General features: G+C 56.5%; 3 protein-coding genes and 1 long non-coding RNA gene across 8 annotated transcripts in view; all 4 read left to right on the forward strand.

The window, feature by feature from the left end:
* Window positions 1–6,174: 6,174 nt before the first annotated feature.
* On the forward strand, window positions 6,175–128,445 carry HMCN2 (hemicentin 2). The gene is made up of 98 exons (XM_079111791.1): window positions 6,175–6,536; window positions 18,591–18,661; window positions 19,753–19,911; window positions 20,531–20,653; window positions 28,867–29,038; window positions 29,330–29,436; window positions 30,256–30,376; window positions 32,219–32,482; window positions 35,286–35,430; window positions 35,879–36,000; window positions 37,576–37,848; window positions 38,795–38,936; window positions 39,323–39,450; window positions 39,861–39,974; window positions 40,648–40,797; window positions 44,000–44,188; window positions 44,723–44,818; window positions 45,111–45,238; window positions 46,651–46,795; window positions 49,641–49,753; window positions 49,853–50,012; window positions 52,062–52,227; window positions 59,803–59,930; window positions 61,599–61,853; window positions 62,266–62,352; window positions 65,020–65,214; window positions 66,078–66,208; window positions 66,406–66,553; window positions 66,851–66,977; window positions 67,616–67,770; window positions 68,627–68,905; window positions 70,141–70,422; window positions 71,005–71,113; window positions 71,224–71,393; window positions 72,539–72,693; window positions 73,103–73,199; window positions 73,641–73,736; window positions 74,353–74,529; window positions 76,572–76,729; window positions 77,048–77,171; window positions 78,272–78,447; window positions 78,908–79,004; window positions 79,161–79,280; window positions 80,459–80,620; window positions 81,025–81,306; window positions 82,182–82,349; window positions 83,260–83,373; window positions 84,116–84,202; window positions 85,419–85,592; window positions 86,237–86,410; window positions 86,526–86,639; window positions 87,100–87,242; window positions 87,539–87,689; window positions 88,696–88,914; window positions 90,020–90,133; window positions 90,405–90,592; window positions 90,941–91,037; window positions 91,743–91,904; window positions 92,047–92,160; window positions 93,013–93,212; window positions 93,743–93,824; window positions 95,140–95,271; window positions 95,991–96,134; window positions 96,216–96,375; window positions 96,456–96,580; window positions 96,978–97,161; window positions 98,949–99,046; window positions 99,522–99,788; window positions 100,294–100,484; window positions 100,900–100,981; window positions 101,054–101,190; window positions 101,668–101,809; window positions 101,883–102,027; window positions 102,514–102,641; window positions 103,163–103,319; window positions 104,080–104,201; window positions 104,493–104,657; window positions 105,680–105,787; window positions 106,028–106,162; window positions 106,522–106,656; window positions 107,510–107,700; window positions 108,480–108,693; window positions 109,680–109,814; window positions 110,663–110,853; window positions 112,160–112,241; window positions 117,062–117,331; window positions 119,229–119,378; window positions 120,661–120,798; window positions 120,895–121,016; window positions 121,372–121,609; window positions 122,521–122,583; window positions 122,704–122,826; window positions 123,488–123,622; window positions 124,542–124,670; window positions 125,027–125,344; window positions 126,003–126,122; window positions 126,722–126,848; window positions 127,718–128,445. The coding sequence occupies exons 1-98, from the start codon at window positions 6,284–6,286 to the stop codon at window positions 128,061–128,063; spliced, it is 15,201 nt and encodes a 5,066-aa protein (XP_078967917.1). The 5' UTR covers window positions 6,175–6,283; the 3' UTR covers window positions 128,064–128,445.
* A 9,942-nt stretch (window positions 128,446–138,387) lies between these two features.
* Window positions 138,388–184,473, forward strand: ASS1 (argininosuccinate synthase 1). Of its 2 annotated transcripts, XM_079111771.1 has the most exons (16): window positions 138,388–138,470; window positions 142,780–142,838; window positions 144,480–144,589; window positions 146,178–146,246; window positions 147,932–148,120; window positions 152,868–152,924; window positions 154,454–154,528; window positions 157,664–157,734; window positions 158,265–158,295; window positions 162,895–162,985; window positions 165,716–165,800; window positions 166,378–166,442; window positions 174,102–174,233; window positions 178,819–178,975; window positions 182,959–183,024; window positions 184,379–184,473. In XM_079111771.1, the coding sequence occupies exons 3-16, from the start codon at window positions 144,485–144,487 to the stop codon at window positions 184,422–184,424; spliced, it is 1,239 nt and encodes a 412-aa protein (XP_078967897.1). In that variant the 5' UTR covers window positions 138,388–138,470; window positions 142,780–142,838; window positions 144,480–144,484; the 3' UTR covers window positions 184,425–184,473. The 2 variants fall into 2 exon arrangements, with proteins under 2 accessions (XP_078967897.1, XP_078967896.1); XM_079111770.1 differs by lacking the exons at window positions 138,388–138,470; window positions 142,780–142,838 and adding an exon at window positions 143,342–143,502.
* A 17,307-nt stretch (window positions 184,474–201,780) lies between these two features.
* LOC306644802 lies at window positions 201,781–203,495 on the forward strand. Its single transcript, XR_013759478.1, has 2 exons — window positions 201,781–202,796; window positions 202,946–203,495. It is a non-coding gene; the product is annotated as an uncharacterized lncRNA (long non-coding RNA).
* A 35,855-nt stretch (window positions 203,496–239,350) lies between these two features.
* The window catches only part of FUBP3 (far upstream element binding protein 3), a 48,711-nt gene continuing 9,494 nt past the window's right edge, over window positions 239,351–278,567 (forward strand). Inside the window, exons 1-12 of one of the 4 annotated variants that reach the window (XM_079112485.1) lie at window positions 239,351–239,512; window positions 251,768–251,873; window positions 263,079–263,112; window positions 265,414–265,463; window positions 265,851–265,922; window positions 267,131–267,188; window positions 269,151–269,313; window positions 270,339–270,437; window positions 273,038–273,142; window positions 274,301–274,403; window positions 275,374–275,474; window positions 277,475–277,616. In XM_079112485.1, the coding sequence (XP_078968611.1) occupies window positions 239,429–239,512; window positions 251,768–251,873; window positions 263,079–263,112; window positions 265,414–265,463; window positions 265,851–265,922; window positions 267,131–267,188; window positions 269,151–269,313; window positions 270,339–270,437; window positions 273,038–273,142; window positions 274,301–274,403; window positions 275,374–275,474; window positions 277,475–277,616 (1,117 nt within the window). In that variant the 5' untranslated portion in view covers window positions 239,351–239,428. The remainder of the gene's footprint in view (window positions 239,513–251,767; window positions 251,874–263,078; window positions 263,113–265,413; window positions 265,464–265,850; window positions 265,923–267,130; window positions 267,189–269,150; window positions 269,314–270,338; window positions 270,438–273,037; window positions 273,143–274,300; window positions 274,404–275,373; window positions 275,475–277,474; window positions 277,617–278,567) is intronic. The other 3 variants (XM_079112486.1, XM_079112488.1, XM_079112487.1) reach the window with 3 other exon arrangements.

Below are 278,567 nucleotides of genomic sequence, written 5' to 3' on the forward strand. Positions count from 1 at the left end.
CCACAGCTCAGTGGTTAGGAGGGCTCTGTTTCCTTGATTGACATCATCTTGATGACACTGTGGATTCTTTGGTGGAGACTTCCTGAGGATGAATTGAATTGGCAGGTAATTAGAGGCGACCAGCAGGGAGGGGTCTGGAGCAGCTAGAGTTGCAGCCACGGCAGGGGCTGGGCTGGGTGGACTGAGCATCACTTGGAGGCAGGGGAGCCCCAGCCAGCCTCTCCAGGTCTCTTGGAGTGTCAGGACCTCTCACTCTGTGTTCTATCTGCTTTCCCCTGGCAGCCACACCTGGCCCTTTTACAAAAACATCGTGACGAGATACACAAAACCCACAGAATTCACTTTTTAAATTATTTTAAGTGTACGATCCGCAGCACTTAGTGCATTCACAAGGCTGGGCGACCGTCACCACCATCATCCAGTCCAGACATTTTCATCACTCGGAAAGGAAGCCCTGGACCCATCCCTCCCAGCCCAGCTCAGGCAGCCGCTGATCTGTTTTCTGTCCCCATGGATTTGCCTACTTGGAGATGTCCAGATTCTATTTATACGATTCTGAACAAACAGAATCAGACAACATGTGGCCTTTGTGTCTGGCCTGCTTTCACTGAGCGCAAGTGTCTCTCCTTCAGTCCTGGGGGTGGAACCCAGGGGCGCTCTATCCCTGAGCTACATCCCCAGCCCTTTTTATTTTGTATTTTGAGACAGGCTGTTGCTAAGTCGCTGAGACTGGCCTTGAACTGGCCATCCTCCTGCCTCAGCCTCCTGAGTATCTGGCGTCACGGGTGTGCTCCACCACCTCTGGCAGCAGGATGTTTTAGGATCAGTGCTTTGTTCCCGTTATTGCTGATTAAAATTCATATGGAAAATACCATCTTTCGTTTCTCCATTTGTTCCTTGACGGACATTTGGGTGGTTCCCACTTTTGGCTGTTGTGCGCAGCACACTCTGACATTGCAAACAAGTTTTTGTTGGAACACCTGTTTTTAATCCTTGGGGTGTCTGTCTAGGAGTGGAATCGCGGGGTATTCAGTAATTCCACGTTTAACTTTCTGAATTTTCCCATGGCTGCCCGCAGCCCTGCCCTTCTCGACCTAGGATCTCGGAGTGATTGATTTTTCTTGGCTGTGTGTGTCCCTTCCATTCCTTGGAGACAGGCTCTCACAGCCTTCTGTGACCGGAGCTCATCTGCTGAATGGTCCACGCTAATTTGCTAGGGACGTTTGGGTGAAGCCAAGTGAGCGGCACAGGGCCTTCTGGAGTGGACCCCGTCTTTGCCGTTTAACACAGAGGAATGGTGCTCATGGTGAGCTTTTAGGGCACGTAGGGACCATGGCTGTGACTGGAGGAATCCTGATTTGGGGGCGGGCCAGGCCCTCAAGATTTGCTGGCTTTAATGACCCTGTCTCCAACACAGGGGCCGTCCAGTTTGATCACATTCTTTATACACCTGGGAAACTTATTAAAATATTGGGAGAATAGAAATGAAGGGGAATTATTGAAGGAACTGGGATACTACTTACTGTATTTCAATTGTACTGATTGGGCTCGTGAGTGCATAAAATAATGAATGAAAAGGACAGGGTTTGGGCTTTTCTGGTCGTATTCACCCATTCATAAAACACCTTTTTATTGAACTTCTACTGAGTGCCAGGGGCTGGGCTTGGTGAGGCCTTGCCTTTGGGACACTCTTGTGGGTCACTTTCTTGCAGTGGACAATCCCAGGATGTCTCAGCATCTGCCCCAGAGAGTTAAATTCCTAAGAGGTCTGCTATTGGAAATCCATTAAATTCCAGAAGGTCAGTGTCCGTGGTTTGTGTTTATTTCCTGAATAGAAATTGTGTAAAACTGGACACCCTAAGAGGAAAAATGAAGAACAGGCATGTTTCAGTGAGAATGCTTTTGGCTGCAAGTAGCAGAGAACACAATGCAATCAGCTTAACTCTGAAGCCACGTGTAGGGCAGCTCTGAAGCTCTTCTCTCTTTACAGTGTCTCTGGGCCAGCATCCTCAGGATTTCAAGATGGTGGCCCAGTTCCTTGTGTCCTTTGCAGATATCATCACATCATTGAGTGGAAGAGCGTGGGCTTCAGTTTCTTTCTTCCTTGTGTCTTTCTTCTAGAAGCATCCTAATTTGGCTTTTATGTTTAAGCCTGTGAATCATCTGATATTAACATTTCGTGTGCTGTGAGGTAGGAATTCAGGTTCATTGTTTTTCCCTGTAGTTGCAGTTGTTGACAAAGATGGTCCTTTCCTGCTGATCAGTTGATCACACATATGTGGATCCCTTTCTAGACTCTTCATTCTGTCTTATTGACTTCTTGCCTGTACCACACTCTTTCAACCACTGTTGCTTAGGTGAAGACTTCAAATCAGGTAGAGGAAGCCTTCTGACTTTGTTCTGGAGACAAGCTGGTCCTTGTTTTTTAGTTCCTGTTGGCCAGAACTGTACCAAAAAAAAAAAAAAAAAAAAGGTTCATTTCCCACCCAGTCATGGGCAAGGGGGCCAGGACCATAGGGGGACTTTGGAGAGAGGAAAGAGTCTTCAAGTCACATGAAGAAGTGTACACACCTGAACCAGGAGGCTGAAGGCGTTGAGGTGAAAACAATCCTTCCATGAAGAAGCAAGAAAAGGGCAGGAAGCCACCAGTGTGGACAAAGCCAGGTAACATCATGGCCACAGATGACGGGCAGGCTGTCAGCACACAGCCTATCCCCGCCAGGACCCCTGCCGAGGAGGCAGGCTCCTTCTCCCCTGATGACAGCATCGTGGGCTTAGCCGCACCGGAGCTCTGCCCAGGGACACAGGCCAGGCTGGGTGGCGGGGAGCGAGTCTTGGGGTTGGCTGTGGTTTAGCTTTTTCTTGTTTGTTCTTGAGAACATGGGGATGGGTCACAGTTCCTGTGTCTCTTGAGCTGCTCAAATATTTCTTGGGATGGCTTCAAACCATTCCTTATGGTGCATGTGACTTGGAGGCTGGTCCCACTGAGGGACTGGATTCCGCAGTAACTCGTTCAAGCGCCTGGCTGCTGGGAGTCCTCGCGGCCCCCCGATTCCCACTCCGGGGCAGCCCCGCCCGTCCTCAGTTGCCGGGTTGTCTGTCAGATGCTCCGACTTCCTGCTGGTCCTGTCTCCACTTACTTCTTCAGTTCTTCCTGGAGAAGGGAGCAAGGCTGCCCATCTGTTGAACTTCGCGGTAAAGGAGAGGGTCGGTCCCCCTGCCTCGTTCTCCTGGCTGCTTCCGCTCTTCCTTCTGCCCAGGTGTGTTGGTAACACACAGCCGTGTTGTGTCTCCACAGCATTTTAAAGGTGCAAAATGTCGGAAACTTGAGTCAGGAGGGCAGAGTTGCTGGAGAGGCAGCCCTGTCTGAGGAAGACCCCCACTCCATGTACCCTCTGCTTTGGGGGTTCCTTGTAAATCATGGCCCCGTGTTTCTGTGGCTGTGTGGAGTGGTGGGGTGCTCACAGGCTTTGCAGGAAGGCAGGCGTGGCTCCGGGTCCAGCCCAGATGCAGAACTCCCCCTCTGAGCTCAGTTTCCCTGTCCATCACATGAAGAAGAAATGCTATCATTCGAGTGTGTTGAGGGGCAGGGGCCATGTAGCACAGGTCTGGGGGGACTTGGCGCAGGCTGTCCACTGTTGGTGGTTTTACTCGTTCAGCAGAACTAGAGCAGGCACCCTCAGGAGGAGGGCTGGGCGGGACAAGGGCAGTGGAGGACGTCAGACGCACAGGGCATCTGATGTGGCCGAGACCGGGAGGGCTCTGGGAGCAGGACTGGGCAAGGGCCACTGGTGGGGAGCAGCCATTCTTGGGCCAGCCCTGATTGCCCCTGGGGTCTGATCCAGCCCCTTGCCTGGCTTGGATCTCCGTGCAGACACAGGGGACAGGGCCAGGCTCCCCAGCTGGGAACAACAGTGGACAAGCTGATGGTGCTCTTCAGAGCAAATGTGTGGCCCGTCAGAGGCAAACAACTCCTCGGAGGCTGCTCCTTCTGGAAACAGGATAAATGTGCATTATCTTGAGTTCAAAAACGCAGGCTCCCAGGGGCCCGGAGAGGTCACGGTGGGGGCTGGAAATTGATGAGGGTGGGAGTTTCCCCGCTCACTCCAGTTTCATGACTGCAGATACCTTCTCCAGAAGCCCTGAGCACCCCAAACCCCATGCCTGGGGCAGCGCCCCGCCGCCCTGGGCAGGCAGCACATCCCACAGATGTCACACCCTGGTGGAGCCTGTGGACGGTGGGTGCCTGCCCAAGGCTCCTCTCCAGGCCACTGGGGGAGGAGGCATGAAGAGGGGTTCAGACCTTCTCTAGCATCCTTCCTGTGTCCCCAAGGGACCCTGGGGCCAGGGTGGTGGGGCAGCGGGAACGCTGGAGGCTCCACAGGCCTACCCCTGAGCTTGTGCTGCTCTGCCATCTGAATGTGACTGAGACCAGGACACTGGTATCCTTCAAGAGCTCCCCCAATCCTCCCTGGAAACGCTGGGAGGGTTTGTGAGGGAGTTAGGGTCCCTCACGACCTGGCCTTGGTCCTCTCCTCTGCTGTCCCCCTCCAGTTACGCTGGACTGCATGCCAGGGGTCCCTCCTGGCTCCTTTGCAGATGCTGTTCCCATCCTCGGATGCCCTTCCCCTCTTGCTCTTGAGGCCTTCTCAGGCTCACTCTGTGGCCTTCTGTGACCCCTAGGCTCTAGCTCCGTCCTCTGGGCTCCCAGCCTCTGGGTAACTCCTCCATTAGCACTTATCTCATTGACTTAGAATTATTTGTTTACACGCTCTTCTCCCCAGGGTGAGAATCTGTCCTCGCATCTTTACAGTCTGTCCCCCTTCTCCCCGCGGTCCCAACAGTGCCTTGCAGAGCGTGAGACATGCACTGCAGGTGCAGCAAATGTGTGTGGTGTGAGTGACCAAAGGGCCCATTTGTCCCCACAGGTCCTCTGCACAGGGTCTGAAATGTTACCATGTTACCACTTGGTTCCTGGCTCCTATTTTTTTCCCTTCCCACAGCTGGGGCCTCTCTTTTCTCTCCAACAGCTGGCTCAGCCCTGCCCAGACTCTGGGGGCAATTGCAGCCTTAGCCCAGGGAGATTTAAAGAGCCAGCATTCACAAGTGCAGGTGACTCAACTTCCCATCGGGTCTTGCTGTGAGTTTTACTCCCACGCTGGCTCTGGGGACCTGGCTTCTGCCATACTCCATGAGACAGATGGCTCCACAGGAGCCCCAACCTGAGAGATCCTCCCCAGGAACCTTGTGCTGGTCTAGAATCGAGTCCCTGAGGATGCGTGGTGCCAGACCCCTGACACTTTGGCCAACTCCCAGCTATCCAGATTCTGACACTAGCTGCCCATGCAGGTGTCAGAACTTCTTTGGGTACCCGGTCCCTGTTGCCACAGAGCTCACTGTGGGGGTGGAAGGTGCAGACCTCCAGACAGGACCCTGGCTACACAGCCGGAGGCAGCTAGGAGGACGGCTCAGAGAACAGGTGTGGGAGCTGCACAGCCTCAGGTGGGGCGAGGGAGGCGGAAGGGGAAGCGGGGTAAGGGGGAAGCATGAGGTGGGGGCTTCCTCCTGGCTAAGGGTGCTACACCCGCAGGGACCTGAAGAAACCACCGCCTAGGGGCGCAGTGAGCTTCAGGGAAACAACTAGGAACACGCATGCTGAGCACGTGGGTTCTGAGCCGAGGGCCGCTGGCTGTGACAGTAATAATTGTCATAAATGGGAAGCGCGGTGCGGTGCTGTGGAAGAGGCAGCGGGAGGGGAAGAGTGTGTTCTATGGGGGCGGGAGGTTGCTGGGTGGAGGAAGTCGCAAAGGCGAGGACCAGCTTTGGCCGCATCTGGGGGATGACAGCCGGTCGCCTTGCCCCCTCCCTTTCCCTCCCCCGCAGCGGCCCCGCGTGGGCGCGCAGACGGCGGGAGGAGCAGGTGTCCGCAGCTTCCCGCGCACCGGGTCCCTCGCCGCCTCGGCCGCGGCCCCACCTCCCTTCTGCTCAGCCCCGCGTCCTCCTCTAACCTCGGGTCTGGGCTGGCGAGCAGCGGGGCTGGGAAAGTTTGAGTCACGGTGGGGGGAGCGGAGGAGGCGGGCCGTGACCCTGAAGGGGGTGGGATCTAGGACCCGCCTCAGGCTCCCAGCAGGGGGACCCCGCCGCGCGCCCCTGTCCCGCGAGCATCGGAGCGAGGCGCAGCGCTGCAGCCGCGCGTTGGGCGGCCGCTGGTGCACCGGGGTGACCGAGCTCGCTGCGACCTGCCGCCTCCACGGCAGCGGCCAGCCAGTCGGCCACACTCAACATGATGCCCCGGGCACCGCTCCTGGGGCTACTGGTGGCAGTCTCCGCCGCAGCGGCGGTGACTGGCACGCCCGGGACGGCGCTGTCCCCCACTACGGGGGACGCCACTCTGGCCTTCGTCTTCGATGTCACTGGTTCCATGTGGGACGACCTGATGCAGGTGATCGACGGCGCCTCCCGCATTCTGGAGCGGACCCTGAGCAGCCGCAGCCAGGCCATCGCCAACTACGCGCTGGTGCCCTTCCACGACCCAGGTAGCGCCCCCGCGCCCCCAGACGGCTGCTGCGCTCACTTGCCAGCCTGCCAGCCTCTGCGCCCTGGGCGCAAGTGATGGGTGCGGGCTGCGCTGCGGCCGGGCGGGGGCGCCGTCTTGGCACATTCGCGCTGCCGGGACCCTGGGCACAGAGGGCAGGCGTCCAAGTGTCCCTTCTCTCCACCGGGAACCTTCTCTAGCCGCTTCTCCCGCGCCTCCTAGGTTAGCAGGACGGCAGAAGAGAGCTGGGGGCTCAGCGCACGTGACTTCACTCTCCCGAGCCTCACTTTCCCCAGCCATGAAAGAAACGTGGAGACTTGCTGAGGTGTTGGAATGAGGCGCCAGGCGCCTCTAGAGAATTTGTGTTTTCACTTTCGTTGTTTCTTAAAATTCGCTCCCTGTTCCCAAAGGCAGGGGCGAAAGGGGTGCACTGTGGAACCCACAGGGGAGCTCACCCAACCGGGAGTTTTCCTCTCCTGCGCTTTCCTTCGGAATATTCCTCAGGGATACCGCAGGGCAGCCGGGGCGCCCCACCTGCCGGTCCTCACTGAGGGGTCCCCCAACCATAGATCTTCCCCTGCAGGTGCACCCCTGCTGCCCACAAGCCCCCTTCCTTCCAGCTCAGTGTTAGGGGCACGCCCTTGAAAGGGTTCCAGGGAAGTCCTACGTGAAAAGTTCCTTCAACTGCTGGGTACCGCAGGCTCCCCACCTTGAGCATCAAGACACTTTGCCTCCCAACATTTTTTGCTTCTAGTGAAAAAATTTTAAACTTATGGCAGAGTAGGGGGAAAACAGTTTTTCTGTCTATCCACTCTTTACCCAGAAGGATCGCTTTAAAAAGGGGTGAGGGGGAAGAAATGCAGATTCCTTGCAAAAATGCGCTGAGCAGTTTTTGTGTTGAGGGACGCTCCACGACCTTGTTGGTAAGCCCTGAGAAGAGTCTGCATTTATGAATCACAACATCATACAGGCACTTGAAAGCTCTTCTGAGCGTGGTCAGGCTGAGATTGCTGGCCAGGGGCTGGGAGGCCCGGCTGCTCTCAGGAGTTCTGGGCTTCAGCGGGCTCTAGAAAGGAATTCTGGGAACATGGAAAGGAGAGCTCCCACCTTGGGCCGGGGGGCAGTTGGGGCTTATGAGGAGGTGGGGTGTGAATTGTGTCCTGGGCTTCAGCTGGCACCTGGGCCACCCTGTCTCTCTCTGGTTCTCTCACCTGCTTGAGAGATGGTTCTTGGGTTTGCAGAGACCTCGCTCTGCAGGACCTTAGAGATCATCTCATCCACCCCTTTATCTCACAGTGGGAGAAACTGAGACTTGGACACCAATGAGACTTCCCTGAGGTCACCTGCCAGGGTGACATCATTCATAACCCCCGTTTGTTATTCAGGGCAGGACAACAGTCATTTGGGGCTGGACAGAGGCTTGGGACGGGGCTCCTGAGGGCTGTCCTCACTGCCTCCTCCTTGGCCATCAGCTTCAGAGAGTTCCTTCCCACCCCGTTCCCTTCCTGTCCCCTGAGCTGAGTGGGTGTGCAGCTCTCCAGCCCCCTCCAGGCTCAGCCTGTCACTCTGTCCTCACTGAAGCTAAAAATCCGTCCTCCTTCCCAGTTCCCAGGTCAGCATGTCCCTCGAGACACCTCCAGGTTCCCCCGTGTGGAGGGGACCTCTGCCTCAGTGGACACTGGAACGTGGGTGGAGGCCTGCGAGGCTCCCCATGGAAGTGGGCAGCTGGGCGGGGACAGGCCAGGTAGAGAGCAGAAGGTGGCAGGTGCTGGTTCAGGTGCCAGCTCCTGGCCCGGGCGAGTCATCAGGGGAGGGGACCAAAGAGAGGCTTCCTCAGGAAGCCACACTGCAGGGGCTGGAGGAACAGGAACGAGGGTCGATGGGTTTGACGGCTTCCTGGCAGGTGCTGGGTGCTGGGCACACAGGGCAGAGGCCTCCTGGGGGGCCTGGAGCTGCTGGTCAAGGGCAGGACAGTCCACAGGGAGAGGCAGGTGTGCGTGGGAGGAGGGAAGGGGAGGCCCAGGCTGGAGCAGCCCGGCCCGCCTGCTCTGAGGTTTGGAGACCTCGAATTTCCTTCTATGGGCTTGGAGCCGGCAGCAGGGCTGGGCCGAGGATCAGGGCGGCTGTGTCCTTTGGTTCAGCAGACAGAACTCTCAGTGGAAGAGCGCTTGAGAATCAGGGCTTTTAGCCAACTGGCCCCCAGGTCTGCGCGCTGGCAGCCCTGGAGGGGTGTCAGGGTGGATAGCAGTGGTCTTAGACTGCACAGGCTTTATGGAAAGGGACTTGTGCTTTGGAAATGTTCTAAATAATTTTTTTAATGCAAAAAGTGGCATGTTCCCAGAGTAGAAATGGTGGAAATTTGTTGTTTCCTTTGACTAGAAATTTAGATTTAGATTTTTTTTTTTTTTTCTAGTCAAATGTTACAAAAAGCACTCCTGGGTCAAAATCTTTGCATCCTCCGTCTGTCTACAGGGTTGTTTCTCCCAGTGGCGTTCCTAGGCCATTTTCACATGCTGAGGGATGGGTGGCTCCTCAAGGTGTTTTCCAGAAGGTTTCAGGATTTAAACATTCACCAGAAGTGACTGAGGTGGCTTCTTTCCGTGCAGCTGCCAACACTGGGAATTAGAATAAAAGCACCTGTTTTCCTCACTGGGCGCTGGGTACGGGCCTGGAGTCCCAGGGCTTCGGGCTGAGGCAGGAGGATTCCAGGCTCCAGGCTCAGCAATTTAGCAAGACCCTGTCTCAAAATGAAAAGGACGGAGATGTGGCTCAGTGGTGAAGCTCCCTGAGTTCAATCCCCAGTATAAAAACAAAACAAACGAACGAACAAACAAAAAACATATTTTTTCCTAATTCCAAAGATGGAAAATGTTTCAGTTTTAATTACTCACAAGGCTCAGTATGGTTTGAACAATTCATGAGATCTTGTTTGCATGTGTGATTTTCTTCTTTTGTAAATCATCAGTTTCTCCGCTAATATTTCCACTGGGAGCTGCGTAGCTGTTTTCAGATGATAGACGGACTTGACCTTGAGGAGGTTAAGGGGTCCCATGGTTAGTGTTTTCCCTGGTCTTTTTTCTTCCAATATAGTTGAGGTTCCGAGGTTTTCAATGTTCATGAAATCTATTGATTTCCTTTCCTTTTGTGATTTATTCAGATGTGCTTATAAAGGTTTTTTTTTTTTAATTTTCAGTTACAAAATGAGTTAGACATTGCTAGATTTTTGTGTTTTTCTCTCTTGGCATTTAGTCCTTTCACCTGGAATAAAAAAAATAATTGTTGCAGGGTGTGCATAGGAAGCAAATGAAATTCTTCTACGTTGAGATAATCAATCGTTTGGGGCATTTGGTCAAATAACTCTTTTCTTCACCATTTGAACCTTGAATATACTAAGTCACTTCATCTATCCGGAATCTATCTGGGCTTTCCAGTCTGTTCTATTTTATGATCATTCTTATGCCTGGAGCCCATCATATTTATTATTAGTCTCTATAATATGTACAAAATAGAGTGAATTCTGCCTCATATCATCTTTTCTTTAAAAACATTTAGTGTCTTTTATTTTAGAGAAGTTTTGGATTTGTGAAATTACCGTGAGGGTAACACCCAGTCCCCCGTTCTGAACGTCTTACGTTACTGTGCGACATCTACACAAAGAACGAGCCGCTGTGGATTCGCTCTTTCTTTTTTTCTAATTTCATTTTTTCTTTTTTTTTTTGTTCTTTTTAGTCATTCACGACAGCAGAGTGTATTTTGACGTGTCATACATGTGCGCATGACTTCCCATGCTCGTGCTTGTCCATGTGGTTTCGCTGGTCATGTATTCGTATACAAACACAGGAAAGTGAGGTCCAGTTCACCCTCCTGTCGTTCCTATTCCCATCCCTCCTCCCTTCCTTTCATTCCTTTTGTCTAATCGGGTGAACTTCTATTCTTCCCTCCCCTGCTTATTGTGAGCTAGCACCTGTGTATCAGAGAGAACATTCGGCCTTTGGTGTTTTGGAATTGGCTTATTTTGCTTAGCATAATAGTCTCCATTCCATCCATTTATCAGCAAATGCCATAATTTCATTCTTCTTCATGGCTGAGTAATATTCCATTGTGTATATGTATCACATTTTCTTCATCCATTCATCTGTTGAAGGGCACCCGCGTTGGTTCCGTAGCTTAGCTACTGGGATTGAGCCGCTATGAACATTGGTGTGGCTGTGTTCTTCCAACTAAAGTCCACGCTTCACTCAGGTATCTTCGGTTTCTCTTTGGTACCCCTTTTCTGCCCCAGGACCCCACACTGTGGTCAATTGTCCTGCCTCCTTGGCTCCTCTGGAAGGCTGGCTTCTGCTGAACCTGACTGAGGAGGCTGGTCAGGTATCTTATCCCTGAACTGGGATTTGTCAGGTGCTTTTCTCAACTTAGACGTGTGTTTTGGGGATAAAGACCCAAGAGACACAGTGCCACTGTCACGGGGCACCCTCTGCTTGCACGTGGTCAGCTTTCTCCAGCGAGAGGCGGTTCTCCTCTCTCTGGAGTAGAGCCACCGCAGCCTACACTGGGAGCAGGAGGGCCGAGTCTGCGTCCTGATGGTGACAGTAGCTGCGTCAGTCACTCGGATTCTTCTCCAGCGAGAGCCCCCTTTTCTGTGTGCCCAGCGGTGCACGCCTGTGATCCTAGTGACTCGGGAGCCTGAGGCAGGAGGATCGCAAATTTAAGGCCGGCCTCAGCAATTGAGTGAGACCCTGTCTCAAAATAAAAAATAAAAAGGACTGAGGATGTGGCTCAGGGGTAAAGTGCCAAGGGGGTCCATCCCCTCTGCCACCTCCCACCGAAAGAGAGTTCTCCTTTCTTCCTTGTTCACTTATTTAACCACATGTTTACATCAACATGGAACCAGGGGTATTTATTTTACACTCCAGTTCATGATCCAAGACTCTTCTATTTTCTGGCTCAAATTTTCAAGCTTTGGCTATTGGGAGCACATTCAGTGGCCTCCTGTGCCCCCGGATGTGTTCCCATTGGTGTCTTGGTGGCATTTAGAAGTATATATATATATATATATATATATATATATATATATATATATATATAAATTTACATCTAAGTTTGGAGCCCCTCCTACATCCTGTCACTGCAGGGTGCACCCGCCCCCCTGTGTTTCCTGCAGCCATCTCCCCAGGGAGCCCTGCTTCCTGTTGCTGGAAGGGCATTAGCAGCCAGACTCTGAAGCTGAGGGTGCTTGCTGCCACTGAGGTGTCCCTGCCTCTCGGCCCTCCCTCGGCTGACGAGCGAGGTCCGTGTTGCACACGGAACCTGTGCATCTAGCTGTATCTTACCCATATTTGCAGATGTAGCCACATGTGCCTATATTAAGCCACACCTGCCTTCGTACCCATGTGTCCATCTCTGGATTATCACCTCGGGGGTCTTCTAGCCCCTTCCCACATGTGCAGGTGAGTCAAGCGTGGCGTCTCTGTGACCTCCCGCTCCAGGGGCGACAAGCCGGCTTGCCCAGCCCTCCCTGCACTGGGGTGGCGGCGGGTGGGGGGCAGCCTTCCTAAGGAGAGCCGGGACCTTCTGCCCTTGATCTCCCAGACCCCACTCATTTCCAAAGGCATGAAATCAGCCCCTCCTGGTCCTCTGCCTGCTGCTCTTCTCGTGGCGCGGTGGACACGGGCCTGTGTCTGCCACGCCAGCTCCACACCGAGCTGCCCCCGCCCCCTAGCTTTTTGTTCCTGTGGTTCCTTCTCAAAGTCTTCTTGAGCATTTGTTCTTCCAGATGAGACAGAAAAACGTCAATGTCCACAAAAAGTCCAGTTCTGATTCTGCTTGGAATTGTGTCCAATCTTGACTTTGGGAAGAATTATTATTAAAAAAAAAATTCACCTGTTCCTCAGAAGGCAGGCTTCTCCTCTGTTCCCCTATTTATTTCCTTTAGAAAAGATTGATAGTTTTTCCCTTGTAAGTTCTGCCCGTTTCTTTTAAAGATCACTTCTAAATATTTTGCTTTCTGTTACTATTCTGACCAGGATTTTTCTTCCATTGCTTTTTTTTTCTTTTCTCTTTTGGAAGTGAGCGTCGCTATTACGTTGGAAAGCAATTCCTCTTCACATATTTATTTTCTTTTCAACTTTCTAGCTGATCTTTTGGGTCATGTCTTGAGTCAGATCTAGGCTGACAGCCACAGCCCATCCAAATTATAGCCTTGTCTCCTCTGATCAAATGTTTCCTTGATCTTAAAGATCTGTGTTACTCATCAGCAGGAACTGGTAGAATAATGCCAAGTAGCCACGGTGGCTGCAATCGATCTTGTCTCGTTCTGATTTCACACCGTGGTCTGATGTTGGTTCTTGGTGTGAGGTTTTGGGCGTCAGTGAAGGATGATGCTTTTTCTATCACCAACACACAAAAAGCACCGAAGATGGAGAAAAAAAAAGAAAAGCAAAACTCCCACCCAGGGACGGTGCTGAGCTTCAGCGAGCGACTATCTGGGCTTAGCCGAGAAGTTCCTTCCTCCTTCCTCCTGTCCACCTGAGAGTGTGATTTCTTACTCTGGAGGTATTTCTGCATTGCTCACCCCAGCTCTGCCTCGGCACAGTGGATTTCTCCCTAACACTCAGCTGGAGTCCAGTTGCCAGCACTTTGCTTAGACTTCTGCATTTGACTCCATAGGCGGGACTGCTCTGTGGTGCTCTTTGTGTTCTTTGTGAAGTATTGGCACCAGGCTTAGCTCTTTTGGTAACAATCTGTTTCCCGATTCTGCAGAGTCAGGGCTAGGGCTGTGACTCAGTGGTAGAACATATGCTTAGTGTGCCTGAGACCCTGGGTTCCATCCCTAGCATCCCTAAACAAAATAATTGCAAAATTATACTTGTTTAAAAATAATACAACTTAGAAGACATACAAACATTAAAAAAAATTTTTTTGGTGTCTCTCTAGGCTGTGTGTGTGTGTGGACATTCACTTGTATGCACATGCTTAAACTTGAAAATTATAGTACATAGAGCCAGGCATAGTGGCACATGCCTGTAATTCCCAGTGGCTTGGGAGGCTGGGGCAGGAGGATTGCAAGTTCAAAGCCAGCCTCAGCAACTTAGCAAGGCCCTGAGCAACTCAGAGAGACCCTGTCTCAAAATCTCAAAATAAAAAATAGAGAGGGCCGGGATGTGTCTCCGTGGTTAAGTGCCCCTGGGTTCAATCCCTGGTACCGAAAAAAAAGAAAAAAAAAAAAAAAGCACAGAGGGTCCTGCAGCAGACCACTCCCATGGGCTGTCACTGCTGTCCTTCCATGTACTGCTGCCTATCATCGTTAATGATGACATAGGTGCTTCAGGAGGAATCATCTTAACGTACCCACCGGCCCTCTCCGGTGTAAAACAGGTCGCTCGCAGTCTCTACCATAAACACACACACATTTGCAGGTGGATCCACAGGACGGATTCCCTGAAACGAGACTGCTCGGTCGGAGAGCATGAGCAATTCAATTTTGATCACGACTGCCAAATTGGCCTCCAGAAGCGTGGTGCCGATTGCCCTCCTGTGGACAGCGCACGAGACCGCAGTTCACCTGAGTCCCTGCCAGCACTGGGATGTCACTCTCTTTAGAGTGCTAAAAAGATGTTATGTTAATTTCATAGGTGAGAAATGGTGCCCGGTTTTGATCTGCATATGTTTCATCATGAAATAGACATGATCAGCCCTGGCTCCGAGGTGGGCATCTGCTCCACAGCCGGGCCCTCTGCCCGAGGCTGGGAGCGTGAGCACCCGTGGGGTGTGGGCTCAACCAGGCTCCTCTGCCATTCTGATGCAGAATCACACGCTGGATAAATGAATGATGAGTGGATCAGGATCCATGGGCACCAGGCTGGCTCTTGCCATGACAGCCATCCAGGAGTGGCCTGGCTGGGCCAGGGAGCCCCTCATGGAAGGGTATTCTAGGCTGGGGCTTTGCAAGAGAGGGGCGCTGGGAGGGAAGGCCCAGGTTGCCTGCAGAGAACTAGAGGGTGAAACAAAGGATCAAGGGTGGGGGGCTCCCAGGAGCAGCTTCAGGCTTTAGGTCAGCTTCCGGGGCATGTGCTGGGCTGTTCCCCGAGGACCCCCAACACACTCATTATCTGCATACTTCGCATGTGATTCTGAAAGGATTGCTTTGTACCAGGCAAGATGGCAGCCTGTCATGGACCTGCAGTCCAGCCAGAGGGGCCCACAGCCAAGGTCCCGTTCATGGGTATTTAGTCCTAGTTGTAGCTGCTCCCACAATAGTGTCCCTGAGTTCAGGAGAGGAGCTGGGGGGGTGGAGAAGGGTTGGAGCAGGACTGGGATCAGCATCTGCTGGGAACAGAAGAAACGATGGCTCTGTGTCAGGATTCCAGCAGCCCGGAGTCGTTCTCTCCCTGTCCAACTGAGTCCTGCAGAGTGTGGGCAACTGGCCGGTGGTGATGGCAGTGGGGGGCCCTGATGGGGGTCACTGAGCAGGAGAAGGATCATGTGTATGTCTGGAGTTGGCTTCAGGATTCAGGCCCAGTGAAGGGAGGGGAGGGCGGCCCCAGGAAGAGTCCTGGACATGGGCTCTTCCTGAGATGGACTCTGAGTGCCTGACTGTCCCGTTGGTGGTCTGCACTGGGACACCCGAGGCTGGGCGAGGGGCTGGTGCACCCAGGGAGGGCTGGGCCTTCTGCTGGTTCATGCTCCTCGCATATCCGAGAGCCCTTGCTGCCGGCTGCACACCCTCCCTGGTGTGGGGACACGGCTCTGGGCTCTCCTGCTGGAGGCCAGCTCAAGTGGCCAAGGTCACAGAGTCAGTGTCCCTGCATTCAGTGAGCCTCACGCTGAGGGACTGCAGGCCACTTCTGCCCAGGTGTGTGGCAGTGCCCACCTTCAGTCACAGACCTCCCTCCCCTCCCGGAGCAGGGACGAGGGACAGGGAGTGCGTTCTGAGAATCTGCAGCCTCACGTGGTCAGCAGCTTGGACCTGGGGACGGTGGACCCAGACCTGGTGCCAGCTCCACTGCTCCCTCGCTGTCATTCCCGGCAGGTGGCTCATCTCCCAGCGTGTTCTCGTCAGTACGCTGGGCGAGACAGGCAGTGGGCTCCACAGGCCGCCACGTGGCGCTTATGAGCCCACGTGGCAAATGCTTGCAAGACACTGGTGCTGAGTCCCTCTTCCGACAGGAGTGGCCACTGTCATTGTCACCATGATTGTTGGGTGTGGGGGCAGCATACCCGATGGCAAACGGCATGGGCTTCGGAACTAAGAGGTTGAATAAATAGAGAAATAACTAATTTTGAGAAAAATTCCTCTTCTTAGTGGAGCTAGAATTTGAGGGTCACCTGTTGACGCAGGACTGTCTTTGGCTGCCTCCACCGTGAGGCCACCTGACAAAGTGGGGGGATCCACGCTGAGCTGGGTATTGTCCACCTGGCCCCTGAGGTCACAGCGCTGGCTCCTGATCTGGAGAGGGGCTGCTCTCAGGAGCCTCATTTTACAGGTGGGGAAACAGGCCTGAGACAGTGACCGAGCCCCAGAGGCCCTGTAGCTGGTGGAGGACCCAGGAGCCCAGCCTCTGCCGTCAGAGGCTGAGGGCCCAGCTGCTGGGTTTAAGCTGAATTCATAATTATTGAGTCCAGAGAAAAGGAGGGTATGGGGAGGGCCTGGTAAGTCCAGAGCAGGCGAGGGACGGAGGGGTGTGGGACATGACAGACAGACCTACAGACAGACCTACAGACAGGGGCCAGCGTCTCCAGGGGAACCGGCGTCCAGCCTTGTCCTTGATAATTGTGAGTGAACGTTGGGAAATTCCACAGGCTCCCTCTTCTAGGGCAGGGATGTTGGCAGGAGGGGGCAGCGGGCACACCCATCCATGCTTGGGAACGTGAGACGGTCCAGCCCCTTTGGAAGACAACGCTAGCTTCTAAAGAGTCAACCACACATCCACCACATGATCCCCATCCCACCCTTTTCTAAGGGACCTCCCTTTTCTGAGGTCTGCTGACTGACTAGTATGGAAGTTCTGTAGGGTGACTGGATTGGGAATTCCTAAACTAGAAAGAGTCCATTATTAGGGGTCAATCAAGGACTTAAATATTTTCCTAAGATCTCCACACAAGCTTGCCCCTGACTGGCCCTGGCCACTGCCGGACGCATCCTTGGGCTCCTAGGAACCCTGGCCTGTGTGCATGCACCCCGCCGTCCTGTGGGCGGTCACGACCTCCGTGACTGCTGGTTTAAAGGGAACATTTCAGACAGAAGCAAACAGGCAGAAGAGCGTGATGGAGGCCCCGCCCTGACCTGCGTGGCCCAGGTACCTGTGAAGAAGTCCTGCTGCCCTGGCTTCACCTGCCTGCCCCTCCCCCCCAGGGGTTAGCATTTCTTTTTCTAAATTTTGAGAACGGGGCTCTATAAGTTGCTGAGGCTGCTCTCTATCTTGAGATCCTCCTGCCTCAGCCGCCTGAGTAGCTGGGATGACAGGTGTGCGCCACCGTGCCCGGCTGACCCTTTCTGTATTTAACTGAAATGCACAAATCTTAGCTGTATACTTGTGACAAATGACACCCTGCAGAACCCACACTCTGTCACCATATGGAGCATTCCTGTCCCCTTAGGCTCCATTCTGTCCCCATTTCTGTGCCCTTGAGCTCCCCAGCCTGCAGGCCACCGCTGGCCTTCTGCTTCTATAGGTGGCACCGTGTCCCAGCAGGTGCCCTGTCGTTCCCTCGCACAGCACTGCATGGGAGATCCACCCCCTGGGTCCTGTGTGGGTCATCTCCTCCATCTCACTGCTGAGTGGACCTGATCACAGTAGTTCCCCCTCATCTGCAGCTCACTTCCAACCTTCCAGATACCAACAGCTGGCCAAGTTTCAAAAATGTTCAATGGAAAATTCCAGAAATAAACAATTCATGGGTTTTTAAATTTTTTTTTCCCTTGGTGGCACTAAGAGTCAAACCCAGGGCCTCACACGTACTACGCAAATACCCTACCATTGAGCTCTGCTCCCAGCCCAGAGTTCATAAATTTTAAATTGCATACAATCCCAAGTTGTGTGATGACATCTTACACTCTCCCACCCTGACCAGAGTGACTCACCTCTTTGTCCATTGTATCCAACCTGTATATGCTACCTCCCTGTCAGTCACTCAGTAGCCGTCTAGGTTTTTGATCCACCTGGTTGTTGCCCAAGGTCAACTGTCTTGGCATTATGGAGCTAACTCTTATTTTACTGGATAATGGTGGCAAAGCACAAGAGTAGGAGAGTAGCGATGTGAGCAATTGTATCATATTACATTGTTACAATTGTTTTATTTTATTACTAGCTATCATTAGCTCTTATTGTGTTTAATTTATATATTAAACTTTATCAGAGGTTTGTATGTATGGGAAAAAAGTCATATATGCAGGGTTTGCTGCTATCTGGTTTTGGGATCTGCTGGGGTCCTGGGGTGTATTTCCCATGGGTAAAGGGGAACACTACATGAATACACCAGTTTGTCCATCCCTGGTTGATGACATTTGGCTTGCTTCCAGTGTGGCCCTGTTATGAACAGGACCACTGTGAACACTGAGTACAATCCTTCATGTGGATGTGTTTTCATTTCTTCTGGGTAAAAAGGTGGGGGTGGAATGGGGATCACGTGGTGGATGTGTGGTTGACTCTTTAGAAGCTTCCATCTTCCAAAGGGGCTGGACCATCTTGTGTTCCCAAGCATGGATGGGTGTTCCCATTGCTCCTCCACCTGCCAAATTCGAGGGTGGCCAACCTGTGTCCTTTTTCCTCATTGCATCTTTGAACGAGCCCACTCACAGTTGGAGTTTCTGGAAGGCTTCACTCTTATTGATCAATCCAGTGTGGGATGCTTGCTTGTGTTCTGGAATGGTTGTTTCCCTTTCCATTTCCCAGAATCCCTTTCCCCATGGGAGTGGGCGTGGGTTGGATGGCAGAGTGGGCTTTCCCTGGGAGTCTTGGCACAAAGGTTGGGAACTGCTGCTGGAGTGGGAACTGGGCTTGCCCTTCGCCCCACTCTGTGCCCCGCTGAGCTCTGGGCCCCTCTCTCTTCCCCACAGATATTGGCCCAGTGACCCTGACGGGGGACCCAGTGTTGTTTCAGAAGGAGCTGAGAGAACTCTACGTGCAGGTGGGCTGCCCCTGGCCTGCCGCTGATCTTCCTTCATCTCAGTGCACATAGAGGCCCAGATCTTAGCCCACCAGGAGCCAAGATGGCGGCCTTCTCCCCGCCCCACTGCCATGAACTGCCTCACTCTGCCGGAGGCTGGCAGCCCACCTTGGGGGCCCTGGACAGCTGTACTTATTGGGTTCTTCCCTCATTCAGTGAACCAAGTACCTCCCAAAGCCCCCCTACCTGGCACACAGTAGGTGCTTATTCTTCAATGAATGAATGCACAGGGTAGAAAGAGGCTCACATGGTGCCCAGCTGAGGGAGAATGTGAGACAGGTCGGCTCCAAACCCCAAACTGGGCCCGAGCCTGCGTCGCATGCCCCACAGCCACCTGGGGTCCTTTGCCACACCAGATACCTTGGTTCAGCCTCTGTCTTTGGCCCCGCCCACTGAGACCTCCAGCTGACAGAGGGCGGAGACCCCACTCTCGTCCCCTGCCAGGTCCCCCACGGTCCAGAACAGGCCCCGCATTGGGATGGGCTCAGTAAGTCATCGTGGGGTGAATGAGCATTTGCTGAGAAGGCACCGGGCACATCCTGCTGCTGGGGCCGGGACTGGCTGGGGAGCGCCCCGCAGAGGGCCTGGCGGGAGGGCGGAGGCGGAGGGCGCACCTCTCTGACCCAACCGCGACCCGGCAGGTTGCGGGCGGATGGATCTGCGAGGCGGTGGCCTGCTCTCCTCCGCCCCTCCCGCCCTGCGTCTTCTAAGGCGGGGCTGTCTGCTGGATGTCCCATCCCTGTCCCCACTTGTAGCACTCATCACATGGTAATTAGATGCGCGTGTGGGCTTGGTGGCTAGTTTCTGCCGCCCACACGTGTGTGTGGGGGGGTGAGCTGCGTCGCCCTCGCAGGGCTGGTGACTGAGCTTCCCTAAGCTTGCCCTGGTCGGGTGCCATGCGGTTCCTCCGGGTGGGCGAAGCAGGGGCCGCAGCCCGACCGCCCTGGGGCGGGGGCACCGGGGCAGCTCCAGGTGGCTCTTCGCTCCCCCTGGCCCTGGAGGTGTCTCTGGGTGGGTCCCCTCTGGAGGCCACTGATGTGTCCCCACCGCAGGGAGGTGGCGACTGCCCAGAGATGAGCGTGGGGGCCATCAAAGCTGCCGTGGAGGTCGCCAACCCCGGCTCCTTCATCTACGTCTTCTCGGATGCCCGCGCCAAGGACCATCACAAGAAGGAGGAGCTGCTGCGGCTCCTGCAGCTGAAGCAGTCGCAGGTGAGCCGCCCCGGGGCTGGAGGGGGAGCCCCAAGGCTCCGCCTGGCGAGCAGAGGCCGGCCTCCACTAGCCTCCGCCAGCCACAGCCACAACCCTGCCAGCACAGCAGGTCTGCTGAATTGCGAGTGTGTTCCCGGGTCTGGGCCCGGCCCGGGCCCTGCCTCCCTGGCAAGCGAGGCTTGTTCTTGGTGACGTCCATGCGCCCTCCTCTGGCACCCCGTCTGTGCATCCATCTTCACACTGATGTGGCCTCTGCTCCTGGTCCTTGCAGCTCATGTCCTGTCGTCTCAGGATTCAGAGGCCACGCCGGGATTTGCTCCTTGCTTTGGCAGTGAGGGTGGGGAGCTGGCCTTCTTGGGGACCTCCTCAGGGCTGGGAGGCTGCTGCGCAGTCTTGTCTGAGTACACAGCCTCCTCCTGGTTGTAGCCTCCAGGGGCCACTCCAAGGTTGACCTCTGTGCCTTCTTTGTCACAGGACTTCACCTTGTTTGTGGAGCATCCACTCTGTTCCTGCCAGCTCCTGATCCCTGTTAGATGGGACAGGAAGGGGTTTAGCCCAGACCACTGCAGCAGGTGGCCAGGGGAGCCCTGAGCCAGGCCTGTGCACGTCCATCTTCCAGGTGGTCTTTGTGCTGACGGGGGACTGTGGTGACCGCACGCATCCTGGCTACCTGGCGTACGAGGAGATCGCCTCCACCAGCTCTGGGCAGGTGTTCCACCTGGACAAGCAGCAAGTGGCAGAGGTGAGGCCTGCTGTCAGGGCTTGGGGTGGACACTGCCCATCCCTGAACCCCCGGGTGGCTCTGCCTGGTGGTGAAATAGCAGTGGTAGCCCAGCAGAGGCAGGGCCGGAGGCTCTGCGTCAGGGCATGGTGGTGTCATCTCATTGAACCCTCCCGCCCTCCCCAAAGACAGGTCCTCTGGGTTCACCAGGCAAAAACTCTGCAGGTGAAGAGGCTGAGGCTTGGACAAGCACCCCAGGTGGGGCCTGGCCAGCAGGATAGACCTGGAAAAACTCGGCAGAAGCCATGGTGTGGGCTCATCCTGAGCATCCCCCCAGAGTCTGGGAAGCCCAAGTGGGTGGGAGAGAACTGGAGCCCCCAGATCTAGGCTGCGTCGTTGGGAAGGTGCTCAGCCCTGCGGCTTGAGTGCCACCCTCTGGATCCCCTTGGAGCCCAGCACTAGCCAACGGTCTGCCTCCTGTCCTGCTCCTGTGCCTGCCCCTCCTCCCCTCTGCTCCATCCTGGGGCTGTTTATGGGACCTGCCGTCTCTCCTGGCTGCTCCCATCCTTCGCAGCAGCACAGGGCTCCCTGCAGGACTGTGCTGTTAAACACTGGCCAACAGCCCTCCCTCTGGAAAGAACGGAATGCCCATTTCCATGGTGTAAATTCTCCAGCCTTGGCTGCATTGGAGCTACTGACACAAAGTCACTGAACAGAGTTGGGATTCACTGAGGCTGACAGTGGCTTTCTTGGGCTTGTGTGAGCTGGCTCTTGTAAGCCCTTGGACTCTCCTAAAGCAGTTTTGCCTGCAGGTCCCTGCTTGTTGTCTGCTGGCACGTCCACCTTATAAGACCCTCTGCCTTTCTCACCTCACTGCCTATATTTTCCCCTTGCCCACCAATCAGCTCCTTGCTGGCCTTGACTGGCTCTTCACTACCCCTGCTTTTCCCACCCCAGGGCCTTTGCTCATGCTGCATGTTCTTCCAGCTCTTCCCTGCTTACACCTTCTCATGGGGGCCTCCTGGACTTCGCGTTGAGATAGAGTCTCCTTTAACACACCGTCCCAGCTCCCTGCACTGCTTTACATGATTGCCATTTTCTGCTTGTGTGATAATTCAACATCACTAGGCTGTGCGCTCCCTGAGGGCTGGGCCCTGTGCATCCTGTTTGCTACTGACCCTCCAGCACTTTGTACAGGCCGCCAGCTGAAGCAGGTGCTGGTGAAGTGGCTGTGGGGTCCCTTGTGCCTGCGGCGCTGGAGAGGGAAGGGTGTGAGAGGCAGAGTCTGCGGGGCCGGCTGTGGACGGGCAGCCCTGCTGGCCTCCGGGAGAGCTCCGCAGGCCGTGTATTTATGAGCTGCAGAGAGCGGTCTCCAGGGCTGTGTTTAGATTAGCGTGCTGTGACTCCCTGTTGACAGATGGCGTTTATGGTTCTCTGCGACACGTCAGCCTTTGTGTTTTGGCGCAGCAGCCTCCCTGGCACTGAGCCCTAGGCAAGGGTGGGGCGTTTCAGAATGGAGGGACAGCTCCTTGCTTCTGAGGAGACCTTTCTAGCAACTTCCTGGGACTGGGTTCCTGCTGGGGCAGACCAGATGCAAGGAGCCTGGCAGGGGGCTGGAGGGCGGCGTGCCCAGGCGTCCCTCTTCTGCCAGGCAGGGTCCTGGTGACTCTGGCTCTGGGCTGTGGTCCCGGTCATCTGCTGTGGGAGTATAGTGGGCAGCAGGGGTCTGACTTGGGGGACCCCCGATGGCCAGGACGGGCTGCCTGTGGGAGGGGGACCTGGCCTTCCCGGATGGGGAGCTCTGTGGTTGTTGGCCTAATTCCTTGGCGTGGCCCCTCCCAGTTGTTCCCAGACATTGGGCAAGCCTGGGATGGCCGGGGCAGCCAGGGCTGTGGTCATCTCCCAGGAGGGGTGAACAGTGCCCTCCCCGGGGACAGAGGGGCTCCGGATGGGAGAAGCCTCCCCGGAAGTTGCAGCAGTCCCGACCGTGCGGGTGCTGTTAGCCCTTGGACCTTTCCAAAGTATGTCCCAGGTGGCAGGTGTGACGTGTTCTGCGCACACTGGCTCTTCTTTATTGAGCGCCTGCTGCATGCAGGGCAGCTTCAGTAGCTGCACAGGAGGCGGCCACAGAAGGAAGCGTGGAGGGCCCTCTGCCCTGGCACCCAGCGCCTCCTGGTTGCGGAGTGTCTAAAGGAAGCTGGAGACCTCCTCCCCGCGACAGGGAGTCTGGGGCTGTGACCCTCCTCCTGTGGACAGTGGGCTGCGTTGGAGGCAGGCAGTGTGGCCCCTCGGGCCTGTCTCAAAGGCGTGTGTTTCTGATCGAAGTTGGAGAGGACCAGGAGCTCCCTGGCCCCAGTGCGTAACCCCAGGCTCTGGCCAGAGCACACGCAGCTCAGTGTACAGTCACTGGCCTGGGTGACATGCGAGGGGCCAGGGTGGCGGAGGAGAGGCGGAAGGGCTGTTTGACCCCATCCACCTGCAGCCGCCCCTGGCCTCGGATTCCCTCCTGTCTCTCCCCAGGAGGGCGCTGGGCCTCTGTCTCCTTAGCACGCCTGGCCGGCTCCCCAGCACACGCGGCAGGTCGTGTGGCTGGGCCCTCCCCCTGCCCAGCAGCACATGCCCAGGTTCTAAGAATCAGCTAGGGAAGAGGTGACCTGCCTTCTAAGACAGGAAGGGCGAGGGTGGGTGGGGAGATTCTGACCAGGTGGTTCTGATTATTAGAGGGGAAGGGCCCGGAGAGCTGAGCTCATCCTGGGGGAGGCGGGTGGGAGGGCCTGGACGTCTGGCTTCCGGCTCTGTCACCTTCCTGCAGAGAGCTTGTGCAGGCTTCATGGCTGTGGCCTCCCCCGGCGCTCAGGAGAGCCGACAAGAGCTCCTGCTTCCCAAGGTGGGGGGAGGGTGGAAGGGAACTGCCTGGGATGCCCCAGCAGAAGCCAGGTGCCAGGAGGCCGTGGGGGGCCCTAGCAATGGCCGAAGCCCCTGGGCCTCTAAGGCACCCTAGTTTGATCACAGTCTCTCTGGAAAAGGTTCCCAGGAAGACAGAGCCCGGGCCAGTGCCCACAGTGCCCATCTGGCAAAGCCCTGCACCAGGGCTCTCTGCTCTGCTCCATGCCAGCCTCCTCACGCAAGGCCCTGGACCCAGCCGCTGCCCCGAGTTTTCTGGTCTGTGGCTCTCAGGCCCCTGGGCCTCCCGGTTCTCTTTGCGTTTCCTCAGCCGCCCTGGCTGTCAAGTGGCCTGGGAGGGCCTCTGGGGGTGATTTATCTGCCCAAAGTGCCGAGCGGCAGCCATCTGGCCGGGCAGCAGCGCCAGATCTTTTCGTTCCTTCCCCATTAGCAACGAGGAGATGAGCCCCAGCACATCGTGGGCCCTCGGCCCCCAGCCCCGCTAACATCTGGAAGCCATCGCCGCCGCCAAGTAAACATTGTGCTTGCTTAATGAAAGCTCTGCTCAGGAGGCACCCGACTCCTGCCCTGGAGCCCAGGGCCATTGCAGGATCCAGGAGGCCTTGCTCCCAGGCTGGACCTGGCAGAGGACCTGGCCTTGCTGTGGGCAAGAGGGGGTTCCGCTCACCTAACTCCTGAGTGGCCACGTGTGCAGGGCTGGCTGCCTCGTGGTGGGGTCACTGGGTCGCTACCCTATGTCTGGGCCTTCTCTGTGGCCTGGTAGCCTGAACTGCATCTTCCCTCTACCAGAATGTCCTAGAAGGAGCTTGTGCTCGGTGGCAACACAGTAGCGGGTGGGGCTGTCTGGGTAATTGCTGCCTGTGGCTGCCATCTCCTCCCGGTAGCTCTGCTCAGTCAGGATTTCCTCCCACACCCTGACCAGGCCTCCCCTGAGGAGGCACACTGGTCACAAGGCTGCCTCTTTGCTGTTGGGGAGTGGCTCGCTTTGCCAGCCTCTGCTCCCTTCAGCTGGGAATCCTGGGGGCTGCTCCTAACAGTCCACTCCCACACGCATGAAGAGCCTCCTCCTGCTCCTCGGCCCAGACAGGTGGGACGTTTTCAAGAGACACGTCACTTAGAAAGCTAGGCAGAAACAGATAACAGAGCAGCTCCACGTATAAAAACATTTGTGTTTCCAGAACACGGAATTCTTATGCTGTGATAACTGAAATCTTGCCACATATGTTTTAGCTCACTCTGAACAGAACATCCTCATTTTCTAAATCTCAGGCAATTCTTCTGATTCCTTTCTTTTCCCTTCCCTGCCAAGGAAGATCACATGGGAGGTGGAGCTGAAGGACTGATTTAGAGCCAGCATGGCTGACAGGTAGCATGCATGACACCAGTCTTTTATCCCACATCTGTGGCAGACATTGCTAATCACAGAACCTTTTATAACTGAGACTGAATGTGAATCGCCATCATTTTTCAAACAGCACCCAGGAAACCATTCCAGTTGATGGGAATTGGCAGCAACAGTGTACCTCCATGCCTGTTCAGGTGTCTGTTCAAGTTGTGTGTACTGTTAATTTAAAAAAAGATTTTTAGTTTGAAAATTACTATGAAAGAAATTCAGAGATGCAGAAAAGTAAAAAGGACATACCTATCACTAGACCCAGCAACCCTTAACATTCTTTCTCAATGTGCTTTATCTATGCTTTTTGTGGAGTCATGACACCATGTCCATAAATAATTTAGCATGTATTTTTTTTTTCAGCATTGGAGATCAAACTTAGGGCCTTGCACAAGCTGGGCAAATGCTCTCCCACTGAGCCACATCCCTGCCCCTAGCATAGATTTTTAAAGAAAAAATATTGACTCACTGTTGCCTACAGTATCATCAAATAAAATTAGCAGTACTTTCTGAGCATCAACAGGTTCCTGGACTGCATTTGAATTATCTAATTTCCTCAGAATTTTTTCCTAGCAGTTTTGGTTGGAGCAGGGTTTAATCAAAGGCTCTACATTTTATTTGGTTATTACTTCCATGAAGCCCCCTTAGATCTGGAGCATAATGCACTAAGTTGCTGGAGGGGCGTTGGCTTGCACTGCCCAGTGTTCTGGATGCTTCTGTTTCCTTATGGTGTCACTGGCTTTTCTTCTGCCCCTTGTTTCCTGCCTAAGCTGGGTTGGTCTGAAGGCCTGGTTGGATGAAGGCTGACGTTCTTGGCAGGAACGCTTTGTCGTTGGTGCCATGTGTACTTTTTGTGACATCACATCAAGAGGCAAATGGTGTCTCTCGTGCTCTGGCTGACGATGAGCTTGATATGGGTCAAGGTGGCGACAGCCATATTCTCTGCACCTGTGGAGTGAGGCCTGGCTCCCCACTTGCGCCTCCACTGCGATGCGTCCCGGCCTGGAATGGTGTTTTCCTGGGGCTTCCCGGTCGCACCTCCTTCCCGTCTATTAAGTGGGCGTCCTCCCAGGAGGAGCTTTGATTCACCAGGAGGGATGATTCGGCTTCTCCGAGCACACACCCCGTTGGAAAGGCAGGAAGCACCCTCAGTTCTTTCTCTGGATTTAGGAAGCCACTTTCAGTGGTGGCGAGTAGGGTTTCACTGTTCAGTTCTGCTTTTTCTTCTCTGTGGGGCACACGGATTGCACGATTCAGTGTTTCAGTTGTTATAGTTCATTCTCTTTGGGGCTCAGGTTGTCCCAGATTTACCCAGTGGGAGTGCCTGCAAGCTGGTTCCTGTGTCCTTTTCTGTGTCCCCACTTGTCTTGAGCACTGCTTTGCTTTCTGGAATAACCAGTTCTTCCAGGCTAGCCTTATCAGTTACCGGCCCCAGACCTGAAATTGGCCATCCTCCAAGGAACCCCAAGGGGGAATGGTACTTAGCAGCCCCAAACTGGGTACTACTAGTGATCATTGACCTTGGGATTTGGGGATCACATTGCCTCTCTGACTAGCATCTATCTGAGTTCAAATGATTGCTAATTCAAATTTCACACTGCAGATTTTGTGCTCAGTTTGTGTACTTGTGGCTGTCTTTTATTTGGCTATAGGAGAAATTCTTCGCTTTATTTGCTTTATCCTATGAGATATGGAGTTTCAAAATCACGATGCCTGATAATTTTGCCAACCTAAGCCACCAGATGCGTCTTTGCAGATCTTTTGTCCTCAGCCACCTCCCACTGAGGATGCTAGCTGAGACAGCTTCTGAAGGTACCTGGCCTCTTTCTCTCTGTGGTGCCTGTGCCAGGTAGAGAGCTGTCCTGTGCACTTGGTGACTTTTCTTTCAGCTTCACGGTGTGCACAGGACACTCCTGGAGGCAATTGGCTTGGAAAGAGGCAGCTCACTCTTGAGGGGTGCTTCTTCTTTCCTGATTTCCTTGCTGGACTTGGGGAGACCTGGCTGTTGCCAAGGAGGAGGCATGAGCTGGGGAGGGGAGGAGGACTGGCCGTCTGGAACCACCACACAGGCCACAGGTGCTCCCTGGGCACGCCTCTGTGCCAGCCGGTGAGCTGGAAGCTCGGGCCAGCTGGGTACGGCAGAAGGCCTCTGCCTGCCCCTGTGCAGCTCCCAGGTCAGTAGGGAAGAAGAGAGGCATTGTCTTCGTGTTTCCTGCTGCTACAAAATACCTGTAGCCAGCCAATTTATGAGGAGAAGAAGTTTATCTGGCTCCTGATTCTGGAGGCCGGCATGTCCAAGAGCCTGGCACCATTGGCATCTGCTCGGCATCTGGCGAGGGCTTCTCGCTGCTTTGTGAAACGGCAGAGGGCATCACATGGAGGGCCACACAGCCTGCCAGCCCGAGTCTGCCTTTCTCTTCCTATAAAGCCACTGAAGCTGTGATGAGGCCTGCCTTCATGACCTCGCCTGACCCAGATTACCCACCAAGCCCCTCCTCCAGACACCTGGAGCACACGAATTCAGGGATGCGGTTTCCAGCTCATGAGCTTCTGGGGGACACATGTGAACCGCAGCCAGCACCAGGCCGTATGTGCGAATGGTTGGGATGCAGATTGCTGCAGAGGAGGGTGTGCAGGGGACAGGACCCATTTGGAATTGGAGAGGACACCTCAAGCCAAGAAAGGAAGAGTACCCAGGAACTGGTCGGCAGGAAGGGCGTGGCGCTGCCTGGGGAGCCTGACACAGCAGGCTGGGGAGAGCCAGGGTGCAGCCACCTTGCAGCAGGTGGCTCCGAGACCATGTTAGGATTTGGAGAAACTGAATAATTTTGTGCTCAATGAAGTTCATCTTCAACTAGATGAAGGGCTGTTAACAGGAGGTCTGTGCACTTATGGGGGTATAGTGACTTGGTATGGTAGGTGGAGGGTCTTTACTGCTTCTGATTCTCAATGCGACCTGCCCAGAACATGCAAGAGTCCAGAATGAACAGGCAGTCACAGCAACCAGGTGGACTCCTATTTCCGTGGGTGTGGAAGAGACTCAGTCTTTGCAGCAGAGCCTCAGGCTCGCTGCCGAGAGCACAGTGTGAGCTCCATGGGGCCATCATGGGCGGCCTGTTCGGATAGATTCCAGGTCTCCAGTGTCCATCCAGGCACAGGAGGCACTGGGAGAGCTTTCTGGAGGAGGTGATGGTGCCAAAGAAGCTGCCAGGCGCAGAGGGGGGGAAAAGTCTTCCCAGCTGAGGGAAGCTGCCCCACGGTCCCCACCGAAATCTCTGGCTGGCTCCACTCAGGCGTCACAGTTCAGAGCCCACGGAAGCAGGGAGGGCATCCATGTGGGAACCTGGCCTCTTGGAGGACAGTGGCAAAGTGGGTGGCTGTTATGATTTGAATGTGAGGTGTCCCCCCAAAAACTCACGTGTGAGACAGGCAAGAATGTTCGGAGAAGAAATGACTGGGTTGTAGCCTTACCCTAATCAGTGGGTTAATCCCTCATGGGATTGACTGAGTTGCTGGAGGCAGGTGGGGTGTGGCGGAGGAAGTGGTGCATTGGGGGCATGGCTATGGGGTATGTATTTTGTATCTGGAGAGTGGAGTCTCTTTGCTCCCTGATCACATGTGAGCTGCTTCCCTCTGCCACACTCTCCCGCCGTGATGTTCTGCCTCACCTGGAGTCCATGGGCCGTGGAGTCTGCTGTCTGTGGACTGAGACCTTGGAAACCGTGAGATCCCAAATAAACTCTTCCTCCTCTAAAGTTGTTCTGACTGGGTCCTCTAGTCACAGCAGCAAAAGGCTGACTGCAACAGTGGACTTGGGCCCCCAGGTGGCTTGTATGGAACTAGATTCTGCACACAGCTGGCAGCTCATTAGGGACCTGCCTCAGGTGAGCCAGATTCAAGGCCCCTGTGGCCTCACCTTCGCACATGTACCTCCCAGGTGCTGAAGTGGGTGGAGTCGGCGATCCAGGCCTCCAAGGTGCACCTGCTGTCCACAGACCACGAGGAGGAGGGCGAGCATACCTGGAAGATCCCCTTTGACCCCAGCCTGAAGGAGGTCACCATCTCACTCAGTGGGCCTGGGCCTGAGATTGAAGTCCGGGACCCGCTGGGTATGTATTGCCCTTTGGACGTAAGACTGAGCTGGAAACCTAGGACGTGACAGAGTGGCAGGGGTTCAGGCCCACAGCTCCTGGAATAAGGAGGCGGGGTGGGTGCCAAGTAGAGCAGAGCAGGTGCCCCTGGTGAGCGGGAAGGAAGAAGGCTGACGGCAGCTAACAGTGGGAACTGGGGTGTGGCGACCGTCTTGTTCGTCCCTGGGAAGGCTGAGGCTGGTGCTTGGTGGGCTATGGGTTCCTGGAGACGGGTGGGTGAGGACTGAGCAGCACCTGGGGCTTCCACAGGGAGGATCCTGCAGAAGGACGAGGGCCTCAATGTTCTCCTCAACATTCCTGACTCAGCCAAGGTCGTGGCCTTTAAGCCTGAGCATCCTGGGCTCTGGTCCATCAAGGTAGGGGACACGGGGCTGCAGGGGAGGGTGGTGACTGAGCCAGAATCATCTCCTTCCTGCTTCCCTGGGGAGCCTAGGGCGTGGGCAGAGGTGCTGGTATATTGGGAGGAATAGGGTGCCAAGAACAGGAGGAGCCTCCTGCTTTGCACCGGTGACAGGAAGTAGAATATTTGGCATTAATTTGGGAACATTCAAAAAGGGCTTGGGGAAACAACTTCAGTGTTGGGAGGTGGATGGGCTAGCTGACTTTGGGCTCAGAACTTTGCCCTATGAAGAACGTGTGAAATAAGTGAGGGTAGCTTTTGGGGATGGCTTGGGAACAGGGCTGGAAGGGCACCTACTGTCACCTATCAGGAGTTGTAAGCCAGGGTCTAGGGCGGGCTCCACAGTACCTCCTGGGATGGAGCAGCCTACTGCCTTGGAAGGTGTGAGTGCTGCTGATTGGACAGACATTTACTGAGCACCTACTGTGCCAGGCATCGTGAAGGGGTGGCACTGGTGGCCTGCCTTTCCAGGGAGGTCTCTTTGAGCCCAGAGCTCTAATGCTGATGGGGAAGGCCAGACAGGGAGTTGACCTGGCAGGGGCAGACAGGGCCCGCAGGTGTTGGAGAGAGCCGAAGGGAGAGCCGCTTCTGGAGAGAGGGTGGGGTGTGCACTGGGCTGCTCCTCCTTCCCCTGGGAGCATCACGTTGTCACATGTGTGCAAAGGCCGGAGGCCATAGTTGGCACAGGACCTAGCCAGGTCAAGGTGGGTGGCCTGGCTGGCACTGGGGTGCTGGGGTCAGACAGCCTGGTGACATGGACTGGGACCTGTGCTAGGTCTACAGCAGTGGCCGCCATTCTGTGAGAATCACGGGCATCAGCAGCATCAACTTCCGGGCTGGTTTCTCCACGCAGCCCTCTCTGGACCTCAACCACACCATTGAGTGGCCCTTGCAAGGTACCGTGTCTCCCCTGCAGGTAGGGGGCTCAGCCTCGGGAAGTGGACTGTTCTCTGGACCACAGGGAAGCAAACTGAGCTCTGGGCCAGTGTCCTCTCCATCAGCCCCAGCCAGGTGACATAGTGACATTTTCCTTAAGATCATCCTCTCAGTCTCCAAGGTTCCAGGGACCTCATTTTGTCTCTTTTACTACTGAGTGCACCTCTCCTCCTTTCTTTTTGTCAAAACTTGTCTGTCTAGATTCCCACTTCCCCCATTCTCCAGTGACCATCATGCTAGCTTCATAGAAGAACTACTTCCAAGCCGAAGGGCTGAAGGTCCTGGGGGCACGTGTGGATGCCCCTAAGGCTGGTGGAGACTGGAATAGCAGGAGTGGGGGACACTGAAGTTGGAAGCATGTTTTCCTGATTAGAAGCCACCCACCAGGCTCTGGGCATGCTTGAGGCCCCTTAGAGACGCACCTGGAGAAGCCAGAGCCTCACGGCAGGCGGGGGCTTCTGGCTTGGGCTGCCCTGGCCTCCTGGTGGCCAGGTCAGGGGTCCCAACTTGCAGTCTTGGAAGTATGGTTCCTTGCCCTGGGCCCTTCAGAGAGTGTTGCTGGGATGAGCTCAGAAGGGAGACTGGGAGGGGCCGGGCCAGGTGAGACCAGCCTGGGCCAGTGGAAAGGAACCCAAGTGGTACAGGCCAGGCCTGTGGGGCTTTTTCCAAGTCTGCATCTCCGGGGCGTTATTCTCGTCAGCGTGTCATGCTTCCCACCAGGACCAGCAGTTCCATCTTCAGAGTGAAAGGGGAGCTGTGGGCCTGTTTTGTGTTTGTTTTGCCCAAGAAGCAGGGAAACTGAGGCCTTCTTCTAAAGCTGGAGGAGAAGAGGAATTCTAAATGTAGGGCTGAGTGGGGATTGAAAGCGACCTGTCCTTAGGGCCAGTTCCTAGTGGAAGAAACTGAAGGAAGCTGCACAGGACCCTCCTGGGTTCCAGCTTTCAATAAAGGTGTGGATGCCGGACATGTTTGGAAGGAAGAGAAACAGCAGGGAAGTTGCAAAACGGAATAGTGATTGGCACCTGGGCCTCGTGCTGGGGATGTTAGGGCACAGGGGAGTCTGGGGCCAGGACCACAGGAGCAGCTATGGCTGGGAGAGGGGGTGAGGGTCAGCATCGGCAAGCTTGGGTTTTCACAGCAGTCAGCTTCCAGGTTCTTACACACCCTTTCCAGGTTGTTCAGTGTGTTTTCAAAGAAGGTAAGGCGTTCCAGGACCACCCCAACCCTCCCCAGTGCTACCGGTGACGATCTCTGAAAACGTCAATAACAAGCAAGAGAGAGATCTGACAGAAGTTCCCAGATCCAGCTATGGAAATTCTGGAACTCAATCCAGTTCTGTCTTCTGGAATCGTGTGAAAAGCATGTTTCCATCCAGATAGAGAGGCAGAGCCGAGCTGAGGGAGGCGGCAGTGGGCAGAGTCCCCAGGCCAGCATGTGCACTGTATCTAGGCCATTCCCTGAAGCTTGTCTGATGAGGGTCAGCAGCGGAGTTCATGGGTCAGTCCCTTCCCAGTGCTGCCTCGCCAGGGCTGAGTCTGCAGAGGTGGGAGCGATGCAGGGGGCGGGGATGGGGCCTGGGTGGGACGGACGTGAAGTTTCAGGACCATGGACAGTACCAAGGTCCCTCCTCCCTGTCCCACCCGCTGCAGGAGTCAGCGCAGGGGTAGGTGGAAATGGGGAAGCAGGCGGAGAAGGGCCAAGCAGGCTGGGCTCCTGAGCTGCGTCCCGAGAGCCTCTGTGGTAGAAGCACTGCAGACCCCAAGCCTGACGCCAGCGCCTTTTCCTCGCCTTCCCCTCTGCAGGCGTGCCCGTCTCCCTGGTGATCAACTCCACTGGCCTGCAGGCGCCTGGCCACCTGGACTCGGTAGAACTCGCACACCACTCAGGGCGGCCCCTGCTGACCCTGCCTGCGCAGCCCCTCTCCAATGGCTCTGCCCACCAGCTGTGGGGTGGCCCGCCCTTTCACGTGCCCCAGGAGCGCTTCTATCTTAAAGTGAAGGGAAAGGACCAAGAAGGAAATCCCCTGCTCCGAGTCTCCAGTGTTTCCTACAGTGGGGTGGCCCCAGGTGAGTGGGTGGTTCTCGGGTCCCCTGCTCCCTGCCTACTCAGAACCCCATTTCTTCCTGGATGTCTACCTGATTAGACTAGATTAGGAAATGTGTATTCATTACTCTTCTGTGGACAGCTGTTCCCTACACACATTGTTTTAAATACTGAGTTGCTCCAAATGTGGCCCTTGGCAAAGCTTTAAAACAAGACATCCACCCGTGCATGCATGCATCCATCCACCCATCCATCCACCCATCCATCAACCCATCCATCCATCCATCCACCCATCCACCTATCCATCAACCCACCAACCCATCAACCCACCCACCCATTCATCCATCCATCCATCCATCTATCCATCCACCTACCCATCCATCCATCCATTCATCCACCCACCCATTCATCCATCCATCCATCTACCCATCCATCCACCCATCCATCCATCCATCCACCCATCCACCCATCCACCCATTCACCCATTTATCCATCCATTTGCCCACCCTTCCACCCACACATCTACCCATCCACCCATCCATCCATCTACCCATCCACCCATCCACCCATCTATCCATCCACCCATTCACCCACCCATCCATCCATCTACCTATCCACCCATCCACCCATCCACCCATCCATCCATCCATCCACCTACCCACCCATCCACCCATCCACCCATCCATCCATTTATCTACCCACACATCCACCCATCTGACCTTCATTTGGAGTGTCCACTCTGCATCAGCCATGGTGCTGGGCACCGAGGACACAACAGGGCAGGGCAGACATGGATGCCTGCTCTTCCATAATCACAGTCACTATCTGATCATCAGCATGGGGTCACTACTTCTCGTCACCATTTGCAGGGCTTGTCATTGGCTTGTCCTGGGCCATGCCCCTGCCATGCGCTGGCTCCTGCTGGCTCACAGCAGTTCTGATATGGGCCCCCTGTCCCTGAGATCCCCCTCAGAGGAAAGCTGGCATGCGCTGGCACCGCCTCTGTGAGTTCTGAGCAGTGTCCCCGATTTATAAATGAGCAGGCTGAGACCACCTGGGCAGGTCTGAGGCTCCACAGCCTAAGGCACTCTGGGGCCTCCCTTGGGGTGTGGGTGCTGGGCATGGGGCTCTCCTCATGGGGCCTGCTGCTCGGTCCTGTCTCCCTGGGCCAGGGCATGCTGTCCCCTCAGCCTGGGCCCTGCTGTGTTGGCTCCCATGTCTGGGGCTCTGCGCTAGCTTCTGTGTGTCTCTGAGGTCTCGTCAGAGGGCAGAGGGCAGGGAGTCTTCAGCTCTGCGGTCTGCCTCTGGTCCTGGGGGCGGGTGTCTGGGCTCACTGGACACTGGGCCCCCTCTCTGGCCTTCATTGTCTTCCTCCTGCCACTGTCCTTCCCCTGGAGGTCCTGGGAGGAGTTCACAGGGGTGGACAGCACAGACATCCCAAGCACCTTGTGGGGATCCCATCAAGGAACAGTTCCTCTGTCCTCTTCAAAAGCGGCTGTAGGCAGGAAGGGCCTTTCTCCTGAGGCTGCCCACGGGCCACGGTGGAGAGAGGACTTGGGGACCTGGAACCTCTTCTTCTAGCCTCCCAGCCTCCACCACCTGCTGTGCCTCCTAGGCCTCTTCCCTTGGTCTTTGGGGCCTTTAGGAGAATCTTCTGGAAGGAATTTCAGCAGGGGCTAAGGACCTGTTTGCCCTGCTCTTCCAGCTGGACCCAGGGCTCTGGAGCCAGGGCTCTGGGGCTGGTCTGCATCTCAGTCCTGGTGGGAAGTCAGTGGGATGTGGCCTGGTGCTTTCTTCTTCCCACTCTAGGTCTGGGGGCTGGGAGTGCCCTTTGCTCTGGGGGTGTGAGGGTGGACCTGGGGTCCCTGGGCCCTTTTGGCTCCTGGCATGGGGAGCAGGGCTGGCTGGCAGAGGCGCCGGCAGGCGTGGGTGAGCATGGCTGCTGCACGCAGCTGAGGCTGTGGTTGGATGGCCCAACACCCCATCCCCGGGGAGGTGGCAGGAAGCCCGGAGCATGCTGTCACCGCCGCCCTCCTCGCCGCTCTTGCTGAGGAGGCAGTGCAGTGTCTCACCCTCGGAGCATCTGTGGGCTCGGCCCCTCCTGGTGGGGTGGGAAGCGGGCGGGAGAGCTGGAGCCCGGATGGCCGGCACTGTGCTGCAGCTAACCCTGCAGGGAGCCGCCCAGACTGGCCAGCTGAAGGGATGCCGAGGGCTGAGGAACGCGCATGTGGACCACAGGACCAGGGTCAGGCGGGGGCAGTGTGTCTGGTGGGAGCCCCAAGGGGCTCATTGCAAGCTGTGAGGCTGCACTGAAGTTTGTTTTATCTCAAAAATGCGTGTGAATTCTGAATTCACAGCCATGTTCCAACTGAACTTATTTTTAAATGGAAAAAAATGTCCCTCCAACAAACTGACCCTCCAGGCAGAGGCGCCCCGTGCAGGACCCCACCCACGACCCTGGGGAGCCAGAGCAGAACGGGTCCTGCGAGGCGGTGCGGGGGTGGCGGTGCGGTGCGCGGGGAGGGCCTGGGCCCCCGCGGGTCTTGAGTTCTGTGGCCTCAGATACGAGGAAGGCCGAGGGGCCCGTGTGTACCGCCAAGTGCTCTCCCACGCCACCCCTCCCACTTTGAAATGCCCTCGTCGTTGGTGCCAGGTGACCCCCTTTTGCAGAGGTGGAAGCTGCGCGGGGCGGTGCTGCCTCTGGTGAGCACCGACTGGCGCCCGGCCTTTGGCTCCTGGGCCTCCCCGCGGTCTCCGAGGCTGGGTGTGTGGAGGCAGGCCTTTGGGGCTGGCGGGAGGAGCTCTGAACGCCCGTCCTGCCTGCAGGTGCGCCCCTGGTCAGCATGCCGTCCCGGATCCACGGCTACCTGCACCAGCCCCTGCTGGTCTCCTGCTCTGTGTACAGCTCCCTGCCCTTCCGGCTGCAGCTGTGGCGAGACGGAGCCAGGCTGGGCGAGGAGAGGCACTTCCAGTGAGTAACTGGCGGCTGGCAGATGGTCCCCTGCCCCAGGGCTCCTGAGCTGCTCTGGAGAGATCTCAGGGGAGTGGGTGACAGGGGAGGGACCTTGTTCTTGGTCTCATTGTCTTCCTGAGGACCTCTGGCACATCCAGGGGTGGGGGACAGGGGATCCCTGAGGCTCCCACCGCCTCCAAGCTGCTACCCCAACATCGGTGGCCTTCCTCAGCTCCTGTGGAGGTTAGACCCTCTCCTTATAAATGGGTGTCCAGAATTCAGAGACGGGGAGTGACTTTCTCCAAGTCACACAGCATTTTGAGGAGTTTGCATGCTCTTATTTGCCTGCCTCTTACTCTTCCTGAGGATTTGGGGTCTCTCCTCTGAGCAGGATTAGGGGTCTGTGGCTGGGTGCTGTTGGGGGGCCTGGCTGGGTCGGCATGATGGCATCTCCTGTTCTCCACAGGGAGTCAGGAAACAGCAGCTGGGAGATCCCCCGGGCCTCCAAGGCGGAGGAAGGCAGCTACGAGTGTATGGCAGTCAGCAGGGCTGGCACTGGACGGGCAAAGGCCCAGGTTCTCGTCACAGGTCTGTCCCTTGCCCCCCACCCAGGCGTCCCACTCCACTCTCTTACTGGCCCTTCCCTTGAGATCTCCTGCCAGCAAGCCTCCATTCATGGGGTGGTGACCGGCCAGTGGCTGGGGACGGTCCCTCACCCAGAGCGTGGCTGTCCGTGCTGCCACCTGCCTACTGATGACCCTCAGGGCATCTCGCCCAGCACTGGCCTGTGGGTCTCAGTTGGAGGAAGGCCAGGCACTCCAGCTAGATCACTGTCCTGCCCAGCCTTCATCCCACCCTGACTTCTTGGTCTGTCATTTGGGCTTGGCCAGCCCCAGGTCCTCTCAGGGGCCACTGTCCCTCTTGCGGTCCCCATCCTTGAGTGCCTCCAGGCCCTGCCAGCACAGTGCCCTGGAGGTCGGGGAGGAGACCCCACTTGGGGACTCACGTGCCATTATAAACCACTGCTGGTGCCCTGGTGGGAGACCGGGAGCACCGGGCGACAGGGTGGGCACACCTGGACCCCGCAGCAGGACTTGGATTGATTTGCTTTCCGTCCATGGCCTGTGTTTGCACTGTGACAAAAGTGCAGTGGCCCTGGCTGCTGCCAACACCCAGCTCTTCTTCCGTTTTTGGTCCTAGGATGGAACCCAGGGGCGCTCTGCCCCTGCTAGGTCCTCAGCCCTTATTTTGAGGCAGGGCCTCGCTAAGTTGCTTAGGGCCTCATTAAATTGCTGAGGCTGACCTTGAACTTGAGATCCTCCTGCCACAGCCTCCTGAGTCGCTGGGATGACGGGCGCGGCCACTGTTCCTGGCAGCAACCCGTTTACCACTTAATGATGCAGCGAGCATGCTTCTGTGGCTTGAGCATTTTGTAAATGACAAGTGGGGAAAAGAAGAACAGTAAAACCGTGAGCCCGGCGCTCAGACTCCAGCCCTGCTCACGGACATTCGGCTGGCTTTGCTTTTTCCGTTTTGTTGAAGTATTTTAAACCGTGAAACCGCCCGACACTTCTCTACCCCTAACAACAGCAGGTTGTCCCATGTAGTAAGTTGCCACCATGACCTGGCGGCAATCCCTTAACTTCATGCAGCTGTCGTCCACAGTCAGATGTCCCTCTTGGACCCAGAATGCCATCTCCCGCTGGTTACGGTGACATCGTTCCCCGTGGCCACGGAGCACGTGTGCTTGGTGTGCGGCCTGTTGGGGTGCAGCTCTCTCGGCTGGTCCTCAGGCCTGGGGACCCGTGCTCTGTCCGATCTTGTCTCTGGGCCCTTGGCTCCCGGGGTTTCCGGGGCGCCTATGGGGCCGGGGTCTTCCTCCCCAGGCGGGCTGCCGAGGGGTCCTGCCGTGGGCGGGGCTGGTTCCAGACACGCCTTCGCCCGCCTCAAGCCTTTATTCCGGGGAGTCAGCGCAGAGGTGTGCGGAGCCCGGCTTGTAGACACTCGCTGCTACTGGAGGCCTGTGCCTCTGCAGCCCCAGGGCCTGCGTGGGCTGAGGCGTCTGGGATGGGCCGGTGCCGGCCAAGTGGGTGTGAGCGTCCTGAGCGGCGGGACGGGTCCCCTGCCTCCGCCTCAGTGCCGCCTGCGCTCCTGTGGCTGCAGATCCCCCACCGCAGCTGGTCCCCGGCCCCAACGTGACGGCGTCCCCCGGAGAGACGGCCATCCTATCCTGCCAAGTCCTGGACAAAGCCCCCCATAATCTGACGTGGGTCCGGGACTGGCGGGTCCTGTCAGCCTCGAGGGACCGAGTCATCCAGCTGGCTGATCTGTCTCTGGAGGTCAGCGGCATTGTCCCTAGTGACGCTGGGCGGTACCAGTGTGTGGCCAGCAACGCCAATGGGGTGGCCAGGGCATCCACCTGGCTCCTGGTGCGAGGTGAGGCTCTCCTGCTGCTGTGGTCCCCAGGTCGACCCTCCACCTGGCATCCACCCTGACAGCCCATCTTTCCATCCCTCTGCCCATAGCATCTCTGGGGGCGGCAGCAACCCCTTCAATGTGTTCTGGACCTTTAGGGAAAGAAGATTCTGTAGCCTCCTAGCCTAGTGGTTCCTGCTGTTGGGAAGTTCATTCTGACATCTAACCTAAATGTCTACTGCTGTAAATCCAGCCAGTTTCACTGTCTTATCCTTTCCCCATGCCTTCCCTCTGCCCCAACACACCGGAACCCTGTGAAAGCTCAGAGGTCAGATCCGAATGCACGGATTGGACAGTGGGGACTACACGGGCAAGGAGGGCAGTGTAAAGAGCACCACCTGGGTTTTTAAGGCCTGTGTCCCCGGGGCTCAGCCGACCCTCCTCCTTGGGGTGCTGCTGTTTCTACAAGCATAGGAAAGGACTGTTTAACACGCGTGCCTTGTGCCAGGGACCCTGGATGGGCGGCCTGGAGTGCGTTGAGCAGGGTTCAGAGGCCCTTCTTCCCCTGCGGGGGGTCTGTTATGTTGCCACGGCAGTGGGGGCCGCCGGCCTTCCCAGGGGAGCTTCCGGAGCTCGGCCTGTGCCCCGCAGGTCTGCCTGCTGAGAGCTCCGGAGTGCCAGGAGGGACCTACGTGTGGGCCACTCTAGGGCAGGCCTCAAGGTCCTCCTCCAGGTCACTGGCGCCCAGCATCTCCCGAGCCTCCAGAGCCACACAGCAGGCAGGGTCCAGTCCTGGCGTCAGGGCCTCGCCTGGGGGCCGCCTGCCCCCCATATCCCCGGCACCACCAGGCACCCCGGCCCTCGGCCCTCGCTTCCCCTGTCCCACGGTGGCTGCGGCGGGCAGGGCCTGGGCTGGGTGCCGGGGATGGCTTTGACGGCATGCACCATCTGTCCTCTCTGGTCACAGAGGCCCCGCAGGTCAATATCCACACCAGGTCACAGCGCTTCTCCCAGGGAGTGGAGGTGAGGATCGGCTGCTCAGCCTCAGGGCACCCCACACCCCTCATCTCCTGGAGCCGAGAGGGCCTTGCCCTGCAGGAGGACAGCAGGTGAGGGGCCGGGACACAGCGCTCAGAGGCTGGCAGTCGGCGCGCCAGGACTCCCACCTCCCTGGGCATTGCCCTTGCTTCCGCTGGGATCATCCAAGACTTGGCAGCATCCCCAAGCTGGAGACGTAACAGGGCCACGGTGTGATTAGGAGCTCAGGCTCCTTAGGCCAGCCTCTGCCCTCCAGGCTGTGTGACCATGACCAACTTGCTTCCCTCTCTGTGCCTCATGAATTAAAAAAGAAAATGTATGTAGAGTGCTTGGCACAGAGCTTGGCCCAGAGTCGCCAGTGCAGAGTGGCAATCGCCAGCCCCGTTAATGGATTTGTTATTAAAGACTGCGGAGTTACCCTTTGTGTGATCAGCATGATTTTATGGCTCCACTCCAGAATCCACGTGGATACCCAGGGGACCCTGATCATTCGGGGGTTAGCCCCCGAGGATGCTGGGAATTACAGCTGCCAGGCCACCAACGAGGTTGGCAGAGATGAGGAGACGGTCACCCTCTACTACACAGGTACTCAGGCCGCTCTGTCTGCAGGAGGACCCTCCCTCCTCCCTCTGTCCATCTGAGCACCTAGGCCGTGGCAGCCCCTGGGCCCACTGCGGCCACCTGCTCCCTGTCCAGGGGACTTCTGTTCTGATGGGGAGGCGCAAGGAAAGGTGCAGCTAGGCTGGTGGGCTACTTCCCGAGGGCGAGGGTGGCCAGGTGGACAGAGCGGGGGTGAGGTGCAGGTGGGGCCCCAGGGAGAGGCTGCTAGGTGGCCGCAGAGGCCTCTCTGCAGAGGTGGCCCTCCCCCTGGGTCACCAGGCAGCCACAGGGAGGGCCAGGCTGGGGCCCGGGGAGGGGTGGGGGGGGAGGGTGGCTGGGGAGTCTGGCTCTGGGCCACTATGTGTTGGTCCCACCCTGCTCGTGTCCTCACGCAGACCCGCCGTCCATCTCTGCGGTCAATGCCGTGGTGCTCGTAGCTGTGGGGGACGAGGCTGTGCTGGTGTGTGAGGCGTCCGGGGTCCCCCCACCCCGAGTTGTCTGGTATCGAGGTATGTGGGGTGGGGAGGGGGCTCTGGGGTCAGCTTTCCAGAAAGGTCCCTGGTGGGCAGGGCTCAGGTGGGGGTCTGGGAGAGCCAGCTGGTTCCAGCAGCCCCACCCCACTGGGTCCACAGGACCCGGGTTTGGATTCTGGCTCTACTGGTGACCTGGACAGGTGACAGCCTCTCCCAGGCTCGGCTACCTTATCTGGGACGCAGGGGCGTCGCCATGGTTAGCTGTGGGAATGGGATGGGTCCCTCCGTGTGCAAGTTCAGAACAGGCCTGGCAGCAGACTGCACTCGTTGAACTGAAGAGGGACTGTCAGCCCCAGGGAGGCCATCAGGCCTCAGGCCCTTGGGAACACGGGTGGCTCAAGAGGCCTGCCTGGGGGGCCCTCAGAGAAGCAGGCGTGGGAGGGCGCGATCATCTCGGGGCTCCCTGGGCCCCTCAGAGAGCAGATCCCAACCTCAGTGGTGACCCAGGGCCGAGGGAAGGGAGGCCCCTGCGTGGAGCCCTTGGGTGATGAGCTGGCCATGTTGGGGACTGGCCGAGCCCAGCCCCGGCCAACAGAGTCCCCCCAGGGCTGGACCCAGGGATTCTGAAGATGCCCTGGGCAAGGGAGCAGCCCAAGACCCTGGCCCTGGCAGCCCAGGGGTCTGCTGATGCCTTTCCGTCCTCGGCCAGGGGGTCTGGAGATGATTCTAGCCCCGGAGGCCTCCAGCTCCGGGACACTGCGGATCCCTGCGGCTCAGGAAAGGGACGCCGGCGTCTACACCTGCAGAGCTGTCAGCGAGCTGGGTGGCGCCTCTGCGGAAATCCAGCTGGAGGTTGGACGTGAGTGCGCCTGGCCCCTGCCTGCCCCGTCCCTCTGCCAGGGCCTCCCCGAGAGCAAGTGAGTTGGGAGAGAAGAGAGAGGAAGAGCCAGCCTCAGTCCTCACAGCCAGCCAGTCCTGAAAGGGCAGATGTGGCGTCCCCCGTGTTCTGCTGGTCACACGGGCAACGCTGGGCAGCGTGGGGCGGGAGCCACGGGAGGCTGGGATCCATGGGGTCGTCCACGGGCCATGATCTCAACGTGTTGCGAGAGCCACATTCCAGCCTCGTTCCTGTCACCACCTGTGGGCTTCGGTCAAACCCCAGAGCCCTGGGCTTCCTATCTGTGCCTGGGGCTGGCCTGCTACCTCCTGCTGGGTGTGACGGGTCCCCGGACAGCACAGGGTCTGGCAGTCGTGACTGACGGGGAGTCTGAATTCCTCTGTGGCTGGTGTGTGGCCTTGGCTGGGGTTCCCCTGGTGTCTGAGTTCAAGGCCTGGCCCTGGGCACGGGAGCTTGCTGGGAAGCTGGGGACACAGCTCCTTGGCCCGCTGGGCCGTGGCAGGTGGGCCATGAGGACTTGCTGCAGCCCCGGCAGAAGGGACAGGTGTGGAGTTCTCGCGAGTGCAGATTGGAGGATGTGCCTGTCTGGGGGGCAGGCCCAGGAAGGCGAGGCCCTGGCTGGAGGGTCTGCAGGGCGGGGCAGTGCTGTCTCCCAGTGGGGTGCTCGGGGTTGGGCCTGCCTGTAGCTGGCATTCATTCCTCCAACATGAAGTTGGCAGGTGCCTGTGTGCTGGGGACACGGTGGCAGGTGTGACACGGCACCTGCCTTAATGCTGCTCATGGGCTCAAGCGGGCAGTCAGGGGCATGGTATACGGGGCGCCTGGAAGCAGCTTCCTCAGGGGCTGTGGGACCCCTGCAGTGGGGGCTGGAAGCTTCCTGGAGGAGGGGATTTCTGAGCTGAAACTGGAGCCACCAGTGGGGAGGAGCTGGAGGAGCATCCCAGGCAAAGGGCACTGCGGAGACAAACCACCCTCCCGTCCCCTCCCAGGCAGTGGCTGACCTTCTCTAGCAAGAGGTCCTCTTGGGGGTGCCCTGGGCTCCCCACAGCAGGCTGCAGTGCCTGCTGGCAAGAGGCCTCTCCAGGGAGTCCTGGTGGCTGCTGACAGCATCCTCCGTCTCTGGGCTTCCAGCCCCTGCCCCAGACCTGCCTGAGGCCCAGGCAGGAAGAGTCGCTCCCGGGGAAGGGACGGGTGGAGCCTCCTACAGTCCCACCTGTGTTCTGCAGAGGGTCCCTGGGAGTCTGCGTGGGGCAGGCCCAGCCTCCGTCTGCACCTGGAGGGGTTGGACCAAGGGCCTTCAGTGTGGCATACCCTGAGGGTTCTGGGGTCCTGCCCCTCTGGAGATTCCGGGGGAGCAGGGGAGTGGGCTCTGCAGACCCACCGAGGCACAGTTCTGGGCAGCCAAGTCTGGTTTGGCTTCTGTGGTGTTCTCTCCTATAAGTTGGAAGAAATGGATGTGGCTCTGGCTGGGATGCCTGCTGTGTTTTCCCCAGCACCTGGTGGGTCACAGGGGTGGGATGAGAACCAGGCTTTAGCATGGGTTAGACTTGAGCTCTGACCCCAGCTCTGCCATTGACCTGGAGCTGTGACCTCGGGCAGGTTCCTTCAGCTCTCTGACCCTCAGTTTTCTCATCTGTTAAATGGAGTTGTGATACTATCTACTGAGTTTACTGAGACAATTAGTTTGAAAGCACTTTCTCCAAGCCTGTCATTTAGGGAGGCTGCCAGATGCCACCCTTGGAGCTCATCACAGGCCTGAGAGCAGGGTGGGGACAGAGTAGGCTTCGAAATATCCCTGAGTCGGGAAAGGTGTCTTTTGGGGGGCTGAGAAGGGCAGGGGGTGGAAAAGCAATCTGGTAAAGCCTGCTGGGAGGCTCAGCTGGGCAGAAGGCTTGGTTCTGGCCCTGGGGCTGAGCCGGTGGCAAAGCCGGACCCTGGGGCCAGAGCCCTGCAGAAACAGTGTCCCTGTCTGGGGTGAGGCTGAGCACAGGCCCTGGTGTGTGGGTGGTCTGAACACAGAGACTCCTCTTCCTTTCCACAAATTTCCCCCATGGTGTTTGTACCTCCTTGGAACCTGCCTAGTCCCCAAGGCCAGGAGGCGAATTTGATGTCATGGTTTGGCTGGATGGGGGACTCAGAGACTTCCATGGCGCTGCAGGACCTTCCTGGTGGGTGGGCCTGGGGACCCGAGCAGGCGGCGCCCAGGGCCACTGGGGAGTGCTGACCTTGGGCTTGGACCAGCTCCCTGCCTGTGAAGGACAGAAAAGATTGCATTTCCTTTTCCCCTTCCTGAGTGTAGAGTAAGACAGTGGCAGATGTTTTCTCAGTGGGGCGAGAGGGCCAGGGGTTTGGGCAGCGAGGAGCATGAGTCAGCTGATTCCCGCCCTTTGTGTGTCGTTTGGATTTTCCTTGCTCGGAGGATCAGGGTGGTCCTGGTGAAGCCTGTTGTCCTGGTGCACAGGGCCCCTCTCTCTCTCCCGTGTCCACTTTGGACCGAAAGACGAAGCCAAGTATTTATAATAAGCAGGTTTTAATTTTGTAGTGTTTTCTAAGTTCAGCAAATAGGGACGAACACAGGGACCTCTGGTCCCCTGAAAGGCAGCTATTTGAGGTGCCATAAAGCAGATGGGCCATGGAAGTGCCAGAGATGGGTATGCTTGCTGGCTTTGTTGTCCTTCGCACAGGACAGCTTGGCTGGGCCAGCCGCTGTGCATGCCAGAGGTGAGCCCTGAGCCTCCTGCTGAGGCTTCCTGGCTGAGGTGGAGGCGGGTAGAGATGAGTCTGGGAGGCTGTGGGCTCCCGCAGCCCCTGCCTTGGCCACGTCTTGGTCAGACTCAGCCACACACGTGTCCCTGGTGCCTGTGGTGGCCTTCCAGGGAGACGCCATAGTCAGAGCAGGCATGATCCTCCCTAGCATGGCTGGGGTAAAGCAAGGTCCCTGTGGCCACGTGCAGGGAAGCAAGGCCACCAGCAGCCACCATCCCACCAGAGTCTGCTTTTGCCTTGTCCTGAGAACTCACTAGAAGTGACCCCAGTAGGCTCAGGCTGGCTGTGGAGCCCTGAACGGGAGTCAGATTAGGACACACCAGCAATGAGGGATGATGGGCGATGGCCTGGGGGTCCCGGCCCAAGGGACTCCCTGCAACGCCCCTCCTCCCTACAGATGCGCCACGGCTGGCAGATCTACCGCAGGACGTCACTGTGGAACTGGGCAAGAGCACCCTCCTGACGTGCCGGGCCTCGGGCCGCCCACCCCCAACAGTCACCTGGCGTCGCGGAGACGGCCAGCCCCTGGGACCCAGGCGGGGCAGCAGGAATGGACAGTGGGATTCAGGAGTGCTGTTCTTGGAAAGTAAGAGATTGGGGCCAGGGCAGGGTGGGCTGCATGGCTGGGAGCAGGACCCCGACCCCAGCACTGAGCCCAGGCACACTTGACCCAGGGACCCCAGCAAAGTCATTCCACTGCCCTGCACCTGGCATGACCCTGCACCTGGCATGACCCTGCAGCTGGCATGACCTGAAGAAGAGGCCCACCTAGGGCTGAGCTCCGTCCTGGCGCATGCTGGGCACCTGCAGGCCTGCACCCTGCCCAAGGCCATGTGGCGCTGCAGCTATGGCTGGGCGCTGCACCAGCCCCACTGCATTTGCTTTGTGACATCTTGCTGATGTCTCCCGGGCACACCAGGGACAGGTACTGGGCAGTGACCCATTCTACAGATGTGCAGGCCAAGGCCACTCACCCTCCCAAAGTCCAGCAGGGCCCTGTCCCTCTCCCTCTGACACTCTAGCCCTGCTGAACCTCTGTAGGCCAGGCTTGGTCAGGGGCTGTGTCCAGGGGCTGGAGCCCTCGGGAGTCCTGGCAGTCAGGCCTCTTCCCTGCCCTCAGGTGCGGCTCCCGAAGACCAGGGCCCATATGTGTGTGAAGCTCGGAACGTCTTTGGGAAGGTCCAGGCCGAGACCCGGCTCACCGTCACCGGGCAAGGTTTGCTGGTGGATCTGAGGGCTGTGGGAGGGGGAGGGGGCACTCTCTTGGGGAGCAGCCAGGCCAAGGCCACCATGCCCTTTGAGACAGATGTGTCCACAGCCAGGCTTCCAAGAGGAGCATCCGCATCCCCACTTCCTGGGCAGTGTCGGGGGACCTTTTCCCTCTAGGAGCCCCAGTCCCAATGCACTTACCCCTTCCCTGGGGAAGGGCCTGGGGTCAGGGCCTCTGTCCCCCAGATGACCACTCACAAGGGATCCGCTGTGGCCGACGCCGTCTCCTCTCTCCACAGCACCCCCTCAGATCGCCAGCAGTGCCTCCACCGTCCGGGTCCTGGAGGGGCAGCCCGTGTCCTTGCCCTGCATCATCCTGGCTGGGAGGCCCCTCCCGGAGCGGCGCTGGCTGAAGGCTGGCCTGCCTGTGAGTGCTGGGCTCCCCTGGGGCTCTGGGGCGTGGCACCCAGGGACACAGGGGGCTGTCACATCTGTGCATCTTGAAATGTCCCCTTCCCGCCTTCCTCTCTTTCCTGCCTCATCCAGAACCTCCCCCACTTCCAGGGGGTGTTTCCGTGCCTCCCGCGAGGTCCCCAGACTCGGATGTTCTTAGAACCCCCTTGGGGAGCTTTCAAATGTCCTGGTGCTGAGACTTCAATCTCAGTAATTAAATCAGTACCTCTGGGACAGAAACCAAATCATTGCCATTTTTGTTAACTCCGTATTTTGAAATCCATAGTTGGTTTAAAAAACAACTCCCGAGGAGTTTCCAGTGTGTGTGTGAGAGCCACGTGGAGAGGGGCATTTGAAATCTTCCTCTTTTAACTGAGCTTCTCGAGGCCAAGGATATGGCTTATTTGTCTCTCTGCCCCAAGTGGCCAAGGCACAGTGAGCCCTGGTGTGGCACTTAGATACCCATCCACCCATCCATCCCACAGACGCCTGCTGGACCCCAGCAGGTGCGGCTTCCGGGCCGTGGAGTGACGGGTATCGTGGGTGGCTGGGGTGTGCAGGCCCTGCACAGCTGCTTCTGCCCATGACTCACTGTGCCGTCAGGCCTGACCCGGGAGCGTGGTGTGGGGCAGGGGCTTCCGGAAGCTGATTCTGGGGCAGAATCCAGCAGGCACATAGGGGAGGCAGAGGATGGGGGTCTCCCCAGCGCCAGTCTGGGGAAGGGGCCAGGGAGCTGAGTGCTCAGGGGGACACAGAACGGAATCTGCCTGCTTGGCTGCCAGGCAAGGGGCAGAAGCCCCATGAGCTTGCCTGGTCTGAAAGGGCCTGGCACCTGGATGGTCCGAGGGTGTCCTGTGGAACAGGAGCATACAGTGGGCAGCTGGGCTCAGGACAGGAACAAAGGCAGCCAGAGTGGGGTCAGTCTCCTGGGGTTGTGGCTGGATGACTTCTGGAGGTGGCCAGGCCTGATGCTGGACCAGCACCTCCCCACCTGCCCTGGCCTGGCGGGTCAGCTAGGGGGAGCCACCAGGAACTGCTCTCTCTGCAAGTCTGTGTGGCTCTGTTCCCTGCCCGTGGTTGGCCCTCCTTTCTTTCTGTGGCCATGGAAAGGCTGTCCCTGCCTCCCAGGGACCCTGCTTAGATCTGGCCATTCTCTCTGGTCCAGGCGCCCAGTTGGCCAAATGAGAAGTGGGATCAGGCCCACCCAGGTCTGTGGGGTCCCTAGGAGGTGGATGAAGAGTGGGGCTGGCAGTCATTTTGCCCCTGCCAGGCCCTCAGCCTTCTCTGACCCTGGCCTCTCAGTCTAGCCTGTGTCCTTCGGGCCTGCGCTCTGTGCTGAGCTGCCTGTGTTGGACCCTGGCCAAGCTGTGCTCCCTCCCCTCCCAGCTCCCCCCGGGCAGCCGGCACTCTGTGCGAGCGGACGGCAGCCTCCACCTGGACCGGGTGCTGCAGGCGGATGCCGGCAGGTACAGCTGCGTGCTCACCAACCTGGCCGGCTCGCAGCATCGGGACGTGCAGCTGCTCGTCCAGGGTGAGTCCGGGCCTGGGGGTGGCCATGGGAGGGGAGGCACACGGGCACAGCCTGATGTGGGGCGCTTTTACTTAAGAAAATCGTGCCACTGATAGATACCCACATACAGACCCCAGGGTGACCAACAGGGACCCCGTCGCCCCTGCTGAGAATGACAATGACAGAGCTGACCTTTGGGCGTGTGTCCTTTTACACTGTGTCCACACCGCCGCCTGTGGCTGTTCCTGCATCCACAGGGCTAGGGCCAGGACACCCCACGGACCCCCAGACCTGTCATGCTCAAGTCCCTTGTGTGGCATGACACGACGCCCCCTCAAAGCCATCTCGCCCTCCCACACGCTTGAACCGTGTGTGGGGGACTTGACACCCCGTACAAGGTGAGCACTGTGCAAATCCTGGACTGGGTTAGGAACGAGGGAAGGAAGACGTGACGGATGTTACAGTAGGACTTTTTTCCTGAATATTTTCGATTGGAGGTTGCTTGAATGGGTGTAGAAATGGAGGCCAACTGTATACAGATAGCGGCACACACACATATGTATACATCCACACATGTGGTACAGTGGGATGCATATGTAGATGCGTTCTGTATATAGAATATGTGTTCTTCAGACATAATACGTGAAGATTCTTCATATGTTGTTTTTATAAATTTTATGTAACTATATCTATCTTTTTGTTTTTTTGGTACCAGGGATTGAACCCAGAGGTGCTTAACCACTGGGCCACATCCCCAGCCCTTTTTTTTATATTTTATTTTGAGACAGGGTCTCGCTCAGGGCCTCGCTAAGTTGTTGAGGCTGGCTTTGAACTTGAGATCCTCCTGCCTCAGCCTCTCGAGCTGCGGGGATTCCAGGTGTGGGCCACCGCGCCCAGCTAAATATATCTATCTCCCTACCGACTCCTGTCAAATACGGTATTTCAAACCCAAACTGCCATCACATTCCATCAGTGTCTGCCACCCAGGTGTTTCCTTAGCAGTGTGATGTCACTGTTTCAGTTGTCAATAAATATTCAGGGGTATTGGCTCAAAGACCGTGTGTCCCCTGTTTGCACTGGCCAGGGCAACCTCACTGGCCCCACCCTGTGTGAACACCTGGGACCTGGCCAGTTCTTTCCCGAGGACTGACTCACTGACGTGGCTTCGGCTTCTGGCCGAGGAGATGGCACTTTGAAAGCTCAGCGTGCTTCCCCCGCGTCTGCCACTCCCCCCATCAGGTGCCACTGTTCTTTTTGATATAAGATGGGACCTAATGGGGCTGTAGCTCGGTGGCAGAGCGCTTGCCTGGCACCTGTGAGGCATTGGGTTCCATCCTCGGCATCACGTAAATAAAATAAGGGCATGCTGTCCACCCACGACTACAAAAAATATTTAAAAAAGAAGATGGGAACTAAGTGTGGTCACATTTTGTCCTTTACCAAGTACGTTAACCTCTTCTCTTTTGATTTCATTTATTTCATTGGCCCCTGGCGGGAGGAGAGGAGGAAGGCGCTGTCCCCAACGTAGAGGGGAGGACCCCTACAGAAGGGGCCGGATTTCCTGGATTGTAATTCCAGGTCACGTCTCCCCAGAGGTTGGGCATGTGGCAGGAGCCAGGCCCGTTTCTGGCCTGCCACAGCCACATCTGTGGGCTTCAGGCTGGCGGGAGGAGCTCCATCTCACCCCACAAGTGTTCATGGCCGGGCTGGCTCTGGCCCCAGGGGAATCCGGAGGGCATGTCCCCCTCGGGGGAGTTTTGAGGAAGTCGTAGACCCAGCTCCTGGCTTTCCCTCCACGCTGCCACCCTGGTCACCTCCCTGTCCCGCCCCGTGAGAGGCCATGGTCTCTTAAGCTCCTGAGCCTTTATGGAGTCCAGAATGGATCTTGCACCTGTTTTCAAGTTCACTTTGTTCTGTGGATGCAGTTTTCTGCCATTTTCCAACTGTCCATCCCCCAAAGGGTGGACAGGGCACGGGGTCAATTGGGCTGTTGTGCCCAATTGGGGAACATTGGACCTGAAGATTCCGTGGTTCGTCCGGAGTCCCAGGGCGGAGGAGGGGCACGGCTGCTTCCCGTGACTGGGCCGCTTCTGCCGGGATGAATTTCCCAGTGGTCAGGCCGCCGGGGCTGCAGATGGCCAGCTGCTTTCATTCTGCTGTTGAATTTTTAAAAATTGTAGAATATGCATCACACGGAGCTTTGCATCTTAACGGACTTGGGTGTTTGATTTGGGGACATTAAGCTCAGTGACATTGTTCTGCAGCCAGCCGGCCGCAGCTGGGGCTCTTCTCCATGCGTCTGCGCACCTGCGGCTCCAGCTGCCTCGCAGGTGTGGCCCTGGCGTTTGTCCTCCGTGGTGGCCTTATCCTGCTAGCATAATGTCCCGGTGTCATTCTTGGATAGGACTGCTTGTTTAGAGCCACATGACAGAAAAATGGAGCAGAAGCTTCCAGGTGCCCCTGCCCCTCACACACAGCCAGCCCGTCTCGACACCCCTAGAGTGGCCCGTTGTCACCTCTGAGGAGGCCACAGGGACGTGCCTCCACACCGCGTCTGTCTTGGGGTCATGCAGCCCGTGTTTGCACAGAGCATGGGACACGGTGCTCTGTGGGGTCACACAGAGAAGTCTCGCGACCTTGAGTCCCTGTGCCTGGTGCCCCCAGCGACCACCATCCTCCCACGTCTGCAGAGCCCTGTGTCTTCCAGACCCTCTGGCTGGAGGCCGTTCCTTCCACCCTTGGAGGCGGGAGGACCTGCCCTTGCCGCGCTGGCCGCTCCTGGCTGACGGCAGGAAGTGCTTCTGCCCCTGGCTCCTGGGAAACCTGCTGCAAGCGCTGGTTCATGAAGCTGGTTCGTCTATTTCAGTGCCACCCAGGATCCATCCCTCTGCCACCCACCACGTCACCAACGAAGGGGTCCCGGCTTCCCTCCCGTGCCTCGCCTCTGGAGTGCCCACCCCCACCATCACCTGGACCAAGGTAGGGGGGCCTCTCCCCAGGAGGGGCGCTGGGGTCAGCCAGGGGCTTCCAGAGAGCAGGCTGTGGGCCCTGCTGATGTCACCTGTGGCTCCACCCAAGGAAACCCACGCTCTGATCTCCGGGGGTCCCCGCTACAACGTGAGCCAAGATGGCACCCTGGTGATCACCCAGCCGTCCCCTCGGGATGCAGGGGCCTACGTGTGCACTGCCACCAATGCCGTGGGCTTCTCCAGCCAGGAGATGCGGCTCTCTGTCAACAGTGAGTGATGGCAGGCCTAGCAGGAGGGGCTTCAGTGGGCAATAGGGGACGGGGGACGGTGGTCCACTTGCCCTGTTGTGACCGAACAGGGAGCCATCACAGTAACAAGCTCAGGAAAGACTCGGGTCCCTGCCCCGGCCCGCCTCTTTCCCCTCTCTGCCCATCCCTCCAGCCCCCTTTCCATGTCTCAAGGGTCCCCCTGCCCCTGGGCCTTTGCACGTGAGCTCCTGCTTGAATGCCGTTTCCCAGGCTCATGGCCCAGCCAGCGTCCCCCAGGCACCAGACCCCCGGGCTGAGACACGTCGCTGTGCTGGAAACTCTGGAATAGCCCCTTCACAGCACGCAGCTCCACGGAGGGGGGACGATTAGCTGCAGCTGGGCTGCGGTGCTGCATTCCCGGGGACCCTAAGTGCTGTGAGGGTGGGGCGGGGCCCCTCTAGCCTGCAGCACAGCCTCCCCCAGAGACGATACAGGCGCACGGGCTGCTCGGCGCTGTCGTGTTCTTTTAGAGCCAATATTTTATCTCGCAGAAAATGTTTTTAAACGGGGGGGGGGGGGGGCAATTTCCTCCCAAAAGTAACGAAGCAGAGGAGCTGACAGAAGAGGGCCAGGCAGGTTTCCATGCCCACCTGTCTGGCTTGCTCAGCACGTCCGCCTACCTTCGGTGTGAGCCCTGGACCAGGCACAGGCACAGGGATGGAGGGGCACCGAGTCATCTCTGCTGTCAGGGGGTCTTCAGCAGAACCCTGAGATGGAGTTCTTGGGAATCCCAGACGGGGCTGGAAAGCCGAGGGGGAGTTTGTGCCTCAGCTGGTCCTGGATCTCCCCAGGGTAGAAGGTGGAGATGGGAGAGGCCAGCAGGAACGCTGGGAAGGAATGGCGGGATGCAGAGGCCAGGGAGGCCGGGAAGTGGGCAGGGGCACCGGGTCAGGGCTGCGGAAGCAAGAAGAGCGTCCCCAGGGAGGCGTGGACGGCGGGAGGGCAGCAAAGCCCAAGGACAGAGCCCCGCCCTCTAAGGAGCCTCGCCACTCTCTGGAACTCTGCCTCCTGGGGACATCCCTGTCCTGGGGACATCCCTCTCCTGGGGACATCCTTCTCCCTGGGGGACATCTCTCTCCTGGGGACATCCCTATCCTGGGGACATCCCTCTACTGGAGACAACCTTCTCCTGGGGACAACCCTCTCCTGGGGACATCCTGTCCTGGGGACATCCCTCTCCTGGGGACATCCTGTCCTGGGGACATCCCTGTCCTGGGGACATCCCTGTCCTGGGGACATCCCTCTCCTAGGGACATCCCTGTCCTGGAGACATCCCTGTCCTGGGGACATCCCTCTACTGGAGACAACCTTCTCCTGGGGACAACCCTCTCCTGGGGAGATCCTGTCCTGGGGACATCCCTCTCCTGGGGACATCCCTGTCCTGGAGACATCCCTGTCCTGGGGACATCCCTCTACTGGAGACAACCCTCTCCTGGGGACATCCCTGTCCTGGGGACATCCTTCTCCTGGGAACATCCCTCTCTTGGGGACATCCTTCTCCCTGGGGAACATCTCTCTCCTGGGAACATCCCTGTCCTGGGGACATCCCTGTCCTAGGGACGTCCCTCTCCTGGGGACATCCCTCTACTGGAGACAACCCTCTCCTGGGGACATCCCTGTCCTGGGGATGTCCCTCTCCTGGGGACATCCCTCTACTGGGGACATCCTTCCCCCTGGGGGACATCTCTCTCCTGGGGACATCCCTCTACTGGAGACAACCCTCTCCTTGGGACATCCCTGTCCTGGGGACATCCTTCTCCATGGGGGACATCCCTCTCCCTGGGGGACATCCCTCTCCTGGGGACATCCCTCTCCCGGGGACATCCCTCTCCTGGGGACATCCCTGTCCTGGGGACATCCTTCTCTCTGGGGGACATCTCTCTCCTGGGGACATCTCTCTCGGGGACATCCCTCTCTCTGGGGACATCTCTTTCCTGGGGACGTCCCTCTCTGGGCAGCATCCCACTGTCCTCCTGGTCCTGCTCAAGGCTCTGCTTGTGTCCCCCACAGCCAGGCCCAGGATCAAGGTGAATGGGTCCCATGAGACAGACGTGCCTCTGAGAGTCACCGCAAAGGCTGGTGAAGAGGTGACCCTGGACTGTGAGGCCCAGGGCTACCCATCCCCTCTGGTCACCTGGACAAAGGACTCCCACCCTGTGCCGTCCATCACTGACAGGTACCCAATCCTATGGGTCTTGCGCCAGGAGGGTGGAACTTGGGGTGGGAGGCACACAGCACACAGGTGGCCAGTGGCCCAGCAGGCGGCGTGGGTACTGCCGGGTGCTGTGGTGGAAGCCCTTCAGACTTTGTCCATGGGCCCCGGAGCCTCCGAGGGGCCTGGGAACCAGGCTGAGCCACCCTAAAACGACACGCTCCGTGGTCACGGGGGTCACTGGTGGTGTGGGCAGTGCCCCCTACCCTGCCCAGCAGTTCCCATCAGCCGGACTGTCCTGAGACACAGAGGACACCGGGGTGGGGGAGCTGCTCAGGGTGGCCCCCTGAGTCAGAGCAAAGTCCGTTCCGACAGTGTGTCCTGACTGCGGCGCGTGCCATCTCCCCTGCTCTGCAGACCGGGCGTCTGGGGTGGGCTCAGACTCAGGTGTGCTTGGTGCTGGGGGCAGTCAGGGAAGAGCCGGGCCTGGGGGTCCAGCACGGCCCAGCTGGGCGCAGTGTGGAGCTTGCTGGCTCCTGCTAGTAAGTGGCCTGGAGCCTTTGACCCGGCAGCAGGGAGAGGGTGTGCATCTCAGGACAGTGACATCAACCCTGGCAAGGTCTGTGAGCCTTGCAGACTGTGGCCTCCACAGCGGTTTCTCGCCCCCACCCTCCCACGCGAGTCTGAGCCTCAGAACATCTGTTGGGTCAGCGCTTCCAGACCCTACGGCCATGAGTCCCAGGCCCAGCCGGGGTGCAGGGATCAGGGCTGGGCTGCGTCTGTGGTGTCCCCCATGCTCCTGGGCTGGCTGCAGAGGCTGCGGCTCCTGGCTGGGTGGTGGCCCCAGGGGCCAGAGCTTGTTTATTTACAACTTGTTACTGAAACGGAACCGCGTTCCATTTTTTGATGATGCCTTAATAGATCAGCCGGGAGCCGTGAATTTGCAAGAGGTTTTTGCAATCGCAGCCTCCTGGGGGCCTCCCCCGCCTCCTCCCCAGCTGGCTTGCATTGTTTCCCTGAGATTTATGGCTGGCCAGGAGTTTATCTAAGACAGCAAGACCCTGGGGCATGGGTGGGGAGCACTCAGGCCCTGCCTGGACCCCCAGGTCCTGTCCTGGCTGTGGACCGCCCCCCTGCTCCCAGAGAGGAGGGTGTAATGCTCGGTGTGTCAGGTGCCGGGCTGCCTGAGCCCCTGCACCTGCTCTTGCGGCTGCTGGTCCTGAACCAAGGCACCGTGGGCAGCTTGGGGGCCGTCACCTTACCATCTCCTGATTCTCGCCCGCAGTTTGGCAGGGTGGCTCTGTCAGGAAGTGAGTGACACGTGGTACAGTTCACTCGTGTGTGTTGACGGCCAACTGTGAGTGTCCACTTTCAGGACGTTTCCATCAGCCCCCCAGAACTGTCGTGGCCTCTCACAGCCAGCCCCATTCCGGCCCCATCCCCGCCCCCGCCCGGCAACTGCTGATCTCCTGTCTCCCTTGGATTGATCTCTTCTGGACGTTTTCTCTTCACTGGCTTCTTTTCCATCTTCCCATCCTCTGGGTTCCTCCTGGCCTGACTCACGGAAACAGACGTGGTCTTTTCTTTGGCCCAGCATAATGCCCTCGAAGTTCACGGGCATAGCAGGGACCAGAGCCCCACCCCCTTTTATGGCTGAATAGTATTCCACAGGCCACCTTTGGTTTATCCATTGACCAGTCGATGGACATGGGGGTTGTGTCCACCCTGGCAGTTGTGAACAGCCTCACTTCTGGTTGTGTCTGCAACTTCCTTGGCAAGCTGTACAGGTCCTTGAGAGTCTCTGGTCTCCCCACCCACCGCCATGCAGCTCCCCTTCAGCACCTGGAGCCTCAGCTGCAAAGTGGAGATCTTAAAACCTCATGGAACTCACCATGCGGGGGAGGGGGGCTCGCTATCTCTGCGCCCCATTCCTCCCTTCTTTCCCCTCCTGGGAGCCCCAAGGCTGGGCCTCCTCTGTCCTTGGGTTCTGAAGGCCTCAACCCCGTGGCTCTCTAGTGCCGACCGCAGGGGCAGATGAGAGTCAACAGGCGCCAGGCCTCGGAGGCTGCCTCCCTCCCACTGGGCCAGGGGTGGTCTTCTGCAGCTACCCGGGGGTGGGCGGGGTGAGAGGCAGGCCCAGGCCCTGGGGGAGGACGTGGGAAGGCAGGGGAACCAGCCTCAGGACCACGGGCAGGAGCACCTGGACAATGCTCTGAACGTCCAGGTGCCTTCCAGGCCAGAGGCAGAAAACCCTACTGGGAGGAGCCGGAGAAGCCACTGCCCCTCCGCCCCGCTGTGTCCCCAACCCTTCCGAGGGGAGGTGTGCATCGGATGCAGTTCCAGTCACACTGAGCGGGTCACCGCTGCTCCCCGTCCGCCTGGCGTCCTCCGGGCTCCTCCTGGCCCGACTCATGTGCTTCTTGTTCGGCGGGCTGGTTGCTAAGCCGCTCCTCTGTCTGGGGCCCGCGGCCGTGGCCAGGGTTCAGCCGGGACAGGAGGGGCCGTTGGAGCAGCTTCACCCAGACGCTGCTCCTCTCCGCGGGTCCACTGCCCTGGGGGCCGTGGCTGATCCAGGAGGGGGTGGCCCTTGGGTCTATTGTTTCCGAAAGGTCACCCACCTCGTGGGTTCAGACTCAAGGTGGACGGTGTCCGTGAGCAGAGTCCTGGGCCCAGGCCTGTCCGAGATAGAACCAGGACCAGCCAGGACCCTCCCAGCATCTCTCCGGCCAGCTCAGTGACCCCGACAGGACCTGGCCCCGGACGGGCCTCAGTCTCCCCATCTGAGACGGGACCAGCCTGGGCGGCCGCATGGCCAAGCACCCTGGCTCCGCTCTGGGAAGCAGGGAGGCACGTTGCTAGGCCGCCGTGTTTGTTTGTGATTCTGCTGTGGAGCCGGGACAGCTGTGAGCACTCCTGGCTGCTGGTGCCCAGGGCAGCGGGCCAGAGTCCCACCCAGGGCCAGATCCCGTCCTGGAAGGGAGGGCGCGTGGGGCTGCTGCTGTCCTGTGGTGGCACCCACTGCCTTGCTCCCCAGGGGCACGGGCAACAGGCCACCAGCCCTTCTGGATGGGGCCACTGGGACACCAGGCGAGCTGCAGCAGGGGTCCTGGTCACCGGGAGAAAACCCGCTTGTGCCCGCCAAGCAGGGCAAGGACTGCCCGGGGCGCGGTGGGGTCTGCAGTGCTGGTGGCTGGTGTTGGCTTGGAACTGTGGCCAGCAGCTCTTTCAGGGGACGTTTAGGTCAACTACATCAGGCCGCCCGTTCCATCACTGTGGTGGGCAGTGATGGGCGGGGCCAGGGTGGGCCGTGTCCTGGCCAGCAGAGTGGCACCCCCGGGCCTCGGGCCTCTGGCCTCTGCGGAGGGGCAGTGGCTCCGGATCCCGCCTCGCAGGTCTGGCTGTTGGAAGCGGCAAGCGAGAATGAGCCCGGCAGGTGCTCAGCTGAGCAGGGGTGTGGACGCGCCCAGTGCTGGCTGCTGACCTCAGCGCCTCCCCGGTCACTTACGGCCTTGGGGCTCAGGGTGACCGTGGTTCTCTCCTACGGGAGTGCGACCGTGTGGGTGGCTGGCATCTGTCCCTCAAGTTCTCCAGCTGGGCTTTGTCACTTGCGGCTTCTCACGAGGTCAGTGGTGGCCTCGAGGCCACAGGAAGGACATGAGGGTCAGGGGCACTTTGTGGCAGAGCATGCTCAGGCTGCCCCGGCCAGCAGACCCAGCATGGGCTGGCACACGGTGGGCAGCTGCTGGGTGCCGCCCTCCTGTGTGCGGCAGTGGCGGGAAGTGCCCCCTCCAGCCAGCCTCAGGCCTCCTCCCTGAAGGCCGCCTGCCGGTGGTGGGCCGGATGCTGCGGAAGGGCTGGAGCGACTGGGGATGAGCCGCGGGAGGCCCGGGGCAGAAAAGAGCCCCAACCTGCAGCTCCCTGGGGACGAGCGTGCTTCCTCCCCGGAGGTGGCCCTGGCTCCCTGGGACCCAAGGGCTCCTTGTGTTGAATGAAGACCCGAGGAATGGCCCTCGGTCGCCTGAGCTCCACGCAGCTCAGAGCAGCCGCCCGGAGTGTCAGGAAAGCTTCATGGAAGGGCCGGAGCCTGCGCTGCCTTGAGGGGGTCTGGAGGCAGGAGGGCGGCACTGGGGTGTGGCGGGGAACAACGTGGGCCAAAGCAGGGAAGGCTGTGTGGGGTGGGCAGCCATCACTTGCCATTAAATACGTATTGAGCGCCTACTGTGTGCTGAGGGCTGGGGACGAGCTTGGAGCGAGCCGGCTGGCTCCTCCCTGGCGGAGCACCCACAGCGCCACGTCGCGCTGACAGTGGAGCCAGGAGCAGCTGTGCCTCCAAGGACAGGTGGTGGCTGGGGAGCCGCCTGCGTGTGGTGCTGGGGACAAGGCGGGCAGGTTGGGCCGGGCTGGCACTGTCCACAGATGTGGTGGGCAGGGTGGGCGGGCCCCTCCTGGGCCCCTCCCGCCCCCACCGCTGACATCTGTGTGCGCCTGACCACCGGCCAGGACCCCGCCAGATGGATGTCGTAAACAGGAAGCCCCCTCGCACCTCGCGCCTCCCTGCGGCCACACAGGCCATCTGGCTGCACGCGCCTGGCGCAGCTGCTGCTGGTGCTCCCGCACCCAGTGCCCTGTCCCCCCTCCCTGCCCCGGCTTCCCTGCTGGGCCGCGGCCCCAAAACCACCCCCTGGGAGAGCGGCGGGCACCCCGACCCCAGCCCACCCGCCAGCCCCCGCCTTCTCGACAGGGGTCACGGCAGGTAAAAGGGCAGCAGGCAGATGTCCTCCTGGAGCCCCAGGGGACGGGAGCAGGTGGCCACACACCCATGCTGAGGGGGTGATGAGGGACAGCCAGCAGCCTTCCTGCAGGAGGCACGGCCGTGCAGGGCTGGGGCAGGGGCCGCAGGAGGCGCCGCTGGCTGGGCGCCCAGGCGCTCTTGCTCTGCTGGGCAGGCACTGGGCCCTTCGCCTCTCGGGCCTCAGTTTATCCATCTGTAAAGTGGACCGTCTTTGCGTTTTCCTTGTGGTATAGTGGGCGGCATTTCTAGAAAATGACCTGGGCAGTGGTCATGAGAAAGATGAGGTGCCTCCTTGTAGGAGGAATTCCGTCCTCTCCAGAAGCTTCCTTTCAAATTTTTTTCCCAGAAGGTCCTGGTTCCTGTCCTTTACGGACTTGGAAAGGGAGGGAGCTGGAAGTCCTGCGGACCCCAGAGTCGGCAGTACTTGAACGCAGTCTCTGAGGTCATGGAGCAGTCTTCTCCGATTTGAAGAGACTGGGGTTCAGAGATGCCGACTGTCCTGCCTGAGGCTGCACAGCATGTCCACAGCACAGTGGGACCCCAGGTGCAGTCTCCAGCCCCAGGTCCCTGCGGCCAGCCTCAGTGCAGTGGGGAAGTCCAGGAGCCTCGTCCAGCCCCCGGTGTTGCTGAGGGTCTATGTTTCCGCCTCACACTGATCGGCCCTCGTCGACACGTCCACATTATCTGACTTAGAGCAGAGCCAGAGATAAGAAAAGCTGAGTCGGGGTGGGTGGGCACAGCCACACGGGAGGTGGCCCCGCGGCGGGCGGGGTGGGACGGGTGCCGACGTGTCTGAAGCTCCCACTTGGAGACCTGCCCAGTGCTGCCCAGCTGCCTGGAGACTCGGGGCACAGATGCAAGCTGGGCACTCACGTCCCGGGCACCGTGGGCCGTGTGCCCGATGTCACTGTGTCTGTACCACCTGTGATTCTGGGTGAAGGGTGGAGTCCTTGGCCCGAGGTCGGCGTGCCGGAGGCAGCACCGGTGGTTCTCAAGGTGCCACTTGTACTTGAGCCCTGCCACATCTGCTGGGCCGTGTGGCGTCTCGGGGCCGGGACAGGGGCACATCTTCACTGTCCCCAGATGGGTCCCCAAGAGGAGCCCAGAGCCTTGCCAAACCCTCCTGGACCTGGGATCTCTGGGAGTCTGCATGTCTCACACAGCCAGGAGGGTCCAGTGAGGACCCCCATCCTTCAAGGTACGAATGACGGACTCTCCAGCTGGCGCCTATGACCTAGAGTCCTGCACCATGCATGTGGCACTTACACAGAGCATGCAGGCAGCCCTGTTGGTGAAGGAAGGACAAGTGAAATGGGGGAGGCCGGGAGGGTCCAAACATTTAAAGGTTCACTCCAAAAGTAGTGAATTAAAACATTCTGGTGTGATCAAACAAGGGAATATTATACAACAGTGAAAAGGAGTGGGCTAGATCTACGTGCATGTGGATGATGACATTTATGTGAATTCTAAACTTGCAGAGCAGTACTCTGTATGATTCCAGTGAGCTGTCATCACCAGGACAGCCTCTGGCCTCTGTTGGGGGCCTCTCTGTTCCAGTCGAATCAGGCCATTCAGTTCTTTCAACGGTCCTAGGGCTGCATTATTGTGGACTGTTTTCCAAAATGGGGCACCTAAGGCCCAGGAAGGGAAAGCGACAGCCCTGCCCTGCCTCCCGTGTGGGGCCCAGGTCCCTCACCCAGAGCGTCGCCTGCTGCCACTCAGGCTGCCTACTGTTTGCTTGGAAGAGCTGGAGAGGGCTGCCGGGAGGGGCAGTCACCTTCTTTAGAGCAGAGGGACAGGAGCAGAGCCGTGGCCTGGGCTGGGCAGGGGCATTCCTGACCCCGTGGGCCCGTGGGGTAACCCTGTGCCCTGGGCTTTGCTCGCAGCATCCCTCGTGATTCCTGGAAGGCAGATGGAATCCAGGGACCCCCCAGGGGTCCTGTGTGGGACCCTGGAATCCCATTTTGCAGAAGATGAAGCTCAGGCCCAGCAGAAAGGGCGGGAGCCCAGGCCTCGGGCTCCAGAGCCCAGCTGGAAAGCTCTGGTGAGCTCAAGGCTGCAGACTGGCCCTTGGGGTCCCCACCCCCATGCTGGCCACTTGCTTTGGGGTCCAGCTGGGGCCCCTGACTGCAGCCTGCCCTCTCGGTTTTACGGGGGCAGGTCTATGCAGAGCCAGCACATGTGGGCTGCTGACATCATGTCTGCAGGGCCCCTTGGGTCCAGCCCAGCTATAGGAGCCTGGCTGGGGGTCCTGCGTCCTGTGGGAAGGAGGCCAGGTGGCTGAGCAAGGTGGGCTAGTGGGGGTGGTCTTCACAGCGTCCTCCTGGGGCCCTGAGCACAGCTCTGGACACGAGGTGGCAAAAGGCACTGGTACCAGGACACGGGGGTCTCGGGGCTGTGGCTTCTCCCTCACCCAAGGGGGTGGCCTGCCCTGCTTGCAGGGCGGGTGACCCAGTGCAGTCGAGCTCGGCAGAGATGGGGCGTTGCTGTCCCTGGCCAGCAGGCATGCGCGGTGGACAGCGCCAGGCCCGGCTGGGTCGGGGTCCATCCCTCAGCCCCACCCTTAGGCTCCCACAGAGGTGAGCAGGCCTCCTCAGGACCCCAGGGTCAGACGGAGGACTTCCAGGCCCGGGCTCCCTCTTCCAGGCCCGCGGGGCCGGCCCGGGCCAGGTGGCTTAGAGCCGTGGAGGTGGGCAGCCTGTGCTCCGCCCGGGGGCCTCCTGGGGGAGGCGGCTCCTTCATCTGTGCTGGGTCTTGGAGGCCGCCCCGGGGGCCCGCTGGGGCTGACCGTGCCCGTTCTGCCGCAGGCACAGCCTCCTCCCGTCAGGCTCCCTGCGCCTGGCCCAGGCCCAGGCGGGTGACAGGGGCCTCTACGAGTGCGTGGCCAGTAACCCCGCGGGGTCCGCCTCCCGACGCTACGTCCTTGGGGTGCAAGGTAGGGTTCCTTCCTCCCACCCTGCCCTCTGACCCCACGCCCTGCCCTCTGACCCTGCCCTCCCCTTGGTGCCCCTGCCCAGGGTCTGAGGGGTCCTGTCCTCCTGCCTGTCTTCCTCACACCCTGTCCTCTCCTCCCACCCTCCCCACCTCCGCTGGGACCTCGGGGGGCTCTTCAGAGGTTCCCGAGAGCAGAGCCAGGCCCAGGGGGGCCTGGAGTGGGGTCGGGGGCCACAAGCTAGTCCAGCACCTCTGCCCGTCCAGGGGTGCAGCCCGAGCCCCTCCTGCTGGGAGCGTGCGAGCCCCGAGGCCCCCGATGCCCGCGCTCCTACAAGGTTCTCCCCACGCCTCTAACAAGCCCTGCCACCTAGCGAGTGCCCCCTTAGTGGGGCCGTCTCTCCTCCCTGGCTGACGGTGGTGCCTCTGGCTTCCAACCCGCCTGGGGGAGCTAGGAGTGGCCACTGGGGGTCCCAGTAGGTGCTGGTCACATAGCAGAGCGGCCAGGAGCTTGTCCTCTCCAAGAGCCTAAAGGAGCCTCCTGAGAGGGGACCGACGGTGGCCCCACACGCCCACCTTCCCAGGGCCGCTGGGCAGGATGGCGTGACATTTTTAAATGATTAGGAAAAAACAAACAAGCAGAGAAAGACAACTCATTCCTGTGACATTTGACAAGCGCGTGGAACCCACGCCTCGGTGTCCAGGAAGGCCGTGTTGGACCATGGCCGCTGAGTGGTTGAGGCTGACCTCTGGCCTGGTCCTCTCCAGGAACGTTTGCCTGTCCCTCTTTCGAACCAGGTTCCACAGAGAGATGGGCGGGTGTCCGGGGCCTCTGCTCCTCACACCGAGCCCTCCTGGGCGGCGAGGCCTGACAGTGAGGCCCACGGAGCGTCTCCTCTCTGAGGCCTGCTCGGGAGGCGGGCAGGGAGGGGTGTCCCTGGCTTCTCTGGCGGCCCAAGACATTTGCCCTGGACCTGGAGCAGGTGGCCCTGGGCTCTGAGTCCTCCTGGGCCTGCCCAGTCTGAGTCCACGAGAAGCCACCTGGACTGGCCACTCAGGCCCCGGTCAGTGCCACCTCCTCTCTTCAGCTGACTCTGACCTTCTGAGCCTCGATTCCCACACTTGCAAAGCGGGCATGCACTGCCCACTGGGTAGGAAGGACCAGGCAAGACCACGCGGGAGTCCTGAGAGGACAAACGGGACGCCAGCTCCCAGGGAGGGGTGGTGATGTCCAGTCGCAGCAGCCACTGCCGGGCCCCGGCTGCTGCCCCCGACCTCCCGCCATGGCCTGGGAGGCAGCGTGGGGAGGCCGAGGCTCCTGCAGGGCCCGGGCTGCGAGGGGCGTGGGAGCTGCGGTCCCCTCGCTGGGCTCCTCTGGGTCAGCCCCTCTGCCTGCTGGGCAGGGTGCACCAGATGGTGCTTCTCAAATGCCACGGGGTGTCCTGGCAGGGGCGGGGACAGGCCAGCTGAGAGTGCCCGCGTTCAGGCGAAGGCCAGTCTCCCCTCGGTGGTGGCCCACGTGGGGTCCTGGTGCCTCTCCCTGACGTGAGGGCCGTCCAGCGCTCGGTCAGCCCAGCCTGGTTTTGCTGGTGGTGACGCCGGAGCTGTGGCATGGGTGTGGGCCCTGGGGCCCCGGGCACCCCGCCGTGACTGGCCTCCCGGGGCCCCGCAGTCCCTCCTCAGGTGCAGCCCGGCCCTCGGGTCCTGAAGGTGCTGGCGGGAGAAGCCCTGGATCTGAACTGCGTGGCTGAGGGCAGCCCGGAGCCCCGGCTGAGCTGGTCCAAGGACGGGGTGGCCCTGCAGGGCGGGGGGCCTGCGGGCTCCGTCCACTTCGCGGCCGTCGAACCCCCCGACGCCGGGACGTACCGCTGTGAGGCCTCCAGCAGTGCTGGGGTGGACATCTGGGAGCTGCAGCTCAGGGTGCTGGGTGAGCCTGGGCCCCAGGATGCACCTCCGGGTCCCTGTGGCCCGGACTTCCGGGTGCCCGTCTCTGCCCTGTGCCCCCTTCCTGGACCCCTGTGCCCTGCAGCTGTGGGGCAGTCCATCCTGTGCGGGGCCTGGGCAGGTCCTCAGAGCCAGCGGGGGTCCCTGCGCTCCCGGCTCCGCGGAGCCGAGTGCCTGGGTGCGGAGGTGCAGGGGGCAGTGGTTGGCACGCTCGCCGGCTGGATAGCACAGGCCAGTTCTCTCACCCCGAAGTGGATCCCGGAGGGCGCGGGGTCAGCGAGAGAAGGAAGCTGAGGGCTGGCTGGCAGGGGATGCCTTCCCCTCGGCCCTGGGTCCCTGGGGTGGTGCCCAACCTTGGGCACAGGGTGTGAGTGCGTCACGTCACCTCCCACCAGAGCCTCCACACTGGGGTGCCGACGAGACCAGTGGCCTGCTGGAGCGAGTGGCCGGGGAGAACGCCAGCCTGCCATGCCCCGCCAGAGGTAAGGCCAGGCCCAGGTGGGGCCGGGAGGCGGGTGGGCTGGCTAGGCTCCCGGGCCCTGGGCTATACGAAGGACCTTAGCATTAGGGGCTGTCCTGGTCCAGAGGGGCTAAGCGATTTGCCTGAGGTCACACAGCCAGGATATGACTCACGGTGTGGTTGTTGGACCCCCGACTCTGCCTGCTCGTTAAGCCCCAGCCCCTCAGTACCTGGGGATATGACAGCCGGGGCTGAGCGTTGCCCTCGGGTCCTTGTGGATTAGGTCTCGGGGAATCGGATCCTCAAGCGAATCGGATCCTCAAGCCGCGTGCGCTCTCAGAGAATGAATTCACATGATCCTAGATAAACCAGCTTTTCTGGGGCCGCAGCACAATGCAGGTCCAGACAGCAGCCCCCTGGGCCAGCTCCCGGTGCCAAGCCTGCTGCAGCCCTGCAGGGCTGCTCCTAGGGCAGCCTGGCCTCCTTTCTGAGACTCGGTTTCCTCATCTGCATGCTGGGGTGCTCCAGTCCTTCAATGGGGGCCCTGGGAGGCCTCAGAGGGGCACATGAGTTTTAGGTCACTGCCTGGCTTTTAGTAGGGGGCATGTGCCGGGTGCTTGGCATCCCCCTAGGCAACCGCCTGCCCACATGGTGTCTTCGTCTTTGGGCCTCCCCAGGACCAGCTGTCCACTGTGGGGTCTGTGCCCTCTGGGTGTCGGGTAGCCAGGGGCAGCTCACGGAAGCCTTCAGGGCCTGAGAGCAGCCCCTGAGAGGCAGGCAGGAGGGGCACAGCTACCTGGTGGTGGCAGAACTGGGGCAGGCTCCTCTGCAGGGCCCTCCCAGAGGGCCGGCCAGCCTTGACCATGGCGCCACCTTGTGGTGGACTCTGGCAGTGTGAGCAGCCGTCAGGAGGTGGAGGGAGCTGGAACCCTCTTGGTGCCGGGCATGGCAGGCTGCTCCCGTCCCCACACTCATCCCTGTCTTGTCAGGGGCCAGTCCTCTGGGCCAGACTTCAGCATGGTCGGCACCTGTCCAGCCTCCTCCGACTGCTCCAGCGGGCACCTGTGGTGGACGGTGCTGGGCTCTGGCCCAGCAGCCCTGGGCCTCTGCTCTGGGCTCTGAGGCCACGGGGGAGAGCACTGTGCCCAGAGCCTCCGTACGGGAGCCCTGGGGCCTGTGGGGTCAGCACTGCCTGTCCGGCCCTGGGCCCCGCTGGCTGGCATCCTCCCTCTGCGGGGGGAGGGGTAGTCCAACAGCAGTGGTGCCCAGCTGTTGGGCTCCGCGGGGGCCAGGGCCGTCCTGTGCCATGAGGCTGAAGCCCGTGCCCCGCAGGCCATGCTGGGAGGTCAGGCCCTCAGGAGGACGACAGGAGGGTCTCTGGGAGAAGCCGCAGGCACCGAGAGGGATGCGCATGCTGTGGTGTGCACGCGCCTGTGTCCCCACGGTGGCCACGGGACGCCCAGCCTGCACCCTGGGTGGAGGACTCCAGGAGAAAGCTGGCCAGAGAGATCAGGCGGCTGGTCCTGGGGCACGTGGAGCTGGTGTGCCTGGCGGCAGGCCCTGGGCCCCCGTCCTGCACGTCCAGCACGTCCAGCAGGAATGCCCCAGCGGGTGGCAGTCAGTGGGGGCGGGAGTGGGGCAGGGGCCTCCTCAGAGAAGGTGCTTAGGTAGGGTGCCTTTCATGCCGCGTCCCCTGACCCCATGCTTGCCTCCATGGCCCCTTGGTCCCTGGAAAGGACGAGGGACCTCTACTCAGGGTGTCCAGCTGCCAGGGAAGTGACCCCCACAGGATGGGGTGTCCTTAACGGAGATTGGACCGGCAGTTCTTGTCCCCAGGACGTGTGGTGCTGTAGACAGCAGTGTCTGTGCGGTGCAGGCACAGTGGAGGGAGCCCTGAGGCGCAGCCTGGGTGTGGACCGCAGGCGGCGGCTCAGCTCAGGCCGGCAGCTGGGGCTCCGCTGTGCCGCTGGGCAGCGCTGCTGCCATGGACTGTGCTGCTGGAGGACAGGGCCATGCCTGCCCTGCCGGCCCCGTGCTGGGGCCAGGTGTCTGACCGCTCCACCCAGCCCAGTGGGACGCTGTCTTTGGCCCTCGCCATGGCAGAGCGGTTATGGCCCCATATGCAGCGTCTGGGACTGCGATAGGTGGTGCTGGGCTGTATGGCCGGCAAAGTGGCCGGCCCCGGGCTCAGCCTCAGAACAGGAGGGACAGAGCCGTCACCTCCCACTGCCTGCTGCTCATGCCCTGACCAAATGGCACAAGGCAGTACCAAGCATGGCAGGCTTGTCATTCCTTTGGCACCTACTGTGTGCCAGGCGTTGTGCTAATGGCCGGGGTGCACACAGAGGGCTGCCTGTGCAGGACAGGCCACGGATGGCAAGAACCACCACGGCACGTGCGTTCTGTGGAGTCAGCAAGCGGCTGAAGACAGGGCGGGCGGAGGGCTTGAGGTGGCCAGGCAGGGCCTCCCTGGGAAGGACCAGAGGGCAGGCTTGGATCCGGCACTTGTGGGCCCCTGGGGAGCCTGGAGACCGGGTGTGCAGCCCTGGGTGGGCAGGGCTGTGGGCACCTGCGGCTCTGAGCACCTGCTCCTCCCAGCCTGGGACCACCTGCCAGAGGGTCAGCGACACGCGCACAGGGGGCAGTGTGGGTGTGGACACTCCGTGCTGATGACGACCCACCCTGCCAGGGACGCCCCAGCCGCAGGTCACGTGGCGGAAGGGCCCGTCGGCTGAGCTCCTGCCTGGCCGGCCAGGCGTGGTGGTGCTGGAGGAGGGGTCTCTGTTCCTGTCCTCGGTCTCGCCCATGGACAGCGGGGACTACGAGTGTCAGGCCACAAACGAGGCAGGCTCGGCATCCAGGAGAGCCAAGCTGGTGGTCCTCGGTAAGTGGGCACCAGAGCCGGGCCAGCTGACAGAGGCAGTGGGGTCCCAGCGACAGGCTTGTGCCCACCTGGCGGGAGGCCCGTGGTGACGCCAGGCTCTGGTGGGAGCACCAGGTCCCGGGCCCGAGGGCGGCTGCAGGTCCTGCCCCAGTGCCGGGAGGGCCAGGACTAGAGGGCGATGCACCTGCTTCCCCGAGACGCCCACAGGAGCAGCATGGGGGAAGCAGCTGGTGGCCTAGCGGGCACGTCCCTGCCAAGGTGGACGTGAGCGTGGAGCCCACAGCCCAGCTCTGCAGCACGACTGCTACGGCCGGCCCCGGCCCTGGCCCCCGTCACCAGCAGGGAAAGCTCCCTGGGTGCTGTGTAGGGGGACACCATGGGCGGGGCTCCCAGCCAACCTGAGCCTCAGGTCAGTCTCACCAGCACCCGTGGCCACCTGTGCTTCCCCGCCACCAGCCCTGCACTCACCCCGTGATGACGTGCTCAGGGGATTTCCCGCAGAGACTGGCCCAGGCGCCGTCAGAGACTGACTCGGGCAGGGAGGGATGGGGACTAGGTAGGGTTGAACCCGATGCTGGGGGCTCCCACGTCCTGCAAAGACCGAGAGTCCCTGGGCCCAAAGAGGACTATGCTGATCCCTGGGCGAGGCTGCCGCAGCCACCCACAGTCCACAGGGCCCCTCCTGCCCTCCTGGAGCAGATGACGGCAGGCAGACCTCTGGAGCCCAGGGACAACCCTGAGGACCACGGGTGGACGGGAGGGCTGTCTGTCCAGGCCACGAGGGACGGCTGTGACGGTCACCGTGGCTGCAGCTCGAGGAGCTGGGAGGTGGGGCAGCTCTCTGCTTCTCCTTGCTTCCCAAGTGCCCCCCAGCATCCGAGAGGACGGGCACAAGGCGAACGTGTCGGGCATGGCTGGGCAGCCTCTGACACTGGAGTGTGACGCAAGTGGCTTTCCAGCCCCTGAGATCACGTGGCTCAAGGATGGGCAGCTGGTGGGTGTCCCCCTGGGATGGACGGGCTGTGGTTGGGATTTGTGTGGTGGCAGAGGTGACAAGGGCCTTTGGGGATGCACTGTGGTCCATGAAGAAGCCCGGGTGGGCCCTGTGGGAGAGCCCCGTTCCGTTCCGCCCCCCAGGCCTGGGTCTCCCGGGTATGGTGCCCACGCGCTGCCTCTGGTCTCCCCTCCCAGGTCTCTGAGACGGATAGCCACCGCCTCCTGGACAGGGCCAGGTCCCTCCACTTTTCCAGGATCCAGGAGGGCGATTCTGGGCTCTACAGCTGCCAGGCAGAGAACCAGGCGGGGGCCGCCCAGAGGGATTTCCATCTCCTTGTGCTCGGTGAGTGAGACCCGGGCCTGTGACCCTGGAGCATGTGCCTGTGGTGAGCAGGCAGCACCAGGGGCCCTGATAGACCCAGCCTCTGTCCTCCTGGAGCCAGCAGGGCAAGGGGACACACTAGACAGTCCCATGAGTGACCGAGTGAGGAGTGGCTGCGCCCAGAACTGGGCTGAGGCCTGTGCAGGGTGCCTCCTCCTGGCAGGCTGGGGAGGGCGTGCTGGACGCGGGCCTGCAGGGGCAGAGCCCAAGGTCTGCCAGCGATGGGGTCCCAGCGTCCCCCGTCCCTCTCACCCTCAGTGCCCCCTGCTGTGCTGGGAGCTGGTGCTGCCCAGGAGGTGCTGGGCCTGGCCGGTGCAGATGTGGAGCTGGAGTGTCGGGCCTCGGGGGTCCCCAGGCCCCAGGTGGAGTGGACCAAGGACGGGCAGTGAGTGGCCCCTGGATGGATACATGGGGTGGTGCCAGGCCGGGGCCAGCTGGAGGGGCTGGACCCTCGGAGGGAGCCTGATGGGCACGGCCGGTGCCACCAAGCTGAGGGTAGTGCAGGCACCGCCTGCCCAGTGGAGACGCCCAGGTAGACCCCGCTTCCACCCCAGCAGGGGCTTCTCATTCCGTCATCTTTAAAAAAAAAAAAACTCAATTTATTTGTTTCAAGATAAAATCCACATAATGTCCAATTCAGTGGCATTTGATGCGTCCCCAGCATTGGACCACGGTGGCCACCGCCTGTCCCGGGGCATTTCATCTCCCCAGAGGGAAACCCGGTGCCCACCAGGTGGCCACTTCCCCGTCCCCTCCCCCGCTGGCTGGCAGGCAACCTGTTCCCACATCCCCGTAAGTGGAACCGGCTTGTCCGTGGCCTCTCGTCGGCTTCCTTCTCTCGGCACGTGTCTGAGGTCTATCTGGCTGCGCGAGCATCACAATGCCTTTCCTTCTTGGGGCTGACGGGTGTTCCTGTGTGGACGGAGCCCCTGCTGAGTGTCCCTCGATGGACGTTCAGCTGGCTTCTCCTTTTGCTGGACCCTCTGAGCAGCCCTGACGACAGCCTTCCCTGCACCCCTGCAGGCCTGTCCTCCCGGGAGACCCTCGCACGCAGCTCCAGGAGGACCGCCAGGTCCTCAGGATTGCCAGCGCTCACCTGGGGGACGATGGGCGGTACCAGTGCGTGGCCTTCAGCCCAGCAGGCCAGCAGGCCAAGGACTTCCAGCTCCGAGTCCACTGTGAGCCCCAGCCCCTTCCAGCCCAGCTGTGCTGCCTGGGAGAGAGGATAGGGCAGGAGCGGGGGCCACGGAGGCCGCGTCCCCAGTGCAGACCAGCGCGTTTCCCAAGTCCCTCGGATTCGCTTCTGATGCCTGGAGTGACTCCAGTGATACTGGGAATGATTCCTTTAACTTTTTATTCAGATCAGTCACTCTACACTGAGACATGTTTACTTAGAAGGTTACTTAGTAGCTCAACTCTAAGGGGGAAGCATCGCCCCCTGCTGTTAATGGAAGGGAGCAGAGAGACAAGTCCAGCAGAGGGGCAGAGGGCACACAGCCTGCGCCTGCTCTCTGCTGAAAAGGGGAGTAGAGTAGAAAGTGCTGGAAGGTCAGGGAGAGCGCCTTTCCCTGCAGTGAGGAGGGCGGAGGGCGATCTGGGGAGGGCCTTGCCACTTTGTTCTGGAATATGGACATTTTAGGCCACACCCACCTGCCCTCCCCCTGGGCAGAGGGGGGACCTGCCCTGCGGAAGCCCTGATCTAGTCCAGCCCTTTGTTTCACAGATGGGGTGACTGAGGCCCAGAGAGGGGATGGGACCATATAGTGAGTTAGAGGCAGAGCGGGGTCCAGAGCCGAAACCTGTGGCCCCCCCTACCCACTTCTCCTGTGCTAACTGGGCTTGCGTCACAGCAGCATGACCCTGAGCTGTCCCCACACCCCACTCCCTTCCCCCACACCTTCTGCACCCCCCAGGTAGGAGCCTGTGACAGGTGCTTGTGGCCCAAGGGCATGTGCATGCCGCCTATGGACACCAGCCACTGGGTCAGGGGAGGTGGCTTGTGACCAGCCCTTTTCCTGTGCCTGTCCTTCCCAGCACCCCCCACCATCTGGGGCTCTAACGAGACAGGCGAGGTGGCAGTCATGGAGGGCCACCCAGTGCAGTTCCTGTGTGAGGCCCGAGGAGTGCCCACGCCTAATATCACCTGGTTCAAGGATGGGGCCCTGCTGCCCCCCAGCACTGAGGTGTTCTACACCAGGGGTGGCCGGCAGCTGCAGCTGGAGAGGGCCCAGGACGCGGATGCTGGTGTCTACACCTGCAAGGCCAGCAACCCCGTGGGGGCCACTGAGAAGTCCACCAGGCTGCAGGTTTATGGTGAGGGACGGCGTGGCCAGAGGGTGCAGGGTGGGAGGGGCTCTGACCAAGTGGGCCTTGCCGCCTCCAAAGGCCAGTGAGGAGGCAGCCTGAGTGGTCAGAGGGAAAACAGGGTAATGGGACCAGAGAGTTACCCCAAGCTACTTCAGCTCAGGGCCTCCTGCTTCCCTCATGAGGCCAGCGGGCAGGGCCTGCTGTGACCCAGGCTTCCCTTGAGGCCTAGGGTTTTTCTCTAAATTCCCCAGTGGCCATGGAGACCAGTGCTGGCCAGCTGCTGTGCTGTGGCTTACTGGTAGCTGAGCCCAGGGCCCTTCTCAGCCTGAACCCGATTACCCAACTGACAAAGGTCTTGGGGGCCAGTATCCCAATGTGGGGGTGAGCCCAGCGAGGCAGCGAGTGGGGAAGCCTGTCCTGGGTCACTCCTGGGGAGTCCTGTCGGCAGATCTTGCCCTGGTGACCTCAGCGTGGGCCATCCCCGAGGGCTGGGCTCTGGGGACATGCAAAGAGCTGGGAGGGCCTGACAGGGTCCCAGGCCCCCGGGAGGTGTGACGGGCCGCGGGCCGTCTCATGGGACACCTGGCCCCTTGTGACAGGTACTAGCCCCAGGGCCCTGAGCAGGGGGAGGGCTGTGTGGGCCAAGGCAGTCTCTGAGCGTAGCCAGCCATCAGCTCAGAGACGCTGGCTTTGGGCCCCGGGACCTCCTGGAAGCCGTGTGAGGGTGCACGTGTGAGCGCTCATTACAGCACCTTGGGGACCGGTCGCCGGCCAAGACCGCCCCGGCCCCCGTGTGGCACCGTCAGCTCAGCAACCTGGAGCCCTCCCCAGAGGGCGAGGCCAGTAGGCCTCACCTCCACCTTGCCACTTAACCCTCAGCACAGTTCAAACCCAGCCCCCTGAACCACTGCTGGCCAGTCAAGAGTCTGCCCAAGCCCTCTGCTGCTTGGTGCCCGGGAGGAAGGGGCTCAGGAGCAGTGGCCCTGGGGAGCTGTCGCCGGGTCAGGGACCTGCTGTGTGCGCCTTGGAGACCTGAGGGCCAGCCGTGTTCTACCCTGACGAGCTCACAGGGTGGCAGTGGGGACGGAGGGAGATGGAACCAGTGCCCTGGGAGGAGCCCCGCAGGCCACGGGGCGAGGGTCTTCTGACAAGGGTGTGGGAGGGGCTCCCAGGAGGAGCGGCGGCTGCTCGAGGGCTCCAGGGAACCGAGCAGGCCCTGAGCAGCCCCTGCTCTTCCCTAGTCCCACCGGCCATCGAGGGTGCTGGCGAAGGGCCCTATGCGGTGCAGGCCGTGGCTGGGAGGCCGGTGGCGCTGGAGTGTGTGGCCAGAGGCCACCCGCCCCCCACCCTGTCTTGGTACCGCGAGGGGCTGCCTGTGGTGGAGACCAATGGGACGTGGCTGGAGGCAGGTGGCGGTGTGCTGAGGCTGGACGACCTGGGGGAGGCGTCCGGAGGCCGGTTCAGCTGCGTGGCCAGCAGCCCCGCTGGGGAGGCCATGCTGCAGTACAACGTGGAGGTGCAGGGTGAGTCCCTGGCCCCTCCATCGGGCTGAGGACCTCCTCCCAGTACTGGAGCCAGAGCCGGGCACCCCCGAGGGCGGGGGGGGCGTGGCAGAGGCGGCTCAGCACCTGGCACGATGAGGAGGCTGAGGCCCAGGCTGGGGTCGGCAGGGCTAGGACGTGCAGGATTGAGCCCTGAGATCCACGGTCTCCACTCATGCCCAGGACCTGGAGCCAGGCGACTCAGGGCAGCTGGCACCATAAATTAAAAAGAAAACCAAAACTTCCTAAGACGGAAGCTGGGCGTGGGCCCTGGCCGCTGCTCGGTGGCTTCTCTGAGGGGCAGACTCCCTGCTTTGCCTCTGTGCTGGCTCGTGTGGCTTCAGAGGGACGGGGAAGCAGAAGACAGGACTCTTGGGCCTTGGTCAAGGGGGAGGGGACAGACATGAAATAAATGGCTGGCACCTGCAGGGAGGCCGGGCGGCACTCACCCAGCCTTGGGACCATTTTCAGGGACACTAAGGGTGAGGTGCAGCTGGGATCTTGGTAGGGTCTGTGCTGGGGTCTGCTCAGCTCTGACCATCCAATGGCCTGTCCTGCTCACAGTGCCTCCACAGCTCCTGGTGGCTGAAGGCCTGGGACAGGTGACCGCCCTCGTGGGACAGCCCCTGGACCTTCTCTGCCAAGCCTCAGGCTCCCCAATGCCCACCGTCCAGTGCGTATGAGGGCAAGGCCAGGGATGGGGGAGGCAGAGAGCATGCTCCAGGCCTAGCGGGTGGAGCTGGGTCCTGTTCCCAGCAGGATGTCCCCTCCCCACCCACCTAGGTGGCTGCAGAATGGCCGCCCAGCTGAGGAGCTGGCTGGGGTTCGGGTGGCCTCGCAGGGGTCCACGCTGCATGTCAGTCACGTGGAGCTGGCCCACGCGGGCCTCTTCGCCTGCCAGGCCAGCAATGAGGCAGGCACTGCGGGAGCAGAGGTGGAGGTGTCTGTGCATGGTGAGCTGGTGCCTGGGGCCCTGGGGCAGTGGGCAGCCTGAGGTGCCAGGGCAAGGGGAGCCCGAGGACCCTGGCCATCCTGGGAAGCACATGTGGCTGGTCTCCTCCGGAGGACACTTCTGGCTCACTTCCCAGTCCCCAGGGAAGTGGGCATGAGAGGCTGGCCACCTATCACACCTGTCACCCCTCCAGTCCAGCTCTTGGCCCCTGCTCCCCTTGCAGTGCCTCTTCCTGTCACTCCAGCCACCTGTCCACGTGTCCATAAGCCAACAGACACTCAGTTCTCTACATACAGTGGCACCCTCTCGCCTCTGCCTCAGCCTGGCTCCTCCCTGTCCTTCAGAGCTGTCCTGAAGACCCTTTCCTGCAGGAAGGCTCCGCTCTGTTCTAATAGCCCTGACCAGCCTCTCACGGCAGAGCCCACCACCCACTGGGATGGATGGCTCTTGTGCCTGTCCACTCTGCATCCAGAGTGCTGTGAGGCCTGAGGCCACCTCTGCTCTGTCCGGAGGTTCAGGACAGTTCTGGGCACAGAGTGGATGCTCAATGTGCATGTGGACACATGGATGGATGGATGGATGGATGAGTAGATAGAATGGATGGATGGGTAGAATGGATGGCTGGACCAATGGATAGGATGTAGGTAGGTGAGTAGGAAAATGGGTGGATGGAGGGATGGATGGATGGGTGGATGAATGGATGGATGGGTGGGTGGGTGGATGGGTGGATGCATGGATGGGTGGATGGGTGGATAGGCAGGTAGGTAGGTGAGGAGGAAAATGAATGGGCAGATGCATGGATGGATGGGTGGGTGGATGAGTGGATGGATGGGTGGATGGATGGGTGGGTGGGTGGATGGGTGGATGGGTGGGTGGATGGATGGGTGAGTGGGTGGGTGGATGGGTGGGTGGATGGGTGGTGAGTTGGCCCATGTATGGATGATGGGTAGATGGATGGGAGAACTTTTAAAGGGAAAGAGGAGTTCCTTCCCCTAAGCCAGGTGTTTGTGGGGGAGTAGGTGGGAAGCTAGAGACCCTGGCCCAGCCCTGCAAGGCTCCCCCTACCTCCAGGCTTCGAGGGGATTTCTGGGTGCCCCTGTGCACTTCCTGAGCCTGACCCAGGCCCACCTATCTGCCCCTCCCCAGAACTGCCATCCGTCAACATCACGGGGGGTGAGAACATCACGGCCCTTTTCCTGCAGTCCGTGGCCCTCCAGTGTGTAGGGGCTGGAGTGCCTCCCCCAAGCCTCCGCTGGTGGAAGGACGGGGTGGCCCTGGCCACTTCAGGGGGGAGCCTGCAGGTATGTGTAGGGCCCAAGGCTGGGAAGCTAGGCACAGGTGGACAGGCCACTCTCAGAGGCCTCAGAGACCCTGTGCAGGGCCTCGGTCCTTGAGGGTGGGATGGTGCTGAACTCTCAGCCTGGGGACACTCAGTGGATCCTGGATGCTGGGCCTGGGTGCTAACCAATTGCAGGTCCCAGGAGCTTCAGCCATCAGAGGGCATGGGAGGGAAAGTGTGCTCGGAGACCAAGACCCCCTGCAATCTGAGTGCTTGGCCGGTGACTCACTCCCAGAGCTTTCCTGCCCCAGGGGTCACCAGCAGCTGGCCTCTCACCATGTCCTGCCATTGCTGGGACGGTCCCCCCATCCTAGACTCTGCCTTCCCCAAGCACACAGCCGCACGGCTCCCTCTGGCCTCTCCTCCCCCAGATGGAGAAGGTGGATCTGAGGGATGAAGGCGTGTACACCTGCACGGCCACCAACCTGGCTGGGGAGAGCAAGAGGGATGTGGCGCTGAAGGTTCTGGGTGAGGAGCTGGCCTGGGGTGGTGGGTGACCCCTTGAGGGCCCTCGGGACCAGCACGTGGCTGGGGAAGGGGAGGAGGTAGCCTGTGGGCCTGCAGTTGTGCCGGACGGGGTTTTCAGTGGCCCATGTTCAGTCCACCTTTGCTCGTTGAGTCATCTGGGGGTTCGCTTGCAGCCCCACAAGTGTGGGCAGATCTCTGCTCTGGCGTGTGGATTCCCCCTGGCGTGCGGGCCACCCGCTCTGCTGGGGGCAGTGCTGCGGTGTCTTAGTGGCTGCAGTAAAGACCACAGCCCACAGCTCTGTTCTTGGGCGTGGTTCCGGGAGTGGGCCCTTCACAGTGCATGGACCTTTGTAGGGCCCTTGGCCAGGACCCTTGGGGAAGATGGGAGCGGGGTGGGGCTCCCAGGCCCCCCGACAGGCTGGATCTCTCCCGTCTCCCCAGTGCCCCCCAGCATCGAGCCAGGCCCAGTCAACAAGGCCGTGCTGGAGAACGCTTCGGTCACCTTGGAGTGCCTAGCTTCAGGAGTGCCCCCCCCAGGTAGGACCCTCCCTACCTGCAGCAGGCCCCAATTCCCCCCTAACAGGGCCAGCAAACACCCTAGCACTGCCGTGCCTGGACCCTTCTGGGGAGCAGCAGCTTCCCCCATTCCCTCTTCCACGGCTGTTTACCCAGCGGCATCCTGCCAAGTCCTCGCCAGGGCCTGGAGCTCTGCCCTGGGCCTGCGGCAACCTGCAAGCTTCTGCTCAGAGTCTGCAGCTTCCCAGGGCGGGCCCAGGTCTGGGGTGAGGACCAGGACCTCCTGTTCATTTCTGTCTGGGCGTCTAGACCAATGGTCGTGGAAAGGGCTGGGTGCTGGGGTGAGGTGCCAGTGTCAGGCACTCAGGCTGCAATGGGGTGGTTGGGGGCCCAGGAGGGAGGCCACTCTGCTGTCCCCATCTGAACTAGGTGTCCCTGCTTCGCCTGGGGTAGGTGACCTTGGGAGGATTTGCCCCCTCCCACGGGCAACTGGTGAGGTCTGGGGTGGACCCTGGCAGGAAGTACAGAAACCAGAGAAGCACGTGGGGCACCCCAACTGCTGAGGCCACTGTTTGGGGCCCATGTTTTCTCTGAAGCTCTCCCTGGTGATCCCTTGCATCCCTCTCCTCTGCCCCAGATGCCTCCTGGTTCAAGGGCCGCCAGCCTATCTCTTCCCAGGCTGGGGTGACAGTGTCAGCTGATGGGAGGACCCTCCTCATCGAGCGAGCCCGACTCTCTGATGCTGGGAGCTACCGCTGTGTGGCCTCCAACGTGGCAGGCAGCACAGAGCTACAGTATGGCCTGCGGGTCGACGGTAAGCTGCCACAGAACCACGGGGCCCTTTGCCCAGAATAATATTTTCCTTCCAGAGTAATAGTGCTGCCCATTCCTCCACTTGTTTTTCTACTTATCTACCCATTTATCCATCCATCCATCCATCCATCTACCCATCCACACATCTATCCATCTACCATCCACACATCCATCCATCCATCTACCCATCCACACATCCATCCACCCATCCATCCACCCATTCACCATCCATTCATCCACCATCCATCCACCCATCCACCCATCCATTCATTCACCATCCACACATCCATCCACCCATCCATCCACCCATCTATCTACCCATCCACACATCCATCCACCCATCCATCCATCCACCATCCATCAACCCATCCACCCATCCATTCATCCACCATCCACCCCCCCATCATCCATCCACCCATCTATCTACCCATCCACATATCCATCCACCCATCCACACATCCATCCACCCATCCACACATCCATCCACCCATCTACCCATCCACCCTTCCATCATCCATCCACCATCCATCCACCCACCCACCATCTACCCATCCACACATCCATCCACTATCCACTCATCCATCCATCCACCATCCATCCACCCACCCACCATCTACCCATCCACACATCCATCCACTATCCACTCATCCATTCACCATCCACTCATCCACCCACCCATCCCACATCCATCCACCATCCACCCATTCACCCATGCACACATCCATCCACCATGCACACATCCATCCACCCATCCATCCACTCATTCACACATCCATCCACCATCCACACATCCATCCACCCATCCATCCATCCACCATGCACCCATCCACACATCCATCCACCCATCCACACATCCATCCACCTATCCACCCATCCGCCCATCCACCATTCATCCACCTATCCACCCATCCATCCATCCACCATCCACCCATCCACATATCCATCCACCCATCCACCATCCATCCACCTATCCACCCATCCACCCATCCACCATTCATCCACCTATCCACCCATCCATCCATCCACCATCCACCCATCCACCATCCATCCACCATCCACCCATCCATCCTCCCATCCATCCACTCACCCACCATCCACCACCCATCCATCCTCCCATCCACTCATCCATCCACCATCCACCCACCCCATCTACCCTTCTATCTACCCATCTACCCTCTACCCATCCATCCTTCTGTCTCTCCCTCTATTCACTTATCCACTCATCCACCCCCCCAGCCGTCCACCCCCTGCCTATCAATCCAATCATTCACATAGTCATCGTTTTTCTGTCTCTTCATCTTCCATTCAGCGGCAGTTATTGAGTACCCGTTCTGAGAAAACCTGGCACTATAGCCCTGAGTAACAAAGAGCCAGCAGCCTCCCCTACCCAGGATGCAGTAACTGGGTCGTTACCCAGAGCACTACTTTGTGAGAATCGCTATGAGAGCTAAGAACTGTGAAGCGCTGCTCAGGGCCATCACTGGGCATCTGGGAGGCATCACTGACAGCTAGGAACCTGCCCTGGTAGCTCCTCCAAGGCTCAAGGCTGAGCCTGGGTATCTGAGAGCCTCAAAGGAGGCTGGGGGCCCGGAGCTCACAGACCCGGAGAGGAGGGCCAGGGCAGCCATAGGGAGCTGGTGCTGCTGGGCTTCACGGGCCAGGGAGAGCTGGGCTTCGTCCTGGAGCTTCATCCTGCAGGTGGCACGGTCATCCTCCAAGATACGGTGGAATCTTCTGGTCGTCCTCTGTCCCCACCCCATCCCCTGGTAAACGACTCCTGCTGACCCAAGGCCCAAGCTCAAACACAGCTCCGAAGCTGGTCCACCCTGGGCAAGTGACTTCCCCTCTCTGAGCCTCAGCGTCTCATGGTAGAAGCCTCTGGTGTGGAAAGGATGAGCTGGGCCTCCTCAAGAGCTGCAGAGTGGCTGCCTGGTCACCAGGGCTGTCCCTGTGCTTTTGCTTGTGGCCGTGCGCTCCTGAGGGGCAGCTCTGTCTGGGCCACCTGCGGGAGGCTCAGCCTCTCCCCCCGCCCTTGTCCTGCAGTGCCTCCCAGGATCACACTGGCGCCCAGTCTGCCAGGCCCGGTGCTGCTCGGCCTCCCCGTTCGCCTGGCCTGTGACGCCACTGGTGTCCCCAGCCCCACACTGATATGGCTGAAGGATGGAAACCCTGTGTCCACTGCGGGGGCCCCTGGCCTCCAGGTCAGTAGGGCTGGGTGGCCCCAGATCACCCTCCTGGTCCCTGGGAACGCGGGGTGAGGGAGAAGCAGAGATGGCCCAGGACCAGGGGACTGGCCTGCACCAAGGGCTCACTAGCTGTGCAAGGTCACCGTATGGACAGTGTGGCTCTGAGGGCCCTTCAGGACTGACGTCTGTCCATGGCCAGCATGGGCTGGAGGCCGGGTGCGACTGGTGGCTTCCCTCCCATGCGAGGCCTCGGGGTCTGGACTGGGCTGTCTGGGGTGCCGGGCGGTGGGTATGAGCAGCACCGCTTCCTGCCGCGGGCTGCCCACGGCACAGGTCTTCCCCGGGGGCCGCGTCCTCGCCGTGGCCAGCACCCGCACCTCGGATTCCGGCAGCTACTCCTGCGTGGCCGTGAGCGCCGTGGGAGAAGACCGCAGGGACGTCGTCCTGCAAGTCCTCGGTGAGCCCCAGGCCGGGGTCGCGTGGTCCCGACCAGCAGCTCTAAGAGGTGGGGCGGGGGCGTCCCAGACACGTCGGGGGGCAGGGCGGCAGGAGGAGGGGTCCGGCCGGCACCACGGCTGCCTTCAGGGGCAGTCAGACCTGGGACCTGTGCTGAAGCGCGCGTGTCCCCACGGCGGGCAGGCGGGCAGGCCAGTGGCCCTGCACAGCCAGGAGCTGCAGGAGAGTTGTGGGAGGAGCCGAAGCGGCAGGAGGGGCAGCAGCTAGCCAGGAGGCCCGGCCTTCTCGCTGTCCCTGGTCCAGGGGAAGTGCCCACCCCTTCCAGAGGCCAGTGCAGGGCGCCGGGTGGCACCTGGGGTCCACGTCTGTGACCTCGAGCTGGTCACTCTGCTTCTGGGAGCCTCCGTCTCCTCATCTTAAACAGGGGCTCCCCCACCCTGAAGGTCATCTGGGGGCCAGGAGCTCACTGACCCATGGCGACCGTTGCTACTGCTTTTCGGTTTCCACAGACGGATTTTACGGGGTTTGGGACACGCAGGGTGGGGGGCTCCGTTCCAGCGCCTTCTTTACTGACGTCAAGGTCGGGGTGTTGTGCTCACGCCTCCCCCGGTCACTGCACCGGACTCCTCTGCAGGCCTCCCCAGCGAGCGGCGGGCAGCGCAGGGTCCCATCCCGCTCGGGCTTCAGGCCCAGCCCTGTGTCCCTACCTGCTGAGCTCCATTTTGACCTGCGGAGGAAAGGGTAGTTCTGGGACTCGCTTTGTAAATTTCCTAAAATACAAATAACATTGGATTTTTATGAATTGGAGGTCAGCACAGACTCATGTAAGAAGGGCTGCAGAGGCCTGGGCTCCCCGCCCCGTCCCCTGGGTGGCGTCTCCGTGGTCCAGGGCAGCGTGCCACACAGGACGTGGCTCGTTCCAGTCCAGGGGGGCCTCCCCCAGAAGCAGGACCCTGAGGCAGCGGAGGCTTGGCAGCCCCATCCCACGGCCACTCCCGCCCCTGACATCCCTGCCGGCCTTTGTCCCTGGTGGGCCGCCCGGCTCAGGGTCTGTCTGGCCGGCCCCACCCAGGCCTGAGGACGCCCCTCTTCACCTCCCAGTGCCCCCGCGCATCCTCGGGGAAGAGCAGAACGTGTCGGTGGTGGCCAACCAGTCGGTGGCCCTGGAGTGCCAGAGCCACGCCGTGCCCGCTCCGGTGCTGAGCTGGCGGAAGGACGGGAGGCCCCTGCGCCCCCGGCCAGGCGTCCGCCTCTCCGCAGACAAGGCCGTGCTGCAGGTGGGCAACTGCCCGGGACTGACCGGGCCTCTCCCCAGAGTGGGCTGGCGGGTGACTGGCTGCCGAGAGCGCTCCTGCGGCTCAGTGGGACCAGACCCCCAGGGGCAGGAACGGAGCCTGGGAGGACCTCCTGCCCCAGGGCCCCGCTACACCTTGGGCCTGACCCCTCCCAGCCTGAGCACGGCCTCCCTGTACCTTTCACGGCCACCTCGTCCTCCACCTTCTCTCTGGTCTCTCCTGTTGGACTTTCCACGGAGCCTGGGGCAGGTCAAGGCCTGCTGGGGTCTGAGCCCACCCCGGGCCCCTGTCAGCCCCCCAGGCCTGGCTTCCGGGAGCTTCCTGTGTAATGGGTGGGGGAGGTGCCAGGTGGGAGGTTGGGGCTCAGGAGGTCTAGTGGACTGTCCGGTGGCGACCCATCTCTGTGCTCCCCCGCCAACCCTCTGTCTTCCCTCTGGTCCAGGTGGACAGAGCGGAGCTGAGGGACGCCGGTCGCTATGCCTGTGAGGCTCTGAACCAGGCCGGCCGCTCGGAGAAGCACTTCAACCTGAACGTCTGGGGTGAGGGTCTGCAGTCCTCCCCCACCCGCCAGGCCTGGCACCGGGTCCCAGGGAAGCGGGGCGCCCGGGCAGGTCCCCCCAGGACGCGCCCGCTCCACCCTCTGCGCCTCCTGGGCCTCCTTGCCAGCCCCAGCTCACCCCTCTGCTCTGACCCAGTGGCTCCGGCGTTCCCCTCCAGCGAGCCCGGCACCCTGACCGTGACGGAGGGCCACCCCGCCAGGCTGTCCTGCGAGTGCCAGGGGGTGCCCCCCCCCAAGGTCTCCTGGAGGAAGGACGGTAGGTTGCGGCCCCTGCCTTGCCCACCCAGAGCCTGGGGGTGTCCCAGGCTGGGGAGGGAGCTGGCCATGGAGGTGGCGCTTCCCTGGCCCCAGCGCCGTCCCCCAGAGTGAGAGCAGGCGTGTGGCTCTGGGGTGCCTCCCCGTGGGGTCACCCCTGCCATCTGCTTTAGGCCTGCTCTCCTCCAAGAGTCGGTGGGCCCTGCAGGACTCTGTCTTGACCTTTGCTAAATCCCAAGTCCAGTGCCTGGTGCAAAATAGGTGCTCAGTAAATATTTGGAATGATTATGTTTGTGCAGCCCCTGGGAGCCTGGGACGCACCGTGGAAAAGCAGACTGTCCCTCCTCAGAGTGAGGCAGCCAGATAGTGAACATAAAGTGAGCCAGTGACCCGCCACCAGTCCCCGCTCTGACTCACATGCTGGCAGGGCCGTCCTACCCGCCCTGCCGAACACCCCTGGGAGCAAGGGTGGGCACTGCCAGCGGGGAGGCGGGTGCCAGACTCCAGGCAGGAGGGGCCGGCCGCCAGGACTTAGGGGCCCATGAGGTGGCAGGAGGTGTCTGCGTCCGGGAGCAGAGGGTGGCGCTGCAGGCCTCCTGACCTGTTGGACGGGCAGTGTGGATGGGAGTCGGGATGACGCAGGTCTGGGCCTCGCGGGGCCTGGGAGGCTCCAGGGCAGCTTGTGGGGAGGACCAGGGTTTGGGGCAGTGGATTTGGAGACAGCTGCTGGGCGCCCAGCGCGACATTGAGTGTCTGGAGCTCAAAGGCCAGTCTGGCTGGAATCAGTCTGGGAGCCGCTGAGGTGACCAGGAGGGGCAGAGAAGGGAGGAGGGAGGGCCCAGCTGGGCCTGGACCCTGTGGCCCGGGCGGAGGTTAAGCAGCGCCCCAGGTCCCACCCTCCCCTGCGGCAGGCTCTGCTTGCTGCCCGGCCCGTGCCTGGTCCCCCTCCTCGGGTCCCTGTGGAAGCTAGGCAGGCCCTGGTCCAGTCGTTTCCCTGGGCCCTGCTGAGGGCCAGGTCCTGGGGTGCCTCCAGTGTCCCTGGGGGACGAGAGGCAGGGCCTGCCACCCTGGGGGGCCGGCCTGGTGCCCCCGGGAGGTGTCGGGAAGACACTTGAGGATGGGCAGCCGCCGGGTGGCCTCCTGGGCGTGTGTCCCAGGCCCCTCTCTCACTGCCCGCAGGTCGTCCCCTGCCCGGGGAGGGGCCTGGCCCGGAGCAGGCGTCGGCCGTGGGGAGGCTGCTGTACCTGGGGCAGGCCCGGCGGGCGCAGGAGGGCACCTACACCTGCGAGTGCAGCAACCTGGCGGGCACCCGCGCCCAGGAGCAGCGGCTGGAGGTGCACGGTGAGCCAGGCCAGGCCCCGCCCTCCCGGTCGGCCTCCCTCGCCCCCACCTCAGCAGCCACTCCTCCTGCCCAGGCCTGTCGAAGTCAGCTGCTCAGCAGCTGGGAGAAGCCCTCCCCTGGCCAGTCCACGGCTGTCCAGAGGAGGAAGCCCATAGACCCTAGAGGGCTGTGCTGTGGGCTGGTTCCCAAGGGGCTGGCCAACAGGGTCCCCGGGACGGGAGAAGGGGCAGCAGGCATTTTCTCGCCCTGTTGTAGAGAAGGAAAGGGCCCAGAGAGGTGAGGTTAGCTGGCCAAGGTCACACAGCAGGAAGCATAGTGGAGAACACGGCCCTTGTGTCCCAGGCCGGGGCAGGTGCCGGGGGCCCCGACCCACCACGTTCCCAATGTGCTTCCCTCACCCCAGCGCCCCCTCAGATCGCTGGCCCCCGGCAGCCCCACGTGCAGGTCTCCGTGGTCCAGGGTGGCCAGGCCAGCCTGGAGTGCAATGCCACAGGGAACCCCCCGCCAACGGTGACTTGGGAGAGGGACAGCCAGCCCCTGGGAGCTGAGCCCGGCCTGCAGCTGCTGGACCAGGGCCACCGCCTGCGCGTGGAGCAGGCACGGGCTGCCCAGGCGGGACACTACAGCTGTGTGGCGGAGAACGCGGCAGGGAGGGCCGAGAGGAGGTTCACGCTCTCCGTGCTGGGTGAGGACCGGCCGCCATGGAGGAGGGCGGGAGGGCCTGAGGGGGACAGCAGGGCCAGTCCCTTCTCCTATGGCCCTTGGGCCTGCCCCTGGGCACCCCTTATCCTTCCTGGAGTAGGTCTCTGAGGAGGGTTGCTGGTGTGGTCATCGCTAAGCTGGGGGCAAGTCAGGACTGGGCCTGGCGCCCTGGGTCCCCTCCCCCTCCTCCCCCCTCCCCCTCCACTGCCTCCTCTTTCCTTCCGCCCTTCCTCATTTGCTGTTCCCTACTCTGTTCCTGGTGGTCTGTATTCTGCATGACTGGCATGTGGTGAGGGAGCTCAGGGCCCGGGAGACCCGGGGACCTGCACACTATGGTGGGGTCAGGGCATCCCCCAGAGGAGCTGGCCTTGGAGCTCAGTGGATGGCTGCCTGGGAGCTGGGCAGCTGCCAGGGCCAAGGGGCTGGAGCACCCCACTCAGCCCAGTCACCTACTGAGCGCCTACTGTATGCCTGGTGCACACTCAGGGCGGAGGCGGGAGGGGTGCAGGGGTGGGATTAGGGAGGACCCCCGCAGCCCAGTTACCTGGGTCCCTCCTGCCGGTGGAGGGGGCTTCCTTTATCAACAGACCCCCAAAGCTGCAGCGCTGCCGCTTTGCCTAGGGCGCGGATTCAGGGAAGTGCCAGGCCCAGCTGCGCCCGCCCTCCAGTGCTGGTCAGGCTCTGCGCCAGCGCCTCCCTCCCAAGGGCTGGGGAGATGCCCCAGAGCCAGCCCGTGGCCACCGCACAGTCCCTCCCAGCTCCATGGCTCCCATCCTGTCCCCTGGCGGGCGGCAGCTCAGGGTGGGGAGGTGCACACCGCCCGTCCACCCCTGAGCTCCACCCCTCCTCTGGACGCAGTGCCCCCAGAGCTTGTGGGAGACTCTGACCTGCTGACCAACGTCACTGCTGCCTTGCATGGCCCCTTGACGCTGCTCTGCGAGGCCACTGGAGTCCCGCCTCCAGCCGTGCGCTGGTTCCGAGAGGAGGAGCCCATTGAACCTGGGGAGGACACCTACCTTTTGGCAGGTAAGGCATCAGCCAGAGTTGTGTCCTGGTGATGAGATCTGGCCCCTGCCTCTGCCTCTGCTCACTACACGCCATGTCCTCCGACCCTGAGGTGGTCGGAATAACCATTCCAACTGTTGGTCCCCAAGACGTTGGTCAAGTGTGGTGCACAGGAAGAAAGGTTCAGATAAGTCTGTCTGCTCCCCTCCCAGAGACTGAACATTTGCACAGTAAAGGCTCTGATAAGTCCCGCAGCAAGGGAACAGGGGTCAAGTTTCTTGGTGACAAAACATCCCTTGGGCAGTAGCAAAGCTTTGGCAAAACTGAGACAAGCACTTCCTATGAATACTCAGCCTCCTCACAAATAGGTTTGTGATGGTTCCCACTGGGGAACAGATGGAGATTCCGAGGCCCAAGAGGCCATGTCCATCCAGATCTCTCAGGGACACCAGGACTCGTCCATCGCTCCAGGCAGCCCATGTGGGATTGTGCATGGCTTCCGGCACTTGGTCGGGGATGCCAGATGCACTGTGCAGACGGGAACTCAGACTGCATCTGGGCCCAGCACAAAGGAGCATGGTGATCGATTGGTGATGTCTGCCCTGGGTGCAGGATCCTGGGGATGGCATGTGTGTGCGGAGGGTGGACGCCCAGGACACCAGGACACGTGCTGTCACTGTGGTTCCCTACATTTGTGTCCCTTTGGCCTCTGCCCAGAGCCAGTGTTGGCCAGGGTGACAGCCCTGTCCTCTAGTCTGCTCTGGAGCATGTCTGCTGTCCAGCGGGCTCCATCCCGGGCTTCCCTCCTGGGCCTCAGTTCCCTGCCTGGGCACAGGACGTGGAGGGAGTCAGAGGCGTGGCCTTGAATCACAGTGCCTGTGGGCGGGCAGAGTCCACTCAGCTGTGCTGAGCCCACGGCCTCCCTCCCCAGGTGGCTGGATGCTGAGGAGGACCCAGGCCCAGGAACAGGACAGAGGCCGCTACTCCTGCCTGGCGAGCAACGAGGCTGGGGAGGCACGGAGGACCTTCAGCGTGGAGGTGCTGGGTACGTGGCGGCCTGTCCTCCCCGGCAAGTGGACCCTGCCCTCCCGTGGGGACTCCCAGGGGCAGGCGGGGAGGAGGGAGAGGCGGAGCCCTGCTCTCCTGTCTGTCTAGAGCGGGGTGTGGCCCATGGCAGAGCCCTTGCCTTGCGGGCGGCCCGGGCTCTAGCCCAGCTGGAACAGAGAGCCCCCTTCTGAGGCGGCCGTGGGACTTCCAGAGCGGAAGCAACTCGCCCCAAGTGAAGGGGGCACGTGTTCCTCGCTGCCACTTCCACTCAGAGGCTCTGAACTCCCCTCAGCCAGCCGCAAATGTGTATTAGCCTCCCTGCCCAGACATGAGGGGATGGGGCACCAAGAGAAGAGCCCTGGCCTCCGGCACAGTAAAGTCTCTGAGAAGTCCCGCAGCAAATGGAGGTTCTCTTGGCACTCACAGAACATCTGCAGGCAGGGACGGTTTCGGCAAAGCCGATACCAGCCCTTCCTCTGAATCCTCAGCCTCCTTACAAATTGGCTTGTGTGGGTCTCACTGGTGGACAAATGGGGATACTGAGACCCAAGAGGCCAGATCGTTCGTGGACTTGAGGACGCACTGAGGCCCAGACTCAGTGACCGGTCCATCATTCCAAGCAGCCCATGTGGGACTGCAGATTCCCAGCCGTGGCCCTGGGGTCTCGGCCTCCACCTCCGAGCCCTGCGGCCTGAGTGGACCAGCCCTGGTCTGCAGCTGTCTGTCTCCTGCTCCTGCAGTTCCTCCCAGCATTGAGAATGAGGGCCTGGAGGAGGTGGTCAGGGTCCCCGAGGGGCAGACGGCCCAGCTGACGTGCAATGCCACGGGTAAGGGCTGTGCCATGGGGGAGGGTGGGCAGCAGCCTGGGAGGGGAGGGGCCCGCCACCGGCCCTGCTGTCCTCACTCGGTCCCTCTGAACCTGGGCCCACGTCCCTGCTCCCTGTTCTCTGCGCTCGCTGTCTTCCTGCCCTACATGCTGCCCCCTCCTCCGGGCTGGCCCCGCAGACCCAGTGGGCTGCCTCCTCGGGCCCCACAGAGCCAGGGCCTCCCTACCTCAGCAGCCACCATGGGGGACCAGAGTGGCCTTGTGACATTTGAGCTTCTTGGGGACCCTGCTCCTTGTCACCATGGTTTCCCCAGTGTCTGCAAGAGTAGGCTCCCATTAATGCTTGTGGAATCAGGGATGGGTGGGTGGATTGATGGTTGCTTGAATAGATGAATAGACAAGGTGGGTGGGTAGGGAGGTGAATGGTGGATGGTGGGTGGGTGGTCAATGGATGCGTAGATGAACGGATGGTGGGTATGTGGATGGGTGGTCAATGGATGGGTAGATGGATACATGGACGGAGGGGTGGGTGGGTGGTCAATGAATGGGTGGATGGATGTATGGATGGATGGGTGGGCGGGGGGGTGGTCAATGGATGGGTGGATGCATGGATGGAGGGGTGGGTGGGTGGATGCATGGATGGAGGGGTGGATGGGTAGATGGATGCATGGATGGAGGGGTGGGCGGGGGGGTGGTCAATGGGTGGGTGGATGCATGGATGGAGGGGTGGGTGGGTGGTCAATGGATGGGTGGATGGATGGATGGAGGGGTGGGTGGGTGGTCAATGGGTGGGTGGATGGATGGATGGAGGGGTGGATGGGTAGATGGATGTATGGATGGATGGGTGGGCGGGGGGGTGGATGCATGGATGGAGGGGTGGATGGGTAGATGGATGCATGGATGGAGGGGTGGGTGGGTGGTCAATGGATGCATGGCGGGTGGGTGGGCGGGTTGTAGGTGAGTGAATAGAGGGGTGAGAGAATGAAGGAAAGAAAGGAATAACTTGTCGTTCCAACTTGTCCATCTGCCAGGCCATCCCTGCCCACCCCCGGGTAAGGAGAGGGCAGCCCATTCCAGAGGGAGGGCTCCAGGCCAGGCTGGGGTCTGCTGCTTCCTTGCTGCTTTTCGGCCTTTAGACCTGGATGGGAATCCATGTCCCTTGCCCTGTCTGGGAGCAGCCCCCAACCCCTGAGGCCAACCTCTCTGCCCTGCTGTAGGCCACCCGCCGCCCAAGGTCACGTGGTTCAAAGACGGCCGGCCCCTGGCTGATGGAGATGACAGAGCCGTCCTGTGGGTCCCTCAGGCCAACCTGTCCAGTGCTGGCCACTACTCCTGCGTGGCAGCCAACAGCATTGGGGAGAAGACCAAGCACTTTCAGCTTAGTGTCCTGGGTGAGCTTGGGGGCCCTGGGCCAGGGCGTCCTGGAGGGAATAACATAATAGCAGCGGTTTGCTTAACCATTTGTCGTGAGCCAGGCACTTGGCTAAGTCCTCACAACCACCCTGGAGGTGGGACAGGTCCCCACATCCCCAGGGAAGCTCCAGGCTCAGGCCAGGCCCACGCTGGTGAGCTCACACCAGGCCACCGTCCCTGAGGGCAGTGACCACCTGCTGCCTTGTTAGGCTGGAGGGGAAGATGGAGCCAAAGGAGGGGCCTGGCCAGCTTCAAAAATCTGCTTCGGGGTGGAAGGCAGACAATGAAGGGGGCGCCCCGCTCCCCGCTCTGGGAGGGGCAGGAGCCAGAAGCCCAGAGCCGAGATGGTTCCCTCCGCAGGTATTCCAGGGACCCAGGCAGCGTGAGGCGCTGCCAGGGGACCGAGGCGGAAACGTGCCACCTTCCTGGTGGGACACTCAGCTGGCCATTCTGGGCGCTGGACTCCAGGCCTCAGTTCCAGCCAGGCGCTTGTCTGAGCCTGTTTCCCATCCATGTGATGCAAATGACAGTGTCACAAAGCTAAGAACCACGACTCCAGGCCGTCCCCGTCCTTGGGCCCACGGCTGGGCATCTGTGCTCACAGGTCCCCTCCCACCCCTAGTGGCCCCTGCCATCCTGGGAGTGGCCGAGGACAGTGCGGACGAAGAGGTGACTGTGACCATCAGCAACCCCATTTCTCTGATCTGCGAGGCGCTGGCCTTCCCTTACCCCAACATCACCTGGATGAAGGATGGGGTCCCTTTTGAGCCCTCCAAGAACATCCAGCTGCTTCCAGGTGCCGCCCCGGGAGCAGGGAGTGAGGGGACAGGTGACGGCCCATGAGGCTGGGGCAGGAAGGAGCCATTGCGAGGTGCGGCTGCAGGGTGACCCCGGCTGCTGCCCCCAAGCAGGTACCCACGGGCTGCAGATCTTGAACGCTCAGAAGGAAGACGCCGGCCAGTACACCTGCGTGGTCACCAACGAAGTCGGGGAGGCCATGAAGAACTACCACGTGGAGGTCCTCAGTGAGTCTGGGTCGCAGGGACGCTGGCTAGACAGGCAGAGGGCTGCCCAGGAGCCCTGGCCCACCTGACACCCAGGGCACTTTCCTCTGGTGGTCGCCAGGTTGCTGTGGGGCCGGTCATTCCTCCTGTAGCACTGAGGACCCAGGAGGAGTGGGTTAGGACGTGGACCCCGGGGACCCCAGACCTCTGCCGTCCAGGCCTCCTGCAGAGGCATAGCCAGAGGCCCCTCAGCTTGAGACCTTCCGGAAGGACATCAGAAGCCGCCCCTTGCCTCAGACCTGTCCTGTCCTGTAACCATGGCAGACACGGCTCTGTCCCCAGAATGGTTGACCTCCAGGACCCCTGTTCCTCCACGCTCGCAGCCAGCCACCCCGAGCCCTGCTTCTGGGCTGCCCAGGACCAGGCTGAGCCCAGGGTCTCAGCGCCCCCTCCCACGCCCCGCACACTTGTGGTTTTCCAGTTCCCCCTTCCATCTCCAAAGACGACCCCGTGGGGGCGGTCAGCGTGAAGGAGGTGAAGACCAAGGTGAACAGCACGCTGACCCTGGAGTGTGAGTGCTGGGCCGTGCCCCCGCCCGCCATCAGCTGGTACAAGGATGGGCAGGTGAGTGCGCTGGGTGGGTGGCTTGGAATCTTCCAGAAAAGAGCCCAGGCACACACGGCCCATGTGCTTTAGTAAGAAATCCAGCTCCTGGCGGGGATGAATCAGGAGCACTAAACGCCGCTTTCCTACCCATTTGCCTCTCTCCCAATTTTAGTTTATATGGATTTGGTTTTACAAAGTTGCCAGGGTGTCTCTGCCCTGTTGTTCTGTGTTAAGATGGAAGTGCTCTCTCTCGCCTGCTGCTCTTGGCCCCTCATCGGCCTCATCTCCGTCTCCGTAACCCTTTGTCCTCCCAGCCCGTGGCCCCCGGCCATCGCCTCCACCTCCTGGGGGAGGGGCGACTGCTCCAGATCCAGCCCACTCAGGTCTCTGACTCCGGCCGGTACCTGTGCGTGGCCACCAACGTGGCTGGGGAGGATGAGCAGGACTTCCACGTGATCATCCAGGGTGCGCTGGCCCACGGGGCAGGAGCGGGTGGCAGTGGAAGGGGAGTGTCCGCCAGCGCGACCCCGGGGGCAGCAAGTGAGCCCCACCAGCAGCCCCAGGCAGCAGCGAGGAGCGGCCCACCCACCACGCTGGGGACGAGCCGCCTGGAGCCCGGGGCTCCTGCCCACGCAGGGCTGAGAGCAGAGCTAGACTTGATCTGTGGAGCCCAAACACTGTCTCATCCCTGCAGCTGCCCCTCCCTTGATTAGGAGACAGGAGGCTCTGGTCCCACTGTCCAGGGCGAGAGCGAGTCCAGTGCAGGGAGCTGGTACCTGCTGGGCGAGCGGTCAGGGTGCTGTGCTTCTGTGAAGCACGTGTGCTCTGGGGACAAAAGTGAAGGGAAAGGGGAAGGGAAGTAGGGAAGGAGAGAAGAGGGCAGGGGGCAGGGAAACGGGAAGACAGAGGAGCTGGGAGGCAAGAAAGTAGGGAGGCTGGGAGGCTGGGAGGCTGGGAGGCAGGGAGGCTGCTTGGGCGGTGGCCTGGCAGGAGGAGCACCCTGTTCTGTCTCTAGCCCATCTGGCCCCAAACCCCACACCCTGGCTCCATCATCAATGGGCTGCATGACCTGAGCTGTCACTGTGCACTTGGGCCTTAGTTTCATCCTTTGAAAATGAAGGTGACCAAAGCAGCAGACCTTGGGGGCTCACTTCTGGTCCCGAAAGCAGATGACCCTGTGCCTTTGAACCATCAAATAAATGCTGGCCTGAGCTTGGCATCTGGCTCCCTCCCCGGGCAGTATTTCCATGGCACAAGGAGTCTTTGAGCCCATTAGACTGGGCTCCACCGGGCACGAGCACGTCCAGTGCCCAGCATGAAGCAGCTGCTCGATAGCACCAGCTGGGGGGGGCAGTGGATTTAAGAAAGACCTTGACCCAAGGCAGTTCTGTGTCTCTGCAACTGGCGGGGGATCTCTGGGCAAGGTGCGGTCCCCGCAGGCTGTGTCCTAACGGCTTTGTCTCCCACCCAGTGCCCCCCATGTTCCAGAAGGTGGGTGAAGCCGATGCAGCCTTGGAGATCCTGTCCCGCGAGGAGGAGGCCCGGGGTGGGGTGCTGGAGTACCGGGAGATCGTGGAGAGCCAGCCGGCCTACCTGTACTGTGACACCAATGCCATCCCGCCTCCGGAGCTCACCTGGTACAGGGAGGACCAGCCCCTCTCGGCCGAAGATGGTGTCTCTGTGCTGCAAGGTAGGCGGGGCCTCTTGGAGAAGAGGGTGCTTTGGGCTGTCCCGTGTGCGGCCTGCTGTGTGACCTGGAACGAGGCGTGGGAGCTTGCCGGACCCCGGTTGCAGTGCGTGACTGACTGCCGTCGACACCGGGTTTTAGCACAGAGCTTCCCGCCCTGGGCTGTGCCCGCCTCTGGCTTCTGGATGTGTAATGGCCCAAAATGATCAGTGGAAGTGCCCCCACCCCATGGTCCCCTTACCTAAGATCTCCCCTGAGCTCAAGCCCCCCCAGCCTTGAGGAGGTGCTTGCTGGGCTCACAGCTCATGAGAATTTTTTTCTTTTTACCACTTCAAATACTCGTTTAAGGTTATTTGATTTTTAAGTGGGCTTTTTATTTTGTAATCTCTGTTCTGGACGACTTTGAATTTAAAGTCCCAGGGGTGGAACTTTGAGACCCCGGCCCCCTGGGACAGTCACCCGGCTCCCCTGGGTGGGCCAGGAGCCCACTGGCACTCAAGGGACGTGTCCCTGTTGCTTGTGGCGAGGAGACTGGACAGCTCCCAGTTTAGCATGTGCGCCGTGTCCTACCGGGTCTGGGCCAGCGGTGGCTGGTGTGGCATGTGGTGAGTCACACAGCCACCCGTGAGCAAGTCACTCCAGCTGTGCACTTTGGCCCTTGCAAAGGAAGGAGGCCTCCGCAGGCTCTGGGAGAGGCGATGCTCACTCAGAGCCCCTGGTTCCTGATGGAAAGCCCAGGACCAACCCCTGAACCTGACCTCTGACCTCTGACCTGGACACCAGCTCCAAATCCTGGTGCTCCCTGGGCTCAGTCACGCTGGTCCTCCATGCACATCCTGGCCAGAGGTTAATCCCTCCACACTCGGGAGGGGTCAGCTCAGCATGGCCAAGGCCTGAGCCTGTGTCCACTGCCCTCCTGCTGGCCGCTGTTGGGCAGCCTGTCTTGCTGTCCCGGGTGGAATGACAGCAGCCCCACAGAGCCAGTGCCCCGGGGGCTGGCACCCAGCGAGCCGTTAGCTCCTTTGACTTGATTCTCTCTGTTTCACAGATGAGGCTCTTGGGTGCGGGCTCCTGCCCCAGCCCAGGCCTCTCTCCCGTGTCCCTGCAGGAGGCCGGATCCTGCAGATACCCCTGGTGCGGGCAGAGGATGCCGGGAGGTACTCCTGCAAGGCCTCCAACGAGGTGGGCGAGGACTGGCTGCACTACCAGCTGCTGGTGCTGAGTGAGTGCCCAGGCCTACGGGTCCCGTCTCGGGGTCGCAGGCTGCACGGGGTCTCCCTCTGCAGGGGCCAAGGTTGATCCCACGAGCCAGGCAGAAATGGGTTCAGACTGAGCTGGTCACTTCCCCTCCGCCTTCTCTGCTCCCCGGCTTCCTTAGCCACAGCCGGCCTGAGGGTGTGGGCAGGGCGCGGGAGCCCTGCAGCACCCACCTCGCCCCCAGGACCCCTGGGCCCAGAGCCTGGCTGCTCCTCACCCTCTTCTCCCCCACCCAGCCCCACCTGTGATCTTGGGCGACACAGAGGAGCTGGTGGAGGAGGTGACCGTCAACGCCAGCAGCAGCATCAGCCTGCAGTGCCCGGCCCTGGGCAACCCCCCACCCACCCTCTCGTGGCTCCAGAACGGACTGCCTTTCTCCCCCAGTCCACGGCTGCAGGTCCTGGAGGATGGACACGTCTTGAAGGTGGGGACAGGCCCACCAGGCTGAAGGTGTCCCATAGGAACTGAGGGAGCACTCTCTGCCCCTGGCCTCCAGACCGGGGCTGCCTGGGGTCCCTGGAGGCTGGTGCAACCCCCAGTAGCCTTCCAGGTCCAGTTTGCTACAGAGAAGGGCCAGCACCAACCTTGTGCCCCCAGAAATAGCGTCACATGGAGCCCTAGAGGCAGGGGCCTCCTAGGGGTCCTCCTGGTCTCCATGAGCCACCTGCTGCTGCCACAGGGCAGGAGGGAGGGGGTCTCGAAGGAGCTTGGGGTGGGGTGGAGGCTGAGGGGCCTCTGGCTCCCAGCAGAGCCGTCTGGCTGTGGCCCACAGGTCTCCACGGCAGAGGTGGCCGATGCTGCCAGCTACATGTGTGTGGCTCAGAATCAGGCGGGCTCCGCGGAGAAGCTCTTCACCCTCAGGGTCCAAGGTGAGTGGCTGCACAGGTAGCGGCTGCACAGGTGGCGCCTGCCAGTCCTTCATCCCCCCAGGGGCCTCTGGACCTGCTGTCAGCGTTCAGGACTCCCAGTCTGACACCAGCCACGTCTGGGACAGAGAGCGTTTGGGAGACCCTGATCCCTACTGGGTCACCCCCAGAGGGTTATAAGAAACTTTGCAGGCAGCCAGGGCATGGCTCTTCCCAGGCCTTGCAGCACCATTTTTGGGCACCTGCTGTGTACTTGGCATGGAGCTGAGTGCTTTCCCTGGCTCCACTCCTTCAGCAGAGCTGGGGTGAGCCTGACCTGGAAAGAGGGGCCGCGAGGGGCCAGGGCTCCCCCCAAGTGGCACCCTTCCCTTCTCTATTCTCCTCCTGAGATCGGATGTGGAGACAAGTGTGGCCTCAGGGATGGGGGGCAGTGCTGGGCACTCAAGGTCATGCGCTCAAGGCTAAACAGACATTTGACTCTGCCACTGGAAGCTGTGTGGCTTGGGGAGAGTGACTGTCCCTCGCTGACCGCCAGGCCTCGGTGTGCTCATGTTACAGTAGCTAGGACCCTCGTAGCAGCCGTTTCTGCACAGGCCGTTTGAAAACGCACTGAGCTGAAGCCCCAGGAACTTGGGAACTTGCTGGCCCTCTGCCCCCTGTCCCTGTGCATTCTCATGTCCGTCTTTATCCCGGTGGCCCTGGGGACAGTCCCACCACGAATCACAGGCCAGAACTCGGAGCAGGTCACCGCCATCCTCAACAGCAGCGTCTCCCTCCCCTGTGAAGTCCAAGCGCACCCGAGCCCTGAGGTCACATGGTACAAGGACGGCCAGGCCCTCTCCCTGGGGGAAGACGCTTTCCTCCTGCCTGGTGGGTAAACCGAGGCTGTGGGTCCAGCCTGAGACTGGCGGGGTGGGAGGGGGAGCTGATTTCCAAGCCTGGGCAGGCTGTGGGGCTGGGAGGGGTCCAGGACGGGGGAGAGTCTCTGGCATGAGCCCTGGCTGCCCTGCAGGCACCCACACGCTGCAGCTGGCGCGGGCACAGCCATCGGATGCAGGGACGTACCTGTGTGAAGCCCTCAATGCTGCCGGCCGCGATCAGAGGGCAGTGCAGCTCAGCGTGCTGGGTAGGCCCTGTCCCCACAGCCTCTCCTACTCCTTCATCAGCCCACGTCCCTGGGCAGCAGAGCCAGCAGAGGGGCAGCTGGCTCTGTCCGAGGCTGGGCCCCCGTCCTTCCAAAGGGATAGAGTCCAGGTGGCACCGGCTAGAGTGGGGGTTAGGCCATCGTCTAGAGAGCTGGATGCACTGGGGTTTGAAACTCAGCTGCACTTCACTTGCTCTGTGGCCTTGGGCAAGTTGCTCCGCCTCTCTGAGCCCCAGAGTTCTCATATGTAAAGTGCCCATTGTGTGAGGATGAGATGATGACTTAGCCCAGGGTGAGGCCCTTCCCAGCCTGCTCTCTGATCTCAAGAGGGATTTTGGGCGTGGGGCCTGTTAGGCTCCTTATCCTGAGAATCCTCTTGGGGGAAGCTGGCCCACGGGGTCATGAGCCAGGGCTCATTGGAAGGTTCCCCGCAGCCCTGGGGCTGGTTCCTCGGTTTGCCTGTGCTCACCGCTGTGTGCGGGGGTGGGGCTTCTGCATTCCTTAGCCAAGGTGGGGGGGCTGTTTGGGACCCCTGGAGGCCTTTGCCCCAGCTGGCTTCCCTTGGAGGAGAGAGCCTAGGAGGGCTGTCTGTTTCCTCCCACCCCCACCTCGGAGGCTGAGGCCCAGAGAGGGCCAGGGTTTTTCTCTGGCCACCCAGCAGGTCCTGGGTACTGCTCTGGGTTCTCTTCCTCCAGCTCCCCTGGGTCTGCACCAGCTACCAGGGTTGAGTCCACTGTGTGACCTCTGGGCCTCCATAGGCCACTCCTCTGTGGCGGGGCCCGGGAGGACTTAGGGAAGACCACAGTGCCTCACTGGGCCGCCTCCTGTCCTCAGTCCCACCGACCTTTAGGGCTCCCGGGGGCCCCCAGGAGACCGTCCTGGTGCAGGCTGGGGACAAGGCTGTCCTAGGCTGTGAGACAGACTCGCTTCCTGAACCGGCCGTGACCTGGTACAAGGACCAGCAGCCCCTGGCCCTGACACAGCGGACCCAGGTTCTGCAGAGTGGACAGAGGCTGGAGGTCCTGGCCTCGCAGGTGAGCGGCCGTGGAATGTCACCTCCAGCGCGAGAGGCCTGGGGGGACCTGGCTGGCAGGGACATGGCGGGGTGGGCTACTGCCTCCGAGACCCCCGCAGCCCAGACGGAGCAACAGAGTCTCCCTGCGACCTGGGGAGGCCGGGCTCCCGGGAGTCAGGCCCCAGCCGGCCCTCCCTGCCGCCCGCCTCTGCCTCCCCGGCTCGGCCTCTCCACACCCTCTGCTGGCCTCTGCAGCCCAGCAGTCCGCCCACTCCCTTCCTTTCGGGGAGGGTCAGGCACCCTCAGGTGTCTGCTGTGTGGCTCTCCCTCCCCTGGAAACAGCCCTAGGCTCCTCCTGCCCAGCTGCAGCCTCGCAGGGAGGGTGGGGCCCGTGCTGAGCTCTGGGGGAGACCAGAGGCCCGGGTCCTCCTGCTCCCCGGCAGGACTTGTGTTTTGGGGTGTCCCTGCCCTGGAGGATTCAGAGGCGTTTTCAGGGAGCCCGGGTCCTCCCCCGCTGCCCAGCATCACCGTGTGCCCGTCCTGTCTCAGGTGTCGGACAAGGGTGTGTACAGCTGTAAAGTCAGGAACGCAGCTGGGGAGGCCACGCGGACCTTCGTCCTCACTGTCCAGGGTAAGTAGGGCCCAGCCTGGCCAGCACGGCGGAGCCCCCGCAGCAGCAGGCTGCCAAGGATGGGGACAGTGGCTGGAAGGAGGCAGCGTGGCCAGGTGCCAGGTGCCAAAGACCAGGATCAGCAGGATCCGAATAGGACCCGCCAGTGACCCGCTCTGTGGGCTTAACGGAGTGACTGCCCCTCAGGCCTGCCTTCTGTCAAAGGGTCTGAGAACAACACCTGCTGCTGGTGCTGGACACATCTGATGGGCTGTGAGGTGCTGGCCACCTGGCACTGGGATGGGAGACCACACCCTTGGGAGGCCTGGGCCCTGTCCCCTCCTGTTCCCAAGCGGAACGTAGAGGGCAGGCATCTGATGGGACTTGTTGCTCAGGCTGAGGTGACAGGAGCTGTCCAAGCTGTCTGGGGAGCATGGCCAGGTTTTCTTGGGGTCAGCTACACCTCAGAGTGCGGATTTGGCTGTTAACCAGGGAGCCCCAGCTAGAGGGGACTAAACGAGCCGGGAGTTCGCCTCTCTCGCAGTCCTGGGGGGCGTGTCTGTGCCAGGGCCACTGGCTCCCCTCTCCTTTGGGGACCCAGGTTCCTTCCACCTGTCAGGCCCGCGCCTCTCAGGGTGCAGCTGATGCGGGGACACTGCATCCTGTCCCTGCCTGCAGGAAGCAGGGAAGAGGGCCAGTGTGTGCTGGGCTGCTGTCCACTGCAGGCCCAAGGTACTGGGAAGGTAGTTTCTCCTCGCTCACCAGGCACTTAGCAGGGGTCTACTCTGCACAGCGGCAAGAACAGGTCGGGGGTGGGCGCACCAGCTTCTGCCTTAGATGCCAAATCCAGCAGCCTAACAGCCGGGCGAGCAGAGGGTGCGTCCAGTCTGAGCCATACTGAATATGAATACCATCCTTGAAAATGGCTTATGCCAGGCGTGCTGCTCCACCTCCCTCTACGAGCCGTGGGCAGCAGGGCTTCTGTACTGAGGGCAAGGTGCCTGTGCTTCACCCGTGATGCCTTCTTGGGTGCCCGACTGTATCCTGGCCCAACAGGAGCATGCTGGGATGGATTAGTAATGTCTGTCCTGGCATAGGTGAAGGGCTGCTGGTATGTGAGCGAACCCTGCCTGTGCTCTGCTTTTTCAATGCTTTGAAATAACCAGCAGCTTCTTCTTGTTCCATTTGTGAATAAAGTGACCCCTCCCTACATTATGCAGAGTGAAAATGTGAGCTCCTAACTACAGGGATGCGGGTTCCAGGCCCTCCATTGGCCTGGGAGGAAGGAGCGGAGGAAGGGTCTCCGGATTCTGATGTTCTGGCTTCTTCCCTGCAGTGCCACCAAAGTTTGAGAACCCCAGGATGGAGACAGTAAGCCAGGTGGCTGGCAGCCCCCTGGTTCTGGTCTGCGACGTGTCGGGGGTCCCTGCGCCCACCGTTACTTGGCTGAGGGACAGGATGCCAGTGGGTGAGTGGAACTGGCCTCTTATCTTCTTGCAGCAGTGACCAGGAGGACACGAGGAAGCTGGTGGCTGCGGGCGTTCTTACTTGTCAGTTCAGACTGGCAGCGTGCGGAGGTCCCTCCCCAGTGTCCTTAACATCACTGGCCCTCGCACCCCAAACACCCAGAACTGCCCCTGTCAGGGTTTGGCAGGCCCCTGGCCCCCAGGCCCTTCGTTGGTCCCCGGCAGACAGAAGATGTGCCTTCCGCCAGGTGCAGGGCGAGGGCTGGAGAGGTTGCCAGGCGCTCTGGAGCTCCAGGTCGGACCCAGGGCGTTGCTCAGGGCATTTTGTGCTGAAAAGCCAGCTGAACAGATGAGGACGGGGTCCAGTGGGCCACTGGGCAGCAGCCAGAGAGGGCTCCGGGATGGAGGTGCAGAAGTGCATCTAGAGAGGAGGAAAGAGGATGAGTTCCTCACTAGCAAGAGCCCTGGGGGCCCAGGTGACCCATGTGGGTCAGTGAGAGGCTGCTGCGCATGCTCAGAAGCCTGGGAGGTGAGGGGCAGCATGGGTGGGAAGTGAGGGCTGGGTGGCGGCAGGTCCTGGACGCTGGAGTCCCTTGGAGAGAGATGTCCCTGTGCAAGGAGAGAACAGCAGTCAGGAGGGCAGGGAGCTGGGCGCATGCAAAGCAGCCCTGCCCCCACCGGCCTGCTTCCCTGTGGCACTCAGAGGCCCCTCGTCCCACAGAGAGTGACCTGGAGCACGGTGTGGTCTCTCGGGGTGGCCGCCTCCAGCTGAGTCGCCTGCAGCTGGCCCACGCCGGCACCTACACCTGTGTGGCGGAGAACGCCCAGGCCGAGGCCCGCAAGGACTTCGTGGTGGCCGTGCTGGGTAGGCTGCGCCCACCACCCACCCCTACACCCCCACGGCAGCCCCTGCTGCTGCCCGGGTCTCACCCCGCCCCTGTCGCAGTGGCCCCCCGGGTCAGGGGCTCGGGCACCGCGCAGGAGCACAGCGCGCTGGAGGAGCAGGAGGTGCGGCTGGACTGCGAGGTCGAGGGGCAGCCGCCGCCCGAGGTGACCTGGCTGAAGGATGGCCGCCCTCTGGGCCAGGGTGTGGGCCCCCACCTCCGGTAAGGCCCGCCGGCCCCCCACCCCGTGCAGCAGGGCCCCTGCCCCTGGCACCTGCCCTCGGCAATCGCTCCCCACGCAGGTTCTACCTGGACGGCGGCTCCCTGGTGCTGAAGGGCCTCAGGGCCTCGGACTCGGGCGCCTACACCTGCCTGGCCCACAACCCGGCCGGGGAGGATGCCAGGCTGCACACCGTGAACGTGCTGGGTAGGCGCTGGGCTGAGGAGGGGCGGCCCAGGTTCCGGGCACAGCAGCCCGGCCAACACAGGGCCTCTGGGGACAGCTGGAGGGGACACGAGGGCCAGGCGGGGAGACTGGGTTCGAGTCCCACTCTGACCTTCCTGGGCCTTCAGGCCTCATCCTCAAACCGTAGTGTAGGTCCTCCAGCCCTGGGGCAGCAGGGCCCGGGGAGAAGGGGCGAGGAGGGCCGGGCCGCTGCGCACCACAGTGGCCTCATTCCATGGGGTGCATGAGGCTCTGGGGACCCCCAAACACAGCTGTTGCTGGTGGCGGCAGCGCAGGTCTGGTGCTGGGCCCACTGGGGCTGCCCGGGAGCCTCCTGTCCCCGGCTGCCCTCACCTGCCTTTCCTCTACCCTCCCCCAGTTCCGCCCACCATTGATCAGGGAGCAGGCAGCCCAGGGACCCTGGTGAGCAGGCCTGGGGAGCTGGTGACCATGGCCTGCCCTGTCCGGGGCTCTCCGCCTGTCCACGTGAGCTGGCTCAAGGATGGCCTGCCCCTCCCGCTGTCCCAGCGCACCCACCTCCACAGCTCGGGCCGCACGCTCAGGTAGGGGACAGGCTCCAGCCACTGACCAGCCGGCCACTGGCCTCAGACGCACTCTCCAGGCAGCTTGGTTTGAAATCCTCCGCACAGGTCTTAGAATAAGAACAGTAGCAACATAGAGAAGTTTAACAGTGAGGAGAGAGCAGACCCCACCCCAAACGGAGCTCTGCAAAGGAAAGGGCCTCTGCCATCAGGCACCGTGACATGCTGGGGGCAGCACAGAGCGGCCACTAGCGCCTCATCCCATCTGACAGCCTGGCCACTGCAGGAAATTGGGGAGGGCTTCCTGGAAGAAGGTGCCTGAGCAAATTCATGCATCCAGCAACCCCAGGAACTGCTGACCATTCCAGGCCCCTGATAGAACAGTGGGCAAGACGAAGTCCGTGTCGCTGCATCCCTTGTCCCAGGCAGGTGTAGAAAATCGACATACATAAGTGACATACCACCAGCAGTGAGTGCTCTGGGGAGGCACGGCAGGGCAGGCGGGGCAGGGCTGAGGAGGGCGCTGTCTGTTTTAGGGTGGCCGGGTCGGTGCTTGGGACGGGAGAGGATGTGCAGGCAGAGGGGACCCCAGTGTGGGAGCTCCTGTGTGCTCCAGGAGCAGTGGGTGCAAGTGTCCGTCCACAGAGACTCTTGGGCCATGACGTGGGTCTCTAGGTCCTCCCAGCTTCGGTGTGGACAGCAGGCTGGGGGCCGAGGGCAGAGTCGGGAAGGCAGAGGGGTCACCGTGCGACCCTGGGTCAGAGCTGTGGCGGTGGAGGAGGGCCCTAGCAGGGACAGGTCACTGGGGGGATTCTGGAAGGTAACGCAGCTCGTGTGCCGCGTCTCAGGCCTGGGTCGGCTGGCAGCATCTCTGAAGAGGCTGAGGAAGGGAGGTGGGGAAGGAGAAGCAGGGTTGCCTAAGATGCTTTGAAGCCGGCTCCTAGGCCCCTGGGTACTCAGGGTGGTGCCCGCCCGGGCGGGCTGTTGGCCCGCTGGTCTTTCGGGCGTGTGTTCTGTGCAGACTGATGCTCCTGAGGAGCCTTTGGTGAAGTCACTGTCAGGTGGTGGCGAGTAGAGCCCTTCCTCATGACCCCCAGCTTCATTTGCTTGTTCTGTGGTTAGCACTTGACCAAAGTGACTCCATTTTGATCCTGACAACTTTATCAGCTGAGAGGTTCTCAGGTGTCCAGGGACGATGCTGGCAGCTCTGGCTCTCCCACCCTGGAGTTCAGGGAGGTAGACACTTGGGGACTGTCAGAACAGGGTCGTGTTGGACACTGACTGCAACTGGCCCAGAGCAAGTGTGGACTGCACCCACCACTTGGGTCAGGAGAGGCCCCAAGGACCCAGGGAAGGGAGAAGATCCAGGATCACGGGCCTGAAGACCCGTTTCGGGAGGGACACCAACCGGACAGCAGGAGCGAGGCCAGAATTGGAGGCTGGCTTTGGCCTCGTGGCCGTCTCTGAGCTGTGACAAGAGAAGCTTGGGGGAGAGGTGGCGGTGGAGGGAGGCTCATGGGAAAGTGGGGGACAGAAGGTGGAGCCAGGGAGTGGAGACGGCCCGGGCAGGTCCCGAGCGCTTCTGGGACTGGCCAAGGCACTCTGGCCACGGGCGAGATGAGTCGGAGGGGACGGGCTCGAGGAAGGGCAGTTTGGGGTTTATCCTGGGGGACAAGGGACCAGGAAGCGTCCACACAGAGGCCGGACTCTTTGGAGTCAACTCTGTGAGACGGGACGGAAAGGCCGGGCGTTGGTACTCACCCGCCTCCCCTCCCCCACCTCCCTCCCTACCCGGGGAGTCACGGCAGGATCTCTCAGGTGCAGCCAGCAGATTCCGGCACCTTCACTTGCGTGGCTGTGAGCCCAGCAGGAGTGGCCGACAGGAACTTCACCTTGCAGGTGCTCGGTATGCAGCAGGGCTGGGCACACGGGTCCTTTGACCTTGGTGAGTGGGAATCGAGGCCCTGGGACCCTGCCCGTCAGGGTGGAGCCCAAGGCTGGCCCTTGGGGTGTCCAGGCAGAGCAAGACTATTCCACAGTCTTGGATTCTGCTTACTTGTTTATCCCACAAGTAGTGGTCAGACGCTCCGGTGTGCCAGGGCCCTGCCAGGCACCAGTGTACTGAGGGGCATCAAGGGCCCCCCAGCTCCACCAGGGGAAGGGGAGGATGCTGTGGAGTACAAGGAGGGCACCCCACCTGGCCTCTGGGACTCCTGGGTGCTGCCTGGTGTGGGTGAGGTCAAAGCCAGGTACTGGAGGTGGGCAGACATTGCCCAGGAGGAGGGCATCTGGTCATTAGGAATGGTTTGTGCAAAGGTCCTGGGGTAAGGGTTGCCTAATGTAGAATAAAATGGTTCCTGTCCACTCTTTCTCCTGCACAGAGCCCCCCATCCTTGAGCCAGTGGAGTTCCAGAATAACATAGCGGTGGTCCGTGGCTCCACAGTGGTCCTCCCCTGTGTGGCCCGGGGCAGCCCCCCTCCCCTCGTATCTTGGATGAAGGATGGGGAGCCCTTGTTGCCCCAGAGCCTTGAGCAGGGGGCTGGCCTGCAGCTGGAGACGGTGGGAGCCGGTGACTCAGGGACCTACTCCTGTGTGGCCGTGAGCGAGGCCGGGCAGGCGAGGAGACGTTTCCAGCTGACCGTGATGGGTGGGTCATCTGTCCTGCACGGCTTCTCTGGGCTGGAGGGAGGTGGGACTCTGAGGATGACGAAGAGGAGTGGGGAGGCCGGGGCTCCCGCAGGCCCTGAAGGGCTGGGTTCTGTTGGGGTGCCTTGCCGGCCCGCCTGCCAGCCAGGTCAGCAGCCTGGTGACTGATTTTCCAGGGCATGTCCCACTGTTTTGTCCACCAAACTTTGGCAGCAGAAGCAAGAACAGAAGCCACCAAGATCTGGGGGCAGAGCCCTAAATCTTGATTTTGGGCTGTATCAGAAAAATGTGTGTCGATTTTGTGTCCCCGATATTGTGTCCTTGTTGGTTTTAAAGCACAAATAACTGCTCAGGAGGAGGGGCCCATGGCTGCCGGTGTTAGGACCCTCCGGCACCCCAGACTCATTGCTTCGGGCCCCTCTGCTCTCAGCAGAGAGCAGGGGAGGGTGCGGGAGTGGGGGAACCCGTCGCCAGTGCAGCGGGGCCAGCCGGGGCGTGTGTTGCAGACCCCCCCCACATTGAAGGCTCCGGCCAGCCTGCAGAGCTGTCGCTGACTTCTGGCGCACCCCTGGAACTCCGCTGTGACGCTCGAGGCATCCCCCCGCCCAACGTCACCTGGCATAAGGACGGACAGGCCCTGAGCCCGCTGGAGGACCGCGGCCCGGCCGGGCAGGTGCTCCGGGTGGACGCTGTGCAGGTCCTGGTCCCGCCCGCTGTGGGAGGGGAGCCGGGAGGGGGCTGGGCTGCGGCTTCCCCAGGCCAGTGGACAGCTGCCACGGTCAGGCTGCGCTGTCCTCTGTGTGGGGTGGGGTGTGTGGAGATGACCCTGGGCCCTCGGAGCTCCAGCCCTGCAGACCCGAGACTGAAGGGGAAACCAGATCACTCCCCACCCAGGCCAGAGGCAGGCTGGTGCAGTCAGGGTGGCTTTCTGGCAGAAGCTGGCCTTGCACCATCCCTGCAGTGAGAGCGAGACGGAGGTGGAGAAGGAAGCCAGAGGGACCTGGGGCTGGGGTGGCGCCTCAGCCTCTGCGCCCTGAGCAGGAACAGAGCCAGCGTGGCAGCACGCAGGCGGGTGGGCCTTGAGGTAGCTGCTCACCCTGCTGTGTCGGCAGGTCAGCGATGCTGGGCTCTACACCTGCCTGGCTGAGAGCCCTGCAGGAGAAGTGGAGAAGAGTTTCCGGGTCAGGGTTCAAGGTAGGGACTGGGGTGGAGGCAGGATGGGGTCTGTGCAGCAGGTCCATCTCTCACTTCCTCTTGCACCCCCAGCCCCTCCAAGTGTTGTCGGGCCCCGTGGCCCCCGCTCGGTGGTTGGCCTGGCCCCTGGACAGCTGGTCCTGGAGTGCTCTGTGGAGGCAGAGCCCATGCCCAAGATCGAGTGGCACCGAGATGGCGTCCTGCTGCAGGTGAGTGCCAGGCTGGGACCCAGACACTGCCTTCTGCCCCAGGCCCCAGCCCCCATGGATTGACCAGCTGCAGAGGCTGCTCTGTGCCTACCTCCACTGCTCTGGTACTGCCATCCCCGTTTTGCGGATGGGGCTCCTGAGGCACACCCCAGCGATCTTCCCATGGTCTCTCCAAGTTACGCTTAGTGGCTGTGTGACCTGAGGCTCTCTGTGCTCATCCCTCACACAGGGCCAGTTTGCAGTTGCAGACTAAGGATAGCAGGTGGTCTAGTGGGAGCTCTGGGGACAGGGTGCCTGCTCCCTCTGAGGAGCCCGCTCCTTCAGAGGATCTCAGCTGGGCATTGAGTCAGGGCCTGCAGCCAGGATGGGGCAGAGGCCACAGTCCAGCCTCGTGGGCCCTTGGCCCTCCCTGGCTGGCCAGGAGCTGGCCTAGTCCAGCCATGCTGACAAGGGTCCCTCCATGGCGGGGCTCTACAGGCAGATGCCCACACGCAGTTCCCCGAGGAGGGCAGGTTCCTCCAGCTGCAGGCCCTGAGCACAGCCGATGGTGGGGACTACAGCTGCACTGCTCACAACGACGCGGGCAGCACCAGCGTGGCCTTCCGTGTGGAGATCCACAGTGAGTGTGGCCCGCCCCACCCGCCCACCCCATGGAGCCGCAGACTCCCAGCCGCTCCCTCTTGTCCCCCCAGCCGTGCCCACCATCCAGCCTGGACCCTCTGTGGTGAACACCTCTGTGAATCAGACTGCCCTGCTGCCCTGCCAGGCTCACGGAGCACCCCCACCCGCTGTGAGCTGGCGGAAGGACGGGGCCCCACTGGATCCCAGGAACTCCAGGTGGGACATGGAAGGCCAGTACTCCCCACCCTCCCATGGCCCCTCAGCGCTGCAGAGCCAGCAGACTCTCTGCAAATATCAAGTTCATATTCCCAGGGCAGAGAAAGCCATTGGCCCAGCCTGAGTAACGTGTTCATTCCTGGCCCAATCAACTGTGGCAGGGGGCGGGATTATGCAGAACCACCATGCCCTTGGGGAAGGGCACTTCTCAGACCAGGTGCCACGCCCAGAAAGAGTGGGGGTGGCCAGCCTGACACTTCTCTGGGAAGCTGCTCCTCCTCTTGACCCTTCTGATGTGGGGTTGGGCTGTAGGGAACAGCGCATGGCCGCAGCCTCCTCCTTGGCCTCTGGTAGCAGGACAGGGTCAGCATCCTGCTGCTGGGAAGCTGGGGCGGAGAGAGGCTCCTGTTGGAGATAGTCGGGGTCCAGCCCCTCCCAGGCCTCACTGGCTTGCGGTTCTCCACGGCAAGCCCTCCCTGGTTCCAGGTTGGAGGTTCTGCCCGAGGGCTCGCTGAGGATCCAGCCAGTCCTCGCCCAGGATGCTGGCCACTACCTCTGCCTGGCATCCAACTCCGCTGGCTCCGACCGGCAGGGCCGTGACCTCCAGGTCTTGGGTAGGTGCACGAGGGAAGGTGCCTCCCGCCTTGCGCATCCGGTCCCTGTGGTGTCTGGTCCTCCATTACCCCAGCTGTCAGAGGCTAAAGCAGTAGTTGCCATGTTCTCATCCTTTAGTAAGAAGCTGCGTGCCCCTGCGTGGGCTGCGTGTTGATGTTCACACACGCGTCACACACACTACGCTAGATGAAGCACCACGAGAGTCCAAGTCACTGGGAGCGGGTGCTGTGATTAAATTTCTCTTCCAGTCCAGCATAGTGCCTCGGCAGCCACTCTGGACAACCCTGTCCTGGGCTGGGGCTGATGGGGAGTCGCTCAAGGAGAGGGGGTCAGGCATGAGGAGAGGTCCCAAAGCCCCAGCTGGTGGAGCCTCTGGGGGTCCCCCCATCTCTGCCCCTGCTCATGGGGGTGGGACCAAGGTGGTGACGAGCACCCCAAACCAGGCTCTGCCTCCGGCACAGCCTTAGGCAGCCCCAGACTCCACCCCACGCCTGTCTCCTAATGACTGCTCCCTCCCCAGAGCCTCCAGCCATCGCCCCTGGACCCTCCAACGTGACCCTGACTGCCCACAGCCCAGCCTCACTGCCCTGTGAGGTCAGCGGCTCCCCCAAGCCTCTGGTGGTCTGGTGGAAGGACAGACAGAAGCTGGACTTCCGCCTGCAGCAGGGTGCCTACCAGTAAGGGCCTGGGCCTTCCTGAGTGGCAGGGAGTGGGTAGGGTGTGCCTGTCTCAAACAGTAGGCAGGTCAGCAACCAGCACAGGTGTGCCGGGGGTCTTCCTGAAGCTGGGGCCAGACTCCAGAGGGCCAGGAGGATCCTTCCACTAAGGCAGACAGAGTTGCCTGGCACGGGGGAAGGGGTTGGGACCCCCAGCGAAATGGAAGAATGCATCAAAACCAAATGTCGGGGGGTGTGGCCCAGTGGTACAGCACTGCCCAGCGTGCGCGAGGCCCTGGGTTCAATCCCAGCTGCCCAAAGCAGGCAAACAAACTAAAGAACAGAGACCGTGGAGGCTGGAGTTGGAGCTGGCCGCTCAGGATCACCAGAGGGTGAGGGGGTCCATTCGCCAGCTGATTCGCCCACTTGGGTTGAGTTGGACACGGGGTCGCTGTGGAGTCTATGCCTGAAGTGGGCTCAGTAAACCTGCAGTCCGTGGACGGGGATGTGGTGTGGTCGTCACAGAAGTCCTGTGGATGCCCCTCTAGCACATGCAGGGTTGCAGAGAAGCCCGGGGTGGGAATGAAGATCTCCCCCAAGCGTGGCAGTGAAGTCCTTGGGGGTGGAAACTTCTAGAAGGCACTTCTGAGTCAGGGCTGGGGGCAGATGCAGGAAGCGAAATGTCATGAGAGTCCCACTTCCAGACTGCGGGGCAGGTGGGCCAGGCTGGCTCCCAGGTCCAGCCCCGGCCCCTTACCCGTCTGTCCACCTGTCCACCCAGGCTCCTGCCCTCCAGTGCTCTGCTCCTCTCTGCCCCTGGCCCCCAAGACTCAGCCCAGTTTGAGTGCGTGGCGAGCAATGAGATGGGCGAGGCCCGCAGGCTCTACCGGGTGACCGTGCACGGTGAGTGGGCAGCAGCAGGCGGGAGCCCTCCCCTCGGGTGCTGCCCGTGCATGGGACTCCCCCACTTCCGCCCAGCCCTTCCGCGGGCACAGGGCTCTGCGGGAAGCCCTCCTGCCCTGCTCACCACAGGGCGAGCAAATGTGCCTCTGCCCACATCCACTGGCCCTGCCTCCCTGCCCCGCCCTCCTCAGCAGGTCACCTGTGTCCCAGCCCCATGTGCGTTCTCACCCCGCGCTGGTGGCCCTGTCCCTGTGCGCCCAGCGGGGCCTCAGACCTCGTCCTGGGTTTCAGAGCCGCCTACCATCGCGGACGACCAGACAGACTTCACCGCGGCCCAGTGGGCACCTGTGGTCCTCACGTGCCACAGCACGGGTGTGCCGGACCCAGCCGTGTCCTGGAGCAAGGCGGGCACCCCGCTGGGGACGAGGGGGCGCGGCTACCGCGTCCTGCCTTCGGGTGAGTGAGGGGGAGCGGCAGGGAGGGGCGGCTGGGCCAGTGAGAGAAGGCGCCCAGGGGGTGGGGCGGGAGGAAGGTTCCCTCCCTGGTGGGCCCCACTGCCCCACCCTGCCTGGCATGGAGCCCCTCCGTGGTGCCCCGAGGCTCCTGGGCAGGTTAGTGCTGTTTCTCGATGGCTGCCCGAGTTCTCTGCAGCCAGTTTTATCCTGAGAGGTCATTGTCCTTTCTTGTGAAGTTCTGCTCTTGATCTTTTTGGATTGAAAGTTCCCTTCTTTGATGAGATAAGCTGATAGCAGGATAGTAGGGGTGATTTTTAAAACGTCTGTCGATGTTAACGAGTCAGCGACTTCGTGGGGACCCCGCCACACGAAGCTCTTTTGTCAGTTGGTTAGTGAGATCCTACAGCCTGGGGACCCCTGGCCGGAAGTGTGGTTTTCAAGCTCTTGGGACGCAACAGGACACTTCCTTTTCGCCAGTCCAGAGGCCAGCAGGCCTTGCTCCGTGGCCGGCCCAGCAGTCCCTCAGGGACCCCCAGAGGATACTTTAGAAACCTCTCTGCTCACTGGCCGGGTGCTGCCTACTGTGTGAGAAAGTTAAAACCGTGCTCACCGGGTACCCCAGGCTAAAGAGGGAGGCCAACGGCAGGACAGAGGAGGCGGAAATCTGGGGAGGCCTCCTGGAGGAGGTGGCTTTTTAGCAGAGCAAAGTGAGAACCGCAGGTGTGGAACCCTGGCCCAGAGATGCCAGGCAGGGCAGCGAGTCTCCAGAGACCACCTTGTCTGGTTCTTCACTGGCACATGGGGAAACAGGCCCGGAGGGTAGAGGGACTTGCTCACAGTTATGCTCCAGGCAGGGACAGAGGCAGGCCTCGAACCCAGGTCCCTGGCCTCTCATCTTCATGCTGTTAGCAAACGGGCAGGGGAGGCAGATGGGCCTGCACCAGAGATACCAGGTATGCAGGCGCCACCCTGGGGACCTCTGCCCCATCCCTTCATTCCCTCCGGGCACGTTTCCACCCCCAGGTGCCCTGGAGATTGGGCAGGCCCTCCCCATCCACGCCGGCCGCTATACCTGTACCGCCCGCAACTCTGCCGGTGTGGCACGCAAACATGTGGTCCTCGCTGTGCACGGTAAGGGCCCCGGCAGGGGCAGCTGGACAGTAGAGGCCTGTCCCAGACGCCGCTCCTGCCTCTGAGCTGGGTCCCGGGCTGGAATCCTCGGGAGAGTGCGTGGGTGCCGCGCTTGTTGCTGCAGAGGTTTTGTGAAGCCCACCCCCGCTCGCAGCCCCTCTCCCTGGTCCTGAGACTCCCTGTGGGAGGAGCTGGTGTCTGCAGTGTCCCCAGGGACCTCTGTCCCCTGTGCCTCTGCAGCTCCCCCTGTGGTGAAGCCGCTGCCCAGCACGGTGCAGGTCGTGGCCGGGGAGGACGCGTTGCTGCCCTGTGAGGCCTCGGGGGTCCCCCGGCCGAGCACCACCTGGCAGAAGGAGGGGCTCAGCATCCCCGTGGGTGAGTCTCTGCGACAGCCATGGCAGGGGGTCCTGGGTGTCCTCCCTTCTGCCCCAGCACATTCCACAGCCCTGCCAAGAGGTCCCATAAAGCCCCGCCTGGCCCAGAGGCACGTCCCCCCACCCTGGTGTCACCCCTGCCTTCCTTTCTGCTGTCACGGCAGCCTGAGAACCACCTGGGAGCTCGGTGCTGAGGGGACACCAGGGAGACTGGCTCAGCTGGGCTCTGGGCCGGGTTCCTGCTCATCCAACCCTCTGCAACCCCAGGTCAACGGCTACCTGTCAGACGACACCTCCAGCTGCCCTCTGCAGGGCTCCCCTATTCCAGCCACTGCCCCAACTTTCCCCCATCACATCCAGGTGTGAGGACCCAGGTCCTGCCCCAGGGACAGCTGCAGATTATCCGCGCCAGTCCCGAGGATGCTGGGAACTACTTCTGCATCGCCCAGAACAGCGCAGGCAGTGCCTTGGGGAAGACACGGCTGGTGGTGCAAGGTTGGCACCCGGCAGCCAGAGGCCTGGAGGCTGCCATCTGCTTCTGCCTCCGTGCCCGGCCCTGAGCCCAGGCAGGGTACCCCCTGCCCCAGCACTGCTGATGGTTCTAGAAGCAGCTCGGGGAAACCGAGTCACGCGTACCATAAGGCTTTTGATATAAACTCCTGTCCCCTTCCTGCTGGCCGCTGTGGGAACAGCTGACCATCCCTCCTTCATTTGGGCTTTTCGGTGCCACAGCCTCTTCTTCCCTTTTGCATAGACACACAACCCACCGCCCTTTCCCTGGGTTTGACCCGTTGTTTTCTGCAAAGATAAAGCGGCATCCCTGGCAGAGCCTGGCCCTGTGCCGAGAAGGCTGTGTGGCCCTCATGCTCTGGTCCCAGGCCTGCTTGCTGGGTGCCTCGGTGGCCTCCCTGGGCAGCTTGCAGGCCTGGGCCTGACTGCGTGAACTCAGAAGGTTGCTGCTCCAGGCCTCCTCCTGAGCCTCTGTCCAGCCTGCTTCTCTCCCTTGTGACCTGTGGCATGGCTGCTGGTCACTCCATGAGACTAAGGCCATGTGCCCTGGCCCTGGCACAGCCCCGCCAGGGGCCAGGCAGGGGCTGCATGATGACCGTCCGGCTTTTGGCCCGGAGGGCTGCCCTGCTCAGGGTCTGTGCCCAAGCTGAGTCGTTGCATGTGTGCAGCAGGGTCACCCTGGCTTGGCTGCACCACACTCAGTGTCCCCGCTCATCCAGACCACTGGCAATGGCCTCCAGCTAGGAAGCAGTGGTGCAGCTGATAGGGAGTGCCAAGGGCCCTGCCGGAGGCCACGGGCACCCGCTTCCGTCCCCACGTGGACTCTCTCTCCCCACAGTGCCACCCATGATCGAGAACAGCCTCCCAGACCTGTCTGCCACTGAGGGCTCCCACGCCCTCCTGCCCTGCGTGGCCAGCGGCAGCCCTGAGCCCGACATCAGCTGGGAGAAGGATGGCCAGCCTGTGTCTGCGGCCGGGGGCAGGGTCAGCGTGCAGCCTTCCGGGGAGCTGCTGGTGAAGAACTCGGAGGTAAGGGCTGGCCCGAGGAGCAAAGGGGGAGCAGCACAGAGCCCTGGGCAGCCGTTCAACCCAGGAAGTGGAGGAAATCTGTCTGTCATTTCGCCTGCTGATGACAAAACCTAATTGTCCCACGTACACTGTTGCCAAGAGGCACGATCCATGTTTGACCCTGGACCTCCGTCACCAGCTCCTGGGGCGGGGACTGGAGGGCCTTAGGGTTGAACCCCCTGGTCGGGGGTGCTGAGCCAGGCTGTGGGTGGCACCCCAACCACCTCCCCATCAGCTCTCAGTACATTCTTTAATTGCAAATGGTCTGCGCAGCTGCATGCAGTGCCCAGCTGCCAGGCCATGGGAGCCAGGCGAGCAATGGCAGGGCCCTGCCCTGCTCCATACACCCCAGGACTCCCTCAGAGCCCTTAGGGCCTTCCCTGTAAGGGCTCCGAAAGTAGGGCCTGCCCCCCAAGTCTTCCAAGAATGGACGTGATGGAGCAGGTCTGGCTCTGGACACAGAGCCCAGCACATAGTAGGTGCTTAGTAAATGGGAACGGTTGGTTCCTATCATTTGTATCTTATGGTCAGGATTGGATGGCAAGGGAGCAGAGCCCTGTGGAAGCTGCAGGGAGTTCAGGGATGTGGTGGTGGGGACCACCTGTTAGCTAGCTGTGTGACCTTGGACAGGTCACTTCACTTCTCTGGGCTGGATATTCCATGGGAACCTGCAAGGGATGGGTCTGCAGGGGCATGGTGCCAGGGGGCAGTTCTCAAGCTGGCAGCTCCCTTGCCCACAGGGCCAGGACGCAGGCACTTACACCTGTATAGCCGAGAATGCCGTGGGCCGGGCCCGCCGCCGAGTGCACCTCTCCATCCTGGCGCTGCCTGTCTTCACCACCCTGCCCGGGGACCGCAGCCTGCGCCTCGGGGACAGGCTGTGGCTTCGCTGTGCAGCCCGTGGCAGCCCCACCCCCCGCCTTGGCTGGACCCTTAATGACCGGCCCATCACAGGTCTGTCTGGGCCAAGGGGGCTGGCGAGACAGACCCGGGACCCTAGGCGGTGGCAGGGGTGGGGATGGGCTTGGAGACCAGCCTAATGGCGAGGAAGTTGTCTGCAGGCCCTGCGGGATCTGGGTCTGGTTTTGGGGAACGTGGGGCAGACCTACGTGTCGGCACGGGACAGGCCGCTTACCAGAGCTGGCGCCAAGTCCCCGAGGAGAGTCATCCCAGGGAGCCCAGGCCAGGAGGGGCCCTTCCAGCAGGGCCGCTGCTCCCAGTGGGACCCTCGGGAGCTGCTATCCTGGGTCTGTCTCCCCACCTGGGATCCAGCTGGCCTTCGGTGAGGCCCAGGGCCTGCAGATTCGTGGCAGGTGTTCAGTGAGTGTCCACCGTGTTGGCGAATGGCTCAGCCCCTCCAGCATGAGGCCCTCCCACTTTAGAACACGTCCCCTCCAAGGTCAGGGGCTGTGACGCACCTCGGCACAGCGATGGCCTTGCCAGGCACGGCCCCTTCGGGCGGGGGCAGCTCGGCAAGTATCCCAGCAGCGTCTCCGGGGACTCGACAGACCTGGGCCTGAGGACAGATGACGTAATGCATCAGATGACGTTGGCGCTGGACTTTCCCCGGACCAGTGCCCTGGGGTGGTGACGCTTGTCCTGTCCCTGGTGCTGAGCCAGTGTGGAGCCACAACCCAGAAGATGGCCTCCACTAGCGTCCCTCGCTAGAGAAATGAGGGGCCCTGGGTGACACCCCAGGCAGCTGGCCCTGGCTGCCCCTGGGCAACTGGCAACCTCTGTGTCGGGCGGGCTCTTTGACCACAGCCCCTGTGGCCTGTGTCTCCCATGTGCAGGTCTGACTTGGTCGGCCTTCCAGCCAGGGTGGAGGGACGCTCCCTTCCACTCCGGCGCCCTTACTGAGCACCTGCTGGGTACCCAAGCCTGCGTGGGCTTTCAGGGCAAAAGGCTCCAGCATGGGGACACCTCTTTCTCTACCGCAGATGGGGTGTCTGAGCAGGATGGGGGCAGCACGCTGCAGCGGGTGGCCGTCACCAAAGAGGACAGCGGGACCTACGTCTGCTGGGCTGAGAACAGAGTGGGCCGCGTGCGGGCGGTCAGCTTCGTCCACGTGAAGGGTAGGGGGAGCCGCGGCACTGTCTCAAGACCTCTGTGTCCTCCTAGTGGCTTTGTACCGGGCTGCCCTTTGGGGTCCCCTGGGGACTTGGTAAAATGCTGAGGCCCCCAACTCAGTAAACCAGCCTCTCTGGAGCGGGGCCCCGGCACGGGTAATTTTTACGCTCAGGTGATGACTACCTGCATCTGGACAGTGCCAGGGACAAAGGAGGACACGGGGGCTAGGGCACCCTGACAGAAATGCCCCAGGCTTGCCAGCCTACTGCTTGTCCCCTTCAGCCTGCTCCACCGGGACAGCCCAGGGACCCTCTGTGACACCGTGTCTTCCTTTGCTCAATGTCAGGAGGCACCAGGGCACAGCTGCAGCTTTTGGAGTAGATTCGGTGTCGGGACCAGGGTGGAAGGCAGCACTGAGTGACCAGCAGTGTTCTGAGATGTGCTGAGTCTCTTGGTGTCGCTGCGCACGACATTCTTGTTTTCCTGTAGCTCTTGTTTTTCTAAATGCCTGGCAGGTCCTCTGCAGCTGGCATGAGCACTGAGCGCTGCAGACACGCAGCACACTGTGTTCCCGCCCGTGCCTGTCCCAGGCATCACTAATCAATCACAGCACAATTCCCACTCAGCTTGAAATTCTCAGCACAGTTCCTGGTGGCCTCGGCAGTGGCTGTGTGATGTGACCCATGACATTGAAGCCTCCCAACCCATTAACTATACAGAGTCCTGCTGGGCTAGCAGGAGCCCCTGTAGGCCCTGGAGGCAGGGGCTGGGAGGTCTGTGGGGAGGGTTTATGGGAGGTTGGCCCTCAGGGGAACCTCCCTCATGACCACTAGTGTATTGTCACCCCCTGCAGAGGCTCCTGTCCTGCAAGGGGAGACCTTCTCCTACCTGGTGGAGCCTGTAGGGGGCAGTGTCCAGCTGGACTGTGTGGTCCATGGAGACCCAGCACCAGACATCCGCTGGACCAAAGATGGCCTTCCTCTGACAGGCAGCCGTCCCCGCCACTGGCTGCAGAACGGCTCGCTGACCATCCGCAGGACCAAGGCAAGGCGGGGCCGACACTTGGCAAGACCAGCCAGGACAACCCCGTGCTGCACTGCTGGGAAGGGTTGCTTGAGGCCGGCATGGCCTCTGCAGTCTGTGAGGCACTGCCCTGCCTGTGACTTCCACCTGGTGATGTGACGTTGCCGTGGCCTGGTCACCCCCGCCCTGCCGTGAGGCTGACTCCTGGGTGGATAGTGAGACCGCAGTGGGATGACCCTGCCAGGTGTTTAGGGGCGACCTGAGGGGACGCCCCAGACGCTACCATTAACTCCACCAGGGGCAGAGTGGGCAGGTAATAGTGCCTGCTTGTAAATAAAGGCACTGAAGCTCAGAGAGGCCCCAGCCAGGAAGTGCGGGGGTCAGGACTCTGCCCCAGGCCTCCTGAGTCCTCCTGCCCACCGTCTCCACAGGCTCAAGCATGGGCAGCCCCTGAGCACCCTCTCTCCTGTGCTCCCAGTCCCAGTGACTTGCCCAAATCCAGAGTGGCGAGTTCACCCTAGGCCAGGGTCTCGCCCCCTGAGAGCTGACTGTGTGCTGACCGTAGTGGGTCAGTAATCAGAGCAGCAGCAACGGCCTCCTGTGCCGAGCACTGGCTCTCCAGCATCCTTTCAACTCGGGGCTTGTAACAGCCCGAGTGGTTTCACCCGCTTTAGAGATGGGAAACCGAGGCTCCAGAGACAGGGAATGTCCCAGTGAACAGCAGGGCTGGGTTTCAGCCTCAGACCCGCCTGGCCTTCAAATCTCCACTTGGCTCTGTGCCGCCCCACCCCTGGGCATCCTGGATCCGTCCCCCGCATGGACAGGGCTGCAGGCTGCCCGGTTCCTCCTCCTGGGGCAAGGCCACCCTTCCTGCATCACTGGTGGGCAGGGTCTCCTGTGAGCAGGTCTCCTCGGCCACCCAGCTAGGTGGAAGCTGCCCTCTTCGGCAGGGCACACTGGCACAGGAAATGCTGGGGAAATCCTGGCCTAGCAGACGTCTAGCTCGGTGTTTCCCAAAGGTCTTCCACCATGGAACCCCTTTCTTCAAGGGGATACCGATACCGATCAGTGGAGCAGTAATGCTTCAGTGTAGACGGCTGGAAGAGGCGGGTCTGGGTGGCGCTTTCTCCTGCAGTGAATCCCCTCAGGGGAAGGAGCCCCTGCCCTTGGTCCACCCCTGGTGGTGGACTCTCTGAATAACCTGTGACAAGTACCTCAGGGGCCCTCCTCTTGCCCCTGGTGGCCCTGTCCGGTTTCTCTAAGCACCTTCCTGGTTAGAGGGGTCTCAGTCCAGTCGCCCTCCTGAGCACAGCTGCCCTTCCTGCAGATGGATGACGCGGGACAGTACCAGTGCCTGGCTGAGAACGAGATGGGCACCGTGAAGAAGGTGGTGACCCTTGTGCTCCAGAGTGAGTCTCCGGTCCCTGGCCCCGGCCCCGCTCTTCTCCCAGCAGATGGGGACATGGGACGTGGGATGTGGCTGGGGAACAAATACTTGCTAGCTGAAGTCCCATGAAGGGTGTCCCCAGGGCAGGGGGAGATGAGTGTCCTCCAGTGCATCTCCCGGGACCCGACCACCAGGCCTGGGGGAGCCCGTTATTCACAACCTAAAACTGCCGTGGAGATCGGAACGCCAGCTCAGGCGTTTGCCGAGCACGTGGGCCTCAAAATAACCTGAGAAGCGGTCTTAGTGGGGATTGCGTAGAGAATGTCTCGCTGAAGAAGCGTGCCCTCTGGGGTCCTCGGTGAGCTTCCGTGAGTGGACCCACCAGCAGCACCGGCTCCCGGGCTCCTGGCACAAGGCCTCAGTCACCACCTCCACCTGGTCATCGCTGACCTGTGGCTTCCCCCTTATTTTTTTAAACCCATGGCTTTATCAAGGTGTAATTCACATACCAAGGTCCACCCATTCCTACCATGGAATAAAATGCCTTACAAAGGGAAATTGGCCCCCTGCTACAGACATGGGTGAACCTTGAAGACACTGTTCAATGACAAGCCAGTCACAGAAAGAACTACCGTAGGGCTCTGCTCTCGTGTGGTCCCTAGAAGGTCCCATTCAGCTGGAAAGTAGAAGGCCGTTGGTGTTTAGTGGACACAGGATTGCCATCTTGAAAGAGGAAAACATTCTGGAAGTCATTTTGCAACAATGTAACACTTTATAGAACTCTCGGCTTTGGAAGGTTAAGATGGGATGTATGTTATGCGTGGGTTTTACTTTGTTTCTGTCACCAGGGATTGCATGCCTGGGTGCTCCACCACTGAGCCACATCCCCAGCCCAACCACATTTTTCAAGCAAAAAAATCCATCACTGGTCATTACTACACAGTCCAGTGGTCAGTAAACGTATGGAGCTGCACAAACGTCGCCACAATCCACTTTCAGATTTTCTCCAAGAAGCTCCCTCTGCCCTTTGCGTCAGTCCCCACTCCAGCCCCCTCTGTCCCTGTGTCTTCCTGTCCCAGAAATCCCCTTGGGTGGCACACATGACGTTTGGGTTCTGGCTTCTCCCAACTGTGCTCTTGAGTCACCCACGCCGTGGCGTCTGAGGTGGTTCCTGAGGCTGAGCGGCACTGCCCTGCACGGCTAGCCACGCTTGGTGGTCCACTCATCTGACGCCGGACCCCTCTAGCTCTGGCTGTGGTGAATGATGGCGCTGTGAACGTTTGAATAGAACATTGGTGTAGATCTCTGTCCTCCCTTCCTCAGGTGGGTGGCCGGGAGGGTACCTGCAGGTCATGGAAGTGGATGTCCAGCCTTTGCAGAAGCTGCCAGACAGCTTCTGCCATCTTGCTTTCCCTCCAGCAGCCCACGAGGTGCTGGGTGCTCTGCAGCCCCGAGATGCCTGGCAGCTGCATCTCTTTGTGGGTGTGACTTGCTACCCTGCCTCATCAAGGTCCCCTCTGACTAATGACATTGCTTATTAGCCATGTGGATATCTGCTCTGGCTCAGTGTCTGTTCTGATCTGGTGACCATTTTTTAATTGAGTTGCTTATCTTATTAACGAGCTGTGCACTCTTTGCGGGGGCGGGGGCCAGTCCCTTGAGAAATATGATCTGCACGTATTTTCTCCTAGCCTGTAGCTCATCTTTGTCTTTTGCCAATGGTGCCTTTAAAAAACAAAAATGTTAAAACTTGATGAGGTTCAGGTTAATCGATTTTATATATTGTGGAGATCATATATTTCATGTCACCCCTAAAAGGATTTTGCCAAACCTAAAGGTTCAATTTACTTCTACAATTTTCATAGTCTTTTTTTCTCACATTTAGATCTATGATCGATTTTGTGTTAGTTTTTATGTCAGGTAAGGGTCTAAATTCCTTTTTTTTTTTTTTTTTTTTTTTTAACTGTGTATGGATATTCAACTGATGCAGATCTTTAATTCCCCTCAGTGATATTTTATAGTTTTGGGGGGAAAGTCTTACATTTCTTTTGCTGAATTGATCACTAAGTATGTTATTAATTTAGGTGATTTTGGGGGGTGGGTACTGGGATTGAACCCAGAGATGCTCTACCACTGAATTACATCCCCAGCCCTCTTTTTTCTTTTTTCTTTCCTTCTTTCTTTCTTTCTTTTTTTTTTTTTTTTTTTTAATTTTGAGACAGGGTTTCACTAAGTGGCTGAGGCTGGCCTTGAATTTGTGATCCTCCTGCCTCAGACTCCAGGTTGCTGGGACTGTAGGCCTGGACCACCGTGCTCAGCTAGATGGAACTATTTTTTAGTTGGATGTCTTATTTTCCACTGCTAACAACTAGAAACACGGTTGACTTTCTATCTCCATTGTGCACCCTGCAGTCTCGCTTGTCCTTAGTTCAGTATAGTTTTGGTCTACTCCTTGGACTTTCTGCCTCTGGGTTTCCTGCAGTGTGGCCTCTCTTTCCAGGCTTTGATTCTCTGGGTTTTCTCCTCTCATTACTCAGCCCCTCGGTAGGATGCTGAGTGGAGGGAGGGCAGAGCAGACACGCCTGTTCCAGTTTGGGGTGGAGCACACAGCCTTGGGGCCTCTCCTGGGCTTCAGCGGGTTCGGGGAGCTCCCTTTCATGCCCCGCATGGGGAGAGTTGTGTGGTGGTGGAGCAGGCTCCTGGTTCCAGACAGGATGGACAGACCCACTTCCCTCCTGCTAAGGGCAGCCCAAAGTCCACACAGAAGGCCAAGAGGTGGGGAAAGGAAGCAGGAGGGGCGGCCAGCTGGGGACCTGGGGACCACATGGTGGCAGGTTCTCTCATATCCCCTGGGCTGGGTTGAGGAGCCAGCAACCTGGACACACCAACAGGCTCTGACCGAAAATAAATCAGCAAATAAAAAGGCCTCAACAAAAGCCTGTGATCTCTTGCCAAGGGACTAAGAAAGAATGGCACAGCGAGAAAGGAACTTCCAGACAACACCGTGCAAGAGGGCAGCCCCCACACATACTGAGGGGGACCCTCCAGCTCAGCCGAGGGGAAGCACGGACCCTGGGCGCCGGCGTCAGTGAGCCTGGGAGGAGGCTGCTCCCCACTTCCCTCACGACCAGGAAGCCAGGCATTGGCGGAGGCTGGGGAGCGCAGAGGGTGCCCTTCCCTCCCCTGGAAAGCCTCGTGCTGAGCCCCAGCTGCCCAGCCAGCCCGGCGCCCTCCCTGTTCCCCAGAGGGTGGGCAGCGACAGGGCAGAGGAGGCCTGCCAGGATGGAGGAGGCCAGAAGACCAGGCTCCCACCAGCTCCCAGCAGTCAGGGCACCAAGGACATCACCCGACAAACCAAGACAAGGAAAGCCTCAGCTCAATGAGAGAAGACAGCGGCGACACCAGGGAGACACACGCGTCCCAGGGCCAGGATTTTAAAGTCGGCCTCATGAGATCACGTCTGTGAGCACCTGCGAGAACGCCAGAAGCTTCTGGAACAGGAGGCCGGGCTGTGCGGGGCTCCTCGGCTGCTGGGGTGTCTGCACGGGCACACACCCTGCACACCCAGGGGCCTGCAGAGCCCCTGTCCGTGCATGCCTGCCCGCCAGCCCCTCGTGAGGGCTCCGTGGGTTCTCTGGCCCCACACCGGGGCTGGCGGAGGGGCATCTTCCTGTTCCTCTCCTGCCTCAGAGCTGCTTCCACCGCACTGAGCACCTCAGCCAGGGGAGGTGAGAGGCCCTGCGTTGGCCGTGAGGACGGCTGTGGTTGGGCTCAGTCCCAGGTGCTTATCCACAGTTCTGGAAGCTCTGTGTGGACAGGAGTCCCGATTTGCGGTGGGACTGGGTGATTTCTGGAGCCCCGATTGTCGTTTGGGGCAGTTTCGTCGTGTTTCACATTGACTGGGGGAGGCGGTTTGCTGATGTTCACCCCCAGCTGGAGGTCCTGTTCTGGCTTGTGCTTGACTTTTATCTGAATGACATCCGAGGCTGGGGCGTGGCTCAGTGGAAGACCGCTGGCGAGGACACAGCAGGTCCAGGTGAATCCCAGCACCACTGGGCGCGGTGGGAAGGAGATGAAGTGGAGCCACATCACGAGTGCTGTGGGTCAGACTTCTTTGCACGACACGCCTGATGGACACTCTCCTGTGGTTCCTGAGCCACGTGGTCCTCACTGTTGAATATGCCAGTTTATATACTCCACTCTCAGATGAGAAAATAGAGGGTCAGGGAGTGACTTCGGCAAGAGACAGAGCCCAGGTCCTCCACCTCAGGGGTCCTAAGCCCAGGCAGTTCTGGAGAGTCATTTAACACTGGAAGAAACCTAAGTGTCCTATATTAGAGGCCGGGTTTAGCAAATCACAACAGATCCCAACAGTGGACCACGTAGCCAGTAGAAAGGAGCGTTCAGTGGCACGGGAGGTGGTTAGGGTCCATCGTGGAGTAAACAACTTTAAAAACCGGGCGGGCCTGATGTGGTCAGTGGGGCCATGTAGTTGTGCGCCACATCGGCACGCCCTGAGAAGTGGGCGTCAGGCGGTCTGTGGGCATGGGCACGCCCCACAGGCTCCCACAAACTGAGGCAGCTCTGACATCATAGGCAATGTCGTCTTATGGGACCACATCACACATGCAGCCCGTCCTTGAGCAAGATGTCACTAGTGTCACCAGGTAGCCGTGAGGGTGTCCCTGTCCGGGCACCATGTCGGGAAAGGAATGCGTGGGCGTGGGAGCCAAGCTGGGAGGGATGTGGCTCCCTGTGCTCGCTCTGCCTTTCTGAGCGTTCCGGCGTGTCCGGGTGTGCACAAAACCACCAGGTCCTCAGGCTGTCCCCGGCCTCCCGCAGGTGCCCCAGTGTTCCAGGTGCAGCCGCAGGACGTGACGGCGAGGTCCGGGGAGGACGTGGTGCTGCGGTGCCAGGCCACTGGGGAGCCGGCGCCCACAATCGAGTGGCTCCGGGTGGGTCGACCCTTGTGGGCCGGCCGGCAGCTCCAGACCCTGCCGGATGGGAGTCTGTGGCTGGAACGCGCAGAGGCTGGGGACGCGGGAGCCTACGAGTGTGTCGCCCGCAACCTCCTGGGCTCCGCCACGGCCCGGGCGTTCCTGGCAGTGAGAGGTACGGCCCCACCCAGACCCCCCTGGACAGAGGCAGGGCCCCTGCACAGCGGGGTCTGTGCCAGCGCCTGACTGCTCCCTGCTCACTCGCAGGCTGGGGCGGACCCAGCGGGCACACCCAGGGCTCCCCTGCCTTGCGGATTGGCCCTGCCGTCCCCAGTCTAGGAACCTGGGTCTCACGGAGCTGGGTGTCTGCCACCTAGTTTATGCAGCCTTCTCACTGCTGTGGCTAAAAGACCCCAGCGGAGCAACTGTAGCGGGGAAGAGTTTGTGGGGGCCTCAGGCTCAGAGGGCTCTGTCCACAGGCAGCTGGCTCCACTCCTCAGGCTGAGCGAGGCAGGACCTCGCGGTGGGAGAGTGGCAGAGGGAAGCGGAGAGACCAAGCTCAGCTCCCCAGATACACACCCCACAGGCACAACCCCCTGCCCGCCTCCTGCAGCCACCCTGCCACCCTCAGCTACCCCCAGTCGGTCCCAGCAGGGGTCCATCCTCTGACGGGGTTAAGGTCCCATGATAGCCCCCTTATTTTTTCAACAGAAATAACTAATTTTCCTTCATTTATGCTAATTGCAGAAAGGCCAGGTAACATAGGAATCTGAGAAGAGGGAGGAGTAATCATCTCCCGTGATTCATTTGCCAGAAAATCAGGGGATTATTTGGGTTTATTCTTCCACTTTTTTTTCTCTGAATGTGAGGAGATGCTTTCTCTTCTCATGGATGAGGCTGGATTTACAGGTGGTCTTTACAACCTGCCCTTTTCCTTACTGTCTTGGATGCCACCCATGAGTCATTGTGCCTGGTCCCTAGCCCTGCATGGGAATGTCTTTGGGTTAGTTTCGGTTGGTTTTGTAGATAAGCAGGGTTCTTTCTCCAGTGTCGCTCCTCCCTCCAGAACCGTGCCCCGGGCACTCAGTTCCTGCAGGATACATTCCTTCGGGGGCTCTGCCTTCAGTCTGAACTTTTCAGGGCCCCTGGCTGTCAGCCTGAGGGTCCCCCATGAGGCCACAGAGACACCCCAGGTCTGAGAAAGTCAACGGTGGCTTGCCTCTCCTGGGCCCCGAGCTCCTGTCCCCTCCCAAGGCCGCGGGGTCACTCCGCCTTCTCCTGGATCTGGCTCCCTTATTAAAAGGTTGGCGGCCTTTCTGCTGCCCTCCCCCCACTGCAGAGCAGCGGGTGCTGGTGAGAAACATCCCAGATGCGCAGGAAGTCTCCTCCAGCCCCGTGCAGGCTGCAGGGAGCCCGCTGTTTCCTGGAATCCGGCTCAACCCGCCCGACTCATCCACCGAGGGTCCAGGCTGTAGAGTGTTTCATGTTACTTTTTGACAGATCAGGGACAATGTGTTGTTCGTGTCCCCCTGGGAGCTGGACGGGCACGTGCCCAGGAGACAGCTGGCCCTGGTCGGAGGAAGCTCCCCTGCACCGCAGCCCTCATCCAATTAGAGCCCAGGGCCTCCGCTCATTAGGAAACCAGCCGCCCAGGCAGACCAGGAGCAGGAGCAGGGCCGCAGATGGGAAGGGGGTTCTTCAGGTGGTGGCACTCTGCTCTGGCATGGTGCTCTGGCCCCCCAACCCCTGCAATCAGGGGCTCCCAGTGTTTTAGAGACCAGGGTTTCATGCATGCCCACATCCTCATTTCCAGATAATTGGTGTGACTTGGGGACCTGACTTAGCTGGGTTTCACCCCAACTCGGGGACCCTCCTCAAAGCTCCCTTCTCTTTTATACCCAGGATCACCTACGTGTTGAGTCCATCACCCCTTAGCTGTGTGTCCTGGGGCAAGCTACTTCACCTCTCTGAGTCTCAGTTTACTCCCTCATGAAATGGGCATGACAACAGTGCCTGTTTGTATCAGGCATGGGAGTGGATAGTGTCACTCCTTCTGTTTTCCTTCTTCACAGGGGCCCCCCGGGGAAGCCGGGGCAGCATGGTCGGGGTGATCAATGGTCAGGCATTTGGTGTGGCTTCTCTCAACACCAGTGTGCAGCAGGAGGTGCGTTCCAGGGTCACCACCATCCAGAGCAGCATCAGCCGCATCCCGGCACATGTGGGTAAGTGGAACCACAGTGGCACCTGCCTCTAGGCCCACCACCCCGCCTGCCAGGGACCCCGTGGCTCACCCTGGACCGGGAGGAAGCCCGTGCCCTGGGCTCGCTCACTCTGGCCCCAATTCCCAGAGATCTGACTGCCTCCGCAGGCCGAGCCCAAGCCCCCGAGCAAGCAGCTTCCTCTCCGGCTCTCAGCCCCCACCACACAGAGATCATATTGAAGATGACAGGGCTGTGGGGCTCAGGGAGGGTCCCAAGCCTCTGTCCCCCTGGGGCTTTCCACTCTCAAGTCCAAGGCTGATGGAAAATGACGGATGGCTGGAAACGATTCAGGGAGCAGGCCGGCAGGGACAAAAGCGGGGAACGCGAGAATCGCATTAGCTAGAAAACCAGAGAACCAAGAAATGTCCCCCTGCACGCAGATCCCTAAAACAGCACATCCTGCTGCAGACCTGGTCCTGAGGGAGCCTCCCAGTTGCCCTCCCTGGGGACGAAGCGGGGAAGGGTGGTGCTGTCACGTCTGTCCTCGCTGCAGCTCCTCTCCAGCTGCCCTGCCCCAGTCCTGTGTGAGCGTGTGGGGCGGGGACTTTGGCCAGAGTCACTCAGAGCTGGCCATTAGCAGAGTGAAGGAAGCAAGGGGCATCCAGGTGTGGCTGCTTCTTCCAGGGGCAGGAGCTTGGGAAAACCATGATCCCAGGCCAAGCGGGCCAGGCTCTGCCATGGAGACGGGCACAGAGGCTGAGAAGGGTCCACTCATGCGCAGCGACCCAGCTTCCTCCTGTTGACATCACAGAGTGCCACCTTCCCTAACCCTGAGCAATCTGGGAGTGGGTGATGTTTCCCTGGCCCAGTGTGTGGCTTCACCCAGCCGCAAGAGGGCTGGGCATCTGGTGAAGGCCTGAGAATCCATGTCCAGTGCAACTTTTTGGCTCTTTTTTCAAAGTCAGTGGTTTGGAATGATCCTTCCTCTCCTGGGCTCTTCCAGAGGTGCCAACTCAGCCCAGCAAACATGTAATGGCAGTTCTGTGGCATCCCAGGCTCTGTGGTGGCTCGAGGCCTTAATGTGCGTTTGCTGGACTGAGTTGAACATGAACAAGTTACATACATTTCTTTCTATAAACTTGCTTTGTTAATTTTTACAATGACCATGAAATGTTTGCTCTTGCTGTTGCCCAGGTTCTGGCTCAATAGCTGGAGCTTGGGCAGGGAGGGAAAGGACTGAGCTCTCCTGGGGGCGGGTGGAGTCGGAGGGATGTGGAGCAGCCCTAACCTGCACCCTGTCCAGGGCCTCTGATGCGGGTGCTGGTGGTCACCATTGCCCCCATATACTGGGCGTTGGCTGGAGAGAGCGGAGAGGCCCTGAACGGCCACTCCCTGACGGGTGGCAGCTTCCGACAAGAGTCTCACGTGGAGTTTGCTACAGGTGAGCAGGGCCTCCCCCCAGGTGGGTCAGGTGAGGGCAGAGGCCTAACCCAGGACCTCCGGAGCTGACTTTGGGCTGGGTGGGGATGCACTGCAGGGGAGCTGCTCACAATGACCCAGGTGGCTCAGGGCCTGGATCCCAATGGACTCCTACTCCTCGATGTGGTGGTCAATGGCATTGTCCCCGAAAGCCTGGCTGACGCAGATCTTCAGGTGCAGGTGAGGTCAAGTCCTGGACGTGCAGACTGGTGGGTGAGAGAGAATGGAGGGCCGCATTCCTGTCGTTCCCAAGCAGCCAGGCCCAGTTTCCCTCCTGACAACCCACCAGAAGGGGCTGGATCATGGTCTGGCCTTGGGCTTAGGTAGGGTGAGCAGCCTGTAACGAGGTTCTGCTGTGTTTCTCGGGGACAGAGCATGCTCCCCACTCCATAAGCAAGACCGCCAAAGGGCCAGGAGCTGCCCCAGGCTGCCCTGCTGGGAAGGAAGAGCAGAGAGGCTTGGCCGGGCTCTTCCCAGCATCCCCCAGCCCCAGGCTTCTGGGAGTGGGGTCCCAGGCCTCCTGCTCCTCCTCCAGGACTTCCAGGAGCACTACGTGCAGACAGGGCCCGGCCGGCTGTTTGTGGGCTCCACGCAGCGCTTCCTCCAAGACCATCTGCCTGCATCCCTGCGCTGCAACCACACCATCCAGTACGATGCGGCGCGGGGCCCCCAGCCCCAGCTGGTGCAGCATCTGCGGGCCTCGGCAGTCAGCTCAGCCTTTGACCCAGAGGCCGAGGCCCTGCGCTTCCAGCTGACCACAGCCCTGCAGACTGGTGAGCCCCCCTGCCCCCCACTCCAGCTGAGACCTGCCAGGTGCTCCTGGCTGGGTCACCTGACCATGGCCAGAGGTAGGGCCCAGCTGCTCACCACTGCTCTGCCTCTGCAGCCCCTCAGGCTGACGTTCAAGTTCAGCCACACACCCTTCCCTCTTTTCCCAAGGGTGCCTGTATCACAGGCCCTGCTCCCGGGAATGGGAGCCACTGTTGGAACCCCAGAGATGCACGAGAGCGTGCTCTAGAGTCTCACCAGGGATGCTGGAGATGCCTGAGCTATCATTATCAGAGGCCCAAAGGGACGGCGGGAAGAGTCAGCAGACCCCAGCTCAGGTCCCCCTGCACCCCTGGCTCTGGGCCTTGGGCGCCATGCCCTGTGGCCTCCCCAAGCCTCTGTGTTCGCATGGCGCAGGGGCGTGGCTTGGCCCGCCTCTGGGTGTGGCCAGAGGGCCTGACTGGGAACCTGCCCCAGCTTCATCTCAGGCAGCAGTCTGGTGGCCATTCCATCTACAGAACCCAGCCTGTCCCCCGCTTTGGTCCTGCCCCCTGGGAGCCATGACCCCTGCACACCCCTCCTGCAGAGCTGCTGGGCTCTCCAGTGGTTTTGCATGTGACCCCCTGCTTTCTACTTTTCTTTGATGATTTCTCCTGGGTCGCCTGACTCACTGCCCAACCCCATAGGAGGCTCCTGGGGCCCATTTACAGGACAGGGCATGTCCCACATGCCACAGCCTGGGACAGGCCTAGGCGAGGAGGCAGGGAAGGAGCTCACTGGCTCAGGATGGGGCCGATCCCCTGCTAGGGGGCATTGCCTGGACCATCCCCAGGAGGGACCTGTGAGGGGGGCGTGGCCAAGGCAGCTGGGGAATGGGCATCCTCATATCCTTAGGGTCTGCCCCTTTGTCTTGCAGAGGAGGATGAAGTCGGCTGCCCCGAGGGTTTTGAGCTGGACACCCAGGGAGAGTTCTGTGTGGGTGAGTGACCTCCCATCCCTGGCATGGACAGGGGAGGCCTTTCAGTCTGGGACGTGCCGTCTGTTCGGGCCAGCTGGTGGGAGGGCCTGGGTGTGCAGACCACTGGATCCCCCCTCCCAGACAGGGATGAGTGCCTGGACGGCCCCAGCCCCTGCTCCCACTCCTGCCTCAACGCACCTGGCCGCTTCTCCTGCGCCTGCCCGGCAGGCTTCACCCTGGCCTGGGATGACAGAAACTGCAGAGGTGGGTGGCCCCTGGAAGAGGCACAATCAGACCTGGCCCAGGTGTGCAAGAGGATCCCCTGGCCAGGGCCTTCCACCTCCAGGGATGGCCTGCTCCTGAATGGGTTGATGCTAACCTGAGGTTTCCAGCGTCCTGTCCCTACAAGGTCCCTCTGAGGACAGCACATGGGCTTGGGCATCAGGGGGCAATGGGGATCCCCAAAGGCACACATGCCGTCACCGGGACACAGGCTCAGATGCTTTCCCCGCCCATATCAGTTCTAATTAATTGGAGCTCCCGAGAGGCTGACACTGATAGGCCCTATGCAGGGCCCATCCGCTGAGCAAAGCTGCAGAGCGACAGGTCTGCCCTGAATGTCCCGATGCCCACCCACGATCTGCACCTTCTGCTCCCAGCAGTGGGATCTGGTGTTGCCAGGTCTCTGCTGGGCTTCCGACCAGGTGCCCGAGATGGCACTGTCTGCAACCTTGTGTCAGCAGCTGCAGGCCAGGGCTCTCAGGCCCCTTGGTAGGCTCTGTATTGTGGGGATGATGGAAAGAGGTGGCAGGCAGGCTGGGGACCTTCATGCCAGGGCCCCTGGGCCTGGGAGGAAACCCACGTGGGTAGGCAGGGTGCAGGGAGGGCGTGTGTTCATGCAGCTGTCTGCCTGGTCTGCCCCCAGATGTGGATGAGTGTGCGTGGGATGCCCACCTCTGCCCAGAGGGTCAGCGCTGCGTGAACCTGCTTGGGTCCTACCACTGCCTCCCTGACTGCGGGCGGGGCTTCCGGGTGGCTGCCGATGGAGCCAGCTGTGAAGGTGCGGGGACACGGGTGGACCCTGGCAGTGATTCCAAGAACCCAGAGATTGCCAGGGTGGCACTGACCGTGGGCTGCATGTCCCTGGGGTGCTGGCTTCAGAGAGCCAGGGACTCTTGGCAGAAGGAGGCCAGGGAGAAAGCCTAAGGGGTCTGGGGAGCTGAGCCCTGGCAGCTGGAATATCCTTTGTCAAGTGTTCCATCCTTTCTGGGCCTTGGGTTCCTCAACTGTTTGAGAGCGGGAGCAACACACCACCTCTGCTGCCCCTTCCCAAATACCCCATGGGCCCCGGGCCTCCCTGGAGACAGCCTCTGAGTCCTCCTCAACACGGCTCCCCCAGCAGCCACTATGGATCAGCGGCAACTGGCCTTTGGGTTGAAACCGAGGTGCCACCCCTGAGGGGTGACCTTTAGGATCCTCCCTGTCTGGCGTTCTGTGGTTTCATGATCGGGTCCACCTGGCTGGTTGGAGACAGGCCAGCCAGGGGAGGGAACATGGCGGCCTTGAACTCTGAGCTGCAGCCTCTCCCTCCGTACCTGGAGCAGGGGCTGCTCGGGGCTCTTCTTCCTGCTGCCTGCCTTCCACCCTCCCCTCTCCTCTCACTGGTTCTTCCGGCTCTTCCCACACGGCAGGCTGCAAAGCTCTTCATGTGCTTGTCTGCCGTCCTACAGATGCGGAAACAGGCCAGATAGGGACCGGAGCGTAGCAGCGCCCACAGCGCCCGAAGCCCACCTTTAAGGCCTTCCTTTCTCCAGACCCGCAACCTGCTGGCCTCCAAATCGGGGTCCTTGGGAGGGTGGGCCAAGTGCAGCACTTAGCCTGTCCACACTGGAGAGGGGACGGGGACACCAGATGTAGAGGGGGATGGTGATCCCTGGGGGCGGGGCTCTGGCCACCCTGACCACCCCTGCCCCGCCCAGATGTGGACGAGTGTCTGGAGCAGTTGGACAGATGCCACCACAGCCAGCTCTGTGAGAACACCCCAGGCGGGCACCGCTGCAGCTGCCCCCGCGGGTACCGGACCCAGGGCCCCGGCCTGCCCTGCCTCGGTATGAGGACACCCACCTGCTCTGGGCCCTGGTGGGCACGGTGGGGTTCGTGGCATGGTGCTGGCGAGTTTCGTGCGGCCGACTGCACCCGCCAGCTCCTGGATCTGTGCTTGGCCCCACCTGGCCCTGGCAGAGGGTGGGCCTGAGAGGCTGGGCAGGTTGAATGGACTGATGGGACACCAAGAGCTGTGGGGCTGGGCAGGCTGGACGCCGAGTGCTGCAGGAGCTGGCGAGGGTGGGGCTCGGGCCTCAGACCCAGAGTTGGAGGGCGGCGCTCGTGGAGGGTGGCTTGGAGGAGCAGGGTGGGGCGGCGAGCCCGAGCCGCACTCCACGCCCAGCCTGGCCTCCGTCCCCAGACGTCAACGAGTGCCTGCAGCTGCCCAGGCCCTGCACCCACCAGTGCCACAACCTGCAGGGCGGCTTCCGCTGCCTGTGCCCACCAGGCCACGCCCTCCTCCGCGATGGCAGGGGCTGCACCCAGCTGGAGCAAAGTGAGCACAACGTGACCACCCTCAGCCTGGGCCCCTCTGTGCCCTGGCTGCGGCCCCGGGCGTCTCTCCCTGGCCGCTCCTACCATACCTGGGCCTCCCTCCACCCGGGGCCAGGAGCCCTGAGCAGCGTGGACCGGGCTTGGTGCCCGCCTGGCTTCATCAGGCAGAACGGCATCTGCACAGGTGAGGCTGGGCCCCAAGCGCCCCAAAAGGACATGCCCCTGTTACCTTGGCTCCTGGGCTGGTCATGGGGCACCACCTGTGTAGATACCCAGGACTCACGGGCAAGCAGGATGCGTGACCGGGGCAGAGGGCTGCTTCCCAAGGCCAGGAGCGGAGTCTCAGGGCAGTGCTGCTGGGTGGGGGGCTGTCGGGAGGCGGGGGCTGCTGACCGCGGGATGTCCCGAGGGGCCTCCTAAGCCCTGTTCTCAGGAAGCCGGTGGAGAAGCCTTTTGGTACCCAGGGCAAAGCAGCCAGGGAGGGAGGGAACATTCCAGGCAAACGTGAGGACCTGAGGAGGGTCTGATGGGCACAGAGGGTGGGTGAGGACAGCCCCTGGACCTCAGGTTGGCACTGGGCAGCAGAGAGGGCAAGGCAGAGGCAGCTTCCCAGGGCACCCTGCCTGTCCCCTTGGTGGAGACAGGATGGAATCCCCACTCTCAGCAGGTAGAGATGCCTCCCACCCCTAAAGCCGGCTGGGCGGGGTGGAGTGGGGAGCGGGTACCTCAGCAGGGACCTTTCCTGACCTGCCCCAGAGCCGGCAGGCGGGCGTGTGGTGACCTGGGCCTCTGACTCAGCTCCCCTCTGCCCTGTTCCCCGTCCTGCCCCCATGCCTGGTCAGACCTGGACGAGTGTCGGGTGAGGACCCTGTGCCAGCATGCCTGCCGCAACACAGAGGGCAGCTACCGCTGCCTCTGCCCAGCTGGCTACCGCCTCCTGCCCAGTGGCAAGAACTGTCAGGGTGAGCCCTCTCAGCCCCGTGCCGCGTGGGTGGGGCAGGCGGCGAGCTCAGAAGGCTCAGGGGCACACCCCGGGCCCCCACGCTTCACCCAGGAGCCTTGAGAAAGCAGCCTGCAGGGCCCATCTCAGCTCTGCTCTGTGTCCCTGGGCACCTCTCTTCACCTCTCTGAGCCTCACCCTCCTGGTGAACTGGGGCTCACATAGTACCCCCTTGGATGGCTGGGGTGAAACCTGAAGAGTGGGACAGAGCTGCTACAGGCAGGGGTCCTCCAGCCCCAGCCCCCCATCCTGAGGTGCCCAAGCAGGAGCTCCTCTGGAAGGTGGGGCATCCGCTGAGGGAGTCAAGGATCGGGCGCTGCCCGTGGGTCACGGCACCCTGGGCGGGAGGGTGCCAGCCAGCACAGCCTCTCCCCCAGGCTCTCCAGAATGTTCCTGAGGGCCCCCATCATGTCCTGGGGAGTCCTGGCCCCTGGGGAATGGGAGGCGCTGGGCTGTCTGTGGATGGGCTGCTCTCCAGCCGTCCCACTTGCCACTTCTCTGGCCTGGCCTTCCGCCTGCCCTTGCTCCACCTGCTCATCCCCCCGGCACTCCCCCACCCAGACATCAACGAGTGTGAGGAAGGTGGCATCGAGTGTGGGCCTGGCCAGATGTGCTTCAACACCCGTGGCAGCTACCAGTGTGTGGACACGCCCTGTCCCGCCACCTACCGGCAGGGCTCCAGCCCAGGGTAAGGGCTGGGCTGTCCAGGGTGTAAGGGACAGGGGCGTGTTATCTGCTAGGAGCTGTGTGGCTTCCACACCGGCTCCTGTGTGGCTGGACTGCCTCCTCCAGGGAAGTCTCCTGGGCCAGCGGAAGCTACCCAGTCAGAACTCCCGGGGCAGATGGTGCAACCCTGCAGCCCCTCAGGGCGCAATCTCACCTTGATGCTGTGTCTCCTGCACTCCACGCATGACACTCAGGGCAGAGAGGCTGGAGGTGGGAAGCGGGGATTCACCAAACACACACAAAGCTCCAGACCCACAAATGCAGACATGAGCCAGAGGCACAGCCCAGCCCCCAGGATGCAGACACATGACACATGCACATTTCCTTTACGCCACTTCAAGACCACATATGCTCAATGAAGAGTCACAGACATGAGGACCTTGGGGTCAGGGGCTGAGGCAGCCAGGAAGGTTTCCTGGGGTGGGTGACTTGCCCTGGACCTTACAAATGGGGAACTGGAGGCTGGCGGCGGAAGTGATGCCCCCGCAAGGTTGGCACAGTGTCTCTGAGCCCCCACACCTGAGCTGCAAACGCACCGTGAGGCTCCACTCCAGGGCACTTCTGCTCCCAGGGACCAGAACACACTGAGTTTTATGGCTGCCTTGGGGCTTGGTGGGGAAGGTCTAGCTCTGAGGCAAAAGGGCATGGCTCTGGCTCCTTTGGGCCTTCGTTTGTTGATCTCTAAAATGGGCCAACAGGGACACTTCTAGGGAAGGTATTTGGAGCGCAGGGAGAAGAGCAGCGCTTGGGCAGAACTACAGGGGCAGGGGGTGAAGTTCGGTCGCTCAGAGGGCAACCCGGGGTCGGTCTGTCTGTCTGTGCGGCCCGCAGGACTTGCTTCCGCCGCTGCTCGCAGGACTGCAGCGCCGGCGGCCCCTCCACGCTGCAGTACCGGCTGCTGCCACTGCCCCTGGGCGTGCGCGCCCACCACGACGTGGCGCGCCTGGCCGCCTTCTCCGAGGCCGGCGTCCCCGCCAACCGCACGGAGCTCAGCGTGCTGGAGCCAGACCCGCGCAGCCCGTTCGCACTGCGCGCGCTGCGCTCCGGACACGGCGCGGTCTACACCCGCCGCGCGCTCACCCGCGCCGGCCTCTACCGGCTCACCGTGCGCGCCGCGGCGCCGCGCCACCAGAGCGTCTTCGTCCTGCTCATCGCCGTGTCACCCTACCCCTACTGAAGGGCAGAAGGTCGTCGGCTTCGGCTCTGCGGCCGGTGTGACCCCCGAGGAGCGGGGAGGAGCCCGGCCCACCCCACCTACTCACCGAACTGGGGCGGACACGGTGGCCGTTGCCGGTGACACCGGCTGTGACAAGCGGAACGTCCTCTTCTCCCGCCCGTGCGTCAGAGAGACTTTGAGTAAACACGGCGCTGTGAACAGCCTTGACCCCACGACAGTGAGCTGCCCTTAGAGAGCGAAGCCCTGGGGGAGCTGGGCAGGACTCCCTGCACTGGGACCCTGGAGGGGGCTGTCCCCAGCCACACCTGACACTGTCATCCTGAACCCAGTGTGTGTGATATAAAAGCAAATGTTTCTATCCCACTTGGTTTCTTTGTCCAGTTATTTTACTTTGATAGGAGGGGCTTTGGCTGGGCAGGAGACACCCTCCTTCCCATTTGGATGGAGCACTGGAGACAGAGTCCAGGACCAGCTCCTTACAGTAGGGTAGCCTCTGCCACCTCTCTGGTCTCAATCTCTTGTGAAATATGAATATTGCAGTAAGGCCCCCCTTTTCCTTAGGGCTGTGGGGAAGTTAATGACAACACATCATAGCAACAGAAAATTATTTAGAAAACTGTATCTTAAGTGTACAACGTGATTTTTTAAAATATAATTTTCCTCCCAGTATCCTCAGGAGATTGTTCCAAGACCCTGGTGGATTCCAAAATCCATGGTAAAATATTTGCATATAATTATGCACATCTTTCTATATGCTTTGGATCCTCTCTGGATCACCTGTAAACCTAATACAAGCAAATGATTTGTAAATAGCTGTTATACTGTATTGTTTAGGGAATAATGACGGAAAAAGAAAACCTGTACCTATTCAATCCAGACAACCATCCCAGTCACTGTCCTGGTGGCAATGTAAGACTTTAGTGGCCCCAGGGCAGTCAGCAGAACAAGGCAGGTTGACTCTGGGATGAAGAACCTGAGACAAATTGAAATAGTCGAGTGAATCAACATATTCCTTACATACTCTTTTCTTTTGGTAGCAAGAGCACCTCACATCTACTGTCTTATCAGAAATCCTTAATACTGTTCCTAACTCCAACCCTGTGGCACAGCAATCCTGGCCTCATTCATCTGGGACACGGGCAGCCTGGTATCCTTTTTAAGCCAGAATTGGGGACAGGCAGGCAGTGTAAAAATAGGGGATCAGGTCAAATCGAGGAAATGAAGGTCACAAAAGCCATCTGCCTCTGGAAGTTGGAGACTGCCCCTGGGAGAATGGAATGTTAAGGATCTCCGGAGCCCATTGATTATCAAATTTACCTGCCCTTATCAAGGACTACAGGCCGGGAGCTGCTGATTAATGCCCCCTGGGCCCTTGCCTGGCTGAATCACTTTGGCCCTCCCCCTGCCCCATCCGCTTCTCACTTTATGCATCTCACCTGCACAACCAGGCCTAGTCACATAGGAAGAAAGGAGAGACAAGGGGGGGAGAGAACTGGAGAACAAGAGACCTTAATCTATAAGATGTAGGGTCACTTCTTGGGACTCTAGAACATCAGCCATGGCCTCCCTTCTCCCTCCCAGGAGAAGTCTGTATTACTGCTACTTTTAAATAAAACCTGCTCAATATGCTTGCCTTGACGTGCTTCTCTAGTGTCCAGACTTCAACATTAGAGGGAGCAGAACTCGTCACCAGTAAACGGAGGTATCACTTTGACTTGCTTCTCCCTGATTCCTCCCCACCCTGGCCCCTGAACCATTCGTTCTCCATTGGATCGCAAGTTCAAAGCCAGCCTCAACAGATTATCGAGGCCCTAAGCAATTCATCAAGACCCTGTTTCTAAATAAAGTATAAAAAATGTCTGGGGATATGGCTCAGTGGTTGAGCACCTCTGGGTTCAATCCCCAGTACAAAAAAAAAAAGCAAAACAACAAAAAATTCCACATATAAATCAATTTTCAAAATTAGTTTAAGGAACTGATTAAATTTGTTCATTTACTTGTTCACAGGATTCACTGGCTCCTGCTTATGTGCCTGGCAGTGACCATCTGATCCTGGTGCCCTTGACCTCTGGTGGCAGAGGCAGCGGGGGTTCCCAGGGAGGAAAGACAAGTTGGGAAGGTGGGTAGATGTTAGGGGCAGTTTTTGACAGGCTGGTGGGGGCAGACCTCCCCAGCAGATGGCATTTGCACAGAGACCCAATGAGGGTGAAGGAGCAAACCCTGCACACAGGAAGGAAGTTCCTGACCCAGGGAACAGCAGGCGTCAGGACCCTGAGGAAGAGGAGCAGCCGCTGAGCAAGGAGGGACAGGGCGGGGAGAGGCGGCATCCGAAGGCAGGCTGGGAAGGCAGGTTGGACGGAGGCATATTCTGGGTGTCTCCAGCGCTCTGGGGCAGGGAAGACGGCAGGAAGCGGAGCCCAGACGTCCAGGGCTGCTGCTCCTCCCCACTCCCCTGCCCTTGCTCTTCCTCCAGGGCTGGCAGCAGCCCCTGCCTAGAAGCCCCCCACTGCCAGCTGCTGCTGACACCCACTCAGAGCCGGTCTCTTGCACGCGGTTTGGGAGGGGAGCGTCCGCCCTGCCCTGCTCAGCATGACACAGCCGCCTCCCTCATCACCTCTCCCCTGGCAGTGAGGGAAGCTGAGCTATTTCCCACTCCGTGTGCATATTAGATGGAGAGAGCAGGCTCGGGAGGGGACAAGCCCCAGTCACTTGACCGAAAGGTGACTGGTTAATGGTTAGACTGGGACTCTAGACTCGCGCCCAGGAGCCCCGCAGAGTCCTCCCCAGGGCCCTTCCGCTTTCAAAGCTGGCTTCCTTTGAGCCGGGCGCCTGCACGCTCCTTCTGCTCAAGGCCAGATGGTAAACAGGTCGTTCGGGATAGCCCATCTCTGTTGCAACTATTTACTGTGCTTTGGGACACAGAAGCAGCCACACACGCAAATGGGTGTTGTGTGTTCTCACAGGACTTTATTTGTGGACACTCACGATTTAAGTATTTTCCTGTGTCGTGAGATTTTATTCTTCCTCTTTTCTACGTGTATCTATTATTATCATTGATCTTCTTTTGACCATGAAAGTCGTTCGCCAAGCTTTACAAAAGCAGGCCCACCCCTGTTCTCTGACCCTGGCAGAAGTCCAGGCTGGGTGGGGGAGGGAGGCTGTTGGGGAGGGGCTTCTCAGCCCCTCTAAACCCTGTTTGCTTAGAGCCTGCCCTTGAGGACCTCCCTCGGACCTCTGTGCAACCCTAGGGGCCACTAGTCCTAATCTGTGCCCTGCTGTCTGCTGCGCTGTTAACTTTTTTACGCAGTCAGGAAACTTGCAGCCCAAGAGGAGGCAGGCGTGGGGGTGAAGGCCGGCTGAGGGAAGAGCCCATTCTCTTACCCGTGGCTCCTGCTGGCTGGACCCAGCCCTTCATGTTTGTAAAACTAATGTTTGTTGAGCCCTGCTCAGTGTCTTATGAACTCAAGTTTATTTTACCCTTCCAAAACCCCCAAAGGCAAGACATGGTGTCCCCATTCACAGATGAGGGAATGGGGACTCAGAGGAGGTGGGCATCTTGTCTGAGCTCACACAGCCAAGGAGAATAGAAGGTCTCAGTCAGGCCCCTCTGACTGCGGAGCCCAAGGCTGTAACCTTTGGATTTCCCTGCCTCGGCTCTCCAGGGAAAGAGGGGAAGGAGGCCAGGGAGAACTGGGCAGGATGAAGGGAAGGACCTGAGGAGTTAAAGGCCAGGGTCCATCAGTCCAGCCCTTTCTCCCACATTCTCCTCCTTTTCCATCCAGGGCCATGAAACAGGCTCGTGAAAAGGGGGTGACTTGTCCAAAGTCAAGCTGCCAGCTCGCGTCAGACTAGGCCCGACCCAGGCGCTGACCCAGTCCCTCTTCCACCTCCCAACCCCCAACCCTCTCCCACCCACAGGGATGGTCACCTGGCAGGAGGCACGGCCCAGGAAGCTGCTGCAGCCAGAGCCCAGGGTGTTTTCCACTTCTGTTTTTCCATTTCAAACTGTCATTGGCCAAGGTCCCATCCAGCCGCCCAGCCTCCTGGTGCCACCTGATCGCAGAGGCTCTTCTGCACCATCAGGGATTTGGAAAACAACCCACAGGTCACTCATTAAACTCCCCGCTGCAGTTCTTCCAAGAACCCCACGACTGGACTCTGTGTTCCTCCCGGTGGGAACTGGCAACCTGAGGTCATCCTGGAGGCCATTCTCTGTTTCTGGGGCTACTGCCCAGGCGTGGGCAGTCATACAGTGACTTCTGGTGCCAACCTCAAGATGACTGCAGGGTGACATCTTGAGGTCTCTACACATTCAGACCCCTCCATGACCAGCAGGTGCAGAGAGAGCGTTGGGTGGCGGGGGACAGAGGCAGAAGACAGGAGAGGTCTCTCTGTGATCATGTGCCCAGGCTACATGCAGGTCTGTAGCTTGCTGGGAGATTTGATTATATGAACTCCATTGAGCTCGTCCTTTGGCAACTCAGACAAGTGGTCACAGAAGTCAGAACCAGTTGCTGAAAGCTCCGTCCTTGTCCCTGATGCCAATCCAATAAAGAGGACACAGTTTTTGAGAAAAAGGGAAAAGAATGTTTATTGCTTTGCTAGCAGAGGAGAAACACAGGGCCTCCTGTCCCAGAGGCTGTGATTCTGCCCATCAGCTTTTCAAGAGTGGCTGGAAGGCTGTGTTCCACGTGTTCTCTGTTGGAGTGTGGTTCACTTGTTGATTGGGAGAAAGTCATTTCTGAGATCTTCGGGTGCCATCCCCAAAGTCTGGATGGCTTCGTTCCTATGGTGGGTGTGTTCTCAGGGACAGATAACTGCCCAGGATGGGAAGAAAGGCAAACCTGTTTCCCTTGGGGAGAGATCAGGGAGGAGCCGGGAGAGAGGAAGAGAAAGCAACATGTCCATTTTAAAAATAAGTTGCGTGGCAGAGCAGCCAGGGCTGTATTCAGAGCATAAAGTGGACACTGGTACAAACCCACCCTGGGAAAAGCCACCCTGGATGCCATGCCCTGGAGGGCCAGCTGGACACAGGCAGGAAGTCAGCTGAGGTGAGTCCCTCGGGGCACAGGTGGGGTGATGGTCCAGGCCAAGCCCGGGGAAGTGGAGGTGGGAGCAAGGCCGGGTCCTTGTGTCCTGTCTCGTTGCTGGAGATGTTGCCTCTGCCATGTGCCAGCAGGACAATGCATGGCCAGGACTGGCCTGGCCAGGAGGGGAGGGGCAGGGAGCATCTCCAGGGAAGAGCACGTGCCAAGACCACTCAGAAGCACAGAGTCTGACCTATGGCAGCAACCTCACGCGGGCCACCCAGAAGGAGCACGGGGGTGAGGACCCAGGAGGCGGTACACGCCTCTGGCTTTGACCCAAGAGGGAGGGGGACCACCAGAGTCTTGTCTTTAACAGATCATTTCATTCATTACTATTTCAGTATATGCCTCTAAAACTTTACAATTAAAAAAATAACTACAAGGGGCTGGGGTCGTGGCTCAGTGACAGCACTGCTTGGTACATGTGAGGCACTGGGTTCGATTCTCAGCATTGCATAGGAATAAATTTTAAAAAATAAAGATCCATTGACAATTTTAAAAAATGTTTTAAGTTTCTACAATATCATTAGTATTACATCTAAAAAAATCAATACTCATTCCTTGCTGCCATCAAATATCCCACCATTATTCAAACTTCCAATTGCTCGTTAAGATATTTCTTTAGCTCTTAAAAAATATAGGATCCAAATAAAGTCAACACATGGTGGTTGATTATATTTTTATATCTCTTTTAACTGAAAGGTTCCCCCACCTTCCTCCCTCTTTCTCTCTCTTTCCTTCAAAATTTTAAAATCCAGCTGGGCAGGTGGCATGCACCCATAATTCCAGTCACAAGAGAGGCTGAGGCAGGAAGATCACAAGTTTGACACCAGTCTTAGCAAGACTCTGTTTTCAAAATAAAAAGGGTTAGGGAAGTAGCTTAGTGGTAAGGCACCCCTGAGTTCAATCCCCAGTACCACAAAAATCAAAATAAAATTCACTTTATTGAGATATGATTATTCTAGGAATGCAAGGTTGGTTCAAATCCTGAAAACCAATGTAATTCATCACATTTATAAAAGTAAAGGAGAGGGGCTGGGGAGATAGCTCAGTCGGTAGAATGCTTGCCTTGTAAGCACAAGGCCCTGGGTTCGATCCCCAGCACCCCCAAAAAAAAAAAAAAGTAAAGGAGAAAATTGCATGATGATTTCAATAAATATAGAAAAGGTGACAAAATTCAGTACTACTTATTATAAAAATTTTCAACAAGTTGGGAATTAAAAAAATCTATGAGAGAACCATAACTAACAACATACTCAGTGGTTAAAGACTACTTGTCCCTAAGATCATGAATAGGGCAAGGATAGCTACTCTCACTCATTCTATTCAACAATGTTCGGGGGTGGGGGTCCTCACTGTTGCAATAAGGCAAGAAAAAAGGCACAAAGATAATAAAGGAAAAAGTAAAACTACATTATTGTCTACATAGAAAATTCTAAGGTATTTTTAAAAATCTACTATAAGTGATTGGTGAATTTAGCAAGGGTGCAAAATTCAAAACCAATATACAAAAATCAATAGTATATGCTAGCAAGAAACAACTAGAAAATTAAAATATAATTTGCAATATCATCAAAAAATTAAAATACTCAGAAGGAAATTAGATGAAAGGCAGATAAGACCTGTACACTGAAAACCATAAATCATTGTTCAGGAAACTGAGCTAAGAAGGGTCTCTTAGAATCTCCTTTTAAACTAAGATCTTTTATACTACCCATCAAAGATGCCCCAACATGCCAGGCCTTTATCTTCTTTGGATGGAAGACTTGGGCCTTTGCCTGAGAATAGGCCTCCACCTGGCAGGTTGTCCAACAAAATATCCATTTCAGAGTTGGACACTGGAGCAACCATACCTGTGTCGGGGTCTTAAGCCCCCTTGCTCTTCTCGACCAGCGCCAAGGGAAGGGGACACTCCCCAACAAGGTCAGACCAGGATAGGTAGGGCCGACTGACTGCCCGCTCCCAGCCCTCCATGCACAGGACAATCAGACGCCTTTGAGGCCTTGATCTTGCTCACTCGCCAGGGAGTAAGGAGTCAGCCTGAGTTAGTTAACGTGTCATGAGTCCCAACATACCTGCAGCCACAAAACCTTGTCTCCTCTGACGTGAGAGGTGGCGTTGTTCATGCCAATGTCAGAGACCCCAGGCCTTTCCCAGGAGAGGGACATGAAGTTTCCCACCTGAAGGATGTTCACTCCACCCTGATCTATTTGGAACCTCATCAACTGAAGGAATCCGATGGGTTCTTCTAGTTTACAGGTTTAAAAGATGGTCCTGGGATTTCACATCAAGGGTCAGGGTTCTACCCTCAAATGTATATATTTCATCACTGCATTAGAGAATTACCTCTAAAACTAAACTCACTAAAAACTAAACTAAACTGAACTCACCACAAATAAAGGCCAGAAGTCAAGATGTGGCCTCCTACAGATTGGACTTTCGTGAGCAACACAATTGTGCATGCATATAACAATTCGCATTTTTAATAAAGTGTTCGGATATTTTAATTCTGCAGAAATTTAATAAGTCATAAATAAATACAGATATGACATGTTCATGGGTTGGAAACTCAATGTTGTTAATATGCCTACTTTCTCCCAAGTCAATATACAGATTCACTGCAATCAAAGTCTCCACAGGCTTTTTATATAAACTGACAAGCTGCTTCTACTATTTGTACAGAAGTGCAAAGGACACAGAATGGCCAAAACAGATTTACAATAGGTCAAAATTGGAGGAGATATACTTCAAAGCTTACGGCAATACTACAGTAAGCAAGATGGCATGGTATTGACATATAGATAGATAAGTCAATCAATGGAACAGAATCAGGGAGTACAAAACAGACCCCATTAATTTTCAACAAAGGTATCCACGTAATTCAATGGGTAAAGTCTTCAATCAATGCCAGAAAAATTAGAAATTGATAAGGGAAAAAATGAACCATCAAAGAGTTTTAAGGTTATATTTATATATAACCTGTTCTTTACTTGAGTTTTTAAGTACTCTCTAGGTACTGGGTGGAGGAAAGATTGGAGGGACTTGAGGTAAGCAGGGGAATAAGCCGGAGATTTGAGTAAGACCTTGTAATGGCCTGAATAAGAGACGATGGTAGACAAGTGGAGGAGATGGAGCTGGAGGGAAAAGGGGCAGCCTGGAAATATTTAGAAGGTAGGAATATTTCAGGTCCCAGTACCTCAGTTTCTCCACCTGCTCAGGCCTGGGTCCTACTATTTTAGAGATGTCACCCAAGATCACTTGACTAGAAGGTGCAACCTTGAAGAGACCTGACCTAGGTGTGGGAAGGGGACAAGATGAAGGTCAAAGGTTATGGTGGCCCCGGCCCAGCTGGGGAATCCCCTTTGACCATGCCCCACCCCAGACCCAGGAAACTGCTCTGCAGAATGAGAACTGGGGCGGGGTTACGTGTCCACCTGGCTGAGGGTGGGGTGCTCATCCAGGAGTTGGCCAGTCTACCTGCACTAGACCTCTGCCTCTGGGAAACTGTCCACTCTGGTGCTTGGCTCTGTGTGTAAGGCCTCTGGTGGGCGGTGTGGGCTCCTCTATTCTCAGGACGTAGTGATCCCACTGCCCCTCATGTCACCAGTGCCTGTGCATCAGGAAGGAACTTCTGCACCAGGGAGTAAAGGTCCCTGCAGTCCGAATCCATAGAATTGGGGCCTCCAGCAGTTCAGCTCAAACCTGAGCTAAAGCAGAGGGTTTGGCTCAGAGCTGCAGTGACTGGATTCTAGTTCTGCTATGCCGCTGACTTGCTGTGTGGCCTTGGGAAAGACATAGCCTCTCTCTGTGCTACGGGTTCCTGTCTGCATAATGGGATGACAGCAGCAGCTACCTCGTGTGGGGCAGTGTTGAAGACGGAGTCTTGCCCTCCCCTCTCAGGCTGTGAGGAGGAGGAAGCAGGTCAGTGGGGAAAGGCTGCCCCGACGCCACAGGACTGCAGCTGAGGCTGTGTTCTGCGTGTCCCTCACTTGCTTCCTGTGGCTGTGCAAGGCCCAGAGCTTGATGAGGTTCAGAGCTGGGCCAGCGATGGGCCCAGGGCAGCTGTCACACGGCTTTCCTGGCAGGAGGGTTCTCAAGTCAGCCTCCTGGTCCTTATGGGCCACAACCTGACTTAGGGTCCCTGAAGGCTAGGGCGTTCATGAGGGTCCCAAAGCTGTGGTCTTGTTTGTGAATTGGTCACAGACCTTCCCCTTCTAGGACTCTCGGTTACTGTCCATGACCAGGGCTGGAGTAACTAGGCAGCAGTGTGAGGGGAGGGGACAGGCACTGACTGGAGGGACCAACAGTGGCAGCAGCTGAGTGAGGTGTAGGGCTCCCTCCTGCTCCAGGGTCAGAGAGCGATGAGGATGGAACCTTCTCCTCCTGGGGCCGGTCCCAGCTGTGGAGCAATGGCCTTGGCCAGGCCCCTGGGACCTGCTGTTGAACTGCCGTGTGGTTGCAGTGCCTGCTGCCGGGGCTGCAGACCAGACGCCCCTCACAACTGCAGGTTTCATTTTACAAGGCGGAGGCTTCACCTCTGTGAACCTCAACCTTCCGCACTGCCCAATGGGTCAGTGGTCGGCCAGACTTTTATTCACCGTTTACTGGGTGCCCTGAGGAATTTGGTCAGGTGCCAGGTTCTGGGGAAACAGCCAGGATCTGTCATCCGTGAGCTGAGGGATGCAACCCAAGCCTCCAGGGCCAGCGCCACCCTCTTCTCTCCTCCGCACCTGGGTCGGGCTCAGGGCTCGTGCGGGGGAAGGGAGGGGATTTCAGGGCTGCAGAAGGCGCCTGAGGCCCGGCGGCACGGGGAAAGGCGAGCAAGACGCTCTGGCTTGGGCAACATTTATTCCCGCTCTCGCCTCCAAGCGCTTTGAACACGTCCCAAATGCCAGGCGGCAAGTCTCTAGCAAGACGGCCGCGATCACCCTGCCTGTTACGCAGGTTCCAGCCACCGCCGCCTTCGTAGGCCCCACCAGTTCGCAGGCCAGGGCCGGAGACCCGCGCGGCGCGCGCCCACGCCCGTGCGCCCCCGGGAGGCTGTGCTGGCGCCGGGCCCGGGCGGGGACTGGCCGGGGGAGGGGGCGCCGAGGAAGGGGGCGGGGCAAGACGGGAGGAAACGGCCGGGACCCGCCCACCTGCTAGTGGCTTCAAATTCTGAGAGGCTCCCGGCGGGGGCCCGGCCCGGGGCGGGGCCTGTCGCGCGCTTGCCCCCACGTGTCCCAGGTCCCCAGCCCTGCCCCCGGCCCTGTGCTTATAACCCGGGATGCGCGCTTCTCCCGGCCCTGCTCCGCCGCCTGCCACCGCCGCTCGGGTCCCGGTGAGTAACCCCGGCCCCTCCCGCTTCCCACTCTGCTCTGGGTCGCCCCCTCCCCGATCCCAACCCGAGCGCGCGGCCCCCGGAACGCACGCACCCGGGGCTCGGGCCAGGCTCGAGCGAAGGAGCCCACACCCGGGTTTCTGTTGCTCACACACAGGCGCCCAGCTCCCGGTTCCTCGGGCCTGGGGCACCGGTTGGGGACCAAGTCTCGGGGTCTGGGAAGTAGGTCAGGTTGTTTGTCCCCTGTGCGAGCTGAGGTCCTTTCTGGATTTTCCCCTCTCGGTTTGGCTTTCTCTGTGCAGTGAAGCCCCCAAATGGAGACCTTGGGAGTTCAGGGGTGTGGGGCTCCCTATCCAGCCCCGACTCACCATCTGTCCCCACCTGTTTTTCTTGGAGTGAAACCGCAGTGCCAGCCAGGGCCGCACCCTCGTCCTCTGGGTCTTGGTCGCAGACTTTCCCCCTGAGACTCAGTTTACCCTGGGAAGATGGAGACACCGGGACCCTGACTACCTGACGTGGGTGTGGTTGGGTTCCTTTCCCTGCAGGCTCTCCTTGGGGGGATCCTCCCAACAAGTTTCCTGCTGGCCCTGGGCTGGGCTCTGTGGGAGGGGCCTCTCCGCAGGAAATGTCCGCCCTCGGGGTTGTTGCCTTTGGCCCCTGGGCGGCTGCACCCTCCAGGGAAGCAGGGTCATTGTGAAATGGAGGAAAATCCTCTTCCTTTTGCCAGGGCTCATTCTGAGGAGAGCCGGTGACAGCCCTCAGTGTTCCCCTCTGTGAAATGGAGCCGTTTGCTCCCAAGCAGCTGGACCTGGCTGTAGGTGTCAGGGCAGGAACAAACCTGTCCTTTCCCCAGGGATAGACCAAGAGAGTCCTGGACTTTGATCCCTCCCTCTCAGCTCCCACACCAGGCCAGTGACTGGAGAGGGGAGTCAGGCTGGGTCATCCCCCAGCTGCAGCGCTTGCTTCTGTGTGTGGGACTCGGGACACATTCGGAGATGGCAGGAGGCTGTCGAAAGACTCTGGACACTGCCGAGGACTGTACCTGGGTCCCGTGCTCACTGTGTCTGGGAATGCAGACGCAGGACAGGGAAGGAGACCTGTCCCTGTCCTGGGGTGGGTGTGACGAGGGTGGAAGACGGTAGGGGCAGAAATGATCCCAGGGGATGGGAACTTTGGCTCTGGGTAGCAAATGGCATCCTCTTCCTTCCAAACCCCCTCCCCCTTCAGTCTCCCTCCACATTCCATCTAGGGCAGAGGAGCCTGGGGTGGGATCTGGCCAGCCCCTGGAGGAGCCACCTGTACACCCCGCTGAAAAGTAATTCCTTTCCTGCTCAGTGGAAGTGAATCCTGCCCCTGAGCTCCTGTACAGGACCAGGCGGGGGGGTGGGGGGAGCAGGAAAGACCCCCCCCCCCCCCCCCGCCCCAGTACTCACATGCCCCACCATCTGCATGTCTGTCCTGGGCTTGTGAAATCAGGTGCCCCAGGAGACTTGGGGTGGAGCCAGGTCCAGACCCACCTGCTGAGCCAGCACTTTCCCGTGACCCATCTCTTCTTCACCCGGGGTCCTGGGAGGCTGGCCAGGATGGCCAGATGCCTTCATTGGCACTGAATGCACAGCCCCTGAAGTGAGCAACTTGCCTGTGGGCACCCATGTAGAAAGAGGCACCTCGCTGGAATTCAGGGTCTGGGCTCTGATTTCTGCTGGAGCAGAGTGGATCTTCCAGGCCCTGGCTCCCCACTCCTGCAGGGCAGGCCGCTCCCTGGACCTGGAGTAGGCCTTAGGCACTTGTCTGTTAGAATAAATGAACTCTTTCCTCCAGGTGTTCCCAGGAGAGGGTTTGGACGTCTCCTACGAGGCTCCAGTGTACCTATTTAGTCCCCTAGCTGCTATCTTGGGGGATTTTCACCCAAAACTTTCCCAAAATAACCCAAGTCTGTCAAGTGAAAGTCAAGCTGGATACGGTGGGAGGGCCTGCGCCTCCTCCTGCCAGTGTGCAGAATCGCAGCCCAGCTCCATCAGACGCGGCAAATCCAGGCAGCCCGCAGGAGCCCAAGTCCTAGGACGAAAAAGCCCCAAGTGGGAGACGATCTGCCGGCCCAGGTGGAGTCAAGGTTTTTTAAAATAAAATTGTAAAAGAGCCGTAGTGTTAGGGAGGCGCACAGCAGTGCTGAGCCGCAGAGTGCAGGGCATACAGAGAAAGAACAGGTGGGGCCCGTGAGTCCTTGGAGTCTTTGTGTGTGGAAGTGGACCTGGGGTCTCCTAGGGGACAGGGAGCGGCGTTGGGCAGAGGCAGTAGAAAGCAAACAGTCTGCAGTCGGCCTGGGCTTGAGGTCACCAGCCCGTGACCGGGTACATTGCTCCTGAGGCCGGGAAATGACGTGCGTGTAGCTGAACGCAGCCTCGGCTCTTGTCACTCCTGCTCTGACATTTTAGAGCCCCATGAGTTTTCCGCTGTGCTGAGGAAGTGCTTGGCTGGCCTGGCACGTGTTCCCTGGGCCCTGGCCAGGTGGCTCTGTCTGGGGCCACAGAGAATGCCCTCTGCCTTGCCAACTAAGGCCAGGCTGGCAGGCAGCTTGACACGAGGTCACCTTCCCCACTTCCCAGGCATCTTCTGGCAAAGGCTGTCTGCACTGGCCTTGGAGCTGGGAGGCAGTGGGCACGTGCCTGCGATCTGGAAAAACCTGCCCTGAGCCCTTCCTGGGTGGGGAAGCCTGACTTCAGACAGGATCTGCAACCTGCCTCCCTGGGAAGGAAGCCAGTGTCCTGGGCTGCCTGAATCAAGGGGCTTCAGATTGTTGTGCAGATGGGGAAACTGAGGCCTAGGGAGTGGGGGACTGGCCCAAGGTCAGCTATGGCGGTGGCACGGAGTGTTTGGTGAGCACGGTGATTCCCCAGCATCTCTGTGAATCCTCACCCCTCCCCCATGCGGGTCGGGCCATTCCCAGCCCCGTTTTGCAGATGAGCAGCCATGCTGAGAGGGTTTCAGGGACCCAGGTTTGGAGGCCGGAGCCAGCGCTCTGCCTGCGGAGCCCCTGTGCTCTCTGGGCGCCAGCTGCTGTTCCTGTCCTCCCCAGCTTCCCCACCCAGACTCGGGCCTCAGCGTCTTTTCCTTTGCCTCAGGCTGCGGCCTCCTTACACAACCCGGGCCTGTGGTGGCTGAGGGAGGAGGGTGTGTTACCAGGTGTCCTACTACATGGCTTTCCCAGCCCGTCTGGCCAGCTGGTCTCTGTGAGCACACACGCAGGCCCGAACACAGCACGCATGTACGTGTGTGTGCACAAATAAACACATCCTTGCACAAACCCAAACACACATGCACATACGCGCACTCCCAGGACCCACCTCCAGGTTCACCGAGGCGTGCATGCACACACGTTCTTTCCTAGGTACACAATCCTGGGTGCTCACCGTACCCACTCACGTGCGTGGTCAGGAACACGCTCCCAGATGCGTGCATTCCGTCACGTGGCTCTCCGAGCTGAGGCTCACGCCCACACGGCCAGTATAAGGGCCCCTGGTCTCTGTAGAAATTCCCCGCTGCAGGGGATCCCAGCCCTGTGTTTGCAGGGAGGCTGAACTGCAGAGAGCAGCCCTGTTGGTCAGGTTCTCAGTACCTGCCACGTGCACCTGAGAGGTGGTCTCGCTCTCCTGGAGCTCACGGTGGGAGGGGGGCAATGGGAATTCAGCTGCTCCGATGGGAGAAGCACCATGGATCCAGTGGGGCAGAGCGGGGCAAGCAGTGGGGTGGTCTGTCTCCTGGGGCTGCCCTTCCCTGCTCCCAGGTCCTGGCTTGGCTCCGGGTGCCTTTGGGCGGGGGCAGAAGCAGAGGTGTCTCCGAGAGAGGGGTGAATCTCCCTGGCTCTAGCCCACCCCAGCCACCCCAGATGTCAGCACCCGGCTTCCGACCACACCTGGCCCTGATGTTTCCCTCCCAGAGAGGGCTGGTGTGCATCTAGGTCCTGGTTCCGCACTTACTAGCCAGGCGAGGCTTGGGCAGTTCACGAGTGTGTGCACTTGAGGAAGTGGACACTTTAAACATCTGCAGCTTATTGTGTGCTAATTAAAGAACTGCTTTTAAAATAGGCTGTGGGATGTTAGCATGCGCCCTCCCGCACCACTGGCCCGGAGTTCGAACTCAGGGCAGAGGGAGAAGCACGTCCCTGAGAGGCTCCTGGGGAAGGGGGCAGGAGGCTGCCGCTGGCCAGTGGCTCTGAGACTCTGGGCCGCCCACATCTCCCGCTCAGGCCGCTGTGGCAGGTCCAGGGCTTCATGTCACCTGGGAAGCTCATCACTTTTTGCTTCTGCAGGGTGATTCAGTCTTTGAAAACAGATTTTGGACACCAGGAATCCCTACCTCCAGTCCCAGGTACTTCCGCCCTCGGTCCTTCCTGCCTCCCTCTCCCTCCGTCCCTCCATCTTGCATGGCCTGGTGCCTGGCTTGGTTGCCATGGGCACTGGCTGCTGGCTCCGAGGTCATGGCCTGCTGAGTTGCTCAGGTCGGGGCAGTCTGACCCAGCTGGTGGGTGGCGGACGCCTAGTGGAAGTGAGAGTTGGCCTGAGAGCAGAGCCACCACCCTGCCCTGCTGCACTGTTCCGTGAGGACTTTCCCCTTCTGAGCCCAGGCACAGTGGCCTGCGAGACCTGGGGCTGGCTGTCGGGGATGTATGGCCCCCTACTCAGGGTATGTGTCCGCCTGCAGCACAGGCTGGGTGACCTGGGAGAGCCACTTCCTCTCCACACTTCCAGGCACGAGACTGAGACTGGCCCAGACGGCAGCGCATGCGGGGAGCCTCCTGGGCCCTGCATGTCTGCAGGAGGATGTCCATGACCTTTTCAGGAGTGTCTCCTAAGGACCCCAGCTGGCTCTGCCCTTGGTGGAACTCCAGTGCAGATGCTTAGACCCAGACAAGTGCCCCTACAAATGCAGGACGCTGGGCCTGGGTCTGCGTCTGGCCTTGCTGCCTGCCTGCCTAGCCACCTGGGCAGTTGAGCTGCCTCTCAGACCCTCGGTTTTCTCTTCAACTACATGGGTAAAACAACTGCATCTGCCTTCAGGGCCTCATGACGGGTGCTGGGACAGGTGAGGGGCTCAGGGAGGGTCTCTGGCCAAGGAAACAACAGCTGGGAAGGCAAGGACACGATGACCACGGTGCCTTCTGTGCAGCTGAGGAGCGTCCCTGGGAGGATCCCTGGTTACGGAGGTGTCCTGCCTCTGCCCATCTCCTTCCCCCTCCAGGCCTGTTTCTCCATGTGTACCCTGGGTGTGGGTCTCTAGCCCTCCCTCCTGGGCATGTGCAGAGTTGAGCTTATGGTGGTGGCTCAGGGCCCCCGGGTGGGGGGCCCCCTTAGAGGAAGTTGCATTTGAAAACCACTAAATGCCTAAAATTCCGAGGTATGAAGGAGAAGGCCCGGTGAGTGCACCTGCCCAGCACCTGTCCACAGGTGGGGGCCACACTGCACCAGGCACAGCCCGGGTTCTGCAGCCAGACGCTTGCTCTGTGACCTCGAACTCTTACTTCTGTGATCTTGACCCCGACCGCTCTGAGGCCTGCTGTCTGCCTCTCCAGTAGGGAGGACAGCACCTACTTCCAGGGTCACCATGGGGGTCCAGGACCTCCACAGGGCCCTCCTTGCTGTGGCAGCTGTGCCTGGGCACCTGCCGGCCCTGCTCGCACCTCCCCTGGCCGTGCATCCTCCAGCCGGCTTTCTTCCAGAGGCTCAGCCTCAGGGGCCTCGCAGCGGCCAGGGATTGGCCGGGAGAGACGCCTCCCCCGTCAGCCCCACGACCTGCCTGCATCAGCGTTCCCAGGCCCCGGCTGGCGTGTGCAGAGGGGTGCAGGGTCAGGGTCCCTGGGGCGGGGAGGAGGCAGGAAGGGGAGCATTCTGTTCCTACCCCGGTGGCAGCCTGTCCAGGGGATGAGGCTGCCCAAGGCCGGGGTGGGGCCAGGAGGGAGCTGCTCGCAGGCACTGGCTCCAGGCACTCAGGGTCCTCCTCCACTCCCTCTAGACAAGATGTCGGGCAAAGGCTCCGTGGTCCTGGCCTACAGTGGTGGCCTGGACACCTCCTGCATCCTCGTGTGGCTGAAGGAGCAAGGCTACGATGTCATCGCCTACCTGGTGAGGAGGAGCCCTGCATGTCTGTCTTTCTGCCCGTGTGTCCCCGGCCCCCAGCCCACCCGCACCTGTCTGCTCCTCCATGCTGGTCCGAGCCTGCCTTCCCCTTGCTACACCTGCCTGGCTCAGAACTGGGAAAACAGCTGTCCATGGGCAGCCTGCTAGGAGAGGGGCCCTGGGCTTGGACATGGGACTTGGTCCTCCCTTCCCTGTGGTTGCCACCAGCCCCCAATAATCGGCACGTTGTAGAATCCTGAGCGGGAGGGCCCACGTCCCTGCTCCGTGGGTGCAAACAGGTGGTAGGAAGAGGTGTTTGTGAAGCCACTCCCCAGCCAGGGGCTGCACCCAGCATCCTGCTCAAACCAGCTCCACTTTTGAAGAGCTTGGCTCTCCACATGGCTGGGCTTTTCAGGGCTCTTGGCTGAGAATTCTAGAAATCTAACTTAAAAGAGCTGAAGAAAAATAGAAAGAAAGCAGAAACACCAAAGCAGTACTTGGTTCACATAACTGAGAAGTCCAGGGGATGGTGGCTTCAAGTAAGGCTGGATCCAGGTGGCCGCCCAGATCTGCGGCCACTTTACCTGGCTTCATTCTTGGCCTCTCCATGGGGCAGCCAGACTTCCAGCAGGCACCATCATAGTCTAGCTTTCAGAAAAAGCAGGGCCTGCCCAGAGACCAACAGCGGCCCCGGGGGTCTTCTCGTTGGTCCAGTCATTGTCCACCACACCCTTTTCACCATGGCTGTGTCTAGGGGACTAGGCTAGGGTCACAGTAGTAGGAAATGTGATTCGTTCCCCTCCATCCCTGTGGAAAGGGCCCCTAGGAGAGAAGGTGCTCTTTCCAGAGTGAGGGTGGTGCCCTGGGCAGCCGAGCGTGGCGTGTGCACAGCCGATGAGCCAGATCTAACTGCCCCGTCCCATTACTCAGGTGGGAGCGGGGAGGCCAGGCAGGGGGAGCGCCGTGCTTGCTGCCAGCCAGGAGTGACAGCCACAGTGTTGAGTGGATGCAAAGAGCCCCAGGCACATTCCTCTTGCAGAGGCAACACTGGCCCCGGACCCCTGGGTCCTGCAGGGCAGATTTGAGAGCTGAGTGACCTCAGGCAAGCACCTGCAGCTGGGCTCTGGGGAGATTCCGGTCTGGCGAGCAGAATGCAGAGAGCGAGGGAGGGTTCAGGCGGGATCTGGGCAGCAGGCCCAAGGCCAGCCAGAGTCTAGCGGGGCAGTGGACAGCAGGAATCCAGGCCAGGCTGCAGGGACAGGGCTGGGACCCCCTGAGCAGGCCTCTGCCTCCTGGTGTGGGGAGGTGAGCCTTGGCGCTGCCCAGGGAGCAATGGCTGGAGGGCATCGTGTGCCCAGGGCAGCTCAGCCAGCCGTTGGACCTGGGGACTGACTTCCTGACACACCAGCTGTCTAGCTCCAAGCAGGAGCCACTGCGGCACCCAGCCACTCTGCCCACTCCTCCCTGCATGGCCTTGGCCGTCAGTGGGACCCCGGGCTTGGTGTGGACGGCGCTTGTCAGCTCAGCCAGAAGCCAGTCTCCTCTCCCACCTCCTCTCCCGGACTCACTGGGCCTCTCGCCCTCTGCTCCTCAGGCCAACATCGGCCAGAAGGAAGACTTTGAGGAGGCCAGGAAGAAGGCGCTGAAGCTCGGGGCCAAGAAGGTACGGGGGGGGGGGGGGGGGGGGGCGGGCAGTAATGTGCAGGGCAGCAAGGGCACACCTGCCCCAGGACCCTGTCCCCGGCGTCCCCTCCAGGGTGTCCTCTGGATTCCAGGAGTGAGGCTGTGAATGCCGCTGTCTTCCTGCCTCCCCAGCGCTCTCCCTCCCACTGACCTCCTGCCTATCCCTCTCCTGTCCATCTGTCTGCGCGTCCCTCCTTTGTTTCTCTGTCCATCCACTCCTACATACATACATCTCTCCATCTACCCATTTACCCATCCATCCATCTGTCCATCTGTCTGTCCATCCATCCATTCACCCATCTGTTCATTCATCCATCATCCATCTGTCCATCTGTCCATCTGTTCATCCATCTATCATCCATCCATCCACCATCTACCCATCCATCCATTCCCTATCCATCCATCCATTTGTCCCTCCTCCCACCCATCCATCCACCCATCCACCCACCCATTGTGCATCTGTTCGTTCATCCATCCATCATTCGCCCACCTGCCTACCACCTCTCGTCTCTCTGTCAACCTGCTCAACCTTCCGTCCATTCACCCCTCCATCCACCCACCACCTACCCACCCATTCACCTACTATTCATCCATCCATTTGTCCATCCATCCATTTGTCCCTTCTCCCATCCATCTGTCCACCCATCGTGCATCTGTTCGTTCATCCATCTGTTATTCGTCCGCCGGCCCATCTCTCGTTTCTCTGTCAACCTGCTCAGCCTTCCACCCGTTCAACTCCGGTTGAGTTCAGCATTGATCTTGCATCTAGTGGTGTGGGTGGCAGGCCCCTTATTGGTGCTGGCGAATATGGTGGACAGGGCCAGCATGGCCCCCATTCACGTTTACCCAGCACAGTGTATGAGTTGCTTTCCAGGAGGAGGACCCTCCCCTTCACCCCCACCTGGAGGAGTGGGCAAGGGTTACAGCAGGGATGGCGGGGAAGAGACCAGCCCCTCCCCCTCTGTCCCACCTGCCTAGGCAGAGTGGCCCCTGGGCAGTCTCCGCTGCATCCTTTGCCCTGGGTCCCTCTCCATTCTTCCCCGTTTGCACTTTGGTCTGTTTCCGTGTGAGTGGCATTAGGGTTCACCTACCATTGCTCTTGCGCTGTCCATGTGAATGTCACCACAGTAAAAAAGCAGATGACAGGTTACTGTCATCATAGGAAGCATGTCCCCACAGTCACCCTGAGGGGTCCTGGGACCCCCGGTGTGCATCTTGAGAAGCATTCCTTTCTCAGCCGGGCACTGTTCACATGTGCCTGGCCGCACTCGGCATTGTAGAATGTTCAGTGACATCCCCAACCTGGCAACTGTGACAACCAGAAATATCTCAAGATATTGCCAAATGTCCCATGGAACAGAGCCACCCCTTCGTTGTCTACTGCTCTCGATCTTAAGTGGCACTAAGTTCCATCTTGGGGAGAATTTAGGAGCCACGTCCAGTTTTCACCAGATGGTGTGTTGGATTGACTAGCAATGTCTGCCATGGGCGAAGGAGGGAGTTTGCTGGGATCCACTGGTGATGTCTGCTACAGCTGCAGTGGGTGAGGAGGGGAAGAGTGGGGTACAGCGTGTCACAGATATCGGCCACCAGTATGTGGCCCGTCTGTGCTCAGATTGGGCCCCATCCTTGCCAAGGTCCCTCTCACGGGCCCCTGTCCCACAGGTGTTCATTGAGGACGTCAGCAGAGAGTTCGTGGAGGAGTTCATCTGGCCTGCCGTGCAGTCCAGTGCGCTGTATGAGGACCGCTACCTCCTGGGCACGTCACTGGCCAGACCCTGCATAGCCCGCAAGCAAGTGGAGATTGCCCAGCGGGAGGGAGCCAAGTATGTGTCCCATGGGGCCACAGGCAAGGTGAGGCCAGGACCATGGACTCGGGAGGGCGGGCGGAGGGAGGAGGGGATGGAGGCCTGCCAAGGCGACGGCAGCCAGGGTGCTGGCCGACCGAGCAGAGCAGTCCAGGCCAGGCCTGGGTCAGCGTGGGGCGCGGCGCGAGGGCCACTCTGACAGCAGATCCTGTGCTGCTGTGCCTCGCCTGAGTCCTGTGCGGAGGGAGCCACGTCCCCTCGGGTGGCAGACTGGGCCCAGGCTTGCTGGAGTTGCAGAGCGTCGTCAGAAAGGGCAGAGACCCGAGTGGGCAGAGGGTCAGAATCAGGGTTCCCCAAGCCAGGGCCCTAGACAACAGAAGCAGCTGCCTGGCAGTTTAGGAGGCCGGAGTCCAAGGTCAGGGGTCCGCAGGGCCTGCGCCTCTGCAGGCTCCGGGGAAGGGGCCGTCCCGCCCACCCAGCTCTGGCCTGGCTCCTTGACTGTGGGGACGTCACCGCTACCCCAGGGGTGTCACATGCCTCTTCTTCTGGCTCTTCCCGGGGCCTCTCCTCTGCACATGCACATGTCTGTCCCTGTCCTTCCTCCTTTTTATAGGGACCCCAGCCTTGTTGCTTTAGAGCCACCGTCAGGATGTCCTCTTAAACTGGTCACATTCCGAGGTCCTGGGGTCATGCCCTCACACCCGCCGCCTCTACCCGCGAGTCCCTGGGCAGCCTGCGGAGGACCCCATGGCTCAGGCAGGATGGGCTTCAACGAGCTGTCCCCATGGGGCAGGGCTGAGAGCCAGGGTCCCCAGCAGCGCTGGCAAGGGTCAGGGGACGTCACAGAGACTCGATCACGGGCTCTTGCAGGGGTGGCACCGCAGCAAAGTCTGCAGCTCTGATTCTCCCAGCGCCTGGGGCTGCCTCGCCTGCTGCAGGCTGGGGGACAGGGACACAGGCAGCTGAGCTCAGGATGGGGAGGCCATGGGTCGAGGGTGGCCTTGCAGAGTGCCGCCCACCACGGTGGCACTGGCCGTCCTTGAGAGCTCAGTGTGCACTCTGTCTCTCGGACCCTGGTCCAGCTGGCTGAGCCAGGCATCTGTCCAGCGCTGGGTGCCTGTGAGCACAGGCACAGTGGACCCGGAGACCTCTGCCAGCCCCTGGGGAGCCCGGGTCCTAGCAACTCGAGATGAGGCAGCTGGAGGGACTGTGCCAGGAGAGCCGTGGGGAAGGGCCGTCCTTCAAAGCTTGGCCCTGAAGGTGGATGAAACCAGGGTATGCGAACAGTGTGCAAGTAGAGGGAACAGCCTGGGCAAAGGCCTAGAGACAAGAGGCTCTGAACGATGGTCTTTCTGGTGTCACCAACCAGTGGAAGGATGGCCCCAAGGAGCTGCAGCATGGGTCTGGGCACATGGGACAGTGCAGGCGGTGTCCTGATCTGGGGCAGAGGAAGGTCAGGCAGGCTGGAAACACTCCTGAGCCATCTCACCTGCCCAGGTGGACGCGGCCAGGCAGTGCGTTCTCCGTCCAGGGAGGCATTCCTGGTGAGTCCCAGGAATCCGGGTCTTGAAGGGGTCCTGCTAAGAGAAGGTCCCTCTATTGGCACCGCCAGAGTTCAGCTGAGTGGCATCCAGGCCGGTGGGGCAAGGGGGTGGGGGCATGGGTGGGGGGTCAGGCTCTGGCTGGAGCAGCTCCAGGGTCCAAGTTCAGGTCCCCCACCCCAGACTGGGAGCAGCTCCCCACAGCTCTGTGCGCAGTGCCGCCCTGTGGCACCAGAGGGCGCCAGAGCCCAGGGCTTGGGGAGGTTGTGGCAGCTCCGGAGGCCACAGCCACCCAGGAGGCCACAGCCACCCAGCGTTCTGTCCCAACTGGGGTCCCCGGGGCCTGGTTCTGGAAGAACACCCTCTGCAGCTGTTCAGTGGATGCTTGGGAAGTGGGGGTGACCTGAGTTCACACTCGGTGACCCCAGGAGGGACGGTCAGACTTGAGACATCCCGGGGGACCTCCAAGCCCAACTGTGGACAGGCTATCAGGCCATCCCCGCTTGTCTGGGGGTGACAGCAAGGTGTCCTTCCCTGCCTCAGTGTCCCCTCACGTGTGGTACCTGGGAAGCCCCGACAGCCCCACGGGGTGCCGTGGAGATCACTGGGAGGCCCAGGGCAGGAGGGGGCCTCGTGCGCAGGCTGGGCTCCTGCTTGGCTGGTGGGCTCCGGTGACCTCTCGTGTCAGGAGGTAGGGGTCCCAAAGGGGTGGTCATGTGAGGTGAATCAGAGGCCACGCGGCAGGGCCAGGGCCTCAGGTGGCAGCCTGCAGGGCCACAGTCAGCTCCGGGACAGGAGGCAGCCCCGGGACAAAGCAGACACGTTTCGATGTGGAAAGCACGTGGCCAGGGCTGCATGTAACGTGGCGGAATTCTGCAAGTGGCCCGCTGAGGAGACAGGAGCCCACGGCTGGAAGCTAGGCCGGCTGGGAGGACCCTGACCTGAGAGACGCCTGTGGCCCCAGGAGCAGCAGGCTGGCTCCCTCTGGCTGGGCAGCTGAGTGCTGGCCTCCCACACTCCGGCTCCTGTCCTGGGTGCAGGGAACCAGGACCCTGGGGAGACCTCGAGGCACTCGTTCACCCAGGGGGTATCCAGCTCTGCTCTGTACACAGGGTCGCCCTACAGGGTGGCTAGTTGGGGGCCCTGGGGGACTTTGGGACAGGCATGCTGGCAGGTGATGCTGAATGGTCAGGGCAGCTGGAGTTGGCGACGCTGTGGGGAGGGCATCCCTCCCAGGGCCCAACAGCTCCTGGCACAGAGTGGCCGCCTTCTCCTGCCCTTGTGTGCCCTGCAGTGAGCGGAGCTGGATCCCGCCTCCCAGAGAGCAGTGCGGAGACTTCGCGGACCCTGCCTCTGTGCAGCTTTGGAAGAAGGGCCTGGAAATATGAGCCTAAGACCCTGGTGGGGTGCGGGGGGGGCCGTTTGACATGTGGCACCATCTGGGGCTGTCCCGGGGCAGATGGGGACCCCAGGCGCTCCGTCCCACTGGGCACTGTGCCCTGCACACGTGTGCACCGTAAACACGTGGACACGTGTGAGATACTGCACCCCCCTCTCCCGGGGAGCTGCCAGGAGCTGCCCTGGGGCTGGGGGTCCTGGGACTGGGGAGGGTGCTGGGCGGGGCCTCAGGCTCCTGCTGGGATAGACTTTGAAGGAGGAAGCCTGTTAGTTTGGCTTCTTAGAGGGTCTGTGGCTCCCCAACAGATGGGTGTCCCCTGGTGGCATCTGGGTCGGCAGACACCAGCCCCGCCGGGCCCGGCTGGGGAGGCACAAGCCGTCTTTGTGTGGGGGAAACATGAAGCCCTGGAGAGAAAATAGCTGGTACGGGCAGCACTGCCGTGTGCTTCGCAAATTGAAAACCAATCTGCTTTGTCCTGGGGCTACCGTCACTCCAGGAGCCGAGCTGGCCGTGGGCCTCTGGGCAAGTGTTCCCACTCCCCAGCTCTGCGTCCCCACCCAGAACCAACCTCTGGCGCACCTGGAAGGATTCAGTGGACTCTCATTCACATCTGTTGCCTGAGTGTGAATTATTAGGATGGGAGTGTTTGCTGTGTGGCTCTGGGCCGTCAGCTTCACCTCTCTGAACTTCCCTGTCCTCATCCGTAAAGTGGGGTTAAAATTCCCACTGGCCCCAGGTGGCTGCCCGTGTGACTGCGCATAGTAGGTGCTCACTAGAGAGTGAGGGGTAAGGGGATGGCTGGAGGACCCAGCTTGGGTCCTGGGGCTGTCAGAGGGGAGCAGCCCAGCTCCTCGGCCGAGAGGGCTGGAACCTGGATTTCCGCGTCGCCTGGCAAGGCTCTGGAAAATGACATGTTATTCCCGCTGCTGTCTGGCTGCGCCGTGCAGTTTTCACAGTAGGCACGCGGTCCCTCTGTCATTTCCACCGCGCTCGAGTCTCCCCGGCACTGAGCTCGTGCTGGAGCAGGCGGGCGCCCAGCAGCTTCCCTGGGCTCCACCCAGCCCCCTCTCCTCCTCGCCATGGTCCTGTGCCTGGTGACCCCGGCTTTCCTGGGAGAGAGCAGAGGCACTCTGCACTGGACGGCAGAAGGGCAGGCCGGCCACCTGCTGGAGGATGCGGGGTCCTCCCGCGGTGCTCCCTGGGACTCCCTCTCCAGGCCTCGGTTCTGTCTGTGCAGAGAGGAGCTCAGAAGTAGAGGCCCTTGCTGTCACCTGGCTCCGTCTCCTGGAGCAGCCACTGTGCAGTTATGGGGACAGGCTCAGAGGGGAGGTGGGATTTCCACCTTGTGGGTGTGGAGAAACATGCACCAGGACAAGGTCCCCAGGGTTTCCCACACCTGGACCCTGGTGGCCAGGCCTCTGTCCCCAAAGGTTTGATGTCCCTGTACTCTGTGCACATACTCAACCACACGCATGTCCCCAGAAGCCCACATGCATGCACATGCCCACATACATGATCCCACGTGTGCATGCTTCACCCTGCAGACTGAGCTGTGCAGCTCTGCTCTGTTCCCCGCACACACTCACTGCGCACACGGGCCACAGCACTCAGCCTGGCGCGGCATCACTTCCTGCCACGCCAGGCCCTGCAGCAGAAGCTGCCGGGTTGAGACCTGATCCCACGGCAGACAGCCTTTAGAGCAGGCCAGAGTAGACCACCCTTGGGAGGCTGAGCGTGGAGGCGCGTGCGTGAGGACAGAGCCTTTGCCAGCACTGTGGCTGTCCCCATGCCTCCCCTGCCCCTTGCCCTGCCCTGCCCTGCGTCTCCTGACATGCCTCTCTTCTGAACGGCAGGGCAATGACCAGGTCCGCTTTGAGCTCACCTGCTATTCACTGGCGCCCCAGATTAAGGTAAGATGTTGCTCTAGTCTGAGCGGGCAGGCACAGCTTCCTAGAGGCCAGGGGCCGTGCGCTACTGCACCTTCTCCGCAGCTCCCACTGAGGACATTCATGGGGCACAGTCCTCAGAGGAGGCCACGCTCTGGCAGCCACTCGTTCTTCCTGGAGCTGGTGCCCAGGTGGGCCCAGAATAACGGGCACGGCTGGCAGCACCTAGGCTGCTCTGAGCCCTCTCAGCCCTGGCAGCTAGGGGCTGACCCTGGTGGCCCGGACCTTTTCCTGGCATGAGGAACCCCCTCTGCCCATGGCGTGTCACCCAGGTGTGGGGGGCATGTGGTGCTGTCCCCTCCCCGCCAGCCTGGGCTTTCGTCTGTCCTTTGATCCACCTGTCCATTCCTTTGGTCACGTGCCCATTCATTCCTTGAGCATTCACTCGGTGCCTGCTGGGCCAGGCTCCAGGTGAGCCTCACAGGGCCGAGTGCCCAGGCTGCAGCAGCTGTGGTGACAGGGCTCGGATGCTGGCCCTGCAGATCATTTCCAGATTCCCTAGTGGCCATGTTAAAAAATGAAGAGAAACAGGTAACATCATCTTACTCATCAGACCCCATGAATCCAGCCTGGAATCAATGCACACAGGACTGTCCTGGGAGGTTTTGTGTCCTTGCGGTGCTGGGCTGTCAGTGGGGATGGCCACCTCCCTCCGAGGCACTCGGCCAGAGCTGCACCGTCCTGGACAGTGGGGGCTTGACCTGAGCTCTTTTCTGTCCCTTTGGCTAAAGCTGCAGAGGCTTGCCCCTCCCAGCTCCCGGGGGCTCTAGGGAGTGTCTCTCCTCTGTGGCACGTCTTTCTCTGTCCCTTTGTCCAGGGCCAGCTGTTTGAGGCTGTGAGTGGCCTGGAGGTGAGCCATAATGAGCTCTAACGAGCTGCTCTGAACCCCGTGCCAGGCCCGTTGCCCTTGGTCAGCGGCTGCTTGGTGGCCGCCGTGGGCAGAGGCTGGCCTCGCCCCACTGCCTCCGCTTCTCTGGTTCCCACAGCAGCTTGGGGGCAAGACGTCCAGTTTCTGGGTCTTTGTCTACAGAGGCCAAGCCCAGGGGCTGTGGTGGGGCTGGGGTGGGGGCCCAAGCTGGTCCCCAGGAGCTGGGAGGAGGGCTAGGTGTGTTCCCAACACTGAGCCTGGTCCCAGGGAGGCTCACTCTGGGCCAGTAGGGAAGAGTATGTCCTCCTGCTACCCCTCCCCACCCGCCTCGCCAGTCCACGCCCAGCCCCCTCCACCCGAGGCCCCACGCACACCTGAGTTCTTGCATTCAGAGGCGGGGGCCTGGTTGGCTGTGGGGTGGCCGAGAGGGGACACCCTCAGTGTGGCAGGCTGTGCCCTCCCCCTGCTTAGTGGGCTCTCCCTGCCCAGTCCCATGGAGACCCCAGGTGGCCATCAGAGCCATGGACCCTTCCCAGAAGTGCCAGCTCTTCAGCTTAAGGGCCAGGAGGAGCCAGCACCTTTGCCCTGCCCAGTGCTGACAGCTTGCCTCTTGTCCCTGGTCCAGGTCATTGCTCCCTGGAGGATGCCCGAGTTCTACAACCGATTCAAGGGACGCAGTGACCTGATGGACTATGCCAAGGTAAGAGCTGGGCCTCCACCCTCACCCCAGCCTTCGCCTGCTGCCCTCCCCGTCTGTTCCTACTGGGGCTTGTGGGGGCCAAGACTGATCCCCACTTGGAGGGAGACCGACCCTCTGTCTCCATTGCAACCCCAGCGGCACCCACCCCCAGGGCCTGCCCTGCCGTGGTGTGGTCATCTGCTGTACCCATCCCTGGGCTGGGCATCTCTGAGGGGTGTGCCACCTGGCTGGAGGGTGCTGGGCTGTCTCCTTCCCATTCCCGGGGAGACCTGGGTCCTGCTTGCCACCTCTGTGGAGTGTCTCTGCGGGGGGCCCTCGGGGGGATACCTGGGAGGGGGTCTGGGCCAGAGGCTGCTCTGTGCACCTCTATTACCTGACTGCTAATTGTCCCCAGTGCTTCCCGGGAACAGGTAGGCGCTCTGAGGGGCAGTGGTAGACAGAGGCCTGTGTGGCGCCAGCCTTTTTTGAAGTACAAGTTGCAATAAAACATATTAGAAGTTTTGCATCAAGATCCTTAGCCGCTCCCCAGGGTGGCTTTCTTTTTAGCGACTCCGTGGCAGCACTTGACAAACAGCCTCAATCAATCAGACGGGGAAAGCAGCTCGGTGCACACACCAGAAAATTGCTCAGGTTTTTAAATAGCAGTCGCCAGGACTGGCTGTGCGCTCTCGCTGCCGCCGAGGTGCCTCGTGGCAGGGGACGCGGCGGGAACGCAGCCCTGCCCCTGCCGCCAGCATCCCATTAAGACCTGGAGCGCTGGGAGGAAAGACCTCCTCCACCATCTGTTGTTTTATTATTAAGAGGGGAGTTTACAAGACCAAACCCATATGTTGCCAAACAAATCGTCAAATAGCGCTATTAGGAGAGCGGAGGCTGGCGAGGCGCGCCCTCCCCGTCTCCCGGATGATATAGAATATGAAGCGCATCTCCTCTTAAGAGTGACGAATTGCAGCCCCCACGCGCAGCCTGCAGCCTCAGTGGAAGGGAGGGCAGGGCCGACCCACACGCTGCCCTCTGTTCCCGCAAGTCCCGGCACAAAAGTGGCTCCTGGTTTTTCCAGCGAAGGTGGACTTCAGGAGCATTGTGGTTCCTGCCCAGATTTTGGGAAGAAGGCACTTAGTTTAGCTTCCCTCCCAAACAACCCTCCACCAGGAGAAGCTGGCCGTGGCAAGATGAGCGTGGCCCCCGCGGCCGCCCCCCTCCTCCTGGGAGCCGGGTTTCAGAGGCGAGCTATGGGAGAGGGTGGCAGAGCCACCCAGGAAATGACCAGAATAACTGAGCAGCCACCAGGCTTTGTCCAAAATCCAGAGCCAGGCAGGATCCGACACAGATGAGACTAAATCAATGAGGCTTTGGAAACCTTTGCTCTCAAGACCTGTAAGTGGCCAAGGCTAAACTGCACTCCGAGACTCAGGAAATACATGGATTCCCTCCACCTCTGTCTCCCCCAGGCCCATCATCCAAGGGGGAAATGCTCGGAGCCTTCCCATCCTTGTCATTGTCACTATGATTAATTAAAATAGTAATAAGCCACACTGCCAGGGGGGCCTGGGAAAGTGGCACTGCCATATTGAAGATGGTTTTGTTTTCCATTCGCAATTGCCATGAGAGATGGGTGGGTCAAGACAGAGAGGGGCTGGGAAACACGTCTCCCAGGTCTTGGGAATGTCACTGTGGCTGGCATCTGTGCATCTGCCCGGCTCTTCCCTTCTTGCTCTCCTCCTCACCCCTTGATGGAGGCCCAGTAGGAAAGAGAGGGGCATGTGTTCCCATAGTACCCCCAAAATGAAGGCTCCGGGGAACCCAGCTGACTGATTTTCTCAGCCCTCAGCCCCCCGCCATGAGTCTGGAAGACAAGGCCCAGCTGGCCACCAGGATGCCCCTGTGGTGCAGCCCAGCCCCATCTTGCACAGGGACCTGGTCCCCGCACCTGGCAGCTGCATGGGGAAGGCACATCTTGACTCTGGGCAGCTCCAGGGGATGGCGCCCCCCCACCGTGGAGCAGCCTGGAACGGGGTGTTCCCATGGCCTGTGTAAACTCTAGGGTGGGCGTGAGCTGTTTCTGTTTGTTTTTGTTTTTTAAGTGAGTCCCCTGCTAAAGCTATAAAACAAAACCCAAGGTTGGTTGGTCTGTGCGTTTGGTTCCCGTGCGTCGCCAGAAGCTTGGAGCAGTGGTGAAGCTAGCTCAGCAGCCTGGGGCGGAGCTCCAGAGCCTGCTGGCAGAGCCCTCAGCAGAGGCAGCCCTGGCTGCTGCTGGGGGAGGCGCTGGGGCTTCACTGGCCCCCGCTCCCACCCAGACCACTGGGGCCAGGTGCTGAGGGCCTGGAGGCAGAGCGTCAGGTCTCCCTGGCTTTGAGGAGCTGCTAGCCTCCCCCAGTGCCCCTTAGGCATCAGGAGGCGAGAGCGTGCCCAAGACTCCTGCACTGGAGAGGAACCGAGTGCGCAGGCAGGTTCTGGGCAGATGTCAGCCAGGGACATGGGTCAGTAAGGCACCGGCCCTGTCCTTTCCCCCTGGCGTTAAGCAAGGTCGGCCTTGGAAGTGGTGGCCAGCAGCAGTCGAGCCCGGGTAGGGGGTTGCTTTAGCAATGGAGGACCACTTGGGAAGCAAAGCGTGATCAGAGCCAAGTCTGGAAGGAAAGCGAGACCTCTGGGGCTGTCCCCTTGCAGGCTCTGCAGTGACGGCGTGGCAGTTGCTCTAGGCTTGGAGAGGGTGTGGTTCCCAGCAGGTCTTGTACTTAACTGTCATGAGTCGACACTGTCCTGGGTCCCTCCTTTGGTTGGGCCCCCACATTGAGCATGATGTGGGCTCAGGGGGCAGATGCCTTGGTCCACACCCTGGCTATCTGGTGGCTCTGGGGTGGGGGTCAGTGAGCTGGTGCTAGGAGACCTTTAGCACATGCCTGGTGCCAAGCTCTTCATGGGTCCTTGGGGGATGGACTCAGAATCTTCTGGAAGGAAGCTCCAAGGTCAGCCTTCCAAACACTTGGTCTTTATCAGGTCTAGCAACAGGGCCTCACTTCCTCTACAGGGCGGCCCCAGGTGGCTCGGGGTCTGGGGGAAAACAAGGCAGCAGAGCCTAGCCCTCGGGTGCCCTTCCAACTGCCTCAGGCTGCCCATGTTTTCTCCAACCTGCAGCAACATGGAATCCCCATCCCGGTCACCCCTAAGAACCCGTGGAGCATGGACGAGAACCTCATGCACATCAGGTAAGACGTGCCCACTGCACCTGCATGGGAGCCCCACACCTGAGGCCCCACACCTGAGGCCCCCACGCCCCAGGCCGACATCCAGTCACTGGCTCCTGCTGCTGTCTGTACTGCAGCCCTGCTGTGTGTCACGGGGCACCTTGGCATGGGGACCTGACTTGCCCGGGGCCCTGGGGAGGACTCCTGAGGAAGTGGCCATTAGAACCTCAAGGATGAACAGGGCTCGGCGGGCACCGGGCAGAGCGAGCGTTGAGGGCTGAGGGCTGGCATGTGAAGGTCCCCAGCGCAGAGGCCCTGTGTGTGGAGCCTGGGCCTGCACCCCACAGCTGGAGGGCACTGTGCAGCCTGCAGCTCTCACGGCCAACTGGGGTGGGCCAGAATGTTCCAGGCACGGTCGGCAGCCGGTGTTCTGGCAAAGAGGACAAGACAGACCAGACTGGTGGGCACACAATGGGTGGTGGGGGCGTGCCTGGCACGGCCGTGGCCCTGCCCGACTCACCCGCTCCCCTCTCTTCCTTCTCTCCCCACAGCTACGAGGCCGGAATCCTGGAGAACCCCAAGGTAATCCGGCTCCTTCGCGCCCGCCGCCCACAGTGGTGTCTGTGGTGGCTGCTCCGCGCCTGTGCCCTCTGATGTATTCGTAGCCTAATTCGAAATTTCACGGGGGCGGGCATGAGGCTGCCGAGCCTGGCTGTGTCCCCACCCTCCCCACCAGTTCCCCGTGCTCCTTTTCCAATTGCCGCCGGGATGAATAGGGAAGGAAGGACTGCAGAGCAGCACAGGGAACTGCCAGACCCATAAAGGCGTCATTAGGCAGATGAGACACTTGGGGGAGGACCCGGCCTGTGCCGCGCCTGGGCCCAGGGCCGGTGGGTGAAGCCGCAAGATCCATTTGTCTGCGTCTGTCCCGCGCCCGCCCTGGCCTCCCTGATCCTGTCCCCAGCCCCCGGGCTGGCCAGGCTGGGCCTCAGCCGGGTGTGAAGTTTAGGGTTTCTCTCCTCGGGGGGGTTTCTTTATGTCTCCCCCGCCCACCATGGGAGGTGGGGGCGGCAGGGCGAAGTCTATCATGGGAAGAGAAAAATCTCTTTGTCCCCAAGGGAACGTGTCCCTGGCCCAGCCCCACATCCTGGGCGGCAGCTCTGGGGGCGGGAGGGGCCGCCTGGCTGACACTAGGGAGGATGTGTGTTGGGTGGGGGAGGTGGCGGTGCGGGGGCAGCTGGGCCTGAGGGATCCAAAAGGGCAGCTGGAGGGGAGGACGCCTGGCAGGTTTGGCTGAGAACCCTCAGGGCTGGAGCCCGCCCAGGGTGCAGGGGAGGCCCCCCAGGCCTGATGCCCGACTCTGCCCCACCCATGCCAGCCCCACATCCCCCAGCCGTTGTCCACTGGGTCAGTGTCGGCCACCATGCCACAGAGCCTGGCACCCGCGGGCACCAGGCCTGGCTGTGACTTGTTTTCCTGCCTTCATTTCCGTGGCTGTTGGCCGGGAGCACCTCAGTTCACAGGGAAGGACACAGGCCGAGTAGTGACACCACCCTGGATGCCAGCTGTGCAGAGCAAGGGCAGGGCTGGTGCCTCAGGCCTCTCCCTGCTGGGCCCACGCTTGTCCCTGGGGATGACGGCCCTGCAGGGCTGCTGCTGCTGCCCACGGGTTTTTCCAGTTCACGCTCTGTTGACCCCTCGGCACTCAGGCCAGCCACCTCCAATTAGCCAGTCAGTCAGGACCAAGGGGGTCCTGGCGGGGTGTCCGCCCGCCCCAGGCATGCTGGAAAATGACCCCACGCCCTCTCCGAGCAGCCCGCAGCCCTCTCCCCGCTGGAGAGGAGGCACCCAAGACTAGACTGACACAGGACTCGGGAGCAGGGCTACGGTGGGGGAAATCACACCCCTCAGGCCATTGGCCTGAGCTTGGTGCAGACCGCCTTGTGGGCAGGCCCTGTCCCCTCTCAGGCCTTCTGTCTAACAGTGGCACGGGATGGATAAGTGTTCCTGAGTCTTTATCAAGGACGCTGCCACCCAGTCAATTCCTGGGTCCCAGAGATAGGAAAACTGGCTGTAAACCCAGCTCTGCTTCTTAAGTGCTGTGCAGTTTCAAGCAAGCTACCTGACTTCTCTGAGCCTGCAATCTCTTGTGCACAAAATGGGAAATCACGGCACTTCCTTTGGCACAGGCAAGGCCTTGGTCATGGGGCTGGGGGTCCTACTTAGGCCACCAAGGTGCTCTCAGAAACTCTTCTCATCAAGCAGGAAGGGCTGGGATGGGCTGGGTGTGAGCCTGTGGGAAACAGCATGCCATAGTCATGGGCCCCGCAGAGGTGCCCAGGGCCCGGCCACCCTGGCAGGGGGTCAGCGCCGTCCTTTGGGTTGGCCACAGGGGATCCCCAGGGTCCCGCGCAGGAGCCTAGCCTCCAGGACCCACCCTTGCGCTGAAGCTCCTGCAGCTCCTGCGCCCTGGATGCCCAGGCCCCTGGGGAGGAGCTCTGGGAGAGGAGCTTAGGGGAGCCGGCGCCCCTCCCCCCTCCCAAAAACGCCCGAGACCTGCGGAAGGGAGGGCTTGAAGGCAGATGGCTGAGCCATTTTCTGCCTCCATGAGGGCTGATTGAAGGGCAATGAGGCAGCTAATGCGAAGAAAGATAGAAATTTACTTGCTTTAACTTCATACGGCCCACAGTGAAAGAGTTCATTCAGTGGCCGGCCCGCCATGTCTGATGGATGAATAAACCATTTGCAGCATCGATCATGCCTCTACATCATGGTTCAGTTCATGGGCCATTTGCTTCCGACTTCTCCTCTCGGGCCTGCTTCATGCTTTCTTTCGCCCTCTCCCCCACCCCCACCCGACTCTCTCCCTCTCTCTACTTCTCCACTCTCTTCCCTCCCCCTGCACCCCCAAGACGACATTGGAAGTGAGCCCTCCCGCTGGGATGGATAAATAGATGGCATTGATACTCAGCAACAAACTACTTGTCATTTGAACTGGGCTTTTAGGAGGGGGAGTGAAAAAGAAGGCAGGCACCGGAGCCACCTCGGAATGCAAAGCAAATGTCATTTTATTTCTATTTAGTTATTTTATTTAATCGGTGCTGTCAGGTGCCGGCCCGACAGCTGCCTGCAACTTCCGCTGTAGAGTGCGGGAACCCTCCTCCTCCTCCTCCTCCTCCTCCTGCTCCTCCTCCTCCTCCTCCTCGTCCTCATCCTCATCCGGTCCTCCAGGTTTCTCTCCTTCCAAATACAAACACTGTTCACTTCTAAGAAGTGACCAGAGAAAGTGAAGAGAGCCCAGCTGAAAACAGTGGTCAGTCGGGCACCCAGCTTGGGTGGGCCCTCAGGGCTTGGGAGTTCCAGGCAGGTGGGGCAGGGGCTGTGGCCAGGGAGCTTGGCCAGTCCCTGAGACCAGTCTGAGACCTGGCCGTGGCTAACGGTGCTGGCTGTCCCCACAGCTCTCCCCTGCTGGCCACCACAGCAGCTGGGACAGGGCATGGGATGCTGGGAAGAGCCCTGGGCTGGCGTGATTTGGATCAGCCGCTTCTCTGGGCCTTAGTTTTTCTTCTGGTCTAGGGAGGCACCAGGCTAGGGGTCCTTAAGGGCCACTCCCACCTCCCTGGGCCTGTCTTTAAGGTGGGTTCTGGGTTCCTGTTTCCTGATGCATGGATGAAAACCGACGAAGGGACGCAGGCCCAGGTCAGGCAGAGGTTGGCGGGGCCGGGGTTCCTCCATGGGCCCTCTCTGAGCTCAGAAACAACTGAAAGGACCACTTGCCCCAATTTGCCCAGAACTAAGGGGCTTCCTGGGACAGACACAGTACTTCCACAGCTAAATCAGGAAGCCCCAGGGAAACTGGGACGGGGCCAACCCAGCACAGAGCCAGTGGGAAGGGGAGCACGGGGGAGTGGCCTGGGCACCCTGCGTGTGGCCTGTCCTGGCAGGAGTCCTCTAGGCAGGAGGCTCAGTGCCGGTCACCAGTTATCCCTCCCCCTGCAGATATGTTACCATCCGTTTGGGGCCTTGCTTCATGTTTTCTGGTATGTTCTCTGGTTCAGTAAAAAAAAAAAAACGGTCTATACATTTAAATTATGGATGGTTACCCATTACGGATGCCACCCATTTCACAGGTGGGGGAACTGAGGCAGCTTGCTCAGGGCCCCACTGCCTGAGGTCTTACCCCCAGCTTGGAGGTATTTTCCACCACGTTAAAATCCAACAGATGCCAGGAAGAGGGACATGGTCCAGCCCTCCAGAACGGTGTGAGCTCGGCGCTGCCCACAGCCATGGCTTCCCGTGTAGGTGAGGCAGTGGGGTTTGGCCTTCTTAGCGGACAGGGCTGCTGAGGAGCAGAGGCTTTCAAAACCGGAACGGGCGCCAGGCTCGAAAGGCGCAGACCTAAGGGACCGCGGTTGGCGGGACATCGCAGGCGCGCCCAGCAGCGGGGCACGGGGCGCCCGCAGGAGAGACTGGAGCAGGCAGGCCCACCAGGGCAAGTGCCCAATCCTCAGCCTGGGGGCGCTGGGCCCGCAGAGGCGGCGGGGAAGCAGAGGCCCAGGCGGCAAGAATCCCTCCGCCTCCGCACGACGAGGCGCATTTTGCAACGCGCCTGAGAACAAATATACATAAAGGTTGATGTGTTTTCAAATGGGTTTTCGCTTTGCTCTTCTCTTTTCTCCCTGTGAGTATTAACCTCGGGGACCCCGGGGACGGCTCCGCGCGCCGCAGCACCTGCTAGGGTCACGCACAGTCATTAGCTTTGCGGTCATCGCGGAATAAACCCCAATTCCCGGCGCCGGCGAGAGCGTGCGTGCGGCTCCGGGAAGCCGGGGAACGCGGCCCCGCTCCTCCAAAGTCCCACTTTTTCCTGCCTGACTTGTTTCTCTCCCGCTATTCTACCTCCAGCTGTGGGGGCGTCGAAGAAAAAGATGAGATCAAGTTGAGGGGAAAAATTGTCTGATTTCTTGAGCCCTTTGTTTCCCAGGCCCCTGGCAGCGGGGCCTGCTCTGGGCTGGGGGCTGGGAAGCCTGCTGGACCCACCGTGCTGGTGGGGAAGTGCCTGCCAGAGGCTTCCCGGTCCTGGAGAGGGGCGAGGGTGAGAGGGTGCAGGAGGTGGGGTGCAGCTTGCCAGCCCTGGGGCCTCTGGACACTCCACCCCCCAACCCCTTTCTCTCTTGTCAGAACCAAGCGCCTCCGGGACTCTACACAAAGACCCAGGACCCAGCCAAAACCCCCAATAGCCCTGACATCCTTGAGATAGAATTCAAAAAAGGTATGTCACCCACTGCTGGGACCTTCTGAGGGGGTTGACTCTTGAGCTGCCTGTCTGCTCCCTGCTTGGGACCTAGGCCCTCTCACCTCTCAAGAGTTCCAGGAAGCCAGAATTCAGGCAGGGACTTCAAGTGCCCAACAGATCTCGTCCCCAGACAGTGTGATCCATGCACACCTGGAGGCTCGGGAGGGAAAACCCATGCCCTGCCTGTCACCCCAGTTCACAGGCACCGGGACTGGACTGCCAAACTTCCAGTCTCTGAGCAGCCACCTGCCAGGTACTTTGGAACTTTGGGAAAGTCACTCTGCTTTCCTGTTTCTCAGTTTTCCCATCTGTCAACTGGGGATACAAGGTGCCTGCTGTTTTCCTGGTGTGGAATGTCCATATGGGAAATGGCCAGCCCCGGAGCTGGCCCAGGCAGGTGCTTAGTAAATGGCAGACCTGCTAGAGCTGGGGCCCCTCTGCCCCACTTCTTAAGCCGTGGCCAGTTCTAAATTAGCTGCTCAGCTCCGTGCCCCCAGCCACAGGTACACATGGGGTGGGGCAGGGGGCTCCTGATCTCCCCTCATCTCACTGCCTTCGGTGAAATATTTGCTGGCCTGGTTTTCGTGCCCACCCTCCAGCTGGCGCAGTGATCACCTTTTGCTCTGGAGGAGGGAGGGGAAGGCAGGGCATGCCTGGTGACAGAGGCAGCAGGACCCATCCGGGGAGAGGGGAGGCTGCAGAGATCAGGGAAGCCTCCTGGAGGAGGTGTTGAGGAGGAGCTAGGGGAACCAGGAGGAGTTTGAGGGCATCCCAAATCCAGCAAGGGGGCTAGCCCATCCATCCACAAAGCAGCTGTGAGGAGGGGACAGAGAGCAGAGAGAGGGGCTCCAAAGCTGTCTTTCCTCTGGGCACCTCAGAGTCAAGAGGGCAGGGCAAGAGAAGCAGCTACAGGGTGATGGGAAAAGCAGAAGTTCCGACCTGCTCTCCTTGCTGGTGTGACTGTCACCTCCCCGGCCTCAGGCGTGCTCACCTGTAGCATGAGCCACAGGGGAGATGCTCATGGATGCTGAGCAGATGCCATGAGTTCTCAGTGCTATTAGTACTTAGTGAGTCTCTTCCAGCCCTTTCCCAAGAGCTGTCCAAGCCAGTGGGCAACTGCATCACTGTTCAGACCCTTGAATTCCATGCCCCCCAAAAGGGGGCCTTGGTGAGCAGCATGAGCCCTGGGTCCTTTTGTCCCTGCTCTGTCCAGCAGGCCTGGCTTGCAGGCACAGGGTCTTCCTTGAGTATCATCCCTGGGAAGATGGTGGGGCAGACCAGGCAGCACATCCTGCCTTCCCTCGTGGGGACCCTGGGAGCCTGGGAGAGCGGTGGGGGCAGGTGAACAGAAGGTGGCCGAGAGTCCTTGGCACCAGGCTCTGGCAGCCCTACCTGGAGGAACAGGGCAGTCCCATGGGCCGAGCTGGGGAAGAAACGTGATCCATTATGAGGATTTGGGGACAGTCTGGAAGAAAAAAAAAAAGAGAGGAACCCTCCCCTGCCTGGTCCCCATTCACTCCCTAGTTAATTTATTTGAAGTTTTAATCTAATTATTAACTATTTTAAACGCTAAGAGGCTTTCTGCAGCAGCCTCACCAACAATGCCCCCTCTTCTCCCGGGCAGGCCCCGTCCACGGCCCCAGTGAAGGCCCATAATAGGACCTGGGAGGGAGAGAAAGGGAGTGGGGAGAGGCGGGGGGTGGCGAGAGGGGCTTAAGGTTCATTATTGGGCAGACTTACATTTAATAGCAATTTACAACCAAGTTATAAAACCCCTGGAAGTGGGGTTAAGAATGGCGAGGCTGACAGCGGCTTGAGCGAAGCCCCTCCAAGCGGCGGCTGGCTAATAAAGACTCCAAAGCCGCTATTGAGCCCTGATTGGCACCCGATGGCTCGCTACATGGTAATGAGCCGGGCAGATGGGTGGGGGATTAGCCGCCAACTTTGAACAGCTTTCCTTTGTCACTGTTACAGCTCTCTTGTTAGCCCTCTAATACATTTATTGCTCATTTCACACCGCTCGGGAAGGTGCCCCTTGCTATTCAAAGTCAACCCTGAGCCCACCCCCGCCACCGCCCCCCCCCCGCCCCCCTTGACGCGGCCCTTCCTTGCCCAGCCATGACCGCCTCCCTCCCGCCACCCTGGACCCCACTTCTCAGAATTCATGGGCGACCCGACACCCCGCCTGCCACAGCGGGCACCAGCTCGCCCCCATCAATCAGACGGCTGTGTGTGGGTCTGGGGTGCAGGGCTGGGGCGCAGGGGTCCGCTTGACAGACGTGGCAGGGGCTGAGCGTGAGTGTGCGCGTGCGCGCGCCCAGCCGCACCTCGGCCAGGCGGCCCCCGGCAACTGGTGGGACAGAAGGTGCTCCCTGTATAAGACAATGGTGGAGCGTGAAATTCAATTAGTTCAGGGCCTGGTTCCAATTTCACAGTCCCTAAATGCAAAAGGGGCACAGAGAATGGGAGGGGGGTGCGAGCGTTTTTATTGCGTTTTCCCTTTCATTCTGGGGGGCTCTCTCGCCCCTTCGCTCCCCCCAGCGGGCCTCAACCTGCACAGGGCTTTGAAGGAGTCATTTGGACTCTATATCTGTCACATGCATTTAAGGCGTTGCAGGGACAGGGACAGGGAGAGGGCGGGGTGGCGGGTGCAGGCTCTGCCAAGCTCCAGCCCAGAGGCCCACTGTCCTCTCCTTCTGCCCCCAGGGGTCCCTGTGAAGGTGACCAATGCCCAGGATGGCACCACCCACCAGACCTCCTTGGAGCTCTTCATGTACCTGAATGACGTCGCGTGAGTGCCCGCGGCCTGCCTTGTACACCTGGGAAGGGGCCTCTTGGGCAGCACCATTGTGGCTAACGGTCACAGCTGGGGTTCGGGGACTGAGGAGGACAGGCTGTGTCCTGGCCCCATCGGCACTGATTCTCCTGGATGAGGTGGTGGGTTTGCCAGGGCAGTCCCTGGAGTCCCTAGTTAAACCCCTCAGCCTACAAAGCTGGCAACTGAGGGCTGGTCAGGCGGCGACTTCCAGGCCCTCCGCTGGGTCAGGGGCCAGAGTAGAAGAAGGATGAGCAGGGTAAGGCCTGGGGCCAGGCAGGCCCAGCACAGAGATAACCGAGGAACTCAGAGTGACCCAGGCAATCCCTTCTCTCCCTGGGCCTCCGTTTACCCAACCGGTGGGCACTTTGACCAGATCCCTGGCTCAGAGGTTCTGAGTCTAAGAGTCTGAGACGGAGCCTGATGTGCCACACAGGCTCTGGGCTGGGTGCGGCCAACCTCGTCCCCCCCCCTCGTCCCAAGCCCAGCCCCATGGGTGGCATATGATCCAAGCCTTGTGTGCCTGAATCCAAGTGACCTGTCCTCCCCACAGAGGCAAGCATGGCGTGGGCCGCATTGACATTGTGGAGAACCGCTTCATTGGGATGAAGTCCCGAGGTGAGTGGGCCCAGCCCTCCCGGGGCGTGCCACCGCAGCCCACGCCCGGAGACCGCGACGCCCATCCCGTTCCAGCGTGCCTGTTCCTGTGCGCTGCGTGGACAACCTTGGGCAGTGTGCGCTTCTCTCCAGCAAAGTGGGATGATGGCCTCTGCCGCCACCTCCTCAGGGAGTTAAGAGAGGACCTGCCTAGAGTGAGGAGGCCCCCAGGGCCTGGGAGAGGCTTGGGGAGGAGAGGCGGGGCCAGGCCTGGAGGTCGGGCGCCCTGCTGTCCTGGGCGGGGCTGCCCGGTTTGGAGGCAGACCGTGCAGGGCCGATTTCGTGGTCATTAAGGCTGTACCGTGTCAGGCCAGGAGGGCAGGGCGTGAGTCCTGCCAGGGGTGGGCGCTATGAGCCAGCCCAGGCCTGAGGGCCTGTCCACCCCTCCGCCATGGCAGAGGGAGAGGCCCTTTTCCAGGGACAGCAGGGCTCTACCTTGGCCTGGAGTGAGGGTCACTTTGACTGCGACTGGCTGGGCCCCAGGGGAGGAGGGCCGGTGCCCAGCAGGTGCTCCGTCTTGTTTGAGGAGCCACAGTCTGATTCCTGTGTCACTTGCTCTTTCACTGACCACACCCTCCTCCCAGGACTCAGTCTCCCCTCCTGCCCAACCAGGGGGATCCCCCAGAGACCTGAGGGCCTGCTGGTGTGGGATAGCCGGCTGCTTTCCTCTTAGGGGGGCTCTCAGGGAGAGGACAGGTGAGAGCCCCAGAACTGGCACCTGGACTGTTGTGACGTGGTGGTTTTGGAGGGTGTGCACGTTACCTTCTGCAACATCGATTTGGAAAGCTCCCACGGCCGAGGAAAGCCAGGCCAAGGCAGACCTGCCCCTTTCTCCTGCAGGACATTCTCACCAAGACCCTGAAGTCCCAAGAGCCAGATTTCAGCTGGTCTGGGAGGCCAGGTGTCTGGGGCTCTTGACCCGGGTTTGCCCAGCCTTACACAGTGGCCTTGGACCTCTCTCCGGGCTCAGTTTCCCCAAGTGTGATGTGGAGACCCTGAGGCTGGGAGGGTCCAGCCTGCTCGTTGCTCTCAGAAGGTGTGGGGAAGGGCCTGGAGCATGGTCTTTGCCTCCCCTGGGGTCTCCTCCTCCTCACAGCTATTATTCCTGGGAAGCCACCTAATTGAAGCACTCTTGGGAAGGCCTTGTGGAGAACAATGTCGCTAATTAGCTGTTCCCTTTTATCCTGGCTCACCTTTGTCTCTTCACCTATTTAACATCTGATTAAGTGTCCCTTTGTCTCCACCTGCCCTTGGGAGCTGGCACAATGGGTGTCCTCCAGAGGCAGCTGGCGGGACCTTGGGGACCAGAGGCCAGCACCTCACTTTCCAGATGGGGAAACCCAGGGCCAGCAGGGGAGAGGGCTTGCTCCCAGTCCAGGCCCAGCAGGACAAGACAGGCAGGGGAGGAGGGCCAGGAGAAACCCGGAGAGGAAGCCGGCTGCACAGATGGGGCCAGTGCTTTGGGGCTGCCGACGGAGCAGGCATGCAGCCTAGGCCCTCTGGGCGTGCTCAGTGGGGCTCAGGCATGTCCACTGACCACTGTGCATGCCTTGCCCATGGCAGGCATCACTAATCCATCGTGGCACTCTCCCTTTGACTCCAGATGTGGCCTAGTGGTGCTGGCAGGCACAGTGAATCGATCATTGTTACAATCAGGAAATGGCATCCTGCTGGGTGGGGGAGCAGAACCGTACTGAGGGCACTATCGCTGGGACGACTCCAGAGCGGGTCAGCAGACCTCATCTGGTCAAATGAGAGGGGACAGCAGGAGACTTCCCAGAGTGGTGGGTGGGATGGGGGCCATGGCCCTGGAGACCTGGGGAGGCAAATGGACAAGCCAGTGTTGAGAGTCAAGGTTTGTTTTGCTTGTTTGTTTGTTTCCTGTTGTTTGTTTTGGTACCAGGGGATTGAACCCAGGGGTGCTTAACCACTGAGCTACATCCCCAGTCCTTTTTATTTTTATTATTTATTTTATCTTGCTAAGTTACCTACAGCCTCACTAAGTTGCTGAGACTGGCCTCAAATTCGAGATCCTTCTGCCTCAGCCACCAGAGCTGCTGGGATTACAGGCATGAGTCATGGCACCAAGTAGATCAAGGCTTTGCACCAGATCCGAGTCCTGCTCCTTTACCACTGGGGAAGCAACCCCGCGTCCTGAACCTTGACTTCACCTGTGAACTGGGTCGAGGTTGTGTCTGGGTGTAGACTGGGGCATTGCCCCCCTAGAAAGGCAGAGTCATGGCATCATCAGTTTGTCCCAGCCCCTCGGCTCCTTATCACTCACAGAGGAAAATGTCTCTAGAGGTCAGCCCTCGTTCGGCCCCTGTATAGTGTGCACCTCTGGGGGACTGTCCCTAAAAGAACAGGATTTAGTCTGACAGCCGCCTCGTCCTTGGAAAGGAAATCAGGATTCTAGTTCCAAGGAGCTGCTGCTTGACCTTTGGCAAGTTGCTGTCCCTCTTTGGGACTCCAGCCTTCGGAGGTCACCATTTCCCTCCCGAAGGTCTAGCTTGCTTATTTTCCTATCTCTTGGTGATTTCAGGGAAGTGCATGTTTTTATTTCTCCACTCCAAATATTTCTCTGTGAGAAAGCGGGAACAGAGACAATAAATCAGGGCGTTGCGGATTCCCCGCGATGAGGTGTTTGTAGGTGTACAGAAATGAGAGATGCTGTTAATCGTCAATTATATCGTGGGCAGTGCAGGAAGGTGCTATTGTCCGTATCTCCGTGTACAGGGGAAAATGTCATTTGTATTGATTTTACAAAGCTCATAATTGAAATTCGTTAAGGACTTGTTTTTTTTCTGGGGGGGGGGGGGTGTAGGGAGTTGGCGGCGCCAGGTCCCTGGGCCTGGGCTGGTGTGGTCAGCAGGCGCTAGGGGCCATGGGGTCAGGGACAGGGCTGGGGAAGCTGCAGATGGAGTGGCTTTCGCTGTATTGTGGCTGTTCACATCGCCATTATCACATTATCTTTTTAACTCTGGAGGGGGGCTAATTAAGTGAAGTAAATGAAATCAGTGGGGAGGAGAGGGGGAGGCAGGCAGGAGGGAAGCCGGAAGGGGCGGCTTGTCCTTCGGCTCACCTTCCCTCCTCTCTGGCCCCAGACCCCTCCAGCCAGCCCTGTCCCGTCCTCCCAGCTCTGCTCCCTCCCTCCCCTCCTCTCCCCACTGGCCCCTCCACCTTCCCCTCTCTGCCTGGTCTCCCCTCTTCCTCCGGCTCCTCTGGTCTGCTTCCTCTGCTCTTCCCCTCGGGTTGCTTCCCTCTTTCCTTCCCCCTCCTGTCTCGCTTCCTCCTTACTCCTCCACTTTCCTGTCAGGAAGGAAGCAGGGCTGCCCACCAACTTACCCAACCGGCCTGCCCACCTGTTCAGCTCTCCCAGAGGCTCTGCTCAGCTGGAACATTCCAGATGCAGCAGAGTGTAGGTAACCTGTGAAGCAGAGCGTTCTGTTGTCCCAGTGGCCTGCAGTGGCCATCCTCAGAGACCCACCCTGTTTCCAGGACAGGCGCCAGGAGCACAGAGGGTGGCTAGGCACCACCCTGACTGGCCTCCCATCACCATGGCAACCGCCTCCGGCCTTGGCCCTGGTACCAAGAGGGGAGCCCTGGGCTCTGGCCAACCCCCCTTGCCCTGGCCTTTCCAGATCCCTCTGGCCCAGGTGCCCTAACACCCACCGCCCCGACGAGCTGGGCAGACCCCTCTCAATTCTTCCAAATTGCTCGGCAGGCCAACCTGGCAGCCTCGGGGCTGATGAGAAGAACGTAAGCCGCAGCAGCTGTGTGTCCCCACCTCTTCCTCCGCGGTCCACTCGCCCCCCTGCCGCCCCCGGCTCCTCGTCCTCCTTCCTCGCCTCCCCCACCTCTTGGCAGTAATTACGGTGTGATTGAAGCTGCTCCGCAGAGCGGTGCTGACACCCCTGTCTTCCCTGTAAACACGGGGAGTTGAAAATAGACACTTGGAGCGCTGTGCGTGTCACTCCGAAGATGTCTGTTGTCTCCTCCGCGCGACGCCGAGGCTCAGCTGTCATGTCCTCCTTCCTTTTGCGCAGTGGTTTGTATGCCGACTGTCAAAAGCCCCAAACCCATCGTCTTTTAGCATCAGGTTTCTGTCACCGATTTTTTTAAGTCATTTTTTCTTTCCCAGAAGAAACACACAGAAATCATCTGAGCTCCCCATCCCTGCAGAGAGAGGAGAGCTTTAAAATGCACGCACACGCACACGCACACGCACACGCGCATGCACCAGCAGCAGCCTAAAAACCAGGTTTTTGATCAGTCACAATTAACTTTCACACCTTGTAGGGAAAGGCGCGAGGATAATTGGGCTGGTGTGTTTCAGGGCTTCAGCTTTCCCTGCAGCCCAGGACCCTTCCTGGGCTGTTCCAGGGGCTCAGGAGGAGGTGGCGCTGCCAGCCCCACTGCCCGCTGGGAACCGTTGGTTCCTGGGGCTGCTGGCCTTGTTTTGCTGGGGACACCTGTTGTGGGCCAGTAACTGGGGGACCATAGGCAAGTCAAAGCTCTCTGTTGAACCCTGGACACCACCTGTGTTCTCCCCTCTCTGGCCAGTGGGGAAATAATGCCATGGGCTTGGCCCATGGTATTCCTAGGGAAAACCCATCAGTATGCATGGCTTGTAGGGTTTCAGGAGCGCCCACCTTCCAGACAGGTCTCAGAGGAAGCTGGAATGTGAGAGCAGCGGAAACTGGCAACCTTTCTGTTTGCCCCCTGGGGCTCAGAGAGGGTGCTAAGAGGGGCCAGGGTCACTCAGCAAAGCCAAGCTGGGCCCTCTCTGTAAAGGGGTGAGTTGTAAGGCATCCAGTTCCAGCCCCAGCGCTGCAAACACAGCTCAGCCTGTGCCTTACAGTCTGCCCAGCCAAGGAGAGCAGCGCAGGGAGCCTGCCTGAGTCCCAGGAGCTGAAGCTGCAGAGGGCTCCCGCTGCTGACCTGCCAGGACGGGCTGTCACCCCTACCTGTGACTAGTGTAAGCACAGCTTTGCAGGTTTCTGGAGGTTGGTTTCCAAAATGTACAAAAAAAAAAAAAATCACTGGAAGGCCTGATTCAGACCCAGTGAGTATCCAGTCGCTGTTTGTGCCAGACAAGACGATGCCAGCTTTGCAGGCCTGGTGCCCGTGGGGGCTCCTGGGAAATGGCGCCGTTCTTGGTGGTGAAGGTCCGAGGGTGACTGAAAGGTCGCCTTGAGCCTGTCAGCATGTCTGCTGTTTTGGAGGCAGGTGTTCCCGACCTTCCTGCACTCTCACTTTCTGGGCCATTAGGCAGTGGACTTGGTGGCTTGGAGCCACTTATATGTGGAGCCATCCTGTCCCCCAAGGAGTGGCCCCGGCTCTGTGTGAGCTCTCGTGTCCCCTGTTCTCAGGCAGGTGGCCTTTCTGGGCCATTCCTCTGCCTCTCCCTCCATCAGCCTTCTGCCCCTCTCTACCTTGCAGCTCTGAGCCTCTGCACAGGTGGATGCAGGAAACTGTTTGAACATATTTACAAAAGGGATGATGTGTCCCAAGGGAGTCGAGGGCTTGAGCCATGTGCATGGGCTTGGGGGTGTTGGCAGGGCCATCTTCCCTTCACATGTCACAAGCAGACAGGATGGTGGGGATTGCCCAAGAGCCGGGGCCTCCACAGTAAAATGGGGGGTCATCTGTGGCACATGATAATCAGACGAGTCCCTGGTCTCTGTGTGGGTCTCACCCACGTGTCGCCTGAAACCTCACACCTGGGTGTTTCCTTCGTGCTCTGACTATATCACTTGTTGCGGGCCAGAGAGTGACCTGGAACCAAGACGGGAGACTGAGCTGCTGCCCGCCCAGCCCGCCGGCCTGCAAGTCGCTGCCCTCCTGGGACTTCCGTCTTTTCTGTAAACTCGGTGCCTTGGCCGGTCCAGGGATTTATGTACCAGCAGTGGAGTTTTATGTGCCATCAGGGTTTGGGGAGGGACTCGGCTCCACCGCAGGCCGGCCTTCTCTCCTCTGTGCTGGGCCTCTGGCCAGTCCCCAGCTGAAAGCCAGCAGGGCGGGGTTGACCAGGCCTTCACTTCAGAGACTCAGGCTCCACATGGGGCCGGGAGGAGTTCTCAGAAACTTCAGCTTCGCCACCGGGAAGCTCATCCGATAGCCTTCCCCGCACCCCCTTTGGCTTCCACAGTTAAAAGCGTTCTCCCTGCTAGTTTAGTTTGGTCTCATAAAGTGGGTTGTTTTTTGAGTTTTTTATAACTATAATGAAATTTGCATAACAAAAAGTACCATTTTAACTCATTGTGAGCACACAGTTCAGTGACATTCAGAGTCAAGCAGCCGCCACCACCGACCACCAGCAGGACTTCCCGCCTTGCAAAGCTGAAACTCTGTCCCAATTAGACCCTGAGCCCCTCGCCCTCCCGCAGCCCCTGGCAGCTCCTTTCTGTCTCTGCATGTGCTGCACTAGGGGCTGCGTGTAAGTAGCGCCCTGCAGGATCCGTCCTTAGCGTGTGCCTGACTGACGTCCTGGGTCCTTCCCTGCCACAGCCGGTGCAGAGCGTCCCTCCTTTTCAAGCTGGATGGTGTTCCTGGTGTGGATGGACCACAGTGTGTTCGCCGATCCTCTCTTAGGGTGCTTGTGTCTCCTTGTGCGTGCGCAGAGAGGATGGGTACATCTCCAGGGTGACTGGAAACATGCCTCTTTAGTATTGTTGTGTGGCGGGAGGAAGGGAGCTGTGGCGGGCGGCCACTGGTCCTCCTGTCAGAACAGCAGGCACAGGGCAGAGTCCACACTGCTGGTCCAAGAAGGGGCCTAGGTCAGGTGAGAAGGATGGTCCTCCTCTTACTGTCTCCCTGTCCTCAAGTGTAGTGGGATGCTACTGAGGAGACCTTCCCAGGAACCCAGCCCAGTCCAGGGACAGGCACTTCCACATTACTGTGGAGACCACCTGCCCAAGCAGGTTGATAGGGGAGGTTTGAGCAAGGTCCTGTGCCCTTGACCCTCTGGATTTGGGTCTCCAGGGCCATTTGGCCCACAGGGCAGCAGATAGCACCTGTCAGAGACTCGGGGGCTCCTAACTCTGCCTTGGATAATCCCTTCTCGAGGGCTCAGTTTCCCCATCTGTACAGTGGGGCCAGCCCAGGTGCTCGCTCAGGCCCCAGGCCATCCCAGCAGACTCTGGAGAGCCATGTGCCAGGAACCGCTCACAGGAGATGCACGTATGTGCACACAGGTGTACGTGTGTGCATGTGTGCAGCCGTGCCCCTCCCCGGAGAAAGGGAGGAAGGGATATTTGGGGCCCTGGGCTCCTCCGTGGTTGGTTTAATTACAGGTTTTCAGCTGCGGGCCGGTGGGCATGCATTGGGAAGGGGGGAGCTGCTCCGAAACCCTGTCATTTTCCAACGTCTGCGGGCCTCTTCAAAGGGGGGCATCTAGACATTTTCTCCACAAGCCGCAGAGTGGACTGTCGTGGCCCCAGCATGAGCATAATGACAGACGCATTTTGCAGCAAGCTGGGAGTGAATGGGTCCGACTGGCTTGTCTCCTGTCAGATGAGTCATTATTATTTTTTTTTTTTTTTGTCATTTGCTGACAGTTTGGGTTTCATGTGTTTCTCTCTTTTTTCTCCTTTTCCCCCTGCCTGGAAAAATGGCTAGGTATCTACGAGACCCCAGCAGGGACCATCCTCTACCAGGCTCATTTAGACATCGAGGCCTTCACCATGGATCGGGAGGTGCGCAAAATCAAGCAGGGCCTGGGCCTGAAATTCGCGGAGCTGGTGTACACTGGTGCGTGCGACCGCCGTCCCCACACCCCCAACCCGGACAGCCAGGCCCACCGCCCGCTGCAGACTGAGGGGCGTAGCAGGGCAGGGGAGGCAGGTAGAAGAGAGGCCGCCAGCCCCTTGCCAGGGAGCACTGAGGGAGGGGTTCCCAAGGCAGGGCCGCCTCCCCCTGGGATTGGTAAGATGGAGCCAGGCCAGGGAACGGTCACATCTCATTCCTATGCGGCCGCATGGGCTGGGTGCTGGGTGCCGTGGGGGGCACCGGACATCCCACGGTCCTGGTGTCTCCCAGGAAGTCTGTAGCTCATTGTATCATAGCTGAGGAAACAGAGGCTTAGAGAGGGAGTTTGTTCCAAATGACCTAATCAGAAGTGGCCCCGCTGGGTCTCCCCCACGGCAGACTCCCCAGGCAGGACCTGGGGCCACTCTGCTTACTGCCCAAGGGGGAGGCTGGACCAAGAATCCAGCCTGGCCCAGCGTGGAACCCGGACCTCAGGTGCTCGGCAAGCCCTCCTGAGCCGCATCCCCAGCCCTTTGTGTTTAATTTTGAGAGAGGGTCTCACTAAGTTGCTGAGGCTGGCCTTGAACTTGTGATCCTTCTGCCTCAGCCTCCTGAGTTTCTGGGGCTTCTAGGTGTGTGCCACCTATAAACCAGGAGCTAGATCTTGACCATCTTGACTGCAGTGGCCACGGGCCCGAGCCCAGCCCACAAGGGGGAGAGTTAGCAGGTGACATTAGCACCCACCTTCCAGGCGAGCAGACCCCGTCCCGCGCCCTGCCAACGGCACTGAGTTGGAATCAGGCCTCCTGAGTCCCGTGTTGTACATCAGGGTTCCCAAGAGGCAGTGTTGGAGCCAAATCCTGCCGTCTCCTGTTTTTGTTCAGCCCATGAACTAATAGTAGTTTTTACACTTTTATTTTATTTATTTATTTTTGACCCTAGGGATGGGGATTGAACCCATGGGTACTTTCCCACTGAGCTACACCCCCAAGCCCTTTTTTTAATGTATTTTTATTTTGAAACAGATTCTCACTCAGTTGCTTAGGCCCTCCATAAGTTGCTGAGGCTGACCTCAAACTTGTGATCCTCCTGCCTCAGCCTCCAGAGTTGCCAGGATTACAGGTGTGCATCATCATACCTGACTGTCCAAAAGTGTGGAGAAACCAAAGGACCCCAGAGCCTAAAGCATGAACCTTCTGTCCACACACAGAAAATGTTTTCTGACCCTCAGTGTGTAACAGTGACACGCCCCGGGTTTATGGAATCACTTGCAACAGCCCCCGTGAGCTGTTGGGTGAAAGGCTGCTGCCTGAGGGTGACCTTGACATCTTTGGGGGCTGGAGCTCAGGCAGGTGGGTAAAGGCACTCATGGGTCCCTGAGCTAAACTCCACTCCTCTCTCCCCCGCCCCTCCAAGACACCTGGTAGCTCATCCCAGAGTTTCAGGAGGGCGGGACTGTTTGCCGGAGTCTTTTCTCACCCTGTTGTTCCAGGCAGCCTTGGAGCTGACACCCCTTGCCAGGTACAGGTGTTTAAATGCTATTGTTTCCTGCGGGCGCTGGAGCACCACAGGGTTTCAGCGCTGCAAGGTGGATTTTGGTTACGGAGTGGGAGCGTCATTAAGATGTGGCGGGGTGCTGCAGAGGAGAGAGCACCTGGCCCTGCTCTCAGGGGGTGTCCGTAGAGACCAGGAGGGGCCATCAGGCACAGCCCTGGTGCCGCTTCCCCTGCTTGCTTGCTGCCAGGCCCTGAACCGGGACCCAGGGCGTTACCTAACCACAGCTACACGGAGGCAGGAAACTGAGGCCCAGGCAGCCATACATGCATCCGGGGGGTCATGAAGGCTGAGCTGTGGTGACCTTGAACTCAGGACAGGCTGACCTCAGACACCAAGCTCTCGGGCACTCTGGTGGGTCCCAGGGAGCCCTTATCAAGAAGTGGTCAGGGTGCCCCAGCAAGGACAGGGGAGCCCTGGGTGTCTGGGCCCGGCTTGGCCCCTGGCTGCGGCCCCGTGCCTCTAGGCCACATCGCCCAGGTTGAGTCTGTCACCCAGCGAGGAGCCCTTTAAATCCCAAAATGAGGCACAGCTGTTCGGAGATTTGAACAGAAACAAAACCAGGGTGGCGGAGAGGGGCGGGGGGTGGAGGCTTATCCCTGGTAGTTCTGGCTGGCATTAGCTTTGCCCAGGTCCTGCGACGTTCAGGCCCCCGGGCATCGCAGCAGCCTCCAGCAGCAGCCATTGGATGTGGCGCCCCAGCCTGGCCCTCACACCACCTTCCCTCCCTGTGCCTCGGCTTCTGGTCTGAAGAGTGGAGATCCTCTTGTGTCCGTGAGGCGCCACAGGAGGGCCAAGCACATGGACGCTGTCCATCTTCCCATCAGGGTGGGGTGGATTCTGAGCGGTCGGGCCTCTGGCTGGGTGGACGGCCTTCCTCCCTGAGCCTCCGTTTCCCCTGCTGCAAATTGGGTGTCAGGCCAAGGCAGCCGGGCTTTCTTCCTAGTTCTGTCTGGCTCGTCTGCAGAGCCACCATGCTGTGTAGCACCTGGAGTCCCTGGTGCCCCGTGGCCTTGGGGCACAGAGGGTAGACTGAGGCCCTTCACGAGTCCCGGCCCCTCTCCTACATGGCCTGACTTCTGTGACCACCGCCTACCTGTCTGGACAGCTCCCTCTCCTCCTCCCCTGGTTCCAGATGTCCTGGTCTCCCTGCAGGACCCCAGCTGCAGTTCCCTGGAGGAGGCAAGGAAGCATGTCACCTGGTGGCGTAGCTCACCTCCTCACCCCTCGCCTTGGTTTCTTCAGCAGTGAAATGGGTACAGTGTACAGCTTGCAGAGTCCCAGGTAGAAAGATCATGTGTGCGGAGAGCTTGGCAGGTCCTCCCGGGGCCTGGGAGGGGAGCCTCTGCAGCTGGGCCCCAGGCCCCGCCCACAGCACAGTCACAGGCCAGGACAGGCAGGATCTCCCCCATGCAGCTTGGGCCAGGTTCACTGTCCCCATCCCAGGCCAGGTCCACTGGGAAAAGAAACCTGAGCCGAAGACCCCTGTGTAGGGGGCAGGAGATAAAGCCTGGCCAGTTGCTCCCACGCTGATCGCTGTCTGCACTATCTCTAGCTCCATCTCCACCTGTCTTCCAGACTGGGAATTTAATGGGCTAATTATCCCAACTGAGAAAGACAGAGGGGAGGGGACACTGTCCCCTCCCATGGGGCTCCAGTGGTATGTTGGGAAAGCCCTGAACTCGACTTAAGAGTGCTCCATCAAACTGGGCTCTTCCATGGTCTTGCTGTGCAGCTTCGGACACACTCTTTCCCTCTCTGGTCCTCTGCCTCCCTGTATACAGTAAAAGCTGGCAGTGGTCCTGGTGTTCAGACTGCAAAGCAAAGTTTCAGTGCCCTGGGCTCACTCTCTGACTGCACCACCCTGGAGAGCAGTTAGTCTCTCATTGGGCAGATGAGAAAACCAAGTCACAGGGAGGTTGGGTCACGTGTCAGGGTGGGGCTGGGAGGGGATCTTAACTGGCAGGACCCTGCAGAGCGAGGAACCAACCCCTTCCTCCCTGCCTGGCCTCCCCACACCTCTGCAAGCCCAGAACCCGTCCCAGAGGCCCGCCCCTTTCCCACGGAGAGCCGAGCTGCAGCAGGTGCTCCCAGGCCGGGCGCAACAATAGCGGCAGGCCCTGGGCTGACCCAGTCCTTTATCAGTGCGGGGATCACTCGCCATCTGGCCCTGCATCTGCCCCAGGTGGGCCCACCTTCCCAGCTCCGTTTCAGAGAAACTCTACTCCCAGTGCTGTCCCTCCCCAGCCCCGCCATGGCCACCCGCCCGCACCTTGGTCCTCGCCTTCCTCAGCAGAGACAGGAGGCGGCTCGAGTCAGCCACGAGGCCCAGGATGAGGGGGACTGAGCGCCTGGAGCTCCGGGGGGTTGTGGCCCCTCCTGCTATTCCAGCCATGGAGAGGAAAGCTCCGGGTTATCAGGGAGGCAGAGTCCAGGCCCCCGCTGGCCCCGTGCTGCTTGGAGAACTTGTCACCTCCCTGAGCCCCACTTCGTGAGGAGGCCAGGAGCTGGTCCAGGGGAAGGGCTGGCCTGCGGCCTCTGCTTTCTGCAAGGCCAGCAGCTGTAGAGAAGGCGTCAGTGACCCTGGGGCCTGCCCACCCAGGCCTGGCTTTTGCCAGCGGTAGCACTGTCCCCCGCTCACAGGTGGGGAAGCAGGCGGAGGGCAACGACAGCCATGCACACCCTCTGGCTGACCTGGGCAGCCGCCCTGCCCAGCCCCAGGTGCATGTGCCTCCGTCCCGAGGTCCCCTGCCCTCCCCACAGCCAGGGTCCCTCGCCGGGCCATGGCACTCCCTAAGTGTCAGCAGGAAGCAGTGGCCACTCTCTTGACTCTGAGGCAGGGACAGCATTTCAGGGATACAAAATCCACCTGCTCACCACACGGCCTCGCGGGATCCCAGTACAGGGGCGGGAGGGCACGTCCCTCTAGTCGTTTACAGGTGTGCATTGTGCCAGCGCCCCAGGCCATCGGGCAAGGTTGCCCTCCTGTGCCCGGTCCTCCCGCTGCCCCGGCTGAGGCCGTGTCCTCCCGCAGGTTTCTGGCACAGCCCGGAGTGTGAGTTTGTCCGCCACTGCATCGCCAAGTCGCAGGAGCGGGTGGAAGGGAAAGTGCAGGTGTCCGTCTTCAAGGGCCAGGTGTACATCCTCGGCCGGGAGTCGCCGCTGTCTCTCTACAACGAGGAGTTGGTGAGGTAGGTGCCCCCGGCCTCCTGTCCAGCGTCGCATCTAACCGGCTTCCCCCACAAGCCTGTGCCGGAGCACACGTCCGACACCATGCCTGCTGCACGTGAGATGTCGTGGGGGCCGCTCCCTGGGCCCCGGAACACGCCAGGAGAAAGGGCGGTGTGTGGAGGCAGGACCGGGTCCTGCCGCTAGTCTACAACTGGGAGACGCTGCCTCGGTTGGAACTGCAGCGGGAGGCACTTCAGTGGGGTCCAGGAAGAGAACTCTGCACAAGTCCTGAGGCTGGCAGGGTTCGGTGGCCACGCCTGTAATCCCAGTGGCTCGGGAGGCTGAGGCGGGAGGATCTCGAGTTCACTGCCAGCCTCAGCAACTAAGCGAGGCTCTAAGCAACTTAGCAGGACCCGGTCTCAAAATGATATAAAAAGGGCTGGGATGTGGCTCCGTGGTTAAGGGCGCCTGGGTTCAGTCCCTGGTACCAAAAAAAAAAAAAAAAAAAAAAAAAAAAAAAGAAGTCTTGAGCCTGGGAAGAGCTGGACAGCCAGGGCCACAGGAGCGTGAGGAAGCGGGCGCCGGGCTGGCGGGGCTGAGGCTAGGTCCCAAAGGGAAGGAGGGTCTGTGCTTCGAGGACCCTGGCTGCCCCGGAGAACGGGTTTCAGTGGGGCAGGCGCAGCGGGGGAGGCGCCAGGGCACCCAGGGGAGGTGCTAGCAGGCTGGACCAGGTAGATGGCTCTGGAACAGAGCAGACAGATTTGACAAGGCTTTGGAGGTGAAGGAGGTGGGAGGCCCAGGCGTCCTGGTTTCGGGGCTGGGTGAGCAGCTGGGGATGCAGTGGCAGGGACCGCGCAGTCCAGGGAATGCTCTTGAGGAAGGCTCACGCACACGGGGTCTCCTGAGGTTCTGCAACCTGCAGAACCGTCCAGTCAGCCAGGGACAGGCGGGTCTCAAGGGGGAGAAACCTGGGCTGAAGACGCGGAAGCATGGCGGGCATGCGGGGGCCCAGGGGAGGCCACCCAGAGGAGCTGCCCCACCCAGGGCCAGGCCGTGCCGGGAGCCTGGGGTCCAGGGAGACTTGGCCTTTTCCACTCCTGGGTTTGCAGCCCGCCTGAGGGCTCTGTTTTCACGGGGAGCCAGGTGTCCCCTTCAGAGGTCACCTGGGCAAAGCGGGGGTGGGAGTGACCCGAGGGACAGGCAGCCCCACCCTTCGCGAGCCCCAGCTCAGGCTGAGGCCAGCTCTTCCCTCCTGGAGGCCGGTTGGGAATTAAGGTACGAGTTTTGTTTAGCAGTCAATATTATCTTGTTCTTTCCCTTCTCTCTGCCATGTTGGGTTGCCCCCCTTCAATCTTCCTAAACACTTTGTAAGCCATAAATATAACCGAATCAGTTTAGATCAGTCGGGGTAAATGTCAAATTATCTTCTCTCTTTCTCTCTCTGGCTCTTTCTTCCCTCCCCCTCCCAATCAGCAGCCTCTAATAATCTGTCCAACCCTTCATTAAGCCTTACAGTCTCACTCAGGGAGATTAAATGAATAAAGTAAAAAGGGAAAGGGGGAAAAAAGAGAAAAAAGCAGAAGCATTTATTCTCACTGTGTCTCCGACCATTTCCCTTTTCTTTTTGATTTCTACATCGCTGCCTTGAAAGCCCCTGAGTGACAGCGTCGCGGGGACCAGCGAGGAAGCCGCGAGAGGTGGCAGAACTGGAAATGCCGCGGCACAGTGGGTAGAAAGTAACGTAATTATAGAGCAGGTCAGAGCCACTCGAGTGAGCAAAAATAAAAGCACAGAGGTTTTCTGCAGACCGTCAGGGGAGGTGAAAAAAATCATTGTGAACTCTTTTTCCACCTCCCCTGCAACACACCCCACACCGCAATTTTAAAAAGAGGTTTTTCTTTCCCCAGAAACACCTCTTGAAACTCTTGGTGGCCTCGTGGGACAAGTCTGTCCCCAGCAGGCCCCTCTTTGCAGGGGTTGCTTGGGCCGTCTAGAAGGGCCCCGCCTTGGATGGGGTTGGAGAATTTGGGGGGGGTGTTGTTGTTTAGGACCAGGGATTGAGCCCAGGGGTGCTTTGCCACTGAGCCGCATGCCCAACCCTTTTTATTTTTTGCTTCGAGACAGGGTCTCACTAAGTTTGCTGAGGCTGGCCTCAAACTTGCCATCCTCCTGCCTCAGCCTCGAGCTGCTGGGATTACAGGTGTGCACCACTGCACCCGGCAGGAATCTCTTTTGACTTGAGAGGGGTGGAGGCGAAGGACAGTGAGCCTTGTGGACGGGGAGGGGAGGGCTCCGCAGCCGCCTCCCCCCCCCCCCCACCCCGGGCTGAGTCCGGGGCCCTTGCAAAGCGGGGGAGATGCAGAGGGGGTGAGGCCGCCTGGCCAAGCCTATGCCTTGGTTTGTGGAGGCGGGCATGCGTGTCCCCTTACACCCCCAGGTAGGGTCTGTTAAAGGATTTGAGGAGGCTGGTCTGCTTCGGCCCAGCCTTTCCTCCATGAGGGGTGCCATGGCACCTCCTCCCCTGCAGGAGCTTGGCCCTGGTGGCCTCAGCATCTGAGCCCTGGGGATGGGCGGGGGGGGGGGGTTAAGGAGTGAGCAGCAGAGCGCGGGCTGACTTCCGGAGCGTTCCGTGTCCCAGCCGCAAGGCCCGAGGAGGCCTGCACAAGTCGCTGGTCCTGGCAGGGCAGAGCAGAGACCCCATTTTTTTTTTTTTTTCCAGTAGAAAGTCCGCAGTCCACCAAGAACCAGCCAGAGGCACAGCCTCAGAGTCCCACAAAGTGACAATTCCCGCCCCTCACCTCCTCCCGCTCCCCAGATTCGACTCTCCAAAGAGGGCTCCTGAGGGGACAGGCCACCTCCTTGTCATGGAGCACCTTGAGACTGAGGTCATCCTGAGGTTGAAGTTCTTCAGACGAAGACGAGGGACTGGTTCAGAGCGGGCATGTCAGGACCCCCGTGCTCTCAGAAGCTCGGTGGCTGGTGGAGTTGGCATGAGACCATGGTGCTCAGTGCTGTTGTTAAGCAGGTGCTGGGTGACGGATTGCCTGTGTCTGGGTCTGTGGTGGATGCCACTCCCGCCTGTGCCAGCCTGGCCTTGGGTGGTGGGCATTTGATCAATGCCCAGACGCCTGAATGAAGAAGTAGTCGAGGTCAGCAAAGCGAGGGCTCACTCTGTGCCAGTTCCAGCCATGCTTCCCTGCGGAGCCAAATGACGCTGAGAGTGGCCACCGTCGGCCGCCTTCACAGCACAGACCGCGGGCGGGTCCAAGAGCCTGTGTGTGGCTCTCAGGGGGGCAGCAGAGCCGGCCTGGTTTGCAGGCTTGAAGGATTGTGGGCGGGAGGGGAGAAGCCGAAGATGAAGGCCGTCCGTCTGGAGGGTGGTGACTGCGGGGACCCAGCAGCAGGTGACCGGGCACTGTCCAGGCGGTGGATGCCCAGGCATGGGGTGGGTTAGAGAGGCTCTGACTTGGGGGACAGACAAGGGGAGAGGTGACTTGCTGAACTGATGGTGCTGTAAGTGCCGTTGGTTTCCTTGCAGCTTGAGAGAGGCCGTGGAGCTGCCTCACTGTGCCCCTTGGGGTCGCTGAACGCCATCGACTTTTCCGGGATCCTCTCTGAGCCCACCGCCCCGGGGGGCAGAGTGTGCTGGGATATGGTTCCTTGGTTTGCAGATGGCAGCTCTGGCTTAGAGGAGGTTTCTGGGGTCGGCTCTGGCTGAGCCCTAACCCGAGACCTGGGCGGCCTCCTGTCCTGGGCACAGGGAAGAGGCTGCAGGGAGCACCCTGGGACCCTGTCTCCAGCCTGGTGCGCGGCCCAGAATAGGGCTTCTGGAATCCAATAGAAATCCGAAGAAAAGCCCACGTGCAGGAGGGCGTGGGACCAGCGTAGAGGCCCGGGTGTTGGCCCGGGGTGGGGCCTGGGCGCTCCCAGCCCCAGCGGTCTTTCTGGCTTGGGGACAAGGCCCCCCGGGCTGACAGCCTTCTACCCTCCTTCCTCCTTGCAGCATGAACGTGCAGGGTGATTATGAGCCTCTGGATGCCACCGGCTTCATCAACATCAACTCCCTCAGGTGAGTCGCTCTGGCCCTGCCAGCTTCTCAGAGCCCCCAGGTGCAGGGGGACAGGCTCTGCCCTGCGGCGCTGCCCTGCTGGACAAACCCCACCTTCCTGTCCGTCTGCCCGCAGCGGCCTCCATGCCTGCTCGGAACCCGGCCTACTCCATCTCCGGGGGCCTGACGGCATCTGTGACAGTGACAGCCACAGGTGCAGTGGGGCCTGGGCACTCGGGTCCCAGCTTCCTTCCAGGTCCTGCCTGTGCCCCTGGCATGCACCCCAGCCCTCCAGCACAGGACTCCACCGGGAGCTCCTCTTCCGGCAGCGTGGACAAGGGAATAGCTTAGAGGTGCAGAGTAGCCGTTATGTCACCGACCCTGGGCTGAAGGTCGAGCAGGAAACCCCAGCCACGTGGCTCTCCAGCCCTGGGGAGACCCGCTTTGTCTGATGTCGCTCAGGTCCAGGTTTTAAGTCCTAGCTCTGCAGGAGAGCCGCAGACCCCTTCCCAACCTCTGGGAGTCCCAGCGAGGGTGTTAGCCACACCTGCTCACAGGTGCAGTGACGGTTCCATATGAGCCCGTGGGAATCAAGCATGGGCCCAGACCCCGGCTCACAGGAAGAGCCTGGCACCCAGCAGCAGGTGCCCTCAGCCCAAGGCCAGTGTACTCCAGGGCATGCAGGGTCCTTCATTACCAGCAGCTACTGCAGACTAAGCCGCTGCTCCCAGGCTCAGTCCTAGGTGCCTCGTAAGCAAATTGAGATTCTTACACAAATTTGCAATTCTCTGGACACAAGCCCAGAGTGGTTAAGTAACTTGTCCAGGGTCACGCAGCTAGGAAGCAGAAGGCCTGCCTGTCCAGTTCTGGGTTCCTCATCACTAACTGCCTTCTCATGACCTTGGGGTCAGGAAGAAAGTGAGAGCAACATGCCCTGGGCAGAAAGCCACCATTTTGCCCCAGAGCCAGGCTCTTGTCCTTGGAGCCGCCTCAGACATGGAGAGACACTGCCCCACAGTCCCCCCCTCCTCCCCCAGCTCCTACGCCCTCTGTGTTTGATGACTCTGTAAACCCTTTTAAATGGCCCAGCACACACCGGGGTTTCATAATGGCCTCTAGCTTTCTCCCATTGCCAGTTAAATGCTTTGTCTTCAACAATGACAAACATGTTTTCCCCTTAAGATAAATTAATTACGTTACCCTGATTGGAGGGCAGGAGGGGCCAGGATGGGAGAGTGGATAGAAGAAAAAGACAACTTCACAGACGTCTTAACACACAGCTGCCTGCCACCCGGGTCCTGCCTGGATTAATTGAGCTGAGTGCCTGTTGTTACTGTTAATTTACATTTTTCTTTGTTTTGAATCTGGTTTACAGGCTGAAGGAATATCATCGGCTCCAGAGCAAGGTCACCGCCAAATAGAGCCAAATAGGCCTGCTGACCTGAGGAGCTGGGCCTCCTCACTCTGCCCTCTCCCAAGTACCGCGCTAATTGTTGTGATCATTTGTAATTGTGACTTGTTCTCCCCGCCTGGCAGCCTCATTGGGTTGCCCTGGGCCCCACTTTGTTCCCTGGTCTCCTGTAGCCTGAGAAAGTGGTCATCAAAGAGAAGGGGGGGCTGTAAAATGATAATTAAAAAAAAAGATACATTAGTCTTTTGTTTCTTTATTTCTACAGAGGTGTGTGTGGCTGTGCATGTGTATAAATCGTGCTTCTCTTAGCCCAACCTTTGTGTTTTCTGATTCAAGTGTTGCCTGAGGCCACCATGTGCTGGAGGTCCTGTTTATCTGGAAGAATAGACCCTTCTGTGTTCCAGCAAAAACTCCAAAAGTCCCCATGTGGGGCAGACCTTAACCCAGCAGCCTGGGATTTTGTCTCCAACAGTAACTCTGTGGCATGTGCCAGGGAAGCCAGAGAGAGGTTAGATGACCTGCTTGGCAGGATGATGGGCACACAGCCATCTCCCTAGGGTTCGCCTTTGCCTGGACCCACAGAGAACCCCTGGATATGGCATCCACAACTGACCGTATCCCACTTTCACCCCTCAGCAAAGTGGCTTACGATTGGCCTAGAGCAGCCTAAAACATGGAGGAGAACCTGCAGTGAGGAGCCCGGGCAGAGAGAAGGAAGGAGCAAACACAGACCCCGCCCCCTTGGTCATATCTGATTGGACCATGGCTGGACAACTGACCTGAGCTGGGCCAATCAAAACATCACTTTCAGGACTCAGTCTTTGTTAGTAGCCACATACCTGGGAGCTGGGCAGCGGGACACCACCGGGAGCCCTATGTGACAGATAAGCCTGTGGAAGTTGGGGACTTGGTATGTCAAAACCTCCCCAGCCATAGTCACGTCCCTTAAGAAAACTCATGTTTCAAGATCAGGTCATGCCTACCAGCTGGACTGGACCCTCCTGAAACTATGCAAGACTATGTCCCAACCCCTGTCACCCAACAGCCAGAACACCACAAAGAAACCTTGATGGGGGCTGTCCAGAGGGCAGCGAACCAATTAAAGGGAAAACACTGGCAAAAACAGGGGAACCCATACACACCCACAGAGCGGGGAGGAAATGGGACAAAAACAGGGGACTCGATTCCTTCAGATCCACTCCGAGCACCACGCCATCCTCTCTTGGAGGTGGTCGGGCAGTTCCTATGCTGTCAGTCAAAAGTCAAAAGGTAGACTTGGGCAGGGCTCGGGGGACTTCTCAGGGACTCCCAGTAAAAGGAGGGCAGGAGGGACATGCCGTCCCTCCTCTCTGCGAGGACCACTCTCTCCCTTGAGTGTGCCCCCTTTCCCTTTCCTGTCCCTTCTAATGAACTCACGCCTGTTACTCTGATCAACATGCCTGAACTCTTTCTGGTCGGACCACAGAATCAGAGTTTGAAGCGGGGCTTTTACGCTGCCTTGGTTTCATGACAGGCTTCTTGTCCTGTAACAGCACACAGCCAGCCGGAAGTGGAGACCAGTCAGCTTGGTCATGGTGGATGCCGGTTCCCTGGAAGAGCAGAGGGAGAAGGACACAGGAGGGAAGGGTGGGAAGAGGGGTTGTGGGTTCAGGTCCCTGGGCCGTCCTGGAACTTTATGGAACCTGGTGACATTTCTTGACCTCGGTTCCCTGAGACACTCTGGTGTTCTCATAATGCTTGGCGGAAGAGTTTCTGCTCCTTGCAGCCAAACACTAAGGGGACACTCAAGGGAGAAGTGAGGCCTCTCAGAGAGGAAAGAAAGACACGCCCCTCCTGCCCTCTAGTTTTATTGGGGGTCCCAAGGAAGTTTCCAGAATCTCTGGAAGTCCACTTTTGACTTTTGACTGTCAGTCCTTCCAGGGAGGCTTGAGCACAGTTGCTCTGGACCTCCCTGGTTCTGGACTTGGAACCTGACCTCCGCTCCCCTGCCTTTGTCCATCAGGGTTTCATTGGAGAGCAGTTTTGCTTCTGGTACTCAGGTGTTGAACCCAGGGCTGCTCTACCACTGAGCCACATCCCCAGCTCTTTTTACTGCATTTTGAGACAGGTCTTGCTAGGTTTCCCACACTGGTGAACCAGATTTTCAGCCTCAGCTGTAGTAGACCCCAGCTGCCTGCCAGTGCCTTCTTTCCAGCTTCTTGTCTGGCAAATTGGAAGAATGAAATCCACGGATGAGGAAGAGTGAGTGCAAAAGAGTGGGATCTGTCCAAGTGAGAAGAGACAGAGCTCCCACAGGGTGGGAGGGACCCGATAGGGGTTGCCACTTAGGCACACTAGTCTAGGGGCTTGCCCAGCTACTGGTAGGGGCATTGGGCAATAGCCATGCTAATCAGGTCTTGGAAAAGTACCAACACTATTGGTCAAAATCTATGCTAAATGGGTATTGGAGACGTGTTAAAGCTGTTGGTTAGCCCTTGAGTCTGTGGCCTTCACTGAGGACTGTCCTGCCTCCCAGTTCCCATCACCTGAGACAAAGGAGTCGGCTGGAATGTTTGGAATGTCTACAGGTTAACCTCCTGGAGGGGTCTTTACATTTAAAAAGGCTTGATTGGGGTCCATTACCTATCCTATCTTATTCACTGGCCTCAAACTTGGCAGGCCTCCCACCTCAGCCTCTGGGATTACAGGTCCAGCAGAAGTCTGCTTTTACAGCTTATTTTTCTATGATTGTAAATGCCCATGGTAATAATGAATGATTTCATGAATATTAACTTTATGCCCAATGCTGTGCTATACACTTTATTCCCATGATCTCAATGAATTTTCAAAACAACATATGAGGCTGACATCTTCGCTTCTGCTTTGCAGAGGAAGCACTGCTATACAGAGAAATTGACTTGCCCAAGGCCACTCAGCTAACAAGTGACAGAACCAAGAACCGAACTCAGGCCTTCAACCATGATGATAAGCTGCATCTTAAAAAAAAAAAAGGAAAGAAATCTCATAGAAAAACTTCCCCATCATCTCACTACCCATTTAGAAACACCAAACACTGCTTACATTTGGTATCTTTCTTTTCTGTCTTAATTTTCTATGCTTATACTATTTTTTCAGTGTTACTTAGGTAAAGTGTGTGTGTATGTGTGTGTGTGTGTGTGTGTGTTTTCCTTTTGTTCCAGAGAGTGAGCCCAGGGTCTCATGCGTGGTAAACACACACTTACCTTCAGAGGAGGTGGTCCATACAGTTCCAATATTTTACATTTATACCATACAAATGTATGCTTTATATTTATACTTTAAATTGTAAGTGTATACTTCATATATTTATACTTTAATATATATGCTTTGCATCCTGCTTTTAAATTTTTGACATTTATCATAAACACCTTTCTACACTATCATGAGACTGACATGCTACCAACTGTGCTAAGACACCTTTTTACACCATTAAAAATTCTCTATAGGGCTGGGGCTGGGGCTCAGCGGTAGAATGCTTGCCTAGCGTGTCTGAGGTGCTGGGTTTGATTCTCAGCACTGCATATAAATAAATAAAATGAAGGTCTGTCTACAGCTAAAAAATATTTTTTTAAAATCCTCCATAAACATTTTCAACAACTAAGTAATATTCCATTACGTGGACACTCCCCGACTTACTTAACCTCTCTGTAAGTGTAGATTTAGTTTTTTCCACATTATAAATGGCTTTTTCAGCCTTTGGTTGGATTTAAGTGAGTATTTTTAGTACTTGGCTTTTTAGGTATCCTTCTTATTGCTTAGTGGCTTCCCATGGGTTTACAACGTACGACTTTAACTTATCTCAGGCTACCTTCAATCAATACCATGCTGCTGAAAGTGCAATCTCAGACGCTGCAACAGTATAGTCGGAGCATTTCACTCTGTGCTTTTGCTGTCCTAGGTTTTACTTCTAGAAACCCCGGTGGGCTGGCTCTAGCTCAGTGGTAGAGTGCATGTGTAGTATGCACGTGGCCCTGGGTTCCTTCCCCAGCATCAACACAAACAAACCTATAACACCTTATGATTATTGTTGCTCTGGACAGTCCGATTACTTTAAAAAGCTAACATAAGAATCGAACGCTTTATACTTATTCATGTTTTCCATTTCTGGTGCTCTTCATTCCGTTGTGTGAATCAGTTTCTGTCTGTATCATTTTCCTTCCACTGAAGAACTTTTAAAAATATTGCTCATAGTGCACATCTTCTGTATAATTAGGTCCTTCATACATTTAGAGTTCATTTTCTATTGGTTGTGTTTAAGGGTCAAATTTTATTTTAAATATATTGATGTTTACCTCTTCCAGTACAATTTGCCTGAAAGTCTATCTTTTCCCTATTAAATTACCTTTGCATCTTGGTCAAAAATCAATTGGTCAGGCGTGATGCACACACCTGAAATTCCAGTGACTTAGCAGTTGGAGGCAGGAGGTTCATAAGTTTGAGGCCAGTCTCAGCAACAAAGGCCCTAAGCAACTTAGTGAGACCTTGTCTCAACATAAAAAGGGCTGGGGATGTAGCCCAATGGCAAATCATCCCTGGGTTCAATCCCCAGTTCAAAAAAAAAAAAAAAAAAAAATCAATTGATCATTTGAATAGGGATTTCTTTCATTGATCTATTTATTCATGTCTATCTTTATACCCAAAACAGTGATTCAATTACTGTAGCTTTATTATAAGTCTTGAAATTAAGTAGCATGTCTTCCAAACTTATTCCTGATTTTCAAGATATTTTTTATTATTCTGAGTCATTTGCCTTTCTATAAAAATATTAAAAGTGGGTTACTGATTTCCTTAAGCCCTTCTAGAATTTTTATTTGAATTGCATTAAAACAATAGATCAATTTCAGGAGAGCTGCCATTTTAATATCAAAACTTCTAATCCATGAACATGGTATATCTCATCATTTATTTAAGTTTTACTTAATTTACCTTTGCAATGTTTTATAATTTTCAAAGTGCAAGTCACACATTTTTTTGTTATATTTGTTTGACTCTAATCATCTTACTTTTATGCTACTTAACTGGAGTTTTAAAAAAACTTTTCTAGTTGTTTATTGGTGGTGCATATAAATTCAGTTGATTTTTGTTTAAATGACCTTGTATGCTGCAACATTGCTGAATTTGCTTAACATTTTAGGAGCAACTTTGTAGATTCCTTTTGGTGTTCTACGTACATGATCATATAATCTGCAAATAAGAACAATTTTACTTCTTTTTAGATCTTTAGTCCTTCTATTTCATTTTCTTGCCTTATATACTATCTAGGAATACCAGTAATATGTTGTAAAGAAGTAATGAAGATGAACATTTTAGTTTATTTCTTATGTTAGGTAGAATACATTGAGCCTTTCATCACTGAGTTTGATGCTGGCCACATAAGTTTGATCAAAGAAATTCCCTTCTATTTTTGGTTTGTGGAGAGTTTTGTTTTTGGGTGCTGGGGATTGAACCCAGGGCCTTCTGCTTGCAAGGCAAGCACTCTACCGACTGAGCTATCTCCCCAGCCCCTGTGGAGAGTTTATTGTTGATGATATTGTTGAGGTCACTCTTATATAATAGAAAAACCAGATAAATACATCACAAGAGAACTAAAGACTCATATCCCACATGAACACAGACATAAAATTCTTGAACAAACTTTTAGTTTGTGGTGCTGGGGACCAAACCCAAAGTCTCATACATGGTAGGCATGTGCTCTACCACTGAGCTACATCCCTAGGCCTTTATTAGTGTTGTTGATGATACTATAAGAACAACTATTATTATTTTGAGACAGGGCTACACTAAATTTCCAAGGTTGTTCTCAAACTTGCAATCCTCCTGACTCAGCCACCCAAGTACCTGGGATTATAGCATGCACATCTTTCCTGGCTTAATGCTATTGTTTTAATATCACAATTAAGTGCTGAATTTTTTCAGGTGCTTTTTCAACATTCTTTGAGACAATCATATGGTTTTTCTCCTGTATTTTGTTAATCTGATGAATTACATTTATCACATTTTGAATATGAAACCAAATTTGCATTCCCAGGATATAAACAACATTGGGTTATGATATATTATCTTTTTGCATGTATTGTTGCATTTAATTTGCTAAAAACTTGTTTAAAGAACTTCGTGTCTATGTTAATGTGGGATATGGGTCTTCAATCCTCTTGTGATTTCTTTGTCTAGTTTTTGTGTTAGGTAAAAGGGACCTCAAATAAATGCATTCAGAAGCATTTTCCCATCTCCTCTGTTTCTGAAAGAGCTTGTGTAGGGTTGGAGTTATCTTTCATAAATATTTGATATAATTCATTAGTGAATTCATCTGAACCTGAAATTTTCTTTGTGGAATGCTTTTAAAATATAAAATCAATCTCTCTTATTTACACAACATATTTCGAGTTATCTATTTCCTCTTGGCTTTTTTTCCCCCCTCTCTTTTTTTTCTGGGGATTGAACCTTGGGCACTCTACTGCTGAGCCCATTTTAAATTTCATTCAAGACAGGGTCTCACCAACTTGCCCAGGTTGGCCTTGAACTTGCAATCCTCCTCCTCAGCCTTCCAAGTCACTGACATTACAGGCATGTGCCACTGGCCCAGCTGGTATGATTGTCTTATGCTCATTCTACTTGTGGTTCATTGAGCTTCATGAATTTTTTTTGAAAATCCATTTGAAACACTTTTTGCAGTGTTTTCTTGAGATTTGTTTGCCTCCCTTGCTCCCCTTCCTGGTAATCTAATCATAAACTTCCTAGACCACTTGAATTGTTCTGTAGGTCACTGAAGTGAAATTCTTCAAGCTTTCCCTGTCCTCCTCGTCCTCCATCCTAATTTAGTCTAGTTCTCTCTGAGCTTCATGTTGTATAATATCTGCTGATATGTCTTCAAGTTCACTGCTCTTTTCTTTTGCACTAATCTGCTGTTAATCTGAACGAGTGCATTTTTCATTTCAGATAGAATTCATTGCTAGATGAATCATCTTCAGTACCCCCCTTTGCTTCATTACGCTTCCTTCATTATCCTTTCATCCTGAGCACGTCGGGTGTATGTCTACTGACTCCTTTAGGGACCTCTTCTGCTAATTCCACCATCTCTGTTACTTGCTGGTGTATGTTCCTGTTGACTGTTTTTTCTCCTGGCAATGAGTCACATTTTCTACCTTATATATCGTGTGTTGGATATGTTGGAGATTGGCTTGATCTTTTTCAGATTTCCTCTTAACCCCTTCAGGGCAGGTCTAGTCTTTCTTCTAACTCAACTTCTCAGGTGTGGCCCTTCTGGGCTTTCCACCAATGACTCTTATATTCAGTGAGGTCTCTCTAGTCCAGCTTGAGGAAACTCAAATGGTTCTTAGTCCTGTATGAGATTTCCAGTAATTTTTCTCCCTTTGTGTCTTGGGGTGTTTCTGTTGCTATAACAGAATACCTGAGACTGGGTGATTTATAAAGGAAAGGCATTTATTTTGTTTCAAGGTTCTGCAGGTTGAGAACTCCAAGAACACGGTGCTACGTTTGGTGAAGCTTACATGTTGCTTTAACTCATGGCAAAACAACTGTGAAAGAGAGGAAACACAAGGGACAGCGTGTTTTGTAACAACCTGCTCTTGCAGTAACTAATCCAGCCTGGAGAGAGCAGGATCTCACTCCCTCAAGAAAGGTGCTAATCCTGACGGACCTAATCACCTCTTGAAGTCCCATGGTCCGGCACCACCACGATGGCAATCAAACTTCAACATGGGTTTTAGAAGGGACAAGCTATATTCAAACCGTAGCTCCTTGAAAGTTGTTCTTGTCTGGCCTCAGGGGCCAGCAGCCTTCTCACTGGCGATCAATGCCACACACTTTGGCTGCCTTGGCGCCCCTGAGCCCGTCCACAGCTCTGGCTCGGCAGGATCACTGGACTCTGTTCTCCCTTCCCATTCGTAGTTTGGGAATGGCCTCCAGGCAGGAAGCGGTGACGGCAGGGCTCCCTCTGTTCCTTTCCCTTTTCTCAGTGATCACAATCCTGTGCTTCCCACTGTCGAGTGTCTTAAAACAGTCATACCCTGTTTTGGTCAGTCTTCTGTTGTTTACAGTAGGAATATCTCTGGACCATCTTGCTCCTGTGCAGGTGGAAGTGGAGGGTGATATTTTTCAATGTCGAGATAACATAATCTGAGCACCCTTTAGCAGTCCTGGTCCGAGATCCCACAGTCTGTCATTAACATGAGTTGCAGTCTCATCTTTGCTGAGCAAACCCTCCACACAACTAGTTCCCCATCTCAATATAAACCCAAAGTTCTTACTGCAGCCAGACCAAACACCAGACATGGAAGTGTGAGCCCCTGGGACCCCAGTCCCGGTCGAGCCACGATGGCAGTGGCTATATGAAGAGACCCGTAGAGGCCAGTGGAAGGACTTCCCAGGCTGCTAACCTGTAGACTCAAGAGAAAGAATGAAGTTTTGTTTGGATGCACTAACTTCCTGGATGTTTATCATGCCACAACAGACAGCTGAAACATGTACCATGGCCCACAAGCCCCGTCAGGATCTGACTCCTGGCTTCCTCGCTTCCTCCTCCTGGCCTCCCTTGACTTACCTCTCACTCTGCTGCAGCCATTGTCTCACTTGCTGTCCCTTAAACAGGCCAAGTCCTGCCTGGCATATCTTCCCCCAGACGCCACAAGACTCAATCTTGACTCATCTGCACTTATGGCCCTGACCCTGCTCTCTCTCCTCCACATCACCAGGTGATTGCTCTGTGTATCTAGTAATTTTTAGTGGACGCTAGGCATTGTTGAGCGTCTCTTCCACTAGCCAGGAGGCTCCATGTGAGCAGAGACCGCATCTGTCTTGTCCACAGTTGTGTCCCAGGAGCTGAGATCTTAACAGATACTCAACAAATATTGTTGAAGGAGCGAATCTCTCTCAATCTCCACCAGCTCAGAGGGTATTTCCCAATCCTAAAGGTACGGACCTGCGACCTGCGACAGGCTCTTGCCTCAGGTATGGCTTTGGGGAGAACCAAGACAAGAAGACCATTATTTACCCAAGAGTAAGACTGTTCAACAGGCTGTTAAAGGAGGATCTGAAAGATAAGACTACTCCTTATGGTGCTCTGTGCTTGAAGAAAATAGCTCGGAGGGTGAATCAAGAGTTCTAAGGGCAGGCGGGGCTGGACGCTCCCTTAGGAGCACCTGAACATTCACAGAGGCCTGGAAGAGCCTGACCCTGTGAGAGCAGGCCTGGGTCTGAGTGTCCAGGACAGAAGAGCAACATCCCTGCCAAGGTCCTGGGGAAGGAACGCGTTGACTTATCTGAGGAATGGAGACAATTAGCAACGCGACTGTGTGCCCAGAGCCAGGCAGAGGACAGTAAGAGTTAGACTACAGCTCACACCTGGCTTGCGCATCTGGCCAGGTTTGGGGCTTTATTCTAGGAGTTACAGCAAAGTTGCAAGAAAGAAAAAGACAGGGCTGGGTTGTGGCTCAGTGGTGGAGCACTTGCCCAGCATGTACACGTGAGGCACTGGGTTTGATCCTCAGCACCACATAGAAATAAAGGTCCATCAACAACTTAAAAAAAAAAATTTTTTTTAAAGAAAAAAGACAAAACTTGGTTTGTGTTTGAAAAGACCCGTGTGGCACTGCGCGGTGTGGGTGTGGGTGGCACAGCAAGGGAGTACGTGGAAGGGTGGGGCTGTGGGTGACAGTGGCTGCAACCAGCGTGGTAGCAGAAGGTCACATTTGGGCACACGGGGGAGTCAAGACACCCAGGCTACTATCGGGCTAGACTGGAATGGGCTGGAGGAGAAAACCAGGATAAGATGGCTTTCAGCAGCCGGCCAAGTCTGAGTGGAGAAGGGAGTGAGGGGCAGCAGATGCTCCCTGGGGAGCCAGGTCCCCCTCGGGCACCTTGTGACACTTGTGTCAGTCCCATCTGTGTCCTCCTGGCCCCTGCCCTGGACGCCTCTGTGGGTACTTAACCCTCACCTCCAGCAGCTACCAGAGCTGTCAAAAATCCAGCTTCCTCCCCAAGTGGTGCCCTTAAAGCTGAAAAAAGGCTTGGCTCTGTCCCACTTGGTCTCAAGAGGAGATACAGTTGCGATAGATTTTTACTTTTTGTGTTTAATAAGCCTTCATCTAAGTTTGTAATACATGCTCAAATAATTACACACTAATCCTTATTATTAGGAAGAAATTTGTTTCACTGAAAATTAGACAATATTCAGTGTAATTAGGAATACATGGGTTTTCAGGGATGTGTGACCTGGTGATTGATGATGCTCAACCACAGACACAGTGAACCTCCTGTCCATCCTGTGGTGGCTATAATAGAACACTGAGACTGTGTGACTCATAAAGCAGAGAGGTGTCATTACCGCACAATTCTGGTGACTGGGAACCAATAGTATGGCACCAGCTCCGGTGAGGGTTTCCTGGCTATGTCACAGCGTGGGGGATGACATTGGTGGCAGAGAGAGGGATCACCTGGTGAGCAGGGAAGCCAGAGAATGGGCGGAGCCAGATTTGCTCTTTTATACCAGCCCATCTGCTTCACAAGGGTGGTCCCCCACCCCCACCACCTCCCACAAGGCCCCACCTCTTAAAGGACCCACCACCTGTCGATACCGTTACACTGGAACCACGTTCTCAGCACGTGGGCTTTGGGCAGCGCATTTGGACCATATGCAAACCATAGCACCTCCTCTGAGCCCCACTGGAGCCTCCAGGACAGGGGTGGGGTGGGCGGGGTGGGCAGGACTGTAGTGCTGGGCTTGGGAGCCAGACCCGGCCTGCAGTCAGACTGGCTGGGTCAGGGGAACTCGGGCTCAGCCACAGACCACCTGTTTCCTCACCTGTGGAATAGACTAGAAATGGGCCATTCCATGCAGGCTGAGCAGGATGGAAGGAATTGCCATAAACCCCAGGAGTGCAGTCAGCAGGCAGCCCGGGCTGCTTCTTAAAGCAAGAGGTTAGAAATCCTGAACTCTATGAGGACGCGGCCAGCCAAGTCCAGATTGCAGGGAACTTTCCAGAACAAACACCCAGGTGCCTTAACAAATGAAAAGCAGGGAAGAAGAGAGGGTGGAACCTGTGGACCAAAGGAAACCACAGAGATAAGCCAACCAAGCACCCAGCGTGCTTCCCAGGACCCTGACCCAAGTGAACTGCAAAAACAAAGTAAACCCCAGCGACTTCTGTAAGATGCAGAAACGTGAACCCTGGCTGAAGACCCAGCCTGTGAGGGGATTTCAGGGAACGTCCCCCCTTGTGCTCTTAGGGAAGTTTCTTGCCCTTAAGAGCTTCGTGCTGAGGGATGTCATCGCAGGCTGGGCCTCGGAACCATCTCAGAGGGGAAGCAGGTGGCTCTGGATGGGCGTGTGAGTCTTCATTGTGATCATCTGGTTTTGTGAACTTTCAAAATTCTCTTTTCCACAAAAGGACTCTGTGTGGTTTGTTCTGGTTTTGGAGATGGACGTCCGGCTTTGTTGCCCAGGCTGGCATGAGCTCCTGGCTCAAGTGATCCTCCTACCTCAGCCGCCCAAGGTAGCTGGGACCACTGGGGCCCTACTGCACCCAGCTCAAGAAAAGAGTTTTTGTTTTTGTTTTTCAAGAAAAGTGAAGTAGAGAGAAGCAAAGCAACTGACTGAGTCACACAGAAAGGGGGGCGCTGGGCCCTAAACGCCCTGGATCCAGGTGTGCTCTATCAATCCACACTGACCTTTTTCATAGGAGGGAAACGTCCTGTGACCTTCCAGGGCCAGCCTCTGCCTCCTGGAGCTGGAGACACAGAAAGGTGTCCCAGTCACCAGCCAGCCAGACCCCTCCTTCCTCCTTGGAAAAACCAAAATCTTCATGGGCAAAGAGGGGGACAGGGTGACCAGTGACAAGGCACAAGGCACGTACATAGCTACACATCCACAGCACACGGCAGTACAGAGCATGAATCTTGGGTGGACCTGCCTGACGGATCCATACCTCTCATCACCTGGGTGACCGCCACCCCGTCCAGTGCCCCTGGTGCCATGGGGAGACTGCTTGAAACCACCGGGCGAGGCGGGAGAGTGCCCGTCTTCCTTTCAGAAACGGGGAGGGGCGGGCCCTGTGCTTCTCTGATGGGCACTCTGGGTGGAGGCTCCTTCCTGCCCCTGTGAGTCTGTGTGGTGAGAGGGTGGGTAGGACTGGCAGGGGGCAGATGCCACCCCTACAGCGTGAAACTGGCCAGCGGCCAGGGCCCCAGGACACCCCCTTTCCAGGTTCAGAGCTCCACGTGCTGAGGAGACCGAGACGAGAAGCAGCTGAAGTTAGGAGCTGCCAGCAGCCTGGGGCGCCTGGGGAAGAGGGTCCAAGACCCCAGGGGACATGGGTGCTGTTGAGATGGTGTCACCTCTGGGCCCACAGCCTCTACTGGCCACCCTGGGCTGGCACCAGGATGCTTCAATCTGGGGAGGCTGGCCCACAGTGGCCCACCTGGGGTGGCTGCTGGGAACTCCACCTGGATCCTGAAGCTCTGAACGCGGCTGTGATAGGTCAGAGGGCCTTGACCGCCGGAGCCAGGCGCCACGGGCCGCCAGCTGGGCACAGAGCTGATCTGCACGCCTCTCAGGCTGGGGCAAGGGCTCGCATGGGGTCAGTGCAATCAATATCTCATCTGCAGCTCCTCCTAGCGGAAGGATGGGCTATTGGAACATGGTAATGGGTGTTGTCTAGTGGAAGAGACTATCTTCCCAGCTGTGGAGGGCTCCGCAGGTGGCCGCCTCTGCAGGCGCTGCTCAGTGTCCCTGCTCTCTCTGCTGCCACGGGGTGTTCCAGGCCTTTTAAAGCCACAGCAGCCCCTCTGCATGCTGGGCTCCGTCCCCATTCTCCTGGTCCCGAAAGCCTCAGGTGATCCTGACCGAGCCCCTCGGAGCACAGATGGGGAGACTGAGGCCAATGATTTGCCCAAGTCCTCGCCATCAGTCAGATGAGGGCCAGAAGGAAGCTCTGCAGGACTCCCCAGCCGGTGACACATCAGACTGACATGGCAAACTCAGGCTGCGGGCCAGACTTGCCCCTTGGGTAGTGAGGTGTGGTAGGAGCTGGGTCCATGCTGCTTGAGAAAAGAGGAGCTGAGGGCCGGGAGTGTGGGCCGCAGGCCCCTATAGCTTCCTAACGTCCCACACTCGGCCAGCTCTACTCCATCCAGTCTGTCGGCCCAGCTGACTCCAGTACCCTCATCAAGGGCTTCGTGAGCTGCTCCTTCTCAGAGCCCTGCAGGAACCCGGTGGTGAGGACCGACCCCATAGTGGTGGGATTCCAAGACCCGTTACCCAAGCAGCCTGGCCCTATGGGAAGTTTGCTGAACTGGCTCCTAAGAACTTGCCGCGGGATCTTAGGCGGGTCCCTTACACTTTCTAGGCCTTGGTTTCCCCCAAAGGGCTTGAATAAAAAGACCCCTTAAGTAGACAGGTTTCCTTTCTGTCAAATGTCCTTTTCGCGCTTGAAGGCAAAGCCCTCCTGATTCCTCCTCCCCAAGGCTCCAGGGACTCCTGCTGAAGAGACCCAGAGGGCCCTGCGTAGGACAGAGCCCAGGTCTCCCTGCGTGGTTCCAGGGCACTGGCTGGAGTTCTGGGACCCGCTTGGACAGGTCAAGAGGAAAGGACTCGGGCCTGATTTCCTCTGTGACTTACAAAATATCATGCAGCGTTGGCATGGGACATGGGTGCTTCTTGTTAAACGGTCGGGTTCCCAAGTCTGGGGCCCAGACACCCACCGGCTTAGCTTCCTGGATGATTCTGATGCTGCTGCAGTTTCAGAACCGCAGGCCGAGAGGTGAGGCAGTGGTTATTTGCAGAAGCAGAAAGCCTGAGGGCTGGGCCTCAACGGTGCTCCCAGGACCTGGGGACCAAGTTCCTGCGCGTGCCAGTTACCCACTGTGCAGACGGGGGCCCCGTCAGCCGCCCTCACCCAGAAGGCCCTGGGGCAGGTGGCCAGAGCTGCCAGCACCTCTGAGGGCTCACCGCAGTCTAGGGGCAACCGTTAGTTAGAACTGGAGCATGCCAATCGCTGAGGCTCACTGAGACTCAGTCCCTCATCTTTAAACGGGCCCAAACACAGTCCTTATTTTTAGGGTTGTCCTGAGGAACAGAAGATGTCCACGAAGAGCTTAAACCAGGATGGACCCCCACAACTGTCCCACCAGCCCCTCTCCACCCTGACCCTGGCGTGGGGAAGGCACCAACTGTGGCTAATGATGACATTAGCGCCCCCACCCAGGAACCCAGTCAGCCTCTCAGTTAAGACGTAATGAAGCGGCTGTGAATCTGGAGGCTTCTCCATCTGGACCTGGCGGACCCCGACTGCTGAGGCGGGAGAACCTGCCATGTGGACTCCCCCAGCGCTGCTGTTTGTCCCCGGTGTCACCCACTTGCAGGCCCCGCTGGGTCTTCACTGCTCCTCCCCTGGGCCTCACCCCTGCCCGGCCTTTAGCGAAGACAGTACCCTGTTCTCAGCTGCTGGGGCAGCCCGGGGGAGCATGGCGTGTGAGGCAGAAGGAAGGGCGGGGTCCTCACTCCGGGCGGCGCAGCCCCAGGGCAACACACTGCAGCACAGGCAGGAGTCCCTGAGGCCGCGGGAGGTTTGGGACTGAAGCTCGGGTGGGGCTGCCCTCCTCCCCATCCCTGTGTGATTCAGGAGGGACTCCGTGCCCCACCTGGGACCAAGGGGTCATCTAGGCACTCTGCCCCGTCCGTGGGGCTGGGGACATGGCGGGAAGGAAGCAGGCTTGGTATTATGACAACGGGGCTCCTGGTATTTGGAGAGGATTTGGTGGGCTCCAAGGAGTGGGTTGCAGGACAGCTTGTGGAAGGTTGAGGGGAAGGGTGATCCAGGCAGATGGGAACAGCATGCGCAGTAGGCTGGAGGCTAGGTGAACCGAAAGGAGTCAGAGCAGGGCTGGGGGCGGGAGTATGAGGCCCCGGGACAAGCAGGACGCGGGCGCTAGGGGTGACCCTGAGAGAACCAGGAGGCCGCTTGTGCATGAGGAAAGCCAGGTCGGGCAGCGGCAGAGTCCCCCTCAAAACCAGGAGTCCTGCTCCCGTGACCCCAGTGTCCTCCTGCGCCCGGGCCTTGCTGGGGCTCACAGCCCCGCTCCTGGAGCAGCTGGCCCCGTGCACCCTGGTGAGCCCCTGAGGGCACGGTTCTCCCCAGGGAGTGGGGTCCCTGCTCCCGCTGAGCCCTCCCAACAAGACGGCTTTGTCTGGCATCTCCGAGGACCCCAGCGCTCCCCCGGGCTCCCGGCACAGCCGTGCACGGCTCTGAAAGGAGGCTTTATCTGTGGCGCGGGCCAGATTGCTGGGAAGCTGATGGCCGGGCTGGCTCCTGGGGCCCAGCAGCAGCCACAGCCCTGGCTTCGGGGGCCGCAGACGCGAAAGAGGCCAGGACAAAGGGTGCCCTAGGGAAGCAGCCAGACCAGGCCCCACCGAGGAAGACAAATGCTCTCCCCACACAGTCCTTGTCACTCAATTGCAGGGGTCAGTGGACTGGGCCCTTTGTGCAGCCCCCGCCTCATGGGAGAGAGGAGGCAGGTAAGGCCCAGCAGAAGGTAAGGGGATCTCCTGGGCCTCCTGGTTCTCTGGCCCTGGGAAGCCCTGGGTGGGGGATGGTTGTCAAGCCCTTCCCAGGGAGAGGGAGCTTTGGGCAAGAGCTCTGTCCTGCCCTGTGGAGGGGGGTGGGGGACGAGAGAGGAAGAAGCGGAGGAAGAAGCGGCCAGGGGCCGATCCTATGCTGCTTCTTCCTGGGTGTGTGGGAAGCAGCGCCCTCCCAGCCAACCCTGCCTAGCCCTGGCTAACGTGGGTAATGTCCGCAGTGACGTCCTCAGAGCACCCTGATGCCACGTTCCGCAGCAGGGAGTGGCAGCCCCCCTCCACAGCTGTAGATGCAGAGGCCCAGAGAGGTAGAACCACATGCCCAAAGCCCACCAGCTGGTGAAATATCCGAGCCAGGAGTCACGCCCAGGACACCTGACGCCAGAGCTTGGCCCTGAGTGCCGGGCCGCCCGCTCCACTGGGTCTGTCTTCCACCAGGAACCTTGTGTCCAGAAGCCCACACCAGCTTTACCCTGGCCTCGGACATCCCGGAAGTCAGAACTGAGAGGAAACACTAGTTATTACCTGTTATCCGAGAGGGAGCCACTCGCCGCTGGTACCAACTTCCTATTTTTTTAAGGGACTCTGCTTTCTGTGTTGAAAACTGAATTGGTCACCATTTCTGAACTGTGAAGTTTAAAATGGCTAAAAGGGTAAATTTTATGTTCCGCATATTTCACCACAAGTTGAAAATTTTCTAATGTTCACATATGAAGGAAGAAAGTGAATCAATTAGCATTAAAAGATGCTAAACAAATTGATACCAGCCTAAGTCCCAGACTCAATGAAAAGAAACAGAAGGAAATTAAAAACACACCTTTATTACAACAGGGTCCAAGGTTGATCTCTTTTTGGTACTGGGGCTGGAACCCAAGAGCACTCTGATCCCCTGCCTGTTTATTTTAAAATTTGAAACCATCTCTCTCTTGCTAAGTTGCTTAGGGCCTCACTAAATTACTGAGACCGGCCTCAAACTAGCGATCCTCTTGCCTCAGCCTCCAGGACTGCTGAATTACAGGTGCGCCTCACCACACTGAGCTCCGAGGTTAATCCTGTCATCTTTGGGGCTACACACTGTGCCTGTTGCGTTTAGGCAACACCAATCATTGGGCATGGAGAGACTGGAGCCCAGAGGCAGGAGGGCTCTGCTGCCTGACCCAGAGGACGTGCAGCCGGCAGCCGTGAGACCAGGGCTCCTGTGAGCCCTCCAGTGCTCAGGGGCACAGGGAGACGGGAGCTCAGGAGTTCTGGGTCCCGTCCACACGGCAAGTTGAAGGCAGAAGGGGGCCGGAGCCCAGGTCTGTCACCTCCAGGGCCTGCGGACAACTGCCTGAGAAGGTGGTGGGGGCCTGGGAGCCATGCTGGGACAGAAGCTCAGTCCTGGCACTGCTGACCCCCGCCCGAAGCTGACGGGGTTTTCCAGATCCCCAACATTCAAACTATGTCACCCGCTCCTCCCCGACACCGGCTGACCTCCAGTGGCTCCGTAGAGTGTGGAAACTGTCCTCTGACCACTTCAGGGGCCTCATCCCACCTGTCTGGACCCCAGCCAGACTAACCCATGAAGTCTCTCCAAGCTCTGCCTCCTGCAACAAGGGCACCGAGGCCAAGTCTGAGCCCAGGCTTCTGAGTCTGCCCAGCAAGGACTGGGTGCAGAGAGCCTGGTGCAAACTGTAAAGTGCAGGGCTGCATTGCAGACGACACAGGAGAGCAGACCCGCAGCCGGAGGATGCCAGGCATCCAGCCACTTGGCCCTGGTCTCTCTCTTCCCTGGCATCCTCTTCGTTGCCTTCCCAGCCCCTATCCTTACTGTCCCCACCATCCCCAGAGAAGGAAGACCCAGATTTGCCAGGGGATGTTAAGAACGCGGTTCGACGCCATCTCTGAGGTCAGAAGGTCATGAGCAGTTTCCCATCGATCTGTTTGTCCCTCCCTGGGCTGGAGCCCTTTGCTCCCGCCAGCCCCCAGAGCCGTATCGGACTTCAGCAGCTCCCTCGAGCCCCAAGGATCCAAAACACAGGGCAGAGCTTTAAAACGCAGCCACCGGGCGATTTACCAGCTGGGCTGCTGGACCCCTGACCTCCAGAGGAGATGTAATGCATCTCCCTGGTTTTGCTGGATCAATGGTGCTGTGGAAACAGTCCCACGGGGCACGGGGGCCAGCCAGGGCAGCAGGGCAGACACCCCTCCACCAGCAGTTCCACCATGACAGCCGCTGAGCTGGGGTCCCAGCACACACGTGGCCTTGGGACAGCTCCAGGCCCGTCTGCAGTTTCACTGAAATGTCTGGCACAAGCCTGAGAGAGGGGGAACGGAGGGTGGTGGGCTCCTCCAGGTCACAGGGTGAGTTCCCAGGGTCTGTACTTACCCCACGGGGCGCCCCCTGCCCTGGCTCGGCACTTCTGCCCTCTGTGGGCAGCGTCGACGGCATCCTGGTGTTTGTGTCAGGGTATGGATGGCACCTCGGAAGGCCAGCCAGTCTCGCCAGGGCCTGTTGGTTCCACTGGGGGCCAACGTGCCGCCAGGGGAGCTTCCTGCTATGAGTTCCAAATGCAGCAGAAACCAGACCTTCAAGGTGGCCTTGTGGTTCAGCAAGGACACCTGGCCAGGCAGGGGCGGGAGGCACTGGGCTGCCTGCTCCCAGAGTCCCACTCCCCAGAAAAGAGCAGCTTCTGTCTGGGATGGCTGCTGACCCGAGCCAACGGACCCTGCGTCTATATCTTCTCTGGTCCTCCTGTGACTGCCACCCCCAGCCTGGGCCAGCAGGAGCAGCAGGTAGCTGGACAGCCTCCTGGCCCCAAGCAGGTCCACAGGACCAGCAGGGTCACCAGGAAGCTTCCCAGGAGAAGTATCTGGTCCCTTTCCCAGAACTACTGATCAGGGTCTGCTTCTTTTTTTTTTTTTTTTTTTTTTTTTTTTTGCAGTACTAGAGGTTGAACGCAGGGGTGCTCTTCCACCGAGCTCCATCCCCAGCCCTTTTTACTTTGAGACAGGATCTAGCTAAGTGTCCAGGCTGGCCTTGAACTTGCAACCCTCCTGCCTCAACCTCCGGAGGAGCTGGGATGACACACGCCTGGCGCGGTCTGCATTTTAACAAGATCAAGGCTCGTTAAGGTTTGAGAAGTGCTGGTGGACCCGGCTTCCTAGACTTCAAGGAGGGCCATGCTGTGTGCATGTCTCACCCCGAGGAAAGAGTCAAAAGTGAATGAGGAAGGAAACGGGGGAACGACGCCCTGCCTGTGTCCAAAAAGTAACCTCGGAACAGGCCCTGGCGAGCCACTGGAGGATAACGATGGCCGGCACATTGGGCACGCCTGTCATCCCAGCACCCGGGAGGCAGAGGCAGGAGGATCGCAAGTTCAAAGCCCGCCTCAGCAACTCAGTGAGACCCTGTCTCAAATAAAAAAATTAAAAAGGGCTGGGGATGTGGCTCCGTGGTTGAGTACCCTAGGATTCAATTCCCAGTCCAGGGGGGGGAAATCAATCTACTTGAAAGAAGCAAGGCCCAGGAGTGAGGCCATGCCCTGCAGAGGTCCAGGGCTGGCCTCTAAGCAGCCCGCAGGTCACCTGCTGGGGGCTGGGTGCCTACAGCTCACCTGGACCACCGTGCCCTGGAAGTGGCCTGGGGCTCAGAGCTCTGCCTCCTCTGTGGGGTGGGGGGCAGCTGCCATCCCCCAGACTCACTGAGCCACTCCAGTCCTGAGCTTACAAATTCTGGTCTATGTCTTTCCTGAACTCAACTTCAGGCAAATCCCTTAATGCTGCAGAGCCTGTTTCCTCCTCTGTAAATCAGGAGCATATCTGTCCCCACCATTGGAGTGACCGAGGCCGGTAAAGGGCGTGAGAAGTTCCCTTCCGTTTCTGCCGAGTTATGGAGAGCCCAGCTCTCTGGCCTGCAGTGCTCTGGACTCTGTGACCCTGCAGGGGTACCAATCAGTTCTGTGACCTCCACCCGGAGCCACTGGTGGCTTTAGGCTTTGGCATGTGCACAGAAGGCTTGGGAGGCAGCCTTGCGACCCAGGTTGTGACGTGCACTGTGGACCTGTGGGTTCACTGGGCACAGTGCCAGGCAGGCTGATGGGACCAAGTCGTCCCCTCCCCCCTCTCCTCTCTCCACCCCTGCCTGCCTGGGAAGGAGAGCCTGGACACCTTCTGGGAGGTTTCGGCTCCTTTCCTCTGGAGCCTCAGAGTTTCACACCGCTCACGAGGGTTGGCTGTGAGCGGGATGGCTGTTCCCAGGTCAGTTTCCGCGGCCCGGGGTTACACCCACCAGAGAGGCCTCACGTGATGTCCCCACCCCTTCCTCGCCGCACGTAGCACTGAGCTTCGGGAGGTGCCAGGCCACCAGCCCAGGACCTGAGCGTGAGCAGAACAGACGGACCTGGGCCCCGGACGGGGTCCAAGGTCTATAGCCCGGCTGTCCCCCAGCCCCATGTGGCCCTTGAGCTGGTGGCTCAGGCCAGTCTCAATGGAGATATGTTTAAGTGCTGAACGTCACTGGGTTTCAAGGACTTAGTGTGAACAAAAGAACAGGAAAAAACTGGGTTTCTAAAATGTGATCACACGTCGAAAAGACAATGCTGCAGACGGACGGCATCAAACAAGATGCAGAAATACCATCCATTCACCTGTTTCTTTTCTTTTTTTAATATGCGTACTAGAAATTTTGAACTTACAAATGGGGCCCACCTTACATTTCTAGGGCACAACCTGCTCCAGAGGATGAGGTGGAAAACAAACTAATGCACAAAATAAATGGCTGCGAGCAGACAAAACGACGAGGAGATGACACATCCTGAGAAGCTCTGGGAGCAGCAGGATGGGCGGGGGGGAGTGCTGGCAGGGAGAGGTGAGGGCTCTTCAAATGACATACAAGCTGAACTCTGACCTAGGAGACGCCAGCCAGAAAGTGCGGAGGAATGAGCCTCCAGACGGGAAAGGCCAGTGCAAAGGCCCTGTGGTGGAACCCGGCTTGGCCAGTTGGGGGAGCTACGATGCTGGTTAGGACAGGAGTGGAATAAGGCAAGGATAAGAGGCAGCAGAGGAGCAGGGTGAGAGGCTGACCTTGTATGCGGGCGATCTACTTACTCTGCAACTTCTCTGTGGATCCAGTTATTCCAACATTTAAAATCTATCAGAAACAAAAATAAAGGTGCTAGCAAGCATCTGCTATGGTCTGCCACACACAACCAGCCCTCCTGCCTACGATCCCTGGCCTGGAACAGGATCCATGGGCAGGCATTTTGGGGCAGCAGACAGTAGGAGCCCTGGAGGAGGGAAAGGGAGCAGGGAGCCCCACCATGCCTCGCTCTCTGCCTGGGACCCTCTTCCCAGCTACAGATCAGAGCGGATGGTCCAAGCCACACTCTGGCCGCCGGCCCAGGGAGCCGGGGAGGCAGCCGAGTCCGAGTTGGGCTGAAGAGGGGAGCTGCCCCGGGCTGACGGGCCGGGATCCTAAGCAAGCAGGTCTCCAGCACTGGCTGAGCTGCAGGTGCCAGGGCAAGACTCTGTGGGGTCCCAGAGAGCAGCCTCCATGGGCGAAGTGGGGAGAGAGAAAGGAGGAGGGGCTGAGCTGGAAGGTCACGCAGGGCCTGTGGGCAGAGGCTTGGCTTCAGGGGCAGGGGCTTCCTGTGATAAAGGACCCTGCTGCTGCTGCTGGGCAGAGGAGCCCCGCTGCCCAGGACCAGCCAGAGACTATCAGGAGACCCCAGAGGGGGCCGACCTGGCGGTGGGAGCAGGCGGGTAGGGTGGAGTGTGCGTGCGCCAGGGCTCCGGGCCTGCTCCGTGGCGAGCCTGACTTTTCCCTACAGCGAACAAACCTTGACTGATCAGGAGCAGCGTGTGACAAGGCCGTCGTCACTCAGGGTGTGCGCTCTTGCCGTCCACAGGGCTCCCGGGTGGTTGTGCAGGGGGAGGGCTGTCTCCCGCCATGCTGCCCCCATGACCGACGGCCTGCCCTGTGCACCTGGCTGGTCTTGCGGTCCTGTATTCTAGCCCCCGACCCCGGGGCCCACAGAGGACAAGACCCAGCACGGGCTGTGCGGGGATGGGTGGGAGAAGCAAGGGGTTCAGTGGAATTGCTTTGGTAAAAAGGGCATCTTTGTCAACGAGACTCCCTGGGCCCAGACAACGTCCCCTCCACAGCAGTTCCTCCAGGTGAGGACGGTCCGCCACCCTCCCTCACCCCATCTCTGTGACTGTCAGTACTCGGATCATGACCCTCCTGGACAGGGACAGGGACGCTCCTGGCCTCGCCCAGCGCCCAGTCTGACGTGGCCTCGCTGGCTGCCTTATGGTAGCTTCTCCTGCCCACGCGGCTCCCCGCTGTCCCCAGGGCTTCTTGCCTCCCCTCCCAACGTCCTGCCCACAGGCGCGCCTCCTCCCAGCCCGGTGCAAGCTCCTTGCCTGGTCTCGGGCTCTGTCTCCATTCTCGTTATTGGTTGTTTCTGGGATTTTTAAACTTCATTGTCTGCTCCCCACTGGCCTGTGAGCCTCCCATTCACCTGTGTTCCCTAAGAGTCCCTAACCCACAAATTTGTGCTCAAAAGATCCTTATTAAATCAAGTGATAGATCAATCAGAGAGAGATGGGTAAAACTAAAGAGAGTCACATGGGAGCTAGCATACAACACGACTTCGAAAGTACATAGAACTTACCAGGTCCTCCCCAGGCAGGAAGGAAGATCAAGGCCACCCTGGGCAACTCAGCGAGGCCCTAAGCAACTCAGTGAGACCCTGTCTCTAAATAAAATATCAAAAAGGGCTGGTGATGTGGCTCAGTGGTAGAGCCCCTGCATTCAATCCTCAGTACCCTCCCCCCAAAATTGTTTTTCAATTAGCAGTGATAGGATAATGGAGGTATCCAGGGAGATAGCACATCATGAATCAAGGCATGTCAACTCCAGGACCTTAGAATAGGGGGCACAACAAAAATAATGTATTTTTTACTTTATAAAAATGACTTTAAATTTAGGGGCTGGGGTTGTGGCTCAGTGGTAGGGCACTTGCCTAGCATGTGTGAGGCACTGGGTTCGACTCTCAGCACCACATATAAATAACTAAATCAAATAAAGGTCCATCAACAACTTATAAAAAATGTTAAAAATAAACAAATTAACGAAATAAAAGTTTATTTGGATGAGGGAACGGTTGGGCAGATGGATGGATGGATAGGTGAGTAGGTGGGTGTTTGGAGGGATGGAGGGATGGATGGAAAGACAGGTGAGTGGGTGGGTGGACGGAGAGAGAGTCAGATGGACAGATGAGCAACAGTGAAATAAAACCCACCCCTCTTAAGAAGCAGAAGCCGAGGCCTGGGGAGAAAAGGAGACAAGAAGGAGGCCTCGGTGGGTTGGAGGTGAAAGGAAGGCAGTCGGTCCCTACGGCTCATCCCTGGCTCCGTGGCCCACCTGCCACATTCCTCGCAGGGCAGCTGCCCCGGGGTCCCCCCAGGCCCTCCCAGGGGCTTCTTGCCTCCCCCTGCTCTGTACCAGACCAGAGCAGGAGCCCTGCGCAGGGGAGGGCGCAGCCGGCCCTTTGTCGGCCCCTACCCGGTGCGGGCGCCTCTCCCTCTCCTGCCCGCCTCCCAGTGACTTCGTCCTTGGATCGCCTGCGTGAGCAGAAGTGGCTTCATTCTGTCACCGGGCAGCCATTAGGGGGAGGCCGGCGCATTACGCTCTCAGCGCACAATCGCGGCCCACTCGGCCCTTCCGCTTCACCTGAGGACTGTGCGGCCAGGCTGCTCGCCGGCAGGGCGGGCCCCAGCTGGGACCGCTGGCCCGCGACTCCGGCCATTGTGCCTCCACTCCAGGGCGGGAAGGCGGCGCAGGAGCCGGGCGCCGGGAAGGGCGCGTGGCCGCCGCGCACCCTGGGCCTGCCTCTCAGCCTCCTCCCAGGGCGGGCGGCCGCCTGAAAGAGCAGGCAGATGTGAGCGGGGCAGGCCGGCCAGCCTAATGCACTCGGCCCTTTGTCTGCCGCCCCTCCGCCCCACACTTCCCACTCAGAAAGCCACTTCAAACACATCAGCAGTAACTCCACAAAACAGCCACTTGTTGGCTAATTGTGCTAAGCAGCTGCCAGCAGGGCCGGGCAGGCGGGGAGGGCACCTCAGCTCGGCCATCACAGTTCTGGAAGAAGCCAGCGCCCGGGAAGGCTGCCCAGCCCAGCCGGTATCACCTCTCTCTGCGCTCACAAGGAGAAAAGAGGCAGCTGCGCTCCCTGGTGAGGGACAGGGACCAACCAGGCCTGCGCCAGGAGGGCAGGATCCCCCCCACCCCCACATCACTCCCTGCAGGGCTCACTTCCAATCTCCAAGTGCCTCGGTTTCCCTGTCTGTCCAATAAGCAGTTTGAATTATGGCTTCTAAGGTCTCCTGCAGTTCCCAAAGCTGCACCTTACCACCCACCCAGGTTCAAATCTCAGCCCTGGCCACGTGACTTGAAGCCTCAACCTCTGAACGTTAATCTCCTCCTCTTTGGGGAAAATGGGGGTAGTAGCAGCACCACCCCATAGTTACTGAGGGAATTCATCGAGATGACGTCCTTGGGAATCTTGAAGTAACTGAGCACAGACTTTCCTAGCTCTGGTGAGCTCACAGGCTGCTGGGGCCCATAGCAGGACACCCTGGCCCAGTCTTGGGACTAGTGTGGAGTAAGCTGAGGCCTGAAGGATAAGAACCTAGCCAAGCCTAGGGTCTGGGCAGAGCTGAGCCCAGTCACAGGGGGCAAGAGTGGAGCATGCCAAGCCCTTCAGGAAGGGCTGAATTGGAGGACCAGAAAGCAGAGCCCAGAGAGAGGGCTGGAGAAGTGGCAAGGGCAGGGTGGGAAGGCCCCCAGAGCACTGATAAGAACCTTAGCTTTGTCCTGAGGGCGATAGGGAGCCATGGAGGGAGTGAGAGCAGCAGAGTACCTCACTAGTTTTCTCTGTGTCAGAGACCCCTCCTGGCCTGCAGGTGAAGGATTTGAGGGTAGAGTTCGAGGGCAGAAGCTGGCTTTCTCCTCTCACTGTTCCAACAGCTAGGCAGAGAGGGTAGAGCCCACACACCCCTGCTCTGCTCCTCACTGGCCTCCCTGGCCCCACAGCCCCACTGCTGCCCAGCCTGGAGAGGTAGGGGTTAAGCTCCACAGCCTCAGAGAAATCAAAGGATTACAGGTTTGCCTTGGCCTGTCCCTTCTGTCACACAGGCGCCGACGCACCCTGCCTATCTCTGGGCTCAACTGTCCACCACCACATACTGTATCAGGACTCCATTAGAGAGACCCTGGTGGCAGCTCACAGCTGTCAGGCTGCCGGTCCTGAGAGCAACCAGTCCTGCCCCTGCAACTGCACGGCTCTGTCCTCTGGCCAGTGTCACAGAGGACAGAGCTGGCCTTCCACCAGAGCCACGGGCAGAGTGGCGCATGTGGGCTCAGGGGTCTGCAGCCCCCCATGCGGCTTCCTGCTTATGGACTTCAGAGGCAAGACAGGAACCCAAGATCCTCACTGTCCTCTACACACTGAGGACAAGGATGGTGGCCTCCCTGGAGGCCCTGTGGAGGCTTCCACGGGGCAGCAGGCTCCGATGAGCGCTCGGCAGACGGGAGCTGCTGGGAGGTCTGGCCAGCTCCCCTCGCCCCTCCTTTCCGCCAAGGGTGCATGGTTTTAAGGCCCCATCTTCTGGCCCTGACAGGTTTCCTCTGGGCCTCGTCCTGGGAAGCTCAAAGTCAAGGTGAATTGCTCTTTGAAAATAGCTCTTCCTAGGTTCCTGGTATAAACACTGCCCACTTCATTTTTGTTTCTCTTGCTTCTTCTGGTTTTTTTCTCTGCAAACTTTAAATGTCCTTTGTATGTGTGATTTTTTTTTTTTTAAATCTTGCAAATGAAAAAAAAAAATCTTGCAAATGAAAATAGCTTAATTGCCTTTTCTGATTTTCAGAGTAATACGTGCTTATTATGAAAAACATTCTGACAAGACAAAAAGGTAGAGAGAAGAGAGTTTTAGCAGCCTCAGTGGTTCTCAGCAGACTTGAAAGAAGGAGGTCCCCTCTTTATAAAACCAGGGTTCTCTCCAGCTGCCACCAGCCCAGCGATTCCCTTCCTTCCCCACCCTACATTCCAGCCCAGCGTCCTGCTCCCCAGGGGTCCGTTGCAGGCCTGAGCAGTCTTTGTTTCTGTTGATTTCAATCCTTTTCATTTCAACAAACATTTATTGAGCATCTACTTTGGGCCAAGACACAGGACTTGGTCCTGTGGACGCATCTCTCCTGCTGGTTCTCATTGGTTTTCTTGTTTACTGTGTTGTGCCCAAACTTCTGCCCAGCCTGATTGTGGGGTCCTTCAGGGCAGATGCCAGCTTCAGTCTCTGGGCGCCCCATCCCCTGCATCTTTCTTCCCCAGAGGCACCTCCTGAGCCCTGTGGGAAGGGTAGCTATTCTGGGTCTGTGTGCTGGACACCATGCCAAGCCCTTTGCCTGCATGATCTCCTTTGATTCCTTCGTCACCCATGGGAGGTGGGGTTGCTCTTGGGCCCCAACTTGCAGATGAGGAAACTGAGTGCAGACGGGCTGGCCTGAGAGACCATGGTAAGCGACCTGAGTCAGATTTAGATAGAAACCCACACTCCTTCATGGTATTGCCCCTTTATGCAAATTGGTGAAGGGATGGGGCAGAGGATAAATGCTCTCAGGAAGGCATGCCCAAGATAGAAAGGACAAGGCCACCATCTGGGGACCTGGGAATGTTCCCTGGAGAAGATGGAGCTTGACCTAGTTCTGAAAGATGCACAGGAGCTAGTCCAGTGGGAAGAGGCGGGAAGCACAGGAAAAGCAGGGAACAGACTGAGTCCCATGGCAGGGGTGGGTGCGCGGGGTGCAAGCAGCACAGGCCACTCAGAGTGGCAGGTATACATGGGACAGGCAAGGCGGGAGGAGAGGGGAGCAGATGGTCAAGCAGCTACCCCACTGTGCACCTCATGCCCTCTGCCCAGGCGTCTGGACATGAGCTTCGGGTTCCTGGGAGGCGCCTGACCACCTGGAGGAAGGTGGACAGAGGGAGGAGGCGGCTCAGGCGGTAGCAGCCCCACACTGGCCTCAGACAGCGCACTGACTGCCGCTGGCCCCCTCCCCCAGTCTCTGGAGGCCTCACCTGCTGCTCCTGCAGCAAACGTGTTTGGAACTGCCCCTGCAGGCTGGGCGAAGTGTGGCGCAGGTGTGGCCTGATGGAGTTTCGTGATCCATTCCTTCTCCAAAAGCTTCAGCCAGACCCTCCCTCCAGCCTCCCGCTCTGGGCTCCAGGGAGGGCGTGTTCAGCTGCGCCTGCCTTGGGGACCCTAGGCCCGAGGGTCAGGATCCCCAGGTCCTAGTCCCAGCTCCCCCTGAGACTTGCAGGGTGCAGGAGTCTCCCTGTCTCTGGGTCTCAGGGTGTGGCCCTCGACCTTGGATTTGATCTGCACCTGTGGCCACAGGCCAGGCATGACCTTACCCCAGCCAGTTCTCTCAGGGTGACCACAGCCCCACACCAACGCCCAGCCACCTCCCTCTCACTGATCTCCATCACCGGAGGCCCCCGTGGGGGCTTGGCTGTGGGCGCCCCGTTTCCAGGGTGGCCGGGAAGCACTTCTAAGGAAGGAGGGTTGTGGTTGTGCTGGAAGAGGTGGAGGCAGGAGCTGGTTCCACTGTGGGGTCTCCCCTGGCTCCGTGGGAGGGGGCCCCAAAGTAAGAACCCCCAGTGGATGGAGCTTCCGTTCCCAATCCCGCCCACCATGGCCTCCGGAGGATTGTCTGCGAGCCCAGCATCGGGCCTTGCCTGGAGGCACCTCGCTGTCCCCTACCATCCATCGATGTGCCCCAACTCGGAGGCGACCTGATGACGGCTACAGGGGCCCCTGGGCCTCCCTGCCCCGAGCTGTGGGCAGGTCACTGGATCCTGGGTGTGACACAGGACACCTGTGCGGGGACTGGGGGACTTCCAGCCTCCAGCCTCCTGCTCTGCCTCCACCTTCTTCACACCGAAGATCCCATGGGAGCCCTTTCCTGGCCTCAGCGCCCGTCACCCACCAGCACTGTGGGTCTTGTGGTATTTCCTGGAGGGGGTTGGGCTGGGTCCCAGGGAGGTCACCAGGCCCCTCACTCGTCCCTTCCTCTCCATCCCGAGGGCCTCCACGCTCCCTCTCTTCAGCAGGCCATCTCCAGCACGGGATTCTGGTGCTTGCCGTCTGCGGCCCACCGCAGGCTGGGTCTCAGTCACCGCCGTGATCCTGCCCAGGTTATTTCCTTATTTTAAGAGAAAAAATCCTTCCAACACTTTTTCTAATGGAGTGCTCTTTGGGGGTAACGGATCCCAGGTATGGCGAGTTTATATAAAATCAAGATTTCGTGAAGCACCGCCCACTTGCATCTGTCATGAGAAGTAGGCACCTCTCCAAGTGGCTACCCCTCATTACCAGTTGAGAAGACGGGACTGGGAGAGAAATTGCTGCAGTTTTTCTTTAATTTGCTCATTTAGCAAATGGAGCACCTGCTTGGAGTATAATTTTGAAAGGGGGAGAAGAGGAGCCAGGTACCATGTGGAATGCCCATCATCCTAACGTCTCAGGAGGCTGAGGCAGGAGGATCACAAGTTAGAGGCCAGTTTCTGCAACTTAGAGATGCCTGTCTCAAAATAGAAAGGAAGGGCTGGGGATGGGCTCAGTGGCAAAGTGCCCCTGGGTTCAATTCCCAGTACTACAAATCAAATCAAATAAAATAATATAAAGGCAGAAGAGGCCCTGAACAGCAGGAAAGGAAGGGTGTTCTTGGAGGAAACAGCACAGCATGGGTTGGGAGGTGAGAGAAAGCTGGAACCGGGGTCCCAAAGGGTCACTGTGACTGACAGGAGGCACCCATTCAGGGGAAGGGGCTCAAGGGGGACAGGAGAGAAGTGGAGCAGAAGATGAAGGTGGAGGTCAGGTTTTGCAAAACCCTGAGGGCAAGTTCAGGAGGCTGGAGGCCTCTGAGGAGGGTCATGTAAGGAAGTGACCAAGCCCAACACTTAGAAAAACTCTCTGGAGAAGCATTCTTATTTATTTTATCTGTTTATTTGTACTGGGAATTAGCCGGGAGCACCTACCCCTGAGACTCATCCCCAGCGCTCTTTATGTTTTATTTTAAGACAGGGTCTCACCAAGTTGCTTAGGGCCTCGCTCAGTTGCTGAGGCTGGCCTCCCAAGCTGCTGGGGTTACAGGCGTGCACCACTGCACCTGGCCTGGAGAAGCACTGCTGATTCTCAGTCCAGAGTTTGGGATCTGGCATCCGAAGGGCCTGAGTTCAAGTCCCCATTCTGCTGGTAACCAAGTGACCTTCGGTGACTTGCCCAAACTCTCTGAGCCTGTCTCTCCAGCTGTAAGATGGGGACAATCCCAGTCCCTACTGCCAAGAGATACACAGGACCTAAGAAACATGCATTCATCCCACCCACCTCTCTCACTTCTAGGGGAGGCGCTGAGTCAGGGGTCCAATCAATTGCCCAGGGCCACCCAGTGGGAGAGCACGGAAGCTGGGATCTGCACCCAGGCGCTCTGACTCTGAAACCTGGGAAGTCAAACCACGATGCTGGGACACCCCGTGCCTGCCAGTGTGGCGCTCCGCGCTCCTGGTGAGATTCCCACCCTGCCACCGCACAGGCAGCAGCAGGAGCAGACATGGCAGGGGTGGCGGGGCCTGAAAGGTGGTGGTTTCTGGAAAAGCCTGGTCCCAAGGGCCTCTGGACCTCCTGGAGCCTCAGAGCTACCCTGTGGATCCCACGGGGAGGCAGTGGGGGGCGAGTAGAGGCAGAGTCGCTGTGACTGGATCTGAGACGGGCAGGCTGCCGGCGTCGGCAGTCGCGGTGCGTTAAATACAGGGACACTTCTGCATCCGGCTCCATCACCTGGCACCCGCCTCTCCACCGCCTCCAGTCCCCTGGCCGGCACAGCCACTGCCGCTGGGTTGCCCTTCCATGCTGCTGTTGGAGAGTTTGAATATTAGCCCCGTGCAGGCGGCTGAGAGGCTGGCCTGATGGAGCGGGGTCTGAGACAGCACCTAGAGGAGGTGACCATCCAGGGGTCCCCAGGCCGCCAGTCAGGGAGAGGGAGGAGAGGGAGTCCCAGGCAAGAGGAGTGGGAGCAGCAGAGGAAAGAAGCGGGGAGGAGAGGCCAGACCTGCAGGGCCGTGTGGACTGGGGGAGGACCTGAGGCCCGAGAGGCATGTATTCCCAGGTCAATGAGCGGCGAGCGTGCCAAGCAAGGAGCAGCTAGGCCTGGCAAGGGACCAAACAGGGGGACGTGGGGGCGGGGCGGCACTGCAGCTTCTTCCAGGGCGGAGGGGGTGAGGACAGCCCCACCGAGGCCAGAAGGCGGGGTGCAGAGACACAGGGCCCCACAGGTGAGGGAAGGAGCCCCTTCCCCATGTCACCAGGGTCCCAGGGCCCAGCCCAGACAGCATCCGCTGGAGTCCCAGAACCACAGGCTGCAGGCGGGTCCTATGTCCTGGCAGAGCGGGCAGCCTGAGAGCTGCCGCCAGCCCAGGCTCCCCGGAGTGCCAATTCTGAAAATGACAAACAGAGCCCGATAGGAAGGTTGGAAAATGGGTACCTCCGCGCCTCCCTGCGTCTATTGCAGGGTTTGGAAATAGCCGAGATGCGCGGGGTGCAGGGAGGGGTGCCCACCGGGCAGAGGGAGGCCCGAGGAGCCCCAGAGGCGCAGCCAAGGAAGCCAGAAGAAGGGGACAGGTGCGCGAGGGCAGGGGAGAGGCCCTGGGGAGAGAGGAGGGGAGTGAGCCACTGCAGGCCACGTGTGGAGGACCGGAAGGACAAACGCCAAATGGACACACACCCAAGACCAGCTGTGGCGTGCGACCCGCAAGTGTGGGAGAGAGCTGCGGGCTGCGGAGCAATTCACAGCGGCCACCAGCCCTCACCCCATCCGCGCACCCCCTTCTCAGTTCACCCCATCAGCGCCAAAAGAGAGGGGGAGAGAGAGAGAGGAAAACAAAATATCTACGGTTGTCGAGACAAGAGGAGAAAAATAGAGGCAAACATCCGTAATTTTCTCTGTGGGGCTTTGCGGTAATTGAGCCATTTGGATAAAAATAAAGGCAGCGGGCCCCTTAGGTAAGAAGAGCTTTTGCAATCTAAGAAGCTTGAATTATGCGTCTTGTGTCACTTGAAATCCCCCGTCCTCCCCCTTCCGCTGGAGACCCGAGCCACTTTCCCTTTTCTTATTATTTTTTTAAGTACCCTGTCAAATGTCGTCTGTAGAGCAGAGAATTTCAGCTGTCACAACTAATTTCAATTTTTCCGTGTGCTTCTCCCCCTTGCAAACCGGGGAGGGACCTGGCTGGGTCCCTACCCTCCTGCTTGCGCCCGCTCACTCTTTTTATTTCTCATTATTGTTATTATTTCAAAACCAGATTTACATCATAAATTTGTTTGGGGGAGTGTTTAAGGACTGAGGTCTGCTCTGTGGAAGGAAGGCAGGGTCTGGCCCTGATGGCTTCCTGCTCCCTCCCCTGCGGTACCCCACCTGCATGTCCTGACCTCCCCCGCCCCAAGTCCCTCCGACTGCCCCCTCTCTTCCTGGTCCTGAGCTGCCAGCCTTGTGGACCGTCCACCAGGGAAAATCCAGACTGAACCCTGAGGTTCCCTCAGAGCCCTGGGAACCAAGCACATCCCCCTGGTGAGAGAAGTTTCCCGGCGGTGGGGAGGGCCCTTTCCCTTCTGCTGTGACTCCAGAATTCATGTGTTGGAAACTTAACCCCAAATGCCGTGTTTGAAGGGGGGCTTCTGGGAGGGGGGAGCATCAGAGGAGGTGGTGAGGGTGGGGCCCCGGGGCCCACTGCCAGCCGGCCTGCTCTCCCACTCTGGATGCCCTCCAGTGTGTTAGGAGAGGATAGAGGCCCTGGCCGGGCACCACACCATGCCCATGCCATCCGGCCTGCAGACCAGCAGCCAAGGATCCTTCTGCACAGGTCGCAGGGCCGCAGAGGGCAGACCGAGGGGCCGCCGCTTGCCTGTCTTTCTTCCTCTGCACCCATGCATTCGCCTTGGACGCTGAGCCTGCGTCACCTCCCAGGTGCTGGCCTGCCGTGCGCTGACACACAGGGGAGTGAGCTGCCAGCCTTGTCCTCCAGGGTGGGACCTCGTGCACAGGGGAGTGGGTGTGCGGGATTCCGAGGAGGGACCGACCTTCCTCCAGCCCAGCGCTGGGAGGTCTGAATGTGTTCTCTTCACTATCCAGGAGACCCAACGTGACAGCATCCGGAGTGGGACCCGTTGGAGGTGGCCGGGCCAGGATGGGACTCCAAAGGGGCTCGATGCAGGGAGGGGACCCACTTTTGTCCTCCGCCACACAAGGATACAAGAAGAAGACACTCGACAGGTGACAGTGGCTTGGTCTTGGGTTTCTCAGTCTCCAGAACCGTGAGAAAGAAGCTTATCAATCCCCTGCTCTGGGACATTTTGTTATAGCAGCACAAAGGTACTAAGAGCAAGCCCTTCCCCAAGAAGCGGAGCCTGAGCTGACCTCTGGATACCAAAGGACACTTGCCTGTTGGACAGGTTGGGGAAGGGACTTGCAGGCAGCAGCTTGGTGGTGCAGGCTGGGTTGTGTCCCCCCAAGTTCACCTGTCAAAGTCCTAGCCCCAGGGCCTTGAATGGTGACTCATAGTCCAGTCCACGTTTCCGTAACTGAATGCCATAGGCTCGTTGTGACCCAGTGTCATGGAGACCCAAGACGGTGGCACCAGCATCCCCTAACTTCCGGGGAGGGCCTCGTGGTGCTTGGACCCTTGGCAGAAAGTGGGAGAGCAAGTGGGTGTGGGCGGAAGAGAGGACAAGTGCTCAAGGGTGTGGGGAGGAGCCACACTGCCTTGACAGCCCGCTTTCGTGACTGTTAACCCCCTTTCAGGAACTACAGAGTCCCTTTGTGAGGATTCCAACACTAGTTTTGGTGGGGACAGACACATCCAAACTGGAGTGGCGGCCGTCCTTGGAAACAGGGTCATTGCAGACACATTGATGAGATCCGTTGGACTAGGAAGGGACCCTCATCCAACATGTCCTTATAAAAAGAGGGAATCTGGACTTGGACACAGAGGCAGAAGGCCATTGCAGAGGATGGGGGAGGTGTTTCTACAAGTCAAGGGAGGCCAAAGATGGCCAGGAGGCACCAGAAGCTAGGGGACAGGCCTGGAGTGGACTCTCCCTCATGGCCCTGTGAGGAAGCCAACCTGCCACACCTCAATCTCTTCTGTGGAACGAGAAGTTTCTGGGGTGTGCACCCAGCCCTCCCATTACAGCAGCCTCGCAGACCAGGGCACGCGGAGGCCGGAGCAGCCTGTCCTGGGATGTCTGACTCGGCGAGGTGGGCGTCTGGGGTTCCCTGCAGAACCGGGGCATCATCTGCAGGGCTGCAGGGAGCAGGGTGGGCACTGAGGATCTCCAGCAGGAGGGAGGCAGGATGGGAGAGCTTCCTTAGGTCCCCGGCTTGGTCCCAGGGGTCGCTGGAGAGGGCGGGCGCTTCTCCATTCCCTCCCTCCCTCATCCCGCCTCAGCCAGTTTGTTGAGTGAAGAAACAGACCACCAGCTCCTGGCTTCTCCCTCTCCCCGTTCGCCCCTGGGGTCACAGAACCCTTGTTGGGGAGGAGATGGGGGCTACTGGGAGCGGTCAGAGAAGCGGGTTCCTCTACCTGGAGAAGCTGCCATTTAGACAAGGCAGGTGAGTGACAAGTCCACCCTGGGGCGGCAGGAGAAGCGGCACGTGGAGGGCTGGGTCCATCGGGTGCCCAGGTGGGTGGCCTGATGGTCTCCTGCCTTCTTCCCCTACCACAGCTCCTCCAGGGAGGGGCCTGGGAGGCCACTCCTCTCTAGAAGCTGGGGGACCTGGGCAATGACATGACCCAGGGTGACAAACCGAACAGGCTCCCCTGTGCCCCAGGTACACAGTGGACCAAGTTGCCCAGGCTCCTCACAGGCAGGAGCATGACTGGGTTCCGTAAGGAGGAAGCGAAGTCGCCATTTCCAGGCCTGGCTCTGGAACTCTGGCACGGGAGCTGTGGTCGGGGGTTATTCGTCTCCACGCTGGACGCAGCACCCAGGGCTCTTGTGAGACCAAAGAACGGATCTCTCCAGAGGGCCCAGCAGGGCCTTGGTGCTCAGAGCCCTCTTGTCCCTCGGCCCCCTCCTGCAGGAGGAAGCTCACAGGCCTGGCAGCTACGGAGGTCTCGGGAAGACCTGACGCAGGCCTCGCGCACCGAGTCTGCTGTCTGCCCAACCCAAAGCACTAAAGGCAGGACTCCTGTCCTGCTCCTGTTGGGGTCCTCACGCTGGGAGATCTTGGCTTGTGTGGCGTGGCCTTTATCCTCTGTCTAGCTGCAGACTCAGTCCTACATCTACCCACAGAGAGAAAAAGCCATGCGGGCCCCCAGTGCAGTCATCTGGACGTTACCAGGCTGTGCCTCTAGGCAGCCATGTCTTCCTAACACAGGAGCTCCTGAGGGGAGCTGTGTGACTTTGGGCATACACCTTAACCTCTCTGAGCCTGTGTCCTGCTTTGCTGCCCTAACCCCAGCCTTCTGGTTATATTGTACATGATAGGTGCTCAACCAATACATGGGGTCAGGGCCCTGCCCATCTTGTGTGTGCATCCTGAGTGCAAGGACCTGCTTCTTAGAAAACATCGCACAGGCAGCAAGCAGGCAGATGAAGGGAGGCCAAGCCCCACGGAGCCCCGGCTGAGGCTGGAATTCATTTGACTGGGACACGGCTGGCCCACAAGCCTGAGCCCTCTCAGAGCTGAGCCACCGTGAGGGAAATTGCCCTACATGTGAATCCACGCCCGAGCCTGGAGAAAGTGATTTCAATGCTCGTGAGCAGATTGCAGGAGCCCTTCCGTGCACAATGTTTTCAGCTGTCTGCCTTCCAATCACTCCTAAATAATACGTTTTATTTGGTGTGACTGCTTGCCGGGCCCTGCTCCACCCAGCACTGGCCGCCAAGCCCGGCATTTCAAATCACATCTGCTTTTCATTCATAATGAACAAAATAGGTTTCAGATCCCCCTGGCCAGCCACCCAGCCCAGAGCAGCCGGTCTCTCCTGAATGGCTTCGGGTCACTGACGCCTGCTGCGGAGCAAGCGCATGGGCGTACTGGAGACTTGCGCCACTGCCCGACAAAGGCGGGATGGAGGGGCTGGGGGCTGGCCGAGAGCCGCAGGCCGCGGCCTGGGCTCACATCCCACTGCCCCACCTTCGGGCTGTGTGACTCAGGCATGTTGCTCATCCTCTCTGAGCCTTTTTTCCTCACCTACGGAAGAGATGATGGGGTCTTTGCCAACCAGAGGTTCCCCACTCTTGTCTCCTCAGCCAGAAATCAGTGGGGGGCGTTCTTGGTTTGTCCCCCTCCATGACAATATCTTCAAAAGTCAGCTCGCCTGGTCGCCCACCCAGGCCACAGTGGCATGAGTCACAATCACCAGAAGGCAGAAGCGACCTGCAGGGATTGGCAAGACGAGGCTGGTCCGTGCCGCTGGGCAATTAGTAAGTGTGCAGAGGAGGGAGCCCAACGCAGTCCTGCAGTGTGCTCTCTACTGAGGGACGAGCAGACCCCAGGGACAGATGCCATCGGCTTCCAACCCAGGAGGGCCCTAGAGTCGTCACAGAGAAGCAAGTGGAATGGGGACTGCAGGGCTGGGGCGAGCGTGGGCCCGTCCAGTGGGGACAGTTTCCACGTCACGAGGTGAGGATTCTGGAGACCGGCAAGCAGCGACATCAGCGCACTTGAGCGCTGCTCCCTGTGCGTTTAGAAAGGGTGAGAGGGCAGACCGGTGCTCCCTGCGCTTTGCCACAGTCTCTTTTTTTTTTTATTCGGTGCTGGACTTGAACCCAGGGCTTCATGCATCCAGGCAAGTGCTCTGCCCCTGAGCCACATTCCCAGCCCTCTTTATTTTTCATGTCGTGACAGGGTCTTGTTAAGTCGTGGAGTTTGACCTCCAAAGTGCCTTCCTCCTACCTCAGGCTCCCGAGCCGCTGGGATTACGGGCATGGCCACCGCACCCAGTTAAAAGTTTTCTATATTAAAAGAAGAGGGTCAGCTTCTAAAAAGTTGATCAGCAAGGAAAAAACTAAAAGGATAACAACCCTGCACCATGATGCATGGGAGCAGGAGACAACCATGAAGGAAATTTCAAAAATGAGTGAGAGTTTCCAGGGACAGGTCTCGCCGAATACGATTTCAAAACTCTGGGTGAAATGAATGAGTTAAAATTTCCAGGAAATTATAAAATTTTGAAAATCGGCTTTTAAAAAAATAGAAAATGAAATAACACCCTACCTATGGAAGAAATAGACAATCATCTGAAAGGACTCTCCTCCCAAAGAAAGTCTCTGGCCTGCTGGTCTCATCCCGGCTCATTGCCAGTATTTGTGGAGTGGGTCCAGGAGGCAGGCTGTCGCCCAGCCAAGAAGAGACGGGCAACTCCCCAATTTATTTCACAAAATTTGCATAATCTCATGGCTGAATCATAACAAAGATAACACAGAAAAAGAAAACCACAGGCTACTCTCTCTTACGAAAAGAGACACAAAATTCACGAATTAAATTCTGGTGATTTTCATCCTTCCATATCTTTTCTTCACAAAATCAGGGTTTGGCACAAGCTGTTTCTGACTTCTCTGACTTTTCTTAATAACTTGCCACACATGTAAATCAAGATTTCACCTTGAAAAGCTCCAAGCAATTTTGCGACACTTTCATGTAGAAAGTATTCAATAGAAGTGTAAGCCTGGAGAAGTGGGGCACACCCGTAACCCCAGCGACTGAGGCTGAGCCAGGAAGATCGCAAGTTCGAGGACAGCCTCAGCAACTTAGCCGGGCCCTAGGCAACTGAGCAAGACCTTGCCTCAAAATACAAAATAAAAAGGGTTGGGGATGTAGCTCAGTGGTTAAGTGTCCCTGGGTTCAATCCCCAGTTTAAAAAAACAAAATAAGAAAGGACTAGAGGTGTTAGAGGTGTAACTCAGGGATAGAGTGGCCCTTGCTCCCCAGTACCCCAAACAAGGACAAACTATGTATCTACACACACACACACACACACACACACACACACACACCTCTGCACACTGCTGTGGTCCCAGCTTCTCAAGAGGCTGAGGCAGGAGGATTGTTTGAGCCCCATATCTTGAGGCCAGTCTGGGCAGCACAGTGAGGCCAGTCTCTAGGAAGAACACAAAACCAAACAAAATCAAACGGTAAACTCTGAAGTTTCTAAGAGAATTCATCTCACGGGGAGGCAGGTGCTCTTGTTGAGGCACCTTCTGGTTCAGAGACAAAGCCAAGGCCACCCAGGATCAACCAGGGAACAGACAGTTCTAGACTTGCCTTTGGGAACCACTAACGCTGAGACCTGTAGAGAGAAGGGACTCTGTGGAAGAGACTCTCTCAGGCAAGCCTGCACCCGTTTACTCCTGGATCTACTTATTCACAAGCGAGATAGAATCGAGCAATGTCTTCTTCCCTTGCTGAGGGGACTCCTGGAGCAGCGTGGGCCAGGGGCAGGCCTCTTGGCGGTGTGACGGTGGAGCCCCTGCCCAGACCCAAGCAGGGCACAAGAGGAGAGGCGCCTGGCCGGGCACTGGAAGGGCCCCAGGAATGGAAGTGCCTACTCCTGTCCCACCATGAAGCCCCAGTTTGGTTGGGAAGCAGGCCTGGTGGCTGTCTGCCTGGCCCTCCCTGGTGACCCTGGTCGGCTTCCTGCTTTCATGACCCTGAGCCAGGACGGCTGCCAGTGGCCCATGACAGGCAGAGGAGGTCCCAGGAGGCCGTGATGGGGGACAGATAAGCTCGTACGGGGAGGTAGGGGGCACAGGACAACTGCAGCCTCGGGGGAGTCAGGCTTCCAAACCGGCACCTAGGGATCCCAGGGGCGAGGGCAGCTCCCCGACTCTCCTGCCCTACCTGGACAGAAGTCACATACTGTCATTTAATCACAGCCACCAGATCCAAGGGAAGCGGTCACAGATGCCCGCTTCATGGGAATTGTGGTCACTTAAAAAAATAAGAAACCCAACCGAGCTGCTGAGAAGAGATCCCATCTGCTCCCCTCCCCTCCAGGTCCCAGGGCCCGTCCACCATAGGACGGCACCCAGAGGCTGGTCTCAGGTCTGTCTGTAGGGATCTCAGCCACTCACCTTGCCAAGGCTGAGTCCCCACTCCAAGACGCTGACAGCAGTGTTGAGGGTGAGAGGAGATGGGAGCGTCACGAGGCGTCCCCAGCAGAGCCTGCCTGGAGAGAAATCAACCATGCTCCGCTAGCCGTCCTGGGTCCCCACACTGTCCAGCACAGGCTGCCTGCCCCCTGGAGGGGGATGATAACGGGCGACCAGCTCAGGGCAGGGGCTAAGATTATTGCCCAGGAATTCGCAGGGCTCGAGCAATTGCATATTTCAAATAACTGCAAAACGTCTCGTCTCCCACAAAATGACTTTGACACTTTTTCCACAGAGAAGTCCTAGCCCTCTTCCCTCTCCTTTGAAGCTGAGTGGGCTTTTGTGACTGTTGCTACACAGGAAGGCAGAGGTGAGTTCCTGGGGCAAGGTCAAAAAGGTGAGCAGGTCTCCCCAGCTTCCTGGTGTACCTGCACTTGAAGCCATCAGCCACCGGTGAGCAGTCCAAATGCCCTGGGGCAGCCGTCTTTTGAGAAGCTCAATCTAGCGCACAATGAGGCGTGTGGAGAGGACATGGGACTTGATCAGGCGAGAGGGAAGTTCAGGTATCCCCAGCAATTCCAGACGCCCTCTGCCCTGCTCTTTTAGCTCCAGTCATCTGACTGCAGCCCACCCACAAGCCCAAATGCCCAGCGGAGCCCTCCTAGACGGTCAGCCCTCGAGACCTGCGAAGTAATCAAAATAAAGCGGTTGTTTGAAGAGGCTAAAGTTTGGGGTAATTTGTTAGTAAGAGCAACCAGAGCACTAACTCAGGACTGGTCTTCAGCAGGGTGGCTGGTTGACAAAATTCCTTCCCCTTTGCTTGATGACCTCTGTCTCTGGCACTTGCGGGGAGGCGGCCCTGGCACCTCAGTGCTGTGTGGTGCTGTAAGGTCAGCTTCATGGTCTCTAGGGGACTAAAGCATGCTGGATCTCGTCAGGAACAACAAGTCGGCCCCGGCCCCCAGGCTTTCCAGAGGGAGTCCCTTGGTCCCTCCATGCTGCTGGAGGATTGATGGGAAGCTGCTGCAGAACCAGGCTTGGGCAAGGTCCGTCCATCCCTCCTGAAGGATGGTGTTACCCGTCTGGGCCTCAGCCAGGACCCATCTGCCCCCACAGCACCTCTGCCCGTGTTGAAAACCCGCAGCCAGGGAAGGCTGCCTGGCAGAAACAGGCATGTTCCCGCTGTCTGCCGGAGCCCGGCAGAGGCCCCTGTGGGACAAGGGGAGAAAAGAGGTCATCTGGCCTCACTGGTTTCTGACACCAAGTGGACATGCACAGTTTGGTGACTTGGTCCTTGGTTCCCAGCCCGTGGTCCCGTTGGTGATGCCGGCTAAGGACAGGCTCTCTGAGCACCTCTTGCCCCCTGAGGCGTGGTCTGCATGCGGCCCTCTTGGGTCTGCATGGCATCCCTGCCACACACCCATTTCACAGGAGGGTAGAGGGTTGGTCAGAAACTTAGGGGACTTGTCCAGTGTGATTCAGTTGCTGAATGGCGGAGCAGGGTAGGGGTGAGGACCAACCCCAGGTCCTGTGTTCCCAGCCCTGGACGACGCTGCTGCGTCTCGGCAGCACACCCAGCGCGGGCCCCAACCTGGCTCAGGACCCACACCCCACCGAGCTCCCAGCCTCCGGTTCTCTCTGTTCTGTCCCTCCTCCTCTGCACCATGCTCCCCCTCCCACCCCTACTCCCGCCCTGTCTAACATTCTTGGCGGTGAAGGGGTCTTGAGTCTGCAATGCTCCCTGCAGGGGAAAATGTTTTGGCAGAGAGAATGGCGTCCTCATTAAACGATGAGGCTCCGCAATCGAGCTCTGCAACTTACTGGCCTTGAGCAGGTCCCCGTAGCTCTTTGAGCCTCATCTGTGAAATGGGAATAATTAATAGAACCCAGCTCGTAAGGTCAAGACCTAAATGAGATGATGTTTTTAAGTAGTTTGACCCAAGACTGCCCCAGTCCAGTGATTCTAACTCACTTCTCTACGGTCATCACCACCAGCTGGACTTGTGCTAACGCAGGGCAGAGGACAGGCAGCCAGTGAGAGCTCCTGTCCGCATTTCTTTATCTGACCTACAGTGCCTTTTTTTTTTTTTAAGGGGCAGGGAGGGGTTTACTGGGGATTGAACCCAGGGGCACTTAACCGCTGAACCACATCCCCAGCCCTTTCTCTTAAATTTTGAGACAGGGTCTTGGTAAGTTGCTGAGGCTGGCTTTGAACTGGTGATCCTCCTGCCTCAGCCTCCCTAGTCACTAAGATTACAGGTGTGCACCACCATGCCTGGCTCTACAATACACTTTTCACCCAGCTTTCTGACCTTCACTATAAACTAAAGATAGTCTTTTCTTCTGTTTTTTTTCCAGCACTGGGGTTTTGAATCCAGAGACACTTTACCACTGAGCCACATCCCCAGTCCTTTTTATTTTTTATTTAGAGATGGGGTTTTACTAAGCTGCTTAGGGCCTCAGTAAGTTGCTGGGGCTAGACTCAAATTTGCAATCCTCCTACCTCAGCCTCCTGAGTTGCTGGGATTATAAGCATGTGCCAACCAGGCCAGGTTCAAAGTCTTTTTAAAAATTGATTTTTAGTCACATACTAATGCACAAATATTAAATACTTGTTTTAAAAACATTTTAATTGTAAGCAAGGCTAATGTCTCTTGACCACCTGTCCTGTCCACCCTCCCATCTCTGCATGCGTGCCCTCATTCTCTGGAGGAAATCTCTGCTGTGACTCTGCTGCGGTTGCCTCTGGGGTCTCCGAGGCATTTGCCTGCCTATACTCTTATCCCTTGAAACGAACCATGTGGCTTGTGTGCACACACATTCAACCAATCTTATATAAAGGTGTCAACTGAGCAAATCAGCCTCTGGCTGGTGGTGCAGGCTCCTTGGGACCCCATCTAGGAGATTGCAGAGAGAAAGCTCAGGGGCCTCAAGCCCGGCTGTCCCCTATGCTGGCCTGCTGTCACGCACTCTTCTTTAGCCCTGAGACCTTTGGAGGCTGCGATGATCCATAAGAAAACCCAGAGAGGTTTGCATCCCCTGCGGCCTGGAGTCCCCTGAGCCACGATCAGCCCGAAGCCTACACTGTGCTAGGTGCTGTGGCGGCGCGATGAGCAGACCAGGCCTCTGGGGTCTCTGACCCGTGGAGCAATCCCGGCACTGACTCTTCCTGGAGATAAGTGGCGTTTTGGTGAAGAGGCAGCCGGGTCACTTCCTGCTGCCGTGTGGGTGGAATTTTCTTTGGAAGCTTCTTGTCTTTCCTGCTTCGTGACAGCCCTGTTCTCGTGAGGCAGGCCTTGTTTCTCTGCCTGGCCTCCGGGGCCAGAGCTGAGCCAAGCACAGCAGGCAGCTGCACAGCAGAAACCCCCGTTCCAGGAACCAGGCCCAGATCCCCGACGTGACCAGGAGAGGGAAGGCTGTCTGCCTCTCCCCCGTTCCAGCCTCGACCTGACTGGCTGCCCCTATGGGCTCTGTGCATACACACACACACACACACATATACATGTGTGCACAAACTCGTGCATGCACACACACACGCACACACATACATGTACACGAACTTGTGCACGCACACACATACGCACACACACACATACACACACGCGCACAAACTGCGCGCACATACATACGCACACGAACTCGCACATGCACATACATACACACGCACGCACACACATGCACATGAATTTGTGCATGCACACACACGCGCACACACACACACACACACACACACACACGCACAATTTTAACTGTACCCCTAATTTGGGGGATTCAGAGGCATCTGCTTTCAAGATCTCTGGAAACGCCACACTCTGGATAACAGCCATGTTGGCACAGCCGCTGCCCTGGCACCCTTGTCCACACATTGCTGCCTCCGGCAGTGCCCTTCAGCTGCCCACGATGCACCTTCTCCATCGGGTGTTCTCTGACCTCTGTTGACTTTCTTGTGTTCAGTTTGAGGGAACTTTTTCCCCTCTGAGTGGCATGAATACTGTTCATGTCTCCTAGTGTAGATTATTTATAATTATGTATCATTATTTTATTATGTATTGCTTTTTTTTCAAATTTTGTTTTAGTTGTAGATGCACGCAATGCCTTCATTTATTTATATGTGGTGCTGAGGAGCAAACCCAGTGCCTCACAGGTGCCAGGCAAGCGCTCTGCCTGAGCCAGGACCCCAGCCTTGCACTGCTTTTTCTTTTTAAACAAAAGTTCAAGCTCCTTGCCACCAGGCTCCACACCCCATCTTGGTATTACTCAAATGATATCACTACCAAAAGCTCCATCCTTGTCCCCAATACCAATTCAATAACAAGGACAGGGTTTTGAAGAAAAAAAAAGGAAAAAGTTTTATTGCTTTGCTAGCAAAGGAGAAACACAAGGGATCCTGTCCCAGAGGCTGTGATTCTGCCCATCAGGGGAACAGGGGGTATTTAAAGAGGTGATTCAGAGGAATCCTGTTTCCCGAGATTAGGAAGAAGACCAGGGAGAAGAAGATCAAGGAGGAGAGGATCAGGGAGGAGAGGTGAGGGGAGGAAGTGGAAGGTCAGGAGGGAGAAGACAACATGTCTGTGGAGAGCAGCAAGGGCTGCATTCAAAGCTAAAGTGCACCGCTGTTACAACCGACCTCTGAGGATATTGCTGGGAGAGGGTTCCAGAGGGAGCAGCACAGAGACTTTGATTTTCTACGAGGTATGCCTGGAACTCTTTTAAAAGCAGGCATGGCTTTTGCATTCAGGAAAAAAAATGTTAAAACTCGCAGAACGAAGGGACCAGTGCATGTATTCCTTAGCTTTAATTCCACCCGGACGCCTGCCCTCTCCCCGGGGTCGCAGCCCTCCCACCTGCCCCCCACCCCACATCCAATTCTCTCCCCTTCTCCGAAGTCCAAAGCGACAACCAGGATGGTCAAGGCAGCCCGGCTGGTGCATGAGAAGGTGGCCTTTAATTGGGCCGGTTTTTTACTCCTTGCTTAACCAACTCACCTGGTTAATGTGTTTTCCCAGGACTTCCTGGTTTTCCAATTGAAAGTTCCACATTCCAGGAAAACCTTCATTCCCAGGCAAACCCAAATTTTGGGTTACCCTCCCTACTCCCCCAAGTCCTATCAATCTTATTCTATCACATGGAAGAGACTCTTTTGTGAGTTCCTATTACAGGCAGAATTTTAAGATGACCCAAGTTCCTGTCCCTTGGTATACATGATTTGTATAACACTGTCACCTAAAGTGAAGGGGACACGGGATGCCATTGTTATGATTAGGTTACTGATCAGTTGACTTGAGTCAATTGAAAGGATTATAATGGGTGGGCCTGACCAAATCAGGCGAGCCTTGAAGAAACTGTGGAGAACTTGAACTCCAAGCCTCAAGTGAAATCTGAGGCCCAGGGAGCACCTTTTTCACAGCCTGGTGAGACCTGGAGGAGATTCAACCACATCCTCATGTGACTTCTGACATATAGAACTGGGAGACAAGAATTCTATGTTGTTTTAAGTTGCAAATCTGTGGTTAATTCAAGTACAAAGCTAATGTGACCCATGAAGGGCACTCTTCTGTGTGAGTGAGCTAAGGGACTGTGGCAGGTCTTTAATGTGCCGGAGTCTTGGAGTCTCCATCTAAAGAATGCAGAGGCCAGTGCCCATCCCCTGGGAGCACTAAGGACATGAGAAGGGCCTGGTGCATAGTGTGTGCAGAATGGGAAAACGCCCCATAGACAGAGACCTCTGCACACATTCCCTGAAGTCCATGGTCTCCACTGCCAGGCAGACCCCATCTTCCCAGCCCTCAGCTTGGCCGGGAAGCTGGCAAGGTCAGTGCTGGCTCTGCTGAGTCTTGACTCCCCCGCCCCCCATGCTGGGGTTGAACCCAGGGGTGGGGCCCTACCAAATCAGGTGAGCCTTTAAGAGACTAGCTACACCCAGCCCCTGGGAGACAGGATCTTGTTGATTTGCCACAGCTGGCCTTGAACTTGCAGTCCTCCTGCCTCAGTCTCCACGGCAGCTGGAACTGTAGGTGTGCACCAACACACCTGGCTGACTTCCTTCTCTTGATGAGTGTGGCTCTTCCTAGCTCTAGCAGCATCTACGGAGCTGTCAGTAAAGAAGAACCAAGCCCTAAATGTCAGTCTTGGCTTGGGGAGTATGGTCCAGGACAACCTGTTGCTAGAAGGAAGCCTGACATTGGGAGGTAGGTTCTCATTTGGGACTCCTCATGAACACTTACTGAGTAGCTTACACATCAGATCCCATCGCCCTGACAGGCTGAGAGGAAATCTGATCTCTTTCTATCAGTGAGTCCACCATGATTATCTGAATATTCATGATGCACTGCTGGAGGAGATGGACTGGTTTCCTGGAGACTGTCTATGAGACCATGAAGCAAAATTCACTTTTGCTGAAAGCAGGAACTCAAATAGAGAAGTGTGCACCTGTGATCATAACAGCATTATTCACAAGAGCCAAGGCAGAAGCAACCCCCTTAACAGATGGATGAGTAAACATAATGTGGTATGCCCATACAGTGGAATATTATTCAGCCTTAAAAAGAAAGGAAATTCTGACATATGCTACAATGTGGATGAATCTCAAAGGCATTATGCTAAGTGAAATAAGCCAGATGCTAAAAGGAGAAATGTATGATTTCATGTCACTACCTGTTATGGTTTAGATGTGAGGTATCCCCCAAATGCTTATGTGTGAAACAATGCAAGAAAGTTTAGAGGTGAAATAATTGGGTTATGAGAGCATTAACCTAATCAGTGCATTCACCCACTTGGATGAATTAACTGGTGGTAACTGAAGGCAGGTGGGGTGTGACTGGAGGAAGCTGGTCACTGGGGGCATGCCTTTGGGGTATATATGTTGTCGCTGGTGGTCAGGGCTCTCTCTTTCTCTCCCTGCTTCCTGGCTGCCATGTCCTGAGCTACTTTCCTCCACCATGCCCTTCCCCCATCATGTTCTGCCTCACCTCAGGCCCAGAGCTATGGAGTCGGCTGACCATGGACTGAACCACTGAAACTGTAAGCTCCAAATTAAGTGTTTCCTTCTCTAATTGTTCTTGTCATGTCTTTTGGTCACAGGGAAGAAAAAGCCAATTAAAATACTTCTGCCTCATCAATCTGGTCTTATGGGTGGTAATCAAATAATTGCATGAATGGGTGTATAATTTAAATAAAATGGCTGTTCTGATTTCCAAGCAGAAGACTGGGAGAGTTTTCTATGAAGAATCTAACTGGCCCAAGAGGGGAGAGTGATGCCTACCTACATATACATATAATAAAACAAAAACTGGGAAAAGTAACCCCAGAGGTTAAGTAGGGAGAATTAAGCTTAAAAAACTGTCTCATATCCTCAGAGATAAGGGAGTTATTTCATTCATAAAACAAGAATAGAAGGATACATTAAAAATAATAATGTTGAGAGAACAAATAAGAACTACCAGACTTTAAAGGCATGTAGTATAAATGAAGAAAACTTCCTAGAAGGGATGAATTGCCAAATTGATGGAACACACCCAGGAAGAAGAACGAAAAGACGAAGAGATGGAAATTCAAAAGAGGACAATTTGAGGACTAGTAGAGAAGGTCCAGTACCCAAATAATTGAAGTTCTAGAAAAATGAATAAGGAAAATGGTGTGGAAAAGAGAAATTCTCAATTAAATAATTCAAGATAACTTCCCAGAATTGATTGCTATATCATAAGCACAACTGAGTGGCCAGTATAATGAGTGAACAAAGACCCACCTTGAGACATTTCAAGAAAGTAGATTCTTTGAGTTCCAGAGAAAGGGTACAAGGTCACAAAGGACTACATGTCGGAATATAATAATTGTCTTCTCAACTGCAGCAATGCTTGGTAGAACATGATAAAAATACTAAGAATGCCTTGGGAGCTATTATTCCAAACTGAAACTCTAAATACAGCCTAACTATGAATCAACGATGGGGAAGAATAAATAATGAGTCACAGATGATTTCCTTCTATTGGTAAGGAGTGGAAGACCCCTGCAGAGTGATGTTACCACTTCAATTGGAGCTGAGCATCTGGAGGAAATACTACCCAACTGATAATACACTGGGGTTTGAAAGGTTGGCAATCATCCACTCAACTCACTTAAGTACATTAGGGACAAGACCCCTGGTGTTGGCGATGCAGACAGATGACACGTCCAATTTCCACTCGGATCCAGGATCATCACTTGACTTGGCCAAGCCTTCCTTTCTTCACTCATAAAATCCTTCGATGTTCATCTACTTTGCCTGACAATGATGCTGAAAAGGACAAGGAATAAGAGGGACAGTAATTTCAACACCTCCAAAGGAAGATGACGGACAGACAGGAGTCGAACTCTTTCTCTTTGTGTAACTGTGAAGCAGACATTGCCTGTTCTGTCCACCCAGCACACACATTTCCACCAACACAGAGCATTGGGAGAGAACAGGTCCTCTCTCCCTCCAACTTCCTGGTTGGTGGGGCTCCAATCTCAACCACAGTTGATTGACTCAGGGATAAACACTTGACCTTTTTAAGCCAATCTGAATCTCGCCCTGAGATTCTTTCATTTGCTTATTTATTCACTCACAGTGCAGGGAGCCAGGCAGGGGGACTGAAACCAGGGTCTTGCACCTAGGCAAGCACTCTGCCACTGAGCTTCATCCCCAGCCCTTTTTATTTTGAGACAGGATCCCATGAAGTTGCTCAGGCTTGCCTTGAACTTGTCTCCTCCTGCCTCAGTCTTCTGAGTTGCTGGGATTCCGAGCTGCACCCCCACACCTGGGTGCTCTAAGATTCTTGACCTGAGACAGCAAAGTCCATTTCTCATCAGAGGACCAATGATGTAAATTCGCTGGGGCCACACAAGGCTGTTCCATCCCCCATCATGCAGTCTGAGGAGAAGAAATCTCAGGTTGGCCATGGGAAAGAAGGATGGAGCCAAGGGAGACCCCCGGAGAGCTGCCGAGCTGTGAGAGGAAGAGTGAGCCCTTCCCCCTCGCCACCTTCTCTGTCCTCCACCCCACCCTTCTGGGCACACACTGCACACGCTTCCCTGGCATCCGTCCAACTGAACCCCTTTTTCCACGCCTCAAAATTGTATTTCCTACGGTGATTACATTTTCCATTGTAGTAAAATAGAAATAGCACGAAATTTACCATTTTTACCATTTTCAAGTGTGCATTCATTGGCCTTAAGTCCTTTCGCATGGCGGGGCCACCATCACGGCCATTCATCTCCAGAACCCCGCCATCATCTAAAACAGAAACTTTGGACCGTTGAACAATAAGGCCACATCTCACCCTCTTAGCACCTGCTTCTACTCTACATTCTCTCTCCATAAATCTGCCTGTTCCAGGTACTTCATGTAAATGGGATTGTACATTATTTGTCTTTTGTGCCTGACTGAATTCACTGAGCAGATTTTCCAGTTTAACCCACATGATAAGCATATTTCAGAACTTCATTCCTCGAGGCTGAAATGGGGTCTTGCGATGCTGCCCAGGCTGATCGCAAGGATTATATTTTAGGCAATTAAAAGATTCCTAACTAATAAAGGGAATGAGAAATGGTAACCCCTGAAGTCAGAAGACCTCTTGCCTCCAAAGAACAAACAATCCAATCTAACATAGCCCCAGATTCATTGGAAGTTTGAGAAGAAAAATCTAAATGGGCATGAAACTGAGAGCTAGAAAATGAATTATATTTCTCACGCTATTCCAAACTCTAAGGGGCGTGGTAGACAGGATAATTAAGGCAGTAATCCATGATAGCAAGGGTTGGGATACAGAAGCCATTTGGTAGGCAGGGGTTACGCAATAAATATGTAAGCAGAAGCGCAAGAGGAAGAAATGTTTGAACATGACATTGGCTTTTAAAAAATATTTTTAGCCTCAGAACTTGGTAAATGTATTTAGATGTAAATTTTTTCTACATTTACTAAGCAGCTACTATTTACTTTGTAGAACTGAGAACGTAATGGTGACTACACAGAAACGGTACCTAGAAACATCCAGTCTAGCAGGGTCTGGAGTTCATAGTAGATGCTCAATATACATGTTTTGAATGAATAATGTCATAATCATTTTTGCTTGCTTCCTGGCAGTTTATGTGCAGTTTTTGACAAATGCTATGTTTAAACCAATCTCTGACAATCAGAAGTAAAAAGCCCAGCAAATCCTATAAAAAAAAAGAAACATCAGTTTAAAGTTGGGTTGGTCAATCTAGTTATGTTCCCAATCCAGCATGGTTTTAGTTGGATTTTTTACAAGCCAGTGAGTGAGACTGATCGATCGATTGATTGACTGATTGATTATGGTGCCAAGGATCACACCCAGGGCCTTGTGCGTGCCAGGGAGGGGCTCTACCTTCAAGGGCAATGAGCATGACCTTCCCCAAGGCATCTGTCAGGCCCCACCATGGTCTGCTGCAGTGAAGACACAGTGAAAGTCCTGACTCTGTGGGCAGATTTGAAAGGCTACCTGTGGCAAGTCAGTCCATAGTGTATGGTTGGTCTTGGCTTCTTACGATGGCCATTGAACGTGTGTGAGAAATTCTTCTGTCTGGAAATATTTAAAGTCACAGAACCATAGCATCAAAGCATGTAGGAAGGACCTCAACAGCTCAGAAGAGGTGCCATGAACTGGGGAAGGCACGAATTGGGTGGCAGAGCAGCAACTCACAAAGCAGAGAAGCAGCCAAGAAGTTCTGTACCTGAGGCTGCACCAGAGGAGGGCACGGATCTGTCTCACCCAACACCCAAGGGCTTCATGACTCTGGAAGAGAAGGTAAAGGGGGAACAGGAGACCCAACGTGCAAAGACACCAGCTGAGGTCTGCTAAGAAAAGAAACAGCAAGACATTCTCCAGAGGAGTCTAACAGAACCCAGAGCTCGACTCTGCTACACGTAGAACAGTCACGATGTCCAGGCACAGTCCAAAATCTCTGGGCACATGAAGAACCAGGAAAGGGAACTAGAAGAGCGGGAAAACAGCTCATAAGTAAAAGTAAGTTCATCTTAGTGAGTGGAAAGATGAGAAAATAGTATCTGAACTAAAAAACTCACAACTGGGCTGAAGAACAGAATGCAGATGACTAAGGAAAGAGTCTGTGAACTTGAAGATATAGTAATAGAAATCACACAATTTGAGGAATAGAGAGGTGGGAAAAGATTTTGAAAAAAAAGTCTTGGGTCTTCAGCAACAGTATCATGGTATCAAATGTGTGTCATTGAAGTTACAGAAGGAAAAATGATTAGAGCAGAAAAAATATTTGAATAAATCATGGCCAAAATCTTGCCAAATTTGATGGGGGAAAAAAAGGTACTTATTCAAGAAGTTCAGTGAGCCCCAAGCAGGCTAAACTTAAAGAAAACCATGCCAGAGACATTAAACACTGCTCAAAGCAAAAGACAAATACGAAAAGAAGTGAGACTCTTAAAAAAATACACCATATATGAGGAAATACTGACTTGAGATGTCAAAGAATTTCTCATCGGAAACCATGGAGATCAGAAGCAAGCAGAGCAACACCATCCAGGTGCCCAAAGAGAAACCCACCAACTGAAAATTCCACGCTGAGCAAGCACATCCCTCCTTCAGGAAAGGATGAAATGAAGACATTCTCAAATAAAAGAAGAGAATTTGCCAGCAGCAGACCCGCTCCAAAAGAAAAGCCAGAGGCAGTTCTGAGACTGAAGAAAAATTATACCAGATGGAAAACTTTAAACTTAAAGAAGAACAGGTGAAATGGTAACTACCTGGGTAAATATAAAGATTCTGTCCTGAAATTCTTTAAGAAACGTGACTATTGAACTCAAACAGCATAACACTCTCTGGTGGTACTCCTGGTATATGTAATGCATGTGAACTCTAGCGTAGGGAGGAGGACCTGCATGGTAGAAGGGCTTCGAGATTTAGCTACAGTGGGAGATTGGATACTCTAGGCAGGCTCAGGAAGGTTACGTATGTCGATTTAAATCCTGTGCAAAAGAATATAGCCAAAAATCTAAGAGAACTTAAAACTGAATGCTAAAAAATGTTCAAATAATCCAGAGGAAGACAGAACGAATAGGTCGACAAAAAGCAGAGGAGACCAACATAACACAAATATTAAATTGATGGCCCTAAATCAAACCAAGTCAATAGTTATAATAAATGCAAATGGTTTTAAAGGATAGATTGTTGAATGGTGTGTGTGTGTGTGTGTGTGTGTGTGTGTGTGAGAGAGAGAGAGAGAGAGAGAGAGAGAGAGAGAGAGAGAGAAGAGGAGGGAGGGAAAGAGAGAGAGGGAGAGGGACTGGGGATGGAGTCCAAGGCCTCTGGCATGAAGGCAGGTGTTCTGCCATTGATCCCCAACCCTGGACTGGACTTCTTTAAAGACTCAGTTATAGGCTGCCTATTACAAACCCAATTTCAATATAAATATACAGGTAGGTTAAAGGCAAGAATATGATTGTGAAGACAAGAAATGTATTCTTCCTTCAGGACAAATCATTTCAGTGTGTCTCTAATTATAGCTGACCAAAACAAACGCTGGGTACCTTTTTTTAAATGACTGAATGAGCTGGGCTCAGTGGTGCATGCCTGTAATCCCAGTGGCTCAGGAGGCTGAGGCAGGACTGTGCATTCAAAGCCAGCCTCAGCAATTTAGCAAAGCCCTAAGCAACTTTGTGAAGTCCTTTCTCAAAATTAAAAATGAAAAGGGCTGAAGATGTGGCTCAGTGGTTAAGTGCATCTGGGTTTAATCCCCGGTCTTCCCCACCTCCAAAAAAAAACCCTGAATAATCCTAGGCTTACTAGAGAAATTGAATTCGTGGTTTAAAATCTTCTAGCAACAAGAAAAAAAAAAAAAAAAAAAAACCCTCTAGAACGAACTGATTTCATACAAAAATTCTACAAAACATTTAAGAAAGAAACAAGACTGAAACTCTTCTGGACAACAGAAGAGGAGGCACTACTTCCCAGTTCATCTCACAAGGCCTACATCACCCTGACACCAAACCAGACAGAGACATCACAGGAAAACTGCTGGTCAATATCCCTAGTGAAAGAAAATCTTCAACAAAACATTAGCAAATCAAATATGGCAAAAAAGATGATTGCAATGGCCAAGTAGGATTTATCATGGAGCAGAAGTGCTGCTTGGACATTTGAGGACCAGTCCATGTAACTTGCCATATGAACAAAGGAACTAAGACCGTACCATCATCTCAGCAGATATAGAAAAAGCGTTTGACAAAATTCAATATTCATTCATGCTAAAAACATTCAGAAATGAAAAACAGAAGGGAACTTCCCTAACTTGCCAAAGGGTGTCCATGAAAACCTGAAGCTAACATCGTACGTGACACTAAAGACTGAATGCCTCCCCAAGATAAGGAATACTCCCAGGATGACTGTTTGCACCATTTCCACCTGATATCATGCTGGAGGTCCTCGCCAGGGCAATAAGTGAGAAACATAATTAAAAGAAATGAGTTTCAGAAAGGAAGAAATAAAATGTCTCTATTTGCACATGACAGGATTGTCCACATAGAAAACTTCAGGAAATAAGTGGGGCATTGTAGTGCATGCCTGAATTCCAGTGACTCAGGAGGCAGAGGCAGGGGGATCAAAAGTCTGAGGTCAGCCTCAGCATCTTAGCGAGACCCTCAACAACTTAGCAAGACCCTGTCTCAAAATAAAAAATAAAAAGGGCTGGAGATGTAGTTCAGGGGTAGAGTGCCCCTGGGTTGGATCCCCAATACAAACAAACAAACAAACAAACAAAAAAAGCCACTAGATCTAATAAATGAGTTTAGCAAGGTTTAGGGACAAAAGTTTAATATTCAAAAATCAATTAATTTCTATATACCAGTAATGAAATATTGAAAATCAAAAAAAAAAATTTAGAGTATCCCTTACCAAAATCCATAAAATATTTAGGTATAAATTTAATATATGTGCAGGATCTATGTATAAAACACTGAACAAGAAATCAAGACCAAAATAAATACAGAGATACATAGTATTAATGGATTGAAAGACTTGCTATTGTTAAGATGCCAGTTTTCCCCAAATTGATCTATAGATTGAACATGATCTCAGTCAAAATCCTAACAGATTTTTTTTAATGTAGGGAGCGACAAGCTAATTCTAAAATTTATATGTTAAGGCAAGAGCACTCAAATAGTTCAGAAATTCTGAAAAAAAAAAAAGAAGACTGACACTACCTGATTTTAAGATAACTATAAAGCTACAGTAATCAAGATGGGATGATATGTCAATAGAACAGTAGAGTTCAGAGACAGACTTCTGCCTACGTGGTTAATTGGTCTTTTGGTTTGATTTTATAAAGATGTAAAGGCAATTTGATGGAGAAAAGATAGCCCCTTTTACTAGAGAACTGAAACGGCTGGCTATTCTCATGAGAACCAAGAGAATCCTGACCAATCCCTCACATGTGATGCAAGTGGACTCAAAATGGGTCTCAGACATAAATGTAAAACCTAAAATTATAAAACTTCTGTTAGAGAGCAGAAGAGGGAATCTTAGTGACCTTGGGCTGAGCAGTTCTTTTATTAGGTAAAACACTGGAAGTACAAAACAGAAAAATATTGATAAATAGGGTTTTTCAACCCCAAATCCACTAGTATTAGCCAATTAAAGGTGAGCAGAAGTGGCATATGTCATTTTTCGGCAAAAGCTTTAAGAGTCAGCCTGGGCTTTGTCTCTCTGCATCAAGCTTGGCATGTGACTTTCTCTGGCCAATGAACTGTGAACAAAAGCAGTGCCACTCGCCGGAGGCAGAAGCTAGAAGACAGGCTTGGGGGTTGCCCTTCTCTCCTCCCTCTGCCTTGCCAAAGCATCATGTTCTAGATGTAGGCTGCTCTACCAGCCTCGGCTGAAGGCAACAACACAACCTGCCAGCTATGCTCACGTAGTGTGAGAGAGAAACAACTTGCATGGTGAGCCACCACGATTTTACGATTGGTTACCGTAGCATAACCTAGACTCTCCTTTCCCATGCAAGTTGGTTTAGTGTGATTTTTAGTTGGTAATATTTAAGGATGAAACATTTCAATGTCACCAGTAACAACATATCTCCAAAGTTCAGGGAGGAACAGTCTCATATGCAAAGCTAGTCACAAACAAGGTGTGTGAAAGTGTTTTTCTTTTCCTCTTTCCCTAATCATCCTCATGCATTCATTTAATAAATATTGAGAAGCAACCAAATGCCTGGCCTTGTACTAGGTGTTGGGAAGAGTAATAGACAAAGCAAACTTGTCTCAGTAAAGTTTTTATTCTAGTGGAAAAGACAATAATCAAATAATTATAAAATGACATACAATTAACTGTAATAAATGCTAAGATGATGAAGTCCAGGATGTTAGAACACACAGCAGTGGGTCTGCAGGACTGGCTCATCGTCCTCTTTTGGGCCCCCAGAGATAAGTGACCTGTCCAGAGTTACCCAACCAGGAAAAAGAGGGGGAACCAGCACCCTATCTTCCTACTTAGGCACTGTGTGATCTTTGAACCAAACCCTGGCGTGTATCTTATATTTAAGGCAAGAACCCTGGTTTACCCTGTCTTTACTTAGAGGGAGAGCCAGATGGAATATGAATGAATTGTTATTCTCACCTCAGAGACATAAATACAATTCAAGATAGAAATATCACTATGATGTTGGGGCAGTAGAACCATCTTAGATTTTATATAAACATAGCAAAGTTAAAACACTCAACACACTCAGGCCAGGGGTTGGTGGGTTCCTGCCCCATGATGGCCGGTCAGCAAGAACAGACAGCAACAACATTGCCAGCTATGCACTTTCCAACATAAGAGGGACATTCTGTCTGAAAGTGATCATCTTCAATCTTTATTTGGCCACAATCTAAGGAATTATTCCAATTTTGCTTTATTCAATTCTAAAGAAATTTCCCAAGCACCTACTATGTACCAAACTCTAAGAATACGGGTAAAAATGAGTGTCTCCTCTGCAGGAACTCAGTCTAGCAGCAAAGACAGCAACAAAGAATGAGCTGTGTGTGCTTCATCTATTGGCCAGTTATTCCTCATACTTCTATCAAAGAGCTCCCAGCATGCTAACACTGTGGTGGGGGAGAGGGGGTCATCTCATGAGGCCATGTTGGACCTTCTTTATTTCCTTGGTGTTCACCTTCTTTGGTTCTCCAGGAAATCCAACTCCTTGACAGGATAGGGCATGGGAAATATTAGGTCTGAGAGCAATCCTGTTAATCCAAATTTGCCTGCCCAGGATGGACCTGCCACTAAGATGTGTCTAGAAGCCACTAAACCTTGCTACTTTTCTAGGGGGGTTGTTTGCTCGTTTATATCTAGCAAGATCCGCCCCAAGGGCTCAAGAATATTCCTGCACTAAGATTAAAATTTCCTTGCCTTGACAAATCTGCACCTATTCACAGCCATTACAAAATTTTAAAAATTATATGAGAACTTCAAGAAGTCCTTCTGCAATATGGTTCCGGCTTAGCTGCCGTGGAAGTAATGAGGGTCCTGTGGTATTTTCTGTTCTCCCAGAGTCCCAAAGTTTGTGAAAGAATGTGTAAGAGGTCAGACACCACACTGGCTTTCCAGAGGGAGTGTCCTAACTGCATGGTGTCACCCAGCAACGCCAGGAAGAGGTGATGTTCCGCATCCTCGCATCCTCCCGCAAACTAATTGGGAGAACTGATGCCCGGGATTCCCTGCAAACTTGGAACACTAACGTTTTGCGGTGCTGTCCCTGGTCCTCCATGCCTAACTCTGAGCCTCACAATACCATATTCCGGGCCAATGGCCATTTCAGGAGGGACTACCAAGGTCAGGCCGTTAGTGGACGCTGACTACTCATAGTGCTGTCTTGGGAAAGCCACGACTCTCCTGCCTACAGACAGGAACCTGGGGCCACATCCGCGCCTCAAGGGCGGGTCACCAGGCCTTCGACGGCCCTGAATCGAACCCCATACAGGGAGCGCGCAAGCGCCACCTGGCCCTTCCGACGGACGCCTGGGCCCGCCCCCCGCGCCGCGGCCCCGCCCCCACTTCCGGTTGGACGCGGTCACGTGTCCTGACCCCGCCCCGCAGACGCGGCTCCTGTCGCGGCGAGTGTCCCAGCTTCCCTTCCGCCGGAAGTGGGGAGACTTTCCTTTTCCGGCTACGGGTCCCCGAGCGGAGCGGGAGGCCGGACCCGGGAGCCGAGCGGCGGTGGCGGCGGTAATGGCGGAGCTGGTGCAGGGGCAGAGCGCTCCGGTGGGCATGAAGGCCGAGGGCTTTGTGGACGCCCTGCACCGGGTCCGGCAGGTACGGGCGCGGCCGGCTGGCGGGAACACGAGAGACCGAGGCGGGGCTGGGCCGGGCGGAGGGGGTCGGGCCTGGGGGCTGGAGACAGCCTGAGCCGACGCCTCAACCGGGCCCGCCGTTCGGCCCGGCGTCTGCAGCCTGGAGCAGCCGGGGCACCAGGCGCCACCGCGAGGCCCGGGCTCAGCCTGTCGGACGGGTCTCCTGGGTGTCTGAGTTCGCCGGGAGAGCGTTTGCCCAGAGCTCCCATAGTGTCCCCGCGCCCGGGCTGCACCCCCGGGTCAGCCAGTGGTGGGGTCTGGGGTTCGGGAGCGGATGGACTGGGGGGCTCCTACTGAGGATCCATCTGTAAGTATAAGGGAGTCTTCTCACACCAGTAAGGAGCTTGTTAAAACTTGGAACCCTTCGTTTTTGGACTTCCATGTTTCGAGGGTGGAGTGGAGGGAACTCGAGGATATTTTATTTTTGAAGATGTTCTTTAGAGAGAGGAGAGAGGAGGTGTTAAGTGGGTGGTCCCCAAGAGGTAGAAGTTCCTTGTGGCAATAGTTTTCCTCTACTGAAGAGAATGATAGGGACCTATCCTGGCAGAGAAACTTTACCATCTGACAGTGTGCATTTTGTCAGAGATAAGTAGGTTATTAAGAGGTTACAAGCTTCCCTGGAGAATGAATATGGAACCTGCCAAAAATATTATTTGGCTTTTGGCATGGTACTTAGAATGAATGTACCCTTCTGTTGTGTCTAAAATGTACTAATAAGTTGGTCCTAACAAACTTCCTCTGCTGAGTGTCTCATGTTCATCATCTCTTCCTATATAATTGTAAGAACACTGATGCTTTAAAAGTTGGGCTGTAATTAATGACTGCTTGATTCCTAACAGAAAGCCACAGGATTCATTTGTGTTAGAAGAATGTCTCCACTCGGGAGCATGAAGATGTGGTTTTTCCATCTTTTTCCAGTATGCCAGGGGAAGCATCTTTCTTGTCTCCCAGATACTGACTTTTCATGTTAATATTGATGCTCCTGTAGACACTGTATCGGATCCCAGAGCTTTCCAATCAATCCTGTGGTTCCACCTAAAATTTGGTCTGGTGAATTGTTACTTACTGCCCAGATACCAACCAGTACTGTAGTATCTCCATCTTACTTAGACTTCAGAGTCACCTACTGCCTACAGTGGATGATGCCATCCAGCCCCCCTCCAACACTGCTTGCTGGTCTGTTACGGTACTTTCCTCTACAGGGTCCTCAACCTTGTTTCTCACTGGCTACTAATTTGTAATGGCTATCACTCTGTGCTGATATGTGACAATCGCCTTGTTGGCCTTCTGTGTCCAGGAAGAATTATAGCCACTACCTTAAAGAGCTCAGATCCTCAGTTTGCAGAAGGCTGTAATTGAACATAAAATGAATTTTGAAACATTGTGAAGACTTTCTGCTTCTCTTGAGGCAGTGGTTGAACTCATCCTCTTGGACAACCTGCTTGAGAGGGACACTCTCAGGTGTTAAATGCTGACAATGTGGATTGTTGAAGCAGTGGTGTTTACTACTAGCAGTGAAAACTCCATTGGAATTGTTCTCAGCTTTGTGATGCATCATTGACTGGAGCCCTAATAAGCCCAGTGGAGCCAGGGCTCTAAGTGTGTTCCTTCTGAATGTTATCAGCTGGAGGTCCATACTGTCAACAAGGATTTGATGGCCTTTAAAAACTAAAGGAAAAACAGGTTTGTGGGTAATTTAGGTTTATTTTACAGATTTGTGTTGGGCAAGAATGGAATATTAGAAATCTAAAACATTGTGTGATAACAGTAAAGCTTACCTCAAAAGACCTCATATTATTTGGACATCTGGGTGGTCATGGTTTTCCTTCTCATTTTGTACACAAGCATGTTGTAGAGATGTGATCCACCCCCCACACCACCAGCAAATTGAAATAAAGACAGTATATTTCTTTATGTAAGTGATTATAGAACTCTCCACCTCTTACGTGTCCTTGTAAATACCAGTGACTATAAGACCCTCATAAGTTTGTTAGAGAGTTGTAAGCTGTCTCATGTTCAATTTTCATAGCAAATTGTAATAGAGCCTGAGTGTACCCTGCTGGGATTTGAATCTTCACTTTCTTCTAAATCTGGAATGTGGAGTCTAGCACCTAATCCACTTCCCTTCTGGCATCTTGAAACCTTGTATATCCTTTGGATACTTTCCAGCAAAGTGAACCAGTGGTTGCTGTTAGTTTACTCAAGCATGGTATTCTTAGATCAAAAGAGAGTCTCTGAAGATGTCCCATGAAATTTAATTTTTTTCTCAGCAGGAGGTCCAGTGAGTTAATACTGTTTGGCTCAGATGGGTAATTTGTATCTGTTCTGAAGGGTAATAGAAATGTGATCTAATTCGGTCATATTGATGAAGATCTAAAAGTGCTGGGTATTGAAAAACATAGCTAATATCTAAACTAGCTCATAACTCATTGGCTAGTTAGCAAAATTAAAGTGTGTCTTCAACTAGTTTGGCGAGGGCGGGGATCTTAATAAAGGTGGGATGTGAACTCAAAGCCAGAATGAGTCATTTTGCACAGCCATACTCCGCACCTCTGTCCTGGCTGGCTGAGTTACAAGGGGATCTCCTGAGATTTGCAAATCTGTTTTATCATGTTTGGTTTTTCTGAAGATATTTTTAATGTCCCCAGAAGATCCACTGATAGATTAGTAGCACCCTTCATAAAGTAGGAGCAATCACATGTTGACATGGTCAGTGTGCCACACTGTTATGAATTCCAAGTGACCTTCTAGCAGTTGAACCAGCTATCTGTCGGGCGTCACTTGAAGAGCTGCTTTTGCCAAACTGCCAGTGCTCTTCAGTAGTCGGGCTCCCCTTTTGAGCTGGACACAGTCAATGCTTCTGCACTGTGTAACTTGAGGACTCTGTTCTTATACAATATAGCATAATTGGTGCTTCATGGAGTTGGGCATCCTGGTGGCCCTGTACCCAAATAAGTGTGACCAAGCCATTATAAAATCAGTAGAAAGTAACCATTCAGATGATTTTTAGGCCTAGAACCTAATCTTTACTGGCACCTATTTTTAGGGAAATGTTGATTGGAAGGCAGCCTCAAGTTCCATTATTCTCCAGAAAATGCCTCCTTATACTGCCATTTTCCACTTTGAACTCGAGCAGTAAATAATTTGAGATTTGTGCTATATTTATGCACCTGAGCTGATTTGGGACTTAATGCTTTAAAGTATTTTATTTTTTAATTTTTTTTTTTGGTACTGGTGATCAAATTCAGGCATACAGTACCACTGAGCTACGTCCCTAGCCCCCCCCCCCTTTTTAATTTTTTAGTTATAGAGGGACACAATACCTTTATTTTATTTATTTTTATGTGGTACTGAGGATTGAACCCAGTGCCTCATACGTGCTAGGCAAATGCTCTACCACTGAGCCATAATCACAGCACCCCCCCACTCCCAGCCCTTTTTATTTTTAATTTTGAGACATGGTCTCACTAAGTTGCTGAGACTGACATCAAACTTGGGATCCTCCCGACTCAGCCTCCCAAGTCACTGGGATTACTCAAAGAGAGCACAGTGTATCTGCCATTAAAGGAAAAAGCAGCGTTCATTAGCTATTAGATAAACCTTGAGAGATTATGCCTTTGCTCCATTAATATATGTTTTTGACTTGCGGCAGAATCTAGTGTGTTGAATGCTCATAAGATTTAAGGTGCACTCCGCGGAGACTGTCTTACACATGTCTAGTGGTTGAATTTTGTAGGAAACTAACTGCTGCTTTTGCGCTTATTTTATTTTTCTCAAACATTCAAAGGAAACCAGTTTCTGCAGGAAATCTATGGGCTGCTCTTGTAAATTTGCTCTGATGGGACCCAGTATAGTCATCTGCAAAGAGTGAGTCCTTGTTAAAGGGTTTTGGTGATGTCACTGACCCTGTTAGGTCACCATATGTTAATGGTAGTATTTCTATTCCATATTGAAAAGGTGATAATAAATGAACTGCATTCCATTGTAAGCTTCTTAAGTCTTCACTCATTTTCAGCTGAGATTTCTTTATCTTTATTTTAAAATCTGATAGCTCATGTATATTGTCAAACTTGGCTTTCTTTTGAAGTCTTATCTTGTAGCTACCTAGACTGCAGTTCTCAAAGTAGTTCCATGGGCTACAGTGGGCTTGCAGTCATGTTTACTTTGACCCACACAGTACCAACACTTAGAAACTAGAGTGGTTTTGCATAAAAATTGAGATTTCTAGCTTCTTTAGAAAACAGCTGTCCACATTGCTCCCATGTCCTGCATGGCATTCATCAGCATGAGCTGAGTAGCTCCTTCACATGTGTGTCCACTCTGGGCTGCCTTTATTCCTAGCACCGTGCTGTTGTTTTATACTACCCATTGGGAGTCCTGATTGACATTTTTTTCCTGATCCTTTTCTAAATTGTGAGCCCAGAACCTCTAGGGTGGGTTTGGGGGGACATCAGTGGGTGCTGGGGATTGAACCCAGCCAGGGCCTTACTTATGCTACACAGGCACTCTACCACAGAGCCACATCCCCAGCCCTTTTTATTTTATTTTGAGACAGGGCCTTGCTAAGTCGCCCAGGCTGGCCTTGAAGTTGCAATCCTCCTGCCTTACCTCCTGAGTCACTGGGATTACAGGTATGCCCCAAGGTGCCCAGCTCATCCTAGATTTTTGTTTAAAATTTCTAACGGAAAGAACTCTAGGTGGAGAGTTAGGAGGTTTGAGTCTCCAAGTATCTCCAGGACCGTGGACGAGGTTGTCCGTACAGCTTTTTGAGCTTCAGTCTATTAATAGATCGTCCATGGAAAAGAGCACTTGGGCAAATGATTTTAGGGCACGCAGGGTCAAATAAAGGTGAATTGGTTTTACTGCAGGACTTTTCAGTGCATTTAATAACTTATGTGCTTTATCTCCTACAAGGGTGTAGGGTATATGCTATAGAAAATATCCTGGGGCTGGAGTTGTGGCTCAGCAGTAGAGCACTTGCCTAGCACATGTGACGCACTGGGTTTAATCCTCAACACTACATAAAAAAAAAAAAAAAAAAAAAAAAAAAAACAGAATAAAGTTTAAAAAAAATTCCTGAAGGTTTGTCACTTCACGCTCTCTTTTCATGGAATCAGTCACATTTTGTGTATCAAACTTTAGGAAATTTTCAGCTAGACGATCCCAGAAGTTTCATTAAACTCATGAAATGTTAAGAGCTTCTGCCTACCTGGAGCTGAAAAGTTTTGACTGTATTATGGTTCTCTTTTTTATATGCTATATTGAATGTCTTTCCAAACTCTTCGACCCTACTTTGTTTGAAGTCCTTTAATTCTGTTGATTTACCTTAGAATCATCCCATCTGAAAATGTTTTGCAGTTGGAATTTTATTATAAAGATTGGGAAAGAATAGCCATTACTACTTTTGGAGTCATGAACTGTACTTTTATTCTAATGCTAAATGGTAACAAGTCATATGCAAGACTGAGTAGCGTTAGAGGAAGTTGTGATGTGGTCAGATCACTTGCCATTATTTGAGGAGCTGCTGAGTTCATGGCTTCTTTCTGGGTGCTGGACCAGTATGAAGATAAATCAGACAGATTTTTAGCTGGTTTCACTTTATTGTGGAGTTAGATCCATCCTCACACAACTATGCGAGGACTATAATTCTTATTGCATATTTGAGAATAATAAACCAAAAAGATATAACAGTACCGTATGGGTAGTATAGTACTTGGACCTTTATCTCCTCTGTTTTAAGAAGTCTTGGTTCCTTTGCTGAATTAATTGAGTAGTTTTTCATCCCAGACAGGTGACAAGAGCAGAATCTTGTGTGTTAGTGTGGGGGGAATACTGGACATCGAACTCAGGACCTCATGCATGCTAGGCAGGTGCTCTACTGAGCTACGTCCTCTTCCACCCCGCACCTTCTTTTTTAAATTTTGAGCTGGAGCTCTCTAAGTTGCCTAGGCCAGCCTTTCAAGTAGCTGGGACGACAGGTGTGTGCAGCCATGCCTGGCTACAGTGGTATCTGTGGACAAACCTTGAAGGAATGCCCATGGAGCCCGGTCAGGACAGGAGAGTGCCCCTGGGCCTGCCGTCTTAAGACCACGTGGACCAGTGTTACTGCTGAGAGCCTCGGCTGGTCAGCGTGCTACCAGAGATGGGCTTCTCCATACCGACTTTAAATTCAGCAGGTGTTTAGTGAGCACGTGCTCTGTGCTAAGCACCGGGGAAAGTGTTCTTTGATTTTTCAGAACATGGATCTCTGCGTTTCCTGAAAACTTTGACCCTCTCCCCAGAAATATTTAAATTTCATGAAACTCACAATTTCTCTAAAGCTAAAACCTAGAGTCCCAGGCAAGAACTTTTGTCCTAGGGTATCAAATGCTTGTGACAGGGCCCCTCAAAGAGCTCGATGGTGGGGAGACAGTAGGTAGTTTACAGAATGCTTGGCAAACAAATAGAGGAGTATTTAATTCTGCCCAAGCGTGGGTGGGATGAGGTTGTCAGGAAGAGCTCCTGAGAAGAACTGACATCGTATTCCGTTGTCGTAGAATTGCTTGTTTTACTTAATGCCAGTAAATAGGGCAGGATCAGCCAGGCCCCATCTCTAATGACAATAGCTACCATTCATGGAGGCCATGCTGTGCTGGGTGCCAGGCGGGAGTTCTTAGATATGTTCTCTGATTTGATGGTCACAGAGTTCCCAAGGAGTAGTAGTATCATGAAGTGGTTATTTAGAGGACAGACTTTGAGTCTAGGTTCTGGTTCTGCTACTTCCTAGCATGGTGACTTTGAACAAATTATTTAACTTCTTTAAGCCTCAGTTTCTCATCTGAAGAATGATAGTAATTTAAAAAATGGCTGATGTTAGGAGTTTACCGTTGATTGATGGAGGTAGGTGGTATCTTCCGATGGGGACATAAGTCAGGTTTCTGTGCTACTTGGTAAAGTTCTTTTTCTTTTTCCTTTTGTTTTCTTTCTCTGTGCTGGGGATGGAACCCAGGACCTTGGGATTACTGTGTATACTACACATGAGCCACACCTCAGCCCATGCTCTGTGTCTTGATCTGGACACTTAATCACGGGCATTTAAAGATGTGAAAATACAGCGAGCTGTAAATGCAGGGTCCGCATACTTTTCTGTATTACTATTATATTTGACAAAAGGTTAAAAGAGCAGACATTTTGGATCCTTACTGTGTGCCTGGCATCGTTCTGGGTGATTTACACTTGTTATCTTGTTATCCAGTTGGATACACTTCCAGGTAGACTGGCTCCAAATTCATAGTTATGAGAATAGTAACTACTTTACACAGCCACCAAAAGTGAAAGGAAGGCACTGGGCAGACGCTTGGTAAAGGGAGCAATGAATCTGATCTTCTTTCTTCTTTGTAACATATCAGTGAGTTGAATGTAGGACTAGGGCTTGCGCCTGTGCTCTGTGGCTCAGGACCCTGCCTCTGGAACTTGAGCATAGCACCTGGGTTCTACTGCTTCTGCTATGGGAAGCAGAGATTTACAGTCCAACCTGAGTGTTCTCCCAGGCCGGGCCACTCTTGTGACTGAAGAGCACAGGTTGCCCTGAAGCAGGTTCCCATTCCCTGGGTGGCGATGTGAGAGCTTTACCCGTCTGCTGGATCTCTGAGAGCAGGCATAGTTATAGGTAGTGACCCAGAGAAGGTATGTGGGTGACATTCTGGCATTTGAGAGCCTTTGCCTGTTTCTGTTTAGTATAAAGTTCTCAGAAGTGTAAAACTGTGGAGGTAGTCCTAGCTTTCCCTTTTGGATTTGTAAGGTGAACTTTGTGAATCAGAGAAGGGGATAATTAATTGCTGTATTTCCTAACTCCAGTGATTTGTGTACCACCTTTATGATTTTTGCCATAAAAATGAGCCCTCAGTATACTATTAAGATATTTTCAAAAGGAAAATCACTTTCATAAGTGGAAAACTGCCATGCATCAAAGATGACAAAGGACAGTAAGTGTATACATACATTTATAAAAGTACTGACCTATGTGCCTTCTAGAATTGCCTTGTATCCGCCTCTTTAGAAACCACAGGTATGGTCTACTGTGCACTTTACAGGTGAAAATACCAAGAAACAGGGCCCTTGAAGGTCACACACTAGAAAAAGGGCAGGAAAACCAGGACTCTTGACTGACTGCTGGTGTGTTCCATATTCTGCTCACATTAGAGGTTGAATATCCACGGTGGTGGTTTATTTTTCACTATGCTTAAAAATAGTGCGAGTAGTGAGATAACCCATTTTTCTCCCTCAAAAGAGGGGGGTGACTTATGTGATAGAAAATCACTAGCAGAGTCTGCAAGGTCATGCTTGCAGATAAGGAACAGAGTGGCCTTGGTTTTGTTGGAGTGTCCCAGCTTATGCGATTCTCTTATCTTCTGGCCTGCACCATTCTGAACCTCACTTCCCCTAAGCAGCTACTGTTTAGAAGGAGTTGAGGTTCTGATGTGGGCAATCACTTGAGCTGTATGCACTGGGAGTCATTAGGTTTTAACTTCTTGGGAATTGAAATGTTTAAGAAAGTATTAAGTGGAGGAGCAGGAGGTAGGTAGCCTAGTGGTCAGGAGCTTAGACTCTGTAGTCAGGGAGACCCAGGTTTAAATAATATTCTTCACTTTTAGAATGGCTGGCTTGGGTGGGTCACTCAGCTTCTCTGAGCCCAATTTTTCTTGTCTTAAAATGGAAATACCAGTTTCCCAGAGAATCATCATGAGAAAAACAGCATGTCTGAAGTGCTCTAAGCAGAACGCTTGCCACATTGTACGCACTCAGTAAATCATGCTGATTCTCATGATTAGATATCTAAAGCCATTTCTTGGGATGAGGTTTTTTTTTTTTTTTTTAATAAAGGAATACATTGTTTCTTTACAGTATATTGTAATGTACAGTGCAATATAAATCCAAAGTACAATTACTCTTCTAACATTTGTGTAGCCAGGACTCACACCTCTTAACTATCACTCTATACTGCTTCTCTGCAGATTTCCCAAGTTACAGAAAAATGAAGCAAGTGTGAAGTGAGAGCAGATCTGAGGCTTGCCATGTTTTGGAAGGAGGCTTGTTGATTCCGTCAGAACTAGGAACAGAAAGCTCGTCATGTTTCTGTGTGACATTCCATCAGCCTATGAAACTACCATATAAATTACAAGGAAGGCCAAGGATTTGGGAATACATTTTAGCTATGTAAGAAGGAAGGGAAACGATCTATAAGCTAGGAGGCATCATCAGAAGGGAGTAGGGATAATATGCTTAATGTGTGGAGCTGTTTTTGGATGGGGGGGGTCTGTTGTGAGAGGGTTTGGGGACTCCACAGGGAATCATAGAGCCTTTAGGGCTTCTTTCCTCTTTTTTTCTTTTTTTGGCACTGGGGGATTGAACCCAGGGGTACTTAACTGCTGAACCACATCCCCAGCCCTTTTTATTTTTTATTTGAGTCAGGGTCTTGCTAAGTTGCTCAGGGCCTTGCTAAGTTGCTGAAGCTGACTTTGAACTTCCGATTCTCCTACCTCAGCCTCCTGAGCTGCTGGAATTACAGGTGTGCACCACTGTGCCTGGCTACGCCTTTCTTATTTGGGGGTCATTTTCACTGTTTGCTGGGAATTTTTAGGACCATATTTTGCTTAAATTTTGTTTTCTATGTGATGCTAAGGCTGGAACCCAGGACCTTGCACATGCTCAGCAAGCATTCTGCCACCCTTTTATTTTATTTTACTTTATTATGAGTTGAGGTCTCACTAAGTTGTTGAGGCTGGTCTTGAACTTGTCATCCTCCTGCCTCAGCCTCCCAAGTAGTTGGGATTACAGGTGTATGCCATCTGTTAGACCTGGCTGGGGCCATTTAAAAAAAAATGGGTCAATAATCTTGACACTCCCTCCAACTGCCATTTGCTGCTCCGTTTATTGTAGTCTCTGTGGAGCATAAGCCTTGAAGTGTTCTTTCCTTTTAAATCCACCTGCTTTACCAACTGTTTCCCTAAAGGTAGCTTTTGCATCTTAAGCAGCCAGCTACCACAAGCTTATCCAAAACATACGGAGAGTGAGATTACAAGTCTGGGGCAGGATGCTGTTAGGCAGGATTTATACAGTATTTTGTTTTAGAGCAAATGAGACTTGGGTATATGAGCTGGGGTTTCTTAGTATTTTATTTAATACTGCAGGACGGGGGTGCAGTTTTAAGCATGCATACAGGCTACCATCATCTCAAGCCTAGACAGGAGTTGGCAGACTTTCTTTAAAGATCTGTGTAGTGAGTGTTAAATTTAGGCCTTGCACACTGCACAATCTGTGCCACTATAGTGCAAAGACAGCCATTGGTGGTATATGAACAAATGAATGTGGTCCTGTTCTCATAAAACCTCCCTAGAAAAGCAGGTGATTCAGCCATAGTTTGCTGACCTCTGGCCTCCGCTACACTAGTACCTCCTAGATGATCTTCTTGTCCTTATCTCCTTACCATCTGTTTTCCTTGAAGCAAAGGGATCTTTTAAAAACATAAATGAGCATGTTTTTCCCTGGATTAAATCTTGGAGTAGTCTTCCACCTGCCTTTCTATAAAATCCAAGTTCCTTACCAAGGTCTGTAAGGCTCTGAGGAAATAAGCACCTCTTAGAACACACCTAGATCCTTGTACTCTAGTCAGAGTGACTTCTCTTCTCTCTTCTAGGCTAGAAGAGTGACTTCTCTCTTCTAGGCTCATTCCTAGCAAGCCTGTTCTGCCTCAGGGCTTTTGTACAAGGTGTTCCCTCTGCCCAGGACATCCTCTGGTCTTTCTGTGGCCAGCTCCTCATGTAGTTCTCAGATCAGATGATACCTCCTTGCAGCGGGCCCTTCCCTGATTGCTTTACTTCAAGCAGCTATTCTCAGCCCCACGTGTGTCACCTCATTATCTGAATGCTTATTCCCAGCTGAAGTGATCAGTTATTGATTTACCTTGTATACCCTGTAACTCCCCACCAGCTGCTGATCCAGGAGAAGCAGGGCCCTGCTTAGTCCTGTTCTCCACAGCAACCCCAGTGCCTCACCACACTGAAGATAACTAATATTTGTTGGATAAATTGCCTTCTTTATAAAACCCTGGTATTTGTAAAATATTTCTAGTACTTGAAGCTCCTTTGTTCAAAAACTAATAAGTATGTGATATTGTACCCTTGGGTTCTTATGCAGAGAGGAAGGAGACTCGCCCAGCATCTCAGAACTAGTAAATGCAAGGGAGGAGAGCAGACATCAATTGACTGGGGATGCCTGGGTGCCTGGCTGGCGTTCCAAGGCCTGCATTTGGTTTTTAGTCTCATGGTTATCTTTGGCCATTTATTTGTTTAAGGTTATTTATCTTCATGTTGGTCCCAGAAGGCGTCAGACTTCAGGGCACTTTTGAACTGGCACAGAACTACCAGGGAAACCTCAGCTATATGGGACAGCCATGCTGGCTGCCCTCTGTCCTCCCTCCTTGTTGAACTTAACTGAGGGACCGACAAGAAGAACAGTTGCTCTAAATTCTCCTTTGTTTAAGTGAGAGTTGGTTTATTATGACCATGTTTAATTTCCTAATGAAAACAAAGTAGATAAGAAGTTCTTCATGCCACTTGTTTCTAGGGGGAAACCTTAAAGCTGTGTTCTGTTCTTTGGTTGATAAACAGCCTCAGCTGCTGACATTGTTCTCAGAAGTTGCCTCCCTTTCTGTGGTGCAGGAGTCCTTCTGAAATTGTTGGCCATTTCCAATGAGGAAAAGGAGCTTATCATTTTTTGTCTCTGTAGATCACACCATCAGTTTATAGATGTTAAAGTTATTAGGATGGATTTAGTCCTAAAGAGTTTGTCATTTCTGAGCAAACGTGCCTCTTAAATATTCTTGGAGAATTTGTTGCCTGAAGGAAAAGAACCTGTAATAAAGTGAGGTTTTTGAACAAAGTTCTCTGTGTTGTCTGCCTGCTTTAAGACAAAGCATACCTATATATTTAGTGACTACTTAAAATTACTCATTTGCTTGTAGAAGGCACATTTTGGGAAGTATTTTTATTTCTAAAGACACATTATTAAGGCCAAAAGAAAATTCAGTTAACAAAAAACTAGCCTATCATAATAGTGCCTTACCTTAAGGCCGGTGGGGGAGAAGTGGGGTAGCATCCCTTCATGGGGACTCTTGTCTTTCTCCTAAGAGTACAGCTTTGATTTGTTACTGAGTGTTTAAATCTGATTCTCTCTGTAGATTGCTGCTAAAATTGATTCAATTCCTCACTTGAACAATTCCACACCTCTCGTGGACCCCTGCGTGTATGGATATGGCGTGCAGAAACGGCCCCTGGATGATGGAGGTGAGTCGCTCTAGGTGCCCTGCCTTAGGGCGGTAGTGAGCCTGCCAGCCCTCTCCTTGATGGCTCTCCTGAGAGGAGTGTTAGAGGGGATGTGTTCAGGGTGATTTTCTCAGCAGTTCTCCAGCATTTGAGTTCTTATTTGTCTTGACAATACAGAAATTTTTTCAGCTGGGCTCCAAGGTGAAGACTTGGCCTTGAACATCTACCTAGAAGTCATTTGACCCCTTTGAGAATTTTGATTTAGCTCTCAGTCCTTCCAGTGCATGTGTGGAAATTGAAGTTCCCACTTTCTCCAAAGAAATGCTAAGAAGATTTGGTGTGCATCTCTGAGGAATCTATGGCTGCATCTTGATCTCTAAGAAAGCAAAGAGGGATGGTGACCTTTGACAGTATCTGCTGGGTTTTTACCATCCCCACTTGTGATAGGCTCTTTCTGGAAGCTTCCATTTTTATTTTATTTACTCATACATTTTTTGTTTTCTTCATCTTTATTTCCTACTCCATCCCAAAAGGAATTTGAGACCTCTTAGATGAACATGTCCATCATGGCAGCACTCAGGCTTCCTCATCACCCCGTGTCCTGCAGAGAGCCACCAAACAGGGTGCGAGGGTCACTCAATGACATGTGCATTTGCACATGATCACGGGACCCAGTCTTCTCTGCTGTTGTCCGTCTGCGTATGCATTCAGTCGTGTATATGTCCTTGTGTCTGTCATACAGGTGAAAGGAAGGAAAGTACAGAACAGTATATATTGTATAATCTTTTCCAAAGAAAGCACCTGTTTTTATGTAATTAGAAAAAATATAATTGGGCTGGGTGTGGGGGTGCATTCCTGTATTCGGGAGGCTGAGACAGGAAGATTGCAGGTTCAAAGCCAGCCTCGGGGCTGGGTTTATGGCTCAGTGGTAGAACTTTTGCCTAGCATGTGTGGGGAATGGGTTCAATCCCCAGTACCTCATAAGAATAAATAAATAAATGTATTTTGTCCTTCTACAACAAAAATATTAAAAAAAAAAATAAATAACCAGTCTCAGTAATTTAGTTGAGCCCCTATCTCAAAATAGAATATAAAAAGGGCTAGGAATGAGCCTCAGTGAGTTCAGTCCCTGGTACATATATATGTGTGTGTGAGTATAAATTTGGTGTGACTGCAATTTCTTTGGTTTCTTCAGGAAGTCTAAAAGTAAAGGTGGCCATTGTTTTTAGATGTGGGAAGTTTTTGAATGACGGTTTAGACTGACAAGGTGAAGACTTTGAGGAGACAGCACTCGTTTTGAGTGTAAAATTCTTGTCTATTTTTTTAAAAAAATGTTTAAGGTCATGCATGCAGATAATCTACCCCAAGGCCATTGGAACTAAGATAACCATTTAAACTGCTGCTTCAAAATGGTGCTCTGTGATCTTTTTGTACTTGACCAGTGTTGCTGTTTTCTTAGACCAAATGTGGCTGATTACATTATCTGCATTTTTTTCCTTAGCTAAGAGCTGTGATGCAAAGTAACCTTGCCTTTGCAGGGTGTTCATGCTTTGAACATCCAGTCATGTCCTACAGGGACATCAATGTCAAAATCAAAAAACTGAGCTGTCTGGCTCTGAGCACAGATCTCATTAATGGACACGGTCTCCATGGCCCAGTGTTTCCAGAAGTCAAGATCGATACATCTCACAACTCATCAGCCTTTCATGACAATTCACCTTGTTTTCAGCAGAGTTGAAGTGTTAAACCTTAGGCATGCAGTGAACAGGTAAGACAGCCTGTGTCCTTTGCATGAGGACCACCTAAATATTTGCAAATGAAACCTTTCTCCGGTGTTAGGCAGATGTCTTTCTCCCATCAGTCCTTTGCATGCCCATTTGAAAGAAATCAGTAAAACTGAATCTATCAATAAGGAGAACTGGGTAGCTGGCATATGTAGTTGACCAACAGCCAGAATCCCAGCCCATAAGACCAGAATCTCACTTGAAACCCAAGTTCATTATTATATCATGTGTTTTCACCTCTTATTTTGAAATATTTCACCTCTTATTTTTTTGCCTGTTTGTCTTTTGGAGAATAAATCCTCAGAAGGAGAAAATGAATGTGATTTTCGTTTTCTTCTCTGTATGTTAAGCCTTACGGTGGGAACGGTCCACTTTCCCACTGGATACGCTAGTGTGTATCCTGCCGGGTCTCTCATCATCTCTGGATGTCCTGTCTTCTGTAACAACAGACTGTATTTGAAGAACAAGACATTTTTCCCTCAGGCCTCTTACATTCTTCATCACAGTTGATAAAACTAATTCTCTTTGCTGTTGATCATTGTTAAATGCACAAGTTACATATTTCTCCAAGTTTGTCCCCATGTGTAGAACTTGGGTTTGCTGTTGAGCTCAGCAAGAAGCTTAAGAACCCTGAGTCTTTGGGACCTGCCTTGACTTGGTCTTGTCAGATGTCTCTTAATGGGAATAAAGTCACTGGGCCAGTGACTTTATATAAATAATAAAGTCACTTTCTGTCTCAAGTTAGGTATATGAACACACAGTCCCAATTGGGGGAAGTGACATTCTCCATTACCTGATAGCTGTCTCAGGCTTGTAGGTCTTATTGTCAGAATTTAGAAAAGCCCAGAGCCTGGATACAGAACCAGAAGCAGGAATTTCAGCAATAAAAATTTCCAAAGCCTTTGCAGGTTCTTGTTTGGTTTGGCTTGGGGTTTTGTGACAGAAGCTTACCAGCTTGCTTCTTTAGCAATGTGAACTTTCTAACTTAACTGTGAAACAAGGTTCTTTAACCTTTAGGAGGTTGAAGTTCGGTCACTTAAAACTTTTTGGAACTGTTATTCGCTTAAAAGCACTTTATGAAGGCTGGGAATGTAGCTCAGTTGCATGCACGAGGCCCTGGGTTCAATCCCCAGCACCACACACACACACACACACAAAAGCACTTTACTTTAGCTAGAAAGAGCCTTACTGTAGAGCTGGTTCAGGACATTCAAGATTTTCAGACATGAACTGGGAGATGAAGATTGTGAGGCAGTGCAACAGGGGAGGCTGGTTCTTGATATAGAAGTGGGCTTGGGCTGGTTGCATTCCACAGAGTTATGACCTTGAGTTGTCTGTGAGTTCGCTAGTTCCTGTTCCTGCTTGGGACCAAGCACGGAATTTGGAGCTCAGCTTTCAGGGCCTGTCCGGTGCGCTTCCTCAGCAGGAGCAGTCGTTCACTGCCCCCGGCTTCACATCAAGCCCTCCTAACCATAGCCTCGTCAGCCCTGACTCCTGCACTTCCTTACGGTCTTTGCAGTGTATGTTTGGGGCCCAACAATTCAGAAGTCCTCCTCTGGTCTCTGTGGCACCTCTCCCATGTAGTGCTTTCTTCATGCTGCAACTGGAGCCTCTTTGCAGCCACTCTGACCTATTCTGTGCCTCCTCTCGGATCAGTGCAGCTTCCAGCAGTCCCAGGTTCAAATCTTCCTGAGCTATGGCCTCCCTGCCTTTCTGGTTTCCTGTCCTTGTCCAGCACTCACCACAACAGCCTAGGCATCTCTTCTCTTTGCTGTTCCTGAAACTTATCCCCACTCCAGTTCTGGACCATCTCTTACTCCTCTTCTGGTTTCAGAATTGATGTGACGTAGCTGAGCATGGTGGCACACACCTGTAATCCCAGTGGCCTGAGAGGCCGAGGCAGGAGGATTTTCGAGTCCAAAGCCAGCCTCAGCAACTTACCTAGGGCCTAAGCAACTCAATGAGACCTTGTCTCTAAGTAAAATACAAAAACGGGCTGGGGATATGACTGAGTGGTTAAGCACCCCTGGGTTCAATCCGCAGTATCAAAAAACAGAACAAAACAAAAAATAAATAACTAATGTGATTTCCTCCTAGAAACTTGTCCTCATCCTCTTCTGACTTATTTGGTGCCTGGCTCTCATGCTGCCTGGCCAATTCATCTTCTCTTCTTCCCTTTCTTCCTTCCCTCCTTCCTCTTTGCTGTCTTCCTTTCTCACACATCCACTTCACCAGTGTATAATAAACCACATTCTGGGCTTGACCTCCAAACTGTTTTGTCCCCCTCTTTTGTTGTGCAAGCACCAGGGCCCACGATGCTCCTCTCCTGCCATTCAGCGTGAGCAGAGACTCTCTTCATTTCCTTCTGCACCTTGAAGAGTGAAAGAAGCAACTTTCCTACTTCACTTCACCCTTGTCATATGCTGTTTAGCATCTTTAATATTTTGTGAAAAATAAACTTCAAGTTTAAAAGGACACTGCGAGCTGAGTGATTTAGAAGTACAGATTTGGACTTAGTCACGCGTTGGTGAGTTTTCTGTCGCAGCAGTGGGAGTGGCTTTGTCCATACTGAGCAAGTGCCCTACCTTAACTACACCTCCAGCCCCTTTTATTTTATTTTGAGGCAGGGTCTCACTCTGTTACCCAAGTTGACCTTGAACTTGCGCTCCTCCTGCCCCAGCCCCTCACATCACTATGATTACAGGTGTGTGCTGCTGTGCCTGACTGGCAAGCTTTTTCTTAATGGACCAGGTTGTAAATTATTTTGGCTCTCAGGCCCTGTGTCCACCTCAGTTGTGCCATTGGAGCTCAGAAGCAGCCACCGACGATAGGTGAGCATGGCTGTGTTCCCGTAGCGTGTTATTTACAAAGCAGGCAGCTGCCCTCAGGCATTCTGCCAGCCCCTGATCTAACGTCAGTTCGTAGATGATGAACTCAAACACTTCCTTCAGTTAGGAAAGTGTACGTAGGCTACCCTCCCCCATTCTCCTCAGCCTCGAAGGGTCCACCGTGTGCCTGCCTGGCTGCCTGAGAAACCAGGCATTGCTCTTGTTTAACCCTGAGCTTTGACAGGGAGAAGTCCCTTGTCTTCTCCGTGGTCAAGGAGTACAATACCCCCATGTCCTGCCCTCTCCGTAATGGAGACACCAAAACCAGAACTTTGGGTTCTTGCCGCTGTGGGAGGGGGGCAGGCCTGCAGGTGGCTTTGAACTAGCCCACCTTCTCTACCAAAGGCTGTCTGATGAGTGTGGTATAGACCCACACTGTCTTTCTGTTGCTCATGTTTGGGGAGGTGAAGGAGGGGCTCCTGCGTATGCCGTCAGGTGGGTAGTTTATGGGAAGATAGGAACAGAAAGCTTGTGTGGTCCTTTACAAGTTTTTGTTTTGCCACTTGTGTCACAGGGCAAGGAGAAAGGGGAAAAGAGGAGCAAAGAGGAAACATGCTTTTAAGTGGCAGCCCGTGAGGCAAGCCGAGGACTGAGCCAGAGCAGGTGGGAGGGAGGCTGCTGCCTGTGGCCTACTCTGCCCGGAGCCCACAAGGGCCAGTATCCGCTTGGAAGACGGAAAAAGGGAGTGCAGTGATGCTGATCCGTTCCCTGGATGGAGGGGGATGGAGGATGCTGGAGGGGTGAAAGCCAGCCTGAGACGTTGCTGAGCCTTGGGGTGGGGGAGACCTGCCGTCGCCTTCACGCTGCTGCTTCGTGAGGACTTCTGGGGTTGGGTGGGTATGTGTGGGCTAATGGAGGAATTCTCTTCAGCTTCCTCCTTTCTTGAAATGGACCTCTGGGAATCGTGTCTGCACTGTGGAGGGCATGGCCTTCTCCTGGCCACACGTTTCTTGAATCCCCTTCCTTGGTATGGATGGTAAAATCCTCAGTCAAGGGACCAGACACGGACTCAGGGTGGGGTGTCCCCAGGTAACAGTTCAGTCTTGGTAGGGAACACTGAAGCAGAGTCTGATAGTTTCCAGGTAGCAACTCCTGACAGAGGCTCCAGGCCCTACCCTAACGCACCCCCGTTTCTCCCTCCCTTCCTCCATCTGTCCGAGTCAGGATTATAACTCAGAGTAGTTACATGGTAACTACTGATTATAACTCAGGTAGTCACATGGGTGCATATGTATGCGTGGGGTGGAAAAAGGAAGTAAGATTCTTTTTCCTGGGAGAGTGTGAACTGACTGGTTGGTTGACAGCTGGCTTAGCAAGCAAGGTGTAGTGGACATTTTCCACAAAAATAATATGGGCTAATTCTGCCGCAGGAGTGCCGTGAGGACAACTATTAACTGGAGTTCACAAACAGTACTGTTGCATGCCTCGCAACTACCAGCCTAGAGAAGAAACCATAGCTGTCAAATTAAAAGAGGTTTCCTGGTATTTCAAAGTTTTTCTGGGGAGCATGTTAGCCAAAATGTCTTTCTACCCTGGCTGAACATCAAAATCACTGCAGGTTTTTTTCTTTTCTTTCTTTTTTTTTGGTACCAGGGATGGAGTCAGGGGTGCTCTACCATCAAGCTACATTCCCAGTCCTTTCAATTTGTTTTGAGACAGGATCTTGCTAAGTTGCTAAGGCTGGCCTTGACCTGAAATCCTCCTGCCTCAGCCTTCCAAGTTGCTGGGATTACAAGTGTGTAATCCCAACGTGCAGAGCTACACCCTATACTCTAGGAGCTTTAAAAAATTCTTCTTGCTGGTACAGCCTGTCTAGAACAGCTTTGTAGTCCTTCAGAACTCAGCCTGTACTTATCATACAGCCCACAGTCGCACTCCTGGGCATCTACCCCCAAGAAATGCATACTTCATATTTGCCAAAAAAACCCGTCCACATATCCTTGCCACAGCTTTACTCATAACAGCCCCAGAGTGCACACACCCGGATGTCCTTGAGCAGGTGAAGGGTTAGACGGCTGGCCCACAGACCGTAGGGTGTGACCAAGCAGCCCAGGAACAGGCTTGGGGGTACAGGGGACCTGCAGCAACTTGACTTGAGTCTCCAGGGAGCTGTGCCATGTGCCACGGGCAGAAAGCCAGTCCCCGAAGACTACACATTGTTATTCTCTTGACATAACATTTTTGGAATGGACAGTAGATTAGTGGTTGCTAGGGGACTAGGGATTGAATGCTGGAGGAGGCCCTGGACGGGATGCGAGCAGGTCACAGCTGTTCCTGTTCTATAAGGAAACTCGAAGCTTGCACTCCAGTTGTATGTTCTGCAAAAGTAAGCAATTTTGATCACAGCCAAACACCTAATACGACAGAAAGGAGACGCAAACCTTGATCTCTGTCTCAAATAGTGTAAGACACTAGTGCTTGAAAATATGAATCCAAAGTCTGGTAGGTTGGGATGTAAATCCTAACTCTGCCAGTTGTTTGCTGGGTGATTTAGGGCAGGTTGCTTCATGTGTTTTGAGCCTCTGTTCCTCACTTGTAGGATAGAGCTAATAGTACTTATGTCATGAAATTTTTTATGAGGGTTATATCAAGATGTTTCCAAACTTTTAAAAATAACATTGTGAGACAGGAGAATCACAAGTTTAAGGCCAGCATGGGCAGCTTAGCGAAACTGTCTCTCAAAATTAAAATACAAATTTTTTTCAAGAAAAATAAAATACCATTCACGACAGTTAATTATTTTTCTATCAGAACTAAGTGCACACATTAAAACATAACTAAAATAAAAGGTTTATTAAATGCACATTCTTACTATGTGCAGTACATTGTTTTCTCTTTGAGTTTTTAGTAGAGCTCCTTGTGACCCCTCTGTTGATGTCATGACCACTGACTTAAAGGAAAATAAGACCTGGACCTAGTGCTATGAAAGTAACGTCACAGAATGACTCTGCTCTCAGCAGCCTCCATAGCTGCGCTGGGGGAGGGAGTGGACCCAAGGCACCCTCACTTTTTGGAAGCAGGGTCAGGTCTGATCATGCAGCTTTCTCCTTTCCCCACCATATGCTCAGCTTCTGAGGGCAGAGGTGGACCTTGCTTATTGTTTTATTCTCAGGACCCTAGCACAGTGTTCAGCCCCTGGAAGGCAGCATCAAAATCTGTACGGTAGAGGGTGGGGATGGGTGCAGCGTGGACATGGGCGCAGGCCCTGAGGGCTGGCTGAGTGCAGGCCTCTTGCTCTTCCTGGAAGTGCTGAGATGTGAACAACAAGCATGCCTCTGAGGAGGGCTCTTACAGGATGTGGGGGGCGTGCAGATGAGGCACCAGTGGTCTTTCCACTTGCAAACGCTTGTAGACTACTAGGAAGAGTGATGTTATTGATCGTTTTCTTGCACTTTTAAGAAAATAATTTGCAAAATTACGAACAGAGTACTTGCCACGGGCCTTTCAGCTGAACTCAGCAAGGCAGTGTTGGGTGACCCCGGCAGAGCTGCTGCTCAGGACACAGGAAGCCTTTGTGTCTCCCTACCTCTTGGCGTGTCCCTGCCTTAGCCGGGGCCTGGGAAAGTACTGGTCAGAGTCAAAAGGGATGGGGATCCAAGGAAGGGGCCCTGCAGAGGATGTTCTCCAGATCTGAAGAGGGATGCTCAATGTGTTTTTGTCAGTCACCGAGAGCTGTTGACATTCCCCTCCCGGCTGCGCCACTCACCTGCCCTTCTGCGCATGATGCCAGCCTTGTTGTCTGAGCTGTCGCGAGGAGTAATTGGTACTTCTGTTCTTGGGATTTTGGGGAGAGGAGAGCATCTATTAAAATTGATGCCTGTTATAAAGTTGGGTTTGTTGCCCAGTGATACTTTGTTAGTATTTCTTTTGGGGGAGAATGAAGCTTTGTTGGTTTGTTGTTTTTTTTCCCTCCTCACTAATAGGAAAGAATAGGGCCACCTTGCTGCAGTTTTTTTTTTTTTTTTTTTTAAAGATCATTATTGAAATTGGCAGAGTATTACTCTTCAGAAAGAATTTCTTATATTGTAGGATGCCTCTTTTCCATGAGAATTTCATTTTTCCATACGTAGCCCCAGCAGCTTCCTATTATGTCGTGTGCAGGGTAAATGAGAACTACCCCACTTGCGCGTGTGTGCTGGAATTGAGCTGAGGGGAACTTTGAAGCGAGATAAGGTGTTGTCAACCAGCATGCACCATTAACAGGAAATAGGACTGATTCTATTCAGCATTTTTCCTTCTTTACAGTAAAATGACTGTAGTTACCATTAAATTGAACTTGATAGGCATTCCATCTGTCTCCCTAGCAGACTAAGGAGAAGTCACCTGTCCCTGGAGCTGGACGTATCAGTTTGCTATATGAGTGCCTAGTGACCCTTCATCTCACTGCTGGTTTTCATTTGGGGCGCCAAATGGGAATGCTGCCTAAGGGAACCAAGTTTTAAGCATGTGCTTCAGCATCGGGCCACAGCATTTGCCTGCATGAGGGAGAGTGTCTGTCCTTCTCAAGGTCTGCCACCCAGAGAGCACTTACTCTGGGTTTGCATTTGGTTTTGTTTTGGATGGTGTGGCCCTCGCAGGCCATCTGACTGTGGGATGCTGGTGTGTGCAGTTTCACGCTCAGCCTCTGAACGCCCTGCTTGTCAGCAGAGCGGTTGGCTGTCAGAGATGCAGTGTGTGCAGGGCTCCTGTGACACATACTTTGCCAACAAAAAGGCATTTCCATTTCTGTGGCAAGCACAGAATTTGGAGTGGCCTTTAACAGAAGACTGAGCATTCTGAGCATCCTCGTGCCTCCTGAAGCCCTCGCGGCAGCAGTGCCCTGTACTGCGCTGTGGCTTTTCTTCTAGACACACGTCTGAGGAGCATCGTCCTTTTGATGTCTCCAACCCAGCAGCCCAGTGGCCCAGGAGCCGCTGTCTGGCCTCGTTGCCTGTTTGGAGAACAGGAACCTCTCTACCATGCCCCTATTTCAAGACAGTTAGTCCTTCTTCAGTGGATTCTTTACCCACTAGAAGAGAAATTCTGGTGGTAATTGGGGAAGCTGAACTTGAATCAAAAAGGAGCAGCTAAGCAAACCTGCAGGCACTCTGCCTTACCTCCTTCATGCATTCCTTTACTTCCCTCTGCCTTTGGTGATGGATAGTCCCCTTTCCAAGCTGGGGTCATCCACGTGAAGTGGGAGTCCTGAGCACTGCCAACCCAAAACAAGAGCGTTTGTGACTCGCAAACTGCGCAAAAAGAGAATCTAAGAGTCAATTAAAACATTTCCCTTATCCCTGAGACAAGCATGTTAATAGTATATAGTGTCGAAGTTTTGGCTGCAGACCATTTTCTTGCTGTTGATCAGAAGAAATATGGTATTTCTGATCAGTAGCTTCAGCAAACTCATTAACTGTCTTTACCTTTTGGAACATTGTTTCTCTCTGCTTTTTCTTCCAAAATGTCATCATCTGGTTTCTTTTCCTTTTGTCTCTTTATGACTAGCTACAATCTAGACAGAGAATGACAGGGTCACATTTGAACAGGAAGAAGAGCACTTGGAGTTCTGTGTAGATGTTAGACCTTTTTGCTCTTTGTCCTGGAGTTGACTTCATTGATCCTTTCCCACTTACCTCTTATCTATCCTTGTAATGACTTTCCCCAAAGACATATTTTTGAATGCTCTTTTTAGCATCTTGGAAGATACATTCCGTTCTTTGTAATATGTTTGGGTCTTAGACTTTTTCATTGTCTGCTGGATATGTTTTCTAAGCTTCATTTTTCAGGAGAGAAATGCCACAGAATCATTTTTGCTGATGGTTGGTGAAGGAGACACTCATCAATAGCTGAAAGAGGAGAAACTGGAACACAAAGCGTAGCTAAAGTGGTTTTGTGGGAATGTGATTACAAAGTCGGTTTTAATAATAAGAGGCTGTTTGGCACTGTTGTCTCTGTGAAATGGGCTTGAGAGGCGGCTGTGTGTTCTTGGTGTCTACTGCGTGTGCTTGGAGGGCCATGGTGGGCCAAGGAAGTGGCCTGGGAGGGAGGAGGCCTGATCCCCTTGGAGCTGCTTGTGCCCTCTTGGGAGGGTGGGGGCCTGAGGGCTGTCCCCTCCCTGTGGCTGCCAGGAACATATGTGCCTGTTCTTAGCGACTGCAGCTGCCTGGAGCAGTCCTTAACAATGCTTCCAGGAGGGTAAATCTTCTCATTTGTTTTTAAAAGAGAGAAGGAGCCGCTCTGTCTTTACATTGAGTTTGGATCCAGAGCTGGAGGGAGGTAGGAAGTTAGAGGGATTTAGGCAAGCAGGATTTTCTCCCAGGCCTCTCAGCATGTGGACACACAGATCAATTTCTTATCCTGCGTTCAGCTGGACACTGGGTTAGAGACTGTTGATCAAGACGTCCCCTCCTGTTTCATATCATATAACGCATTCATTTCAGCCACTGAGCCTAAATTACTGTTTGCTTTCTTTCTGCCTTCCTTCCCCCCCGAAATGGTAAGAACTCGTACAAGGATGAAGTTAGTTTATCCGTGCTAATGCTTTGATTTTTCTTTTCTTTTTCTCTTTGCCACAGTAGGTAACCAGTTAGGGGCCTTGGTACATCAAAGGTAAGCAGTGGGTTATGTTTTATTATTTATTGATCATTTCTAATTGTTTATTGATCCACCATCTGTACTAGAGTGTTAGAAAGTCAGAGGTTGGGAGAGCAGAGAAACCGTGGGCTAGATTTCTTTAAAACTCAAGGTTTTTGCCAGCCTTTTCAGAGATAGTGTAAGCCCAGGGGATGGTCTGGCACAAGATACTAAAAAGCACTGTGTTGTACATAACCCTAAAGGCTTTCAGCAAGTTGGAGCTGCTCTTTTCTTCTGACACGTTTAATTTAAAAAGAAAGAATGCAAAATTGTCCTGCCTGGTTTTATGGCTTTCCCAATGTTTCATGAGTCCTTAGCTGTTTCACTGGAGGAGAGTATGGGGTCTTGGCCCATTGGAGGTGCTGTTGGTGCTCAGGGAACGCATGGCTGTGGAGGCTGGAAACCAGGGTTCCATCCCCACCGTGGGGACAGGGAGTTGCCAGAAAACCTCAGCCAGGTGCCTGGTGAGTTCTCTGCCTGTTTCCCCTCAGCCTGCCTTCTGTTAGTGTTGAGGATTTAGGAAGCTATAAAGACCTTTAGGCCAGTAGTCAGAGGATATTCGTGGTTACAGTGTCATCCGTAAGAAGGGAAGAAGGACGCAGGACGCTCACCCTTTGTCTTTGGTGACAGATCATACTGTGACCTGGATCCCTTGACCTTCACTGCGTAGATAGGTTTTGCCTTCCATGTTCTGCATGAATGTTGGGGAGTTTCTAGAAATCATCAGGTACTAGTTAATCAAGATATCTATCCTGGGTTTTCTTGTTGATTCTTTAGTTTGCTTTGTTTTCTTAATGAAAATAATTTAAATGAAGTATTGGAGTATGGAACATTGGCTGTCCTAAGCCATACTTAGGATGTTTCTTTCCAAAATGTCTGTGCCAAAGGTAGTCAGAGTTCAGCCTTGCATTTTGAAAAGAATTTTTCTTCCAGGAAGCCCAAAGCAGCTCATCTTGGTACATTTCTTCCCAGAAAGAGTCTGCTGATGTTGCTTCTGCCCGAGCTCTGTGACATTTCGTGTTGTATGTTGAAGGCCCTCTAGTCAGGTCCCACGTAACATTTTCCGAGAGTAGACAGCTCGTGCTACATGCCATAGGAGCAGGAGCCTCTCAGTCACACACACAGGAGCGCTGTCGTCCCTGGAACAATCAGGATGTGCCTCCTGACAGGGACCCAGGGTCTGCTGCAAGATGTCAGGCCTGCGAGGGTTGGCATCGGCATCCACGGCGCTCCTGGCCAGGAAGCGGGGGCTGCCTGATGTGGGGTGAACACACACATCCCAAGGGAGAAGGCAAGTCTGTCCTCGCAGCTGAGCCCGAGGACAGAAGCTCCTGGAGGAGTCGTGGCTGCATCCCTGTGAGCGCTGTTGATGCTCTTGCCTCTCTTCTAAGCACTGCACTTGCCTAAAACATACACTTTATTCAGTCCTTTCCATCATGGGGACAAATCCACCTGGGTGAAAGAAGTTTAGAAATGCTTGCTTTTTAAAAACTACTTCCATTTAGCTTCTTCCCAAGGCAGATGTTTAGATTTAATTGCTTTCTGGGGTGTTGGGCAAATTGGATATTGTCCATGATCCCTCTATGGCATATTCAAAGTTTTGTTTGAAAGAAGCAGTGCAGGAGGTTATGTATGTGTGTGTGTGTTTTTGTTTTGTTTTGTTTTTTGTGTGTTGTTCTTTGAGGGGGGAGGTTCGGACATAATGGATGAGATAGCATTTAACAGAAGTACCTTGTGGAGTAAGTGAGGTGATCATTCTGTCCTGGTCAACACTGGTTAGGCCTGTGCTAGATACTGGTTCCATTTGGGGCATTTCACCTTTAAAAACAGATAAATTGAAGAAAGGCCAGAAAGCAATAAAAAGGTTGGGAAATTAGGAATGTCAAAGAAAAGTTGAATGTCTCTCATCTAGAGAGAACAGTGTAATGGAAGTCTGCACATCTCCCCGAGCCCACAGGATCTTTAAGGAAAGATTGCTGATGCATGCTAAGAGAGGACCTGGTGAGGTGGAAGTTAAGCAACTGTATACCGAAAAGGCAGGTACTAGAGAAGCCATGCAGCCCAGAGGTTTCTTCCTCTGACACAAGAAGATGAAGGCGCAGGTGTTTTAAACAGCCATACCAAAGTTCATTGAGGACTCCATAGATGCTTGTGATTTGTTAGCTAAAGTGGCACAATTTTAAGCCTTGCATATTGCCAATATAGGAAGCTGGGTAGTTTAGAATGGCAGCAGAATTCTGTATTCTGTATTTTTTCCAAAATATTCTTTGTTTTTAGGGCAGTAATAACAGAAGAATTCAAAGTGCCTGATAAAATGGTTGGATTTAGTAAGTATCCACATTATCCACTTTTTCCCTAATTCCTATCTTTTTTTTCCTTTGTGTGTCACCTGTAGTAGAATGCTTCTCACGCATGTTCCCCGCATCTCTGAGGTACTGCATGTCTCTTTCCAGTCCAAGGGAAAGACCAGAGCTTAGGGTCATAGACTCCCTTACCCTCTGCTTCAGCTTCAATACCCTGTATTTGTCTGCTGTATTTCACATGTGGTTTTGTTTGGTGTAATGCTCAGAGAGTTGAGGTGGGCTCATAGGGGCCAGCTTGATTTGTAGTGAGTTGCGAGCCAAGTGTAACTGTTGGTTGAATTAATTATGTCATTCGTGCATGGTTAAACATGGAATGAGAGACACATTCTGACTCTGTTCAATCCGTTTCAGTTATCGGCAGGGGAGGTGAGCAGATTTCACGGATTCAAGCAGAATCTGGTTGCAAAATTCAGATTGCTTCAGGTAAGGGCTTCTCATTCACAGATCTCAGTTTGATAGAAATAAGTATTTTGCAAAATTTTCCAGAGTTGGTACCTTTGCTTGTTGCTTAGAAGTTTGGGGGCTTTGGTAAGTATATGTGATTGCTGTCTTCTTGCACCTCTGGAGTTGAACTCCTACATAAGCACCAAAGCAAAAGCCAGTCCAGAGACAAGGCTTCAATCTGGCTTCTGAGGGGGGCCCTCCACAGCTCTGTGGCCAGACATGGCTCCTTCCCACCACCTGCCATCTTAAGACCTATGTTTTCTGCACCAGAATGTTATGCCATACATAGTGGGGACTGCGTACTGGCACCCCTGGATGAGCCATACTTCCCATTGTGGAAGGAGGACCCCTGGGGGTTCTGGTCGACTTAGCATGTGTCACACATGTTTCAGGACCTTTCCTATCCCTAGCAGGGTCAGTTCTGACCGTGCAATATGGAGAGAGGTGGATTTTGAAGAATAGTTTTTATTTTAGCATCTTGTATGAGTTTGACCTCTTTCCATTGGGGAGGAAGGAGTCTGGAGGACATTCAACTAGAAAAACATTTTAAAGAGGTATCTTTACAGTGTCTTGAAAGCATTAATTGCTGAGAACTATTTCTCTTTCAAGTTTTTGAGGAAGGATTTTAAGAAGTACTTTTTTAGGAACAAACCGAAGTATCACATGTGTAGCTGGAAAGTAAGATTTTCCTGTCTTGTCAAATTGGCCCAGGACCAGTTCCACATAGTTGTCACTGATCTCTTGGGATATTCATGCAATAACTGGTAGTAATCATATGTGCTTATCATTAAGTTCTTTACCAAAGTATCGCAGAGCTGTTTGTGATCATGTGACCGTTGAACTGTTCTACAAATGGAGAAACTGAGGAATGGCATGCTGAAGTGACTTGAGTGATCACTAGCTTGTGGGCGGGTAGAGTGAAGCTGAGGCTGGTGGCTCATGCCAGTCCATACACCTTTGTATTCTGCCACCTCCCTGTGGGGCTTGTTTCCATTTTGAGAACCTAGGGTGCAGCTGCCAGCTTCATATTCTGTCCCCAAGCAGAGAATACTGTTCTTTTGGGGAGACTGGGCTTCTGTGGAGCTGGTGTAGGACCCAGCACCAGAGAGACAGTCTGCACACAGAGGCAAAGGCACACAGTCGCTGATGCCCACCAACACACCTCATCTTCTTGGTTCTTCTTATAGAGAGTTCTGGGATTCCAGAGAGGCCCTGTGTACTTACCGGAACCCCAGAAAGTATTGAGTAAGTTTATTTTATTTACTTTTCCTTTCATTCTTCTTCCTCCTTCCCCAAATGGGGAAAAATGGAAGGGCAAAACGGTCACTAAACACTGTCGGTCTGGGCTACAGTCTGGACACACAGCACATGCTCCAACAAGACAAAGATCTGGGAGGTCGCCACACCTTGGGAGCTTTTCTGTTACCAAATACACAAGGTACCGCCTCTTCCCAACCCTGCAGAGTGCCTCACGGCCACCATAACATCTCTTTCATAAGCCAGGGTTCAGGAGTGGATATGTTCCCCACCTGAACGAGCTAATCAACTACTTCTTCTCAAGAGTTAACATCTCCTTTACCTGGGCAGTTCTGGAGGAGAGGGCCTATCAGGTTGTGAGCCACATAGAATTCTGGCACCAGGTCTTTTGCCTGATCTGACCCTTCACCCCCTAATATTTGTGAACCAGTCTTCTTTCTTTGTGGCCTTTGCTCCACTCAGAGAGCCGTCTGAACCAGCCAGAGGGTGTCGTGACTGCTGGGGCCCTTGCGGCAGCCCTGAGACTGGCATGGCCTTCCTCTCCTGGTTCAGAGCCTGGTACCAGTTAGATGTGGGCCTTATAAACCCAGGAACCTCCTAGGAAGAGGGGATATGCTGACTCTAGTCATCTCACTTTCCTTTTTCAATCTACTGAGTAGCGTTGCATATGGGCACAGGGTGCTAAGATTATGTCTGGCTCAGTAGGTAGAATTGTTTTATTGTTTCCATTTCTTAGGGAGTCTAGATGAGTTTAAATTCTCTTTTTCTGCTGTAACATTGCAAGTGGTGAACCAGAATAAATATCCCTGGCAGGTGTGCATTATAGGGCAAGCTGGATGGTTTTGCTAGAGTCAAGACATTTTTCTTCCAGCACAGGTTAATCTAGTACACTAGCAAAATATTAAAAAGCTGCTGTAACTGAGAAGATACAGGAAGCTGATTCTATAGACAAAGGCTCAAGACTATAAAAAGCAACGCCTGTTTCCTACCTCTCTCTCCTTCCTTCCAACTCTCTAACCATTCCTGCTTTGTGTCTGCCCAAGGAGTTGAGTCAGTGGGGTTATAGTTAGGGGAGGAAGCACTCTTGCCTTGAATCTAGCCTGTTTGATGGCTGACTACTCCTCTGCTGAGGAACCAAAACATAGATAGTGTTTTACCATTTAAAGAATGAATTCTGCAAATACAGCTAGGGAAGATTCTGGTGCAGAAAAGGAAAGAAATTGGCCCAACAGGTGACATTAGCAGGCTGGGTCGCACTGTGGCCACATTGCACTGTCCCTCCCCCACGATCCATGGGCCAACACAAGGAGCTGGCACGGGGAGCACAGGGTCCTGTCGGGGCTGCAGAGCAGGCGCCCACGAGTGCAGAGCTGTAGTGTGGGATGTTGCCTCCCCTCCTCCCATCTCTTAAAACCAGACTAGTGATCCGCAGCCTAGGGTTAAAGGTCTTAGAGCAGTGTTGTTAGCTGTGGAGAAGAAATGTGGAGTCTGGAAATACAAACTGTGACTACTAACCCTTGCTTTCTTTCTTCCCACCTTTCTCATTATTCTCTCTTCCTGCGCTGACTTAACAACTGTGTGCTGAGTGCCTACTCTGTGAAAGGGTTATGGTAGAGTGGGGAAGAGCGAGGTGCAGAGGGTTAAGAGGTGATCCCTGCCAGGGCAGCAGCCATCTGGAGACGTGAGCCGGTGCAGAGGCACGCCCGCAGGGGCTGTCTGGTGGTAGCCTGCTCCACGCTGCGTGTCAGAACAGTGGTGTCCTGTGTGTCACTTTTGAATTCCAGCCTGGTGGCGCAGCGATGGCAGAGCCCTCCAGGTTGTGGGGCAGGCGCTGGAGCTGGATGGAGGGCCGCCTTGGCTCCTCACACTTTGCTGGTGCTGTTTCCCTCCCTGCGCACCTGGAGCGGTCCTTTAATGCCGGTTCTCTTGTGGTTCTTCTCCCTCCCAAAGACAAGCCAAACGACTGCTGGGGCAGATTGTGGACCGCTGTCGCAATGGACCTGGCTTTCACAACGACATCGACGGCAACAGCACAGTCCAAGAGATCCTTATTCCCGCATCTAAAGTGGGTCTGGTCATCGGCAAAGGAGGGGAAACAATCAAGCAGTTGCAGGTATGTGAGCCCCAGGTGTCCCGGCCCAGCTGTGCGCTGTGCTGCCCTGCCCTCCTGAGGGCTGTGTCCTCCCTGGGCTGTGCGGTCATGAGTCACTTCCCTGGCAGGGCTGGCTTTGAACGCCACAGTGCTGAGGGCTGCCTTCCTGAGCTCCGCAGGCACGAGCTGAATGTGTGCTGCAACCGGGCCCTGATGCCAATTATTGGGGCAGCGAACCTGGCAGAAGAACTTTTGGAACTTTGAGCACCTTGGGCAGTAGTCAGGCTCTGTCAGCATCACTCTTGCATCAAACCACAGCCTCTCAGCCGAAGACAGTGTCTGGGGTCAGGGCACCACCTAGCCGCCCCCTCAGTAGTCCTGTGCTCTAAAACATGTTTGCTCCGGGGCCTTGTCTGCGGGGAGGGGAAGTGCTGGCCTTCCTGTGGTCATGAAGTCCAGGTAGCTCCCGTTCTTCTGTTCTTATCGAGGAGTCTGTTACCAAATGGGTGCCCTGAACAAGGGCTGCTATTTCTCCAGAACCTCTCTTCTGCAATACCTGGGGCCAAACACATTCCAGAAGCAAGATGGGGGCTATAGCTTCAATCACACGGATATTGTCGCAGATAAACATAAGAGTAGCCACACTCACTGAGAGAAGGACTGGAAGTATACTTGCTTAAGTTCAGTTTTCAACACTACCACATCAGTTATGAATGAAGTTTTATTTAAGAACCAGGGCATTTGCTGTGGTGGGTCAGGGTCAGGGTTAGGTGTGGCTTGCCTGTGTGCTCCCATGACCCAAGTCTTTGGTGGCAGAAGGCATGAAGGCATCCCCTTGTGGCAAGGAGTGCTCTTGGTGTTGTCTAACTTGGCCTGTTGGTCCACATTCTCAGGAGAGAGCTCTGCCAGCCCTTCAGAAGGTAGCGCCTCACGGAAGGTGGGACATGGGCTTGTTGTGGATGTAGCCTGGCCCAGTCCTGCTTCTTGTGGCAGCCAGTGTTCTTTTCAAGACAATGAGGGCTGTGCTGGTGTGTGTTCCATCACAGGAACGGACAGGTGTAAAAATGGTCATGATCCAGGACGGCCCATTGCCCACGGGAGCAGACAAGCCCCTGCGTATCACTGGAGACCCGTTCAAAGTACAGGTAGGAAAGGGACCACGATTTGGGGCAAGGAGGCCTAGGAGGGGGCTGTGACTTGTGGTGGCCTAGAGCTTTTTATTCTGCTAATAATTATAAAGCAGCTGTGCCTCCCTTTATTGGGGCGAAGGATTTTCTGAGCAAGCTTGCCGACAAGTCCAAGGTTGTCAGCACTACCCAGAACTGGAGCCACTGGCTTCATGTAGTTTTTTAAATGCGTTCAGATATTTGAAAGAAAAACAAAGTCATTTCTATTGGCCATATTTCAAGTATTGAGTGGCAGTGTGAGGCTGGGACAGAGCCCCCACATGGCGCATTTCCCTCAGTGCCCTCAGTGTGGAAGCAGCGACCTGCACCCAGGGGTGCAGTTCTAGCCTGCTAGCCTTTGGTTGGCTCACTTGCAGGCTTTCTTTGGCCTTTGTTTGCTTGTCCTCTCTCACAGTCTGTTTTGGCCCCTCAGCTGTGGGGGAAGACGAGCACACATGTGCCCTCACTAAGGCATCCTGTCCCTGAGCTCCTGGGAAGGCAGCTCTGCCGACCGAGGTCTTCCATCGCGCGCGGGCTGTGGGCTGTGCGCAGGCTGCGTCCGTCTCGATGAGACAGGACCGCTCCTGCCTTCACTGCACTCCATCAGCTGCAGGTGAGACCTCGCAGCCAGGCCACCCACCACCTACGCACCTCTGCAGCAGTGTTGGGATTTTGTCTCCAGTCCCTCTTGCAGTGTTTCTCCATGACCCTGGTTCACCTAAGCTGGCTGCGGCCTACTTAGGTGGGGGACCAGGGATGACGTGGCCTCAGCCACTGGTGCAGCCGGGGCCTTCCTCCCCCGAGAGCTTCTGGCCTTCTTTAAATATAAATGGAACTCTTTAAAATTCAGTTTGCATCCAGTCCTTGCTTGTCCAGTGCAGTCACGGGGGCTGGTACAGGCTGTGGAGGGCCCGTGCCTCCAGCCTGCCCACCGCCTGCCACTGTCCCTTTGCCAGCACAGCCCTGGATGGTGTCTTGCAGGAAAAAGGCCCTGCAAGAGTATTTTGTTGCTGCTCCATCAGTTTGCAGGAAAATAATTATAACTTAAGGGTTTCAGTATTTTTGAAATTTTTGAACTATGTGAGACCTTTCTTTTTTTTCTCTTTAATTTGGGACAACTGGTCTGCTATATTCAGGTTAAATTGTTGTCTCTCCCCAAGTTTGTATTAGGAAATCTTCGAACATATCGATAAGTAGAAAAGCTACTGTGCCCCTAGCTTAGCAGCATTTTGCAGATCACGTGGGTTTGGTTTGCTTTGGTTTTGTTTTGTTTTGTTTTCCTTCAGCATTTGTAAGTAAGATGACAGATGTTATAACTCTCCACCCCTAAGTTCTTCAGCATGTGCCACCTAAGAATAACCAAGCCTAAGAAAACTAACAGTAGTCCCCTGGCTTCCTCTCCTATCCACTCCATATTCATATTCCCCAAATATCCCAAAAGTCTGCCAGGAGTCAGTCTTGGCCCGCATTAGTTTGTGTACTAGACACCACAGGTCCTTAGCGTAGCTTCTTCCAGGCTGGCGAACGTGGAAGGATAGGTTTAGTCCTAAATACATTGTTTTGGGAAATGGTAGTGGAATCTGCCTTAAATGCAGTCAGATCCATGAGATAATCTTGCCAGTAATTCAGTAATTGGAATACTTTAGCTAAGAAATAAGAATTCCAATGCCAGGGCTGCTTCTGCCCGCTCGCCTGCCTGTTCCGACCCCTGCAGGGCTGCCTCTGCCAGGGAAGCCCTCTGGACCCGCTGTCAAGGGGCTGCCCTCAGTGCAGCTCAGCCAGCCTGCCTTCCGGAGAGGAACAGCAGAGACGCCTGGGCGCCACAGGAAGTCATTTCTGACCTTACAGATGTGCTGACCAGCTGTGGCTTAAAAGAAGGGCCTGGGGGTGCTGGGCTGGGCTCAGTGGCAGAGCTTGCCTAGCATGTGTGAGGCACTGGGTTCGATTCTCAGCACCACATAGAAATAAATAAAATAAAAGATCCATCGACAACTAAAAAAATACCTTTTTTCAAAGAGGGAACTGGGGCCGGTTGCAGTGGTGCACACCTGTAATCCCAGCAGCTCTAGAGGCTGAGTCCGTAAGATTGTGAGTTCAGAAGCAGCCTCAGTGCCTTAGCCCTAAGCAACTCAGTGAGACCCTGTAGGGCTGGGGATGTGGCTCAGTGGTTAAGGGACCCTTCGTTCAACCCCAGTGTCAAAGAAAGACGGGGCCCGGGCTGGGCCTTGTCTTCGTGGCCCTCCTGCGGTCATTTCAGACCCGATCTCCGTGTCCTTCGTGTCCTGAAGTAGTGAGTGTGTGCTCCCACAGGCAGCACCTTCCAAATCTTATTTCTTTTTTTAATGTTTTTTTAGATGTTTTAATGTTTTTTTATCATTTACTTATATGTGGTGCTGAGAATCGGACCCAGTGCCTCACACACGCTAGGCAAGCGCTCTTCCACTGAGCCGCAACCCCAGCCCTTCCCCTTCTGAATCTTGACACCCACATTGGGTGTGTTGATCTTGAAATTTCACCTGGAACCATCATTATTTTGGGATTTTTTTTTCCTATGATGCCTTTCATTTGTATTTATGCAGCAAGCCAGAGAAATGGTACTAGAGATCATCCGAGAAAAAGACCAAGCTGACTTCCGAGGCGTGCGAGGCGACTTCAGCTCCCGAGTGGGAGGAGGCGGTCTAGAGGTATGCTCGAGTTAGGGTCAGGAGGTGGCTGGGAGTAGGTAGAGTGCCCGGTCGCACTTCCTTAGTTCTTCCACCTCGTCTTCTGAACCTTGAGAGCGCACCCCGTCCCCCAGACGTGAGCACAGATGGGCAGAATGGGGGGTCCAGCTGCAGTGTAGGACTTGGTCATTCCCTTCGCTTTGAAATTTGGCTTTAAAGGTTAACTTGCTGCTCAGGTAAAGACCAAAGTCCAGGTTTTCACTATTGTCTGTGTTGTGATTGTATCTAACCTGGAAGCCTGTTCTATTGATGATGTGAGTGGGATCAAAACTGTCCTTAAAAATGACATTTTAACGTATGGTTGTACCTTACACATGCCTGTAATCCCAGTGACTTGGGAAGCTGAGGCAGGAATATCACAAGTTGGAGGCCAACCTGGGCAACTTAGTCTCAAAATAAAAAACAAAATGGTCTAGTGGTAAAGTGACCCTGGATTCAATCCCCAGTTCAAAAAAAGGGGTGGTGGGGGTGAACCTTGCAACAGCTAGTTGCAAGCTGAACAGAGTTGAACAGCTCTGACAGCTAGTTCAGAGAGCCAGATACAGAATGTGTGTCTACAGATGACTGAATGGTAAATATTATGTATGTTTGGCCACAATTTTAAGAAAAGGTGGGGAAAATAAACTTTAAAGGACCATTGATGTATTCCGTATGTATAGCGTATTCATACTTCATAAAATTTGGAAGATAAATCGTCTTTAATCTTTAAGAACTTTTTTCTTGCTTTACTTCATCTTTATAACCATTTTGATTAAATCTTAGAGTTGCCTATTTGTCAAGAACATAGTTATTAGACCACAATACTTTTCCTACAAGAAGAAAAAAAATGTGGTTTGTCATATCATTTCCAGAATGCACTGTAATAAAAACCAAGTCATTTGTTTAAAAAAATAATGTCCTTTAAAAAATGCCAGATTGACCAGACATGGTACATGTCTACAATCCCAGCTACTAGGGAGGCTGAGGCCGGAGGGTTTACAAGTTTGAGACCAGCCTGAATGGTTTAGTGAGACTCTGCCTCAGTAAAAGGGCTCAGTGGTAGAGCACCCCTGGAATCCCAGTACCAAAAGAAGCCAGATTTTAAAAAGCTCTGATGTTGTTCTGTTTCTCTCTGACTAGGTATCTGTCCCTAGGTTTGCTGTTGGGATTGTAATAGGAAGAAATGGGGAAATGATCAAAAAGATCCAAAATGATGCTGGTGTGAGGATTCAGTTTAAACCAGGTTGGTTTTGATGATTCTCAAAAATTCTCGTGTTAAAATACATCTCGGGAAACAGGACCCTGTTACTAGCTCACATGAGTATGTTCTTTCTTTCTCTTCCTCACGACATTCTGTTACCAAATTAGCGATCCAAGTTTCTTCTCCTGGCTCTCATCTCCTCCTTGGGCGCATGCTGGCACAGTTGCCCTTCCTGTGCCATGGTGATTAGGCCCAAGGCCCCAGGCCCTTTTTTGGGGGGGGGGGGGGGGTAGTAAGATGCAAGGAGATCAGCATGGTGTTTCCAACTGGTCTTTCTGTTGAATGAAGACCTTTTTGAGAATAGACCATCTGTTATTTTAGAAATAATTAAAATCACAAAAAATGATTAACAGGATAATTCTTTAAATTTTATAAGTTTACCTTTGTAAGCAAAAAATTTTACATTGTCCATATTTTCCTCATTTCGTTGAAGAGAGGAAAACATCCTGGTGAGCTGATTTGGGGGAGTCACTCCTTAACTTCATTGTTTTCCTTGCCTACCCCTTTGCCAGGTTTGGTTTGGTTTGTTTTATTTCTTGAATGAGATCTTTTTTTAAAAATAACTTTTACTCACAAAAGAATCAAGTATTGACCTGAAACATGTAAAAAGATATAATTATACCTATTTTCCTATCAACCAAACCACCCCAAAGGAATCCTGGTTGCCCTTATAGCACTTTGTCCTTTGATTGTGGCGAGACATGGTGGCACACACCTGTAATCCAGAGACTCCGAGGCTGAGGTAGGAAGATCGCAAGTTCTAGGGCACTTAGCAAGGTCCTAAGCAACTTAATGAGACCCTGTTTCAAAATAAAAAACATGAGGGCTGGAGATGTGACTTGATGATAGAGCACCCCAAGTTCAATCCTAATCCAAGGAAAAAAAGAATATTGACTATGACTTGGATTGGCCTTCATTTCCTTCTGACTTTGTGTTTTTACTTACTCCACAGATGATGGGATCAGTCCTGAAAGAGCTGCCCAGGTCATGGGCCCTCCAGATCGGTGTCAGCATGCTGCCCACATCATCAATGAGCTGATCCTTACGGCACAGGTGGGTCCCCTTCCCTGGAGTCAGAGACCTCACACAGGAGAGAGTGTGCGTGCCACCGCCCTCAGTCTCCTGCACGGAGACCATGATGTTTCTGTGTCCATCTTTCCTGCCTTTGTATTTTTTCTCCTGCTAGTTTATTACATGCTTCAGCCTTTATTACTCAGAACCTAGATTTTCTTCATACAGTAAATTCCTGGCTCTTTAAACTACATGGGGAAATACTAAGCAGACTGCCAAGTTTCCAGCAAGCAAGTATATTTAGTATAAAACTATTAAGGGAAGTCTCTTGAGTTTAAAAAGCTCTTCAGGATCCTCCTGTGTCCTGACAGTGTCTTCATGCACTTGATTTAACGCCTGTGTCTGAGTTGTGAGTGGACTCGTGTGGTACCTAGGCATCTCTTGAGCTCTAGAGAGTGCCCCTGCCCATGTGGTGACCTGCACTGGTGAACCACTGTAATGGGTGGTAGATTGGCACATCCTCTGATTATGTAGGACTGAGGGAAATTTTGAGAATGATTAGGGCCAAAGAAAAAAGCAACAGGTTGAAAATTATCATTCCAGCTCTGCCCCTAGCCCTATAGCCTTGGGCAAGCCCTTGCGGCCCTCTCTGCCTCCTTTTCTCAACAGTAAACTGAGGGCATTTCACCAGGAGGTGATCCCTGGGACCTGTCCAGGCATGCTCCTAAGTTCCTGGTATACAGGCTCACCATCTGCATCGGAATATCCAGGCAGAGAGACTTAGGTTTTAACCAGAGCCCTGGCAGTTCTTGGGATTCATTGAATTTCAAAAGCCACTGAGTGGTCTCTGACATGCTTTCCTATAAAACTTAAGTTTGTGAATTTAGGGTTGCAGAGACTGGAGATGTTTACAGGAGAGCCTTGTCCTCTGAAACTGGCACACCCAGAAAGTTGGCACTGTGTGTGTGTGTGTGTGTGTGAGAGAGAGAGAGATTTAACATAAATTCTTCAAATTACCTAGTTTACTTGTCAGTGTCTTTTCTATAAGCAGAGTGCTGGGTAAAGCACTCCAGTTATCTCTACTCTCTCCTGGTTTATATTCTGGGTAAACATTCAGTTTACTTGTAATTGACATGGACAGGATTTGCCCAACGTTTCTGCACCCTGTTGAATGACTCTTGGACTTCTTTGCATGAAGGAACATGTGACTTGACCAGGTTCACCTTCCACAGGAAGATTGCAAGCCCTTCCGATGCCAGGTGGGGCAGGGCCACACTAGGCGGGACTTAGGCTTTGCATTTTACTGGGCAGGCGGTGTGAGTGCTGCACAGACCTCGCCAGCCCAGATGTGGGCAACCATGTGGGCGTGACTGCTGCCTCCACCCCTCCCTCCTGAAGCAGCCCGCAGCACTCACTGTTGAGCCTATCTCTGCTCTTTACTGTGAGCAGGAAAGCCTGTGTTTCTTAAATTCATTCTCTTGTCCATTTTTGCTGGAGTGCAAGGTATTTCGACCCAGACAGAGTAATGGAACTGGACTTTAGCAGCCTGGTTAGAGGAGGGTCAGGAGTCATGCTTTGCCATTTGTGTCATTTTCAGATGCCCAGAGCTCTTTAGCATGTGACATCTGGTTTCTATAGGCATAGCATGTGTCAGCCATGGGAAAGAGCAGTCTCAGCTTCAAGGAAAAACTCAAGTCTGATGCCTATGGGTCAGGGCTCCCCCTGTACCCCCCATAATTAAAACTCCAGGGAGAAGACAACTGGGCTTCAGACATGGAGTTTATGCCTGGCTGCCTGTTTTAGTTGGGGGTGTCTGTGCCATTTATATAACTCCACACATTTATCTGCATGTCTTCCTTGAGTGCACCTGTGATTTGTGGTGATTCTGGTTGAAACCAGGCTTCACACCTGAAATCTGGAAAGGTACTAGGTTCTAATTTTTGCTATTGATTACACCCTGTCACTTAACTTCCTCCCCAGAGAAGGTGAAGAGTCATGTTGTAGTGGCAGAAATCGTCTCCATGTCCCTATTTTCTTCCCAGGAGAGAGATGGCTTTGGAGGCCTGGCAGTAGCAAGAGGAAGGGGCCGTGGCCGTGGCGACTGGAGCCTGGGAACCCCTGGTGGCCTCCAGGAGGTGACATACACCGTGCCAGCAGATAAGTGTGGCCTCGTCATAGGCAAAGGTAAGAGGCAGCCCCTGGGGTTCCATCCCCACCACTGCTGTCCCAGCAGGAAGGGACCTTGCACAGGCCTACACAGCCCCACGGCCACCTTTGGTCAGAACTCTGCTTTGCAGCGTTCTTCTCCAGGATCCCTGACTTGGTCTATAGTGTGGGGCAGGGCAACCTGTGAGCATGAACAGGCAACCATAGAAGCCACTGCTGTTGGAGCAGCGTGGCTGTGGATAGAGCTAGTGGTGAGCTTCCCGCCAAGCGGCCAGTGTCACTACAGACTTGTATGCCACCTCTTTCCCACGTTGCTCAGTTTGGGTGTCTGGACTTCATTGACACAGGGTAAGATGGCAGCTCCTGTTCTTTCAGCAGCCCATTTACCATGAGAAACTGACACCCTCTGGAGAGAAATGAAGATTGGTTTGTTAATAGTTGCAGGCAGCATGGGGAGTGTTGGGTGGAAGCCTGGTCAGGGGCTGCCTTCGCTCCTTCCGGTCCTTGAGAGAGGCAGCAGGAAGATTTGAGGACAGCCACTGCCGGTTCATCTCAGCTCATCCCATGCCTGGGCCCTTCTCTGGTGGCAGTGTCGGGGAGGCCTCCTTGGAGCACTAAGCCAAGCCTCCGTGCTGGCAGGGACTTGTTTGGCATTGGGCTTTGTGTTTGCCTTCTCTGTTCATTGACAAGCATGCACATTGATGAACACTCTTCTTCCCAGAGTTTCTCTTCCTTTGATCACTAGCTATCTCTTAACCGTTTGGGGGTTACTCATGTTGTAGGAAAGAAGACTTGGGATCCTCTACACCAGTAGACCTGAGGCTCCAGCAGCTTGTACTTGGGACTGGGGGGAGTCGCTTCTTGTTCTCTGGGACCTGGCACTTGTCCCTGCTTCTGGACAGTGTGATGTTTTATGCTCTTTCAGAATGTTTGTGTTCTGTTTCCACGTCGCCTTTGAGATTACTAACC

Source organism: Sciurus vulgaris, assembly GCF_902686455.1.
Source record: "Sciurus vulgaris genome assembly, chromosome: 15".
Taxonomy (NCBI): Eukaryota; Metazoa; Chordata; class Mammalia; order Rodentia; family Sciuridae; genus Sciurus; species Sciurus vulgaris.

Coding starts and splice junctions, on each gene's coding strand:
- HMCN2 (XM_079111791.1), top strand. CDS start 6,284: ATGATGCCCCGGGCACCGCTCCTGGGGCTACTGGTGGCAGTCTCCGCC. Junction 103,320..104,079: donor CTGCAGCAGGGTGCCTACCA/GTAAGGGCCTGG, acceptor CTGTCCACCCAG/GCTCCTGCCCTCCAGTGCTC. Junction 124,671..125,026: donor CCCCGGCCTGCCCTGCCTCG/GTATGAGGACAC, acceptor CTCCGTCCCCAG/ACGTCAACGAGTGCCTGCAG.
- ASS1 (XM_079111770.1), top strand. Junction 162,986..165,715: donor TGAGATAGAATTCAAAAAAG/GTATGTCACCCA, acceptor TTCTGCCCCCAG/GGGTCCCTGTGAAGGTGACC. Junction 178,976..182,958: donor TACAACGAGGAGTTGGTGAG/GTAGGTGCCCCC, acceptor TCCTCCTTGCAG/CATGAACGTGCAGGGTGATT.